This window comes from Callorhinchus milii, unplaced genomic scaffold (assembly GCF_018977255.1).
Source record: "Callorhinchus milii isolate IMCB2004 unplaced genomic scaffold, IMCB_Cmil_1.0 Scaffold4, whole genome shotgun sequence".
Taxonomy (NCBI): Eukaryota; Metazoa; Chordata; class Chondrichthyes; order Chimaeriformes; family Callorhinchidae; genus Callorhinchus; species Callorhinchus milii.
The window spans coordinates 65,281,166-65,569,523 of record NW_024704745.1 but is presented as its reverse complement, the minus strand read 5'-3'; the positions used below and the strand labels follow the sequence as shown (position 1 = coordinate 65,569,523).

General features: G+C 40.2%; 1 protein-coding gene and 1 long non-coding RNA gene across 3 annotated transcripts; one reads left to right on the top strand and one right to left on the bottom strand.

Annotated features, from left to right (window-relative positions):
- Positions 1–58,434: 58,434 nt before the first annotated feature.
- Positions 58,435–229,445, bottom strand: ddx10 (DEAD (Asp-Glu-Ala-Asp) box polypeptide 10). 2 transcript variants are annotated; one of them, XM_042334131.1, is made up of 18 exons: positions 229,205–229,445; positions 223,260–223,320; positions 221,075–221,205; positions 220,780–220,938; positions 218,536–218,656; positions 215,994–216,183; positions 210,499–210,625; positions 209,212–209,374; positions 208,534–208,618; positions 199,751–199,852; positions 196,939–197,026; positions 194,590–194,678; positions 192,945–193,359; positions 146,654–146,788; positions 145,276–145,434; positions 126,504–126,551; positions 73,781–73,926; positions 58,435–59,136 (listed from the first exon to the last, which is right to left on the bottom strand). In XM_042334131.1, exons 1-18 carry the CDS (start codon positions 229,391–229,393, stop codon positions 58,929–58,931), a joined length of 2,616 nt encoding a protein of 871 aa, XP_042190065.1. In that variant the 5' UTR covers positions 229,394–229,445; the 3' UTR covers positions 58,435–58,928. The 2 variants fall into 2 exon arrangements, with proteins under 2 accessions (XP_042190065.1, XP_042190066.1); XM_042334132.1 differs by having other exon boundaries at positions 58,435–59,133.
- An 8,882-nt stretch (positions 229,446–238,327) lies between these two features.
- On the top strand, positions 238,328–263,530 carry LOC103186515. The gene is made up of 2 exons (XR_488764.2): positions 238,328–238,551; positions 263,454–263,530. It is a non-coding gene; the product is annotated as an uncharacterized LOC103186515 (long non-coding RNA).
- Positions 263,531–288,358: the final 24,828 nt, after the last annotated feature.

Sequence of the window (288,358 nt, the reverse complement as noted above, 5' to 3'; positions counted from 1 at the left end):
AAGGGAGAGGGGGGAGGTACCAATAAGAACAAATTTGTCAACAGTCTCCACATTACATACAGAAAAGAATGGGATGAGCTCAATATGTTATTGCACTGAATCTTTATTTTATGGAAAACACTATCTTGAACAAATCACTTGATATTGCAAAATTAAAAGTGTTCTCACAATGTAGTTTCTTTATTTCTGGTCCTGAATGTTAAGAAGTTGAATAAATACATTGGCAATTTGAGCAGGGGCTAATAAAGACATGACCATTAAAATAAACACATCAAATTATTAGGCTTTTTATTATACTTCTTTACTACCCAATTTTCTTTGCCTTTGCAATATACTGAACAAGCTGCCTACCACACATTTTGGAAATATTCTGTGCTGATCATTGATGGTTTAAATCTCCAACGTTTCTCAAAAAGACTGGTTTAGTGTGTTTGAAGACCAGAACATTTCTATCTTCATCTAATCTATGTTGTTATGACAACAAACGTAGTCCTTTACAAATTGCCGGCGTTAGAGAAATATAATCCAATCCCAAAACAATCTCAATAGATGAGATAGCTTTCTGGAGGTGAATAACAAGTAAACATATGTGAAATCCATTGATTTCAATACAAAGGTAGAGGGTTTGGGTTTAAGGTTCCCCAATCTATTTCTGGTGTTTATAATAATAATAATCCTTGCATTTGATATAGCATCTTATCACAATGTCAAAGGGCTTCACAGGATATATTGTAAAGTGATGTGACTATGTGTATTTTATATTATGCTTCATATTACTCAGTGTCAGATTTCGAATAGCTTGTATGAACAAGTACATCCAGGTAGCCAAAAATAATATTGACATTGTTAAGACTCATAACTAGTTCTTGGGAAGGAAACTAAATTCATAATTTACACCAGCCATTCATAGTAGTGAGTTTAGAGTGGTGCTTAAAAAAAGTGAAATTATAGATTTTGATGAAATGATTTGTTAAGATAACAAGTGGAACTGATTATAGTAATAGTCATTGATTTCAACAATGGGTTTGAGAAACCAAATAACTTTGTACTGAAGTTACCATTATCAAATGATGTTCAGTGAATACCCAGATGTCTTTGCTTCATTGCATAGGTGTTGCAATGGCATTAAAGCTTTCTTGTACAATATATATATACAGTATAAACCCCATCAGAGGTTTCTCTAGTACTTTGGCTTCCCAAATAATGGAGGTGGATACACAAAAGCGCCAGGAGCAAAGTCACCTTAGTAAATTGTGACCCAAGACCTTGTTTTGAGCAGATGGTGTGATCTGGCTACAATCACAGAATCACATCTGCACCAGTCTCTCTGCATTGTGATTGAGGAAGCACATATGTTTCCTACTCCAGCCTCCTCCACTGCCTCTCCTCCCTCATCCACCTTAGTGGGATTGCAATTGCATGGTTTGAGTTCTACTTAACTATCCTCCTTCATTTTATCTTGGCAAACGGTTTCTCCTCCCGCCCCCGCCCGGCCACCTACGGGGTACCCCAGGGCTCCATCCTTGGTCCCCTTCTTTTCCTAATTTATGTCGTCTTTCTCAGTGATGTCATCCACAGACACTGGGTAAACTGTGGAGTCCTGTAGCTCAGTAGTTAGAGCACTCGCTTTGCAAGTGAGACACCTGGGTTCAATTCCAGGCAGGGCGAAACCTTGGGCAAGTTTCCTTACGCCACACGCCTAATAATAATCCCTCCAAAAAACAAAATAATAATAAATTGGTCATTTTCAATCCATGACTGTTTGTGGGACATTGCTGTGCGCAATTGGCTGCCGTGTTCGCCCACAAATATCCAGTCAATTCACTTTACAGTATATTCTGTGAAGCGCTCTGGGACGTCTAGAAGACATGAAAAGCGCTATATCAAATGCAAGGATTATTATTATTATTATTAACTTCCACATGTATGTGGATGACACACAAATCTACTTTGCCTCCTCCAGTACTAACTCCAGGTCCGTCAATGTTCCATCAGCTTGTCTGGCAGACATCAGGGCCTGGATAAGTGCAAACTTCCTGCGGGCAAGAACTGGTGGAATGTGGCCATACTCTTTGGCTCCCATCAACGTCTTCACTCCTGCAGATCTAAACTCCTCAAGCTCCCTGGGATCTCCCTCAGAGTCACCAAACCAGTGCGCAATCTAGGCATCTGGTTCAATCCGCAGCTGTCATTCCTTCCCACATCCGGTCAATGACCAGGACTGCCATCCTTCACCTCCACCGCATTGCCCGCCTCCGACCGAACCTTACCCCAAATGCAGCCGAAACCCTCATGCGTTCGTTTGTCACCTCCCACTTGGATTATTCAAACACATTCCTTGCTGGTCTCCCCAGCTTCAATCTTCAAAAAAAATCCAGCTCATTCAGAACTCTGTCGCCCGCATACTTACCTGGGCCAAACTCCGTACCCACATCTCACCATATCTGGTCAGGCTCCACTGGCTCTCCATCACTGAACAGATTGACTTCAAGATCCTCATACTCGTGTTCAAATCCATTCACTTCCTGGCACCTCCCTACCTCTCCGACCTCCTCACTTCCCAATCGACCGGCATCGGCCTCCTGCTTGTCCCTCGCAGCCTCCGCTCCACTATTGGAGGTCGCGCTTTCAGCCACTATGCCCCAAAACTTTGGAACACTCTCCCTCAATCCCTCCGCCTTGCCCCCTCTCTCCCCTTTTTCAAGTCCTGCCTTAAAACTTTTCTCTTCGACCGTGCTTATAAAGGACTCACCAATGGCTTCCCCATTTCTATTGGCTAATCTCCAATATTTGCGCCTGAACATTACAATACTAATCCTTGCATTTGGTATTGCGCTTTATCACGTCTTTGAGATGTCTCAAAGCTCTTCACAGAATATACTGTAAAGTGAATTGACTATGTATTTTGTAGCTAAATTATGGCACATACCTGGAAGATACATGGGTAAAATGGCTTTGATAGTGATGTGGGGGATATCCACTCTACTCGATCAACATCAGGATTTGCTTGACACCAGCAAACTCTGAAATATACAAACACATAGAGGGTCCCATTAAAAGGTTACGTCAAATAAAATCAACAAAGCAAATAGGAAATGCAAGATTCAAGTGGAACAAGCTACAAGCACAGATGGTGAAAAGGAAGCCTAAAAGGTTTCAAAAATAAACTCGAATAGTTACTTAGATTAAAAAGTTTCTGCGTTGTTTAGATGAGATAGATGTGTCAAAGGAATCTTTTGGGTAGTTGGCTGGGTTGGTTAGCTAGATATACTCATGGCCCATTCCTGTCTGAAACTTTTACTTGTGACATTGCTGTACAAAAATGTGCTGCTACATTTGCACACAAAATATTCACTGCACTTTACAGCACAGTACAGTATCTCCTGTGAAGCACTTTGGGACGTTCTCCTGACATGAAAGGCACTATGTCAAATGTAAGGATTATTATTACAGGTATTATTATTATATATTACTTTGCAGTATTTCTTAAAATGATTATTTAATAAGGAAAAATGTTAGAAAACCTGTTGAATCGCAGAAACTCTGATATGCAAGTAGATCATGACAGATCTGAGTTGCGTGGGTTAGTGACATACTTCTAGTTACCAGAAGGAATCCTTATCTGTGCAATTTGGATTCCTTACTAAAGGATCCTGTTAAGAAATTCCCCAAATTAAATGTCATAATGCTAATTTATAATTTCTTCTGATCATATTGAAATATATGTTTGGTTATAATATTACAATGCTTAACATCAACCAGTCTATTACTTTGATATGAGTTATTATTATTATATTATATGTTTTAAGCTCTTAAGGTTTGATATTTATCATTTCTTCTGTGTCATCTCCATCCTTTCAACGCTCTCCTAATTGGAACTGGGAAGAGTGATTCCTCTGGTCCAGTTCCTGTTGGGAGAATGGCCAACAGTTCTCCTTCTGCATCACTATTATATGCCAATTTAGCCCATCAATGGAGAATGTGATCATTACTCTTCAGCAATAAAATGATGAAGCCTCAGCATATTGAACACATTACAGCATTTAACAGCATTTAACAGCATACCTTACTTTATATGTGAAGACAAGCATCATAAGTAGGCACAGTGATTGATAATTTGTCAACTCAGAATGCTAAATGCCACATTAATGGTCTCTCCAGATACAGGACTGACATTTTCCATTGCTTTAACAGCACAAGCCTGAACCATGAGGCAAACAGAATTACTTTTATAGTTACAACACACCATTTTCCTTTTTGTCCTCATAAACTGAGTCACCATGTGTTATAAGTGTCAAAAATCTCAATCAGCAGATTGCTTTTCCAGAGGGTAATAATTCCTGCAAAAAATGTTTTTTTTAAAAAATTGCTCAATGACTGTTTGTGGGACACTACTGTGCGCAATTGGCTGCCACATTTCACCTACAAAGTACACAGTCAATTCACTTTACAGTATATTCCGTGAAGCGCATTGAGATGTCTCAAAGACATGATAAGGCGCTATATCAAATACAAGGATTATTATCATGCCTTTCCATCTCTGGTATCATTCCCTTGAATCTACACTACAACATAGTTCTACATCCTTTCTATAGTGCGTAAAGTTGAGTGTTCAATAATAGAATACGTTTGTTGATTTTTCTTTTTCTTGATCTATTATGCTGTAGTCAAACCACTTGAAAAGGAAGCAATGATATAAAACAGCAGTGTATAATCAAAGTGCATTCTTGATAAAGGAAGAAGGGTGATGTCTCTTCCCACAACAATGGGACTGATGGCTCTGAAGTCAATAAGCTCCTCAATGGAAAATTCCCAATCCCAAGTGATCTAATGGAACATCAGAAAATGTTAGTAAAGTTCAAAGTCTCCTCCTTTTGTTTGACTTCACACAAATCCAGGATAAAAGGATAAGGTTAGAACATATTTTACAGTAGTGAATTTGAAACATCCTCCTGATGTGAAAGGTGCTATATCAAATGGAAGGATTATTATTAATATTATATGTTTTTAGACAGAAAAAGAATAGTCAACTAAAGATAGGTTACAGTATTTGTGTCACTTTATTATTATGTTTATATTAATAATACTATCACGCACTGATGTGCCACAAGTAACACCTTTATTCCTGATTAATGATCACTTTAAATTGACATCAAAAGTGCCATAAAACACTTCCTCCGTATCTTACCTCTAATGCTAACTCATTAAACTATCAGGTAACAAACTAGAGAAAACAACTGCCTTCTAATGAATCCTGGAGAGCATTGATTTTGTGGCATTGTTTTCATTCTTTCCATCAGCCTCTTCCTCTCACCACGGGATAGTTTCTTTTAGTTACTGGGTTGTTTTCATTTTTCTAGCACCGCTGTTTAGTATGAGGTGGATAGCTCAGAGTACATGAAGCAGGTGATGCTCAGTGAGCGAAGGGAGCAGCATGTTGGTCGGACTATAGCAGGTCCGAGATGTAGAGTGGGACGAGGCTGTGGAGGGATGTAAGGGTGGTTGACTAAAGACAGGTCACCAAGGGATCTAATGGAACATCAGAAAATGTTAGTAAAGTTCAAAGTATCCTCCTTTTCATGACTTCACACAAATCCAGGATAAAAGGGTAAGGTTAGAACATATTTTACAGTAGTGAATTTGAAACATCCACCTGATGTGAAAGGTGCTATATCAAATGGAAGGATTATTAATAATATTATATGTTTTTTATATGTTGGTAGATAAATCAGAATGTCCAAGAATAATTTAAAATATTTTCTGTTCCTGTTAAATTTCTATCTTGGGCTTCAGAAGTGCTCTGCATTAAAATCAGATGAGGTTGATAATTAAATTTTACTTACTTATTTGAACCACCTCTCTTCTCTGCATTCATCCATTAGTGTTGAAGTATCAAGGGCATTGCTTATTCAAGTATTGCTTCTTGAGTGGCTCTGAAATGAGGGTAACACATGCTGTGTTAATAATCCAAAAGAGCAGGAATGCGCTAGGTTTGAACTAGTGTCAGTGCTGACTCTTCTCAGCCAGGGCAGTGTTATGGGTCTTACAATTGACTTTAGTGTCTCTTGAGCAAATTTTGGCTAGGGTTTCCTCTTTGCCTTTAGTGAACCTTGTGGAAACTTATGTGGATGTCAGGCGAGGGCAGGACTAGGCCTGTGATGTCCCCACGGTTGAATAGCCTGCCAGCGCTCATTATCTGAGTTCACACATGACAAATGACCATTTGAGTGAGGTCCATGAAGGCTGCCAGTGCTCATGGAACCGTCTCACAAATACTTATCGCCTGCAGGAAAGCAACGAGAAAAATCAAACCAAAACATTACAATGGTGTTCGTGCTGTATCGAGTCACATAAGAAAAACAAATTGCTGGAAGGTAATCTTTAATTATAGCAGTTGGCTTACCAAATACTCCTCGTCACCCTCTCTCTTACGCCTATATTATTCCATCCACTTCCACAATGCAACATTTTTAATATTTGACTTTTCTCTGCAGGTTCAACAATGAAAATAAATTTCTTGCAGTTCTGCAGCAGTTTACGTCCCTCCAGCAACTTGCACTTATGTAGCACCTTTCATGTCGGATAACATCTCAAAGGTCTTTAAAGGGACGTAGTGGAACCCGGATCAGAATGAGAAATAATCATAAGAATAAGAATAATATTTACATTTGGTATAGATTCTTACACATCGGGAATACATCCCAGAGCATGTCACAGGATATACTGTAAAGTGCAGTGATTGTTTTGTGGGCGAAATCGGCAGCTAATGTGCACACAGCAACACCAACAGCCATGAAGTGAATGATCAATTTTATTTGGGGGATTGGTAGCCAGGATTCTGGGAGAAACTCCTTTCTAACCATTACACACTGGGAGTAATAGTGTGGGCGGGGGTGGGGGGGAGGAAGGAGGGAGTTGACTGAAGGCACAGTTGAAGAGGTTGTTTTTTAGAGGATTTTGAATAAGGCAGAAGATTTTGGGGTGGGAGGAACCTTTTTGTGCTCTCTTTTTATCTTTGTTTTTCTGATGAATATTTGACTGGCTCCATTACACCCATAGCATGCAAGATTTATGAAAAGTGAGGGATTGACAAGTGAATAATCCTTGCATTTGATATAGCGCTTTTCACGTCGGGAGGACGTCCCAAAGCGCTTCACAGAACACACTTTTGTTTTTGTAGGGATTATTATTAGGTGTGTGGAGTAAGGAAACTTGCCCAAGGTTTCACCCTGATCTGCCTGGAATTGAACTCAGGTCTCTCGCTTGCAAAGCGAGTGCTCTAACCACTGAGCTACAGGACTCCACAAGTGAAGACTGGTAAAGTGTATTGTCAAAGGAGGACTTTATAGTGTCACTATTTCAATGGTACAATGTTAAAATGGAACAATGGCAGTTTTCTACCAGCACTCTTTGTACGATGTATCAAGGCCACCAACAAGAAGGTTGGCAGCAGTGGAAGCAGTATTCAAAGTTTTTTTACTTTGTATTTAAGTAATACATTATGATCTGCAATGATACAGTAAATAAGAGAACAAACAACATCATGACATTTTTATAGCTCCTTATTAAGTCAAAATGTCTCAAAAAGTAATTACTGCCAGAAGGTGCGGTGGCTGTATTTTGTATGTATACATGGCAGCTGTTTTGCAGATAACAAAGTCTCACAAAACAGCCATCTGGTCAATGATCCAATTTCTTTAGAGGGTTGTTGACCAAGGAAATAGTGTCATGGGAGCCTTAATGTCCACCTGAAGAAGTAAACGGTATTTTGATTTCATGTCTCATCCAAAGGGCAGCCCCTGAGTCAATACAATACAGTTTTACAATACAATTTATACTTACAGATCAGGAGGACGTCTGAAAATACTTTAACAATACTGCAATGGAGGGTCAAACTAAACTGCAGTGTATTTAGAACAGGTTAGATGGGCCAAATGGCTTAATCCAGTTTCTATGTTCTTTAGTATAGGAGCAGTTATTTTGTTTTCGTTAACGAGAGTTCATATTTATATAGCGGCGTTCATGCGGGGTAGTGTCTTGCAGCGCTTACATGCCAACATTCCCTCCTTTTCTCTCCAACTTATTCATCCAAAGCTCTGCAGCTTGTGTACTCTCGCGCACCAGGCTCTGCGACCCCATCACTTCCACCCTCGCCCGACTCCACTGGCTCCCCATCCCCCAGAGGATCGTGTTCAAGATTCTCGTCCTCACTTTCAAGACCATCCATGGCCTTGCCCCCTCCTACCTCTCTGAACTGCTGACTCCCTACCTACCTGTCCGCTCCCTCCGTTCATCGGTCTCCGGCCTGCTCCATGTCTCCCGCCCGACCCGCCCTACCATCGGTGGCCGGGCTTTCAGCCTCTCTGCCCCCACATTCTGGAACTCCATCCCACAGTCCCTTCGCCTCGCTTCCTTCCTTGCCTCCTTCAAGGCTGGACTCAAGACCCTTCTCTTCAACCATGCCTTTGGTCTCCCTCCCACCTCTCTGCATTCCCTCACCCCTACACCACCCCTCCCCCATGCTCAGGCCCCAACACCTGACTGTACAGCGCTTTGGGACGTCCTCCCGATGTGAAAGGCACTCTATAAATTTAATTTTATTGTTGTTATTCTTCTAGTGCCACGAAGCAGAGAGGACAGATAGAGAAGGTGCTTCTGAATTTCTGACTGACCTCCAGTGGAATTAGAAACATAGAAACATAGAAACCGGAGTAGGCCATTCAGCCCCTCAAGCCTGTACCACCATTCTATAAGATCATGATTGATCTGTACCTCAAGTCCAATTACTCCTCTTTGTCCATATCCCTTAGTACCGTGACCTAACAAATAGCTATCCACCTCAGGCTTGAAGATGTGAATGGATCCAGCATTCACGGCCTTTTGGGGGAGAGTTCCAGATTTCCACTATCCTTTGGGTGAAAAACTGCCTCCTAACTTCACTCCTAAATGGTCTAGCTCTAATTTTAAGATTAAGCCCCCTTGTTCTGGATTCCCCTACCAGAAGAAATAGCTTCTCTGTATCTACCTGATCGAATCCCTTTATTATTTTAAAAAACCTCAATCGGGAACTCTCCGTCTCAGTCTCCACCTTTCCCTTCTTTGCCCATCTTCATATTGCACCAGAAGACATTCTTCCTCAACTGTGCCTACAGTCACCTCCCCGTTCCCCTTAGCTCAGCATAAAGCTCAGCTATTGTTAAATGCTCCAAGGCAGTACCCCGCATGAGGATGTTGTATAAATACAAGTTGTCGTCTACATTTATTATACTTTCTTAGCATGTGGCAAATTCTTAAATACAGACTTAATTCTAAAGTCAATTTTCAATAAATTATCTTAAGAACTACAGAAAATGAGCTTCATGGTTAATAATAATAATAATCCTTGCATTTGATATAGCGCCTTATCATATCTTGAAGACATCTCAAATCGCTTTGCAGAATATACTGCAAAGTGAATTGACTTTATTTTGTGGGTGAAACGTGGCAGCCAAATGCGCACAGCAAGGTCCAACAATCATTGGATTGAGCGACCAAATTATTATTTTTTTAAAACTGAATTAAACAATTTGTCAATTCTGCATAGTCTGTCATGAAAATGATATGAAAATAGAGTAAATCTGAACTCAGGTTGAATTTCACCCCTCCCCCACAATGGGCACAATGGGAAATAGTCTATGTTTCAGTGAATGACAACACGGAGATCAGGATTACTCATAATTCTTACACCTTTGGCTGACTAAAATCATCTTACGTCTCCGCTTCCCTGCTGCCAAGAGAGAATAGGTTGCAACCACCATTGTAAATGGATTGTAATCCTCCTGGCATTGGCAAAGATAGTCAAATGCTTATCATTTGCTAGGTATGTAATATTAATTCTGAAAGGTATATAATCCTAGTATTTGATATAGCGGCTTTTATCATCAAAATGTCTCAAGGCGTTTCACAGGTTTAATGCAAAGTGAAGTGACTGTATATTTGTTGGCAAACACGGCAACAAATTTGCATAAGGCAATGTCACACAAACAGCCATGAAATTAATGACTAATTTTATCTGGGGATTGTTAACCAGCACACTGAGACAAACTCCCTTGTCTTATCAAATAGTACCACAGGGATCATTAACGTCCACCTGAACAGGCACACAGTATCTTGGTTTAATGTTGCATATGAAGGACAGCGCCTCAGAAAATGCAGTGGTCCTCCAGCATTGCACTGGAGTGTCAGCCTGGACTATGAATTTAAAATCCTGCCATGGGCCTTGACCTCACAACCTTCTGACTCAGGCGACAATGTCACCATCTATAACCACCTATAACAGCACAGGGAAGGAAAAACAAAGGAGGAACAGCACAAATTAAAAAATACAGCCAAAAGAAATACACATAAAGGAATTTCAGCTTGCGTACTAAAAGCTCTCAATGTAATGGAAATGCCTGGCTGGGATCATATTATTGAAAACTATGCTTGGGTATCATTTTCTAATCTACATGTATAGCCACAGAAAGCAATTAACTCTTATTGAATATGGTCATTGACTGCAGTCTATTCTGATGTTTGATCAGTGTTATAATTCTCAGGCTTTGAAAGGAAGAACGTTTGGCAAATAGACCATGGTTAAGAAAAAGAAATTGCTATTAAGGAATCTATATTGTTGTAACAGGCAGAAAATAAGAAAAGTCTGGTCACACTGCTAAAGATCTGTATCGGGATCTAGTGCTAACTAGTTTCTCCTCAGTTGAGATGTGAGCAGCTGCTGCTAAAACAATGCACTTCTAGGATGGAACCATCACTCGATAGGTAGAGATGTGAGACCAAGCTGTGGGCAGGAGGATGGTGGAAATGCTCTCATTTAATAATAATAATAATCCTTGCAATTGGTATAGTGTCTTATCAGGTCTTCGAAACATCTCAAAGCACTTCACAGAATATCCTGTAAAGAATGACTAGATTTTGTGGACGAAACGCGGCAGCCAATTGCGCAGAGCAGCGTCCCACAAACAGTCATGGATTGAATGTGACCTTTTTTTTTGTTAAAAGAATAATAATAATAATAATAATCCTTGCATTTGATATAGCGCTTTTCACATCGGGAGGACGTCCCAAAGCGCTGCACAGAACACACTGTAAAGTGAATTAATTGACTGTATATTTGTGGACGAATGCGGCAGCCAATTGCGCACAGCAATGTCCCACAAACAGTCGTAGATTGAAAATGACCAATTTATTATTGTTTTGGGTTTTGGAGGGATTATTATTAGGCTCTGTGTGGAGTAAGGAAACTTGCCCAAGGTTTCGCGCTGCCTGGAATTGAACTCAGGTCTCTCGCTTGCAAAGCGAGTGCTCTAACCACTGAGCTACAGGACTCCAACTATTAACCCCGGAAAAGTGATCCGCCAATTGACTAACAATCGGGTTCCTACTTACTGCTTGGTAAACAGAGGCATGTGGAGTAAGGAAACTTGCCCAACATTTTGCCCTGCTCGGGAATCAAACCCAGGTCTTGCTTGATTGTGAGTGCTCTAACCACTGAGCTACTGGACTCCACATATATTTCATGTGGAGTTGCGCTGCTCATCAGGGGACTGGTGGTGAATTCCTGTTATCAGCTATCCACCTAGTGAAACTCAAACTAAAGCTTGTCAGATGGCAAATAACCAACTAGTGACTGTTCTCCCTGGTAGAGAGATAAGCAGATTTTCCTTGGGGCTAAGACGCCTCCAAGGTGAAATGCTTGGCAATGTATTTTGAAATTGAGTCAATCCTCTGTGGTAGTTTCAGTAATCTAATAATTTGAGACGTCTAGAAGATGTGAAGAGAGCTATATCAAATGCAAGGATTATTATTATTATCTAACAACCACAGATTCCTGAGCCTAATGGATCCACAGTACTCCAAGCACTACTGATGACAGAGCAGCCAGTCTGGGATTCGTACCACACAGCTGCTGTTTATCCTGCAAGCGAAAGCCCTAATAGAGACAGTACAGTGTTCCAAGCTGAACAAACAGTGGAAAATTTGACAGACAATGCTCACAATGGCAATTTATTTGGTTTTAGTTGGTTAAGCTCCAGCAATACTACAACAAACACTTCGGGGACCTCAAGCCTGGGCTCTTGCAAACTGGTGCCTAACACTGCCCAGAATTAGTAAGCAGGGTGCGTCCATCCAGGGAGAGAGTGCACATTCTGTTCCAGACCATGTGTAGATGGCATACATATCTGGAACTTTCAGTCTGGTTTCGAAACTCTTGAGCATGGTGATGGGTTTCTTCATGTGTCAGACATTTAGCTGACTAAAATAAGTATCTGCAGGCTGGTGTATCCATTAAATGGTCAAGAGACCCTATCTTATTTTAATTTATTGAATTTTTTACTCTCCATTTTCTCCTCTTAATTGTCCCTCGAAAACTATACATTCTCTACCAGCTGGAAAAGCATGATTACAGAATCATAGAGTTTTGCAGCACAGTAGGAGGTCATCCGGCCCATCGTGCCTGTGCCGGGTTTTTGAAAGAGCTATCCAATTAGTTCCAGTCCTGTCCGCTCTTACCGCATAGCCCTGCAATTTTTTCCTTTTCAAATACCTATCCAATTCCTTTTTGAAAGTTACTATCGAATGTACTTCCACCACCCCTTCAGGCAGTGCATTCCAGATCATAACAATTTCCTGGGTAAAAAAANTTCTTCTCGTCCCCCTTCTGTTTTTTTTGCCAATTATCTTAAATCTGTGTTCACTGTTTTTCCTTATTTATTCTATCAAAACCCTTATAATTTTGAACACCACTATTAAATCTCCCTGTGATTCCCATCTATGGTAATCTGCAATTAGTTTGCTCGGAAGTTGGATTTCAACTGGGGCTGAGCTACATAGCATCAAGTTTTTCATTCCCTCTCCAACAAGATTAACATCTCATTTCCACTTGCTGCTGTGCCTAGCAACTTGGCAGGGAATTGATAAAACTCACCCAAGCAAGGTAAAGCCATTTGAGTGACAGACATTCCAAAGACCTTGCCTAACCCAGCTTTCTCGTTCAGAGACTCAAGTACTCAGCTATTTGAGCTATTGAGCCGGTCCACTTGTATTGACTAAATTCTGATTTCTATAGACCTAGTTAAAGTGGTTATTGATGCAGAAATAGAATCTGTCAGTCTTTTCTTAGATACATCCTCCTGTGATTTTATTTTTTATTTTCAAAGTAACTGAGCGAGAAGTGAAATATTGTTATATTCCAGCCTAGTCAACAATACTTGTTGAAAGAACGAATACTGCTCTCCTGATACTAAGATTCAATAAGGTCCCTGTTTGTCTGCGGGGAATTACACCAGGACTGTTTATTATCTAGCTAAAAAGAAGAAATATTTAACATCAGAAAGATCGTATGAATCAAACCAAATTACCCATGAATAAATATCACTTCACTAAAATGTAGGGCCAGCAAAAGGCAAAAGAAATTGCTAAAACACATTTAATGTCTTCACAAGATTACAAGATTGGACTGGATGAAGAAGGCCCTTCTGCCCATCCGATCTAATCCATCCAGAACACTGACCCTACCGTTCCCCCCTATTCACTACATCAAGCTGCTTTTTAAATGAGTCCAGTGTCCTTTCCTGGCCACCTGTTCCAATCCTTGATTACCCTCTGTGTAAAGAAAATTCCTGGTATCTGACCTGAAATTGCCCTTTAAAACTCTAAACCTATATCCTCTTGTTTTACTCTCATGATACAAGTATTGATAATGATAATAAAGTATTAATAATAATAATCCTTGCATTTAATCTGAGTTTACGCTTTCAATTCCATTTAAAATTTTGAATGAATACAAAAGCTAAAATGCTGACACAGAGACCTAAGGTGCTTTATGACGGTCAGGGTCAAAAGCTTTAACATTTAAATAAAAATGATGGAGTGAAGAATTTAACATTGAATATCATAATTACTTCATCGCAAAAAATTGCAATCCAAACTTGCTTTTAAACATCAACAGGTTTTGAAGTGAACAACCCCTCTAACTTTGGAACTGTAGCTTGGTCCAAAGCCTATTCTTTTCGTTTGCAGCTTGAATTCTCGATCAGCCAGATTATTTTTCTGATTATCTTTCTGGACCTGAGAAAGCTGTGAAAGCTGTTTCACAGGATACTGATCAAGTTAAAGCAGTTATCCTATTTCTAGCCGCAATGAATCACTACGATCTGAAATAAATGGAACATTGCAATTTTCAGACCCAACTATTCAGTCAAACTCGGGCAAGAGAGAGGTGGGAGGGATGAAGGATTGAGAAATTCTTTTATAGTGTAAATTACTTAATGTTTTGTATTGATCCAAGTATTAAAGGGCATAAACACCATAAACATTGATGTATCAGTCACTGAATGCACCCATACATCAAATGACATTGACATGATTCTATTATATGGTGTGAGTCTAAGTACAAATCTTTATAATAAAAAAATCCTTGTATTTTGATACATGGCTTTCACATCCTAAATTGCTTCACAGGATTTACTGTAAATTGCAGTGACTGTATTTATAAGCAAATTTTGGAGAAGCAGATTAATTGATTGTTTCTGAATTGGGCTCTGTATTAAATGCATTGATGAAATCCCGCTAATATTTCCATGGACTGCAGAATTAAGCTGCATTGGAGCAGATTTCCAATGAGTCAGTGTGGCGTATTGCTGAGTACCCAAATACAAGACTCAGATTTCTTATTTAAGAATTGTGCTAAAAAGTATTGCAAATTGATCCCCATGTAAATCTTCACAATGCACTCAGATACAAGTGGTTTAAACAATATTAATGAGTTATTCTGGATGTGACATACAAGACTACAACAAAAACTACAAGATTCTCGGATGCTGTTAGCATACATCTTCACACTTCACTAATAAGAGCCAAGAATAAATACAGTGGTGCTGGAGATCTCTCTATTTCTTGTTGTTGTTCTTTATGAATTCATTTTTTTAAAAGAAATGTTCCAGGTGAACATGTTTTCTCCAATAATGGAGAAAATCATCTTTCCTGCCCTCTTTACAGATGATGAAAAAGATCATTTGGAGACACTCAGCACAAGTCAGCTAGCCTGTCACCTCTGACATGACTCATACTTTTGGTCCCATTCGATTAGGTTTCACAAGCCCAGAGTTGCACAGTAAGCCCCCTCACATCGTGATGATACTAATAATCCTTGCATTTGACGTAATAATAATAATCCTTGCATTTTTTTAAGCTCCATATCACATCGTGGAAGACATCTCAAAGCTCTTCACAGAATATACTGTAAAGTGAATTGACTGTATATTTTGTGTAGCCAATTGCACACAGTAGTGTCCCACAAATAGTCATTGATTGAGTGACTAAATTATTATTATCATTTTTTTAATGGGATTATTTATCCCAGAAAGCGATCTGTCAATCGACTAACAACTGGCTTCTTACATACTGCTATGTAAACAGAGGCATGTGCAGTAAGGAAACTTGTCTAAGATTTCGCCCTACCCAGGAATCGAACCTGGGTCATCTCACTTGTAGGCGAATGCTTTAACTAATACGTTACAAGACTCCACAAGCGCCTATCGCCTTGGGAGGGTATCTCAAAGAGATTCACAGGATTTAGTGTAAAGTGCAGTGACTGTGTGTTTTGTAGGTGAACTTGGCAGCCAATTTGTTCACAGCAATGTCCCACAAACAGCCATGAAGCAAATGACCAATTTTATTTGGGAGATTATTAGCCGGGATACCCGGAGAAACTCCTTTCTCATTTCAAATAGTGTCATAGGATTTTTAACATCCACCTGAATGAACAGATGTGACTTTGGTTTAATGTCTCATCAGATGGACATCACCTTCAAAAGTGCAGCAAACTTTACAACAACAACAACAAGCTTACATTTATATAGCGCTTTCATGTCGGGAGGACATCCCAAGGCGCTAAGATTGCATTGGAGTGTCAGCCAAGACTAGGAGTTCAAAGTCCGCATGTGGGACTTGAAACCATACCATTTTGACTCAGAGGCAAGAGTGCTACCAACTGAGCCAGGCTAACCATGATCTACTATGGTTGAAGAGAGAGTGCGAAAGAGAGAGAGACAGAGAGAGAAGGAGAGGTGTGGGTGAGTGAGAGAAAGAGTGATAGAGAGAGGGAGACAAAGATTGTGTTTAAAAGGTACCTACTCCCCTCTCTCCCTGGCTGGCTGTCACTGTTGCGAGCTGACCTGAATTATGTGAGCCTTCCAGAGTCAATTGTACATGTTCCACAGTACAATCCAGTGAGGCATAGCTAACCTGACAAGACAGGTATCAGAAGCAAAGTCAGAACAACATTGCACTGCTCAACAAACTACCTGTCCATTAGCTGCATCCATAAAAACTCTGGTTTAACAGTTGACTCCGGATGGTTTTGGATCCGGTTGGGCGGATGACACCCAACTATAACTCTCTGCCTCCACCCTTGATACCAGGACCACCGGTGCCCTGAAAGAATGTCTGTCAGATATCAAGTCCTGGATGAGAGCTAACTTTCTTCAATTGAATGTCAACAAGACCAAGACTCTCCAGATTGGCTCCCGTCAGCGCCTCCTCACTTCAGGCGATGACGGCATCACCATCCATGGTTGCACACTCCACCTTATTAAGCCAGTCCAGAACCTTGGCATCTTGTTTGACCCTCAACTGTCCTTTCTACCCCACATCTGCGTGATGACCCGCTCTGCCTTCCCCCACCTCCGCAACATCACCCAGCTCCGCCACTGTCTGACACCACAGGCCACCGAAACCCTCACACATGCTTTCATTACATCAAGGCTTGACTATGCAAACTCCTTGCTTGTTGGCCTCTCCAAATCCGCCCTCCATAGGCGGTAGATCATCCAGAACTCTGCAGCCCGCATCTTCTCCCATACTAGGCTCCATGACCCTATCACCATCATCCTCGCCCAACTCCACTGGCTTCCCATCACACAGAGGATACACTTCAAGATCCTGGTCCTCATCTTCAAAGACCTCCATGTTCTTGCTCCCCCCCTACCTCTGCAACCTCCTAACCCCTTACCATCCTGCTCGCTCCCTCCACTCAGGGGGCTCCGGCCTGTTTCACGTCCCCCGCCTCGCTCACGTCACTATTGGCGGGCGGGCCTTCAGCAACTCTGCCCCCATCCTCTGGAACTCCATCCCACAGTCCCTCTGCCTCATCCCACTCCCTTCCTCCTTCAAGACCCATCTCAAGACCCTCCTCTTCAACCGTGCTTTCGATCTCCCTACTGCCCACCCCTGCCATCTCCCCTCCCGAATTCCGACCCCCAGTTCAGGTCCAAAACTGTCTGTCCAGCGCCTTGGAATGTCCTCTTGACATGAAAGGTGCTATACAAGTGTAATTTTGGTGTTGCTTTGTTGGGACATGATATTTATAGGCTTGTCCAGAGGTCAGCAGCTACAGAAATGCATTCCTCGGGGCTTGTTGATGCCCATGGTTACAACTAATAGCAGTGGAGCCTTTCTGCAAACCCATTCTTAGGCTTCAGGTTCTGGTTCCCTGTCCCAAGCTGATTTGTAATAAACGAGCAAAAAAATGATTTAGGGGACAAGGAAAAATATTTCGCTTACAGATCATTACATAGATAGATTGTTGGAATGGAACACACACTCTCTCCCTGGAGGATGCATCCTGCTTACCTAATTCCGGAAAGTTTTAGGCGCAGATTGGCAAGAGCCAGGGTTTGGGGTCCCCAAAGTGTGCATAGGATTACTGCTGGTGCACTAGGATGCAACTAAAACCACATGGCAGTAGGGAGATCATTACAGACACTGTCCTACATTTCCACAGCACAAGTAATGGGAGCTGTTTGTTCATTGGTGTTTATTTGGTATTAAAACAAACTAAAAATTGTGTTTTTGTAAACCCCAGTATTTTTCTGCAGTAAAAATAAAGCAAACAGCAAGGAGGAAATATTGCACTACTGTGTCACTCTTTACTGCATTCAGAACAAAAACATGCGGAGTAAAATCTTGGCACAAATCCAAAGCTGTGAGTTGTAAATAGAATCAAAAGTGTATATTAAAAAGAGGTCACATTGATACAAAGACAAAAATCTGCCTAAGGTAATGATATTGCTCAGCAATATCAACATACTGACAGGGTTAATTAACTTACTGGCACATATTTTTAATTCAGATATTCCTCTTAGACCCAGACCTTTATGAGATACAATAAGACACATTGGTTTGAATCATTGGGTTGGATATTGGGTTGGGTTGTGGAGCCCTGTAGCTCAGTGGTTAGAGCACTTGCCTTGCAAGCGAGACACCTGGATTCAATTCCAGGCAGAGTGAAACCTTGGGCAAGTTTCCTTACTCCACATGCCTAATAATAATCCCTCCAAAAAACAAAATAATAATAAATTGGTCATTTTCAATCCATGACTGTTTGTGGGACATTGCTGTGTGCAATTGGCTGCCGCATTCGCCCACAAATATACGGTCAATTCACTTTGCAGTCTATTCTGTGAAGCGCTTTGAGACATTGAGAAGACGTAAAAAGGGCTATATCAAATGCAAGGATTATTATTATCATATTATTATTGGATATATGTTTAGTAGAACCTTTAATGTAAAACTATTCCTACAGAGGGCTGAAATATATTTAATTAGTGGAGACTGAATCATGTGGTTTTAGCTGCAATCTGGTGTACCAGCAGTACCCCTACACATACTTTGGGGACCACAAGCCCTGGCTCTTGCCAATCTGTGCCTAATACTTTCCAGAATTAGGTAAGCAGGATGCATCCTCCAGGGAGAAAGTGCGTGTTCCATTCCAACAATCTATCTCTGAGATTTCCATGTGTAGGTGGGATGCGGTTACGAGGAGACTTAATAGAGGTTTTCAAAATCATGAGGGGATTTGATAGGTTAGAAAGGGAAAAATTGTTTACACTGGTGAGTGTGTCAGTGATTCGAGGTCACAGATTTAAAATAGTTTCTAAAAGAAGAAATGTTTTCACGCAGCGAGTTGTTCAAATCTGGAATGCATTGCCTGAAAGGATGGTGGAGGCCGATTCGATTACAACTTTTAAAAACGCAGTGGATAGGTATTTGAGGATGGGTTTGCAGCATTATGGGGAAAGGGCTGGGCAGTGGGATTGACATTACATTGCTCTTTTCAAAGAGCCGGCACAGACTCGATGGGCCGAATCGCCTCTTTTTGTGATGTACGATTCTATGATTCTATGAATTTTCCATTTGATTTGGATACCCTTAAGCGTGATGTAGGGTTTACCCACTTGTCAGACATTCAGCTGACCAAAACAAAATGTAATGAGCAATATCACTCCCCTTGAATATTGTAGAACCATAGTACTCTCCATGAGTACCACAGAACAATAGTACTCCCTGTGAGTAGAGTAGAACTATAGTATTCTTCATGAGAATGGAGTCCTGTAGCTCAGTGGTTAGAGCACTCGCTTTGCAAGCGAGAGACCTGAGTTCAATTCCAGGCAGGGCGAAACCTTGGGCAAGTTTCCTTACTCCACACAGAGCCTAATAATAATCCCTCCAAAACCAAAAACAATAATAAATTGGTCATTTTCAATCTACAACTGTTTGTGGGACATTGCTGTGCGCAATTGGCTGCCGCGTTCGCCCACAAATATACAGTCAATTCACTTTACAGTGTGTTCTGTGAAGCGCTTTGGGACGTCCTCCCGACGTGAAAAGCGCTATATCAAATGCAAGGATTATTATTATTATTATTATGAGTACTTTGCAAAGTATGAGTACAAGTCAGAAGATTCTAAGAAAATAAGACCTCAATTTTTCATGAATTATTTCATGGTTCCTTACATTCCATTCTATTACATTCCTGTATCAAGCTCCGTGATCCAATCATCCCCATTCTTACTGGCTCACTGGTTTATCATCCCTCAGAGGATTCAGTTTAAAATCCTCATCCTCATTTTAAACCCCTCTACAGTTGTGCTCCTCCCTACCTATTCGACCTCAACATCATACCAACCTGTCCGCTCCCTCCATCCAGCAGCCTGCGCCATATCCCCCATCCTGCCTGCCTCACCATTGGTGGATGGGCCTTCAGATTTTCTGCCCTAACCTTCTGGAACTCCATCCCTGAATCCCTCCGCCTCGCCCCGTGCCTCGCCTCCTTCAAGGCCCGTCTCAAAACCTTCCTCTTTGATCGTACCTTCAGACACACTTCCGCCCCCTACCCTCCAACCATCTTGATCCCAACCCCCAGCTCAGGTGCAAACCCTTATCTGTCCAGTGCCTTGGGACATCCTTCTGACGTGTAAGGCACTATAGAAATGTAATTTGTTGTTGTTGATATGTTAATTGGTGATCATATAATGGATGTTGTTACTGGGTTTAAACAGCCAAGATAAAACTTAATTCCATATAATTTTGTAAACACTGAGGATCTAATTGTTTCTTTACTGTCACAGGACAGTCACTATAGGTTCCAGGCCGAACAGTCTGCCACCACTTTTACACAAACAGTGACCTCCTGATGAGCTGCAGCACCAACCCAGGCTTCCCCACGTGCCTGAGTCTCTTGAGCCAAATATCAGCTAAAAAATTATCTGAGAAGAAAGAAAAATCAATTCAACTAGAAAATGTATCCATTCTAATGCAGAAGTTTCAATAGTTAAATGTGTGAAAAATAGCTCAGAAGTAACGAAAATTATTTTTAAAACGACAACAAAATAAAACAGTTAATATAGCACTTTTCAAGTCTGAAAGCCCTTTACAGAGACAGAATGGCAATCCAAGATGGGTGGGAGATAGGTGGGAAGTGGCCATAGGTTGAGTCAGAGATGGATTTTTAAATGGGTTTTGAAAGCAGAGAAGAAGGGAGCAAAAATGGAGGGATTTCTAGGAGACAGTTCCAGAGAGTGGGTCAGGTTAAAGGGTAAGGGATATAAAATAGGTAAGAGTTGGTGAAGTTGTCGGGGGAGTTGGACTACAAGAGATAGGGAAGAATAAGGCCATCAAGGAAGATAAAGACAACGACTTTAATGTCGATCCCCTGGGGAATTGGGAGCCAATGTAACTTGACAAGGGTTACGGTGATGGGCAATCAGCATAAATCTGATACCAATCAAAACCCATTTCTGTAATTCTTCGCAATGTATGCCTTGGTATCACTGAACCATCCATGTAACTGACTGCTAGTAACAGGAAAATGGAAAGAACTAAACTGCCAGACTATATACTGCTCCACATCCTCTGTGATGTATACATACCAAGAAAATCCACCATCAACTCCAGTACACCAAAGGAAAAAAATATACAATTTATACATTAATATAATTTAGTCACTTCCTCTTATTAGTTTTTATTAAAAAAACATTGCTACTGTGTGAAATATTTACATGCATTCCTTTCATTTATGAAGCTCATGCACTTACATGGAGATAATGTACTGACAATGGCTTCGCTCTTGTGTTTTTACAGCTGTAATGGATTACTCTGGGAACAGAGAGGAATAGCTTGTGCTATTGTAAATCAACATTGGGATCTCTTATGCACCATATATTATCCATGTATTTTATGTGCTGTGCAAAAGCACATGTAAGCTTAGATGTTCTGGCAGCGGGTTAAAATGCTTTGAGACTTCCTCCTGACATGAAAGATGCTATATAAATGTAAATTATATTGTAATATTGTAATACACTTAAATAAAAAGTAGTAATATTTAAAGTAGTAATATATATGTTGATTGCCCGTTACCTAACCCTTGTCAGGTTCCACTGGCTCCCGATTTCCCAGGGGATTGACATTAAAATCTTTGCCTTTACCTTCCGTGCCTCCACCGCCTTATTCTATCCATCACCTGCAGTCCAACTGCCCCGCCAACTCCCTCTACTCAGTCAACTCTTATCTGTTTTGTATCCCCTACCATTTCCCCCGTTCCACTCTCTGGAAATCAATCCTAGAAATCCCACCATCTTGTTCCCTCTCTCGCTGCTTTCCATTTAAAAATCCATCTCTGAGACCACAATGCCTTGTGCAGAAAAACATCTATGTTGAAACAAGACTGCTGCTGTCACACTTGAGTAATATCAATCTTGTGTAATTCCTTCTCAAGTAGGATGATATACAGATTACAGATATTCACATCATAGGGAATGTAACTAGACAAAAGAACGGAAGAGAAACATAAGTACCAGAGAAAATATAAGTCTAAAATAGAATACCAAACACTGACATCTAAAGAATTGCAAATGTATCCATCTTTAATGTAGGCTACAGTCACAATGCCTCTTCAAAAGGCTCCTTTATGGTATCGTTGGAATGGGTTCAGCACAATAGATTTAGGGCTTTCAAAGCAAATTTGATGAGTAGAGGTTTTGTAGATATGAAATTATTCGGGGTAGAAAAAGAGAATTATGGTAACTCAATTCAGAGGTTGAAAGTGATGAGAGTTATCAAAAATGCAGATTTTTTGACTCAGCAGAACCAGAGGACACAGATTTCTGTTGATAATCAAAAGCTAACTGAATACGTATCTGCTTAGGAACGATATTAATAATAATCCTTGCATTTGATGTAACGCATTATCACTTAGTTGAGATGTCTCCAATCACAGAATATATTGTGAAGTGGAGTGACTGTATTTTGTGGGCGAAACGTGGCAGCCAATTGTGCACAGCAGTGCCCCATAAACACTCGTGGATGGAGTGACTAATTCTTTTTTCTTGGAGGCATTATTACCCCCAGAAGCAATCCGCCAATATTGGGAGGATATGGGCTAGGCACTGGCAAAGATAAACAAATACTCCATGAGTTACAATGTATTCCTTGCTGCTTGGTCAGGGAATGATGGAATGGTTTTGTGAAGTGAAGGAAGCTACATATATACTGTAGAATCCTTCATGCAGGGTAGCATCTCAGAGCTCTTAACAATGGCGGAGCTTGACACCGAAATGGGAGAGTGGGGAGGTAACCATTGAGACACTCGTAGGTCTTCAGGTGAGATCTGAAGACAGGGAAGGAGGAGGAGAGGTGAAGGGATTGATGAGGAGAGATCCATAGTTTTGGGGCAGAGTGGTTGAAGGCACAGTCATCGTAGGTGGAGCGGAGGGATGTGCAGGAGGCTAGAGCCCAGCTGAAGTTAAGTGAGCCAGGGCATGAAGTGATTTGTAAACAAGTATGAGAATCTTATATAGATAGATAATTTGCAGGGCTATGGGGAGAGAACGAGGAATGGGATTAATTTGGACAGCTCTTTCAAAGAACCGGCATGGATACAATGGCCTGCTATGCTGTATAATTCTATGATTCTTCTATGATCTTGAAATCGATCCTTTTTGTGATAGGGAGCCAGTGGAGCCTGCAAGGACTGGGGTGATATGGGTATGGAGTTCGATGTGGGTGAGAATACAGATAGCGGAGTTTTGAATTAGTTGTATTTTATGAATGGTGGAGCTGGGGAGAGCAGCGAGGTGGACATTGGAATATTTGAGGCAGGAGGTGACGAATGTGTGGATGAGTGTTTCGGCTGTGTTGGATGTGAGGTACAGTAGGGGGTAAGCAATGTGGTAGATGTGGAGGAAAGCAGTGCTAGTCAGGGACTGGATGTGGGGTGAGAGGACAGTTGGGGATTAAATTTGAAGCCTGGGTTACATGCAGGTCTGAACCCTATGGCTGACGGATAAGCCAGGGAGGTTGAGGAGGTAGGAACAGCAAGTGAGAAGACAATGATGGGAGACAAGGAGAATGGCTTCCGTTTTGTCAACATTCAGCTGCAGAAAGTTGGCACTCAACCAGACCTTGATGTTTGACAAGTAAGCTGACAGAACATCAATCGGCCTAGAGTGGTAACTGGAGGAGGAGAAGTAGATTTGGTTCTCATCTGCATACATGTGGAACCTGAGCCTGTGTCTGTCGATTTCATTATGGTATCTGTGAAGTGAAGGAGGCTACATTTGAAGATTGCAAATGTTTTCACTTTATTACCTTTGGGAATCAGGGAAGATCTTGCAGCATTTTGGAACAGCAAATTAATTGGGTGGGTAATGAGTGGATAAAGGCCACAATAGGTTGCTTTCACAGAAGCTGTATAGTCTGTAGAAGGAATGGACTTTATGGAACTGATAATCTTTTCTTATGCTGTTAACATTCTTAAAAGTACAAGTGGCTATTTATACCAACCAACACATCTGGGATTCTCAGCCACAAAACAACATGGAAGAGTAATACAGTAGACACTTTATATAATGTATTTTGTTTAATAGGTCACAGAATCGATATTGACCTGAAAGCAGAAAGAGAACACACTGAACACAAAAAATAAAAATCAATACAGCCAGCAGTGCAACTTGAGGAAATATTTACTGATATAAACTGCAAGACAGGGAGCAAAAACTATTCCATGAAATGACTGGATAAAGTAGACATGATAGCAGCAATCTAGAGAACAAGAGTCTGACTTTGAATTATTGGGTACTAGATGTGTGCATTGCAGCTACACTTGTAACCAAAGGATCCAATATAGATAGTAGATTTCAATGATACCACTCACAAACCATTTAACATGCATAAACACTGTGTGTACATCTTAATCAATACCAGCATATATGTGTGATGAGCTTGTTTAGGCCATAGCTCATCAATGAAAGGAGATCCCCACAAAAAATATGGCCATGACACTCCCCCATGCAAGACTTTTCTAATGAGGTATAAATCATGTCTCTATGTCAATTGGTTATTACGTTATTGGTGGAAAGACACACACGCTGGGATATAATAATAATAATCCTTGCATTTGATATAACGCTTTTCACGTCTATTTGATTTTAAAAGTTATACACGTACATAGTATATAATATGCATGTATATAATGTCCCTAATTTTTAAATTGAGAATTTTATTCTCTTTTGTTCTGCAGTAATCCGTTTGGTTTATACACATAAATTCATAGAGAGCCCGCTGTGTATTCAAAACTTCTCCCAGTAGCCCTTCACCCAAAAAAAGGTTCCTGTTCTAGAGAGCGCTTCACAGAATAGACTGTATATCTGTGGGCGAAATGTGGCAGTCGATTGATCTCTCTCTCTCTCTCAGCTCTTGGTGCTTAGTCAGTCTGAGCAGGCCTCAGGTTCACTTTAACCCTCTCTCCTCCCTCCCTTCTGACATACTTAGTCACTCACGCACTTACTTATATAATCTTCCCCCTCTCTCACATCCTCACTCTTACCCTTGAAAAATTATGGGAATCAGCATAATTCTTTTTGGTGGAGGGGGGAAGAGATTTAATTTTAAAAATGTGGCATTGAATTTTTTGTCACCACCCGCTTCCCTTCCTCCCTTTCTCTGTCCCTCTCCCAACGTATCTCTCAGGGGTCCCAACCTTTTTTTGGGTGAAGAGCTACTAGGAGAAGTTTTGAATACATAGCGGGCACTCTATGAATTTATGTGTGTGAACCAAACGGATTACTGCAGAACAAAAGAGAATAAAATTCTCAATTTAAAAATTAGGGACATTAATTTACATGCATATTATATACTATGTACGTGTATAACCTTTAAAATCAAACAGAAAGTCAATTTAGTTACTATTACTGGCACTGCACTTCTTCCACCAACATGTTGAAATCTGGATTGTATGATGAGCTTGCATCTCGCAGACAATCATTTAGATGTGAATTTTAAGTCTGGCTTTGTATTTTAACTTAACATACTTCATATTGGCGAACAGTGACTCGCAGAGGTACGTTGATCCATAGCAACAATTTATCCTCAATGCTGCACTACTTAGAAGAGGATATTTATTTTTGTCAACAAGTTTCCAGAAGTTATCATCTTTTGCATGGGACTGAAGAATAATATCACTTTGAATGTTTATGATTTCAAGCTCAAGTTTTCCGACGTCAGCTTGAAACTATTTTTCAATAATTATTGCAGTCTCAGAGACATCAACTGTACTGAATGGGTTTACAATGAATTTCACAATTGGTACAATTGTATTAAATTCTTGAAATCTCAGACTGAATTCTTGTTGTAGCTTCTCAAGATGTTGCATAAAAGGCTGAGGATCAAAAACATTTTCATCAGCAGTTTCAATAATTACTTTCTTCAGACGTGGGAAGTGTAGAAGAGACTTCTTCATTATGTGAGATATCCATAAGTTCAGTTTACTTTGGAATGCACTTACTGAGCTGACCGTTTCAGTAATATGTTTGTCTTTGCCCTGAAGTCTCAGATTTAACATGTTTAGGCAAATCCGTGAGAAACGCAAAATCAAGCAACCAATTCTGGTCATTCAGTTGTTCGATTTTTCGTTGCTGGACTCCAAGAACACCTGAATCTCTGGCATGAGCTCTAGGAATCTTGCAAGAACTTTCCCTGTATTCAACCACCGAACTTCGGTGTGCAGTTTCAAGTCTGCATACTAAGCAAGCTTGCAGCACGGATAGAATTTATTATTTTAGTCACAACATTCATCACATGTTGAAAATTAATCACTTTTAAACACAGAGCTTCCTGGTGGATAATGCAATGGTAAGTGATGAAGCCGGGAATGACTGGTCTTTCTTGCAGAGTACAATAAAACCATTCCTGCTATCTACCATCACAAGGTGCTCCATCAGTAGTCACAGACACAATTTTTTTGAGAGGCACGTTGTTTTCCGAAATATATTCTTTGAAGGGTTAGTAAATATCTTCAGCTCTCGTTTTGCCTTTCAAAGGAAGAATTGTTAGAAGCTCTTCCTTTGTTGTATTATCACTGAGCACCATTACAACTAATATTACTAGTGTCTGACACATCCGTGGACTCATCAAGTTGTAATGAAACGTAGTTACATGTTTGAAGGTCACTCATCAACTGAAATCGTATATTTTGTGAAATACTCTATTCTCCTTGTTACAATGTTACGTGACAGTTGCAGATCATTTATCGACAATACGATTTCTGTCTTATTGCTAAAACCTTCAAAAAAAGAACCTGCAGCAGAGAGCATCGCCTCCTTCACCAGTTCTCCGTCTTCGAAAGGTTTGTTCCTTTTAGCAAGCACATGAGCAACTTTAAAAGATGCTATCATACAATTTTTTGACTTATGAACATGCTTGGTAAAAACCGACTGTTGAATTACAAGTTCAGATTTTAAATCACTCACTCTCTTTCTTACAACAGAACTGTGTGGGAAATCTGTGTCAAAGTCCTTGTGATTCGTTCGAAAGTGTCTTTCGACATTATGTTTCTGGGGTACAGCCACAACAGCACGGCACAATAAACACACACACTTTCCTTTAAAATTAACGAAACCGAACTGCTCTTCCCGTTCACTGCTGAAATTGTATGTTTTTTGTTTTTTGGTAGATCTACTCATGTTAACTGAAAACACGAGGGCTACACTGACTTTTAGCAATCCAGTAAGACGGCTGAAGCTAGCCTAGTGCAGGCCCCCCTCCCCACCGCCCGTTGTCAGTGACGGCCGGTCGTCGGTGGAAATTGGGCTGGCCAGTCAGGTTCTCACGCGAGAATCGACCCCAAGAACCTGATCGGCCGGCTGTTGTGATCGTTTGGGCGGCTGGTCAAAAACCAGGAAAAGGCGTCATGCGCAGAGGGAAGAAATAAACTGTTTTCTTTTGGGTGACGTACCTGAGGACCGATAAGAATGGTGGAGTAAGTCAGACAATGCTATTCACTGTGTAATACATAGGTTCCTATAAGGATGAGCAGAGCTTGTAGCCGAGTATGCGTCAGCAAGCCAGCCGGCATGTTCAAAATAAGCAAATTAAACTTCTTGCATGTTATGATTATTTTCCAATTTACGCGGGCACCTAAAAACCCTTCCGCGGGCGCCATGTTGCCCACGGGCATTCGGTTGGGCACCCCTGCTCTAGAAGGATGCGTGTTTTTCTGTGTCACTACTTTGTTTCAGAACACCATGCATCAGGTACAGCTAGTACCTCATATTTTGGGACCTTTTTACCTTACATTTTGGGGCTTCTTTACCTCATATTTTGGGGCTTTTTTACCTCATATTTTGGGCCTTTTTTNAATAGCTCATCAACAATAGTACAAAAGTATCAACAAAAAATATGCCCATGACACTCTCACATGTAAGACCTTTCCGATGAGGTATAAATCATGTCTCTACGTCAATCGGTTATTACGGTATTGACACACAGATAGACATTTCATCTTTATTTAAAAAAATATGCCGATGACACTCACCCTTGCCAATGATGTATAATCAATCAGTTATTGCGCTATTGGTGGACAGACAGACATTTCTCCTTTATTAGTATAGATAGATGTATTGCTCTAGAAGGGTGTGTGATTTCCTATGTCACTACTTTGTTGCAGGATATCATGCATACCTTTTTGGGGGCTTAATTAATGCATCTTTGAATATAGCTCATCAACGCTAGGAGATCGCCACCAAAAAATATGCCCATGAAATCCCCCAATGCAAGACCTTTCCCATGCGGTATAAATCATGCCCTACGTTATTTAGTTATTGCATTCTTGGCAGACAGACAGACAGACATTTCATCTTTATTAATAGAGAATATTGAATCATTGCACCGTAAAATGTTTCTTATGTTTGATGTGGAAAGGTTCAATCATGCAGTTTAGAGGTCAATTGGGATTAGGTCAAACAACAACAGAATTACATTTGTATAGCGCCTTTCACGTTGGGAGGACTTCCCAAGACGCTGGACGATCAGTGTTTCGGACCTGAGCTGGGGGTCGAGATCGGGGAGGGTGGAGGGCGGGGGGAAGGAGGGTGATCGAAGGCACGGTTGAAGAGGAGGAACTTGAGATGGGTCTTGAAGCAGGCAAGGAAAGGGGCAAGGTACAGGGACTGCGGGATGGAGTTACAAAGGGTGGGGGCAGAGTGGCTGAAGGCCCGCCCGCCAATGGTGGGCAGGTGAGACGGGGGACGTGATGCAGGCCAGAGCCCGCTGAGTGGAGGGAGCGGGCAGGTTGGTAGGGGTTTAGAAGGTTGCAGAGGTATGAAAGAGCAAGGCCATGGAAGGCTTTGAAGGTGAGGACCAGGATCTTTAACTCTGTGTGATGAGAAGCCAGTGGAATCGGCCGAGGATGGGTATGATAAGATTACGGAGCCTGGTGAGGGAGAGGACACGGACTGCAGAGTTCTGGATGATCTGCAGCCTATGGAGGGAGGAGTTGGGGAAGCTGACAAGCAGAGAGTTTACATAGTCAAGCCTGGATGTTATGAATGCGTGTATGAGGGTTTCAGCGGCCTGCGGTGTGAGACGGTGGTGGAGCCCAACAAATACTGTACATACCAGTTTGTGTTCAAACACTATTTTGAACTACAAAGGCTACCATCTACACAGTGAAGGATAATTTTCTTTTTTGGCTTTTCAGTGTCTCTATAGGTAGTCTTAGATGATAGCAGGTATTATGTAATTAATGGGTAATTAATTAACTCACTGCTAGTACAATTTGCTGAAGTGACATTAGCACTAATTAATTGGAGATGATAGGGATATCAGAATTGAAATTGAATTGAATTAAAAGTTAAAAAAAAATCTTTAAAGTACCAGTTTATATTGTGCTAGGACACAAATTACTTAAAGCCAAGAATATTGGCAGAATTATTAATAACACTACATCAAATACAGTACTTACATTTGATATACTACCTTTCACTTCAGGAGGACATCTCAAAGCATATCCCAGGATATATTGTAAGGTGACTGTTTTTTTGTGAGAAAATGTGTTGTGTGTTGTTGGGTATGGCGTATGAGGGTAAGCTAGCTAGGAACATTAAATCTGATTGTAAAAGTTTTTACAAATATATTAAGACGAATAGGCTAGTGAGGGTAAATGTAGGTCCACTTCAGTCAGAGACGGGAGAAGTTGTAATGAGGGATAAGGACATGGCAGAGTCCCTAAATGGATACTTTGCATCTGTCTTCACCCGAGAAGACACAACAAGTCTGCCAACAATAGAGATGCACCAAGGGGATAAGGACAGGGAGCAACTTAGGGAAATTTTCATTAGTAGAACATTGGTGCGAGGGAAACTGTTAGCACTAAAAAGTGACAAATATTCTGGTCTGGATGGCTTGCATCCCAGGGTATTAAAAGAGGTAGCTTATGAGATAGTGGAGGCCTTGTGTCTGATCTTCCAAAATTCCTTGGATTCTGGAACAGTCCCCATGGATTGGAAGATCGCAAATGTCACACCACTATTTAAAAAGGTGGAAAGGAAAAGATGGGGAACTATAGGCCAGTTAGTCTCACATCAGTGATAGGAAAAATTTTAGAATCATTGATTATAGGATGTGGTAGTGCGGTATTTAGAGGCACAATATAATTAGGCCAAGTCAACATGGCTTTACAAAAGGGAAGTCATGTTTGACAAATCTCATAGAGTTTTTTGAGGATATTTCCAGTAAACTAAATAAGGGTGAATCAGTGGATGTGGTCTATTTGGACTTCCAGAAGGCATTCGATAAGGTGCCGCATAAAAGGTTAGTCCAAAAGATAAGGGCCCATGGAATTGGGGGGAGCATATTAACGTGGATTGGGGAATGGTTAACGGGTAGGAAACAAAGAGTAGGGATAAACGGGTCCTTTTCAGATTGGCGGGATGTGACTAGTGGAGTGCCACAAGGATCAGTCCTTGGGCCTCAGCTATTTACCATCTACATCAACGATCTAGATGAGGACATCGAAGTTAATATATCTAAATTCGCGGATGACACAAAACTAGGAGGAAGTGTCAACACAGAGGACGACATTAAAAAAATGCAGCGAGACATAGATAGGTTAGGTGATTGGGCAGGTAGGTGGCAGATGAAGTATAATGTAGGGAAGTGCAAAGTCATCCACCTCGGTAGCAAAAACAGTAGAGCGGGTTATTTTTTAGAAGGGGAGAGATTGGAATGTGTTAGAGTCCAGAGGGACTTGGGTGTCCTTGTACACCAATCACAGAAAGTTAGTCTGCAGGTGCAGCAGCAATTAGGAAGGCGAACGGTATGTTAGCATTCATTATGAAAGGATTAGAGTATAAGAGTAGGGAAGTCTTGCTGCAACTGTATAGGGCCCTGGTGAGACCACACCTGGAATACTGTGTGCAGTTTTGGTCTCCTTATTTAAGGAAGGATGTACTTGCCTTGGAGGGGTGCAGCGTAGATTTACTAGGTTAGTACCAGGGATGAAGGGGATGAGTTACGAGGATAGGCTGACCAATTTGGGCCTATATTCTCTGGAATATAGAAGAATTAGAGGGGATCTTATAGAAACCTATAAGATCATCAAAGGGCATGATAGAGTAGATAGTGGGAGATTGTTTCCCCTGGTTGGAGAAACTAAAACCAGTGGTCACAACCTTAAAATCAGAGGCCAGCCCTTTCGCACTGAGTTGAGGAATATCTTCTTCACTCAAAGGGTGGTGAATGTATGGAACTCACTACCCCAAAGGGCTGTTGACGCTCAATTCTTGAACATATTCAAGACTGAGATAGATTTCTTATTGCAAAAGGGATTAAGGGATATGTGGATAAGGCAGGGTTAGGTTATTAGCTGGAGTTAGATTAGAAGATCAGCCATGAATGAATGGCGGGGCAGGCTCGAAGGGCCGATTGGTCTACTCCTGCTCCTACATGTTATGTTATGTTCACAGCAGTCAAGCTATTGAACATTAAAATGAGAAATGCGATGAGAGATGTGAAGATGCCGGAGTACTCCCAAGCCAATAATACCCAGAGTTTTTAAGAGATCTTACAGAAAACCAGCTTCAAAATTAAGACTATATTTAAGAGGTTGTCAAATTCTGGGCACTAAAATGCTATGCTAACAAAGTTAACCTGGTCCTGATTGAAATTTCTCCTGAATTAATTTTATGATCATTTCCAATTCATAATAAGGTCACAAGCATGATTCAAAGAAAGAACTTGAGTTTTATGGAGTCTTTTGCACAAAATTTCTGGTATTAAGTATTAGGCGCAAGTTGGCAAGAGCCAAGGCTTGGGGACTACAGAGTGTGCGTTGGCATACTGGAGTCTAGCTGACTAAAACCGCATAGCTTGCCATTGATATCGTTGTCTGGCAAAATTTTCCGCTGCTTGTACCTCCCTACCTGTTAGGACTTTGGCTTGAGGGTTAACATGAGCTGAGTAGGATGACTCCCTGCCCCGAGTGACTAGTCTGCCCTTCCAGATGAGACAGGCTCTGGCCTGTGCTGACATCAGCAGTGCTCAGGAATACTGCGGACCCGCCTGGCTCAGGAACCGGACTACAGAGACTGCCACAGAAGGCTGGATCGACCGGCATTCTGTTGCCAGGCTTGTCACCTTGGAGCCAGTTCAGTTCCAAGGAGACCCCGCTTACCTCCCCCCCAATTAGGATAGTCACTGGTTGTCTGGAATGGAGGATGCACTCTCTCTCTCTAGAAGGATGCACCCTACGTATCTAATCCTAGAGAGTGTAGACACAGGTTGACAAGAGCCAAGGCTTGTGGACCCCTGAATATGCATTGGGTTACTGCTGGAGTTTAACAACTCAACACTTCACGGCTTGCCATTGCACACACTGACTGGCAAGTTTCCTGCTTCTGTTCAGCTTTGAGCACCCGATCCCTTGGAACTTTGACTCCCAGACTTCTTAACAGAAGTCGAGTGGGAACACCACCAACAACAACAACAATCTGCATTTATATAGCATCCTTCATGCAGGACGCATCTTGGAGTGCTTAACAGTGGAGGAGATGGATGCCAAGCCACGGAGAGAAGCGAGATGACAGTAGGCATGGTTGAAGAGAAACATCTTCAAGTGTGATCTGAAGACGGACAAGAAGGGAGCAGGCGGAGTGGTTGAGGCAAAGAGTTCCAGAGACTTGGGGCGTAGTGGCTGAAAATTCATCTGCTGATGGTGAAACAGAGGGGATGAGGGACCCAGAAAGCCAGAGGCCAGCTGATCAAAGTAGAGGAATAGGGTCTAAACAAGTCAAAGCGGTGGGAAGGTGCTGGGGCATGGAATAATTTGTACACAAATGTGAGGATCTTGAAATTGATTAGCTCTGCAATAGGGAGCCAGTGGAGCATCCACCATTCTGCATCCACCCTCTGGAACTCCATCCCGCAGTCCCTCAGTCTCGCCCCCCTCCCTTGCCACCTTCAAGACCCAGCTCAAGAATCTCCTCTTCCCTGCTTCCCCCCTGCCCTGCTCGGGTCCATATAATAATAATAATCCTTGCATTTTGATATAGCGCTTTTCACGTCAGGAGGACGTCCCAAAGCGCTTCACAGAACACACTGTTAAGTGAATTGACTGTATATTTGTGGGCGAACGTGGCAGCCAATTGCGCACAGCAATGTCCCACAAACAGTCATAGATTGAAAATGACCAATTTATTATTGTTTTTGGTTTTGGAGGGATTATTATTAGGCGTGTGGATTAAGGAAACTTGCCCAAGGTTTCGCCCTGCCTGGAATTGAACTCAGGTCTCTCGCTTGCAAAGCGAGTGCTCTAACCACTGAGCTACAGGACTCCATGGTGCAGCACCTTGGGACGTTCTCCCGATGTGAAAGGCGCTATACAAATGTAATTTTGTTGTTGTTGTTATCAGACTCTGTTGTATGCAGAAAACTGCCATATTTGCCAAAAAAGAAAGATTACTACACGCAATAACAATTTTGATGTTAACGGCACTCATAAAGTACAAGTTATTTATTTCTCTTTTATCCAAAAGCTACCTTAGTGTAGCAAATGATGCCAATGTTGTGAAAGTGCTCTGAGAATAGGATATATCTGATTGGTGGACGAGTGTTGCTTTAAATACAAACAACAAGTTGTCTTTTCCAAATCTTTACGTGAGAAAATATACTGTTGTCATTCTTAGTGACATTACCCAATCACATATGTAATATTTACTGCAGTTTATTATTAATGCATGGAATTATGAAATTCAATTCACATCTGAAAGTGTGAGAGTGTCAAGGCAGCTTGTTGTTATCTGATGTTGAAAGGAATAAAGTTATTAAAATATTCAAACAAGGGCTGTATTTTGTGCACAGATTGAACCAAGTTTACAAATTCCTTATCCAATTTCAATGTTTTGCATTTATTGTACAAAATTTTTTGTTTAAAAAATGTTGCAATTAAATCTGCTATGTTAAGAAATCTCCAGATAAATCTTTTTATGCTGCTGAAAGACATAAACTGAACAAATTGAATATTTACGGCTATGCTACACTTGTTTGGCCTTTTATTGGTACAGTATAGATGGCTTGAGGGGTTATAGGCTTTTGAATCATAGTGTGCATTAGCTTTTTAATTGGTTTCTTCACGTACATTTGTAAATCTCTGAAATGTTTACATTTCTGCCCCGCAAATAAACTTTAGATGCATTGTGGTGATCAGGAGCACCACAGTTCGGTACACGTACTACTCATTAATGCTTGAATGGGAAAAGTGTTTTCTGAGACGTGCAATGGAGTTTCAACATTTTAATGGATCAGGAATGATGACTTCAAGCATTTTTGCTTGAAGAAAAAATATATAATCTGGTTAAAAATCTGTGCGAGCCAAAATAAAAACTACCGACCATGACAGACGATAAAACACCAAACCATAAAAAAAATACACATGAGCAAAGCACAATAATTCTGAAGGTCAGACTTGCCTGGAGGGTGGTGAAGTAAAAACATCCATTAACAAACTCTGGTAACCTCAGTTGTTATTTAAAAGTCTCTCTTCATTAGGAGCTAGATTTCCTTTACGACAAAAGAAAGGATGAAAGGATGAGTTCAGATAACTGGAAAACAGTAGAGATCAGATTATTTAGGACGGTAATACTGGGAAACTGCAGAAGTAAGAAAAACAAATACTCTCAACTGACTCTAAAGACAGACCTTGAAACCAGAAAACACATGGACAGTTGGTAAATGTCATGAAACTGTTGCCAGGATGAAGAACTGTGGTCAGTGATCACTAATCTAGAGATTCTATTTGTAGTAGCAAATCACTAATAATAAATCATATCATGGGGCTCTATAATAATAATAATCCTTGCATTTGATATAGCGCTTTTCATGTCGGGAGGACGTCCAAAAGCGCTTCACAGAACACACTGTAAAGTGAATTGATTGTATATTTGTGGGCGAACGTGGCAGCCAATTGCGCACAGCAGTGTCCCACAGACAGTCGTGGATTGAAAATGACCAATTTATTATTGTTTTGGTTTTTTGGAGGGATTATTATTAGGCGTGTGGAGTAAGAAAACTTGCCCAAGGTTTCGCCCTGCCTGGAAATGAACTCAAGTCTCTCGCTTGCAAAGCGAGTGCTCTAACCACTGAGCTACAGGACTCCACAGAATTGAACAGAGATCAAGAGTGAAAAAATAGATTTCAAACTCCAAATATTTGAGCAAGTTGTACAGAACTCAGACAATCTCACCTCTGCATCAGGTAGTTGTGAGTTCAGGACTTTGCACAGATAGTCTAGGCTGACACTGTAGACCGGTATTGGAGGAGAGCAGCACTGTCTGCAGTGTCAGCGATGTCATCCTTCAGGTGAGATGTTAAATCGAGGTCCCATCTGCCCGTTCAGTAAACAGGACATTAAAGATCCCACGTACTATTTAAAAAGAGAAGGGAATTTCTCGCAATATCCTAGACAATCTCCCAAATAAAAAAATGGACTTCATGACTTTTTGTGGTCAAATTGGCTGCCATATTCGCCTACACATATATACACATTTTACAGAAAACTCTGAAGTGCTTTGAGATGTTTCAACCTGACAAGGCACTGTATCAAATCTGTATCAAATGCAAAAGTAATATTATAAAGAAATATAGAATCTCTCTGAATTATAAACTGCCCAATAACCAGAAAAGTATATGTGTCCAGATATAGATCTCGTAGCTCAGTGGCTGGATTTATGGCTCAGCTCAGAAGAGAAACTCTAAGTGCCATGATTGAGCAACTTCTCAGAGCTCCTAATAACTTTATCCCTTTAAGCATCAGAGAAGCTACAACAGCAAATTACCCTCCTCTCTCATTCACATTGTCAGTTATCGTAATATTCCTGCCAGGCAGACCTTGCTATGATCATTATCTCCTTATTGTTGAATTGAGGATGTTTCAGATGAAACTTCCCTTAAATCTGTGCAAATGTGTTCATTTATCCACTTGGATTAATTTCTTCTCTAAAGGTTATAAACCATTCAGTCAACTTTTCAGACGTCAATTTCTAGACTTACTGGATAAGATTCTACTTGCTATTAGTAACATCATTCAGCTGACTTGCTCAACTGCAATGAAGCTGCCTATTTCCCCATGATTCTACTGTCGCAGACGCTCAACATTCCCCCATCATGTGCAAAAATGGTAACATAGTTTTGCAGCTGAGTAGAGAGACCCAGCAGTTAATGTATATGATATTTAAAGGTGAGAAGGCGGATGGACAACTTGCATTTATATAGCCCTTCACATCGGAGCACTTAACAGTTATCAGTGTGATTTGGCACCGAGCTGGAAAGAGAGCTAATGGGATGGGATCTTAGGTTGTTCTCAATAGATGGATAGAGGTGATGCTTAACATGTACAAAGCATTTGTTAGATGACACTTAGTCCAGTTTTGGTCACACCCCATTTTTGGAAGGATGTCAGTGCCATAGAAAGGTTGCAGAGGAAATTTTCTATGATGATGCTGGAGATGAGGGGTTTAATGCATGAACAGAGATGAGAGGGTTTATTTTCACTGTACCAAAGGAGCCTGAAAGGAAACTGATAAAGGTCTGCATCAGTACTGCATAGAGAGTTACTGCACTCTCTATCAGTAACTAGAGTGCATCAATTTAAGATAATTGGTGAAGGGAAATTTCTTTACACAGACAGCTGCTAGTATGTGGAATTCCCTGCCAGGTGGTAAAAACAACAAAATTGCATTTGTATAGCGCCTTTCACGTCAGGACGTCCCAACCCAGTTAGAATGAGTTACCAGGAAGGCTGTTGGATGCGAGAACACTGGACTCATTTAAGAAGCAGCTAGATACTGCAATGAGGTGTGGTTATTCTAGAGGGATGAAATCAAATGAGCAAAAGTGCCCTTTTCACCTGTATTTCTCTTACAAGAAAACAAAAGAGAAAATATTTCACAAAAACACTTTAAAAACTTTTAAATTATAGCTCATCCAATAATTGAGTATATTGGCTGCAGTTTTTAGTTTAGAATGTTCACCCCAAGAAACTACACTTCAATAGTGATGTTGTGATGGCCAAAGGCATTTGCTAGGATTTGAATGTGCACTTGTAATCTCTGTGTGAGGTAGCAGGCTGCTTCCTGTTTCTACTGCTTCTCTGCCCAAGATTTTATTATAAAATATTTGACAAAATTCTGCTGGAGCAGCGAAGCCTGATGTCTTCCCTCTAAAGGGTGTTCGAAACTGCTAATTCTTGCAATAATAACCCGCCGGTACAAAAGCAAACCCCAGCTCTTTAAACATTTCCTATTTATGTATCAACATTTGGTAGAACTTTTCCTCACAAGTCTTTTAGATTTTTTCCTAGTTTTTTTTCCTTGTTCAGTCTTTAAGAAATCTGGTTGCCGTAGTAATGTCACATGTAAGTCATGCTTGTGAACAGAAGCTGCATTAATACAACGAGCAACACAATGACACTCACCTTTGGGGCTAAGGGTGAATTGTTTTTATTAGAGGTTTAATAAAAACAGTCAAAACATTTTGCATCAGACAAGAAAACACTCTCAAAGTTTGTGCTGCCAAAGTCAGAACTGAAGGACCATATTTGTGTTTCTTATGCACAAAAAATCACAGGGGTTTTGTTTTTTGGGGTCTATTTTTGCAAGGACCATTAAAGTCATTTTTTTACGGGGGAAAATCAGAGGGAAGAAATTTCCCCCAAAATTTCCTGGATGAGTTCACTAAAAATCAGGAATTATTTTAGGGACATAGGAAATCAAACAAAACAGTTGCTTTATTGTTGAATATAATTATCAATACAGTAGAAAGCCTGATTTCCTGCATTAATTGGGACCAGCTCCATTGTGGATAAGCAGACAGTGTAGTTAAGAACATATTAAGCAAAATACAAATTGGCTACTGCCGCACCTAAAATGTTGTTCTCTCAAGAATTATAATGTAATCATTGTACCACACTGTGCCAGTCCTTCTCTCTCTGCCACACTGTGACTTTTCCTCTCTCTCTTTAATTTTCTGACTCTTCTATGTATTGTTTTAGCTTCATCTTTACTTTGGGCGAAATAAAGTATAGGTTTACTTTTTTGCCCGAGAAAAATTCCATTGTATATATGTGCGGGAAAGTAGTGTAGACACTTAAATCGCAGGAGATTACCCCAAAACTGATGCATTGAACTCCACTGAAAAAAAATTAACTGAGGTTTTCCGGATCAAATTTGGAGAAAAATATTTTTTTTACCGATTGATATTCACTACGAAATGCGGGTATTTATTTGTAAAAATTGGTTAAAAAAATGACTTTAATGGTCCTTAGGTATAACCTGCCTCAAAAAACAAACCTTTCACCTCAGAAAACTTGCACTGAAAGATCTCTTGGCAACACTAGGCATTCTGGCCACAAACTTCCTCCAATATGTTGCACCATTACGTTTACATTGATTTAAATATTAATAATCCTTAATCCTTAAGGTATAGCACCTTTCAGGATGGTAGCATGTCTCAAAGTGCTTCACAGGATACACTGTAAAGTGCAGAAACATGCCAGCCAATTTGCACACAGTAATGTCCCACAAACAGCCATGCAGTGCATAACAAATTTTATTTGGGAGATTGTTGGCCAGGACTCTGGGAGAAACTCCCTTCTCTTTTCGAATAGTGCCATGGGATCTTTAGCATCCACATGAACAGGCAGACAGGACCTCAGTTTAAAGTCTCATCCAAAGGACAAGGACATGAATGAAACAGAACATTCGGCCCAACAGTGCATGCCGGTGTTTATTTTCCACACGAGTCTCCATCCATTCCTTTCTTCTTTCCATACACTTCTATACCCTCCTCTCCCATGTGTATATACCATCAGCAAATATATTAACATGAAAATGGAAGGTGCTGCTGCTGGGAGTGGAATATTTTCCCACCTAATGTTAGTATATTGTGGAGTACTGTAGCTCAGTGGTTAGAGCACTTGCCTCGCAAGTGAGAGACCTGTGTTCTATTCCCAGCAGGGCGAAATGTTGGGCAAGTTTCCTTACTCCACACGCCTCTGTTTACCTAGTAGTAAGTAGGAACCTGGCGGTTAGTCAATTGGTGGATCGCTTTTCTGGGGATAATAATCCTCAAACAAAACAAAAAAAAATTTGGTCACTCAATTCACGACTGTTTGTGGGACACTGCTGTGCGCAATTGGCTGCCGCGTTTCGCCCACAAATATACAGTCAATTCACTTTACAGCATATTCTGTGCAGCGCTTTGAGATATCTAGAAGACATAAAAAATACTATATCAAATGCAAGGATTATTATTAGTGGTAGTATTAGATCCGGTGTCTTATTGCGAACCACTGTTGATTCCTACCTCTCAGAAGGCAAATTCCTTCATCTTGTGCAAATGTATGTGAACTACTAGGGCACATTTAATTGGATAAAGGCCTTTCAGCCTATTTAATCTGATCAATCCAGAATATCTAATTTACTGTCCTCCCATTAGAGCATCAAGCCATTTCTTAAATGAGTCGAGCATGTTGACATCGATCACCATTCCTGACAACCCGCTCCAGTCATCAATTACTCTTCGTGTGAAGAAATATTGTCTGCTGTCTGTCCTGAAATTGTCCTTTGCAACCTTGAACATGTACTCTCTTCCTCTGCTAGCTTGGCGTATTTGCAAACAATGTCTTGACATGTGCCAATATCATCGGAGTACAATCACTTGCACCAGTAAACACTACCTAATAGAATAGATTGTGCTATGGCAGGGCATTACAATGCAATGAGGCAGCCAAATAGAAAATGAATTTGTTTGTTGTTGTTAAAGGGGTCAATTCCTTTGAATTTTATTTTAGAACATTCTTACATCCTTTAAAAAATACAATTTGCAACAACTTAAGAAGCTGGTTTGGCTGCCTGTGACTGGAAACTAAATTCCTCATTTTTTTTCTATCTCTTCTAAGAATAAACCGGAGGAATATTGTCAGAGGAATATCCAAGTTATGCTCTGCTCAAAAACATCAAAGCCATGAAGAATTGTCATACTTGGAGGATAAAAATCACACATTAAAGCAGCCATCTGGGCTAACCTCAAAATATTAATAAAATGCTTGGGATTTTACTAGTGGAAAAAAATTCTCACTGAAAGAGTTGGAAAAAATCAGTCTGCATGATTAAAAAAAAGCTTTGACCCATTTAAAAGGAGGAAACTTCTAAGTTCCAGGCATTGAATCCTGCAGTCTAGAATCTAATTTACGTCCTCCTACCTCTGAAACCTCCAGTCATTTTCTTTTTCAGAGCTGAGATTTCCGACACATTGCAGTTTTGGGCAATTGACTGAAATCAATAAGGGTCAGGAATCAACTTCCATGGACATTTATCCTTTTGATGGCGGTGCCTGGTTACACCTTGTAGTGTTTTATAGTGTACAAAACAGCAATACCAGTAAGTGTGTTCTAGCCTTGGTTTCAGGGCCAAATGCCATAATTTTTTTTTCACATCTGGGTGGCTGACAGACCCAGAAACCCATTACCACAACCAAACTGAGAATTGCATGCATCCCACCTTAACATGGAAATCACAGAGATACAGTGTTGGAATGGAATGTGCACTCTCTCCCTGGAAGGACGCATCCTGCTTAAGTAATTCTGGAAAGTATTAGGTGCAGGTTTGCAAGAGCCGATGCTTGTGTGCGCGCTGGGGTACTACTGGAGTCTAACCAGCTAAAACCACATAGCCATTGATATTGCTGTTTGGCAAGCTTTCCTGCTGCTTGCCAGCTAGGACCACCCTACCCATTAGGGCTTTGGCTTGCAGGGTTAACAGGAGCTGAGTGGGATGACTCCCTGCCCGGAGTGACTGGTCTGCCCTGCCAATGAGCCAGGTTGGCTGTACTGTTATCAGCAGTGCCTGAAGTACTGCGTACCTGCCTGACTCAAGAACCGGACTACCGAGAACCCTTCAGAGGGCTGGCTCGATTCTGACATTCTGTTGCCAAATATGTCACCTTCAAGATGGCATGATTGAGTAAGTGGAATCAGAAGGAGGCTGGCCTTAAAAGTATCCCAATTCTCTGAGAATGTTCTACTCCAGTTAGTTCACAAGAGACAATTTAAAGTAGCAATTTTTGATTGTAGTTATCATGCTACTGTCCTTAGCTCCAATGTCATTATCATGTGCAAGAATATAACCTCAGCTATGGAGTGAACAGATTGTAAAATCAACAGAACTTGATCAGAGAGCAACGGTTATCATCGTGACTCATGCAGTAACTTGCCTGTCCAGGATACCATCAATCAAAAGTCAGCTGGCAGACATCTTGTAGTTCCTGTAGCTCAGTGGTTATGGCACTCGCCTCGCAAGACCTGGTTTCAATTCCCGGCAGGGTGAAAGGTTGGGGAAGTTCCCTTACTCCACAAGCTTCTGTTTACCTCGCATTAAGTAACAACCTGGCTGTTAGTTGATTGGCAGAATTCTTTCCGGTGGTAATAATCCCTCAAAAAAAATTGTCACTCATCCATAACTGTTTGTGGGATGCTGCTGTGCGCAATTGGCTGCCACATTTGCTCACAATATACACAGCCAATTCACTTTACAATAAATTCAGTGAACTTGGGAGGTCTCAATGGTGTGATAAGATGCTATAGCAAATACAAGGATTATTATTATTATAGTCCATAGAAAACATTTTGGGCACAATATGCAGAAATGTTGCAGTGAAAGATATTATATTGAACACAATTTACCAAGTCGCTTAATAGAGTGAAAAATGTGATGTTTCACAACAGATTTGATCGTTCTCAAATGTATTAGGTAACATCCCATTTTCCATATACTGTGAAGATGTGAAATCCCCCTGACTTTGGAACAATTTCTAGATCTGAAGAATTCCTGAAACGGCCTCCAATTTTTGTTCTTGGTCTCAGAGCTTCCCTTTAATCACCTCTTTACAGGGTATCAATTGAGGCAACCAACCAAACATCCCTGAAATTCTGTGATTGACAATCAAAAATGACGACAATTAAACTGAAATCTTCTCGCTCAACAAAATTCAGGGAGGGGCGAGGGGAGGGCTTCATAGTGTTTAGAAAAGATGGAAAAATGTGACGTTTCATAACAGATTTGATAATACATTTGAGAATTATCAATTCTGTACGACACATTACATTTTCACTCCAAACATTTTAGATATTTTGAAAATCTAAGTTTATAAATCTGTGGCCAGATCATTGATGTTGTTTCCAGCACCTGTTTTTTCTCCAATGTGGGGTTCCTCTGTGTGAAAACAGGTCATTAACTTTGTTGGGGCTGGGTTTAAACTTTAATCTCCGGAGATCAAGGATGGGTTCTATACCCAGTGCTTCACCTTGTCAGCCAAGCAAATCTTTTGATGTGGAGCTTGGAAGAATCTAACACTGTAAAAGTGTAAAATAACTCAGAAACTCACATTTTCCCTTAAACTCCAGCTAGATCTTCCTCAGCAGAGCTACATAAGAACAGAAGAATAGCTGGATGAAAGAAGACCGAGGTTCATCCAGTTCGCCTTCCATAATCCTGGCAGTCGCATGCACATGTCATGTTCCAAACTAAATACTGTATGGCAAGATATTATTTCCTAAAAGTGCTCTGGGCCACTACTCCGCGTGAAGGCTGCTATGTCAATAAAACTTGTTGTTGTAAAAGAAATCTATCTAATTTGCTCATCCTCACCTACAAGGCCATTCACGGCCTTGCTCCCTCCTACCTCTCCGACCTACTATCACCCTACCTACCTGCCCGTACCCTCCGTTCCTCCGGCTCCGGTCTGCTCCACATCCCCCGCCCCAACCGCCCTACCATCGGTGGCCGGGCCTTCAGCCTCTTAGCCCCGAGACGCTGGAACTCTATCCCCCAGTGCCTTCGCCGCTTCCTCCCTTTCTTCCTTCAAGGCGGGTCTCAAGACCTTTCTCTTTGACTGTGCCTTCGGCTCCCCTCTTGACTCTCTACCCCCTCCTCGCTCCCTCCCTCCCTTCCCTCCCCTCACCCTGACCATTTCCCCCCTGCTCGGATCCTGACCCAACTGTACAGCGCCTTGGAACGTCCTCCCGACGTGAAAGGCGCTCTATAAATGGAATCTTGTTGTTGTTGTTTTGAAAGAATCAGCACTTTTTGCTTCCACCATCTCCCTCGGGAGCCTGTTCCATATATTTACTACTCGCTCACTGAAATAGTGTTTGAGCAGATTTGTTTTGAATTTACCCTTCAAGAACCATGTGCAAGCTCTTGATTGGAATTGCAGTCCCACAATCAGGAATATGGTCAAGCAGATTGGCTTCATGGGCTTTTTTCTACACATGTGCCTGTGGATGTCAGTATTACAAGGAGCCATAGATGTTCTATCCACTCTGTGCTGTAATTGATCATCACACACCAGCTAATCATACCTGATAAACAATGTAATCACTTAATTAAATAATCTATAGTAAATAGTTGATCAAAAACTAATCACGCAATCAGATAGAAGCGATTAGAATTGCAGTATATAACACAGTAAGATTCGTATCAACCGAGAACATTTGTAAAGGGACATCACTGCATTTAGTCTAAAAAAAGAACCACAGGCTCATTATTTAAATCAGAAGCCACTGTCCATTATTCAGGCTTATAATCTTTGAAGATCGGAAATGTGGATAAAGAACATTGTTCTCTCTAAAAATTCTTTGGCTCAATCTCGGAGAAACAATCTGGAATGGGTTGTCAGCAGTCATAGCATTTTTCTCTCTGTGGAATTCTTTATTGGAACCTCTGCCAACCATCTTCACAACTAATTGCACCAATCTGCCCCTCTCTCGCTTTATAAAGTATTAACCTATTAAAATTCAGAGCTTTCCTAGAATGCTGACTAACACAGGGCTTGTGAGTTCTATTCCCGTTTCACATTCACAACAAGCATCCCAATTCAACTCACGGCAGCTTGTCGAAACTACGCAGGTGCTCTCAAGCACCTGAAGATCACAGGGGGCAGATAGCAAGAGTGAGAATGAAGCTGAGCTTGTTCGGGGCTGTCAGGTTTTGATCGAGTTGACCTTGGCTGCTTCAGTCAGGATTGAACGCAGGTTGTTTGCTATTGGGTCAGTTATATAAACAATTTGCCCTGGTTCAAGGTGTGTTTTTCCCATGTTGTACCAGCACAAATTCTGCAGGTTTTACTAGCTTAATACAGGCGCTGACAAGCAGTGTGAGACCACCTTTTACAAGTCCATTCGCTTCGGCTTCACACCAGCTGTAGCATCAATGCCTTTGAATTTAAGAGTCGGTTTCTCTTGGGCTGAATTTTCTCTTCTCTCCTGAAGCTGCTAACTAATGCTGTGGTGGGTTTCACAGGCTCCCTCCAGTGCCTCAGCCAAATGCTTATTCAGGGAGTTTCAGTGAGTGCAGCGCCTTGGGACGTCCTACTGATGTGAAAGGCACTATATAAACACAATTTGTTGTTTTGCCAGACTATTCGTTTAAGGAAGTGAACATAGTCCAGTCCGGTTTTATCTCAACGACATGATAAGGCGCTATATCAAATGAAAAGATTATTATTATTCTGATATCCACTTTCCAGCAGAAGTCACTGGACAGGAATGGGAATTATTTTCCCTTACCTTAGGTAGGGACTATAGGTTGAATATTTTGTACCAAATACATGTACTCATCTATTGTGAAAAAAGAAAAATGGTACTCTATTCCTATAATAATAATCTAGTGCTAGACATCTGGTATAGCACCTTTCACATCAGAATGAAGCACTTCACAGGATTTACTGTAAAGTCTAGTCTCTGTTTTGTGGTCAACAAGCAAAATCAACCAGCAATTATTGCTTTAACTATTAGATCTCAGCCTAAGTCAGTTAATGGCACTTTTATCTCCAAATCAGACGTTTGTTGGTTCAATCCACACGAAGGGACTTTCAGCTCACAGTTTACAATGCAACGCAGTGCTGAGTGAGGGCTGCATTATCGAAGATGCTGTCCTTCAGCTGAGATGTTAAATTGAGGCCACATTTCCCCGTTTATTCAAACGTTAAAGATTCCATAACACTATTCGAAAAGAGAAAGGAGTTTCTCCCAGTGTCCTGGCCAACAATCCTTCAGATAAAAAGGTTTAGTCATTCACTTCATGGCTCTTTGTGACAATTTTCTGTATGCAACATTCACTTGCAAAAAACACAGCTCCTATACTTTATTAAGTGTTTGTGAAATGCTTTGAGCCATTTCAACCTGATAAAGTGCTATATGAAATCCAAGGATTATTATTAGAAGTAATCAGTTTGATGACTCCAATTGAGTTTTCCTTTCGGCAATTAAACAGAATGAGAATTCCAGAAACTTAAATTCCCCTTTTGTCTCCTATATTACATTTATTTTCATTTCTAATCAGTTGCATTTTGTAAAACAGTTCAAGATGTTCATATGTGAAAGGGACTATATACGAACAATAACTTGTATTTATATAGCGCCCTTCACACCGAGTTGCATCCTGGCAGAGTCTGACCCCAAGCAAGTTATTTTTCTGCAGCTCTGTGGAAAAAAATGCAAAATTCTGAATGTATTCCTAGGTGCACACTACTGAGGTTCTTTGAAATGGCTGGAATATTTCTGGAAAGAGTTCAACTATCTGAGGACTGTTCAAAGCACATAATGTTAGACATAAATATAACTTCCACAAAAGAGAAGATCCCAACAAGACAGGAGACTGCAATATTTCACCTTATTACACACATATCTCTGAGTTGTACATTGTTTTATCAAACCAGATATTACTATCTACGCTACTGACATCACACATTATGCAATTTACATCAGTCAAAATTTGCAAGTTATTACAATAAATAATGCTCCTATTGTTAATTTTGCACACGGTCAGAGGTCAACTTTCCTATGTTCAAAGTTTTCCAGATTTTGCTGTGATCTAATCCATCATTATTTTTTGGAGGGATTATTATTAGGCGTGTGGAGTAAGGAAACCTTGGGTAAGTTTCCTTACTCCACACACCTAATAATAATCCCTCCAAAAAACAAAACAATAATAAATTGGTCATTTTCAATCTACGACCGTTTGTGGGACATTGCTGTGCGCAATTGGCTGCCGCGTTCGCCCACAAATATACAGTCAATTCACTTTACAGTATATTCTGTGAAGCGCTTTGGGACGGCTAGAAGACGTGAAAAGTGCTATACCAAATGCAAGGATTATTATTATTATTATTCATTGGTTCAGCCTGATATGGAATCTACCTGCTTTGTTCAATCTTCTAAGAAACTCCACTAGAAACATAGAATCTTACACAGCACAGAAGGAGGCCATTCAGCCCTTTGTGCCTGTGCCGGCTCTTTGAAAGAGCTACCCAACTAGTCCCACTCCTCCGTTCTTACTCATAGTCTTGCATTTTTTTCTTTTCAAGTACCTATCCAATTCCCCCAAGTCTTATCTGATCTTACCATTTACATTACTTAACCCTGGGGCATCACTCTTTACAGACACCATTTCAGTAGCACAGAATACAGGTTATTCGAAGAAGTACTTGATCATCCCAATAACTTTCAAACCACTTCCTAACCAGATATTGATTTAGCTCTATTTTAAATGAGTTAATCGACAAACAATTAACTGTTTGCATTGGGAGTCAATCCAAGTTAAACAAGCTGCTTAGATCAACATTATGCTTCTCTCCCTTTTAAGGAACTGGATCATGTTTTCTCTAATCTTATTTTCTTCAATCAAATCAAGTCCAGCTCAGTATCTCTCTCATAATTCAGGGTTGTAGTTCCCAGAATCATTGTTCTTATTTGAACTCTCTCTCTCCAACACATCAATATCGTTTTGAAAGTAGGGTGGGTAAACTCAAACACACTATTCTAATCATGAAAACCCTTGCATTTGATGTAGCACCATTCACATCAAAGGGGAGGTCTCAAAGTGCTTCATAGGATTTATTGTAAAGTGCAGTGACTGTGTATTTTGTAGATAAATGTAGCTGCCAATTTACACACAGCAATATCCCACAAACAGCCATGAAGTGAATTGTATTTGAGGTTCTGTTGTTGACACATTGGATAAACTCCCTTCTCTTTTTGAATAATGCCAATGGTACCTTTAACATCCACCTGAACAAGTAGGCAGATCCTTTGTTTAACATCTTATCTCAAGAAAGTACCTCAAACAATGCAGCTCTCCCCCAGCTATGCACTGCAATGTCAACCTAACTATGTGAGTTCAAATTCTTAAAGTGGAGCTTGAACCTACAATCTTCTGACTTCTGACTCAGACTCTATACATGGCTAGAATAATGTATTTGATTAACTTTATTGATAAGAATTATATTGCATGGAAATGGAATGAGTGATAATCACACTCAAAGCCTTTTCCATTTTTGCTAAGTGGTATCTCTGTTATGTTCACACATTACTTCCACCAATGTGTACATTTATCCGCATTAATCTCCATCGAACATTCTTTAAATATCGAGCAGTTATTCCATAAATTCTGTCAATCCCTCTCATGCTGCTCAACCAACCATACAGTTTGCGACATTGTCAAATTGTATAATATTATTAAAAATACTGTTATGAATAGCATGAACAGCAGGAAATCAAAATAGACCCCTGAGGAATATCAATAATAAGCGTGCATAGACAGAGCTCTTCATTCACTATCACCTTCTGTTTTTTAATTGCCCAATAATTTTGCAAAGCACTGAGATAATTTTCCATTCAATTTCAAGAAACTTGAACTCTTGAACTTATACCTTCACAGGTGATTCTTCCATTTTCAAGTCCTTCGGGGTCAGTGAAGTGTAGCAAGTCTTTGTGATCTCAGAAGTGGGGGTCAGTCTGTCCCTTACACGATTGAGAATATTTTAGAGACTGAAGACATGCTGCAAAGTCCTTATGGAAACAACAACAAATGGCATTGATATCGTCTTTCACATTGGGAGGACACGGCAAGTCTCTGGGACAATGCAAGTACCAGTGCCTTGGGACGTCCTCCCAATATGAAAACACTAATCAAATGTAATTTAGTGCTGTTGTTGAGTATAGTTGGGTAGTAATAATAATAATAAATAATAATCCTTGCATTTGTGAGGATATGACTGACCATCATTGTTCAAATCACAAGACGACAATTACAAGGCATTAGAGACATTGTGATCAAAACCTCAATGGGTAAATGTGCAGCGTAGTATAGAAGAGAGCTTTACAAAGTAAGAACCTTTGAGGTCTGATCTGACATGGGGCAGTTGGCCTTAGCATTGTGAGTGAGTGAGTGAGGGGGCGCGGGAGGGTCAGTCGACCAGGGATCCCACTTTGGGATTAGTACTCCTTAAACAGGCTCAGCTGTGATACCCCCTGAATCAACCCCCACACATTCTGTGCTGTATAATTCTATGATTCTATAAACAGAGGGGAGGTGAGGAGAATTTTTTTCACACAGCGAGTTGTTCGGATCTGGAATGCATTGCCTGAAAGGGTGTTGGAAGCCGATTCGATAACAACTTTTAAGAGAGAAGTAGATAATTATTTGGGGTGGTCACATTTGCAGAGCTATGGGGAGAGCGCGGGGGAGTGGGATTGATTTGGATAGCTCTTTTCAAAGAGCCGGCACAGACAAGATGGATCAAATGGCCTCCCTCTGTACTGTATAATTCAATATTTCTATGGTAAAACCATGTCATAAAAACTCTCCAACATATACGAAGAGCAGCCGCTTAATGTGTTACCTTTAAATGGAGTCCTGTAGCTCAGTGGTTAGAGCACTCGCCTCGCAAGTGAGAGACCTATTCGCGGCAGGGTGAAATGTTGGCCAAGTTTCCTTACTCCACACGCCTCTGTTTGCCCAGCAGTAAGTAGGAACCTGGTTGTTAGTCGATTGGTGGATCGCTTTTCTGGGGATAATAATCCCTCAAAAAAAATAATAATTTGGTTACTCAATCCACGACTGTTTGTGGGACACTGCTGTATGCAATTGGCTGCCGGATTTCACCCACAAATATACAGTATATTCTGTGAAGTACTTTGAGACGTCTAGAAGACATGAAAAGCGCTATATCAAATGCAAGGATTATTATGTTATTATTATTGATACAGCACCTTATCACATCGTTGGGACGTCTCAAAGCACTTCACAGAACATATTATAAAGTGACTGTGTATTTTGGGGTGAAACCTTACTTAAGAATAATTCAAATAAGAGGAACACATTGGGTATGAGGGTCACAATACATAAGTATTTTACTTTTTATATCTCAACATAGTTTGAGATGCTAGAAACACAGATTTAGTGAATTTTAAAAGGACCCAAGTGGCGACAGCTCTTTATGACAACTGGAAAAAGCATTTAGGATGTCAACAGTATTTTCTACTGCTTATCTATCCCCTGTATGACAGGAAGATCTGCAAGACTTTTGTAAGGACTTAAGTTCTCATTGGAGCTGAAACCTCATGTGGCAAAATAAAAACAAATTTAACTGAAATTTGTTAAGCAACATTGTACATAGAAATTTGTTAAATACTGTAAATTAGCTCCTAATGTTTTTAGAATTATACAGCTTGTCCTTTATGAATTCTTAAACCAGATGGTGAAACTGGTCTGTGCATAAGATAAGGGACCAATTCAGAATGAAGATTAGACTCTTCTGGCTATATTCCTAAGGCATTCAGACATATACCGGCTGGCTGACTTTAAAAGTGTATTAATGAGTGTCATTATTAAGTATGTTATCCTGAGAGCGTTATAAATAATTGGATGAATAGTAGCATTTCCATGATGCCTTACTGGTTGATTATGTTTTTAATTCATCAGTCTAAATTTTAAATAGGTATTTTCCACTTTTGACACAAAGCCCACCACAAAGGTATATCACTTCACTAGAATAATAGTCATAAATCATATCATGCAGGACAGTTTTCTTCAATATTTGAGGCAGGCCATTAGTTCCTGAATTCAGGTAACGAATGCCAGGTTTTAGTAGATAAAATATAATTAATATCCTTGGAATATTACCAGGGAGGCTTTAGAAGCTGAAGACAATAAATTCTAATAAACGTAGAGATAAAAGCAAGACATTTGTGAAACACTGCTTGTCATTCTGAGAGAGAGAGTAAGTGATCACTGAATAGGTGCAGGCAAACTATTTGGAAGCAAATGTGGTTTGAGACAATAAATAAATATTCCTTACATCTGATATTGTGCCTTATCATGTCTCAAAGCACTTCACTGGATTTTATACATATTTATATGAAAGATGTAATATAAGTGAAAGTTCTCATTATTTGCCCACAAAGTTTCACCCACAAAATACACATTCAATCCACTTTACAACATATTCTCTGAAGAGCTCTGAGACATCTCAACAACATGATAAAGCAAGTAACTGCAAGGATTATTATTATTATTCAATCTAAACTTTCAAAAGTCTTATAATTGAGAGTGCATAATACATAATACATAATAATCCCTCCAAGAAACAATAATAAATTGGTCATTTTCAACCCATGACTGTTTGTGGGATACTGCTGTGTGCAATTGGCTGCCGTGTTTCACCCACAAATATACGGTCAATTCACTTTGCAGCATATTCTGTGAAGCTCTTTGAGACGACTAGAAGACATGAAAAGCGCTATATCAAATGCAAGGATTATTATTATTAATGAAGGTTAGACTTTTGTTGATACAAACACACAGGTCATTAGAATGTGACATCTTGTCACAAGCAACTGTTGAAGTCATAACAGCATTTGACACCAGTTTTACCCTATTACCGAATGGATCGATTTCAAGACCCTCACACTCGTTTTCAAATCCCTTCATCCCCTGGCCCCTCCCTACCTCTCCTGCTTACCCCCTAACCCACAACCCGCTACCTCCGCTCGACGGGCTCCGGCCTTCTGCATTTCCCTTGGTGCCCTCCGTTCTACCATTGGCACTCTTCCTTTATCCCTCTGCCTTGCCCCTTCCTTCCCCATCTTCAAGTCACGCCTGAAGACCTTCCTAATCGACCGTGCCTATGGTCATCCCCCTCCAGATCAGTTTTGTTGGCCAGGAACCCAGGAGAAACTCTTTTAGAATACTGTCATGAGATCTTTAATGTCCACCTGAACAGACAGTTGAGACTTGGTTTAAAGGACAGCACCTCAAACAATGCGATACTCCACTAGCACTGTACTGGAGTGTCAGCCTAGAGCCTGGGAGATCAAAGTGCTGACTTGGTGCTTGAACCTACAACCTTGTGACTCAGGTGAGATTGCTATCAACTGAGCCAGGCTGTCATCAGGAGAATGGGATGAGAGTGCACAACTTCAGTGGGAGAGCAGATATAATGGGTTTATAGACCTTCTTTGATGGTGTCAACTTTTGAAGATTGTATGAGTCTGTAGGTATGTTGAGAGGAGAAAAGATAATTACAAAGTTTTAGTATTTAGCATAATGTTTACACATCAATTCAAAAGATTGTATACAGTATTCCCTTTGCACAAATAGATTGTTTTTTTTTGGCTATGCCTGTTTTTGCAATTGCAAAGAAAATGCTTAAAGTCACTCCAAAGTCAGATGCCCGATGATCTTGTCTCCGGTTTGGTAATAGCATGCACTGCATCAGTGTCACAGTTGTAATTTAAGAAAAGGTCACACCAAATAGTACTTACTAAGGTTGGAATCGTGCACAACATAGACCCAGTCAATTTGTATTGTAAATCAGGGAGTTACTAAGTCAACCGGAGCTCGATAGAGAATGATCAGAAGTATTACCATACTCGTAGTAAGGAAACCCTCCAATACAGAGGCAGTAAATCTTAAAACATCAATGATCAGGTAGTTTCCTGGCACGATATATAGTGAATAACTAATGCAGGTGGCATGGAATGGGACAACCCACATTCACCAGAGCTCCCAATATCAACGTGCTTCTGTGTTGATGGGCTGTGTAATCTGAACAGCATCACAACAGTGAGATGGCACTAAGTAAGGACAGTTACTTGAGAGAGAAGAACCATATTCCTGCCTGCTTCCCAGCAACCAGCACCAAGTGCAGCACCATTATTTTGGGGAAATGTCAAACCCTGTTCATTAGGAGATTACGTGAGTGGGGTTGAACTCACTCTCTGTTGCTCACTTGAATGAAGATGATTAGATCACCAGAAAATAAACCAGAGACTGTGGTTAGAAGTAATGCAAGTGGGAGCTATCTGCCAGCAATAACTACTCTACCTTTTACAAACTAAAGCTCATGAGGTAAAAGAGTTTTATTCAAATTATATAATTGTTCATGAAAAGAAGTAATGTTAATGTACAGAATTCTAAAAGATTACAGTTAGATGCTAATTTGAAGATTAATTTGCCGGTCTAAATTACCTGGGGAAGTTATCCAAGAGCTGGCTTTCCAAAGTCACAAGCAAGGCAGTATCTTTTTCACATTGTTGTCTTTTTCTGCCTGTGAACATATGCCAAAGAGGCTTGGGAATGATTCATAACGTTCCATTGTGTTATACCTGTTTCATTTTAAATCTTTTATCTATCTCCTAACAGTACATTCTCCCACAAAACAGTCACTACAGTTTACAGTAAATCCCGTGACGTGCTTTGAAACATCCTCCCAACCTGAAAGCCACTACACCAAATATAAGGATTATTACTATGTAAGCCTTTAGATTTATTTTGTTCAATAAAATGGCAAGGTTGTAGTTTAAAAAAGGTTATAATTATTCATATTTAATGTGAGCATAAATCTGATACATCTAGTATAATAAGCCTAAGAATTTCATATATTATCCACCCTAATCATAATCTTGCTCCACCCTACTTTTGCCATCTTCTTCAGTCCTATTCTCCTGCGTAGTCTCTTTACTCCAGATTACTGTTCACTCTTCACTTCCTCTATTTCACCACTTAAGACGTTCATCATATGTGAAGGGCACTATATATTATAAATGCATTTTGTTATTGATTTGTGTTCCAAAGATTCAACAACAAGATTCAAGTTAAAAAATGCCATGTAAATAATTTTTCTTCAAGGTGTGACTCAATGGACTCTTGGCAAGTGGTCTGTTGGCACATTAGCATCAGAGTAGTTTACATAATTACTATTACGAGGTGTGTCACCTGCTCAGAATTGACAGCCACGTGTGTTCTGGATTTTGCCTGTTCTCAGTTAGGCCATTTGATGAAACATTTTGCATCTGAGGGAGAAATAAGAGAAAGCAATGCATTTTTATAGGACTTTATGATGTTAAAACATCTCAAAACACTGCACCGTAATTTAAGGCAAATATTGTAGACAAATGAGGCAGCCATTTTGTGCACAGCCAGATCCAATAATGAACAATTTATCTGGAGGATTATTGGCCAAGACATTGGGAGAAACTCCTTTCCCTTTCAAATAGTGCTGCGTGATCTTTAACGCACACTGGAGCAGAAGGAACCTCGATTTAATGTCTCTTCTGAAAGATGGCACGTCCAACAGTGCAGTCCTTCCCCAGTACTGTACTGAAATATCAAGGTATATTCATTGTGCACGCAAATACTCTGCTAGTCAATCTGCATCCCTTAGTTCTGCCATGTGATAGATCACAAGGTCCTACAAAATGCCACTGTATAGTGGTGTCAATTAAGGTGTGCTCAGCTGTCCAATAAGACAATCCTTGCCTATCAATTTTACTAATTCAATAAAATTATATGACACAAGGTATTAATTAATGAATTTCTTTGATAGTTTAGCAAATGATGTAATTATAATTAGAATGATGCAGACCCTGTTCTGGCCTAGATTCATCAAGCAATCCAAAACCTGTGATCTTGGTAATGTTTGCTTCTGAAAAGAGCAAAGATCAAAATCCTGGCTCACGACGTGTGTGGTATCTGTTTAACCTTGGCAACACCAGTGAAATGTTCCTCCTGCTGCAACAAACTCCTGTAAGTGTTATAAGGCAACTCTTGTACAAAGGATAAGTGCTTTCATTAATTCGACCTGCACTGGCTGCTCCCACTGCATAGATCTCTGCCCAACACCCAAAGCTAATGTGTCGCTGTGGATTTGGGGGCACAACCTGCACTATGATCTAGAGGGAATAATCCAGGTCTAAAAAAACCTAAGAAAACATCTGCTCAGTGAACACCATTAAGAGATGCCATGTTTATAGTAATAAATGATGGAGAGAATTTTGTGTAGGTCGTCCATTACCTTTGTGTGATGTCACTGTCATGCTTTAAATTCTCAGAGGAAATGCTGCAGCAGACTGTGCCCTTCACTGCATAACGTTAAAAAGGTATAAAGGTGGTTGTCTACAGGATTTTGAGCCTTGCCCCGTGTGACTGTAATCTCATGGTATTTTGGACACTACTTGGCCATTCCCAAAATTTTCTCTAACAGTCTTTCATGTTTCCTTCTGCTTTTGATAACCTCATGAAGTCATCAGGCACACATCTCTGTGCTTTTTAGGATCAAGGGAATTTTCTTGGTGCCTGTAACATTAATACGATGTGTAATTCTATAAAGCATCTACTGTAGTTAGCATTATTTCAGTTTTTAATACAATAGGGATTGTACATTTTACCTCTGTACTTTGCCAGAATTATTTCAAACTAAGCTTGTTTGCTTACATTTCTAAGTATGATTATTAACAAGCCAAACTAAAGGATTGCTCACTTATGCCTGCATTTTATCCTCATCCATTATACTGTGTACATGTGCCACAAACATTATTTTCGCAGCTGCAGTGATTCTTCTTTTTGTTAAAGGGATGAAAACAGATCACATACTGCATAAATTACAACTCCATGTGATCTATTCCACAACATGAAGGAAAGCCAAGTGACTTTGAAAGATTATATCAAATAACCTAACCACATTTAATGTTAGTATCCAGTTTAGCCATTGTATCAACCAAGCCTGTTTGAAACAAGGCACAAGGGACTCTGCTTTCTGTAGCCCAGTTGAATGCACTTAATCACATACAGTGGTGAATCAAGAACTGGCAGAGCAGAAAATGGTCTCCTAAAAATGATGCACGCTGATATTGATGGAGAAGGGCATTGTGCTGCTGGATAAGCATGTTAGTTACTGCAGCAATAAGTAACCTGATAGTTTCCAGTAAAAGGGAACATTATTCATGGGTTCTGTTCAGTGCCATGCTGAGGTGGCACAGTCTGCTTAATGCAAACTCAGTTCTTTTGAATCTGGAAATGTCAACTAGTTGTTGGGATGGTTTTAGTGGTTAAGCATCTGGCAGACAGTTAACATGTCACTCTCCTCAGGCCCCAGCCTTCTCCCCCACAAAACAGCCGTCATCACCCCTACCTAAAAAAAAGACATCTTTGATGTTTCTAATTTTGCAAACTACTAAACAATCTTAAACTTGCCCATAACCTGAAGTCCTGGAATGCCTTGGTGGGCGTTGTTACAACCAACGTCACTCACATCTTTCCTTCTATTCGAGGAACCTCCAATCTGGCTTCCACCGTTCCCATAGCACCGAGACAGAATTCATCAAAGTCACAAATGACATCCTCCATATCTCTGGACCAAAGCTCTCTCTGCCTACTTGTCCTCATCACAGTCGAACATGCCATTTCTTCAACCACCTCTCCTCCCTTATCTACCTCAGTGGTTCGAGTCCTATTTGACTCACCACCATCACTTTGACTGGCCAACTGTTTCTCCTCCTGCCCCAGGCCTGTACTGTACCCCAAGGTTTTATTCTTGGCCCCCTCCTTTTTCTTATTTACATGCTCTCTCTCAATGATGACATCCAGAGACATGGGGTCAACTTCCACACATATAGAATGACACCCAAATTTATTTTCCCTCTTCTAGTCGTGATCCAGGTCCACTGATGTTCTGTTCACTTGCTTATCAGACATTATGGTCTGCATGAGCGCTAACTTCTGCAGCTCATTTTTGACAAAATGGAAGCCATACTCCTTGGCTCCCATCGACATCTTTTCACATGCAACTTTGACCTTCTTAGCTTCCCTGGCCTATTGCTCAGACTCACTGACCCAGTGCACAATTGAGGCATCTGGTTCAATCCCCAGCTGTCCTTTCCACTGCACATCGAATCCCAAACCAAGACTACTTCCTTCACATCTGCCACATTGCCTACCTCCAACCATACCTCATGCCCAATGTAGCTGAAACACTTATCCACGTATTTGTTATCTCGTGCCTCTATTTTCCCAATGCCCTCCTCCCAGTCTCCTCAGCTCCACCATTCATAAAATCCAATTAATTTAAAACTCCTCTCCCATACTAAACTCCATACCCCATCATCCCAGGTTTCTCTGGCTCCCTATTGCAGAATGGATCGATTTCAAAATCCTTACACCAACACACAAATCACTTCATACCATGGCATCTCTGTTCTCTCCGACCTGCTTATGCCCAACTCCTTCACTTCCCTCATTCCCTCCGCTCACCCATCAGGGGCTGTGCTTTCAGCCATTTCACCCAAGACTTTGAAACTACCTCAATCCTTCTGTCTTCCTTGTTTTCAGATAATACTTGAAGACCTTCCTTTTCGATCGTGCCTACGGTCACCTACTCTCTCTCTCTCTCTCCCTGGATCAATGTCAAGCTCCATCACTGTTAAGCACTCCAAGACACTACCTCATGTGAAGGGTGCTATATGAATACAAGTTGTTCCTGGTTGTAGAGTTGAAACATGAGATTATCATATCATTATGACAAAGTACACAACACAATTCTTTAACTTCTGTTAATCCTGCAAGTCAAAGGCCTAACAGGTAAGGTGGTTATAAGCTGGACAAGCAGCAGAAAGCTTACCAGACAGTGCTCTCAATGGGCAGTTGGTTAAACCACAGCACCATTCTGACATTCCCAAACCTTGGCTCTTGCCAACATGCACTTTCTCCAGAAGTGTAACCATGGTGAGTCCCTCCATGGTGAGATCGCCCATTCCATGCCAGACACAGGAAAATTTCCATGATGTACTTTTATATGTGTCGTTTCAGGTGGAAGAGCTCCATGAATACATGTGTGGATTTCAATATGGTGTGGAATATTCTTAAGCATTTCAAAAAGCACTAATTCAGAATAAGAATCTGCAATATGTTCCAATGCAGCAAGATATTTAAAGCTGAGAATGACACTGATGAACAAATGGATTTCACCTGCAGTTTAGGACAGCACCTCAGTGTCATGGCATGTTTCAGCCTCATATGTTGTGGATGTGACAAAGGAAAGAATGAATAAATGCAGCAACTTGATCTAACTTTCCCAATGTGCAACACGTACTTAAGCCATTAGTGTCTGAAGGAATGCAGCGCCTTCACAAGCTAATTCATTCTGGTGTTGCTGTGGAGAGTTTATTTGAGATATAGAATGTATGTAATGGTTATTTAAAACCCTATTTATTCTCTACTTTTAGCAGTGAATCAACACAATTCCCATATGCTATAGAGCTTCATTCCCCATTACACCTCTCACCTAGAATCACAAAAGGAAGATAACACATATCAAACTTGTCAGTATATTGCAACATATACACATGAACTAAAATCGCAAGGGAGAAAACAACATTTTATTAGTCTCCTCCATTTATTTGTTATTCACAGCTTTGCCTTTGGGTAGATTTCCTCAAAGTACTTTTTAGGTAATAACTGTCAATATTGTTTTTGAAGGCAAATGCAGCAGAATTTTTTGCCAGTAATATAATAATAATCTTCACATTTGATATGGTGCTTTAGCACTAAATATTACTGTAAAGTGAATTGACTGTATGTGTATATTTTGTGGGTGAATGGAATGGAAAAAAAATTATTATTATTGACCAGGAAAACTTCCCGCTTTCAAATACTTCCATAGGATCGATAACATTTACTTCATAGTTAGACATGCCCTTGGCTTACCCTCTCATCCGAACAATGGCACCTCTAACATTGGAGAGCTCCTCAAGTACTACACTGGAATGTCATTTTAGATTATCAGCTCAGGTATCTACATGGAGCTTGAATGCACTACCACCTGACCCATACGCGAGAGTGCTTACTATTGTGACAAACTGATGGAGTCTAGTGTAAAAGGGTATACATGGAGTCACCTCTCCCTTCCATCAAAATAATAATAATCCTTGCATTTGATATAGCGCCTTATCCTGTCGTTGAGACATCTCAAAGCGCTTCACAGAATATACTGTAAAGTGAATCAACTGTTTTTTGGTTGAAACTCAACAGCCAACTGCACACAGCAGTGTCCCATAAATAGTCGTAGTCTAAGAAAATAACGCAGTTAATAGTGGAATTCCTCAACCTGATGCTGCAGTTTTGTATCCAGTAAAAACAAGTTTATTTAAGTTTTTAAGCCCAACAAAGCATCTGTGTGTACATGGTCACTTCATTGTATTAGCTGAATACTTCAATCATCCAGAACAAGGGCAGACAAAAATCTATTACAACACAATGAAGGCTTATAAATCAGTAGGCTATTAGGTTTCTCCAAACATTCTTTATACACAAAACCATGAATATATTGCTTGATAATTAAAGTACTTTTTATATAAATTGTCAAATTTATGAGTTTTTTTTAAAAATCAAAATTACCCAGAAAAACCTAACCTCGCTGACGTGGGTGCAACATTTTGCTTTGCCGCTGTAAGGCAGATATTGTCTTGGCAGTCATCTACAGATCTGCAGCAACCTGCTCTACCAGCATTCATCACTGTCAGACAGGGCCCACCTGTTCACGCATGATTGCAATAGCAGAACGTGGCCAGCACAAGAGAAGGACTGACCCAGAAAAACACTGAAGGATTACAATTAGCTTTTGTTGCTCAACAGATGAAGCACCAGCTCTTCATCTTCAACCAGAGAGAGGCCTGTGTCCAGTGGTTTATATTCCTCATCAGAGTAAATGCCGTCCTTTGTTCTCTTCTTCCTCTTCTGAGCCGTTAGCATCTCCTCACTTTCACCAATGCTGCTGCTGCTGTAATTTCTCTTCCGTTTGAGTTTCACCTCAGCTGGTCTGCTGCGTATATGCCAGAATGAGGGGTGGAGGGGAGAGAGGGAAGAAAATCAATAAGTGCTTAAGCGAGCAATCAATTATCATACTACAATGTGAATTTATTGTTTAATTTCAAAGGTGAATTTCAACCTACCAAAAGGGAACTATAGCTTGTGAGTGACACCGAGGAATAAACCAATAACAAAGCTTCAGTTATTGCCACCCTTGTGAAGAAACTTAATTATGTTGCTAATTTATTCCTACTTCCAGTTTATTGCAGCCAGACTGACTGTGAAATATTTCTTTCAATCCATTTTGTCCCACGCAAATTTACCGCAGTAATAAATTTGAAAAACACATATAGATTTACTATGCTTTCAGGAGCAAATGCACATGCAATCAAGATTCACAGCCAGTTAGCAAATTAATTTATGTGCGGCAAGGATATTCTGGCTGCATTAAATCAGCCTTTTATGCTATGTACATGTCAACTGCAAATGAACCTTAATATTTGTGTCCCTTTACAGTTATTTTCATCCACAACTGAAAAGATATGCAATGTATAACAATACACATTCAAATATGCAGCAATATAAACCCAGTTAAATCTTTCTCTGTGCAAAGGTTACTATAGAATAAAACATTGGTACTTTGAGATATTTTTATGAAAGGGCACTGCAGTTACTTTCATCTTTTGTGGCCCCACAAAAATAGTCACACCACTTTACATTAAACCTGTGAAGCGCTTTGTTAAAGATATATCAAATGTGAGGATCATCAACTTATTTTACTAAATACAGGGTGACCAAAAAGTGAAAGCTACCCTATTATGTTAAATAAATTCTCTAAGACTTATTAGACATTGTAATAGTATCACGACTTTTTGGTCACCCTGTATTTCCAGCAATAAATGATTTTGTTTTAGGACCAGGGGACTAATTTTAAATAGAATGTAAAACATTCAAATCCCTTTCCTTTAAGCTATTTTATAAATGCAGTCACACGCACACATTAAAGGACAGAAATATTGCAGCAGTAACAGCATATGCAGCCAAAACAAATTACAGCTGAACTCTGTGTATAAAAGTTGGTTAAATAATCCTTGCGTTTGATGTCTGGCCTTATCAAATCTCAAAGCACTTTACTGGATATTTACTGTAGGCACTGACAATGCAGCACTCCCCCAGCACAACACTGTTAAAAGAAACACTACAGGACAAAATATACAGATTTTAAACTTTTAAAGATCTGAGTCACGCACATTTCCTCATTTTGATTCAACGCAATCCACCCGATGACACACAAGCAACATTGTCAAAGGCAGCTATGAGATTGCGAAATATGTCATGCCTGGAACAGTGAGACAACTGATATTGGAGGTTGTATAAATATGGATTTAGGGTTTTTGTTTTTTAAATAAAGCTTGGCTAAGAACAGTGCCAATGATGGTGGGGATGCCTTCAGCGAGCAGCTATATAACCCAGCACAGTGCTCACAGAAACAAAATAAATCACTGAAACATGTCCTTAATCAGCTGCTTTGGTTTAAATTTTATTTCATTGTAACCCCACTCCTCTCTCTCTCTCTCTCTCTCTCTCACACACACAAAGAGGGTGGAAGTCAATATGGGGGGGAGGGGGGGTATATTGAATATTGAAATGTCCTTTCAGTTATAATTAACTCTTTGCGTAAAGCTCAGCACAATCAGCCTCTCTCATTACCACCAAAGCAATCCCTCTTCCCTGCTTTCCCTTAATTCCCCCTCAAACCTTGCAACAACCTTTTCCCTTTTAATTCACTGAATGTAGACACATTTGTCACCTTGCCAGCTGAAGCTGCTTTCTTCTAACCTGGCTGAATTGATTGTCTTTGTTGGCCCTGCAAGCAGATGAATAATTATTTTCAGCATGCACTTGGCTTGCAGAATGTTCGACTAAAAGTTGAGAACGTCCTTCAAAACAAAACTAGGTAAGTATCTGCTTCAATACAGACCTAGAGGATATATAGGTGCTGACTGAGATGAACAAATACTTGCGACGCAATCAATAATGTGTTGCTACAGCTACGTTTGTCTTTGAGACGGTCTATTCAAATCTGGAGTTAGAGTGAAGGGTGTCTGATCCATTAGATGTATTGTCTGTGGAGGGCAAATGCCTTCTCGTATTCAATGTTTTCTTCTGCTCCTTTATAAAGAGCAGGTGCAGGAGTTAAGCAAATGTTAAGCAAGATTTAAAGATTAAAGGCAAAGTTTTAAACAAAAACTAATTGAAAATAAAACTACAAGAGAATTCAATTATTAAAATTCAATATAAATGAAACATGTAAAACAGAAATAATTTTTAGATTATTTATTTGGGAGAATGCTCCCTTTCTTTCTGCTCCTTTGCCTAGTCCAGTGATTGTTTAAAATGATTGGATTCAGGCTACCTTTTAAAAAATATCTTGCTTATTGTATCTACTGCATAATGAGAAATCTGTGTGCAATGAACAACATGGGGAAAATATGTGGTAGATATTCAGCCAGTGCTTCTGGCTCTGGAATTTCCCCAAAACATTTAAATTCAGTGTTCAGATTTGAAGGTCCCTTGAATGTATTGTAGTGAAAATAAATGTAATCAAAAATGTTTTACAGGATTACGGCAATGCTATAATTTGTAGAACAGTTTTTGTTCCCTGTTTTTGTAACGCTCATTTTTATAAAACAAACGAGCAGTCTGTCTATTCTGGTGGCTTACGTGACCAAAAAGAATCCCACGGCATTATCTTGAAGGGCAACAATGAGGTGTGATTAGAAAGTGACGTCTTGGTCAATATTCGTTCCTGTTAAAATTCATTGAGATTAAATTTAGTTCATGTCATTGCTGATTGTTTGAATGTTTTTGGTATAGATAGCTGCTGCATTACCCTCTAGTGACCGTTATAAAAGCAAGAAGAGATGGTAGCTAGTGGTCAGACTTGCAAGAGACAGCATCCTTATGAAGTCAAAGAATGGGGATCATTGTCTCATCAAATGGCATCAAAGAGATCAAGGTCGAGTGATTCTGTCACTCCACTGTGAGAGGAAATAAGAGTGCGTGTAATCTGAAGCAAACGAAACGGATATTGTGTGGAATCAAAAGCAAAAGCTATGCTAGCTTTGGATCAAACGTGCAAGTCATTGATGTCATTGATGTGGGAAAGGAACAGTAAAGAGAGAGTAAATAGTCATGGGAAATTATAAATTGATAGAAAAAGAGTGAAAAAGCAAGTACAGCATATAAAGAAAGTGATAAATAACACCGAATAATAAAGCTTTGGTGGAAGAGCACAACAAGGCAACCATTTAAGCTGTGCAGAAATGCCTTCAGTGTCAAATAACTCATAGATGTCCAACTTGGTTGCAAGTGAGTCACCAAAATGTTCCAGAGATCCAGAGGTACATAACTTAGGGAATCAATGGATCAAATCTGAACTTTGAAGAGAACAATTTTAGAGTTGACAGCAGTACAGAAGAAAGGCTTTGGGTGGCAATTTGAATGGTAAGAGGGATTGGCTTCTTTAGAGACAGTTATTTAGTTTGAGAGTTTTAAGAGTTAAAAGTTATGAAAAAAACTTATTGATTTACCTAACTTTAAATATAGCTTCCGGACTACAACAACAACAAGATTTCATTTATAGAGCGCCTTTCAAGTCGGGAGGACGTCCCAAGGCACTGGACAGTTGGATCAGGACCCGAGCAGGGGGGAAATGGTGAGAGGAGGGAAGGGAGGGAGCGAGGAGGGGGTAGAGAGTCGAGAGGGGAGCTGAAGGCACGGTCAAAGAGAACTACTGTTGACATTATTGATGTGGGCATGGATATGGCTGACATGGGTACTTCCTCATCATTTTCTGGCTCAACTGTACTAATAAGATCATTCTCAGATCCTCTCCCGTCTCTCATTCACCTCCAATTACACTGCCCTACCAGCTCTTTCCTTTTCCTCCATTTCTTCACTGTATTACATTTAAAACTGATTGCATTACCTCCTATTCAAATTCCTTTCTTCCAGGACCTTGTACCACAGAATGTTCTTTTCTCCTACAATCTTGGAAATCACAGTCTCATTTTCTCTCCTGGTGATTTCAACCTTGATAATGTAGTACACAGTGGAGCTTTGGTTCTTCACCTCGCTAGTCAATTTTTAGAGAATTTAATAAGAATCCTTGTATTTGATATAGTGCCTTACCACGTCATCAAGGCGTCTCAAAGCGCTTCATAGAATATACTGTAGAGTGGAGTGACTGTGTATTTTGTGGGAGAGATGCAGAAGCCAATTACACGCAGCAATGTCCCACAAATGGCCATGGAGTGGGTGGCCAATTTTAGTTGGGGGATTGTTGGCCAGGACACCGGGAGGAACTCCCTTATCTTTTTGAATAGAGCCATGAGATCTTTATCATCTAGGCAGACGGTACCTTGGTTTAACGTCTCATCCGAAAGACAGCACCTCCGACAATGTAACACACCCCAGCAACTTACTGTGACCCATATGAAAGTAAGTTCTTCCAAACGTATTATCTTGTAATTAATCCATTTTTTTTCTTTTTCTTTTCCCCGTGAACCTGAAATCTTTCAAGCTTGAGCTTAATTATTGCTTGCAAATGCAGAATGTCTCTTTGTGCCCAACTTAAATCAATAAATCCAGCTGTACTCATCCCAATAACACTGTCTATAGTATTCAGTTTGTGCTGCAGTGGTTAAATGTAATCCAAAATCAAATATTTAACAAAGCCAAAGAAAAAAAGTATATTAGTTAAAATAAGTATATTCTAAACCATGAAAGTTCATGCAAATTTAGTAGGACACATATCAAAAGCAGCTTACTGCCACATGAAAAAAAATAGTGCTTTACTGCTTCCTGCAATGCTAATATTCTCGTGTCCCAATAGTCTAACTTACAGGAACTGAAAGGTGTTAAATAAGGTTAATAACAAAGGCCCTATAAAATAAGACTGATGGATTAGCTGTCTCAGCAATCTTGTGCACAAAGGTTAGTAACCACATGAAGTACATTATCTATAAACTGCATATATAAAGGCTGTTCACACTCCCCCCCAAGAACACTTGGTTGTTGGAATAAGGCACTTTAATTTAAATCGTATACAGAAAAACAGCAAAAAAACAGTAAAATGGTTATGTATTTACTGTATTTATAGCATCTCAAAGCACTTCACAACGATGGAGTTAGACACTGGGAAATGGAGAGGGCAAAGTGACCATAGGAGAAGATCACAGAGATAGGGAGATGTTACTTCATTAAAACAAAGTCAGTGTTTCAGGGAGGAGATAATAATAATCCTTGCATTTGATATACCATGTTATCATGCCTTCTACACATCTCAAAGGACTCACAGAATATGCTGTAAAATGAATTGACAGTATATTTTGTGGGCGAAATGCCTGGAATAAAAATCTGGAACCAGTTTATTGAAGAGTTCATATTTTGCAAATGTTACTTTTACTTAGGTACAGGGTACTTACCAAACGATTACCACATTTTCAATTGAAGTTAGTTCTATTTAGTTCAATTTTGTACTGTGGATTGGTATTTCCAGCAATTGTTACTATTCTCGTAACACTAGTTCATCATGAAGATAGGAACTGGTATAATAAGACTGACATAATTGACTAACACTGCTATTTTGTGCTGGACTCCATGTCTCAGTTATGACATCCGTCTCATCGCACTGAAACACAATTTTGAGGAAACTACATTAAATTATTAGCCATAGAAGACTTAACCTTTTATAGTTAGCAAACTCAGATTAAATTGACTGATGTAAACCATAGTAAACGCAGCACACATGGCTATCAAACCGTGCATACCACAAACATTTCAAATAGCTGTGTGCTTTGTACAATTCAAGTGAGAACAATCTACAAGTATTTACCATGAAATGTGCAACTTATTTTTTCTAGGCAAATCAAAGTAGGCAAAGCATGCTCCTGAATGACAGAAAGCAAGACAGAGATTTACATGAAAATACAATAACAGAGAGCATGAGGGATTTTAAGAATGAGCCACAAGTCAAGAAATACAGATTAAGATACTAAGAATTGAGTAGCACAGTATTTGTCTGAAAGCTGCAAAGACCAGATATGCAACACCATCATCTCCCATCCCACAAACCTTCAGCAATGGCAGGCACTTAATACACCAAAACATTGGAAGTTTGAAGCAATGCTTACTTTACTCTGAGGTAGACTTTTAACTCATTTCCAATTCAATTGCTTATGTGTTATTGTATTGAGTTTATGTTGAGAGTTGCAATCCACAGTGGCTTGTTTGCGTTCAACTGTTCAAGGCTTTCATGTGCTGTGCATTTTCACATAACCCTCTGTTCCTATTCCTCTCTGCGATATTACTTGATTGGCACTAAATCAGAGCTGTACACATATTTTCACATTTCGAGTTCCTCACATCAACTATGCAAAAATAATTGGAAGGAGCAAGGAGAGAAAAAGCTAGTCAACCCAAGCTATTGCTTTACTAAACCTATAGGGATTGTGACTTGAATTGCATTATAGCACATTTCATTGTACTTTAGAACCTAGGAGACACCCACTTTTTTAACCTACTAATATGCTGTACCATTTGTGAACAAAGACACAGAAACAGAAGGTCTCCCAAGTTGCTCAATGACTACATGTACCAATGACTCACACTATTCATCTCACCAGTCAAACTGAGTTTTTTTTAAAGTGTTGACCATATTTTAAGAGGCATTTTGTAGTAAGAGTGCCATAATGATTTGGATTTAAATGATACATTTGGATTTAAATGATACTGCACTTTGGGAACCAAAGTCTCTTTATAATCTGCCAAGCTTCAGTTATCATATACAATAAGACTACTTACTGCAAATGCACTTCTGACTATCTAAACAGAACTAAGGAAACCAGCATATAGCATATCTTTCTGCTTTACCAACCATTCAGTTGCAGTAAACATGCCAGCTGCTTTTTGTTCCTGGACTATGCATATCAGAAGGCATCAAAAGTTAAACATGTAGCACCATTATGCAATGCATTCAGGGACTCGTGTTTAGTACGTTTTCCAATACCATCGATACCAGTAATCTTGAATAAATAGCAATCAAACTGCTCAATTTCTGTGCAAACACAAAAGATTATTCCAGCCACCAGCTGAGAAAATGGGACTCTGTACATCTGTACAATATCTAAGTCATATCAATATCAAGGCCAAAAATATCTGATAAACAGGGCACAGTAGATAGATAACACTTTTGTCAGCCTACACTTCAAGAGCCAACCATAAATACTTCAAAATTAGAAGAATCTGTGTTGGAATCTTCACAACAAACAAGTGTTTTCTACTCAGAACCAAGATCTTAAGAGCCAATTAGCCTTCCAAATCCTGGCACATTTCTGTGTGCGCTCAAAGAAAAATAGATCGGAAATTGATGGCTCGGTGTCAAGCTCTGCCACAGTTATGTCTCTGAGACAAGACCCCACATGAAAGGTGCTATATAAATGCAAGTATTAGATAAATAAACACAGATACTATAGGGGTATGAGGAAAGTGCAAGTAAATGGGCAGGATTGCTCTGAAAAGAACCAGCAGACAAGATAGATTGAATCGTCTTCTTTTGTGCTGAAAGTTTCTACAGGTTCTTCCATCCCTCAGTTTTCAGAGAACTCTAATATCTTCTGTAATTAGTTAAGCAGAGTCTGTCTCTTTGGGGAGAGAACGTGCACTCCATTCCAGACAAAGAGAAATTTCCATGGATGAATGGCATGCAGATATGGATCTCTCAGTCTGGTTTGGATACACTTTAAGCATGGCGATGGGTTTTTTGCATCGCAGCTAGCTGAACAGAAAAAATCCCAATTGTGCTGTACCAGTAAAATGTCACGCTGCAATCTCTGGAAAAAAATGACTCTGGCTCAAAAACCTCAATATAAATCAGGTGGAGCAAGTTCCTTCCTCGTGGGGTTTGGGTTCATCAATGTCAACTTGGTGCCCGAGGAACAGGATTTTGACTGGTGTCAAACCCAATGCTTTGTATTCCAGATGGTCCTTAGCCATTTTTCCCCAAGGGAAAATGTTGCATGCTACGTGCACTTAATCATGAAGAAATAACCCTTCCAGTCAAAAGGACAAATTTGCGCAATGCAGATTCATCCTTTCATAGAATATTAGAGATATTAAAGCCAAGATTTTACACAGCCAAGCGAAACAAAGGTGAATCAGAAACAAATGCTTGAGCCCACAGGCCAAAAGCAGTTGCAATACAGTAATTCAAAGAAAAATGTTTTGCTTGAGGAAGCAGCTTAAATGGAGTAGAAATAGGAGAATCAAACTAAAGCATTTAGTATGGAGAGGCATATACAGATAGACTTGTAGAATGCACCAGGCACATGTAGGTAAAGGATCTTAAACTAATAATTTTATATGCAGGAAAAAAATATTCATCCCTTTTATGAAGCAGCTCATCTCATCAGAATTTAATTGTTGTAAAACGGTTATTGCGATGTAGCTTTTTTGTACAAAATTGCTAATGACATTCTGCTGCTGTAAAAATAGAACTGCAATCCCACATTTTCCAACCTCTTGCCTTGGAACTATTTCAGCCCATTAAAATTTCTCAGCATTGTAGCCTAAGTGTTTTGTACTCGAGGCAAGAGACAATTAAGCTAATAAGAATTTGCACATAGTTTAAAAATAAATCTCGAGAAAGCAATTTGTGGTTGGGAGTTTAAGAGAAATTAAGATGAGGTTTATCATTGGAAGGTAAAATTTACTCCATTGAAATGTGAAGCACTATTTTTTGAGATTTCTAGACCACACTAGGAGATGCAGTACAATTATCACCACAGCCATCAAGACATCAAGACATCACAAAGCGCTTCACAGAATATAATGTAAAGTGAATTGACTATATATTTTATAGGCAAAATGCGACAGCCAATTATGCACAGCAGCGTTCCACAAGTCGTGGATTGAGTGACCACATTTTTTTTAAGAGAATATTATTACCCCAAGAAAAGCGATCTGCCAATTGACTTAACATCCAGGTTCCTACTCACTGCTAAGTAAACAGAGGCTTGTGGAGTAAGCCTCTGTAGGGTTAATGTTCCAGACATCATCTACGTGTCTTGCTGCTTTTCAGATTTTACTTGTGGAGGGGTCACCTGATAAAGGTCCTTAAAACTATGAGGGGTTTTGATAAGAGTCAAATCAGAGAAATTATTTCCACAGATTGGTGACTCAGTGACTAGAGGCCATCAATTTAAGATAGCTGATGGGCAAAACAGAAGATTAGGAGAATTTTTTTCACCCACAAAGTAGTTAGGGTACGGAATGCCATGCTGAGAGCAATGGCTAAGCCAGATTCCCTTTCAAAAAGGAACTTGATAGATATCCAAACAGGAGTGAACTATATGGGTATGGAGAAAAGGGAAAGCAAATGGGACTGAAAGGATTGCTCTATAAAAGAGGCAGGACAGAAACGATGGGCCAAATGGCTGCCTTCTGCATTGTAAATTTCTATGGTTCTAAATTTTAGGTAAGTATGAATGGGAAATCACCCCATGTCAATATTTGCTAATTTTGAAAATGCCCATGAAAAAAAATCAAAGATTTTGAAAGGATTTTGAAAGAGCAATGATTTCCTGAAATCAAACTGCTTGGCATTCCATGGCAATGTTCCCAGTTTCAGGGGGATACTCCCACTTCTACAGGCACTAGACTAAATGGCTTTCATATGCTTGTAATGCATCTCCCACTTTGAATATGGTATAAACTACAATTTCCATGACAATCAACTGGGTCATTAAGTAGCACAGACAGAACAAGTCACAAAAACCTTCTATCATAATGGTAACTGACCTTATAAGAACAATATCCTACAAAAACTCAAGTGATTAATTAACCATGATGTAACCGTCAATCTGTTTGCAAGCATTAATAAAAAGTTTCAGGGGTGGATGGGTTCTAAATCTTGATGTAATTTTTCCATTCTTCCCAGAGGTCCTTGTTGGATAAACAACAACTTCATGAACTGCTCTCTGTACCTTCCACCTGCTCTTGACTTAAAAATGTGTTTATTCAGTAGAAATGTATTACTAGAATGCAAGAGAGCAAGATACTGAGTACTGAACATCCTCAATACACCATCAAGCACCACCATTTATTGGAAAACTAAACTTTGAAGCAAAGTTGGGGCAAAGGTTCTTCTTGTTCCATCTGCCATGTCACTGTTGACATCCAAATTGCACAACCATATGAATATCATTGAGCTTCAGTCCCAGAATATTCGACACTAAGAGTTTTAAGCTGGTTTTCAATCAGGCCTCTTGCTACACAATGAGAGTGGATCAAGTGGAAGCAATGACACCAATATAACTGATTGTGCAGTCCTGGTCTTTTCACCTCAAAATCCCATGGCTTTCTGAGGTTTGTTTTGTGCACATGTATAATGTATATGTGCAAAATGTTTGCCATTTTTCCAAACCGACTAAACCGCTAAATAACAGTAGCAGAGACTGGAAGCTCAGTCAGAGTGGAACAGGCATATGCTGCAGAACTAGTAAACCACCTCTTTTTCTAGAGGTCGGGCCTCCAGGTTTAGGAAAATAGGAACTGCAGGAAGCCAGTCAGGCCATGGCGTCTGTTTCACCAGCTTAGTAGATTTTGGCACTGCCTTGCTCCTCCCTACCTCTGTGACTTGCCAAATCTATAGCAACATGTCCACTCCCACTGTTCAGCGGGCTCCAGCATGCTTCATGTACCCCGCCCAGCCTACCCCACCATCGGTGGTTGGGCCTTCAGCTTCTCTGCCCCCACCCTTTGGAACTGTATTCCACAGTCCCTTTGATTCGCTCCCTTCCCTGCTTCCTTCAAGGACCGTCTCAAGACCCTGCTCTTCAAACGCACCTTCGATCACCCTCCTACCCCCACCCTCCCTGGCCTCCACTCTGGTCCGACATGTGTGATGGATAGAGAATTGGTTGGGAGAGAGGAGGCAGAGAGTTCATATAAAAATGTAATTTGTTATTGTTTGGCAGATCTTTTAATTCCAATTCATGTCCTTTTTCCATACCCAATTACAACTCTATTATCAAACTCTCTGCCTCTCTTTCAAACATCCTAAATTAAAACTGCTTCTGCAGCTTTTGGTGGTAGAATATTCACATTTTCACCACTCTCTGAAGAAGAAATGTTTCCTGTCCTCAGCTGTAAATGGCCGGGCTCTGATTTTAAGGCTATATTCAGGTCATTGATATGCAGGGTGAAAAGCGAGAACCCCAGCACCAATTCACTTGTAACTGCTCACCAATCAGAGAAAATCTCCTCTCTCCCAACAAATTCCCTATCCATCACACAGTTTTGGCTTTAATTCTATCTGTCTTAATTTTAGCTAATAGTGTTTCATGAGTTACTCTATCAATGTGGAGTCCTGTAGCTCAGTGGTTAGAGCACTCGCTTTGCAAGCGAGAGACCTGAGTTCAATTCCAGGCAGGGTGAAACCTTGGGCAAGTTTCCGTACTCCACACGCCTAATAATAATCCCTCCAAAACCAAAAAACAATAATAAATTGGTCATTTTCAATCTACGACTGTTTGTGGGACATAGCTGTGCGCAATTGGCTGCCGCGTTCACCCACAAATATACAGTCAATTCACTTTACAGTGTGTTCTGTGAAGCGCTTTGGGATGTCCTCCCGACGTGAAAAGCGCTATATCAAATGCAAGGATTATTATTATTATTATTATTAAATGCTTTCTGATCTCCCTTTATCCATAATCTTGGTGGTTCCGTCAGAGGACTTAGATTTGTGAGACACGATCAACTTTTCACAATCCTATGTTGAGTCTCCCTGATCTGTGCATATTTATCTAGATGCTCATTTATTCTGTCCCTGGATGATAGATTCTAGTAATTTGCCCACTACTGATCTTGAACTCACAGACTATTGAAGCTTACTTTCTCTCTTCCTTCCCTTCTTAAATAATGGCATTACATTTACTGCTTTCCAATCCTCCAGCATAATTCCCGGAACCATTGAACTTTGGAAAATAATTGCAACAGTAGTTGGGCTGAATGGTTTGTTTTTATGTCTATTAGTCTATTTAATTCTATGTAAAGCCTCTACAGATTCTTCCCTTATTTTGTTTAGTACTCTGGGGTGGAAACTGTGTGAGCTTAGAGATTTGTCTGGCTTCAGACTCCCTAATTAATTAATTCATTACTATTTTTCGGTCTATAATTAACTTTTTAAGATTCTTTTCTTCTTGAAACCTCTGGTACCTCAACCTCCTTTTCCAACTGAAGACTGAAGCAAAATATTTATTTAAAATTGCCTTGTCTTTATCCTCTACTGCAGTCACACTTGAATATGCCACCAATCTCTCTTTAAGCGCTCTGGGGCTGGTGCTGTATAAATTCAAGTTGTTGTTGTATTTCCTTTCTTCCTTCATCTCTTTGCGTCTTTATAAAATGTCCCAAGAAGAGAAGGGGTTTATATTCTTGCAGGAAAAACAATTAAACAAAAAAACAAAAGTTTAGACACCAACGTTATGAGGACACTGAATGTTGATAATTCAGAGTTTGTAAGTTATTATTTTGTTTCTCTGTATGATTTTACAGATTGTTTTAGATCCTCTGTAAATATGCAAAGGAATTCTAATTGAAACAGATTTTTTTAATTTTCCAATTCTTTTTTCAACATGGTTCAACCTGAAAGCAGCATCTGCTACGTGTATACTTGCAGATTAACATTACAGGCTCCAAGCAATTTATGGACTAATCCATCTAAATCGAGGAGAAAAAAAATGCTTAAATATCAATAAAGTATTTCATTAAAAAAAATGAAAAAAATGCTTTCACAGCTTGAGAAAAACACATTCAATTATTACATCAGCAATTCATCCCAAATGCTATGAAGCAAGGAGCTTTGCAATTATCAAGCTGTAATTAATGTCAGTGTGTACTTACACAAGCAGCAGACGAGCTTTCTGCAGTGCAAGCTAAGCACACCTTCAAAAGAACAGTGACAAGAAACCTCTTAGGACATGAAGGATAACAATATTGTGAGGCAGTGTTTACTGACATTCCCCTTTTATTTTAAGGTTTCTGATATTCTAACTATACTTTATTAGTAGCTGACCGCCTGCAGGGTTGTGTTTGGAAATATATATTTCGACAATCAAAAAACAATACTGGCAAATTACAAAAGAGGAAACAAAGAAAAAAGGAGCAGGCAAGAAGTACCCTGAAGCTACTGCTTTCAATTATAACCTTGCTGGGAAGACAAGCATTTCTAATGCAAAGTCAGAGTAATAAATCAAAGGAGCATTTACCAATCCAAGGCAGAAGCAAAATGGGTTTGCCTTTTACTTTCAGTCAAAGAACATATTATTCACTACAGCTAAATCAAGTCCACCTTATGTTCCTGAATTACAATTTCCGTTTAGAAAGACACTCCCTCCACTCTCTCAAAAACTCCCACCTTTGTTGAAGCTGCAAACGTATCCATTCATTGTGCTTAACAGTTATCACAGACATCCCTCAGTGTCTGTAACACAGTCACTTACAGCATACACCATGAATACTGTAATTTATAATTCGATATATTCCATTTCGTAGAATAACAAGTACAACGACATTTTAAATTTGGCCCCAGGTTGCTAGTCATTTTTCATTTTGTTTGCAACCTAGCCTCCTGAGTCATTGGGAAGCTAAAGACAACTATGAATAACAGACAAAAGTATAAAGTAGGAAATGTTCTATTTCTCCTGAAATTAACAACAACGTACATTTATAAAGCGCCCTTCACACGAGGTAGCGCTACGGAGCATTTGACATTGTCTGACGTCGAGCCAGGGGGAGAGGGAGGGAGGAGGTGACGTGACCATAAGCACGCTCGAAAAGGAAGGTCTTTAAGCGGTATATAAAGTAGGGAGGGAGGGAGGGAGGGGGCAAGGCGGACGGATTGAGTGAGAGTTCCAGAGATTCACGGCATAGTGGCTGAAAGCACAGCCACTGATGGAGTGGAGGGGATGAGGGACAAACAGGAGGCTGGAGCCAGCCGAGTGGAGGCAGCGGGTGGTGGAGTGGGGGTTAAGCAGGTCGGATAGGTAGGGAGATGTGAGGGTATCAAGGGCTCACAGCAGTGTCCTACAAATAGTCGTGGATTGAGTGACCAAAAATGTTTTATTTTTTAATTAATTAATTGTTTTTGGAGGGATTATTATCCACGGAAAAGCGATCCGCCAATCGGATAACTACAGGGTCCTCACTTACTTCTAGGTAAACAGAGGCATGTGGAATAAGGCAACTTGCCTAAGGTTTTGCCCTGAACATACCTCTTGCAGTTGGTTGTGAGGTAGGGACAGAGATGGCAATGTGATGGAAAAAAGCGGTTCTGGTCAGAGATCTGGGGTAGAAAGGAAAGCTGGGGATCGAACCGGATGCCTAACTTGCGCACAGGTTCAGTGAGTCTAAGGGAGAGCCCAATTAAATGGGCTGTGGTGTCTTCTCAGTTTCAAAATGCTGGTGATCTAACCCATTATCAGCATGTTAGAAATGTTTTCAAGGTAGTCGAGTTGCTTACCATGAGGGTTGATCGATTCCTGGTGTGAAATGAAAAGATAAGGGTCAAAAACAATTCTTGGTAAACTAACCTGCCATTTTCTTCAGCATCAGAAATGTTGTTGTCATCGGTTTCCTCTGAAGCTCGGTATTTATCAGGATCAGGAAGATCTCTAGGGTCAAATTCTTCCTCGCCTTCACTCTGATCCAAATAAGCGATGGGTTCCTCTTCACGCTCCTAAAATACCAAAACAAAAAGTCTTTAAGACGTATTGCTTGCCATCATAATTCCCGTCTTTTTTCACACAAAGGCATAGGAACTGAATCTTTACCTGTACTCTCGCTCACCAGGCTCCGTGACACCATCACTCCCACTCTCGCCCCTCTCCACTGGCTCCCCATCCCTCAGAGGATCAAATTCAAGATCCTCGTCCTCACTTTCAAGGCCATCCATGACCTTGCCCCCTCCTATCTCTCTGACTCCCTACCAATTTGCCCGCTCCCTCCTTTCAGCGGGCTCCGGTCTGCTACATGTCTCCTGCCCGATCTGCCCTACCATCGGTGGCCGGGCTTTCAGCCTCTCTGCCCCCACACTCTGGAACTCCATCCTATGGTCCCTTCGCCTCGCTTCCTCCCTTGCCTCCTTCAAGGCTGGTCTCAAGACCCTTCTCTTCAATCGTGCTTTAGGTCGTCCTCTCACCTCTTTGCCTTCCCTCACCCCTACACCCCCCCGCCCCCATGCTCGGGTCCCGACCCGACTGTTCATGGCTTTGGGATGTCCTCCCGATGTGAAAGGCACTCTATAAATGTAATTTTGTTGTTGTTACCTCTTTACCCAACTGCAGAATTAGGCTCACCACTTTAAAAATATCTCGCACTGTGGACGGTGCCCTCCCTGCCTTTCAACTATTCAGAAGTGACTGTCTTTTGCAATATGAGTTGACCATGGTTACAATGTTTGGAGAGATATACACATATCCCTGTGTTTCTCTCAACATATCTCTTTCAATAAAACTATAAATTAGGAAGTGGTTACACTGGCAGAGTGGCTATAAAGCTGAAAGAATAACACATAGTCAGGGAATACATAAAGGAGATGAATTTTAAGATTCGCCTTTCAAAAGTGGCATAGCTGACTTAAATATCCCTGTGGGAGATGAACAGCAAATCTGAAGCCTTGTTATTACTGCTTAAAAATAAAGAAACTTGCGTTCATCCAAAGAGGACATATGACGCTCAAAAGCCTGTGTGTGGATGAGAATAGAAAATCTGCAGAATGATGAATTGAGATGAAAGTTAGATGCGACATTGAAGAGCCTTTTTGGACATCCGGATATGGAGCAGGATCAACAGCCTACACACCTGTAGGCAGTTTGGTTTTCGATCCTCTATCTGTGTAAATGGAAACTCAGTGGCTAGAATCTGAATCTGAAACTATCTGGTTGATGTGATGTAAGGCTATTTTCCACGTCAGAAACATAGTCATGTTGTCACGCGCTTTTGTCAGCCGAGAATCTGACACGTGTCGAAACCCTTTGCCATGCATAAATCTACAATTTTGTCTGCTGAGAACTTACAGAAGCAGAGTTTCTGTTTGTCATTTCCAGAATGTAATGTGAGAGATGACACAATCTCCCTCCTTTACCCCCACCCCACACCCCAAATTTACCTACTTGTGATAGATGCATATACATGTGGGTTGCTTGAAGCTAATACATCAGGTGTGCATCGGGGAATTGAGGCAGTTATGTACACAATTACAAATCAAAACTGGTAGGATTCCGCCCCCTGCCCAGCTCAGAACAACTTGGCCATTTCAGAAACTTAATTCATTGTTTTGCAGGGTTATTAGGAGAACAATCTCACCCCACTCCCAAGTGACATACAAATCACTGCAAGTCCTATTGATGAGCTTCACAAATTGCCAATCATCAACAATATTTGTAATACATTGATAATGCTAGTATTTCAAACCCTAATAATTCCCAGCACAATTTATTTCCCAACTTTAAAAATATGAACATTTTCTTCTCCATCAGCCATGGGTAAAATGTTATTCAGTTCCCAATGCTTTATATTGTATACAACAGAAGTAAATTGGAAGAAATTTGAATTCTAATAGTTTCTGAAATATGTGTTTAAATTCTCAAAAAAAGCCGGGCCCATGATACATTTTTCAATTTGATTAAAGATATTCTTCTCGGATCCCAGGCTCTGATTAAATGGATCAGACAGAAATTTAAGAATAAATTTGTAACCGAACAGAACAAACCTGTCCAGCCATGTTGCGGCTTACCAATACGCAGCTAGCTTACTTAGCTATTATGGCTTTGCCTTGCTGGGTTGAATACATATCCCCTGTTTCCAGTCTGCCTTGGACTATTGTAGTTTAAACAGATATGTCTCAATGAAGGCACTTCAGCCCCATTTACGTCTTCTGAAGAAGATATTTTTAGATATTTAATTGACAGTTTTGAATCAAGGTTAGAAAACGGACAGAGAAGAGTAGGGAACAAAGGAAATAGAAAATGTACAATTTACATTTATATAGCAAGAAGATATCTCAAAGCATTTAACACTGCTGGCTGGGCACCTAAACTGTGGGGGCAGGGGGGGGGAGAGATGCCGAACAGGGTAGGGAAGGAAAGATGATAAAAAGCATGATCAAAGAGCAACGTCTCGAGCCAAACCATGAATGAGGTGATAAGAGGGATAGAGGGACAGGATGGAGCTCCAGAGAGTAGGGGCAGAAGGGGTAAGACCCACCTGCCAATAGTGGGGCAGAGACATAAGTCCTGTAGCTCAGTGGTTAGAGCACTCGCTTTGCAAGCGAGAGACCTGAGTTCAATTCCAGGCAGAGGGCGAAACCTTGGGCAAGTTTCCTTACTCCACACAGAGCCTAATAATAATCCCTCCAAAACCAAAAACAATAATAAATTGGTCATTTTCAATCTACGACTGTTTGTGGGACATTGCTGTGTGCAATTGGCTGCCGCGTTCGCCCACAAATATATAGTCAATTCACTTTACAGTGTGTTCTGTGAAGCGCTTTGGGACGTCCTCCCGACGTGAAAAGCGCTATATCAAATGCAAGGATTATTATTATTATTATTATAAAGCAGGCTGCTGAACGAAAGTAGTGCCCATGAAGGGAGGTTTGAAGGAAGTCAAGGAATTAGTTAGGGTGAGACCATGGAGAGATTTGAAGGTGAGAACAAGGATCTTCGATTAGATCCACTGGGAGATGAGAAGAAACCAAACAGAGATGGTGGTGATAGGCTCACGGAGCCCGGTGCAGGAAAGGACATGAGCTGCAGAAGTCTGGAATAGATGCGTTTCTTCGTTAAATTGCAGACCAGCACAGTAATCTAGGTGAACCGTCCTGCACTTTTTTGCAAGTAATTCTTTACAAACAAAGTCTCAGAATATGTTCAGTATTTATTTATAAAAAGCAGCATATAACACTGATATTGGTTCTCTAGTGTGTTCCCTGACAGGTTTGCAACAAAGATTTTTTTGGTAAGAAAATAATTTAAAAGCAAAGAAGGGTATCTACAGTGTTTGACATATAGGATTAAGAGCAATCTACTAGTTTACTAGGTTTCAGATTTGCAACAATTATTGCTCCACGAATATGAGAACTGTCACTCTGTGATCCATACACGCTTAATTCAGTCACAGATCAGTTTAATCACTTTCTCCAGCACATAATTGAGTGTTCATAAAATCTCATCACCACTGTGATGCACAGCACTAGATGAACTGCTCTGGGTGCGCCATTAATGCACTCAGTTCTGGATGAGAATTCTGTGTAATGAATGCCTTGCAGACTGAATACCTTTCAGGCCATCAAATAAAATGATTCATAACACTGATTTTCTAAGTTATAAAAATGGCCAGTTAAGGCATTAGAGTTAACACAAGAGGGAACCAGTTGCTTGCCTGTATATGCTTACTTTGTATTACATTTGGTTTTACATGAGGCATTTCAAGTCACAGAATGACAAAGCCTCAATGCTCAATCCAAACAAAGGGTCAAATTCAGATAACAGTCGGTTTAAAGACAGATACTACAAGTCGCCATTGAAGAGATCATAGCAGTACTTAAAGGTAGTGCTACAGAATTACATTTCTGCAGATGAAACTTTTACAGGCTTGGTGCCCAATGTTTTTTTTTAACTGTCCTTTGTTACAATGGGAACAGAGAACGTTCAGCGATCAAAATGTGAACTGAATTTATCTCAAACTGGAGTGGCTTTTTTTTTAAATACAAGAAACCTACATACCTGCATTCAGATTTGTCCTAGAGAATAACAGGCATTGAAAACAGGGAATAGAATTAATGCATTTTTTTTAATACTGATGAACTTAGGACATTTGGAAACTATCTCTGAGAGTGGACAAGTTCCACCGAATGTCTTGCTCAGCTCGGCACCTTTGCAGACAATATTAACACTACAGAATTGAGTACTTTCTCACAGAGAAGTCACAGTTCGGTTCTAATTCTGAGGTTGTAATTACGCGGGCAGAATCAATTGATGGTCTTTCACTGGATTGTAATTTAACAGAGACCATAGAAATTCAGAGAGCACAGAGATGGTGGATTCTACAGTGTGTCTTTGATACAGGAGTTGGAATAAAAAAAGTTACAGGTAGAAGTGATGTTACTTTGCCTCTTTAACTGCCAAACCAGGAACCAAAACATTTATCTTCAGAGCATAATTTGCTATTGCGTGGTAATTTTCAGAGAAGGAAAAGGTGGCCTTGAGGCATTTTTCTCCCCAATGACTTGTGTAAGTTATTATGTTAATATACACCACAGAATGTCGTGTAGCATATACAATGGGATTAGTAACACAACTGGTGTCTAACTAAAAGAATCAGACTTTATTCTCAAATGTGCTTTTTAAACTTTGCCTAATTGGCTTAGCAAAATGTAAAAAAAANTCACAACTTCAAATCATTTCCAGAGTTTCCCAAATATAACCATTTAAAGTGCTTCTTGCAAAATTTTCACCAATTACCTGTGTTTTAGGAATGATTCAAATCAAATCTGCTTGCAAAATATATTCGCCCACAAAATACACAGTCAATTCACTTTGTATTCAGTATATTCTGTAAAGCGTTTTGAGACGTCTCAACGACATAAGACACTATATCAAATGCAAGGAATATTGTTATTATATTCCCTCTACCCCTGCACTTGTAACAAGCATTTTAAATCAAGTGCTTTGACATTGCTGTCACCCAAGCTGATTTTTCACTGTCAGGCTCACAGGCACCATGGTACCATAAGTAATGTAGTGTGACATCAGTAGCTGAAAGAGTAAGTTATCTGCTCCAAAGGCGTTATAACTCTTGTTTAAGAATTCTGGCGAATGTTATATAAAGATTTGTCAAGAATAAAAACAAATAAATTTAAACTGTTTTTATCAGGTAGGTTCTGATCCAAAAATGTGTCCCTGGTTTAAAAAAAAGTTCAACATAAATTGATCTGTTGTGGCAAGGATTTTTTCAAAATAGTCGTGGACAATCAACACGTACACAGTGTTGTTATTTATTAAGTTTGTGGTTGGTGGTAAAAATGCACTTTTCTCCCAGTTAGTCCCAATTTTAATACTTCTTTCTTCAAATTTCTTTGCACTGAATACCATTCCCTTTGAGAGAACTGAGAGAATTGAGGCAGAGAGGACAGCTAGGCATTTAACTGCCAGGAATATGTTTGTGCACCTTGCTTATATTTCTAGAATTGATATTACATCCAACAAGACCTTGTCCTTTGATTCTCCGTGTGGAAGATTGTATCTCACCCTGCTATTGGTAAGGACACGATCTGGAAACCACTGCATGAGGAACAAAGGCTTATTCTTTAAAATCTCAATTTCCGACATGAAGTAAGCATTCACTCCATTGATATTTAACACCTGAATGAAACCTTCCAATACATTTTCGGAATGCAGCAGGGTTAGAGTAATTATACAGCTACCAATGTCAGAACAACAAATGCAAACCCAGCACACTATCTAATAGTTACCATGATATTGTAGTTGCTAAAATTGGCCACTAAATCATCGCTGGAATAATTTAAATATTACAAATAATAATAATAATTGTCATCAATCCATGACTGTTTGTAGGACACTGTTGTGCGCAATTGGCTGCCACGTTTCACCCTCAAAATACACAATCATTACACTTTACAGTATATCCTGTGAAGCACTTTGAGACGTCTAAACAACATGATAAAGAGCTAAATGCAAGATTATTATTATCAGCCTCAAACTTGTACCCAGCTTTTGCACTATAATGTTTACTCATTTTCTATTTGGTAGAGATAGTCTCATAAGGATTAAAATCGGATGCAAGACATTCAAATTTTAATTGAGTTTATTTAAATATATGTAAATACAACATGAATTCTAATTAATTAGAACCACAGGAATCCACAGTTAAACTTTTACACACCATTTTTAGCATTATGCTATGTCATTACCTGGAGGTTACGATTGCTCCAGTCAGTGTAGATGCAATAGGTGCAATTTTTAATTTGTGAAAATGAAAATAATAATAATAATCCTTGCATTTGATATAGCATCTTATCATGTATTTGAGACATCTCAAAGTACGTCACAGAATATACTATTTATGGATTCAAGTGACAAATTTATTATTATTATTTTTTTAAGGAATTATTACCCATGGAAAAGCTAACCGCCAGTCAACTAACAACCGGGTTCCTACTTACTGCCTGGTAAACAGAGCCGTGTGGAATAAGGAAACTTGCACAATATTTTGTCTTGCCAGGAATCAAACCCAGGTCTCTCGCTTGCGAGGCTGGTGCTCTAACCACTGAGCTACACGACTCCAATCTCCAAAATACTGAGATTGGATGCACAAGAACAATTAGGTACCATTGCTTTCTCCTCCATCTAAACTGTTGAATCCTTTCTTTCTTCAACCAGTGAACAAATTGACAAATGTGGCTCCCTGCTCTCCATTTAGGCACTTTTGAGCGAGGTTCCCCTCGCCATTCTCCAAAATGCAGCTTCTTAAACAAGTGCCAATCCAGACTGCAACCTTTGTCTCCTGCTTGGAGTGATGGAACACTCTATACGATGGCTCACCCTCGTCAGCAACTTCAAAGTTAAATTTTTAAATAAACCATCCCCTTTTCACAATATTACAGATTTACTACGTCTAGAACGACACTCCAATACAATGCTAGGGGAGCACTGCATTGTTGAAGATGCTGAAGGTGCCATCCTTTGGATGAGACATTAAACTGAGGTTTTATCTGCCTGTTCTGGTGGATGTTAAGATTCCATGTAACTATTCAAAAAGAAATGGGAGTTTCTCCCAGTGTAATGGCCAAGAGATTGGTCACTCACTGCACAGCTTTCTGTGCGGCACTGCTATGCACAAATTGGCTGCTGCAGGAAGGGTACTACATTCAATTCTTTCTATATACATTTACTCCTCTTCCCCCAAAGGAGTTTTTGATTAATTTTTTTTCTTCTATTGGGAAAAAATCTCCACAGGTGATAGTCACCTTTTTTACCTTTGAGGGACACATCAAAGCTGAACCCAAACTGATTTCCACAAACATGTACTGTTCAGCAGCGGCTGCTGCACAGCAAATGAAGGGTGGGAATCTTTGCTCTTTTCTTCCTCCCCAACCCAAGGGCATTAGAGTTAAACTGAGATCAGCTAACTCAACGGAGACCAGGGGCTGAACCTGGAACCTGTGGCTCAGCTGGACCCCCTGGGGGAACAGAACAGATGCTGTTCATACATTAAAAAATAACTTGACATTTCAAACTTAGCTCCTGAGTTACGCTGGAGCTTTAAATGGCAGAATCGAAATTCTATGGAAGTAAATAACTGCCAAAGGAATCCCAAACTCCAAACTAGCTGCAATGACAGCAAGAAGTTGAAGCCTATCAAGCAACCTTGCAGGCTCTGGGGAACCCTAGCTTCCGAGGCCTGCTATTTCTCAGCAGGTCTAATTAGATCTACAAGGGAGTAAAGACTTATGAAGAAAATATAATTTAGAAAAGATTTCTAAAAGGGACACTAGTATTCTATGGCAAGCTAATCTTTCGCTGCTTTCCATAAATAAGTCTTTAAGATTTTCAATTGCACTTCCCTGTCATCCATTTGTGTTCAAACCACAATTCATTTATTTTAATACAATACTTACACAGGATATTATAATTCAATGCCAAAGCTTTTCTTAAAAAAAATGTAACCAGACGAACAGGAAGTTGGCCATTTTGATTTTTAGTGGGGGAACTGGCCACCTCGCTTACTGTGGCCAGTTTAACCAGCCATCACGCCTTGCTATAATACGGGGTTTGGATAGTATGGATACCAACAAGTGCAGTATAACGAATCTCCACTGTATTATTACTGAGCGTGTTGCAGAATTTTACTCCTCACATTGTCTATGATACATCTGACCTAGTCAGAAATAGAAAGTTTTCTATTCGCCATAGCTGAAAGGCATCGCTCATCTTGCTAAAAGTCAAGAAATTAGATTAGAAAAAGAATATTTTGGAATTCTTTTTCAGACATTCCAATAGGAAAAGAACAACTCAGATTAGGATAATGTGGGCTGTATGTTTGCAACAATTGTTTCACATAACATAAATGTTTTATTAAAAATTCTGTACCAACATTAGGAATTTGTAACATTGCAGCATACTCCAACTTTGAGCATGTTCAGTTATCAGATTTGACAACTTTCTGCTGGATCATGACTAATCTCCAGGCTATGACAATTTCCCTCAATGCTTTATATTATAGAATCTATATCAGCTATAAAGTCTCAGATGAACTTGCCTTTTGGTCCTAAATAATAATATCACAATACTCTCATTTGATATAGTGCCTAAACATATTTGAAACATCTCAAAACAACAAAATAACAAATTTACATTTGTAAAGCGCCTTTCACGTCGGGAGGACATCCCAAGGCGCTTAACAGTCAGGGATCAAGACCCGAACATGGAGTGGCGGGGTTGGGTTGAGGGAGGGCAGAGGGGGTAAGAGGGCGGCTGAAGGCACAGTCAAAAAGGAGGGTCTTGAGCCATGCCTTGAACGAGGTAAGAGAGTTAGCAAGGGAAAGCGATTGCGAGATGGAGTTCCAAAGGGTGGGGGCAGAGAGGCTGGAAGTCTGGCCGCTGATGGCAGGGCGGGTTGGGTGGGAGACATGGACCAGGCCGGAGACTGCTGAACGGAGGGTGCGGACAGGTTGATAGGGGATCAGCGGGTCAGAAAGGTAGCAGGGGGCAAGGCCGTGTAGGGCTTGAAAGTAAGGATGAGGATTCTGAATAATCACTCAATAAGGATGAGAATCCAGGTTAGGGTGGGGGTGATGGGGTCCTGGAGCCTGGTGCGGGAGATGACACGAGTTCTGGATGATCTGCAGCTTGTGGAGGGAAGAGTTGGGGAGGCCGATAAGGAGGGAGTTTCCGTAATCAGTCGAGGCTTGAGGTGATGAATGTGAGTATGAGGGTTTCGGAGGCCTGAGGTAGTGGCGGAGTCGTTGCGGAGGTGGGGGAAGGCAGAGTGGGTTATGGCATGGATATGGGGTAGGAAGGACAGTCAAGGGTCGAACAAGATGCCCAAGTTCCTGACGGGCTTGGTGAGGTTGAGTGTGCATCCATGCAAGCGGATGCTACCAGTGCCTGAGGTGCGGAGGCGCTGGTGCGAGCCAAAACATTTCACAGAATATACTGTAAAGTGATGTGACTGTATATTTTGTGGGAGAAATGTGGCAGCAAATTGCACACAGCAGTGTCCCACAAACATTGTGGATTGAGTGACCATATTATTATTTATTTATTTTATTTATTAAAGAATTCCCAGTTCATACATTTTTAAAATAATGTTTACGCTGGTGTTAGCACTAAACAAGATTGTGAAATTTAAAACATTTGGCAAGGGATTACTTCAGAGTTCATTACTTTTCTCCTGGAACATATTTTCTCGCTGGCAAGCGGTTACATGAATAATCCATTTTAGATGGAAAGTCTGAAGCAAGTTTATTATTGTATACCATCTAAATATAGCAACTATGTGGCTTTATGGACCATACATTATAAAAAGTTCCTTAAAAGAATATCACACGGCATTGCTCGTTAACAGTGTCCCACAATGGTATTTGTGGAAAATGTCACCTCAATTTCATTAAAAATAATCCACGAATATTCAAACTTAAATGTAAAGGGTGCAAATGTGTAGCACATAATGTAGTTACTGGTCTTCTGAACTCTGCAGAATGTCTGCGGTATTTCTGAAACTAGGTGACAAATCGAGTCACTTATAATAATAATCTGTGCGTTTGATATAGTACCCATAATGTTTTGCGCTTAAATGCTTTGAGACATTTCAAAGACATGATTATGCACTATATCAAAAGCAAGGATTATTATTAATATTGTTCAAATGTCTCAAAGCGCTTTATAGTTATTATAAATTGCAATGAATGCGTATTTATAGATAGATGAATGAAGCAACCAATTTTTGCAGAGAACAAAAAACAGCCAGAAAATGAAAGACCAATTTATCGGGGGGGGGGGGGGGGGGGGCGGGTAGTGGAATGTGCAGAACTTACTTTGAAATATGAATGAGTATTCTCCTTGCCAATTGTTTGCACTCCCTCCTCTCACAAAAGAATTTTGTCTCATTATCCAAAGTTGAGTGCATGAAGTGATTTAGTTGTGCAGCACAAGTAAATTTCATCACACTCGTCATTTCACGTGTTCTGTCAATGACATTATTGGAAAGCTTGATAGCTTTCTGTATACATGCACAGTCAATATGGAAGGATTGACAGCAATCATGTATTAATGGGCTTCCATTGTATAAACCACTTGAGCTTTGTTCTGGTGATATAATTATAAATGCTTGGAATAAATAGTTGCATTTTGATTTTGAACCTATTTTGCTGAATCTTTTCAAAGCATTTTACTCAAGTTACTTGTAAACTTTGTGAATATTAGGTAGGCAAATACAGCAGCAAATCTGCACCAGTAAAATACCACAAATAGTGAGGTAAATAACATAAAATAACATGTAGGAGCAGGAGTAGGCCATTCGGCCGTTCGAGCCTGCCCCGACATTCAAACATGGCTGATCTTCTAATCTAACTCCAGCTAACAACCTGACCCTGCCTTATCCCCATATCCCTTAATCCCCTTTGCAATAAGAAATCTATCTCAGTCTTGAATATGTTCAAGGACTGAGCATCAACAGCCCTTTGGGGTAGTGAGTTCCACACATTATAAGCAAATTTAATGTGTTTTGGTTACATTGGATGATAAAGCAATATTGGTCAGGATACCTGGAGAATTCTCTGCTCTCTCAAATAATGCCATGGGATCCTTAATATTAATATTCACCTGAACAGGACTTCAATGTAACATCTATACACCTTAATGTCCCTTTTATTCTACTGAATGAATTAATGTGGCTTCCACGAGTAGAGAGATTCAGACTTGGTAACCTTACCCAAACTTGCCCATTCCAAATTACTCTTGCTGGGAGCTGAGAAGAGCTTAGTTTCTGAGCGCTAAGCACATGGTGAGAATCCCAAAACAATCAAAACACAGGAAGTAGCTTTAGAGATGAGTATTTTGAAGGAGGACAACAGTGTTTGGGGAGCAGGGAGATTTGAGTAAATAGCTTACCATCCATACAACATTAAGCAAGATGATCCCTTCAAATTACCTGACCAAATCTATGTTTGAGAAGAAATCCTATCCAGTCACCATAATGTACAGCTAAGAAATTCTTCATAGAATCATAGAATTTTACAGCACAGAGGGAGGCCATTTGGCCCATCATGTCCGTGTTGGCTCTTTGAAAAGAGCTATCCAAATTAATCCCACTCCCCTGCTCTCTCCCCATAGCCCTGCAAACTTGTCCTCCCCAAATAATTACCTACTTCTCTCTTAAAATTTGTTATCGAATCGGCTTCCACTACCCTTTCAGGTAATGCATTCCAGATCCGAACAACTCGCTGTGTGAAAAATTTCTCCTTACCTCCCCTCTGTTTCTTTTAACTACCACCCCATCTCCAACCTCACTTTCCTCTCCAAGGTCCCGGAACGAGTTGTTGCTTCCCAGCTTCGTTCCTTCTTCTCCTGCCACTCCCTTCACGAACCCCTCCAATCGGCTTTCTGTTCCGCTCACAGCATAAAAACAGCCCTGGTCAAAGTGACAAATGTCCATCTGCAACCAGTGCTCCTTCTGCTTCCTCGTCCTTCTTGACCTCTCTGCTGCCTTCGTAACCGGCACTCATCCACTCTATCTTCATCCACCGTCTCTACTCTGACCTCAACCTCTCACACCGCTTCCACCATCTCCACAAACGGCTTCACTACCAGCCCTGCACCATCTCATGTGGCATTCCTCAGGGCTCTGTCCTTGGTCCTCTGCTCTTCAATGTCTATATGCTCCCTCCTGGTGACATAATCCGCAGACACGGGGTCAACTTCCACATGAATTTGGATGACACCCAACTCTACCTCTCTGCCTCCACCCTTGACTCCAGGACCACTGCAGCCCTGACAGAATGTCTGTCAGACATCAAGCGCTGGATGAGAGTTAATTTTCTTCAGTTGAACATCAACAAGACCGAGGCTCTCCTGATTGGCTCCCGTTAGTGCCTCCACACCTCAGGAGCTGACAACATCACCATCCATGGTTACACACTCCACCTTACTAAGCCAGTGCGGAACTTTGGCATCTTGTTTGACTCTCAACTATCCTTTCTACCCCCACATCCTCGACATGACCCGCTATGCCTTCCCCCAACTCCGCAACAGCGCCTGGCTATGCCACTGTCTCACACTGCAGGTCGCTGAAACCCTCACACATGCTTTCATTACTCTGAGGCTTGATTATGCAAACTCATTGCTTGCTGCCCTCCCCAACTCCTCCCTCCATAGGCTGCAGATCATCCAGAACCCTGCAGCCCACATCCTCTCCCGCACTAGTCTCCGTGACCCTATCACCCCCATCCTTGCCCGACTCCACTGGCTTCCCATCACACAGAGGATACAGTTCAAGATCCTGGTCCTCACCTTCAAAGCCCTGCATAGTCGTTCTCTCTACCTCTGCAACCTCCTAATCCACTACCATCCTGCTCACTCCCTCCACTCAGCGGGCTCCAGCCTGCTTCACGGACCCCCCACTCTTGATGGGCAGACCTTCTGCCACTGTGACCCCACCCTCTGGAACTCCATCCCCCAGTCCCTTGCCTCCTTCAAGACCCATCTGAAGACCCTCCTCTTCGACTGTGGTTTCGATCTCCCTGCTTCACCCCCTACCCTCTACCCTCCCACTCCCCCCGGCTTGGGTCCGAAACTCTGTCTATCCAGCACCTTGGGACATCCTCCCGATGTGAAAGATGCTATACAAATGTCATTTTGTTGTTGTTGTTGTTAACAACTATTCTAAATCAGTGCTCTCGGGTTATCGACCCACCCGCCACTGGAAATAATATAATAATAATCCTTGCATTTGATGTACAATTTTTCATGTCTTCTAGACATCTCAAAGTGCTTCACAGAATATACTGTAAAGTGAATTTACTGTATATTTGTGGGCGAAACGCAGCAGCCAATTGCGCACAGCAGTCTCCCACAAACAGTCATGGACTGAAGTGACCAATTTTATTATTGATTTTTTTTCTTGAGGGATTATTATCAGGCATGTGGAGTAAGGAAACTTGCCCAAGGTTTCACCTGCCAGGAATCTAATGTGGTACTTTATCAAACACCTTTTGAAAATCCGTATAAACTACATCAACTGCATTACCTTCATCCACCCTCTCTTAGTCTCCTTTATTTTGGTAAATATTATATTCACTACATGGGAAGGAAACACTCTCAAATTCTTATGATGTCCACAAATACACCTGGCAAAGTGATCTCTGCGCTATGGCAGATCAAACTCCTGACCAAATTTTGGATGGAAGAAAATCATGTGAGTATGAAGAGTAATTGGAAAGTTTGTTTTACATCGTTTCTTTCTGGCAATAAAGACATAGCCATTATTATATTCTCCTGCATGCATAGCATACAAAACCCTGAACTGATATGACAATTTATATTGTCTAATAACATGGTGTTTACGAACTCAGACCAGAAGGACTGATCCATTAACAAAGTTTTACTGCCCTGCATCTTACAAGCATAGAATTATATTATCTATGGCCGTACAGAATACCCTGGGCAATTAACAGTGGAATTAGAATCTGTGGCTTAAACAACATAGCATTTTGTTGGCTGCAGAGTCTGGGAACTTCACAGTTCTGTAATCCAACCAGTCTATTCATTTTAAATAGACATGCTGTGTGATTTTTGAAGTTTTTAATGCAAAACCACCGATAATTATAAAAATATTCTACAATTTCATAGAGAATCATTCAGTTAATTCTCAGGTCACATCCCATTAGATACTTTCAACAGACTTCTCAGCTGCAATCCTCCTCCAGGCTGGGATGATGCCATTTTTACTTAAATGTGTTCCCACCAAACAAAAAGCTGTGCATCTGTGAATCCAGTTCAGCAGTACTTTTTGGCATCAATACCTTTTACTTCATTACTTTTATTTTGTAACACTACTAGGCATTGGACATTGATTAAATGCCGACGTTTTCAGTAACGCACAGCTTCTAGCACAGCTGAATCAACCACTTCAGAATGTGACTTGAAATAAACTTAATTTATGAATCCTAATTTTTTTTTCTGCTTCCTATAAATAAAATTGTGAAACACAAATTAAGCAACATCTCTTGCTCAATTGTAGGTCTAATTTCCCTCCTGCAGCACAGCTAATAAGCAACCCTACAGTGCAGTAGTGTATAAATTTGCATTGTTAAATATCAAAATACCGTATTCACATTTCAGGGTTTTACAATTTAGCTGCTCAGATTGCATCCAGACAATACGCAATATTCATGTCTTGTGCATCGGGTAATTTCCAGGACAACAATTTAAAACGTGTACGTGTACCCATAAAGATGAACAATAAAATGCTAACTATAGATGAAAGTTATACGGGTAAACTATTAATTCCAGAGTCTTTTAATGGGCCACAAATGCCCTTGGCTTTTGCAGGACTTGGAAGGGCAGACCAGTCACTGGGGTTGGGGATTCTTCTCATTCAGCTCCCATTAACCCTGCAAGCTGAACCCCTAACCTGCTGCTTCTACAGCTAGGTGGTCCTAGATGGACAAACAGCAGTACCCCAATGCACACTCTGGGCTGCCCAAGCCTTGGCTCTTGTTAACTTGCACCTAATATTCTCTAGAATTCGGCTGCATTGTAGGATGCATCCCTCCAGGGAGACAGTGCCCTTTCCATTCCAACAATTATCTCTGGAGTTTTCATGTGTAGGTGGGATGCACGGAATTGTGTTTGGTTTGGATACTCTTAAGCATGGTGATGGGTCTTCACATGTGCCATACAACTGGCTGACCAAACAAAATCCCCACATAACATGCAATATGGCTGCAAAAATAACCTGCATTTATTACTGCAGGCATCATTAGAATTGATTTCCTTTATCTTTAAGAATTTAATACCAATAATAAATTATAAAATAAAGTATTAGAATAATTATTCTTGCATCGTTCTGTATGTTGGTTGCTCAGTTCATTTCACTAGGGTATAATGAGGAGACATTTTGATGCAAGTTTTCTGTTCAGGAAAGCAATTAAATATGCTTTGCCAACAGTAATTAATATAAAGTTAAAGGGATGATGCAATTTTCTCCCTTTCTCCTCTCTTGAAGTTGCCATTCCTAGATAGGATTTAGCTGGATGAACACTGGCACTGCTGCTTCACGTAAGTGGGTATTCTACACATGCTAGATAGCGAGTTTAGATAATCTATAAGGAACATCATGGTTGAGCCCTATTCTGTCCACAGTTAATGCAAACTTTCTAGCAAGACCTACCAGATAATACAGTTGCAAGAATCCCAGCCCAGAAGATAATAAGAATAAATGCTAAATATAGTTCCCAAAATTAAGCCTCTGTTGGAGCCTCAGTTAACAAAGCACAAACCAGGCATTAGCCCCTTCTGGTCTGTATTGTTTGGTACTGCCTTTACTGAGGTTTGCACCATAACTCTCAAGAGCTTTTGAGGAACTTTAATTGCCTTTTTTAATGCTAACTAATATTTTATTGGCATTAAGTACCATACTTATTTTTATGCTTAATTTTAGGACAAACAATTCTATCACAAAATGCTTGTAAATCCCATAAACTACCAGCAGACAAGAAAGTAAGAAGGCATAGAACCGAAAAGTTACATTCATCCCACTATGTCCACTACATCAACAGCCATGGGAAACCTATCTAAACACGACAGAACTCTACGCTCAAAGGATTTGCCTGAAATCACCTGGGAGAAAACATTCCATAGATACATTTTAACATATTTTGTTATAACCCAGGTTCACTTATAGCACAATTAGGATGTGGATCAAAACATTTCCTTATCATAAAATACAAAAGTTCTGTTTACCACCAAAAAAAATCAAAAATCTGTTTCATCTAACTACCCGCCTCTCAAAATTTAGACTTTAATATGGGTTTCCTATCTCCCCCATCTTTATTCTGATGAGAACCAATTCAGCCATTCCTCATGACATTCACACCCTAGAATCATAGATGTCAGTCTGGCTCAGTTGGGAGCACTCTTACCTCCCAATTAGAAGGTTGTGGGTTGAAGACACATGTAGGGACTTTTAACTCATAGGCTAACTCTCCACTCAGTAATACTGAGGGAGCGCTGGATTATCAGAGATGCCATTCTTCAGACAAGACAAGTGTCCATGATCAGGTGGACGTTAAAGGTCCCATGGCACTATTCGAAAAGATCTGGACAATATTCTCCCAGATACAATTAATCATTCACTTCATGGCTGTTTCTGGTACATTTCTGTGCACAAACTGGCTGTTACATTTGCCAACAAATATAGCAAATACACTTCACAGTAAATTTTGTGAACTACTTTGAGATTTGACAAGGCACTGTATCAAATGCAAGTATTATTATCATCATAGTTACTCTTCTCTCAGCTTCTTTACCACATCAATACCTGTATGAAGATAGGATTTGATTAATAGAACATTATGTCTATTAAAATAATTCATACATTCTACTATTTGCTGTCAGAACCTTCAACTAAATTATTTTTAAAATCACAACAGAAAATTACCTTACTGATTAAATAAGAAATATGGAATAAAGCTTTGATTCTGACTTGACTCTGAAATGTCCAATTTTCATTGCCTTAATGCTTTGAATGTTTGACATCAAAGCTTGTAATGATATGCTGGTACTTTCTTGGTTGAAGGAAGCAGGATGAGGGGAGGGCAAAAATAATCAAAGCTTTGAATTGGATTTTACAGCACTGAAATCACAAGGACATTTTATCTCCTCTTCTGTTTTTTCCCTACTTTTAAATTATGAAAATAATGTTGAACTTCAAAGCTACAAGTGGCATATTCATTTCAGCCCAAGCCAGCTTCAAACCAACCTTTTGTGACTTTATCCATTTTCTGGGACATGCTGCTGTAATACACAAACACATTTAAATACTTCCATCATTGAACAATTTTTGTCTCTGACCTTTGCTTTTTTTTAAAAAAAAAGAATATTCATGAGAACATTTCTAGTTTGTTAGTTTTAATTATTTTGAACTCTGTGCTGAGGTAACACTAAGTGCTAATTAAACCACGAATGAACCATTTGCAATCTACCAAACTGACCTTTCCTACACTTAAAACAGTCTTGTTTAAAAAGGAGGTTTGGTGTGGATAAACGGTGTCTGCTTCTAATGACACTGTAATGGAGGAATTTGAAGACTAGGACAAGAAAACTTAAATTTATTAAACACACAATCCTCTAAGGTTATAGAAGCCAATGAAGCTTGTAATTATTGGGTTAATGAATAAAGCTTCTGAATAGGGGATCTAGGGATGCCAGTAAGCAGAGCATTTGAAAAATCAATTCTGAGACATGGATAAGATGGTAAGAGCATAAGGAGTGAGGTAGAGTTGGACCAGATGTTGAGGTTTGAAACTCAGCTCAGTCAACAGAATGCCCAGCACCATTTGGTTCAGCATCAGTGAACAGCGAGAAACATTAATGCGAAATCCGAACCAGAGGCAGGGAGTGGTGGGTAAGAACTAAATAAGATGGTAGGCTGAAATTCCTTGCTGATGTCTACAATGAGCTCTTAGCATAATCCTCAATACATCTTACCTATCAGCAAGGATTCTTCATTTTGGAGTCCACAACCTCAGTGAACAGAACGTTTCAATGCCTTACTTTCAGAGAGAGGCTATGTGCGTCCCAGAACAGTTCAATTAGCTCAACAGGATGAGTGCTTTACTTGTCCTCAGGAACAATCTGAAGCTGCCCAACATTGAGGACATGGTATTATTTGAGAATGGTTCGTGCAGTACCTTCACAAAGCTTTTCCCAGGGTAAGATGACTTCACACTGGCTCCCTAGCCAGCCCATAGGACTTATTCCATTAGTCTAAATTAACTTATTCACAAAGAATCCATCATTGGGAAAACAGAAAGGACTGCTTTCTACAGGAAAAGACTATTTTTCTTCTACCGATAGAGGAGCACACAGAGACACGGCTGTATTTCTGCACTGTCTTGATTTCTCACACTTTCCAGTTTAGTCTCCTGTGGGTAAAAGCCTTAATCAGAAAAAATGACTGCAATTCTGCATGCTCAATTTTAAGCGCTAGATTTTTCCATCATTTATATACTTTGTTATTTGCTAGTTTATGCAAATCATAATCAGAATTACGCAAGCAAAATTCAGTAAATAGCCACAGGGCTGGGAAGATTACGGTTGGTGCAGGTAATGAATGTAACTAAAGTATTCAAAATATAAACTCAGTAAAACAATTTGTTTGATAAACAAACAGATGTCTCCAATTCATCCATTCAAAAAATATCTGATTACCAAATGATTAGTGTTAAATTATATCTTATTGGGCTTTTGGTGAAAACTACATTAATTTTTTTGCATAACGCATTCAGAAAATTCTGGTCTATTAATTTTATAATATTTAACGTTGGCTTAATCCATTTGCCTTAGTATATATAAATATTTAAAGTGCACTGCTTATAAATGTTGTGTAATTGTTTTACAAGACCATATAATAAAGTACTAGCGATATCTAGAAATATATTAATATTACAATGCAAAGTGCAGAGTAACCAAAGGGCAAATCTCAAAGATAAAATTGAGATTCATACTCAAATGGTTAAATAGAAAAAGAAAATTCAGTAAAAGTTGATATAAAATAGTCACCTTTAAGTACAGCACATAGCTGAATTCATGATTTCAAGATTGCAAATACAAATATACACCTGATGTATTATAAATGCTAGGCACACTAGAAGTCAGGAAACGTATCCAAGCTGTTGTAAAGCACACAGAACATACATAAAATCTAAAAATTACCTATTCAAGATTAAAGCTGCAGTTTTAATCTGTAAATCTCCTCAAATCATCTTTGTAGACAATTAGTTAAAATCACAGTATTTTTATTTAGGGTATTTGGTATTCAACATCAGAGGTTTTCAATCTGTATTCAATTCAATCTACGGTTTCACTGGTTTGACTTTACAGTCTTTATAGATCCCAGAATGAATGTTTTAAAAAACGGTATAAATCACAACTTTCCAAAAGAAATAATCCTTTCTTTTTCAACATAGAAAATGTTATTAGGTCAGGTATTAACTTCACAATCTCTTAAATCATACTCAAGAATATCTCACTAAATTGCCAAACCACGCAACTATGACAATTGATGTATGAATGCAAAGGTTTGTTACACATGTCACAATGTTTGCTAATGGCTTTGAAAAACCCTATACTATATTTTATATTAATAATCTCTGCACTGTGTATAGCACTGTATCAGGTCGTTGAGACATCTCATAATGCTTCGCAAAATTTCAATGTGAAATGTAGCGATTGTGAATTTGTCGGTGAACAGATTTTGTACTGAATAGGTTTGTTCTGATTATGTTAAAATACTCCACACAGAGCGAACCATTAAATAAATCTTCAAATGAACGAGAGATTTCCTAGAGACCGATAAGAAACTGAATAAAAATAATCCTTGCATTTGGTATACACATCGGGAGGACATCCCAAAGCTCTTCACAGGATTTATTGTAAAGTGGAGTGACGTATATTTGTGGGTGAATGCGGCAGCCAGTGCACGCACAAGCAATGTCCCAAAACAGCCATGAAGTGAATGACCCGATTTTTTTTGAGGGATTGTTGGTCAGGACATCGGGAGAACCCGCCCTTCTCTTTTCAAACAGGGTCATAGGATATTTAACTTAACGTCTGAAGGTCGGCACCTCCACAACAATGCAAAACCCACCTAGTGCTGCACTGGAGTGTCAGTTCAAACTATGCAAGTTCAAGTCCCGATATGGGGCTTGAAACCACAACCATTGCACTTCAACAGTTATTATCTGATCCTCCTTTTCACACCTAACATTCCTCTTCCTAAGAAGTGGGTTTCTTAAATATTAAACCCAATGTGCTCTGATCTGGTGTGTTAGATAATTATAGAATCATAGACTATTACAGCACAAAAGGAGGCCATTTGGCCCATTATGCCTGTGCCGGCTCTTTGAAAGATGAACTGATCCCACTCCTCAATTCCTACCCCATAGATCTGCAATTTTTTTCCTTTTTAAGTACCTATCTAATTCCTGTTTGAAAGCTATTATTGAATCTGCTTCCACCACGCTTTCAGGCAGTGCATTCCAGGCTGTAACAACTCTTCAGGTAAAAAAAAGTCTCCTCATCTCCCCTCTGGTTCTTTTGCCAATTATCTTAAATCTGTGTCCTCTAGTTATCAACCCATCTGTCAGAGGAAATAGTTTCTCCCTATCTACTCTATCAAAACCCCTCATAATTTTGAACACCTCTATTAAATCTGGACAAGCTTTTTCAAAAAACAATGCCAGAATTTAATTTATCTATATTGAACTCTCTGAGATGAATTCTAATAGCTTCCTACAATAAAATACAACACAACACATAGAATTATTATTGTTGCTGGAGAATGGACCTTACTGAGTTCAATCGGCAAACTTCATAGTCTTGAAACATATGCAAAAAGTTGCCTCTAGAGACAGAATAATGACATTTGTGAGATCAATGCTTTGTCTAACAGTAACTTTTGGATAGATTGAAAACATGTTGTAGGTTATTGAGATATTCCAGCAATGAACCTTAACTGCAAAAATATAAGTCAGCAACAGAAACACAAAGCCAATTTCCTTTGAATACACCGTTTTCTTTAAAAAGTTATCAGCTCATCTTATTAGCTCAATTGAAATCCAAATGCTCTTACTTAAACTACGCACCATCATCGGATGTTTAAAATCCAGATCCAAAACACATTTCAAAAGTTAAACACATCAAAAGATTTAAAATCAGTTTGTCATACTTCCAAATGTAAATAGTGAAATTTGTTAGTGACATAGTAACAATCTGAACAACAACAACAACAAAATTACATTTGTAGAGCGCCTTTCACGTCGGGAGGATGTCCCAAAGCGCTGAACAGTCAGATGTCGGGGCCCGAGTATGGGGTAGGGGTGAGGGAAGGCAGAGAGGTGGGAGGGCAACCAAAGGCACAATCGAGGAGAAGGGTCTTGAGACCAGCCTTGAAGGAGGAAAGGGAGGAAGCAATGCAAAGGGACCATGGGATGGAGTTCCAGAGTGTGGGGGCAGAGAGGCTGAACACCTGGCCACCGACGGAAGGGCGGGTCGGGCGGGAGACATGGAGCAGGCTGGAGCCCACTGAATGGAGGGAGGGAGTCAGCAGGTCAGAGAGGTAGGAGGGGGCAAGACCATGGATGGCCTTAAAGGTGAGGATGAGGAACAGTTAATAATTGAGCGTAATATATGCCCTACCATATCAAAACACATTCCTTACAGCAAGACCTTACATATGTGATAGTTTAAGGTTACTTTCCATTTTGGGGGAAGGTAAGCGGGGTCTCTTTGGAACTGAACTGGCTCCAAGGTGACACGCTTGGCCAAGGAATGTCAGAATAGAGTCAACGCTTTACGAGAGTCTCGGTCGTCCAGTTCCTGAGCTCGGCAGGTCCACAGTACTCCAGGGCACCGCAGATGAAAGCCCAGCCAACCTGTCTCATCTGCAGGATGTCGACGGGCAGATCAGTTTCAGAAAGCTCTTCCCACTCATCTCCTGTTAACCCTGCAAGCCAAAGTTCTAATGGGTAGGGTGGTCATCACTGGACATTCAGCGGGAAAGCTTGCCAGACAGTGCTATCAATGGCAGCTCTGCAGCTTTAGCTGGTTAAACTTCAGTATTACCCCAATGCACACTCTGGGGTTCCCAAGCTTTGGCACTTGCCAGCTTGTGCCTAATACTCGCTGAAATTAAGTAAACAGGATGTGTCCTTCCAGGAGAGAAGGCACATTCCATTCTGATACAAGGCATACGTAGGTGGCATGCATGAAATGTTTTAGCATAGTGATGGGTTTTCCAAATGGGTCAGACATCTGGCTGACTGAAAAAAAGTACAAGATTCAGCAAGAATATGTACTTTCATAATGTAAACATTTGGTAATTTCTTTTTAAGGAGTGGGGGGAAGGGAGAGAGAAGATTACTATTATTCCATGCACCACTATGTCATCACACTTCTCCATCTTTTATATAGAGCAGTTAGCCCATTTCCAAGCAGTAAATAATGAATCTAATCTCCAATCACATTTCTAAATGAATATTTATCATTGGAATGTGTAATCATTTCTTGTTCTGGGAAAGCTTAATGTTGAGATGGGGTAACCTTATCCCAAATGCAGCCGAAACCCTCGTGCATGCATTTGTCACCTCCCGCTTGGATTACTCAAACAAATTCCTTGCCGGTCTCCCCAGCTCCACTATTCAAAAGACCCAGCTCATTCAGAACCCTGCCGCCCGCACACTGACCCGGACCAAACTGCATACCGACATCTCACCAGTTCTGGCCAGGCTCCACTGGCTCCCCATCGCCAAACGGATCGACTGGCACTGGCCTCCTGCTCATCCCTCGCACCCTCTGTCCCACCATTGGAGGTTGTGCTTTCAGCCACTATGCACCGAAACACTCTCCCTCAATCTCTCTACCTTGTCCCCTCTCTCCCCTTTTTTCAAGTCCCGCCTGAAAACCTTCTTCTTCGCCCGTGCTTACTGCCACCTGGCCCCACCCCTTCCCCGGCTCGGAGTCAGGCTCCACCACTGTTAAGTACCCTGAGACACTACCCTGCGTGGAGGGCGCGATATAAGTGCAAGTTGTTATTGTTGTAATTGCTAACAAGAAGTAAATGGCTGCTATTAAGTTTCACTGGTAATGCAAACTCAAGAGCTGCAAACAATCCTTCATTCTTAGTCATTTAGATGCCTCTTGAGTCCTTTCTCATTTTATCACTTGACAATAAATACGAGTTTTAGCCAAGAATAGTGGCCTCATTCTTTTACTTTTAAATGTAATATGCACTTCACTGGTACTGCAGCTCAATCAAATAGCACTGCCTTAGTGACAGTGTAGCCAAACCGATACCTGCAGTGCAGCAGTGAAAGCCACCAAGATGGAGTTTCACTGCAGGATATACACTTTACTCTCCTTAAACAAAGGGATCACTTCAAGTGCAAAAAAGGAATTAGATAAACATTTGAAGAGAAATAATATAATAAAGGGTACAACCAAAGATGAGGGAATCCATAGTCCATTAATACTTGTGTTAAAGCACTACCTTATTTCAAATAATGCTTTTAAAGTATAAATAAGTGAATCATTCTCATGCAGTTCTTTATTGGTAGTAGAGGTACAAGAGCCATATTCTACACAATAACAGCAACAACAAAATTACATTTGTATAGTGCCTTTCTCAAAAGATCCTTTCTTGATATGGCCCAAAATATGCGATGGAAGAGTTCCAGAAGCATTTTATTTCAAATGAACAAAGACTCCCACAAGTACTTGTTTCTTCCCATGAAACTTCAATTCAATTATTTCGGAATTAAAGCTTGTTACCTCATTAATCTACTTCAATTATCTGAGCAAATATACTATTTTCCAGCTGTGTGATAGCAAAGTATGCTACAAAACTAACCTTAATCTATTCCCAGGTTGAGGGTTCTGTTCTTTAGTCCACCATATATCTCAATTTTTACGCTCAAACGGAAACCTAACTAAGTTATTGAATAGGAGTATTCAATTCAAATTCCTTACAGAAACTTAGGAGATCATATATTTTGATTCTATAGGCACCTCTATGTAGAAGTCTGAAGATTGCTCCCCATACATCATCCTATTTGCAAACTGGCCATTTGCAATAAAAATTTCAAGTGGAACTGTTCACAGTAAAAACAGAGGCCTGAAGTGTTTTTTAAGGCAGAACATTTCGACCCTGACTATCCATAAAACATGGGATTGATGTCAGTTGTTCAAAGGCAGCATTACAATTCCAAACTTTAGTGTGCCAAGATGTACCACAAAACTATAGTTTAAAACTACAATTCTGTACTGTAGTGGAAGTAGTGGGGAAAGGGAAAAAAATATTCTTTGGAGAGTGCTAATTTCGATCTCGTAACCTTAAACATTTGTGTTTTATGGGTACAGCAAACTACATCACTGTCAAATCTAAGAATATGAGGCTGCTGCCAACAAATTGTAAGTATGTATGCAACTGGAAGCACGAGCATCATAGTTTGTTCCTTTTTTCAAGTTTTATTTCAGTCACATTGGTGCTGCTAACAGATGATTCTGGTACAAAGAACTATGGACTAGATTCAAATCTGCCCTAAAGTGAAAGTGGTAATCCACTCACCTCATCCTAGGTGTACGATCTCTCACAATGATCTTACGTAGTAATTTGAGGTAGGAAAAAACATCCAATGAATTATCTCACCTGTTCTTTTGATACATTTTATCTCTAAACCAAATAATCAGACTCCAAAATTATAAACATACATAATATTTATACATTATATACTAAACCTTGTGAATAGTGTCCTGAATAATTAAACATTTATCAACTTCCTATTTTGGGCGCCCAGCAACAGAATTAAGAACTCTCAAATCAGGGACAAGGTGGCCACATCTGAATAAGACAGCTACTTGAATTAGGGTAGTATTATTCTACGAGCCCATGACCATTGGGAACTGAGCTAAAAATTAATTTCATATAAAGTGCAGAGAAGACTTTAATCCCATTAGTCTGCATCACAAGTGACAGATCAATGTAAGATCCCGCTATGCCAACTAGTCTCTCCCCATCCCTAAAAATAATTGCTCTTATGAGAACAAGACATTTCAACAATTAGTGGAGATGGTGATACATTTGATATTTGCTTTAACTAACACGGGAGAATCAAATCCAAAGGCACAAAAACATGGAAATAAATGTTTCAAAAGTATTTTTAAAAAGTCGCATTTGGATAAGTATCCAATTATCACAAGTTGAAGATAGTATTACACTTCACTTGCCACCCTGTCCCAATCATGATTTACCCTTTCATTTCTTCAACCCTCTTCCCCCCAACACACTTCCAAATCTATGACAATAAATAATACTGTAAATCTTCCCAATTCTAGTTTTAATCTAACATCAAACTACTTGCACTTGGCATTTCTCTCTGACAAATTCAAGAAATATCATAGAGAGTTCACAACCTACCACTTGATGGCACAATTACCTTAGTGCATAAGTTTGTTTTGGATAAAAATGGAAGAATTTATCATCTACGGAAAATATCACTAGTATTTCTATACTATGAAATATTAACATAGAAAGATGCAGATCACAAATCATGCTGTCATATAAGCCTCACTCTGCTTTCTCCAAGGTGGACTGTAATTTAAAGTGGTAATTTTCTTTCCTTGAAAAAAGTGCTAGAAGGGTCCTAGCACAAATGCAAATAACACATTGCATATGAAATTGGAATTTTAAAATATCTGAAGATATGAATATATTATAAAATTAGGAGTACATTTGTTCCACAAATGTGATCCAATTTCACAAGGATATTCTGACTCAGTGTTAACATGTTCTGTGTGATGCAGCAATAAACAAACCAAACAGGAGGCTAGACTACATTGCCAAGTTGTTTGAGTTTACATCCCCAAGCATCCTTAGATGTATGGTGCTCAGCTGATTAGGTGACACCAAGTTCTGTGGACAAATCTGGCAGCACAACATAAGGGAAGAGCTTAGAGAGAGTACAGACGATAACAATGAGACTGTTTCCCAATGATAAAAGAATGCGCCAGGGAGCAAGACAAAATAAACTGGAGCTCTTCATCCTCAAAAAGAGTGGTTTCAGAGGCACCTTCAGCATATAGATACTAAACAGGATAGAGAAAGTACAGCTAGAAGAAAACGTCCAGATATATCAAATAACAAGCAGCAGGACAAGAGCACACAGGTTCAAAGATTGTTATTCACCCTCCCTTTGCCATTCCAGTTGTTAATTATCTACTGGGTAAAGACATACTTCCTGGTGTCTATCCAGAAATTGCTTTTGCCACCTTGAATCTGTGCCATCTCCTAATACTGTCTTGGCATATCAAAGCATTGTTCTGGGGTTACAAATATATTAAGAGAAATAGGCTAGTGAGGGTAAATGTAGGTCCACTTCAGTCAGAGACGGGTGAAGTTGTAATGGGGGACAAGGTCATGGCAGAGTCCCTAAATGGGTACTTTGCATCTGTCTTCACCCAAGAAGACACAACAAGTCTGACAATAATAGAGATGCACCAAAGGGATAAGGACAGGGAGCAACTTAGGGAAATTTTCATAAGCAGAGAATTGGTGCGAGGGAAACTGTTAGCACTAAAAAGTGACAAATCCCCTGGTCCGGATGGCTTGCATCCCAGGGTTTTAAAAGAGGTAGTTTATGAACTAGTGGAGGCCTTGTGTCTGATCTTCCAAAATTCCTTGGATTCTGGAACAGTCCCCATGGATTGGAAGATTGCAAATGTCACACCACTATTTAAAAAAGGTGGAAAGGAAAAGATGGGGAACTATAGGCCAGTTAGTCTCACATCAGTGATAGGAAAAATTTTAGAATCATTGATTAAGGATGTGGTAGTGCGGTATTTAGAGGCACAATATAATTAGGCCAAGTCAACATGGCTTTACAAAAGGGAAGTCATGTTTGACAAATCTCATAGAGTTTTTTGAGGATATTTCCAGTAAACTAAATGAGGGTGAATCAGTGGATGTGGTCTATTTGGACTTCCAGAAGGCATTCGATAAGGTGCCGCATAAAAGGTTAGTCCAAAAGATAAGGGCCCACGGAATTGGGGGGAGCATATTAACGTGGATTGGGGAATGGTTAACGGGTAGGAAACAAAGAGTAGGGATAAACGGGTCCTTTTCAGATTGGCGGGATGTGACTAGTGGAGTGCCACAAGGATCAGTCCTTGGGCCTCAGCTATTTACCATCTACATCAACGATCTAGATGAGGACATCGAAGTTAATATATCTAAATTCACGGATGACACAAAACTAGGAGGAAGTGTCAACACAGAGGATGACATTAAAAAAATGCAGCGAGACATAGATAGGTTAGGTGATTGGGCAGGTAGGTGGCAGATGAAGTATAATGTAGGGAAGTGCAAAGTCATCAACCTCAGTAGCAAAAACAGTAGAGCGGGTTATTTTTTAGAAGGGGAGAGATTGGAATGTATTAGAGTCCAGAGGGACTTGGGTGTCCTTGTACATCAATCATAGAAAGTTAGTCTCAGGTGCAGCAGCAATTAGGAAGGCGAACGTTATGTTAGCATTCATTATGAAAGGATTGGAGTATAAAAGTAGGGAAGTCTTGCTGCAACTGTATAGGGCCCTGGTGAGACCACACCTGGAATACTGTGTGCAGTTTTGGTCTCCTTATTTAAGGAAGGATGTACTTGCCTTGGAGGGGATGCAGTGTAGATTTACTATGTTAGTACCAGGGATGAAGGGGATGAGTTACGAGGATAGGCTGACCAATTTGGACCTATATTCTCTGGAATATAGAAGAATTAGAGGGGATCTTATAGAAACCTATAAGATCATCAAAGGGCATGATAGAGTAGATAGTGGGAGATTGTTTCCCCTGGTTGGAGAAACTAAAACCAGGGTCACAACCTTAAAATCAGAGGCCAGCCCTTTCGCACTGAGTTGAGGAATATCTTCTTCACTCAAAGGGTGGTGAATGTATGGAACTCACTACCCCAAAGGGCTGTTGACGCTCAATTCTTGAACATATTCAAGACTGAGATAGATTTCTTATTGCAAAAGGGATTAAGGGATATGGGGATAAGGCAGGGTTAGGTTATTAGCTGCAGTTAGATTAGAAGATCAGCCATGATTGAATGGCGGGGCAGGCTCGAAGGGCCGAATGGCCTACTCCTGCTCCTTCATGTTATGTTATGGGGTTATTTCCTCAATCCCATTTAAAATCTGACTTCTTTTTACACAGAGGGTAACCAACAATATGTTTGCACTTATATTGCACCTTTCATGCAGGTTAACATTTCAAAGCACTTTAGTGGACGGTGTGGGACACAGGCCAGAGTGGAAAAGGGAGAAATAACAATAATCCTGACATTTGCTACAGCGCCTTTCACGTCAGGACGACCTAAAGTGCTTCAAAGAATATATTTTAAAGTGCAGTAACTTTGTGTTTTGTGGGCAGGTACAGCAGCCATTTTGTGCATAGCAATGTCCCACAAATAGCCATGAAGTAAACATCTAATGTTATTTAATGGATGTTGGCCAGGACACTGGAAGAAACTCTCTTTCTTTCCAAATAGTTACATAGGATCTTTAACATTCACCTGAACAGGCAGACAGAGGTTTGGTTAAACATCACATCCAAAGGACGGCACCTATAACAACACACCCAGCACTACATTAAGAGGGTCAGCTTCGTTCTAAGTCTCGGCTTAGTGCTTGAACCCACAACCTTGCGACGTGGAGGCCCCAGTGCTTCCAACTGAGGCAGCCGGACACAACTTGAGAAAGGTGACCAAAAGCATGGTCGAAGAGATAGGTTTTTAGAAGAGTCCTGAAAACAGGTGGAACAGGTTGCCATTCAGTTCTGACGAAAGGTCATCGACCTGAAACGTTAACTCAATTTCCTCTCTCCAATAGATGCTACCTGACCTGCTAGTATTCCCAGCGACTTCTGTTTTCATGCCATATATGATGATTGAGGCCAGGAGATTAAGAACCAGCTTATGAAGTCATGGGAAGCATTTAGTGAATATTTTTGAAGCATATAATCAAATTGGCAAGGGCAGTCTTCACCCATACCTCTGTGTAATTAATATCCAAGCTTTCTAAGGATTCACTGACTTGAAAATTTGACTAGAGATCAAGAATCTGCTCTACATTTGAGCCTTAAGTAACAGCAGAATGTGGGAATGAATTATTTGATATGTATATTCCCACGGTACTCCAAACTGTCGACATCTTTTTTAAATGGTCTATAAAATAATCTAGCAGTTAGTAAAAGTTTTCCCAAAGAATAAATACATTTCCATTACTAAAATTACCCTTCTATCCATGATCTTCACTTTGTAGTGGAACACAACATTGCTTTCAACAAAGTTCAAGAATATTGGCGACAACGAACAACTCAAGCCATTATGGCACAATAGTTTTTTTAAATGAGGATAGGTGTAGTCAATGTAGCTCCTCTTCTTCCCCCCAGCCTCATCCAAATAGGGATGCATAAGTGTGTAATATTTTGACAGAAGAGATGATTCAGCTGAGATTACAAGATGCTAAAATAGATTTATTCATCTTCTCCATATAAACTTGTTCAATCACTTCACGGCCTTGTGGAATATTTGTGTGCACAAATTGGCAGTAACCTACACAATGCACAACCACTACACTTTACAGTAAAATCCTGTGAAGCATATCAATACATCCATTAGACATGATAACATGCTACATCATCAAACACAAGATTTATTTTATTATTTCCTCACACTGGGAACACAGTTTTATCCGTTGAATTTTAACCAGCACCAAATCATACACTATGTGAAGTCCCTATTGCTTTGACTTCTGTCAACCTGCACCAGTGCATTCTGGTGAAGGAACACTACCTCCGGAATTGGCAAACGAACTCCTCATTAAGTTCTCAGTAACTGAAACTAAAGATTCTCAAGTAACAAAGTAACACAAGAGATGTGTCAGTGTGTATAGACTCCCAGCTAAACCCCTCTCCCCACCCCTAACAAATGTCGAGTTTAGAGTTTAGAGTTTGCTACACATTTCTGGAAGTTGTATGTTAAAAATGAAAGCAAATTGTGGATATTCATAAGTGGGAAGGATCCACCAGATTTTTTTTTATTGATCACCTAATTTATTGTGTTTTCTTCATTCAATATTAATTTTAGGCTAAACAGTGTTTTTTCTCAGTTGCTATTCATTAAGTAAAACTAACAGTGCAGTCATTCAGCACATGGTCCACTATCTAAATACAGAGAGTGGGTGAATGCTGAAAGCCTGATCCACTCTCTGGAACTCCATGCTCTTCGATTCGCCCCTTCCCTCACCTTTTTCAAGGTCCGCCTGAAAATCTTCCTATTTGACCATGTTTTCAGTCACCTTCCCACTCCCCCATCCATTACTATCCTTGGCCCAGCTTGTGTGCAAACCCTGGACTGTCCAGCATTTTTGGACATCCTCACGAAGTGATGGGCGCTATATAAATATAAATTTGTATTGTAGTTATAATGCAGCATTTTGATGACCTTGCTGTTATTGTAATGAATTATGTGCATTGCCTGACTATATTAAACAATTATTCTTAACACTGCATTTTACTTATATCACCCACATATCAAATGTAGTTTTTCTCTGCATGTTTTCCAAACACCCATTAAAACACTACCGTTATGAATACTTGCCACTGAGCAGAGCAGCTTTTTACTTTCAATAATTACATTTGGCTCCACACGCACTGATTATTAAAAATCCCTGGAGTACAAGAATGTCAAGTAGGTTATTAAAAATAATCTTAATTTTAGCATGGTTTCAGACAGATCTAGCTAAATGAAACGTACAAGTGTTTTGCTTCATTTGTTATCAAACAGCTTTGAAGAATAGAAAGTCAATTAGAAGTCATCTGTATTACTTCTGTAAATAAGATTAAAGGAGAGACGTTATGAGAACAGTCTTCCATATGATGAGATAAGAAGAATTAAACAAATATAAATTTAGAATGTCGAAATAGCAGGGAGTCAAAAGAATTAGAATTAGTAGATAAGGTGAATGATTGTTTAAAAGAAAAATCGAACATTGTTGCAACCGCCACGACTGGCAATGTGTACTAAATTTAGTTTGTAACAAGTGAACAACACAACATCCACCAAAGTCTTTCAGGTCAAATGAATAAAGTATGATTTCATTTAATGATTGGAGATACAATAGATGTGATGCTGAGACCCCACAAGAACACATCAGATGCTGAGACTTCACGAACACCTTGGTAGGAAGAAAAGGGATTGTACATCCATATGAGAGAAAGGGGGTCAAAAGCTTGAAATAAAGGGAAACCTCATTATAATAGTATTCTGGATCCAAAGCACAGAAAATTGCTCTTGCAGATGAGTTCAGTGGAACACTAGAAAACAATGAAATTGGAAGCAATGGGGAAAAGATATCAGCAAACAGTCTGCAAAGATAATTGTTTAATGTTCAACTGTGGGTTCTTGATAAAGTGGCAATCCGAAGAAGAAAGTTGTCAGCTAGCTAGCCTCTAATATTGGACACTCTCTTTCCCCTTTATTTCTTTATATTTATATATTTATTTAACCTGAGTTCAATTCCAGGCAGGGCGAAACCTTGGGCAAGTTTCTTTACTCCACACGCCTAATAATAATCCCTTCAAAAACAAAACAACAATAAATTGGTGATTTTTCAATCCATGACTGTTTGTGGGACACTGCTATGCGCAATTGGCTGCCGCGTTTCACCCACAAATATACAGATAAATTACTTTACAGCATATTCTGTGAAGCACTTTGAGACGTCTACAAGTCGTGAAAAGCGCTATATCAAATGCGAGGATTATTATTATTATTATTTATGCATGCTGCCTCTCTCCCACAAAAATAATAACCTCTACCATCCACCTCTAAGAAAATTGGTAGACTGAACCTATAGGCAATGCCACAAATTGTGCAAAAGCAGCCATGTGATAAATCCGCCTGAAATGTGGCTGAATCAAAGTAGGAAAATATACCCCTCAGCCTCAATTTCTGAGAGGCACAAGGCTATACAACACATGGTTTATGTTGAAACTGATATATTGAAACTGAATATGTAAAGCCTTCCATAATCTCTGGTGTGCAGTCCTAAGATATTGATTGCACCCTTACACCTGCATTCATCTTTCAAAGCCACTGACGTCTTCCATACAGCCAGGCATATTCAGTTTCTTTTTTTTGTTAGAGTGCTGTATGTTCACTAAGTTTGAACTTGCACATCACGACAGACTTCATCAAGGGACCCCACGAAATACAGCTAATTATTTTACTCAAGATAGCAACCACAAATGTTTTATGAGATTTCAGTGCAAAAATAAAAGGTCAGCATTTTATAACTACTCCCAGTGGGTTGTCTGCTTTGATACAAACAAAATTGCTGACTTTACATTTTTTGACAATGACTCATTAGGCTGGAATTTTTTGAGATTGCTGGGCAAAACCCATTATTATATGTGGTTATTGTTATTTTTCTGACTTACTGTCAATCGTGATTATATTAAGTTGGTCAGCAGAATAAGTTTAAAATTGAACAATATGGTCATTTGAGAAATGGCCAAAATGGAACAATCTTTACAGCTCTCCAAGATATCACTCTACATGAGGGACGCTAGTGCACAGAAAGAGAAATTCCTTGTAAGAGGAAAGAGAAAATGCTTGGATTAAATGAATTTGATAAAATTGTCCTAAAAGGTCTGATAACAGATGACATTCTGTCCATCCGCGCAGATGACATTCTGTCCATCCGCGCAGATGACATTCTGTCCATCTGCAACTAGGACTCCCACTGCCTCCTTGTCCTCCTTGGCCTCTGCTGCCTTTGATACCGTTCACCACTCTATCCACTTCCATCATCTCTCCTCTCACCTCAACTTTCATGGATCTATCCTTGAATGGTTCAGATCATACCTCTCACACCGTCTCCACCTCATCTCCACAAACGGTTTCTCCTCTAACCCCGCACTGTCACGTGCAGTGTTCCTCAGGGCTCTGTCTTTGGTCCCCTCCTCATTAATATCTATATGCTCCCCCTTGGTGACATTGTCCGCAGACATGGGGTCAACTTCCACATGTATGTGGATGACACCCAACTCTATCTCTCTGCCTCCACCCTTGACTCCAGGACCACTGCTGTCCTGAGAGAATGTCTGTCAGACATAAAGTCCTGGATGAGAGCTAACTTTCTTCAGTTGAACGTCAACAAGACCAAAGATCTCCTGATTGGATCCCTTAGCGCATCCACACTTCAGGCGCTGACAGCATCACTATCCATGGTTACACACTCTGCCTTACTAAGCCAGTCTGGAACCTTGGTGTCTTGTTTGACCTTCAACTATCCTTTCTACCCCACATCCGTGCCATGACCCACTCTGCCTTCCCCCACCTCCGCAACATCATCTGGCTCCGCCACTGCCTCACATCGCAGGCCACCGAAACCCCCATACACGCATTCATTACATCCAGGCTTGACTATGCAAACTCTCCGCTTGTCGGCCTCCCCAATTCCTCCCTCCACATGTTGCAGTTCACCCAGAACTCTGCAGCCCGTGTCCTCTTCTGCACCAGGTTCTGTGACCCTATCAGCCCCATCCTCGCCCGACTCACTGGCTTCCCATCACACAGAGGATACAGTTCAAGATCCTGGTCCTCACCTTCAAAGCCCTCCATGGCCTCACTCCCCCGTACATCTGCGACTTCCTAAGCCCCTACCAACCTGCCCGCTCCCTCCGCTCCAGCCTGCTTCACCTCCCCCGCATCGCCAGCCCCACCATTGGCAGGCAGGCCTTCAGCCAGTCTGCCCGCACCCTGTGGAACTCCACCCCGCAGTCCCTCTACCTCACCCCTTCCCTCGCCTCCTTCAAGACCCATCTCAAGACCCTCCTCTTTGACCGTGCTTTCGATCACCCTCCTCCCCCCCTGCCCTCCACCCTCCCCAATCCTGACCTCCAGCTCGAGTCTGAAACACTGACTGTCCAGCGCCTTGGGACATCCTCCCAACATGAAAGGCGCTATACAAATGTAATTTTGTTGTTGCTGATGATCGGTTTTATACCATTTTCACAAAAGAGAAAAAATGGGCACAGATCATTCAAAAAAGATCATGCATCGTCACCATAGGCTGCTTTAAAAACCACGCCAGCCTGTCTTGTGAAGCATAGAGAAACAATATTGTTTTTCTAAATAAAACAAATGAAAAATATTAAATGCATCACACTGGTCTTTTTAATTCTGTAAATTCCTGTTTCTAAATGTTCTAAAATGGATACGTTACTCACACTGGAAAATATTTATGGAAATCCAGAAAGGCTGGATCTAGTGCAGAGGGAAGCATGAACCTTTTCATCCATTATGTTGTTTTTTGCCTGTTTTGCAACCCATTTATTGTAGTTTGCAACCCATTGTTGAAAATTGTTCCACCCATAGTGGAAAAATATAATAATCATCTTTGCATTGGACACTGCACTTTTCATTTTGAGATCTCAAAGCACTTTGCAGTAAAGTGTGTATTTTACAGATGAATGCAGCGGGCAATTTTGCACACAGCAATGCCCCACAAATAGTCATGAAATGAATGACCATTTTTTTCGACAGGATTGTTGACCAGGATAATGGGAAAAATGGGAGTAACCCTCTTCTCTTTTTGAAAAATTTTAAAGGACGAAACTTGTAAGCGGGAATATTATAAAATTTGTTTTTAAAAAAAAACCCTTGCATTTGATATAGCACCTTATCACGTCTTCGATGAGTCTAAAAGCGCTTCCCAGAATATACTGTAAAGTGAGTTGACTGTATATGTTGTGGGAGAAACACAGCAGTCAATTGCACACAGCAGTGTCCACAAACAGTCATGGATTCCAGTTTTTTTAAGGAATTATTACCCCTGGAAAAGCGATTCACCAGTCAACTAACAACTTGCTAGGTAAACAGAGACATGTGGAGTAAGGAATCTTGCCCAACATTTCACCCTGCCGGGAATTGAACCCAGGTCTCTGGCTTGCGAGGCAAGTGCTCTAACCACTGAGCTACAGGACTCCACTAAATTCTAACAATTAGCAATCTATTTCCTCTCCAAAATAACAAAAGTTTAAGATCCCCAACTATTAACATTCCAAACCACATGTGCAATTTCATCCCAATAATCCCATGAAATGGAATAATTTGTTGGGTACATTAAATGCCTCATAATTCTTTGTGGTAAAGTGCTCTGAAAAACATTTTAAATTTCTGTCTATTATCCACAAAGGAAAAAGCTACCCTAATTACTTATGCCAACTTAACGAAGAACCACCTTTGGGAATAGATTTCTGCTGATAGCACACTATGGCAATGTGTTTATGTACTCCCAGAAGAAAATTAAGCATTCTCTATTACAAGAGTTGTTTGCTCAAAATAGCAGGTCAATTTTATTGAAACTGTTGGGGGGGGTTGGGCGTTAAAACAGAAAAGCTTCTGTAAAATGTTCTATATTATGTACTGCATTTGATTCTGCTTAATAAGAGTATTCACAAGGATGAAGCAGATGCTTCTACATAAAGCATGTATCCTAACATTTTTCATAACCAACACAGCTGTCAAAAATGCATGATAAATATTTTAAACACTATTTTACAAAAGTTCCCTAGTGCACTGATTAATTTTTTATCAACCAAAATACAGAACATTGCGGCTAAAATCTATATTATCTAATGTTCATCCACCTAGTGCTCAGCAGGAACCACTAAATTCCCACACTAAAACAACAACAACAAGATTCCATTTATAAAGCGCCTTTCACGTCAGGAGGACGTCCCAAGGCGCTGCACAGTTGGGTCAGGACCCGAGCAGGGGGGAAATGGTCAGGGTGAGGGGAGGGAAGGGAGGGAGCGAGGAGGGGGTAGAGAGTCAAGAGGGGAGCTGAAGGCTCGGTCAAAGAGAAAGGTTTTGAGACCGGCCTTGAAGGAGGAGAGGGAGGAAGCGGTGAAGGCACTGGGGGATGGAGTTCCAGAGCCTCGGGGCTGAGAGGCTGAAGGCCCGACCACCGATGGTAGGGCGGTTGGGGCGGGGGACGTGGAGCAGACCGGAGCCAGAGGAACGGAGGGTACGGGCAGGTAGGTAGGGGGATAGTAGGTCGGAGAGGTAGGAGGGAGCAAGGCCGTGAATGGCCTTGTAGGTGAGGATGAGGATCTTGAATTCGATCCTCTGGGGGATGGGGAGCCAGTGGAGGCGAGCGAGGGTGGGAGTGATGTGGTCCCGAAGCCTGGTGCGGGACAGTACACGAGCTGCAGAGTTCTGAATGACCTGTAGCTTGTGGAGGGAGGTGGCGGGAAGGCCGGCGAGGAGAGAGTTCCCATAGTCCAGCCTTGAGGTGACAAAGGCGTGAACCAGGGTTTCAGCCGCGTGAGGGGTGAGGTAGTGCCGTAGTCTGGCGATGTTCCGGAGGTGATGGTAGGCGGTGCCAGTTGTGGTGCAGATGTGAGGGAGAAAGGACAGCTCAGGGTCGAACAAAACGCCGAGGTTCCTGACTGGCTTTGAGAGGTGGAGAGTGCAGCCTTGGATGCTGACCAAGAAAATGTTTTCTTTGGAGGAATGAAATGAAATATCACAATGAAAATATCTTCAAGAATGTGGGAAATTTCTATTTTCATTCGAATAAAATTTTACACTCTGCACAGTTCACTGCTTAATAAAGGTCATTATCTTCATGGTATTTGATGCTTGAAGTAAGAACATGATATAGAGCTTATATCCCGCTTCTATAAACAATACCTAGTTTACAAAGTTAAGATATATAAGCAGCAATTGTAAATATACACAACTCTCCCCAAATCAAGTATAGAATTTTTTTTAATATATAGAAAAGCATCATTCAAAGTTTGAAGTCCCTATTCCTAAAGCTGGACTTGCTCTATAACCCAGCAACTTGTGCATATATGTTCAGATTCCACATTATATTGGGTCATCTTATAAAAATGACCACCGGTCACAAGGAAAAAAAATGTGGTCACTCAATCCACTCAGTCCCCAGTTTATGGGACGCTGCTGTGCTCAACTGGCTGCCACATTTCTCCCACAAAATATACGGTCAATACACTTTAGAGTATATTCTGTGAAGAGCTTAGAGATGTCTCGAAGACGTGATAAGGTGCTATAACAAATGCAAGAATTATTATTATTATCACCATCACACAAAATAGCTTCGGATAAAGGAGAACTTTTGGCCTATTTGATCTCATCCTTCCAGAATACCCACCTGACTGTCTGACCATTGCAGCATTAAGCTGCTTTTTAAATGAATCCAGTATACTGGTCTCAACTTCCTCAACTTCCAGACGTCTCAAGGTGCTTCACAGACTATACTGTAAAGCGATTTGAGTGTATATTTTGTGAGCGAATAGTAAGGTGGTTGATGCATAGAATGCAGAAGGTAGGGCTAAGTTGATGTTTCTTTCCAGTTGGCAGAAGGTAATTTCTGCCAACTATGCTTTCAGTGCATTCGCCGAGGTCTGCTGCAGTTTCTGCAAATGTTCAGTTTAGACAAATGGGGTCTGCAAACGAACAGTCATGTACACATATAATTCATGGCCTGTGCTCTATAATGCTGAAAACTGTCACGAGGGAATGCTCCATTGGCCCTCAAGTCTGTTTTTCTTCACTTGACTCAACTAATCTAATCCCTCTCTCGTACTTGCTCCTCTCACAGCCATTAATATTCTTCTTTTCAAGTATTTAAATCCCTTTTAATGGAATTTGTAGATTCTGCCTCAACAATGGCAGAATATTTCACATTCCAACCACTTTCTGTGTAAAGATCACATTGTCAGAAAGGAAGTTATTTTGCTGTCGGTGTATTGTGATATGGAGCCAGGCTTCCATACTTCTTTCAAATAGCAGGAGCAGAGCTCCAACACAAGTCACGTTGTCTGTGCCTCCATTTACACTGTGCTTGGTGAAGAAATTACTGCAAAGACCAAGACATTACATTTGCTGCCAAAAGTGCAGCGGAAATGAAACAGAAAATTCCCAGACAATTTATAGTGCAATTTGGTTCCTAATTTCTACAATATACCTCCAAAATAATTTAGGCATCCAATTTTCTTTAATTACTAACATTACCCCAAAACTAGGTCTGTTCCCCCGCCCCCCCCATTTAAATTTGAGACTGTTTACAATGTAATTTTATTTGTACAGACAACATGCAGGCAAAATTATTAATATCAATTCTCCACATTTCCATAAGCTAATAGAATTTGCTTTCATTTAAGTTTTATTACCTTAGGATATCCCCCTGACTTGAAAAGTGCTGAATAAACACAATTTGTTATCAATGCAATTTGCTGCTGTTTTATCGGGTATGTTCCCATTTTTAAAAACCAACATTAAAAACAGTTACAACAAAAATTAAAGTGCAGTGACTATATTTTATAGACAAATGTAGTAAACAATTTGCACACAGAAATGTTCCACAGCAGCCATGGAGTGAGTGACCACTGCAAGGTCAGGAGAAACTCCTTTCTCTTTTTGAATAGTGCACCGCCTTTTTCCACCTCCATCACATCGCCCGTCTCTGCTAACACCTCTCCCCAAAAGCCACTGAAACTCTGGTCCATGCCTTTGTCACCTCTCGGCTGGATTACTCCAACGCCCTCCTCGCCGGTCTCCCATCAACAACCATCCATAAAATCCAACTCATTCAGAACTCTGCCGCCCGCATTCTCACCCGCACGAAACTCCGCTCCCCACTCACCCCAGTACTCGCCAGACTGCCCTGGCTGCCTCTCCCAGAGAGGACCGACTTCAAGATCCTCACCCTCGTATTCAAGTCCCTGCACTCCTCTACACCCCCCTAGCTCTCTGATCTCTCCTCAAAACAGTACCCTTTACCTTCGTTGCTCTGGGTCTGGCCTCCTCCTTGTCCCCCGAGTGCTCCGCTCCACCCTCGGCGGCCGTGCCTTCAGCCACTATGCCCCGAGGCTCTGGAACTGCCTTCCTCACTCCCTTCGTCTCACTCCCTCTCTCCCCATTTTCAGGTCTCTGTTAAAGACCTTTCTTTTCGACATTGCCTTTGGTCACCTTCCTCCCCCTCCCCCTGGCTCAGTCCCGGGATCCGAAACTGTAAAGTGCTGTGAGACGCCTTCCGGGGTGGAGGGCGCTATATAAATCCAAATTGTTGTTGTTGCCAGATTGGCAGATCCGTCATCAGCAGAGCCTTGGAGTACTGGCAACCCACCTGGCTCAGGAACTGGACTACTGGGACCACCGAAGGGGATGGATTTGATTCTGATAACGTACTGCCAAGTAAATCACCTTGCAGCCAGTGCAGCCCTGAGGAGATCCTGCTTTCCTCTCCATCAAAGAGATAACAGCACCGAATACCCAGGAGGGTCCACAAGGCTGCAATCTCATCCATGGCTCTTTATGACAGGTATAAACTGCTCATGTCTTGCTCTTGCGGTTTATGACAGAATCTGGACCACTCAATGAGACTATTGCCTTGTAATAACTCCAGGCAATTCATTACTTTCAATACAATCAACCAATGATTTGAATATCAGTGGAATTCATGATTAATGGATGCTGTTGATCATGGAATGTTGAAATCTACCCTGTTTCATGTCTTGGAATTGTCTCTGAGACATTACTTCTCACTGAATACCTGTCACTACTATGGAAACGTATCAAGCAGCAAGCTTCTGTCTGACGCTTGCTTGCACATCACATAAAATCTTGTGCTTTTAGGCTAAACAAAATCTCAGTTGCCATACTTTACTATGATCGACTGAGACAGACTATTTCCCGGGACAGAAGTAGTTGAGAGTTTAAGCATATAAATCCTGCAGTTAGGAATACACAAGTCACCATAAGGGGATAATATACTGTTCTTGATTGCCAATGGAGAGAAAGATTTTGAGCATTTTTGTATTCCTCAAACAGATGTGAGTTGCAAATTGGTGCATCCATTTCATCTCACATTCAATTACAGTCAAAGCATACTTACTTTCATGTTTGTACTCAGTGAAAAGACAGATACTGTGCAAATAGGATTGCATATGCTAACTAATGTGATGTAATAAAGAGCCTGTTATCTGCATTAATTGGGATGGGAACCATTGTGGATATGGAAACACTGCAGATTATGGGTCACAATGTAAAATACATATTGGCTACAGTACTAAATCAAAAATGTGCAGTTAGGAATTATGCTGTCACCTTAGTATCACCCTGTGCTAGACCTTCTATCTCTGACACTCCAAATTTCTCTCTCTATGATTCTTACCATCTATAATTATATAATGCAACTGCAAAAAAAATTGCTCAAGGAACACTTAACTTCTTACAATATCAGTTCACAATCGTACAACATTGGTAATTTGGATACCAGGAACCTTGTGTACTTGCACACAACTGCTTTTTTTTAAAAAAAAACCCTGCACTGCAAAATCCAATACAGCTAAACTGACATGTATAATCAGTATGTGTTCCACTGCAATGCAAACGTAAAATTTTCTCAGTGGTAAGCTTTCTAAAAAAAAACTTTGTCGAAAATAAAGCCTGTGAAAACCAGACCATTGAGTGAAAAAGAAAATGACATAAAGAAACCATTATCAAAATGGTGACGTCCTCACACATTCTTATTAAAGTTTCCATTTGCCGTTTTTATAATAATAATTATCCTTGCATTTGATATAGCTCCTTATCACGTCTTGAGACATCTCAAAGCGCTTCCCAGAATATACTCGAAAGTGAATTGACTGTATATTTTGCAAGTGGCTGTTTTCCCACAATAGAATCTGACAATAAGTCAGCAGACTTTAGTCATTATAAGCCAAGGAGAAAAATATGTGCTCACTCTCCAAAGTCAGTAAATGTATTGATCTGTGGAGAATCATCACAAGGAGTCCAGTAACAGAGATGAGGAAATGCAATCCATTATTTTCAAGAGAAGGAAATGTAGTCATGTCAGATGTGATGCAACTTTCACTGTCTTCCACCACACATTGAATCCGGTCTCACTCATTCAGTCTTGTCTTGTTGCAAGTTAATTTCACACTTACATATCACAATGATCTCACAATACTATACTGAACTGCCTTGTTCATGCTGGAATGCAAAGTAAGACTCTAACTGTCTCCATCTCCATAGACTATTGGCTGCTCATGTTTGTTGCGTTATTTTAATAATTATTAGAACACAATTTAATTATTTATTTCTAGATTTCATTCTATTTAATAATTGTGTTATTAATTTCAGCTACTCTTAACAAGCCAGAAAAAAAATGTTTTGCATTGTAGTGAGTGTTTTATTAAACAGAGTTGAAACCAATAATATTAACTATTTGTGAATCAGCTGGAAATAAAAGGCCTATTCAGCCATTATTTCAAATAAACATTATATTATATTCCCTACTCAATCCAAATTTACCCCTAAATTCAAATTAATTGAATGCTTATCTTACTGTTGTCCATAGTACATTGTTGGCATAAAATAGCTGCCACATTTGCTCATGTATAAACTTGCCCATTATTGATATGAATCAAACAAATTTTCAAATTTTCTCCAAATTGACAAATTTGGAGAAAATTTAAATTTAAATTGATTTAACAAATCACAATTTACCAAAAAACTTGATGTTCAGGTCATTTCCTGCATGCTACACATGTGCACAGGCAGCAACATTAATGTCACTTCCTGTATAGTAATGTTAGAGGCGCTACCCCTCGCAGAAACGACACATGTGGCAACATTATGACCCTGAAGTTGCCCAGTTTGAAAACCTTAATGTACATTGAAAAAATCAGAGCAAAATCAAACATCAATAGTATCCAAAGAAATTCAAAACAAAATCAAAAACTGACAAGTCTATCTATCTGCCTCCACTGGCTCTCCATCCCCCAGAGGATTGATTTCAAGATCCTCATCCTCACCTATAAGGCCATCCACGGCCTTGCTCCCTCCTACCTCTCTGACCTACTATCCCCCTACCTACACTCCGTTCCTCCGGCTCCGGTCTGCTCCACGTCCCCCGACCCAATCGCCCTACCATCGGTGGTCGGGCCTTCAGCCTCTCAGCCCCGAGGCTCTGAAACTCTATCCCCCAGTGCCTTCGCCGCTTCCTCCCTCTCCTCCTTCAAGGCCGGTCCCAAAACCTTTCTCTTTGACCGAGTCTTCAGCTCCCCTCTCGACTCTCTACCCCCTCCTCGCTCCCTCCCTTCCCTCCCCTCACCCTGACCATTTCCCCCCTCCTCGCTCCCTCCCTTCCCTCCCATCACCCTGACCATTTCCCCCCTCCTCGCTCCCTCCCTTCCCTCCCCTCACCCTGACCATTTCTCCAATGCTCGGGTCCTGACCCAACTGTGCAGCGCCTTGGGACGTCCTCCTGACGTGAAAGGCGCTTTATAAATGGAATCTTGTTGTTGTTGTTGTTGTTGCCATTCAACTTCATTTATAATCAATTACATTTTGTAAATAAAGCACTTTAGACCCATTTGTTTCTATGTGAAAGAAGCTATATAAATGCAAGAGTTTCACTTGTATATTATACAGTATTATTTAATAACGCTCCCTCTGCAATTCAAAACTTTCACTTTTAAAAAGAAAAACAAGCATGGCTGAAACAGATTGAATGATGCAGTACCACAGAAAAGATTGAAAACTGCAATACATTTCAAGGAAAAAGGTTTCAGGACCAGTGAGAAAGCATATCTAACAAATTGAATAATATGTTGAAAGCAGATGGAGAATCTTTACGCTTCACCAGACTGGAAATACACAAGTGACAGGAGGGGTTCAAATAAATCAAGGCCTGATAGTATGGCAAGACTAGTCAAGAGACACCACACAACAAGGAGAGGCAAGTAACAGTCCACATTACCAAGGATCGAGTCTAGACATCAAAGAAAGTAGTTGCATTATTATAGTACTTCATCATGTCAAAATATCTCCAAATAATTTTATAGTAACTGCCTTTCATAGTAACTAAGTGCAGTGACTTGTTTTCACATTGAAATACTCCTCCCACTTGGAAGATCTCATACTCCAAACGTGCCAATAATTAATATAAAATATATGAACAGCAATCCATACATTTGACTATAGCATCTTATTATGTTGTCACAATGTCTCAAAGCAATTCACAGAAATTCACTGTGAATTGCAATGTATTTGTAGGTGATTGGGGTAGCTAATTTGTATATAGCAATGCCCTACCCAGAGCTGTGAAATGAATGGTCTATTTTACCTGGGGAACTATTGGCCAGGAAAAACACACTTCTCTTTTCGAACAGTGCCATGGGATCTTTAACGTGAAAGGCAGGTAGCACTTCAATTTAACGTCTCATCTGAAGGATATTGTCTCGAACAATGCAGACCTCCCCAAGCAATGCACTGGAGCAGCACCCTAAATTAATTAGATACGCACTCAAATATATAAATATACACAAAAATAGTTAGTTTGGCAATTAACTGTTTGTGGGATACCGCTGTGCGTAACAAACAAAATTAACTATAGAACAACAAAGTACAGAAATGGTCGCTTAAACAACAACAAATTGCATTTGTATAGCATCTTTCATGCTGGAAGAACATCACAAGGCGCTGGACAGTCGAAGGTTTGCGCCAAGTTGGCGTTGGATTCAAGAGGGGTGGGGGCGGGGGGGACAGAAATGGGATGATGACCGAAAGCACAGTCACAGAGGAAGGTTTTGAGATGGACATTGAAGGAGGTCTTCAAACACCACCTTAAAATAAAACATTTTACCTGAGTTTGGCAAATCTGTCTATTTTTGACCAAGAAGCTCAATATTTCCTGCTGCAATCCTTGCTCAATCTATATTCTAGTCTCGGACTAGCTATGCTTCAGTGAACGTTTTTAATCAAAGAATCTGTCCTTTCATTTAAGTTTTTGTGTTTCAGTTTATCACAGCTTACTGTGAACTGTAATGATTTTTTGACCTAGATGTTGAGTACACAGCCAACTCCAATGAGAGCTAGGAGATTAGCCACAGCCTAGTTTGATGCGGACTTCGGTAAATGTTGAATGATTTGGCAATATTTTCAACCAGTCACAACATCAAATCCTGGTGAATAAATTCAGTAGGACAAGAAAAATCTGATCTCTAGTACAGAGTGGCAGTTTTGATCTAGAAGTTATAAATTAATCCCCGACAGGTATAATTCAAAAGGCATGCTCTCTGAAATTCATCCTAAAAATACAACTAGACATGACAGCTCATTTAAGCTGAACTTTTAACTCTCACTTTGTGAATATCCATTCATTTCTGAGGTGGAGGAGGAAAATGAACGTCAGTATTTACAAAAGTTTAAAATCAATGAAATGCCCAATTCTGACTCAAATGCAGAATTTCAGCTCATTAAATATTGTCCATTCACTCATACTTCATAGAAGCATTAATTGATCCCAAATTATCTAGTGTAATTGATTTGGAAACAAAATTACCAAATTGCTCCAAAAGACTGCAGCGTGCTTTGCCACTTGTATTTTACCCGTCCTAATTGACATCCTTTTTTTAAATCAATCATACAATAACCTTTAACATCAGTTGATTTGGCTTTGCAATGTTGCATTCCCGGCCTTGCACCCTCCTACCTCTCCGACCTACTATCCCCCTACTTACCTGCCCGTACTCTCCATTCCTCTGGCTTCGGTCTGCTCCACATCCCCCGCCCTAACCGCCCTACCATTGATGGCCGGGCCTTCAGTCTCTCAGCCCCGAGGCTCTGGAACTCCATCACCTTGCTTCCTCCCTTTCCTCCTTCAAGGCCAGTCTCAAGACCTTTCTCTTCAACCGTGCCTTCAGCCCCCCTCTCGACTCTCTACCCCCTCCTCGCTCCTTCCCTTCCCTCCCCTCACCCTGACCATTTCCCCCTTGCTCGAATCCCGACCCAACTGTCCAGCGCCTTGGGACGTCCTCCTGACGTGAAAGGCATTCTATAAATGCAATCATGTTGTTGTTGTTCGCATTTAACAAGATACTAGCTCGAATGAGCTACTGTATGAAGGAGTTTAACTAAAGCAAAAACCTCTTGTTTTTAAACTATTTGCGCCGGGTGTAAAACATGACTTTGAAACCCATTATTGGGTCACGTTGCGAACAATATGGGGCCAATTTAGGAATAGTTATCATGTTGAAAGTGCCCATAAGCAGATCTCCCAACATCCAAACAAATTTGTTCTGCATCATTAACACCTCTTTAACCCATCATCCCCTGTTCTCTACCCTATTTTCTCCTTTGTCCTCCTTGCCCTGCCTCCCCCCCTCTCTGTTAGCCCTTAAAAGCCTCTCCCTCCCAACATGCCCCAGTTCTGACGAAGGGTCATGGACCCGAAATGTTGACTCACTTTCTCCATAGATGCTGCCTGACCTGCTGAGTGTTCCCAGCGACTTCTGATTTTGTTTTCAGATTTCCAGCATCTGCAATATTTTGTGTTTTATCCAAACAAATGGTGCCCCCTGTGAAGTCAGGATTGTGGCATTAAGTTTGCAGATTCTACTGCCAGCATATGGTAACAGCTTGGTCCAAGAAGTTTATTTGAGTCATTTCATGCTGTAAGAACAGGAAGACTTTACCCTTTCATTTCACATCAAAAGGCATAATACAAAACATTAATTTTATTTAACAAAAAGTGATTCAAAGCACTTTGCTGTAAGTAGATCCAATGAATATACAGTGGAATCCTGTAGCTCAGTGGTTAGAGCACTCGCCTTGCAAGCGAGACACCTGGGTTCAATTCCAGGCAGAGGGCGAAACCTTGGGCAAGTTTCCTTACTCCACACAGAGCCTAATAATAATCCCTCCAAAAACAAAAAGAATAATAAATTGGTCATTTTCAATCCACGACTGTTTGTGGGACATTGCTATGCGCAATTGGCTGCCACATTCGCCCACAAATATACGGTCAATTCACTTTACAGCATATTCTGTGAAGCACTTTGAGACGTCTAGAAGACGTGAAAAGTGCTGTATCAAATGCAAGGATTATGTTATATTATTATAGTACATTCTGTGAAGCGCTTTGAGACGTCTTGAAAATGCGATAAGGTGCTGTATCAAATGCACGGATTATTATAATAATTTCCATAATATTGAACTTCAAGCATTTTTAAATTTAATTCAGTTCTGATATTTCAAAATACTTACATTTACTGAAATATCAAGTGATCTTGCTACAAAATAGTAAATAACGTTGCTAAGGAATAGCTTAAAAGCTAAGGAAAGTCAATTGGGAGTACTTTCTACTCTCACAATCCAATTCTGCCAAACACAATTGGTAATATTTTAAAAACCTTGAACAAAATACACTATTTATGTATTTGTGGTGTCAAATATTAAATGACAGTTTTACAAAGATCAGTCCTGTAGCCTAGTGATTAGGGCACTCGCCTCGCAACTTAGAGGCCCTGGGTTCGATTCCCAGGCAGGGCGAAACGTTGGCTAAGTTTGCTTAATCCACATGTCTCTGTTTACCTAGCAGTAAGTAGGAACCTGGTTGTTAGTTGATTAGTAGATTGCTTTTCCAGGAGTAATAATCTCTTCAAAAAATAATAATAATTTGGTCACTCAATCCACAACTGTTTGTGGGACACTGCTGGGCACAATTGGCTGTTGCGTTTTGCCTACAAAATATACAGTCAATTCACTTTACAGCATATTCTGTGAAGCGCTTTGAGACTCCTCGAAGACGTGATAAAGTGTTACATCAAATGCAAGGATTATTATGGTTATTATTCAGAAGTGATTGTGTTTTGCAATATGAGCTGACAATGGTTACAACGTTTGAAGAATTATACACATATCCATGTATTTCTCTCAACATATCTCTTTCATTTAAACTGTAAATTAGGAAGTGGTTACTCTGGCAGAGTGGACATATGCTAAAAGGATAACACACAAGGAATACATAAAGGAGGTGCATTTTGAGATCTGCCTTTCAAAAGTGGCATATCTTTGAAGGAGAAGAATAGCAAATCTGAAGCTATAACAAATGCAAGGATTATTATTATTATTATCAGTTATTGCAGTTTTCCTTGCTCCTCTGCCACTTTACAAACAGGAACTATGTGCATTCCAGAACAGCTGCATTCATGCAGTGGGAACCATCAGATCAGCTGGGAATTATAGAATTATACAGCACAGAAGGAGGTCATGCGGCCCATCGTGTCATGACTCTTTAAAAAGAGCTATCAAAATCAATCTCACCCCCGCTCTCTCCCCATAGCCCTGTAAACTTGTCCCCCCCCCCAAATAATTATCTACTTCTCTTAAAAGTTGTTATCGAATCAGCTTCCAGTACGCCTTCAGGCAATGCATTCCAGATCCGAACAACTCGCTGTGTGAAAACGTTCTCCTCACCTCCCCTTTGTTTCTTTTAACAACTATTTTAAATCGGTGTCCTGACCCACCCGCCAGTGGAATAGTTTCTCCTTGTTTACCCTATCAAATCCCCTCATAATTTGAAAACTTCTAAGTCTCCTCTCAACCTTCTCTGCTCCAAGGAGAATAATCCTAACTTCTCTAGCGTCTCCTGATAACTGAGTTCCCTCATTGCTGGTACCATTCTGGTAAATCTCCTTTGCACCCTCTCCAATGCCTTGACATCCTTCCTTAAGTGTGGTGCTGAGGCCTAACCCATGTTTTATAAAGGTTCATCATAACTTCCTGACTTTTGTATTCTATGCCCCTATTTATAAAGCCTAGTATCCCGTATGCTTTTTTAATAGCTTTATCTACCTGTCCTGCCACCTTCAAAGATTTACTTATATGAAACCCCAGGTCTCTCTGTTCCTTCACCCCCTTTAAGATTGTACCATCAGCTTATATTGCCTCTCCTTATTCTTGCTCCCAAAATACATCACTTCGCATTTCTCCACATTAAACTCCATCTGCCACGTGGTTGCCCATTTTACCAGATTGTCCATGACCTCTTGCAGTCTGCTACTGCAAGTAATAATTTGGTATCCTCCTCACCATTTACTACGTTTCCTAGCTCAGTAACCTAGGATGCATCCCATCCAGACCTCTACCTTGAGCACCGTCAACCTAATTCTTTCTCTGAAATAAACTGGTGTTATTGTTATACTTATATATCTGTCATACTTTTCACCCTAGACTAAGTACACAACATCTGGCAGATAGGTGCGTTTTCTGCTTTTTCTCCTTGTAGACTTCCTTTATGCACCTTACATTTCCTTTTAGATTCACTGGAGAAGGCAACTGAAAAAGCTCCAACTAAAATGCTGCATTTTAAAGAGCTAGTATTGCCTTATCTGACTTCATAAAAGGATATCAAAGCTTCAAAAGTAAATACACTCTTCTTTCACTTGAGATTCTAACTAAAATGAGCCCCGACAGTTGATCAAAGTCTCTTCTCTCAAAGGACTTGGTGAATGTCAAAATCTAAATGAATTTGGACAGCTTCAGCCAACACAAACCTTCAGCACAGAAATGCCCACATTTGGTGTAAGTTGGTATTCAATCCTGAGTGCTGAAGCTGGGTCTCAACATCAAAATAAAACACCGTTTTATTTCAGAGAAAAAGCCTAATTAGGAAACAGTTTATAGTTTTGTAGATTGTTCTAATTTCTCCTGCAGACATGCACAGAATTTGACTTTTTAGAAAGATGCAAAAGAAAACACAGTAAATTGTTTTTAAAAAGCACATTTTTAAACTTACTTCATTCAACGAGGTTGCCATTAAAGTGCGCAACTCTAGATTAACACAATAAACCAGCAGCTCAGAAAGCATCTTGCTCACAGAAAAAAATGTGTCCCCTCTGGAAGCATAATGAAAATCCACTTTCAGACACAATGTACCCATATCCCTGGAGACAACAATGGCACCTCCTTTATATTTCAACATGAAGAGTTTCAATCAACATCTGGGAGAAAATTCCCACAGACAGGAGAATGTACTGTGTAAAGCTTTGAATAAATACTTTGGTTTAAGAGGCACACTTTAAAGGAAATATAAGAAATATAAGGTTTAAAATTTAAAATTTAAAATCCTGAAGCAATACAAGGAATTGAAATTCTCCACCTTCGCTCCATTTAGTATTGGACACGTGGAACAAACTCTCAAACAAAAGCAGTTGATGCTACCCCAATATTTCCTTATAGAACAATTCAATAAGGAACAGTTTGAGGATGTAGAATAGTTGTATCCTGAATAAATTCTCCATGCAATATAATGATCTCTTATCTGGAATTTCTCTGTGAAGGGAAGGAGGATGGGACTGAATGGTGGTGTTGAAAAGGTCTACCCCAGGAGATCCGCGGGGAAAGTTTGTGTGGTCTTTGGGGGACTTTTCTGCAGCTTTTTTGCGTCCTATCTCAAAGGTCAACTTATATTACAATGATTGAGTTGGGTTTCCTCAATGCTAAAAGATAGCAAACCGTTTGTCAGTTATCCAATTATTGCTACAGTGACTGTTCTCCCTTGGCTACTGTGTCATTCTGTAGACCACAATCAGCAAACAACATGACTTGATAACATCTATCGAACTGTTGAAATAAGAAATGCTCTTTACTGTGGACCTCTGAATAGAATAGATATTCTTGTAAGATAGCAAACAACCATTTATGACAACTCAATGTTTTTACCCTCTAAGGAAGCGGTATCTCCCAATTCACCAAGTACATGCATGTCACAAGAGACCAGCCTTCCACAGCACTACAATACGACATCCAATTAACGACCACAGAAATGGTAAGCAAGAATTGAGAAGACTAACTAATTTGCTCCGAGACCAAGCTGAAAGCTGATTAGCAGGTTGTCACTATTAAAATATTCTTGTGGCCAACCATCATACACATGGTATATAAAGCATTCCAAGCCGAGAAAACATTTGCACTCGGATGGTAAAGAAATTGTCTTTTCTTCATGTAGAGAAGACCATGTTTTACATGTTTATCCTTTGTTGAACATATATATTAATTTTATCCAAGTACAGAAGAGAAAGTACATAATTTTAAACAGATTATAATTTCTATGAATGTGAATTTTCCAATACAGATATTGTAAAAAATTTAAAACATAGTTTCAGTCAAAGTTTATTTGTAGAGTATATTATTCCAATACACTCCTTTGGCTAAAGGTTTATTACCAGTCTTTTCATTGCATTATAAAATAAATAACTAGACAGCTAATCAGAATGAGAGGGTTTGCTTAAACAAACTTATTTACAAAAAGCATGTTAATCTATTTTATATTAAATTGATGAAAATATTATTCTCCAAAACAATGGAAATCGTAACAGAATACTCGAGTATAGAAGCAGTTTATCAACTTAAATGAAAAAGCCAAAAATGTTAAAAAAATTAAAACAATCATTGAACAAAAAGGCTCCTTTCAAATAACTAGAGCAATTTAGCATTTATGCTTTAGCATTTAAAAAAAAATTCAACTTGCATTACATTTCTGAAGGTAAAGTTTTTTATAGCAGTTCTGTAGCCTGCAGTAGGAAGCCTTATATCAAATTAGGCGTATTTAATTTCCAAAAATGGATACACTTGTAATTACTTTCCTTATATGTAAACCATATAAGCATTTAGGCAATGCAAAATGCAAAACTCTAATCTCACTTTGAAAAGATCTTAATATTTTATTCATGCTCCACTAAAAATACAGTATTTCATTAATTCACTCTTTCCCAAAGGTCAATTAATTGAGTTCAAAGAGCGCAGCACTATCTTTCATTGAAAAATATTCTAGTATATATTTTGACACATGATTTTTTTAAAACATAACTGGTCATGTGCAACACAGATTTGATTCTTTGACAAGTTTTCTCCATTTTAATCAAGTTATAACAAAATCTATCCTAATTCAGATTATCCATTCTAGTAACTGAGCACATGGTAAGACTCTTGACTTTGTTGAAAGTTACCCATGACAATTACATTCATGCAACTTTTGTTCTTTAAAAGTTCAGTTAGCAAAGTAAGTCGAACACAAAATTGACAGTTTGAGTTTCATGAGCTCCCCAAGGGAGTCTGATCTTCCAAAAAAGTTATGAAAAACAATGCCCAGTCGAACACAAAATAATAAGATACAAGATGAAAAATGACACACTTCTAAATCAAAATTTTGACTAATTTACCATATATTATAAAATGCCTGAGCTGATAAAGATGCACATCTCTATTTGTTTTCCATTTGCCAGTTTGCATACACTCACAAGTGTAAGTGAGGGACCAGTTTCCAGACATGCATCTCCAAATCACGCATCTCCTATTTCTCCTGGTCATATATATGGTCATATATAACATATATATTTACAATAGCCCACAATCAGATATCCATTGTAAAAACATTCAGAAAATTCAACTAATTATATCCAATAAAGAAACAAGATTTTTAAAAGAAAAACTGATCACCACGGTTCAAACAGCGCAAAGAACATTCTAACCTCCTTCATAACAACTTGCATTTATACATCATCCTTCCCACAGGATAGCATCTCAGAACACTGCAAAGTGGTTATTGTGGTTGGCCATCAAGAGGGAAGCTGACCGTAGGCGCGATCAATGAGGTAGGTCTTATGGTAAGCTTTAAAAATAAATACTGGGGTTAGCCAGAGGGATTGATACAGGGAGTTTGTTCCATTTGATGATATAGGGCCTATAATGTCTCAAAGTGCTTCATAAAGTTTCTGAAGAGCATAATGACTATTTATGAGCAACTGCAGCCTATTTGCACACAGCAATATCTCACAAACAGCCATGAAATCAATGACCAAACTATATCAGGAGAATTATTGAGAACTCTCTTCTCTTTTTGAATAGTGTCATGAGAATTTGTTATGTTAAGTTTTTTTAAAAAAAACTAGAGAATCAATGATTAAAGTAGGTCAGCACTAACAATACATGGGATTTTTAACATCTACCTGAACAGGCAGATAGGACCTTGATTTAACACCTAAACCAAAGAACAGCATATCTAGCAAAGCAGTGCAACCTAATCACTGCATTAGAGTGTTAGCGTAGACCAGTGTTGGCCAACCTATGGCCCACGGGGACGTCAAGAGTATGTTTGATAGACAGTGTATTTTCAATTTTTTTCTTAACTGATTCCAGCATACATCAAAGAGATATGTAATTAAGAACATTTATTTTGTTGGCCAACCATGAAGATTGTCCACCATTGGCCTAGATTATCAGCTAAAAGTCCCAACGTGGGGCTTGAACATACAACCTTCTGACCAAGAGACAAGAGTGCTACCAACTGAGCTAGGCTGTCACCTGCATACATTTGCTGCTAACTCAACAGTTCAAAGGCATATAGATGGTATACATTTAAGAGGAGAAAACAATTTCAGTCCACTGATGCTCAGTGATGCATGTAGCTTTCCTGATCCTGCCCTTCACTAAAAGCTCCTATGTAATGCATTTAAAGTGGGCAGTTCCCACAGCTGGAAACAAGCTATAATTCATACTTAAAAAAAAACTTACTTCTATTTTTCTGGAAACCTTTTTCGCTTTTTCTTTCAGCCGTCGTTCCTTTAAAAAGAAAATAAATGTTAGGTGAATCACAACAACCAGAATGCAGAAATCCAATAGTTTATTCACATTTGTTCCCCATCTAGAAGCAATTTCAGTAATGCTTCACAGCAATCTTATCAGAATCATTTTATCTGAGCGTCAGGATTTTAAAAAATAATTCCTGAGAAGTGGTCTGAAACCCAGATTAATTGAATGGAAGTCTCCTCTTAATACTGGTTGCAAGGACCCAAAGTGAAATGAAGTCTGGGAGTATCAGTCCAGTTACCAGTAGACATGAGCTCACAGTCCAAAATTACCATGAATTTCTATTAAATCTGGAATCTCACCTAAAATACACAGGATTAAAACCATTGTATATCTGAAGTAATACTATAATTCTGGCCTTTGTTCACATTTGCCTAGGTTTAGTTTTATCTGTCATGCAATGTCTTTCTATGGTTAATGTTCTCATTGAGACACTGTGGCCACATTGTCCTTACCTCTAATTAAGAGTTTTTTTAATAAAACTGAAAGGTCACAAAAGATAATAATAATAACCTTGCATTTGATATAGCACTTTATCACGTCTTCAAGAAATCTCAAAGCGCTTCACCGAATATACTGTAAAGTGAATTGATTGTATATTTTATGTGCCAATTGTGCACAGCAGTGTCCCACAAACAGTTGTGGATTCAAGTGACCAATTCATTATTATTATTTTTTGAAGGAATTATTACCCCCGGAAAAGCGATCCATCAATCATCTGACAACCAGGTTCCTATTTCCTGCTAGGTAAACAGAGGCATATTGAGTAAGGAAACTTGTCCAACGTTTCGCCCTGCCCGGGAATCAAACCCAGGTCTCTCGCTTGAAAGGCAAGTGCTCTCCAGAACAATGGTATTTTCCCCAATCCAGAACACAAAGATTTTCCCAGAGAAAGTTTAAAAAAGTCTTGATGAGAATTTGAAATATAGCCTTTTAATGGAAAAAAACATAATTTGTCAGTAAATTGTGAAGCAGGCAATATTTGTAGACTTTTAATAGGACAACACTAGAATGGAGGCAACAATGGTAAAAGTAAACAAAATAAGGTATTCCTATGGTAATTATTATTATTACTATTAATAATAATATTCATTGCATTTGATATAGCGCTTTATCACATCATTGAGAAGTGTCAAAGTGCTTCACAGAATACACTGCAAAATGAATTGACTTTATACTTTGTCGGAGAAACGAGACAACCATTGCGCATAGCAAGTGCAAGTTGTTGAACATTTCTTCCATTGGGTGCCTATCATAATTTATTTTTGTAGTGCCACCTTATTCTTTTGTTGTCTTGCTACCTCTACTCTGTCCAACAAGGTCAAAATGGCAATCAACAGCAGACATTTTTCAAACAATTGTTCTGTTGCTTCACCACCATCAATACCAGTGCAGTAAAAGTGACAAGCTGATTCACAAAGTGGAACAACGCTCAAACAGCACCAAGGTTTTGCAACAACAGTTGTGAATTTAAATATTCCACCAAACAACCTTAGCTAAACATGGTATTTGTTCGATTATGCTTTTTCTATGGCTCTGCATGCAATTAAGTGTGTCTGAATATTGAATGCTAATTCACTACTCATGATGTAAACTCCTGTTAACTTGACCCTGGCTTAACTTGTCAATACTACTTAAGTCATCATGCTGCCAATATCCTGGTCACATTTATTTATGTATGGAGTCGGGCAAGGATGGGAGTGATAGGTACAAGTTCCGTGAACTTATCACCACCATCCTCGCCTGGCTCCACTGGCTCTCCACCCGTTGGAACTCCATCCCACAGTCCCTTCACCTTGCTCCATCAAAGGCTCGTCTCAAGACCCTCCTCTTCGACTGCTCCTTTGGTCAGATTCCTTCCCAAACCCTCTACCCCTCCTGATCCCATCCCCCAGCTCAAGTGCAAATCATTAACTGTCCAGTCCTTGGGACATTCCTCCCCTCAACCCGATGTGAAAGATGCTGTACAAATGTATTCTTTTTTGTTGGTATACATGTGCCTAACTCACAACTCCTGGAATTTGTCACTGAGCCCTTTTCTCTTTGAGTGACTAGTTATCACGAATTTACTGTAATAATCCTTAATTTGATTTAGCACCTTTCATGCCGGTGGGACATATCAAGTACTTCACAGGATTCATTGTGAAATGTAGTGACTGCATTTTGTAGAAACCAAATTTGTGCACAACTATGTCCAACAAACAATCATGAAATGAAAGATAATACTTTATGTTGCTGGTCAGGACACCGGGGGAAACTCCCTTCTCTTTTTGAGTAATGTCCCGGGATCTTTAACAACCACCTGAACAGGCAGACAAGATTTCAGTTTAATGTCTCACCGAAAGACTAAGTTGATTCTGCTACCTGTTTGAAACAACAGTACTGATGGCTGGCTGGCTTTTTCAACTTATGGATTGCTGCTCTTGGTTATATGAAATTGTACAAAATAATAATACTTGCATTTGATATAGCGCCTTATTACATCATTGAGATGTCTCAAAGTGCTGCAAAGAATATATATTGTAAAAGTGGATTGATTATTTTGGGGCGAAACACTGTAGTCCGTTGTGCACAACAGTGTCCCACAAACAATCGTGGATTGAATGACCAACTTATTTTCTGTTCCCATAGGAACTATTTCCCATTAGGGAAAAAACCTGAATTATTTTTTAAAAGCCACTTTGACCTGCAACTGATAACGAATCAGACAGACAGACAGACAGACAGGCACAGACAGGCACAGACAGGCACAGACAGACAGACAGACAGACAGACAGACAGACAGACAGACAGACAGACAGACAGACAGACAGACAGACAGACAGACAGGCAGACAGACAGGCAGACAGACAGACAGACAGACAGACAGACAGACAGACAGACAGACAGACAGACAGACAGACAGACAGACAGACAGACAGACAGACAGACAGACAGACAGACAGACAGGGACAGACAGACAGACAGACAGACAGACAGACAGACAGACAGACAGACAGACAAGACAGACAGACAGACAGACAGACAGACAGACAGACACAGACAGACAGACAGACAGACAGACAGACAGACAGACAGACAGACAGACAGACAGACAGACAGACAGACAGACAGAAAGGACTATCCTTAAAGATGCCAAACCCTTTAGCAATTCTTCTGTTGCATTTGAATGTAGCATTTGAATGACCAGCAAGTCTCAATTTTGTAACTTTCCAGCAGTAATTGAGTTAAATCGATTAGGTTTTGTATGGAGGGAGCAGGTTTGATGGAGCAAATGGCCTGTTCTCATGCCATGCCTTGTCTTGTATACACAAGTGTTAAATCAGGCAACAAAAATAATGACTCATTAACTTGTCATGCTGATACAAAAATGCGAAGAGTAACAGCTCTAAACTGAGGTAATGAGAGTAAGGTTGAACTCCAGTTCAGAATTTATGTTTCAGAAGGATGAATACAGGAGTCCTAAGTGAAACAAGTTAGGGCAGATTCAAAACAGTAGATTGTGTAAATGCAAAAACTATCCATACATGGCACTAATTGGCAAGTCTCAGAAGAGCAGCAAGTGTGTCAAACTGCACTGCTGTTTTAATAATTGAGTCTTTTGCCATTAATGGTAATTCAAGATTCAAGAAAACAAGTTAATCCTACTTTGTCACATTCATGCAATCTGGCTAAGCACCCAGAATGTTATTTGAAACGGCAACTGTTTGAGTAATGTAATTTTGTTGCTGTTGTTAACTGTCCAAGTTTGAGCCTAATTTATAGCCATTTGTGGGTGGTAGTGGAGTGAAAGGGGAATCAAATGTAATAGGTTAACCTTAATCATCGGACTAGCATATCTTTGCAACATTGATTTTTGCCCTAAAATAAATGAGCAGCTGATCCCAAATACTTATAGGAACATGAATGTTGTCAGAAATTAAGTGCTGTGCTTTTCATCCACAAAATATACAGTCAAATCTCTTTACAGTATATTCCGCAAAGTGCTTTGAGACATCTCGAAGATGTAATAAGGTGCTATATCAAATGTAAGGATTATTATTACTATAAGAACTCAAATTCAAACCAATATATTCACACTGTGGAACACACTTTGACTATAGACGTCAATAGTCTATTTCCTAGTCTAGGAAATAGACTATTGACGGTTTGAGGACTGAAGCTTCCCCCAAAATATTATGGAAGAATTCTGGAGGAAACTTCTGAAATAAACCCCCAAAATGCACTGCTTAAATGGATTAGGTGGAATTCACATCAGATGGTATGAGGAGCTATGAACAAGGATAAGAACAATCCTGCATGTCAAATAAGATCCTTTCACAAATGGATTGGGAAAAAGCACCTGACAAAACGTTGCACCATGGCAGGACTCAGAAACAACAAGTTGCATTTATATAGCACCCTTCATGCAGGGTAGCATCTCAGAGAGCTTCACACTCAGTATTAAGAGATAGTGTCACTTTACAGTATATTCTGTGAAGTGCTTTGAGACATCTCGAAGACGTGATAAGGCGCTATATCAAATGCAAGGATTATTTATTATTGTAGATGTTATTCCCTGCCAGGAATGCGACAGTTCAACAAACAAATGATCAAGTTTTATTCGCAAATCAAACAAACCATTTCTTATTGAATCTGACAATCTGATGAAATTTTAAAAAAAACCTTGAAGACTCAACTTAATAGTCCACCTCATCTTCCATGCAACTAGATATTTTTCAATATTGAGCACAGGTTACATAGCAGGCAATTTGTCACCCTGTCCTCCCTTCACTTTATGTTGGCTAAAAAAAATGACAACTGCCTTCTTCCTTTTGTGAGGAATATTGAATTATTTTGTGGAAAATGAGAGGCTTCTACTAAAAGTCGTGGCATAATTTGAAGAGCTGTCAGTCAATTTGTCATACTATTTAAATCACCTTAGTCAGGTTTGGCCAATCACTTGAGACGGTTTATATTAAATTGCCTATTCTCCAGCTATGTCTGCCAGAAGCTTCAAAGAAATTGGTATTTGAAGTGCAATACTTATCTCTAACATTTTATGCAAATTTCATCCACTTCACTGCTCATCATTTGCAACACATTAGAACCCTTACTAAATCAAAGCCACCTTGAAGCAACTAATATTTCTATAACTTTTACAAACTGTTTTTCTCCAAAATTTCACAATCTACAAATTCTGTACAAAATAATAATAATAATCCTTGCATTTGATATAGTGCTTTTCACATCTTCTAGACGTCTCAAAGCGCTTCCCAGAATATACTGTAAAGTGAATTGATTTTTATGGGCGAAACGCAGCAGACAATTGCGCACAGCAGTGTCCCACAAACAGTCTTGGATTGAATGACTAAATTATTATTGGTTTTTTTTCTTGAGGGATTATTATCAGGCGTGTGGAGTAAGGAAACTTGCCCAAGGTTTTGCTCCATTATGGATCGAACCCAAATCTCTCGCTCGTGAGGCGAGTGAGCCTCACTGAACCACTGAGTTACAGGATTCCTCAAATAAACAAGTGAAACTATCTACAATCAGGGGAGACTAAATGTGTCAAATTAAATGCAACTTAATAATATTATTATTAATGCAACTTAAATGCATAATTTCAAAATTATACCTAAAAGAATCATTTTTTTAAACAAAAAATCACCTATTGAGCTATCCATTAGCTCCATGAGGTGCTGGTACTTGACTCTGTCATGAAACCTACTCTCCAAAGCCTCATTAAAGTGCATAGTTAGCCTTGTATTACATTTTAAACTCCTTGTCCAGAGTTCAATCAGGCCTGCAAGAATTTTCCTGTGCACAAGAAGTGTGTACTCAGCAGTTAGGGAAATAAACAATAACAAATTATATTTGTATAGCGCCTTTCACGTCAGGAGGATGTCCTAAGGCGCTGGACAGTCAGGGATCTCCTTTGTAGTTTAGAATCTTGATTCTCTTTATCTAAAGAGAAAAAAATTGGGAAAAAATCTCGTATTTTATTCTTCAGAATCTGTAGCACTATATAGTTGAACCATGTTATGCGTAAAGGATTTATCCGTTTTCCCTTTACCACAACTAACAAAAAAAAGCGATCGTTAGCAATGATTCTGTACTGGTGGACGCTCAGTCCTTTCCTGGAGCTTGAATGACTACTCTCAGGAGTAGGGGAGAAGGTCTCCAGGAAATTCTTCTCACTCAAATTGGTCATTTTTGGGGGGTTTTCTTTTTTAGCATTCTCTGTTTTTNCACCTTCTCCAGGAAGAGATTGAGAAATAGCAATATAATAATATAGTAACAATCCTTGCATTTGGTATAGTGCCTTCACGAGAGGATATCCCAAAGCTCTTCCCAGGATTTACTGTAAAACATAGTGACTGTGTAGCTTTGTATACAGCCAAGTTATGCACTATCCCACAAACAGTCATGAAGTGAATTTTATTTTGGGGATCGTTGGCTAAGACATCAGGAGAAATTCACATCTCTTTTCAAATAGTTCCTTGGGATCTTTAACATTCACCTGAACCGGCAGATGGACCTTGGTTTAATATCACACCTAAAAGGACTGCACCCAACAATCCCCCAGCACTGCACTGGAGTGTCGTCTTTGATTATATGAGTTCCCGATGTGGGGCTTGAATCCACATCCTTCTGACTCAGGTGAGAGTGGGACCAAATAAGCCTGACTTGCACACACAAAAAAATCCCTGTATTTGTAAGTTAAAGATGCAGCCATGTCTGTTTTGTTTGCAATTTGCCAGCTGTGGAACCTGAACCAAGATTCAAGGAGACTAAAAGTAAGGAATCTGAACAGTACAACAGTCAGATCTTTAATCGTTTTTGGCTATCTGTCAACCTCAATTTGTCAATTTCACATGACCTATTAATGTGATATTAATTAAATCTTAAGCTTTCCATTTTAATAGAAAACTGGAATCAATTTCAGGATTCGCAGTTTTAAACTGCAAGACACAAATAAATACCCTGACCGCTTAAGTGTCAAACACCTCATTCAAAGAATCTGCACATCTGCCATTTTATCAACTGTAGAATCTTGTGAATGAAATGGTTGTGCTCAAAACAAAATATTCAAGATTTACTGCATACATAGCCCTTCAGTTATAGAATGTAGATCCACTTGGACCTAATTATACAATTTCTCAAACTTGGAGTCTGCATAATTTAAAAATTACACTTACTGTACTAGTTCAGGCTTGACTATGCAAACAGCTTGTCTGCTTCATGCAGAACTCTGCAGCCCGTGTTCTCTCCTGCACCAGGCTCCGTGACCCTATCACCCCCATACTCGCCCGACTCCACTGGCTGCTCATCACATAGAGGATACACTTCACGATCCTGCTCCTCACCTTCAAAACCCTCTATGGCCTCACTCGCCCCTACCTCTGCAACCTTCTAACCCCCTACCATCCTGCCCGTTCCCTCCAGTCTGCTAAACGTCCCTCGCCTCGCCCACCCACCATTGGCGGGCAGGGCTTCTGCCAATCTGCCCCCACCCTCTGGAACTCCATCCCGCAGTCCCTCCGCCTCGCCCCCTCCCTCGCCTCCTTCAAGACCCATCTCAAGCCCCTCCTCTTCGACCGTGCTTTCAATCACCCTCCTTCCCCCCTGCTCTCTACCCTCCCCAATCCCGAACCCCAGCTTGGGTCCAAAACACTGACTGTCCAACACCTTGGGACATGCTCCCGAAGTGAAAGGTGCTAGACACGTGTAATTTTGTTGCTGATATTGGTCCAAATTGGAGATTAAAACATGAAAGCTATTATATTACCATACATCATCCCTTCCTATTCAATTATGAAACAGGTCAAGTATGAACAGCCTTCAGCTACAAGATATCTCATTATAAAAGCACTTTTATATATTTTTCAACACAAGTTAGGAAAAATTCAATTCCTCTTGCTTCAATTCAAATAACTACAGGATTAATACTTTCCCAGTAGGTTCCAAATGTTAAAAATTACGTGAATGCTGATAAACATATCTTGAGTTTTTCTATTTCATTATAACATTTTTTATATAGAATAAATAGAATATTACAGCACAGAAGGAGGCCACTTGGTTCATGTTGCTTGTGCCGGCTCTTTGGAAGAGCTACCCAATCAGTCCCACTCCTCCGCTCTTTCCCCATATCCTTGCAAATTTTTCCTTTTCAAGTACCTATCCAATTCCCTTTTCAAAGTTGTTATTCAATCTGATTCCACACCCTTTCATTCCAGACCATTCCAGACCAGACCCTTTCATTCCAGACCATAACAACTCTATGTGTAAAACAATGTCTCCTTACTTGCCCTCTGGTTCTTTTGCCAATTATCTTCAATCTATGTCTCCTGGTTACTGACCCACTGCCAATGGAAACAGTTTCTCCCTATTCAACTCAATCAAAGCCTCTCATAATTTTGAACACCTCTATCAAATCTTCCCTTAACCTACTTTGCCCTAAGGAGAACATTCCCAGCTTCTCTAGTCTCTCCACATAACTAAAGTACCTCATCCATGGTACCATTCTCGTAAATCTCATCTGCACCCTCTTCAAGGCCTTGCTATCTTTCTAATTGTTTGGTGTCTAGCTGAGGCCTAATCTGTGACTTGTAATGGTTTAGCAGAACTTCCTTGCTTTTGTATACCTCTGCCTCTATTTATAAAGCCATAAAGCCAATATGAATATGATCCTTTACACTCCATCATTGCTTCAATTTTGCGTACAGCACAAGAGGGGCAATGCATCTCTGCTTTCATCAACCTGCAATTTCACTAGTACATTGAGACGACTCAGAAATGTGTAATGGTAGTTGTTCAATATGTTTGCAGAATTGTTTGGCAGGTTTCATTTCCTGTTAGGATTTGACTACAATGTCGGACATATGATACATATGATAATTTCAAAAAGCACTCACTTAATAATAATAATCCTTGCATTTGATATAGTGCTTTTCACGTCTTCTGGACGTCTCAAAGCGCTTCACAGAATATGCTGTAAAATGAATTGACCATATATCTGTGGGCGAAACACGGCAGCCAATTGCGCACAGCAGTGTCCCACAAACAGTTGTGGATTGAAAATGACCAATTTATTATTGTTTTTGTTTTTGGAGGGATTATGATTAGGCGTGTGGAGTAAGGAAACTTGCCCAAGGTTTCGCCCTCTGCCTGGAATTGAACCTAGGTGTCTCACTTGCAAGGCGAGGGCTCTAACCACTGAGCTACAGGACTCCACTTAAATGGTGAAAACACTCAGTAGGACAAGTATGGATTTGTCGGTCCAATCTTATATCCAGAGTCTTCTGAGCTCCAGTGTAAGGCATGGATGTTATAAGACTGTCACTTCTAGTAGTTATATTAAAGGTGATGAATTAACACCATCAGATAAAAATATTGGGACAAATACACTAAGTAAACCTAATGGCAATACTGCAGTAACAATACACCTTTTGACATCATCTTATACCGTCTATTTTTATGAACTGAGGCAGCTGAATCAGAGCCAATTCAGCTATATTGTGCATCCGGGGAGATCAACAGATAGATCTCTTAGTCTCAAGTGGATTTTTTAAAAGAAAAATAAAGTATTGAGAACTAGTTTTTTCTCTTCTCACAAAACAAATCTTTTGTTTTATGAGAGCAGGTAACCCTCCCTGGACCTTTCCAAGATCACTCTCAGCCAGCTGAAAGGAGGAGGCACCAACAAAGATTCTGCCTCTACAATTGAGAACTCGGCAGTTGATCTCATTTTGCACCAATTTGTAATGCCAAGCAAAAGAACTAATATAGTTAAGCTGCATAGATACCTTCATAGACAGGAAGACATGAAAGACCAAAAAAGCTCAGAGGCCCATTAAGTCTTTTCTCAGGAGAATCCCTCCACTCCACCTCCCATACAATATTTACCTACATGTCTCCATTGTGCTGGATACTCAATAACAACTTGCACTTACATAGCGTTCCCCACACAGGGTAGCCTCTCAGAGCCCTAAACAGTGGCGGAGCCTGACTCTGAACCGGGGAGAGTGGGGATGTACTCACAGTCGAAGAGGAAAGTTTTCAGGCGGGTCTTGCAATATGGGAGGGGGTAAAGTGGAGGGATTGAGGGAGAATGTTCCGGAGTTTCGGGGCGCAGTCTATTTTTATGAATTAAGACAGAATCGGATGGGAGCCTGTTCCAGATTTTTGCACCATTGTCTGGGTAAAGAAGTGCTTTGTCATATGCAGCCTCAAGTGATTTTTCATCAGATTGATGGCTTGACCTCTACTTCTACACGTATTGACTGTGAAGACATTGTCGTCCATCATTGTGTCAATTGCCTGCTGGATTTTGCAACTCTCAAATAAACCTTAAAGAATCCATGATACTTTTCGGAAAGAGAAGGATCTTCTCCCAGTGTCCTGGCCAACAATCCCCCAGTTATTCACTTCATGGATATTTAGGGGATGTTGCTGTGTATAAATTAGCTGTAGTATTTGCCAACAAAATAACAGTCAATACAAATTACAATAAGAACCTGTGAGATTAAGAACCATTGAGACATCCTCTTACGATCCTCATATTTCCCTTACTCTTCGTAGGGCAGCAGCTCACCTCTGCTCAGTGTCTCCATAGTACAGCATGATAAATATCTAAGACGATTACTTTGGTTTACTGATATCAAGTTATCCGAATTATGAAATACCAATCTTGTAACTGTGTTCCTAACGGGATTTCAGTACCATAAACAATCTGTGTATGAAACTCTCTATTTAAGTTGAAATGAAACAGTTTTACATTTTGGTCATTAGTGTCTGGTTGAGCAGGCACAGAAAAATATTAAAGCAATGATTGTAATAGTCTTTATGTCATAATAACACATTCAGTCAAATATTTTGGTATTCACTGTACTTTTGCTTCTTAATTATCGTGCCAGTTGGAACATTTTGCAGTTCAGCATATTTACTTTAATCTTAGTAAATTTATTTTGGAAAAAAGGATTCCTATAATATACAACTTGATAAGTGTAAATATAGCACTACATCAAAAAATGCAAGGATACTTAGAGAGATATAATGATTACCCTCACTAGAATAGTCTTGATATGTCATAGTTTATGGACCTCAGAGACATAATAGGATGGTTAATGTCAAAACCTCAAATTTCATACACACTGTTGATTTGCAGCACAACATTTTAGAAAGTCAGGTACCATCAAACCTGGCTTCAACAATCTCTCATAACATAACATAACATGTAGGAGCAGGAATAGGCCATTCGGCCCTTCGAGCCTGCCCCGCCAGGCCAAAGTGGACTTGGCCAAAGTGACCTTTGTATAAGGATGGCCTCTAAGTAAGGGTCTGTTAGTATGTGAACGCAGATTGAAGGGGCTGTTTCAGGGTGGTTACTCAAAAGGGGTGGTTGCTGAATGAAGGTGATTACTTGAACAGATTTGACTGTATATTACGAGAGGTTAAAAAGAAACCGAGCAGAGGGTTATTAGAATATGGAATGCTTTACCAGAAATCCCCTGATAAAGTTGGTTACCATATAAAGGAGATTTAATGGAAAAAAACAGGACAATGGTCTTACAGCAGTTTGCTCCAGCAACGAAGATAGTACCAGCAGCAACATATTGTGTCGAGGTCTGCTAAACACTTACCATAATTCAATTCAGTTAAAAAAGAAAAAAAGTTCACAAATTTACTGGGCAAATAAGGTTAGATTTCAGTCATAGGAAACAGATTAATAATTTTCAGGAATGCTACACATTTATTCTAATGGAATGCTTAGTTCAGCCAGTATAACTTCAACAATTCCCACAACTCAGACATCTAGAGAATATTTAGTTACTCAGATGAGAAAGCAAAAACTCCTCCAGGGTTTGTTTTTATATACTGTTTATTTTGTGCATTAGGTGACAAAACTGGTTACAGCCACCAGGCAACTAATGGAGATGTACATCACACAAAATGAATTGCCATGGCTGCTGAGAGCGCAGAAAGCATTTGTTCTGGGGTTTAACCAGACAAGCCATAGCTATATCACTTCTCAGTGGATACTCCAGCAAATCTAAGTTAACTACAGGGTATTTTATGGTTTTTATAACGTTTGAAACAAATCACTGCAAAATAATGTTGATTTGCTGAGAAAACCAAAAAGTCCAACATAAACAAAACAAGATGAAATGTGTTCCACGTTGCATAACATTTTTCATCACTCTTAGAAAATAAACCAAAGTCTCCATTCAGCAAATCTTTGGACTCCAAAAACCAATCCTTGCATCATGTTTAGGGTATTAATATAGAAGGGAAGAGCTTGCATTGGTATAACTTTGAAACTTCTTAAAGTACTTCAGAGGTAATTATTATGAAGTATAATGATACTTTTTGTGGGCAAATGTGGCAGTCAATTTATACACAGCAAAATTCCACAAAGAGCCATGGGGTGAATGACCTGATTAATCTGGAGAATTGTAGGCCAGGACACTTTGTCATATGCAGCCTCAAGTTGAATAGTATCACAGGAGGTTCAACATTCACCTGATGAACAGGCAATATAATAATATGCAACAACCAGAAGCTTGATGAACATGAAAACACTATTATTAGAATAATTAATAAAGATGAACTTCTGTTGTGGGCTTATGAGAAGTGGATAGAAAATACACATGCCGGGAATTCTTAATTTGAATTCTCCCTGTGATCCTGGGACTGGCTGAGGAAATCGAAAATGAGCAAACACACTTCGTGTTTAAACTAGGCCTCTATGATCAGCAAGTTCCAGGTCACATGCCTTCATTTCAGGATACTTCAGAGGTTATTCAGTAAAAAGGAAGCATGACCGCAGAAGAGCATTCTAATGAAGCAAATCCCATTAACACATGAATAACAACTATTTTGAAGGACACTTTGGCCAACAAAATCAAATTTATAATCAAAATCAAACAGATTTTTTAGATTTGCACTAAGACAATGTCTGCCATTACCTGTAGGAATTCCTCTTTCAGGCTTTTCTTTAACAAAAGAAAAAGCTTCAGAATTATTACAGATTTGCAAGGATTTATCTTGCATGAAAAGATCAAAAGCATTTTCTCAAACTAGAATAAACACTTTTATCAGGGTTTAACTTTGAAAGAAGCTGCCAATGTAATATTATTAAGTCCAGTTTACTTCAAGTTGATTAATTAGAAATCCAATTTTCAAGAACAATTACAGATGATACTATGAAAAGCTTGCGCCCTAAGGGATGTGGTTTGCTGATAAGAGCAATTTGCAATAATTTTTGCTCTGCCAATGATACTAATGTAAATCTCCTGCTGAAAGCATTTCTTGCTTGCCTTCACACCCTGATACATTGGTGTTGCTTCTGTTAATTTTGTTCCATGCTGCCTCATTGGAGGTCATTAACTACATTAACAGATCCATCACAGTCTGAAATTATTGCACACCATATACGTTCTAAGCCCCAGAGTCTCATATATCCAGTACCATTCGTTCTTCTTGGTGTAATGAAACTCCAAGATAGAATTCTGAACACATTGGTCTAAAGATTCTCATCCCCCAATGCATTCATTCACAGAATTTATACATTGCAAAAGCAGACATGAGGCATTCCATAAATTCTGTTGCGGAACAAGTTTTGGTTTAGGTTTCTCTTGTGAATGATAATGGAATAGAACTATAAAAATTGTACACTTAATGGCGATTAAATATCCTACATGTGAAAGCATTGCTGATGGGGCAAAAAACAGATTAAATATAAATAGATTAGAGTATCAATCTACAAATGTTGTGCCTAAAATGTACAGTATTTTAGATGTTATCAGCATCTTGCAAAAATAAGTTCTAATAATAATCCTTGCATTTGATATAGCGCCTTATCACGACTTTTAGATTTTGCTGGCTCGATATGCTGTTTAGTGCTGCTCACTTTTCACATGAGCGATTTGGATTAAGAAGGTCCTTCAACCCATATGATCACAGCCTCCCAGAAAACCAACCCTACCATCTTCCCTTCACAGCTTCAAGCTATTTTAATAGTCCAGTATCCTGGCTTAAACGACCCTTACTGGCAACCTATTCCAGTTGTTATTTGCCCTCTGAATAAAGAAATACTTCTGGGTATCCATCCAGGAATTGTGCTTTGGAACGCAAACCCTAGATCCTCTTGTTCTACTTACTACCTCGATGCATCTTAAAATATTCTTCTGGATCTACCGTTTAAGTCTCATTTTAAAGTTTTCTACAGCTTTATAAGCTCTCCTTCTATGGCATCTCCTTTCAAGGCTGAAGAATTCTAGCTTGTCTACTCATTGCTCGTTCCTCTAACTTTATGGATAATCTTCATTGCTCTATTCTACACTGCCTATAGGGCTCAGCAGCCCCCTTATGTGGCAATGACCAGAAATGTTTGTTTGGAGAACTCCAAATCCAATCTGATCAGAGCACTATAGCTTGAGTCTGACCTCTGGGGATCTGAACTCAATTGATTTTTAATATAGCCAAGTAGCATATTCACCTGTTTGTTGCTGGCTCACACTATTTTGACATGGTGAATAATGAGTCAACTACAACAACAATTTGCATTTATATAACGCCCCTCACGCAGGATAACGTCCCAGAGTCCTTAGAATTAACACGCCTTAGATCTCTTTCAGCTTTCACCCCGGCAAGTTCTATCTATCCAACAGAGTATACACATTTCCTATTCTTAGTTCCTACATTAAACTTCACTTGGCATTTATCAGCTTACGTGCATACCTATCAAGTACGCTTTGTAAGACCATTGCTGCTTCTTCTGATTCCATTACTGTGTCATCTGCATATGTAACTACCTTACACACAATCTGCAAATGCAGGTCATTATTATTCAGAAGAACAGGAGGGACAACACAAGTACAGACAACTAGGAATTAATTAGAATATACAGCACAGAAACAGGCCATTCAGCCCAACTGGTCTATGCCGGTGTTTGCACTCCACATGAGCCAAATTTGAAGATTTTGTTTTAAAACCTTCCAGAAACTATGACCTATCATAATTCCATGAGGTAACCTTGACCTCACAAATCTTTTGAAAATAAGAAATAAACTTTCAATTCCAAGAATCACTAAAATGGAAACTTCCAAATTGAAATTATCAGCTGTACATCAGGTGAGAATGAGAGCTGTTCTTGTACATTGGTAGGCTTCTTTAACAAATCTAGGCACTGGCCCCACAGAGTGCTTTCAAAGGAAAATGTCGGCTAAATTAGTTTTGTGAAGTAGAAAAGAAATGCTATCGGGAACATAGATGTTTTATCAACCCTATAAGTGTTGAATTAAAAGAACTGGATATGTATCTGCTTCACAATAGTGTTGGACTGAATTCAGCAGAACAAATATGGTGCAGCTGCATTACGACACACTTCATTACAGGACCGATTTGTTTATGACTCAGATGAACAAGCTCTAATCAGCGTGAATACAGCCAGCTAGCTTGGTATCCATAGACTGATTGGTTCCTGCACATTGACTGGTTCGAAAGTTTACAAAGAACATACATCACGGAAATAAGCCACTTGGCCCAAGCAGTCCATGCCGGTGTTTATTCTCCACATGAGCCTCACCTATTCTTTACCCCCTCCCATACCCTTCTATTCTCCTCTCCTCATGTGAAGGTCTAGCCACAAAGATTTATAGGCAACGTTATTTTCTGAGCACGAGAACCGACTGTCACAATCTCATTATAAAACGAATTGGGATTTTATGGTTCCAGTCACCGCGTTATAACAAGACTCCACTGTACTCAACAACAATAAGATTACATTTGTATACCGCCTTTCACGTCGGGAGGACGTCCCAAGGCACTGGACAGAGTACTCAGAGCTTATGCAGAAACCAAACATTACTTCCTTCCCGTCTTAGCCTGGTGGTGTCATTCACTGTCAAGTTTTGAATCTGCAGTAAGTGTAGTCAGATTTAAGAGAGTTACAGCCTAGCAAACCTTTAAAGAGCATGCCCATTTTTCATATTCATAGTTTCAGCATCTCTAATGAAGTGCTTCGAAACATATCTGGGCTCTTTTAGGGCCCTATGAAAAGTAATGTTGGGAGGGTGAGGGGGAGATTCTTATTGTGTCTTGCATCCAGATTTCCTCTAGAATAGATTCATTGCCTTTTGGATGAGATCTCTTGCAGTGAAGGAACTACTTTCAAGATCTGAGTGATACATTTGACTAAAACAGTACTCTACCATCTGTTGAGATTCACCAATATATAACCCTTTGACTGGTAATTGAGAATCCCATTTCTTAGGAGGAAAAGGAAATCACTAATGACTTTCACTATAAGAGAGAAAGCGGGAAAAGTAAAATTAAGTTTATTCTACCAAGTAACAAAGGAATGAATCCAAGAAAAAAACACATCTCACCTTGAAAATTCATTTTCTAAATGAGTTGTACATCGTATTTCAACATCACTACCACAGCCCTCATCTTTTAATCTTAGCATTGCTCAGGAAAGATGATTTAAAAGAAAATCTAATCCTTCCTTTTCAAAATGTATAAGGTGTTTGGCCCAAAATTGACCTTGTCAAAGCCATAGATATTAGCACTCTCTTTCTGACAGTCTTCCAGAAGATTGCCTAAATCCAAGTTTCTTGGCTACATAAAAAGTGCTTTTTAACTTGTAAGCTTTGAAAAGTTTATCCTGAGATAAAACCTGAAATGTTCACAGCAGTGCATTAGCTTATACGGATGAATCTGTGTTCTGGTATTGAAACAGTATACAAAAACACTAGTATTACTACTTTCGCTGACCTAAGCTATTATTCAGAGTCTAGTGAAATAATTCCTATACAGAATAATCTAAATATACTGAAGAAATTCATGGTGGAAAACAGTGATTGGAAAACATCTAAATTATTACAACAACTTGCATTTATATAGCTCCCCTCACACAGAGTAGTGTTCCAGAGCATTTGACAGTGGCAGAGCACGACGCAGAGACGGGGAGAGGGGAGGTGACCGTAGGCACAGTCGAATACGAAGATTTTCAGGTGCAACCTGAAGATGTGGAAGGAAGGGGCAAGGCGGAGGGATAGAGGTTCCATTTATATAGCGCCCTTCACTGGAGGTAAGGTCCCGGAGCGCTTTACAGTGGTGGAGTCTGGCGCCACTGTAGGGAGAGTGAGGGGGGAAGTGACCGTAAGCATGATCAAAAAGGAAGGTCTTTAGGCGGCTTTGAATTTGGGGAGAGATGGGGCAAGACGAAGGACTGAGGGAGAGAGTTCCAGAGTTTCAGGGCGTAGTGGTTGAAGGAACGGCCACCCATGGTAGAGCAGAGGTGACGAGGGACAAACAGGAGACCGGAGCCACCTGAGTGGAGGCAACAGATGATAGGATAAGAAGGTAGAATAGGAAGGGAGGTGCAAGGGCATGAAGGGATTTGAAAGCAAATGAAAGGATCTTGAAATCGAGGATCTTGAAACAAAGAAGCAACGTACGACCCAGTAGTGAAATACTGTTAAATACTGCAACTGAAAATGTGAGCATCTACACAACTTAAAATTCCATTCAGCAATCATTTGAATGGTAATCTGATGCAAGATGGGGTTTGTTTATGTGTTTGATCTATGACATCTTCCTCATTAGGAGCCAAAAGTAGGAGTAATATAATAATAATAATCCTTCCATTTGATATAATGCTTTTCACGTCTTCTAGAAGTCTCAAAGCGCTTCACAGAATATACTGTAAAGTGAACTGATTGTATATTTGTGGGCGAAACGCGGCAGCCAATTGCGCACAGCAGTGTCCCCACAAACAGTCGTGGATTGAAGTGACTGAGCTACAGGATTCCTAATCAAAAAAAACAAGCTCTAGAAATTGAAAACTTTTTTTAAAAAATTCACAACAGCAAACAATCTTTAATTACTCAATGTAAAGCAATTTTTAACTTCTTAACATAAAATCACTGGTGAATTTTCACATCAGTGAGACCAACATATTGGTGTTCAGAATAAGACAATTATTTAATAAAAAAAGCACGAACCCGCAAAAGAGATCATTATGCAATGTTATCTGAGTCTTCTGCGAAAATCAAAACTTGTGGCACTGGGATGAGTTCTTGGGTAGGAGGAAGATGTAGGAACTGTCTATAGCTAAACAGTGATGGGACTAATATTGTTGTAGAGATTAACTAGAGCTGCAGGAGGGTTTGCTCCACGTTCTTGCTCCCTCCTACCTCTCCAACCTCCTAACCCCCTACCATTCTGTTTGCTCCCTCCACTTGGCGGGCTCCGGCCTACTTCTTGCCCCCTCCCTTGCCACCTTCAAGATTCATCTCAAAACCCTCCTCTTCGACTGTGCTTTCGATCTCCCTACTTCCTCCCCTGCCCTCCACCCTCCCCCACCCTGACCACCAGTTCGAGTCCCTAACTCTGTCTGTCCAGCGCCTTGGGACATCCTCCCGACGTGAAAGGCGCTATCCAAATGTAATTTTTTTATTGTTGTTTAAGCTAATATAGCAGGAGAGGGGGGAAATAAGAGAAAACAGGTGGCAGCTTGAAACCAGATATTGTTGAAGGAGAAATAAGCATTGCCCATAAAATATACAGTTTCACCGAATGAGAGAATGAGAAATCATCCAATCTCCAAAATTAATGTATCGTCAAAGCCTTTCGATGGTTACTAATATCCAAAGATTTTAAAATTTTCACTTTGGCTTTTTTGCTTAAATTGAAGAATATTACTTACCTTGTGTTTTTCTTTTACTTTTTTCCTGTAAGCTTCTTTGTCATATTTGTCCTCCTCGCGCAGTCTCTCGATTGCTTTTTCCACGTTTAGTCCTCCCGAGTCATCATCCTGGTCATCATTCGTTTTGCTTTTCTGTACTGGTGGCCACAGCTGAACCATCTTGAGGATTTAAGAGGTCGTCAAATGTTAAAAGGTGGAAAAAAACAGTATTATTGAACCATTAATTGATATTATATTGAATCAAAACCTCTTACAGTGAAGAGCCACATTGGTAGGAAGTATTTACTTAAAAGCCATGTTCATACTATACATGAATGATATATGGGTGATGAGAAATCTAGGCAGTAAGTAGGTTGACAATACAATATTGTTATATATAACACAGGTCAACCACCACATTTAAAAGGGGCCTGGATAAATATTGTGCATTATGAGTTATACTTCAATCCATGACTGTTTGTGGGACACTGCTGTGCGCAATTGGCTGCCGTGTTTCGCCCATAAATACAGTCAATTCACTTTAGAGTATATTCTGTAAAGCGCTTGGAGATGGCTAGAAGACTTGAAAACGCTGTATCAAACGCAAGGATTATTATCATCATTATTACTGTTTTATAGTATATTATACTATACAGTTTATTGTACTGAGAGTTCTTGGCCCACCCTACCTCTGCAGCCTTCTAAAACCTTACCAGCCTGCTTCACAAGCCAAATTATGAGGATAGGCTGCATACACTTGGTCTGTATTCCCAAGTTTAGAAGGTTGAGGGGTGATCTAAAAGGTTTTTAAAATAATAAGGGGTACAATAGGGTAGAAACAGAGAAACTATTTCTTCTGATGGGGAATCCAAAACAAGGGCATAATCTTAAAATTACCCAAAGGATAGTGGAAATCTGAGCTCTCTCTCCCAAAAGGTTATGGATGCTGCATTCATTCATATTTTCAAGACCGAGGTGGATAGATGATTTTAGAAGGAACAGCCTTGATCTTGTGATAAGATAAATGCCCTTTTGCACATCCATTCTGACTTATGTGTTTAAAATTTTAAAAATACATTTTTATAACATAACCAATGAATATCCTCAGAAAAGGGAGGCTCCAAATTCATTTGGTAATTGGAAGAATTCCCATTTCGCAAGATTTTGATATAGTTAAGGTTTCTACAAAATTTGTACTGCAATATCATCAGCATATGCAACACTACCCAAGGACTGTTTCCTTTCTTATATCTTACTTATCTAGTATTTCAATTGAATTTATTTGAGTTGGAATAAGATGATACAAAATGCATTTGACAAAAATTGTCACACGTTTGATTGGCATGGATAAAATCTATGCAAGTATCTACAGATCTAGATTTTCTCCTTTCAAACTCACCTTTCCAGCTTCATCAAAAGTGACTTTTGTATTCACTATTAACTTTTTCCTTAAGATCTTCTTTGCTTCCTTGATTTTTGGATTTTTGGGAACAGGTTTTGTTTTTGCTTTCTGCATTTCTTCTTTTTCACATTCCTGTGAACAATTAAGCACAATGAGATTTTAATAATAATACAGTTAATAATAATAATCCAGTTAATAATATGGTGCTTCTCATGTCGGGATGATGTCTCACAGCACTTCACAGGATATACTGTGAAGTGTAGTGACTGTGTGTTTGAGCAAACGCGCTTTGCTTTGTGGAATCAAACCCTGCCTGGATTAGGCTCAATGCTCCCAACAACAACAACTTGGATTTATATAGCGCCCCCCCACGCCGGACAGCGTCTCAGAGCGCTTTACAGTAATGGATCCCAGGACTGAGCCAGTCCCAATCTGACAACAACAAGATTACATTTGTATAGCACATTTCACATCGGGAGGACGTCCCAAGATGCTGGACAGCGTTCAGCATTTCAGACCCGAGTTGGGATCAGGGCAGGAGAAGGAGGGGAAGGGGGGTGGCCGATGGTGCGGTCGAAGGGGAGGGTTTTGAGGCGGTACTTGAAGGAGGCTAAGGAGGGGGCGAGGCGGACTGATTGGGAGATGGAATTCCAGAGGTTGGGGACAGAGTGGCTGAAGGCTCTCTCGCCAATGGTGGGGCGGGTGGGTCGGGGGTGGAGCAGGCCAGAGCCGGCTGAGCAGAAGGAGCGGGCGGGTGGTAGGGGGTTAGGAGGTCGCAGAGATAGGATGGGGCGAGGCCATGTAGGGCTTTGTAGGTGAGGACCAGGATCTTGAACTGGATCCTCTGAAGGATAGGGAACCAATGGAGTCGGGCGAGAATGGGGGAGATGGGACACATGCTTTATAAATGTAAACTGAATTCTAATGCGAACTATGGTAACACGCCAATTTATATTTTGCCAGAAGGATGCCTCGAAGAGCTTTATATAGCTGACTGGGGGCCTAAGCATGGCAAAAAGCTCTGTGTGTATTGGGGGTGGGGGGGGGGGGTGAGTGACCGAAGGCTCAGTAGAAAATAGTCTTAAGGTGGGTTTTGAAGAAGGGGACTTGAGTTTCAGAGAAGGGCAGCAGAGTGGCTAAAGGCTCGTCCATATATGGTGAGGAAGAAAACATGAAGGAGACCAGAGTTTTCTGAGTGGAGGGAGTGGCCAGGGGAGTACAAACATGGCCAGGGAAGTAAGAACATGCTAGGTAATGCGGAGCGAGATCATGGTAGCATTTGAAAGTGATAATGGGAATCTTTAATTTGATCGCATGGGGTTTGGGGTGCACATTAAAGTTAAATGGCAATCGTAACATTGGGGTTATAAACCACAGCAAAAATCACCTCTAGACATAAGATGCATAAGAAAAACCTCATGTACTTCACCCTAGCCCTAAGAATTCTATTGTAAGGGTATCTCCGATTGGTGCAGTGATGATCTCATGAGTCGGCGTGAGGGGCATGGGGTTCCAACATTTTCACTGTAGTTTTTCCTATTCAGCTGCCTCGATTCTATTATTTCTTTCAGATCATATTGTGAAAAATACATGTGCATTGCTGCACTGTGTCCTAAATACAAAATTCACTGAAGATCTATGAAGATTTATCATCACATTTCTCTCTGACATCTAATTTTCCCTTCCTCTAACAATCAAAGTGCTTTCAAACCCTGAACCTGGTGTCACAAAAGTGCTACTTCTTGATTTATCTCACTCCTTTCTAATTCTTTTCAACTCTGGTGATATTCAGCACTGTAGTTTATAGCTCTTCACATAAGTTTTTCAATAAGGAAAAAAAGACTTTTTCTGCCCTTTTCATACCTAGTTTCATACGACAGTATTTGAATAACAGGTTATTAATTAGAAATCTCAGAAAAGTTAAAAAAACTACATAATCTAAAATTAATGTTTTGGTCTACACAAAGTAAATAGCTGCATCTCCAATTTAGGATTAAACTGTTAGATAATTATGATGGCATCAACACAATAACAGATAACCATCTTGAATGTCATGGGAACAATACTTGCAAAAAAAATTCATGCAAAATAATGCTAAATTTAGCATATAGTAGTGAACCAAATACAAACCAAAGTTTGCTCAAGCTTGAGTCAATTTTACAATTAGTGAGACAAACAATGCAACTTAAACAAAGCAGAGCTACTAAAATGTCTACATACATAAATGGTACATCCGGTACTAGTGAATCAAATTTAACCTTCCCCAAAATTCAATTAGTATTTGTAAAATTTTGAGATCTAGTTAGTGATCAGAAGACAACTAGCAATCTTTCATATGGTATGGTTGCGGTATGTTATAGTACTCTCTTAGAGTACAAGGAAATATACTGGAAGCATAGGCTCTTGAATAAACTATTCAGATTTGCAATTCGGTTCACATTAAAATGCAATTATTAATGCATCACACATTCCGTAGACAGACGCAGTCTGAGCCAACAGAGACAGATTAGTGCAAAATCCCACAAACTGTATTAGCTTTACCCAAACAGATTATTTTTTAATTAGTCAAATGGCTGAATGTAAACTCCCATATCATACCGTAGCAATGACAAGGACCACTGAGATCTTGCCTCTTATTTTAAAAAAATGTAATTCTTAAACGTAATCCAGTTACTTATCCGATGGGACATTCCCATTGTTCTCCCCTGAAGAATAAATCAGATATTGCACAAAGGGCATCTTTCTTTCTCTTCTATTAGTGATGGGGATTTTACAAGACTCCCTTCGTACCCTTCAATTATATCCTACTCTTCAGTCCTTTATAAATAATTCTGCTTTTGACCGCAAACTTTTTTACAGAAGCTGGTTCCATTCCGAAGAGGTATGGGTGATTGACCTCAATGTACAGATGACTGAAGAAAATTGGTATGCTATCTTGATGTCTGACAATTCTATTTATGCAGATCGCAGGGAAGGCCTGATATATGGCGCAGCACTGCACAATTGTGAATCAGAGGCTCCAAGCTCTCTGTTGTGCATGTATTCAAAATGTTGGTGGGGGTGGAGGCAGGTGTCTTGTAACCTTATAAAATTAAACGTATTGCTTGTATTACAAAAGCACCCAATCCTCCACAATGCATAAAGGAACTCAGGAAAAAAAAGACTGCAGTGCTTTTCCATCTAGGTTACATAACTAACTACCTCTTTCACAATTTATCAATTCACTCTGCTATGAGGACTCCCATTGTAGAAAATCCATTGTAAAAAAAGAATCTTAGCATTTAACATAGATAGCACTTTTCACATCAGGACATCATAAAGCGCTTCCCAGGATTTTTACAGTGAAGTATCACAACTTTATTGTATGAGACATAAGGACAACACTACCAAAATAGTGTTGTCCTTATGTCTAGCTGTTCAAAGAAAAACTAGCCGTAGCAATCTGCCAGGAGATTCATATGCCTCTCAGTGAGACTATTTCTCCCTGCCCCCAAAACCGCGTCTGATATACAGCTATCCTGCTAGATTATCTTGGCTGTGAAGACTGTATTTCCCCCTCGCCCTTTATAATGGATTTGATGGCAGCATTTTCACTTGTTGGTTGTAAAAAAAAATTATATGTACTTGCTTATGGTGTTGTCGTTTCATAAACCATTAAAATAATTTATTACTCATTTATTAATCATAATTTTAAGAAAAGTAAATGTCTGCTTATTGCCTCCTACGGGAGAATAATGTTGACCATTGAATTCAAAATTAATCAGTGAGGCACCAGCATTTTAACCAAGTATAATGTAGTCTAATAATGCCAACAGAGATTAGTATCTAGGAAATGCATAGTCAAGTCATTCATCAATGTGCTAATTGGGGTCTTATCCCAAACGTTAACCTGGTTTTCTATTTAATATCTAATTGCTAGCTTTTGCAATTTAATTGTATTCCTACATTGAGGAACTCCAAACTACTGGAGAATAGTGTTGAAGCAAATGTATGCCAAAAAACTGCAATACAGAGTAGGTTATCCAGTAAACTAGTAAGAAACATTTGCCTCAGGAAAATAAAACAATTGATTGTTAAAAAAAATTTGGTTGCTCTTCAAGTTAGTCATATCAGCGCTACAGAATGGAAAGCTTTGGAATGGAATGAGTATCAGCATTGAGAACTACCTGGTTAAATACAGCAAAAGGCGTGTACTGAGAAAAATCCTCTTTTCACTGCCCTAGCCTCATAAGTCCTGTAGCTCAGTGGTTAGAGCACTCGCTTTGCAAGCGAGAGACCTGAGTTCAATTCCAGGCAGGGTGAAACCTTGGGCAAGTTTCCTTACTCCACACGCCTAATAATCTCTCCAAAAACCCCAAACAATAATAAATTTGTCATTTTCAATTTACGACTGTTTGTGGGACATTGCTGTGCGCAATTGGCTGCCGCAGTCGCCCACAAATATACAGTCAATTCACTTTACAGTGTATTCTGTGAAGCGCTTTGGGACGTCCTCCTGACGTGAAAAGCGCTATATCAAATTCAAGGATTATTATTATTATTAGGACACTATTATTGTACCCATGAGATTTTTTCCCCCATTGCCAAATACTAGTCATCCATATGTCAGATCAGAATGAGATCAGCAATTTGTGGTAATTAAGAGCAGTTTTGTGTTGTAGCCCAAGCTTAAAGGGAACTGATTTGAAATGTTTATCTCAAAATGGCCAGAGCATGAAACATCTCAAATGCAAATACAAAGTGCAAACAGCTGGGCTAGATTCAAATCAAGAATCATGAGGAGAAATAAATTGCCAATCCACCAGGATCATGCAACGTCACGTTTGAAATCAAATTAATTTGCTAAACTATTAAAGTGTTTATCTTACATAACAAATGGATGCCTGATCTGTGATATTAGCTGATCTCAACCACAATGACAGTGGGTAAGCTAGTTTGCTCTAGCAGATTGCTTCAGGCTAAGGGAATAAGGAGGAGAAATGAAAGAAAAAAGATCACTCCAATAAGTATTCAGTGACATCTAGTTGCACATTGGTATCATAGTTTATTAAAACACTGGAAGACCTACTCAGGCTCAAATTTTAAGAGCCTCTTACGCAAGGTGTTGAAGAGCCACTTCTACATACATAGAACTGTAGCACAGCAAACACTGCCAAATTTAGAGGAAGAAAAATACAGTTTCATCAAATGTGTGTCTACTTCGATAAATTTGTATCATTTAAATCATTTTAATTCACTATGTGACAACACAGCATAATTCAGCTAAATTAACGCCTCGTCTGAACTGGCACTGAACACAAACATAATGTTAAAATAAACACTAATGTTCTTTTAGAATCACAGAACGTGAGAGCTCTTAAAATGTGCAGTCACCACTCCCCCCCACCCCCCGCAAGTCAATTGGTGCAACACAAGGTGTTAGAATCATCTGCTGAAAAATTGGACTTTAGTTAGCCATTGATTTATAACAACCAAATATCAACAATGGTAAGCTGTGGCCAGCAATATATTCTCCACGGGTGATAAATTGATTTCACTCTGACATTTTCATAAAGAATCATAATTGGGTACAAGTGAAATTGGAAAATGTGGCTGTTGATGCACTCTAAACACCCAAGAGAACTTGCATTTTTATAAAACATTATCCCATCTCAAAAGGCTTCACAATTACTGTAAATGTAGGGACTGCTTTTATCATCAAACACATCATACATTTGTACCAGCAGAGTCCCACAAACAGCCATGAAGGTCCATCTTCTTCACCTTCCAGTCCCTTGACAGGTCGTGTCCCAAATTACACTATATCTCGAGATATTATTTTCTAGCAGAGATCTATCTAATTTGTTCTTGAAACAATCTTTTCTGCTTCCACTAGGGAGCCTGTTCCATAAGTTTACTGCCCTCTCACTGAAGCAGCGTTACCACAGATTTGTTCTGAACTTACTTCCCTTAACTAGGCCATGTCCTCTGATTCTAAGGTTCAGTACAAGATAAAACAGCTTACCATGGTCTACGTTATCTGTTCCCTTCAGAATCTTAAAAGACCATAATCACAACCTTCTCGTCTCCAGTGTGAACATTCTCTGTTTATCTAATCGCTCCTCGTAATCCAGTCCCTCCAACTCCACAATCATTTTGGCTGCCCTCCTCTGTATCCTCTCATTCACTGCAATATCCTTTTTATATTGTGGTGACCAAAACTGCACACAAAATTCCAAGTGATTTATGAAGTGGCAGGATTACCCCACTATTTTGGCTCAATATTGCCCTTTTTAATACAACCTAGCATCTGGTTTGCCTTACTCACTGCCACCGAGCACTATTGGGATAACTTAATTTTATCATTAATCAGGATCCCCAGGTTCTATATCAAATGCAAGGATTATTATTTTCTGCACAGATTATTTTCTTACCATTTAAATAATAGTCCCCTTCCTGGATTTTTCCCGCCATGCGCTTTGCATTTCTCTACATTAAATTTTATCCGTCATCGATCTGCCCAATTCTCAAGAATGTTTAAGTCCTCCTGTAATCTATCCTGTTCATCTTTGCAGTCTACCACCTTCATTAGCGGCGTGTCATCTGCAAATTTAGCCACTGGGCTTGTGACTCCTAGCTCGAGGTCGTTTATGAAGATGTTAAATAAAAGCAGTCCCAAAACAGACCCATGTGGAACTCCACTGGTCACATTCTCCCAGCCTGATGACATTCCCTGTACCACCACCTTCTGGTGATCTCCAAAGTTAGAGGTATATACTACGAACTTAGGGATTTCAATTTTGAAAGAAGACATTTCAGAGGGGACCTAATAGAGATATAACATTTTAAAGCGAATTGAATAATTTAACCTAAAAAAATACTTTTGGATGCACCAAGACAGTAGAATAAGAGGACATAGGTTCAATGTTGCAAAGGCAAATTTCAGGACAGACACCAGGAAGAGTTTCTTTATCCAAAGGGTAATTAACCACTTAGAACAGATTGCCAGGAAGAATGGTGTAGGCCAGCACTCTGGACACATTTAAAAAAAACTTCTTGATGCTGTAGTGGTCGGTATTCTGTAAGGACGGGAATCAGATGGGCCGATGAGCACTTCTTGCACAAACGGCTTTTCCTCCAGCCCCCGCACTGTCTCGTGCGGTGTCCCTCAAGGCTCTGTCCTTGGTCCCCTCCTCTTCACCCTCTATATGCTCCCCCTTGGTGACATCATCTGCAGACATGGGGTTAACTTCCACATGTATGCAGATGACACCCAACTCTACCTTTCCTCCTCTACCCTCAACTCCACGACCACCGATGTCCTGACAGTCTGCCTGTCCGACATCGAGTCCTGGACGAGAGACAACTTTCTTCAGCTCAAAGTGCGCAAAACTGAGGCCCTCCTGATTGGCTCACGTCAGCGCCTCCGCACCTCAGGCGCTGACACCATCAGCATCCAAGGCTGCACTCTCCACCGCTCAAAGCCAGTCAGGAACCTCGGCGTTTTGTTCGACCCTGAGCTGTCCTTTCTCCCTCATATCCGCACCACAACTGGCACCGCCTTCCATCACCTCCGAAATATCGCCAGACTACGGCACTACCTCACCCCTCACACTGCTGAAACTCTGGTCCACGCCTTTATCACCTCAAGGCTGGACTATGGGAACTCTCTCCTCGCCGGCCTTCCCGCCACCTCCCTCCACAAGCTGCAGGTCATTCAGAACTCTGCAGCTCGTGTACTGTCCCGCACCAGGCTTCGCGACCACATCACTCCCACCCTCGCTCGCCTCCACTGGCTCCCCATCCCAGAGGATCGAATTCAATATCCTCATCCTCACCTACAAGGCCATTCACGGCCTTGCTCCCTCCTACTTCTCCGACCTACTATCCCCCTCCGTTCCTCTGGCTCCGGTCTGCTCCACATACCCCGCCCCAACCGCCCTACCATCGGTGGCCGGGCCTTCAGCCTCTCAGCCCCCAGGCTCTGGAACTCCATCCCCCAGTGCCTTTGCATTGCCTCCTCCCTTTCCTCCTTCAAGGCCAATCTCAAGACCTTTCTCTTTGACTGTGCCTTCAGTTCCCCTCTCGATTCTGTAACCCCTCCTCACTCCCTCCCTCCCTCCCCTCACCCTGACCATTTCCCCCTTGCTCAGGTCCTGACCCAACTGTCCAGCGCCTTGGGACGTCCTCCCGACGTGAAAGGCGCTCTAAAAGTTAAATCTTGTTGTTGTGTTCTTCATCTAAACTAATTTTGTGATCCTGTATACATTTACATTCATTTCCTCGCATCTGTATTCAATGCTTCCCATTCAGTAGAAGTCCACGACTGTATTATGGGACTACCCAATGCCTTAGTGAGTTCTTGATTTTGATCATCATCAGTTTTAAAAAACAAAAATATACCATTATTACTTAGGCTTCAACAAGGCGAGGTTCCACCATACCTGACCCAGAATCCCATTTGAATTTGTGGCCTTCAGTACCTGCAGTCCCTCATGTACCTATAATTCCACAAGTACAGGCAGGACTTTAAGAGTTAAATCCTGTAAAAGTGCGTCTCCAGGCCAATCCGTTCAATTTGGATGAAGGGTTCCACACAAAATGTTAACTTGTGTTTTGCTTTCAGGAGCTGATCCATCTGCTGTGCATTTTCTGTTTATTAATCCAGATATTAATTCTTGCATTTGATATAGTGCCATATTATGCCATTGAGACGTTTCAAAGTGCTTCACTGAATATACTGTAAAGTGATTTGACTGTATATTTTGTGGGAAAATTTCATTACTCTCAATTTTATTTTGCTTTAGTGTTTATTTAACAATACTAAGCTACTAGTAATTTACACTAAAGATTCCTGCCAACTCCGCAATGCAAAACTTTTTGTTGACAATATGATTTTCTGGCTATAACACAGTAATTGAGAAATCACCCAGAAGGAACCTTTACCCATTATTCCGAATCCATTCAATATCCCAGTTGATTATTTTACACAGTTGGACAAATAAAATTATGACTTGTATTATTTCCCTAATGTGGCAACTTTCCAACTTTCATGATCTGAGAATTAGAATACAAAAAATATTGTAACATGAAAACTTTGTTTTTCAGAGATACAACAAAAATAACTTGCATTTATATAGTATCCTTCACGAAGGATAATGTCTTAAGAGAGCTTATCTTGGATACGATGGCATTATTTGCAGTAACTAATATTTATATTATTTATTGTAGTGTTAATTTTATAGCCAGATACTGATCATTTCATTCTGAGATTTCAAGGCAGCATAATAAAAAGAAAATAAAGCCGTACATATTAAACGCATCATTATTAATACTTCCATTTGATGTAGCTCCCTATTGCATCTTCGAGACGTCTCAAAGCACTTCACAGAATAAAGTGAATTGGCTGTATATTTTGTGGGTGAAACATGGCAGCCAACTGCACAAAGCAATGTCCCACAACAGTCACATCTCAAACAGTTTATTTCACTGAACTGAATGGTAAATCAGAGAGAAATGCATCATAGCTTGAGAAGAGACCAATAAGCAGGGACAGCCTTTTGCCATGTTCAAGATTTGGAGTTCTTATGAGAAGACAGTCTGTCGCTAACCTTAAAACAAGTTGACCTAACAGAGCCATTACAAATTTAAGCCCTATAAAACATAGTTAGGGCTTCTGATTTTCAGGGGTTTGTTTTAAGCAATTTCAGTGTTTATACTCAACATTCACTGCTTACTCTCACTGAGCATGTTGACCTCTGGCTCAGTTAAAATTAAGCCAGCTCAACCAGTAGATACCACAGGAACAAAATGTACTCATACCCTGGCAGTATCGAGAAAGCACGACATTATCAGAATTCCCAACCTTTGGATAAGATGTTAAAGTGAGCTCCTGTTCATCGATTCCATGAATAAATGGTAAAAATAGGGGAAAAAATTTGGCAAAAAGACAACCTATTGAATGGTTATCATGGGCATACGATAGCCATTTGGGACCCATAAACTTAGTACAAGCAGCGTTAACACAATTAAAAAAAAACTCATAACATATTCTCATAACACCTGAGTACATCAACATGTCTCAAAGCCATCTACAGTCATTACTCTCAACCTCTACTTCTAGGTAAACAGGGCAAGCATTTTAAGAGCTTTCACAAATGAAAAGGTAATGGCCACTTTATCTGGAGGCTTGTTGAGCAGAGTTGGGAGGAACTTCTTTCTCTTTCTAATCAGTGTCTCGGGACGAGTGGACAGGACTTCAATTTAACATTTGATCCAAGGATCGAACTTTCTTCAGTGCAGTGCTCCTGCAGGACCTCACTCGAGCACAAGGCTGGTATATCAGCTTAAGTCCCGATTTGGGGCCTAAACCCACAACCTTTTGAGGTGAAAGCGCTACCAATTGAGCAACCTATTGCCAGCTAGCTTTCATCAAATATTGAGCGAAACACATGGCCATTTTTATAAACTGCTAAAGTTTCCTAGAACTATTTTGAACTGAATTATTGCACAAGCACATGCTGAACACACACGCACACAAAGAAAACAGTCAAAGGAACATGCACTATTGATCGTTTAATTAACTAGCAAGATAGTCGAGTCCAGTCTCACAAATCTGAGTAAGATGAGATGACATCTATTACCCTGGGGTGTTTCATTAATACAAAGCAAAGCTTTGTGAATGTTCATTTTAAAAAAATCATCTACTTTAAGCTTTAATGTACTTTCAGAGCCATTATGCCCAGAACCAATTGTGGGTGCAGCCCCGTGCAATGGACGCTTCATATGGCAGAAGCAGATGGCTAATGTGAGTATCAGCAGACAGAAAATAATTCCAAGTTTTTTTTTTTGCTGGTGTTTGAGGAGTCGGACAAGACCATTTTAATCGTGCGTGCTCGCTCAGTTGGCACAGGCCACTCCTATTCACTTTGTGCTTCCCCATATGTTCTTCCCATAAAGAATCATAGCACGTGGCATGCTTTTCATTGATTTCAATCCAAGACTGTTTGTGGGACACTGCTGTGTGCAATTGGCTGCCGCGTTTTGCCCACAAATATACAGTCATTTCACTTTACAGCATATTCTGTGAAGTACTTTGAGACGTCTAGAAGACCGTGAAAAGCGCTTTATTAAATGTAAAATTATTATTATCATTTTTTCTTCAGTATGAAAACATGCATTTAGCATAATCAAAACAGCATAAAAGTGTAAGCATAACCACACAGAGCTGCAGAGGTTATGACTGGAGTGAGACACTTTCCAAAACATTATCTTCAAAGGTAGCTGTATGCCATTCATAAGATTTTTTAAAAATAAATTCTAGAGAGCTTAAATAAATCTTTTACTCGTATGGATGAAGTGTGACTGCCAGGTGACACCCGTAAGAATAGGGTCTATCTACAATGCAATATTCAGCAATTTTCCCAACTGGCCTCTGATGGCCTGCGATTTGTCATCCTCACCGTTAATTTACAATCTGATATTCACAAAATGAAACTTTCAATTCATCTTAGTGGGCCGGTACAGTTGACCTTAACTCTCTATAGTTAAGGATGGAACACTAACCAGGATTCCTGCTCCTAAACACTGCAAGGTATGCATATGTGAACATTGGGAGTCAGGACAGGATTGGCCCAATAATTGAAGAGCCTGCTAATATTCACAGTTGAGACTGACAAATAAATAATCCACTTGGCCAATGTAATAAGGGAAAACAGCACCTGCACTCAAGTGAAAGGAAAAGAGATCAAACACGTTCAGGATAGGGAAGGAGAGAAAATTGGGAGCCAAAATGGTTGGTATTAGGACTACTGCTCTTTTTAATATACATTAATGACTTTGACTTACGTATAGGAGAGCAAAATTTTAAAGTTCACAGGTGACCCAAAGAAATGTAGTAAACAGCGAGGAGATAGTAGCAGACTGCAGGAGGACATAGACAGACTGGTGAAATGGACAGACACATGGCAGATTGAATTTAATGAAGAGAAGTGTGAAGTGTTGCATTTCGGGAGGAGGAATGAGAAGAGGCAAAATATGATAAATGATACAAGTTTAAAGGGGAAGCAGGAACAGAGAGACCTCTGGGTTTATATATACAAATCTTTGAAGGTGGCAGGACAAGTTTACAAAACTGTTAAAAAAGCATATGGAATGTGAAGCTCCAAGACGCTGCCCGCAGTGAAGTGTGCTATATAAATGCAAGTTGCTGTTGTTGGCTTTATAAATGGAGACAGAGTACAAGAGCAAGGAAGTTATGTTGAACCTTTACAAGTTGCCGTTTACGCCTCAGCTGTAGCATTGTGTCCAATTCTTGGCACCTCAGTTTAGGACAGATGTCAGGGACGTGGAGAAGGTGCATAGGAGATTTAAAAAAGTGATACAGGGATGAGGGACTACAATTATGTGGAGAGACTAGAGAGGCTGGGATTATTCTCCTTAGAGCAGAGAAGGTTGAGGGGAGCTTTAATATGTGTTCAAAATTATGAGGGGTTTTGATACAGTAGATAGGGAGAAACTGTTTCGTTTGGTGGATGGGTCGGTAACCAGAGGACATAGATTTAAGATAATTGGCAAAAGAACCAGTGAGGAGACGAGGCGACGAGGAGAGTTTTTTTACTCAGGGAGTTGTTACAGTCTACAATGCACTGCCTGAAAGGGTGGAGAAGCAGATTGGATAATAGTTTTTAAAAGGGAATTGGATAGGTACTTAAAAAGGAAAAAACTGCAGGGCTATGGGGTAAGAGTGGGCGAGTGGGACAAGTTAATAGCTCTTTCAAAGAGCCGGCAAAGGCACGATGGACCAATTGGCCTCCTTCTGTGCTGTAATATTCTTGAAAAATGGCAGAGGAGGAAAAATTATATATTATCAGAAATATTATGTAAAAAAAACATGTATATAATATAAAATAAATAATCTGGATTACACTTTACACAAGAGTGTCAAACAGCAGTCACAAAATGCAATTCCCTCAAAGATGAAAGTAGAAAAATACTTCACTTCACCATGAACATGTTCAGAAAAATGAAAAAAAGTTAAAATACAGCTCAAATATGAAAGGAATATTTCTAGCATACTTTAACATACCATTGAAAAAAAATGCCCTACCTTATTAAATCTGACTTTCGCAGTCAAACAGGAGAAATCCTATTTAAATATTGAGTCAAGCAACTTACAGAAGTACTGCCAGCATTTACATAGGGTCAGACTATCCCATTAAATAATTTTTTGAGAGATCCTACTCAACATAATGTATTTTAATGTCAGCACCAACACATTTTCAAATGAAGAGACTTGTTCCAGTGTTATCTATATTAGAATAAAGAGACGAGTTAATTTGGGCAGATAATGCTACAGATCACCTATTTGTGAATAGATCAGCAAAGAAATGTCAGAATCAAGTCAGCCCTCTGTGGCGCCTCAGTAGTCTATTCCTGAGCCAGGTGGATCCGCAGTGTTCCTGAGCACTGCTGATTACAGACCAGCCAGCCCGGCTCTTCAGCAGGAATTGGAGGTCAGTGAGAGCATATATTCTTCCTATTTGACTCCTGTTAGCCCTATAAGGCCTCAATGAGAAGCTATGTGGTTTTAGCTGGTTAGACTCCAGCAGTACCCAACGCACATTCTGGGATCCCAAGGCTTTGGCTTGTGCCAACCTGATCTAATACTCCCTGGAATTAGGAAGCAGGGCGTGTCCATCTCAGGACACTCCTTCCAGACCACACCCTGAGGCCTTGGCTCTTGCCAACACGTGCCTAATAATCTCCGGAAAGACACAGGATTTTCCATGTGTATGTGGTATGCATGGAAAACAAATTCTGGTTTGGATACTCTGGATTACGTATTGTGATGGGTTTCCACATGTATCAGAAACCTTTTAAGAACATAAGAAATGCTAGCCAAAATAGATCAACATCCATCTAGTTCGCCTTCCACCTTCCTGGCAGTCAAATACACATATGTCCCAAACTATCTAGAATCTGGTCAATTTCATCCTCTACAGAGGCTGCAGCTGTACTCCCAATATATGGTCCTCCCATGCACAAAGTCTGCGTGACCTGAGTGGAAAGGCCAGGAGCACCTGCTGGAAAGAGGAACAGCATGTCTCCATATTTTATCCTAAATAAAGAGAGGGCTTTGCTCGATTCTGCACAGATCTCTCCAGTTTTATTTCTGTTAAGGTACACAGAAAATGTTTTAACAACAACAAAAGCAGTTCAAAAGTAATGTTGATTTATTTATTTGGTTCTTAAAATTCTTCTGGAAGATAATGGCCTTCACAATCTATTGGTGCAATCATCTGCACCAGTGATGACCAATCCATGGCTGGAAGTGACTCATGGAACATTTGCACATAGTCTTAAGTGAGGGTTGTAACACAATATTGTGTTTCAAGTTTTTCTTGATTGAATATTTCTTGATTTATGGCATAAATCAAGAAATATTCAATGAAGAAAATGTATTTTATTGGCCAACCAACTAGGTTGATCTGCACTCTTCTTTGTACTATCTACAACTGCTGTGTTTAAGAACCTGCCTTACATTCTGCTGAGGACAAATGAATAAGATTGCCTGTTTTGGGGAACATTAATGCAACCTGATGAATACTTCACTTAAAAAGTGTTGTCATATTAAAATTGATTGTTTAAAAATGACATGTATTCCATTCTAACTACAGTAGTTCAGGTTAATAGTAGTACTTTAATGAGTAAAATTGATTTCACAACCGACTCCAACATTGGTGATAAACGAACACCTAAATATAGACACACGTCAACCTGATTCATTGTAATATGTTCAAAGTTGTTAATTGAAGATCTGTTTATTTCATTCTAAAATATTGGAACATTGATGTGACTAATGAAGCATTCTGCTTCAATTTTTCAGTTCACCTCTGATGAAACTAATGTATTATTATAGTGCAGCATTCCTAATCCTTTTAAGTTTTAAATGCAAAAAAAATTGATCTTCCTTTAGGTCATTTTTCACAATACCTTTGGTTTGCAATTACTTCCGCTGACTCTTCATGATGAAATCTAGGTCTGCTTTTAAAATGAGTATAGCCGCACATTGATCGCTATTCAGTTGAAAACAATTGTAAATAAATATAAAATGCATTTGAAAACAGGTGTTTGCTCTTCATGCATTTAAGTAAATTTTAATTAAATTCAAAGTCCTATTATTTGGAAAAGATGCTGCTTCAACAAGAAAAATGGTAACCACTCTGCTTGGTCAGTAAGGATCACTTTACCCACAGAGATTTTGCTGGTAGGGTTGAAGAAATATCGGCAATTCCGAGTCTCATTGATGAACTTGACAAAGCTGAATGGATTAACAATACACGGATTATTGTTGACCTGACCTGGCTTCACCTGTCTTTTCTTCCCCACATCCAAGCCATGACCCGCTCTGCCTTCCCTTACCTCCGTAACAGCCCAACTCCACCACTACCTCACCCCTCAGGCCGCTGAAACTCTTGTTCATGCCTTCATCACCTCCAGGCTCGACTATGCAAATGCCCTGCTTGTTGGCCTTCCCAACTCCTTCCTCCACAGGCTGCAGATAATCCAGGACTCTGCAGCCCGTGTCCTCTCCCGCACCAAACTCCGTGACCCCATCTCCCCCATTCTCGCCCGACTCCATTGGCTCCCTATCCTTCAGAGGATCCAGTTCAAGATCCTGGTCCTCACCTACAAAGCCCTACATGGCCTCGCTCCACCCTACCTCTGTGACCTCCTAACCCCTTACCAACCCGCCCGCTCCCTCCACTCAGCCGGCTCCGACCTATTTCACGAACCCCACCCACCCACCTCATCATTGGCGGGAGAGCCTTCAGCCACTCTGCCCCCAACCTCTGGAATTCCATCCCCCCCATCACTCCGCCTCACCCCCTCCTTAGCCTCCTTCAAGTCCCGTCCTCCTGACGTGAAAGGCGCTATACAAATGTAATCTTGTTGTTGCTGTTGTTCGGACATTTCTCCTCAGATCTTATTTATTTAGGAATATAAAGGTCACTGACCCATCAAGCCTGTTATGATAGTTTATTAAATTACGGCAGATTTTTTAAAATACCATTTCCCCACCTTTTCCCTATAAGCCTTAATCCTCAAATAACTATCTAATTTGGCTGCTAAAGCTTCCTGGAGCAGAGCATTCTATATTTACACAAATGTTTTGTGATATTTATTGATCTCAGTTCTGTTTGCCCTCTCTCTAATTTTTAAGAATGTGTCCCATTGTTTTGGCTCCCACTACACGAGAGCCAAGTCGAGCTTTCAGCCATCTGAACAACATGAAAAGGTGTTATATCAAATGCAAGGATAATAATAATAATCCTTGCATTTGATATAGCGCTTTTCACGTCGAGAGGACGTCCCAAAGCGCTTCACAGAACACACTGTAAAGTGAATTGACTGTACATTTGTGGGCGAACGCGGCAGCCAATTGCGCACAGCAATGTCCCACAAACAGTCGTAGATTGAAAACGACCAATTTATTATTGTTTTTGGTTTGGGAGGGATTATTATTAGGCGTGTGGAGTAAGGAAACTTGCCCAAGGTTTCGCCCTGCCTGGAATTGAAAAGCGAGTGCTCTAACCACTGAGTTACAGGACTCCACAAATATTATTATTATTAACATGATAAGGTGTTATATCAAATGCAAGGATTATTATCATATTCAGGAATTAATTTGGTCGATCCAAGGGAGATCTTTGAAAAAGCACAGAATGCAGAGTTGGTGTGGACCCAGTGGGATTTGAAGCAAGAATCTTCTGGTGTTAAGTCTGGTGCCCAACCAACAGAAACACCAAGGATATATTAAATGCTGGTTCAGCAACTCTAAAATCAATTTTTAAAATATGGTAAACAATTCATTTCTCACTGAGCTCTGTTATAATACACATTACCCAATTACTACAGAATTTATTGTCCTTTCTGAAGGAGAATAATTCCCTTCCCATTTTCCTATATGCCAGTCATAAAACTGAACAGTCCCATAGGAATAACAATTTGCATGTATATAATGTTTTCACATCAACAGCACGTCTCAAAGGTGACTGTGGGAACCTACATATTCTAAAAGACCATGCTATTTCATATATATGGCATCTTCCTCCCTGTTATTCTGTCTTATAAGGCACTTTATCAAATTTGAGAATTACTATTATTAATATTATTATATTTCTCATCTAATCACATGTATCCATAAATTTTCAAATTAATTAGCTGTCACCTCATTGTCATCTATGAAATATTGTTAGTCCAGATTAGCTATCCAATTTGAATATACATTCACGTTGCTTCTAAGAATTCTAAGTGCATTCAAATGTTTATTGATAACTGAAAGATGCTATAAACTCAAGCTATCATCATGAAATATAGCATTGTTCCAGTGGGGATCAAATAAAACAACAAACTATATAAATCTACTACACGGTAGCTCATTTGCCCCATTATTAATGTCAAACGTTTGCTCCTCCAACGAAGCCGCGTATCCTAATCCATAGTTATTTCCTAGTACCAACTAACACCCCTTCTTGACATATACTTATCCAATTTCCTTTTTAAATACTTAATTTGAGTCAGCTCCAGCATTATTCCAAACTCTGCAATCTCTGAAAGATATTTCTTCCCGAACTTCTCTGTTAACACTCCTGGTTATAATTTTAAATTCATGCCCTCTTGGTCTTGAATCACTTACCAGCAGAAATAGTTCACCATTTATCCTCTCAAACCCTTTCGTTATTTTAAACCCCTCTATCACATTACCCCTGCAACCTTCTCTGCTCCAATGAAATAAATAAGAGTTGGTCATTCATTTCAGGGCTGTGGAACAATGCTATGGTCAAAATTGCCCTCCGGGTTCATTTACAAAAATGGTGTCACTGTAATCCTTCCAACGTTAAGGTCTATATCAAATACAAAGATTATTATTATTTTTAAGTCAAAACCGCTCCAGGCTTATAACTATAACCGCACACCATCATTATCATCTTTGTGAATATACACTGTATCCTCTACCAATCCACTTCACTCAGCCAGTTCTGACCTCCTGCACGTTCCTAGTCCCCTCAACTACTCCATTGGCGGCTGTGTTTTCAGCCACTGCGCCCGAGATTCTGCAACTCTTTAGCCACAAGCGGTAACTAATCAAACACCCACCGAAAGTCAAATAACATATTTATACCATCTCCTCTTTTTGCCACACTCTTGGTTACACCAGGAATTGAAATCTGAAGCCTCCTGGACTGGCTCAATAAAACTGGTGATTTATTTATCCACTGAATCAATTGGGAAGGCGGGAGAAAGAGAAGCACTTCTAAGCTTTTACTAATATAGTTGCAAAGATCACATAATATCACAAAGATGTCTGCCTGTTCAGAAGGACATTAAAGATCTAATGGCACTATTCAAAAAGAAAAAGATTGCAATCTGGCTAACAATCTCTGAGGTAAATTGGTCATTCATTTCATGGCTGTTTATAGGACACTGTTGCTAACAAATTGGCTGCTGCGTTCACCTACTTTACATTTCATGACTATCTGTCATGACTGGATGTTATTGTGCACAAATTGGCTGCCACATTTGCTACAAAATAGTTACGTCACTGCTCATTAAATCTCTAAAACGTCCTCTCAATATGAAAGGCGTTATATCAAATTAAGGGCATATTTCTTACTATATAGGGGATAAAAATAACTGAAGGGACGTTTTTTAAAACAAATGTATTAAACAATGATCTACTTCAAAACTTAGGGTTATACGCCAACGAATCATTAAAAATCTCATCCCGACACCACACATCAAGCTCTGTCACAAATAAGATGGCAGAGTATTCAACAGAACAGATTCTGGTGAATCCCAGTTATATATATATATATATTGTATTCGTCCCCATTATTTTAAATACCAATCCTTAAATCCCCTTTTGAACCTACGCACATTATCCATTACTTTTAATAATAATAATAATCCTTCCATTTGATATAGCTCTTCATCACGCCTTCGAGACGTCTCAAAGCACTTCACAGAATATACTGTAAAGTGAATGGACTGTACATTTTGTGGGCAAAACGCGGCAGCCAATTGCACACAGCAGTGTCCCACAAACAGTCGTGGATTGAGTGACCAATTTATTATTTTTATTATTTTTGAAGCAATTTTTTGCTGTAAATATTATACAGCAAATCTTTGGCGCCAGAACAATTTGTCTTTCAATTTGTTGATTCTACACAAAATATTAAGTAACTTAGCATATTACAGAACAAGGTTCTTTCAATGTCAGAAGGAAAGTCACATTTTAATGCTGCATTTGAAATGATGCATTGTAAATGCAGAATAATGAAAATGATTTAAAATCAACAAGTCGTATAATGGAGTTACCTTAATCAAGATAAGGCATCTGAGTCTTAAAGTGAAACAATGCCCTTCACCGAGCGAAACTAATTGTTATGGGTTGAACCTCTAACCAACTGTGCACATGAACATGAATACCAAAAAGCTCAGAGAATATAAAGTTACTGCACAACATCGCCCAGCACTATAACATGAAACACAAAAAACCTGCAAGTTGACTATAATTGTTACAATAAATATTAACTAAACCATTTTATTCAGAATAATTCCAATTTGTTTTTAAAAGATCAGTGCAGATGTTTGTCGCACGGTTCTGCAGTTGCAGTTCAGCAGTTACAGGAACGTGAAGGATTTGTAAGCATTGGGGATAAAATAATAGAAGAATAGAATACTGTTGAGCGTTGGATTGGCTTTCCCCAAGTTCTTCATAGTCCAGGGAACCATATGTTTTTCAGATCAATTATTGTTTCGCCCACAAAATATATAGCCAATTCACTTTACAGTATATTCTGTGAAGCGCTTTGAGATGTCTCAAAGACGTAATAAGCCATTATATCAAATGCAAGGATTATTATTGTTGAATATTGCAACAATAACATATACTTATATTGTTTGCATTGTTGAGGCTATGCTTAACAGAGCTATTGGAACACTACTGCCATGTTGTGTGTAATATAATACATGAAGTATAGCTTTTCAATCAAAACAAGGAATATTTTCTTGGCCAGATTCCTATCCTTCTCCTAAACCATGGGTCACTGGAGAAGAATCTGCAATCTCAGTTAAATGCCTCACATCTCCCCACCAGAGATACAAAGTTTTGAAATTGAATGATAGTTGACATAATCCAGGTCACCCAGTCCTAAGTGCTGCAGTTTTGCGAATCGATTTTGGCATCTATTGTACCCAGAAAGTAGCATTTATAGGAGTCCAGTAACTCAGTGCTGGAGCACTTGCCTCGCAAGCGAGAGACCTGGGATTGATTCCTGGCAGGGCAAAACATTGGGCAAGTTTCCTTACTCCACACGCCTTGTTTACCCAGCAGTAAGTAGGAACTCGGTTGTTAGTCGATTGTCAAGCACTTTTCCGGGGGTAAGAAATCCTTAAAATATAAGAAGAATTTGGTCACTCAATCTACGACTGTTTGTGGGACACTGGTGTGCAGGATTGGCTGCAACATTTCACCCACAAAATATACATTCAATTCACTTTATAGTATATATTCTGTGATGCGCTTTGATAAGTCTCGAAGACGTGATAAGGCGCTATATAAAATGCAAGGATTATATATTATTATATATTATTATTTCAGAGCAAACCATCAAGGATCCTTATTTGGGAAGACAGTAGTACAGTAGTCCTGTTCCAAAAACACCAATAGAGACATTGTAGATTACTGCAGAACACATCAAGTGCCTCATACAAAGGTAAGCATACAGAAGAAATTATTAACTAGAACTATTGTACAAACGCCACTAGCACTAGATAAAATAAAAACTGTTTCTAATGATGTGCTTTCTAATAATGAACAATTAATTCTGTCTTGCCCTCAGGAGGGCGTGAGAAGAGGATAGAGAAAGACACTAAATCAGTTATTTGGAACCTAATTTTCATAGTAATAAAAGTCCCGATCAGTAAAATGTTTCATTTTGGTTTATTTTAAAGGATATTTTCCACTGATGGAATTCAGAACCCAATTTTCATAGCAACGTGATCCATGATCAGTAAAATGTTTTGTATGGGTTTTTTCCAAAGGGGATTTTCTATTGATGGAATTTAAAATGAAAATTTGGTGTTTCAAATTTCATTTCTTCCACTTCACTATAACCCAAAAAATTCAAATCCACTGTGGCTCATTGCAATGAGGAAGCAACCTTTATTCCTTTTTTTAAAAAAAATTGCTGTTTCAAATGGGAGACTGCAGAGGAAAAACTAAATGCAATAAGCATGAATTACTGCATACATTTAACCTCTCCTTTATCATGAACTACATGAAAGCATTGTTTTCAATTATTTCACATTCATAATCATCTTAGCACTTGTAGCCAAAAGGTAGTTATAAAATTAGAGCACCAATGCATACATATTTATTCCACAATAAGCTTGCAGTGATTACATCATGGTTATTGTTGCTTCAGGCATCAACTAACTGCAATAGATATTGGTAATCACCTACACGTTTCTAGACCAGAAATGCACTCTGACCAACATTTGAAGCAATCATTTATTGATATCTTGGCTCACAGTGAGACCATGAGAATGAGCCAAGAAAGTGCCGTGCACAAATTGAATGTCCTCTAACAGCACTGTACCTTGAGTTGCTGCAGTAATTCTCGAAAAGGCTGGTACATTTGTCCTTAAGAGGAACAGTAATCCTTTCTCAACTAATAGTTGTTTCTCGAGTGTTAATCTGATAAGAATTTCTGTCCATTCATCTTTTCGAAGGGCAAATATTTCTTCCAATTTCTGGAGCTGGACAACTTTGTAAAGATGCTCAAGTATAAAGAAAACTGTGCACAAACATGCAGAGAATATCTAAGAAGAGGATGCGACAGGATTTGTAGGTCAAATGAAGAACTCCTCCTAAAAGGTTTCAGGTTTAATATCAGACAGATTGTTAACAAATCTCAAACTCATCACACTTGGCAGCAGTCGATTCAGACCAGAAAGATGCAAATGTATACTTTACACTAATTGGTCATTCACTTAGTTACTTGAGGTGCTGGGAAAAGCTGCCACACTTGACTACAAATAACAAAAACTTAACAGCAATTACCTATTAAGTACTTCAAGACTTCTACACAATATAAAAATGCAAGTTCGTTCTTTCCTTAGACTTTTACATATTTTGCAACTCAGAGAAATGAATGGCTGAGAATTATCCTGCACATCATAAATCCAGGTATGCTCTCCACATGGTGTTTCACTGTGTTGGACAGACCAAGAAAGTCACTGGTTGAATTTCTTGTCATTGCAGATAATTATTTGGTATATCACCAGTTGGCTGATAATTAGTTTCAACAAACGACTGCAGAGAGGAAAGTCCATGTGTGTGAATAGTGTTATGTTCCTTTATGTTGGCACATGTGGTCAACTGTACAAGAAAAACAGCAATTGAGACAAGATGTGTAAGGTGATTCTACTCTGTGCAATCACACCACATTATAAGGTATCAGCCTGGCTCAGTTGAAAGCACTCCTGCCTTTGAATCAGAAGGCTGTGGGTTCATAACGTGATTAGTTGTCACAAAAGGTCAGTAAACCAACCAACCAACGGTAGCATAACTTCTGTAATACCGCTGGACTATAAAGACGAACATACAGGACTAGTGCTTTAATGTGGAGGCAGACTAAGGAATAATCATTAAATGAACTGAGTTTCACACACGAAAAGTTGGTGAGATTATCAGACGTTAGTTTACATAAGCAGAAAGTTAGCACATGTGCATTTATGTAAATCTTACACAGCAAGGATTAGCAAATCTAAATTAGCTTAGTACTGCTCATAAACGTGCATTAATTTAGCACTGGATCAGAATTGTATCAAACTTAGTCGATAACATTAATCATTCACACAAATTTCAATCTAATTCCCCTCCAAAAAACCTTCGATCATTCAGGGGAAATGCAAATTAGTAAGTTAATAAATACTAACTGTAGAAATTTTGTAATTAGAATTTCAGAAAAAAAATCTGAAAAATGTATACTTTCTATTGCTAATTTGCTCAAGAAAAACCACAGGTTGCAGCTTAGCTGTGGAACTTCCTCCCTCAATCCCTCCGCCTTGACCTCTCCCTCCCCACTTTCATATCCCGCCTAAAGACTTTCCTTTTTGATCGTGCTTACTGGCTCGGGATCAGACTCCACCACTGTCAAGCGCTCCGGAACACTACCACACGTGAAGGGTGCTATATAAATGAGAGTTGTTGTTGTTAAAATCCAGACTAGCAAGGCTCAAACAAATTGAATATTTTCAACTTCAATTAACAAGGGCCTTTATTACCTTTAAAGATACTTTCAGAAATTGTCAGGACAAGAAATTATCACGATAAAATTAAGCAAACTAGAATTTAAATAAACAAAAACAGTATTTTTAGGACATAAAGAGACTGTATGAGCGTAAGTAGCTAAGTTGAATTTCTATTTTTCAAAGTCTCTTTCCTTTAATGAATCCCTTGATTTGCTTTTTAATCCTTTCATGTTGATAAACGATGCCCATAATCCTTGGCATATATGCCTCTCTCCAATGTTTCGAGACCATTTTCATACACAAGGTGAAACATTTATAAGTTAATACAAGTTAAAAATTAAAACAAAGTTATAGATGAATAATAATAATCCTTGCATTTGATGTAGCTTCTTTCCCATTGGGAGGATATCTCAAAAGTGCTTCACAGCATTTACTGTAAAGTGCAGTGACTATATTTTGTAGGTGAAAGTGCAGCCAATTTGCGCAAAGCAATGTCACATAAACAGCCATGAAGTAAATGACCAAATTAATCTGAGGCATTGCTGGACAGGACACTGGGAGAAATCCCCTTCTCCATTCCAGCAATGCCGTAGGATCCTCAACATCCCACCTGAAAAGGCAGATGGGATCTCAGTTTAATGTCTCCTCTGAATACTTGACGAGGCAGGTTCCCACACAGAATATTTTTTGCATGAATCAAAACTGCTCTGTGTTCCAACATTTCAGTCAGATTCAATCGAATAAGACATTTATAGATCTGCTTCCTATCATATCCAATTGTAAGGAGATGAATGACCTGAACGCTTCAGTGATTCCTGAGAGATTATCTAATTGTACAGTATTTCATTTGAAAAACTACTGCAGGTAAAATTAAAAATCTATATTCGTAGCTTAGCCTGAATAATTACATCTGGCAACACAATACAACACAGAACTGTCACCGACAGGTTACCTAATGCTGTCAATCTCCATTTAATGCCTTTAGACTTGAACAATCTATCTGGCGTTGTACAGAATTAAAATCCATATTAAGGTCCACTATCCTACAGATTTCATGCATTCTTGTTGCATTCAAAAATTCTCCAAATCTTCTACACCTCCAATCCTAATTATCTTACTATCTTAAAAATATGTTTTCACACCTCCCACCAATTTATTTTCAAAAAGTTTAAATGGAACAATTTCCTTTCACCTGGGATTTCATAGCACAGAAAGAAGCTATTCTCATCTGGATAAGCTCCCTAAATGAACCTCTGGGTTTGAAACCAGTCTAAACTGCTGCGATGAAAAAAGCTCCAGTCTCTCTCTGGAAGTTGTACGTGAAATGGTCTTAGCCAGTGTCCACCCTGGTGGAGGTCCTGCTGAGCATCATCCCTCAGCACAAACCAATTGTTACAGGCATCATAAAAACTCGTAGTTCAACAACAACTTGCATTTATATAGCGCCCCTCACATAGGGAAGCATCCCAGAACACTTGACAGTGGCAGATTTGTCCTGACACCAAGCCAATGGGAGGAGGGTAACCGTAGGCATGGTTGAATAGGAAGGTCTTCAGGCACGACCTGAAGATGGGGAAGGAAGAAGCAAAGAGATGAAGAGTGTTCCAGAGTTTCAGAGCGTACTGGCTGGAAGCTTGGTCACCAATGGTGGAGCAGAGGGTATGAGGGACGTGCAGAAACCCAGACAGAGCCAGTCGAGCAGAGGCAGCTTGTTGTGGGATGGGGAGTAAGCAAGTCGGAGAGGTACGGTACGAGAATCAGAAAATTTTGCAGTCACAGAGCAGATATTCTCAAAGGTTGAGCTAGAGAAGAATAGAGAGCTATACAATACATCTGGCTTTGCCCACTACAGATACTGGGTATAAAATGTGGATCAATAAGCACACGTCTAAGTATTTGTAAATAAGGTCCAGTTACTACTGCTGAGCGACAAGAAGGGTAAGTGCTAAAATATTGCGGAGTCCTGTAGCTCAGTGATTAGAGCACTTGCCTCTCAAGCGAGAGACCTGGGTTCAATTCCTGGCAGGGCGAAACCTTGGTCAAGTTTCCTTACTCCACACGCCTGACAATAATCCCTCAAGAAAAAAAAAAATTTGGTCACTCAATCCACGACTGTTTGTGGGACACTGCTGTGCACAATTGTCTGCTGCATTTCGTCCACAAATATACAGTCAATTCACTTTACAGTATACTCTGTGAAGCGCTTAGACTCTCGAAGACGTGAAAAGCGCTATATCAAATGCAAGGATTATTATTAATATGAATTTGTTTATAAGGATTATTATTATTATTAAAATTACAGCTTTAAGTTTTGCCACATGAATACGCATAATTTTCTTTACTGAAGAAAAGTATAAGTATGAGAAACAATTTATCAGGTAAAACTTTAAATCTGTAAGGCTTGAAATCCACGTTGTAGAATTACTGGAGCAGCACAGCACTAATAGCAAGAATATGCAAACGTACTGGTATAGGTTTACCATACTCCTGGAGTCACCAGTCTATTGCTAAGCATAATGGTATTAAATCCAACAGACAGAACAGTTTGTCTCTGCCACCACCCTCTGGAACTCCATCTCACGGTCCCTTCGCCTCGCTTCCTCCCTTGCCTCCTTCAAGGCCAGTCTCAAGACCCTTCTCTTTGATCGTGCCTTTGGTCACCATCCCACCTCTCTGCCTTCCCTCACCCCTACACCACCCCTCCCACATGCTCGGGCCCCGACACCTGACTGTTCAGCACTTTGGGACATCCTCCAGGCGCTCTATAAATGTATTTTGTTGTTGGTTTGACCTAGCTTCTTTGGGAATGATCTTCAATGCAGCTGCTAAAGCAGCAGCTATAATTGATGCAGAATAATATCACATTCAATTTATTCAAGTAGTAGGATTGAACACAAGGGCAATGTAAATTTGTACAAGACATAGGAGCAATGGATCCACTTTTGGACACCATTTTATAAAAAGGGCATCATTGGGATGACAACTACCAAAGATGGGAGGTTATAATTATGCTGAGAAACATTGGATAAGTTGGAGTAGAGAATTATCACCAGAAGAGAAAAGGGGGAGGTTAGAAATAAATCTATTTACACAGAGGATTGTTAGTTAGTGAAAATATAGGTCTACAGCAGGGTTTGAAGGGAGGGAGGGAGGGAGGGGCAAGGCAGAAGGACATGAGGCAGGCCAATGTTTGCTGAGTGGAGGGGGCGATGGGGCAGGATATATATTTGTTGAGGTAACATGGGGGGAGGGGGTGTGGGCGCTGCTCTGGCAGGACTTGAACGCGAGAATGAGGATCTTGAATTCAATCTATTGGGAACCAACGGAACCGAGTGAGGACGGGGGCGATGGGCTTGAGTAAAACATGCTGATATCAGTAGATAACGATATGTGTTCTTCAGCACAAGTCAGTAAATTTATTGACAAGGGGAGAAATCGCCACATTTTCTTTCCACACACGCTTTGAAAATGTCTGCCAACAAAAAGTAAATCCTTTGGGAGCAGCTTGGCATTTAGAACTCCAAAAGGATCTCCATCATCTCTTTCCCAAGACATTGGGTTTTGCAAACATGAGTAACAACCAGCAGCTCTCAACCCTTTCAACACCAACTCCCTAGAAGGTCAGAATGCAGTTTAACATATTTTCAAGTCATCCTGACTGGTAAACAGATTTTATTTTAACAAAATGGTGTCATATCTAAACGCATCAATAATATGGAATTTTTTTAAAACTATTAGAAGCGTCACAATGCATCTTGAACCAGTAAAATTATTGATAAAAGTTTTAAGTTTGTAACTCATCTCTACTTGCAAACTGATAAATCAGTTTAAGCTCATTTCAATCATGGCTTCAAAACCAATCAAATAAGAGTGGGATTTAACAACCAGAGTAAGGCATCACATTTTGGTGCAATGCACTCATGACACAAACAAGCAGCTATTTACATGCTGGACACTTCCAGTTTCATTTTCCAATGTATAAAAAGAATAATTTAACATTAAATCCACAAATTGGAGATTCATGTCCCTACCCTATATCACTAAACAATCTAGTTTGGGATCGCAATAAGACTTTACAGACAATGTCACAATGTGCAATTGCTTATTTAACTACTAACAAAATCCATCAGTTACTTGAACAAGTTCCTTTTATCTCTTCAGCCTAGTTTTACACGCTGTCAGCTTTTAGTTCACATTCTGTGGATTTAAGTGGTGGTAAACACTAAACCAGGCTAGAAAACAGTTTAGGGAGGTTCAACATGCTTCAATAGCCCTATCATCCAAGTCATCCAAATTGTCATGTAATCTCATCAACTCCCAGTTCAGCTCCCACACAATGAACCACAACTGTATGACGTAGGAATGCAACCTTACAGGTCAAATTGATGACAGCTGTTACGCTCATTCGCTGCATCCATTTCTGCAATACCAATAAGAAAAACATTAGATAAAAATTATGAAATAACTAAACTTCGCCTTAAATTTGACACATAATGTAGACCAATTCTATTTGATGACATTTAGATATTCAGATAATCTTGGGTTCCTAAATAATACAATAACGGTTACATTTTATATAGCACATACCAACAACAAATTATATTTGTATGGAGCCTTTCACACCAGGAGGACGTTCTAAAGCGCTGGACAGTCAGAGATCCGCACCCGAGCTTGGGAACAGGATGGGTGGAGGGTAGGGGTAGGAGGGTGACCGAAGGCACAGTCAAAGAGAAAGTCAAACATTCCACAAAACTCTGTGAAATGTAGTGCTATTTGTAAGTGAAGACGACAGTCAATTAGCATATAGCAATGTAGTCACCAACTAGCCATGAAGTGAATGGTTAATGTATTGGAAAGGGGGGATTGTTGGCCTGAACACCCAGGAAAAAGTATTTTCTTTTCAAATAATGTAATGAAGTCTTATAACATCCACATGAACAGGGAGATGGGGCCTTGGCTTAAAATCTCATCCAAAGCACAGCACCAATGACAATGCTGCACTCTTCCAGTACTGGAGTATCAAGCTATACATCTCAAAATCCCAATTTAGGGCTTGAAACCATAACCTTTTGACCCAGAGGCAAGCGTACTAACAACTGAGCCAAGCTGATCTTTACCTCAAACAAGTATACAACAGAGCATAGGCTTCTTATGGACAGTTTATATTTTTTTTAAAAAATGGTTTCACATAAATCATCAACGATCGGAAAGCAATTCATTCTAGAGATTAACTACTGAGACACCAAGAAATGGGTTTTCCAGGATTTCAATTTGCACAGCTGCAGTACCCAGATTCCAATCATGAATTGTCCTGTTAATATCTTGTGCAAGTTCCCCCAAGTATAAAAATTATTAGATCACACAAAAGCTGCACATGCTTGTACATCATCCACATTTGATAATGTATGCAACTCCAGATACTTTAACAAAACATTTTACTTAGGTTAAAATATATATAAATTATATTAGATTACAGGACATTGTCAAAACAGATGTGGGAAACACATACGACACACAAACAAAATGGGAAACTAAAATCACCCAGAGGATCCTGCTTGCATTAATGTCACCCATACAGTCTTTTGAAAAATTGCTCAACTTGGTATATTACAGAAAGCATGTATGACCTTTAAAAGCATTTTAAATATTGCAGAATAAGTCAGATAGAAATACTGTAAAAAGCCACCAATGCTTACTATCTAATCAAAAATTAAGTTGTGCCCTGTGGCAACAACGAGAATTGAGAAATCGTGCTATCCAAAATCTATAAAATTAGTGCCAGTGCCATCTTAACAAAGCAAATCAGTACACAACAAATGGCAATTAGAAACATGGAACATGGTATCCTCAGCCAGCGCATTGACTATGCTGAGTCATTTAATTCTTCCATAGTAACTTATCTTTTTAAAATTTCATTTCCACATTTTTTTCCAATCCAATGGTATCGGCCAATGTTTCAGTACTGAAAAACAGCAAAAAAAAAGTCTAACTATGCCCCAAAAAAGGGCAGTTACTGTTCATCATAGGTGGGCATTTATGATTCCATGGCACTTATTTAAAAAGAGAAGGAAGGTTATCCTGGCATTCTGGCCAGCAACCCCCCAAAAAAACTTCAAGGCTATTTTTAGGACACTGAGGTATTCAAGTTTGCGCCCTATAAAATACACATTTACTATACTTTACAGTTAATTCTGTGTAGCACTTTGAGATATCCTCCTCTTATGAAAGGCACTATATCAAATGTAAGGAATATCATTATAGAAAGAAAATGATTCTTGAATGACCCCACAATTTAATTGACCCAAATTACCACCATACCCCGGAAACATTTATAAAACAAAACGATAGACAAGAAAACGGTCAGTGTTTTTCACTAACATTAAAATCAACGAACATTCCGATACCACTTTACTAAAAGTAAGTATTAAGTAGGTCATGTACTGTAAATCAGCAGATATAAAGCAAAAATGCTGGAAATTCACAGCACGTCAGTTAGCATCTGAAAGAGAAATTAATATTTTTGGCACAAACCTTCAGAGGGTTCAGATGAAGTGCCTTGCCTGAAACCCTACCCTTCTCCTTTAGGTGCTAATTGAACCGTTACAAACTTACAGTATTTCTATTTTACTTTCTACCTTAAATTGCACTTTGCCTTGGGTGACAGCGATGTAGAAAGAGCAGTGCAATTCTGATGCTCACTCATGTGACTATACGCCATACAGTATAACTTGGGTATTATGTTGCATAATCTTTCAGGCTCATACCACCACTAATAGCATCTTAAAATAATTTTAATTAAGCTTACAAGCTCCTACAATAAGATCCCAGTTGGTTGCTAAACTGATAATATTATGCCGTTAAGATTAGTAATAAAATACTGCTTTTAGCTCATCTACTCTCCAATCTTCTTTGACCCATTTTATCTTGTTGAGAATGTCCCCAAATTTAGGTGTTGTGCCCGGCCCCAGTCTATCATAAAAATTGAACTGTAGATTCTCTTGGCTAGGAAATTGCAGCTTTAGCGGCCCATGATTTTGTTACTGCACTTCAATGTCCAAATGGCCCAGGCACTACTAAAAGTTCTATTTTGCCTGCTCCTGAGTGCCTCTACCAAACCAATTTGAGATTATGTTGTGTAAATTCATAATAATTTTTACTAAGTAAACAACAACAACTTGCATTTGCACAGTGCCTTTTACGCAGGGTGCCCTTTATGGCTCAGAGTACAGAAGGTGACAATCCATCAATGAAAACTGCATTTGGGTCAAAAAAAAGGCAATATTAAAAACAATTAACCAAAAAGGGAACAAGTAAAGGTCTCTGTATCCGCTGTCAGGGAAAAGTCAAGATGTCAATATCTACCAAGGAAAAAAAATCCTAACTTCTAATGTTAATCGGGAAAATTTTTACAACACATCTATACAGAATTTGGCATCGCCACAATTATAGTATATTTTCCACAGTACAAGGCAATTTTCAGTAACGATACATTATGGTCACCTTCAGTAAATATAAAAGCTCTTTATTCACATTCATTCATAGGAGAAAGAGCACTTAATCCTGGGTCACACCATCACTTGTGATCTGCTTTGACAGTAAATTAGGTTATTAAAAAAAGTGCAAGATTACGCTTTCACAATAAAATTTTTTAAATATATTCAAATCGCATGGCAAACTTACAGCCATGAGGGGAAAAAAATCATACGCAATATTCAACAAGCTATTTATTAGCTACAATTTAAAACTGTAATTCAGTGGGGGTATCACTTAATGCGACCAATTGTCCTGCAGTAAAATAAATTCAGATTACTTGAATGACCCCACCATTTAATTAACACAAATCACCACCTCAAACCGTGGATTTTTTAAAAAAAAGTTAAATGAGCAACGAATTAAACGTTTTAATTTTCTGCAAAACAGATAGCATTTCACCTACTTCTTCCAAATATTCAATACTCAAAATCAAATGTGACAAATTTTGGAATGGATCTCAAGGCATTTTTTAATGTGGAAATCAGACATGCTCAGCTAACTTAGACCACCTAAAATTTGTTACATTTGGTTTTGAGATCATTGAATATAATAGGAAAATTGGAATGTAAAGGATCAAAAATAACTATTGCGGCATTTTGGTCTAGTGTTTAATTCTTTAAACTCACTTGGAAAGCTTCCATCCTTCCTACATCACTGGTTTCTACATTAACCATTACTTCCCTCTCAATTATACCCCTTGCTTTGGTATTTGTAAGGCAATACAGCATTTAGAATCAATAATTACGGCTGCAAAAAAAGGCCATTGATCCCTTTAATTACAGTGTCCCGCAGGAATAGCTTTGTTGTTCCTCTCTACTATCGTCAGACAGCTCCGAGAGGAACACCCTATTCAAGTGGTCAACAAAATAAATGATTCTTGATGGAATACTTCGACTTATGGCATAAATCTATGCAATTGTGTTATTTCTATGATTATTTTGTTGGCCAACCAAAAAAGTTGGCCACCACTGACTGCCCTATTCCAATGTTGATTTCTTCCACCACTATCTTTGTCTGATTCATAGGAATCAATTATTTACAAGGATTGTGAAGAAATTAAACTAAATATCAGCGATAGACTTGTCGAATAACAACTATATATTAAACCATGATTGAATTTAAAAATCATTAACCAATCTGAAGTATAAAGTGGAGTACCACACCAAGTTTTTTTCATTTCATCTCTTAGGTTACCATAGCAACAATCATAAATTTCAATAGGTTTAATGGCCTCGTTAATAGAATCCACCTAAATCCATTTGTATGTTTGAATAAAGATAAATGCAGAAAGCAAGTGGCAGGGTTCAGCCTTCAGAGTAGTGATTAGATAAAGCCGACAGTGAGAATCCTGCACAGTAATGAGCCTGTCAGTAAGACCGAAACAAGATTTTTCTTCTAAAAACGTTACTCTTTTATTTCTACTTATTGATCTTAATACAAATTTAACAACATCTAGGTAACCGAAGATCTTCTCCCTATGAAAAGGAAAGAACAAAAAACACTATTTAATATTGCCTATGGTAAACGGTATACTGGGTTTATTTCCTATTGTTAAAGTGATGCACTTGCTTTGCCAAAACAGGAAATTCTGATAGAACTTTGGCAGCAGAAAATTAAACTTTTCAGCAGCATTCCTACAATTCATTATGCCAAAGTATTTCATTTTTCCCTGACACATATTCCAATTTTTAGCTTGAGATCCTCAAAAAAAACTTTTGAATTGTGTTCTCCTCCTCAGCAAGTCGCAGCACTGGCAGAAAAACCCAAATCCTTCTCTTCCTCTCTCCTCCTTTTCCTTAAATCTCTGGAGATTATAAATGCTGTGCTGCATTAAGCAGATATGCTGTAGGAGGCACCCAAATAATCTCAGAATTAAGTACAACTTGATACACAGACTTCTAATAAAGCATGGGAAATTATTTCTGCAGTGGCATGTACAATCAAGCAGGACTGGTATGAGTAGGAGGTTGACTGGTTTAAAGGAAAACTAGCTGAAAATCCTATGCAATATCATACTTTTTGCCCTCACCACTAGAACACCCAACTGCCTTAAACACATCCTGGAGAAGTTGCAGGTAAAATGGTAATATATGCCATGTCTTTTTGACCTGGCCCATCGATTATGTCATATCTCGCTATGTTTCTCCAAAGAGATGGTCAGCAATGTTATTCTATATTTTTGTACTGCAATTAAAAAACAGAAAGATCTTGTCAATTATGCAGAGGTCTTGGTAAGGCTCCAAGCTAAATGAGCAGGAGCAGCTTGGGAGATTGCAGGAGGCGGCAGATATAAGAGTGCGATGAATGGGGTGAGGCCATAGAGAGATTTCTTTTATAGTTCATTTCATGTCAGGAGGACATCTCAGTTAGCTGTGCATCCAAGGGGAAAGAGAGAAGACTGAAAGTGCGATCCAGGTGTATGAAAAGCCCATAAAATAATTTAATCTAACTTCTGCATTACATCAAAAGAAAAATCACTACATTACTGACAGTATCCTATTGGTATTGATTACCTTCAAAAGGATATTTGCAAACCAATCAAACATAGCTAACAGACTTACTTCAGGTTTGCAAATATTGCACTCAGGACCCCACTGGCTAGTTCATTATTTTTAAAAATAATGAGCTAATGAATTCTCTTAATGAGCTACATCTGGACAAAACGATCTGTTAGATTTGTCCTCTTGAATGGTTGAAAAACTACAGCAATGCTCCATTTAGCAAGTGTGTCTTTCCCAGATTAAACTCCTGACATTTCTGAGAAAATTGGATGTTCTGAAGAATCAAATATAACATTGTACCATTCAATACAAATTTAAACCAAAAATTAACAATGGTAAAAACAAGTATACAAGTATGAGTAGGAGGTTCATGGTGTAAAGAAAAAGCAGCAGAGGGACAAATACTTCCAGAGAATTTAAATATTACAGTAATTGGCATAATAAGGTGTGGGAGCTGTGGGAAAGTAGGTCAAACAACCATCGCTGACAAATGTATGTACAATCCTTTCCATTGCTGGCATTTCAGGCACAAGTTCTTTCCTTCTAATCCTAAGAATTCTCTCCCTCCCTCTCAGGCGTCTTTCCCCACTTTATAATTTATTTTTATTTGCTTCATTTATCTTTGCTTTATTGAGCATTAAGAACATAAGAAATGCTGGACGAAAAANGACCAAGGTCCATCTAGTTTGCCTTCCACCTTCCTGGCAGTCGCATGCACATATGTCCCAAACTATCTATGTACTACATCCCATAATGTTATTTACTAAAAGAAAACTATCTAATCTGTGTTTGAAAGAATTAACACTTCCTGCTTTGACCATCTCCCTGGGGAGTCTATTCCACAGGTTCACTATTCGCTCACTGAAATAGTGTTTGGTAGATTAGTTCTGAATTTACTCCCCTTCAATCGCAGGCCGTGTCCTCTGGTTTTACTATTCTGGACAAGTTGAAACAGCCTGTCATGATCTATATTGTTTTGTCCCTTTAGAATCTTAAAGACAGCAATCACATCATCTCTCAATCTTCTCTTTTCCAGCGTGAACATGCCCAATTTATTTATTCGCTCCTCATAGTCCAGCCCTTCCACTCCCTCAATCATTTTGGTTGCCCTCCTCTGTATCTTCTCGATTTCTCCAATATCCTTTTTGTATTACGGTGACCAGAACTGTACACAGTACTCTAAGTGTGGTCTCACCAATAATTTATACAATGGCAGGATTACCCCACTATTTTGGCTTGCAATTGATCTTTTGATACATCCCAACATCTGGTTTGTTTTATTCACTGACATGGAGCACTGTTGGGAGAGCCTCAATTTATTGTCAATCAGGATCCCCAGGTCCTTTTCATTTTCATAAATATTATTTTCCTTCCATTCAAATAATAGTCCCTTCCAGGATTTTTTGTCCCCATGTGAAGTGGCTTTACATTTCTCCACATTGAATTTCATCTGCCACCGATCTGCCTAATTCTCAAGTATGTTCAATGACAGCATTGAGTAATAACAGATTATAAATTAACAATTATAGCTACAGTATATTCTGTGAAGTGCTTTGAGACGTGTCGAAGACGTGATAAAGCGCTATATCAAATGCAAGGATGATTATTATTTGCTGTGCGCACATTAACTGCCACATTCGTGATCTGAGATGTTTTGACGTAGGTGCTTGTACCAAATTTAAGAGTTATTATTTTCACAACCAAAATTAACCAATGTGCACACTGCCATAGCGGAGTCCTGTAGCTCAGTGGTTAGAGCACTCGCCTCACATGCAAGAGGACATGGGTTCGATTACCAGGCAAGGTGAAACGTTGGACAAGTTTCCTTACTCCACACACCTCTGTTTACCTAGCAGTAAATAGGAACGCGTTTGGCAGATTTCTTTTCTGGGGGTAATAAACCCTTAAAAAAAATGTGGTCACTCAATCCACGACTGTTTGTGGGACACTGCTAGGTGCAATTGGTTGCCACGTTTCACGCACAAAATATACAGTCAATTCACTTAAGAGTATATCCTGTGAAGTGCTTTGAGCCACCTTGAAAACGTGGTAAGGCGCTGTAATCAAATGCAAGGATTATTATATAGAGCAATACATAAAATACACTTTTAAATGTGGGAGTTTTTCAAGATTCTCAGTCCTGTAGTTTAGTGGTTTGAGCACTCGCCTCGCAACCTGGGTTCGATTCCCGACAGGACGAAGCATTGTACAAGTTTCCTTACTCCACACTCCTCTGTTCACCTAGCAGTCAGTAGGAACCCAGTGTTAGTCAAATGGCAGATTACTTTTCCAGGGTTAAAAATCCCTCCAAAAAAAAGTAATAATAATATGGTCATTCAATCCATGACTGTTTGTCAGACATTGCTGTGCGCAATTGGCTGCCGCGTTTTGCCCACAAAATACAGTCACTTCACTTCACAGTATATTGTGTGAAGCGCTTTGAGACGTCTCAATGAAGTGATAAGGCGCTATATCAAATTCAAGGATGATGATGATTATTATTATTAAGATTGCAAAGTGGCCAAAACTCTACTGTTCAATATAAGAACAGAAAAAAGATCAAATCTTATCAAACTGTAAATATGTATAATTGAAACTTGATTGCACACAATTTAATACATTAACCTGGCTGCTTGGGTTTCCATTTCATTAGTCAAGATATATAAAATAATTAAATCTTCGCTTCTGTCAGATATGCTCAACTATATTACCTGGTATTCTTGAGTGAGGAGTAAAGAGAAACAGATTTGATAACCTCAAAAACAATATTGCAACTACACATCACACATAGTTCAGATTAAAAAATAACTCCCAAATTCCAAATGAGATTACTATCAGATTCCTGAACAGAAAACAGAAGAGTCATTTTGTATCTAGGCTGATATAACCAATCATTCCTCAGCTCTGGCACAGATCAGTCTGAACATTAACCTCGCTACCTAATTTCAGCCTTAGCCCCAACTGCAGAAAACTCAGTTCTATCAAACTGATGCTTCAATTGTTCTACTTGTCAGAGTTGTACTTGTCAAGTTAGAAAATCTCTGAGTCATGAACAATTCCATTCAAAATAGTGAAGAGATTTCCAAATACAATTAAACACCATTTGGCAATAGCTGTTTTTTCACCAATTCCTCAACAAAATTTGTTCTGAAATTCACAGGAAATTAAGACAAAATAAATATTTGCTATAATAATCTTTGCATTTGGTATAGAGCCTTATCTCGCTGTCGAGACCTCTCAAAGCACTTCATAAGAACTAAAGTGGTGTGATTGTGTATTTTGTGGATGAACTCAAGAGCCAATGTGCATAAAGCAATGCCCCACAAAATCATGGAGCGAGTGACAAGTGCTGTTGGCCAGGGCACCAGGAGAAACTTTCTTCTCTTTTAAAAAAAAGTGCCAAGGGTTCTTTAACAGGCAGAATGGACCTTGGGTTAAGGTCTCATCTGAAAGATACTGGGATACAATCTGCCATATTTACATGGTTATGGATTTAGCCTTGAACATTGAAGTGAGAGAAGTTGCAGGTTATTATTTTTAAAAAATAGATAACCTGCCAAATTTGAATTTTCCCTCCATTCCTTGTTTGCCACCAATCCCCAGTCAAGAGTGGAGAGCAATATTGTCTTTGCCAAGGTCACTGACCTTAAACCAATTACCTCTCCCTTCAATTTTCCACTTTCTCTCTTCTCCCAGGGGAGAAAAACAAACATATAAACATTCATTTCTTGCTGTGGCAGAAGCAGAAGAAGAATTCAAGTCCAACCAGTCCATAGCACAATCAATTGGGCACCATCATTTGGAAGTCCAACATTCAGAATTGGTTACCCACCCTCCGTCGAGTCATTAATTTAATTGTTGTGTTCCCCACTGCACCAATTAGATTAGCAGTGGACCATCTGGATTATTGACGTCTTCGCCTTCGGTCTCAACATGGGTTGACTGTAAAACAGCTGGTGTTGCAGAAGAAGTGAACTGTCAGCTCCTCTTTTAGTCGTGTCCCTTGCATAGTGATGCACCTAGCAACTAAGCCAGGAATGATCAAAACAATGGCAGGTGGCATCAAGGAACAGGCAGCCCTGGGACTTAAAGCATCTGGTTAGAAAGCATGCTTGTTTTTCCAAGATGTGTAAAGCATCATGTGCACCCTACCTTCGTTTTAAAGTTCCAGGCAACATTAGCAACATTACATGTATATCTTATCTCATGCATTTTGAATCACATTTCATTTAATGTGTCAATCAGTATAACAGAAGCCATTATGGTGTGGAGTCCTGCAGCTCAGTGGTTAGAACACTCGCCTCGAAAGTGAGAGAGCTGGCAGGGCAAATCCCGGCAGGGCGAATGTTGGGCAAGTTTCCTTACTCAACACGCCTCTGTTTACCTAGCTGTAAGCAGGAACATGGTTGTAGTCGATTGGCGGATCACTTTTCCGGGGGTAATAATCCTTAAAAAAAAATAATTTGGTCACTCAATCCACGACTGTTTGTGGGACACTGCTCTGCGCAATTGGCTGCCGTGTTTCGCCCACAAATGTATAGTCAATTCACTTTACAGCATATTCTGTGAAGCGCTTTGAGATTCTAGAAGACATGAAAAGTACTATATTAAATGCAAGGATTATTATTATTAATAATAAACCGTGTTTTACATGCACTGCTGAAAATTATAAAATAGTCATTTCTTTCCTAAAAAGTGTCCCCATTCCCTATAAATCCGACCTCAAAATATGTTGGGCATTCAATATTATAGCTGAACAAAAAATACACATTATATGCAGTTGTAAAGTATGAAATTAAATGACCATTGAACCATGTTTTACATGCACTGGAACACATACTGATGCAGTGCTACGTTTCCCCAATGGTTTAAATCATTTACAATAGTAATCTACTGCCACTGGAGACCACACCACTGAAGACTGTAAAACACAATATGCAATTGTTGATGTGCAAAATAAGTCTACCTGATGTTTTAACTATTTATCACTGGTAATGAAACTTGAAATTATTGTTAGCAAAAATATTCATCTGCCAATGGAGTCTTCTGCTAATAAGAGAGAATTATGCCCCAAAGACAAGATTTGTTACCATACACCCACTCTGACTCCTAAACACAAGTTTTTAAATATCAAGCTTCAGGAAAAGCAACTGCTCCAGGGACACGATATGACTTGGTCAATGCCAGAATCAGTTAAGTCAAAATTCAAAGAGAAGCTTACAAGGGCATAGTGGTCACATGCAGCCCATCAAGCACACCGATCAGAACAGATGGAGAACTATAAATAAACCTTTTGTGGTCACAGGAGATCACAGTGAGAAAAAATAAATCGATATTTTGTGCATCTAGAAATGCAAGACAAAAAAAGTTGTACAGTACATAATGTTTTTCAAACCAATATTACCAATCCTCTACAACATTAAAACCACAGTATGTTACTTCATTTAGAATTTCTCTAGACATTACTGATATATGCATGTTTCAGGAGTGCAGTCAATGTGGTTAACATTGAAGTGGTTGTTCACATTTCTCCACTCAGCAACCCCATAAACTACAATTTACTACATTTTAATAAGTTACTAACTTACTAAAACTATTGAAAACCAACTTAACATACCCAAGGACACAAGGGAGGGGAATGTTACATTATTGGTGTCAATTTAACATTTAAAGGTAATGTGCAGGACAACAAAAAACCCCAACCCTAATTTGCAGAGTTTTACAGGAGATGTAGAACTTGGCTCACTCTATACTTAAGTGAACCCACACTAACATAGCAAGCTATTTGTACAATGCTTCGCAACAGTGGGTAAAAAAAACATTAAATTCTTATCTCTCAAATAGATAGAACAAGCAAAATTTATTTTACGAGCATCTGCTTTTTAAAAACTATAAAATAGATCAAATATAATTGCAAAGTAACTTATGGCAACCACATAATAGAATATCATGGCATCATCTGGGTTTAGTGGTGTAGTTCAGTCCCACAGTACGTGCTCTGGAAAGTTAACAATTGATTAAGTTCATATAAGAGGGTAAAGGGAAGCATTCATACATTTCCCATGACTTTATTAGAAGAAAGCAATCCACATCACCTCCCTAATTGGGTTGTAATTCAAAGCTCTTCAATATTCCTTTCACCTTTCAGCTACATCTTGACAAGTCTTCCACACTTTTCTGTCTTGGTTCAACACCATTTGCTTTTGATATTCCAAGGATTCCTTCCTGCGACTCAATTATATATTTTGTATACAGTAGAGAGCCCGATATTTGCACTAATTCAGTGTGCCCCATTGTCTTGGTATATCTAGTCCCTCACTGTATACCTAACTGAATTAAATCTCTCCACCTCATGCTGCCAATTCAGAGTCCCGATTGAAACCTTATGTTTACATCCAGACAATTTAACATAAATGTATCCAATATCACAGTCCAACTTGAAGTATACAGTCGGACAAGCCGATAACCAGAATTCTACTTTCCAACTTGTAATTTAATTAACAGTTTTATCACCTTACATGTACATTTTTAATTTCTTGCTAAACATTCTTTGCATTTTACGTTGGCAAGGTCAGCTGGGTGTCTGACACATATGGAAGCGTATCACCATGCTTAAAAGTACTCAGACCGAGTTGCACTGCATACTTGCCCCAAACTCAAGGAAATGCTACTTTGTTTGGAATGGGATGCGCTCTGCTAACCTACTGTAAAGTATTAGACTGGCAAGAGCCAAGACTTGGGGAACCCAAGAATGTGTGCTAGGTACTGCTGGAGTTTAACCAGCTAAAACCATAGAACTTACCATGCTGCTTGTCCAGCTAGAGCCACACTACCTGTTAGGAATTTGGTTTGCAGGATTAACTGGAACTACATCTGAAGAAACCTTGCCCCAAGTAACTGGCCTATACCTCCAAGTCTTGCCACAAGGTGTGCTAGACGGTCTGATATTAGCAATGCCTTGGATTCCTGCAGACTCGCATGGCTCAGGAATTGGAATACCAACGATTGTGATTCCAAGTCAACTTACCCCCAAAGAGACCTTACTTACCACCCCATCCCTAGGATACTCATAGTTGGACATCTGACATATGATAAAAGCAGGTTTGAGTCCTCACTGGGTGGATAGGAACTTCCTGTGAGCTTCCTGATGAGCAGCACAACTCAGCATGAAATCATTACCATCATTCTTCTGTTCACAGCTGGGTGGCCTCCTTTTCCTGTTTTCCTATCTACCTATGTTATAATTTTGTTTGCCCGGTCAGGTCATAAATAATGTTTGCCTTCAATGCCAGAAGCAATGTCCTTAAATTGAACTAAACTAGTACTGGAGATTTTCTGGACATAGTTGAAGTTCCAGAGCATGAACCTGGAACACAATGAAATTAGGGAACTTGGAAAATAATTGCAGAATCACTTAAGAACCAATGGGATGATAGCATTTCAGATGAGCACTATTTGCAGCTTTGCTAACACTACAATTCAGCAGGATTCCATTCCTGAACATCATCCAACAACTCCCACTGGAAAATTAATGCATAAATGCACCCTGCCATTAAATGCCCGGCACAGATAAATAATGACCACACTGGCAGGATACCTGCAGCAGCTCAGGAAACTTAGCACCAGAAGGAAAAAAGAGAAGGAAATAAATAACAATGGACAAAAGTTAAGTGACCAGAACATTTCAGCATCAAATCTCACATAATTTCAGACTCTCAAAATGTATTAGTGAAACTATCCATTTACAAGTAGACCATACAATCCTTCATCAATGTTTAACATTTGAAGTGTAAAACTGAAAGAACACACATTTGGATGTAAACACTTATGGTTTTTAACCCTTTTTTAAATCTAGAGGAAAACATATAGTACCATGCATTCCATGCAATAGAAATGTTTCAATGACATATTATTGTAGACTGAATTTTGGCATGAATATATTCTACCATTCTATTCATTCCACTGGTCTGAAATTACTAGTTAGGAGGCCCTCAAACTTAAATCAACAGAAGATTAGGGTGTGAAAACAAACCATTTGTAGATGCTGATCAGATCCATTATAGTCAACGCTAAATACAACACTAAATTTATGCTGGAAGAAAGGTTAAATGACAACACTGGTTTATCATTTGCTAGAATCGCAGTAAAAAGATTTAGAAATTTGATCACATTTTATCACAACTGAACCAAAATAATTATAAGAAAATACTGAGTACAAAAAAAAACCTTCGCGCAACCTACTTGCACATCACTCTGTTTCAAAATGGACATCCTAATGCTAAGAAAGTTCATTGTTGATTCAAACTGGTGCAAATAAATCAAACAAGAGTGAATTTATAGCTCTATAAAGTAAAGACATATTAAAATTTAGTTACGAAATTCATTTGGACTCATAAGAAGCTCACTTGTATTCCTCTCTTCTTTCAAGCTCCTAAATGAATTTGCCCACAAGAAGAAGGTCTTTCAATTCAGCATATTTTATACACTAATGACCAACATGAGAACAGGACAGGAAACTAACAATTTTTATTCAATAATTGCGGACCTAGTGAAGAATGGATTACCACCTTTCTTTGGCTGTAAAACAAGACATCAGTGTGATGAACTGTAATAAATGCACAATGCCACAGAAAAAGGGGCTATAGTTGCCCCCCATTCTTCACATAGCAAACTCTCTATTTCAGTTGAGCATTTTTGAATAACTTCACTTTCAATTCCTCACAAAAGCTAGCCTGTCTAGTGCACATTATTTAACAACATACTTGGTATTTTGAAAAATAATACAGGACGAAAAACAAAATTGAAGAATAGAAGCTAAATTGCAAAAATAATCCAAAATATCTGTCTTTTAAAATGGTCTCCATTTTAGGAACCAAACAGATATCACTGTTATGCAATACAAGAATCATACAACTGCTGCATATGATTAGGTATAATATTGCCGAATTACTCTTAAGTTATAAGTGCCAACCTAAATACAGTATAACCATTATGCTCACCTGATTTAGTCTAATACTCCTGAGATACTACGAAAATATATTCTCTCTGGAACAACATATGCTCTATCAGTGAGAGGGAATAAGTGCCCCTCATGTATACCTTCAGATAATCAAAGATTCCTTTAAATAGCAAATGCAAAAGTCCATCAGTTATGAGGCATCTACAACAGACACTGGTGCAACTGAAAGCAAATAATAAAATCAAGAATGTGGCATTTTTTACATTTACAATAGGTATCCATAGGATCACTAATTCTCATACGATCATAAATACTGAGGCATTAGGATTTGTAATTTGAAATGCTTTCATTGCAACAAGCAATACTTTGCAATTGCAAAGGCAGGAGGAAAAAAATAATGTATTGTGCATGGAGAGGTTTTATGTACAGAAAATAACCATTTACACATGTGCCTACTTCTCTATGTAATAGTTTCCTCCAATTCCAGCTAGATAGGAAACTGAGCTGTTCATTTTACACGGTTCACAACAGGGCAACCGTGAAAAATGGAGTCAGTCAGGCAATGCGCTGCAAACCTACATCACATAGTAGCACTGGTGATGGGAGAGTAGAAATTTCTGCAACGGTAAATATTGGCCCCATTCCCTCTCTTCCTCCTTCCATTGGTATTCCCACAGAGAATTCTGTGGAATATTAGATTTTCTACCATAGAATATCTATTTCCCATTCGTTCTGCTGACAATGGAGACTTTTTAAATTACACTGGGTTTCAAAGAGAAATAGAAGTTAAAGATGTAAATAAACTGATACCTGTACAAAAAATTCAAGAATTTATTTTTAGTCAGCGGGTGTCTAATACACATGCAATCTCAGAGCCACGCTTAAGACTATTAAAGCCAGACAGAGTTCCACACGTTTATGTCTGTGTGTCTGGAATGGAATCCATACTCTCCCTGGAGAGACGCGCTCTGCTTGCCTAATTTCAGAGAGTATTAGACCCCAGGTTGCCAAGAGCCAATGCTTATAAGGGACCCAAGAATGTGCTTCGAGGTGCTCCTAGAGTTTAACCAGCTAAACCTATGTACATTGCAGCCTCAATATTACACTGTGTTTGTCATCTATAAAATCCCAACCCACATTATAAGTGGGTTTGACTGACCTGCATGCAACCAGGCAGTTCCTTCAAAAAGAAAAAAAAGTCCGACTTCAGGCATCAGGTCACTGAAACGTCACTTCCTGCTTGTTCCACAAGCAGGAAACAACACTGGCAGTGACCTGAGGATCCATTAATCGACCATTTTAGCCCCAAAACACAAACTGTACATGAGAGCACAACGAACAAGATCCAGTGAAAATACCTAATAAACAAATCCATAATAATAATAATCCTTGCATTTGATATAGCGCCTTATCACGTCTTCGAGATGCCTCAACTGCTTCACAGAATATACTGTAAAGTGAATTGACTATATATTTTGTGAGAGAAACGCGGCAGCCAATTGCGCACAACGGTGTCCCACAAACAGTTATGGACTGAGTGACCAATCCTACAGTAAAACCACATTAAACAGGCTTATCATGATGAGCACTGTCTGACAAGCCTCCCACCAGGACCACTCTATCTGTTAGGACTTTGGTTTACATGGTATAACGAATACCTACTACCATCACTGGACTGATTAATCTACAAACAAGAATGCCTTGGAGTCCTGGGGACAAGTTGATTCTGAACTTCTGTTGCAAAACAGGTTACCTTACAGCTAACTCAGCCACATGGAGACTCAATGAGCAACCTTTTTTGGATGCAAATTGCATATCTCTTGGTCCGTCCCTCGATGTGTCTGGCTTAATCGGCTTCCATTGAATTCATATAAACGGAGAAAAATAGTGGTCTGAGTGGGCACAACTATTTAAAACTCTGCAATCCTAATAACAACCCTGTACTCCCACCCCATTTCCAACCTTTAACCAATCTTCGATCCACACTGCTACCTTTCCATTATACCATGGAGCCATTATACCAATTTCTAATATTTTGATAGCGGTTTTCAGTGAATTATGTAGATGGTGGGTTGAGCTACACTGAACAGACCAGCCACATTTAATGGCAAAATCTAAATTAATATTAGTATGTTATCTTTTTAAGCCCTTGCTGCAAAAAGGCAGTTCATACTTGGCTAACAGTCTAGCTTTAGTCTCTACATTTCCAATCATACTGGATCGACTTGCCCCATTCGTACACGATACTGTTCTGTGTTTGCACGCATTAATCATTTCAAAAGGGCAGGCCCCAAACTAATGTCTCTCAAACGAGAGACCTGGGTTCAATTCCCGGCAGGGCAAAACCTTGGGCAAATTTCCTGACTCCACATGCCTAATAATAATCCCTCAAAAAAAAACACTAATAAATTGGTCACTTCAATCCATGACTGTTTGTGGGACACTGCTGTGCGCAATTGGCTGCCGCATTTTGCCCACAAGTATACAGTCAATTCACTTTACAGTATTTTTTGTGAAACGCTTTGAGATGTCTAAAAAAAGTGAAAAATGCTATATCAAAATGCAAGGATTATTATTATTATTAATGCACATGCCACACAATTCTCAAAATTTGCAAACAAACAATAGCTCTAATACAATTTCAGATATTGCTCAAAACACTGCAGAAACAATCATCTTAACCAAACAAGCAAGTACAGAAAGGAGATAAATTGAAAACATTTGTGTTCAGCAACAGGTCAAAGCTCATCACGCATAATTAATCAGATACCAACCAGTCTGTTTCCACTAAGGCAGCAAATGTCAAATGATCAAAAGTAGCTATGCTAAATATTAAATCATTAAATCGCAACCATTATGCTGCAAGTCAAACTATTTATTCAAAAGTCTCATTATTGCTTATACTTTGCTGCTTGTTGGCATTCACATGGACACTGTTGCACTCCTGCAGATTGCAGATCTTCAATGAATGAAGTGGCTTGACCCAGTACAGGCAATGGAAGGTTTTACACACAAATTAAAACCTAATCAAAGTATATCGAAGCAAGCTATTGGCACTCTGTGTTTGTAAACAAGTCACTGTCCCATGACTTCACACCATGTCTCCTTATACTTTTCTCACCCTCACTTTTCATCTCTTGCCCCTCTTTATGCCTATCCCATCTCCTGTGGGTTTGTAGTGGCACTTAGAGTCGATCTCTTGTCAGTGTTTCTCTGTGAATCTTTTGTTTCCTCTTCCACTTGGATATTGTCTCTTACACTTACTTGTTCTTTACCATCTATTCTGTTCTCACTCATTTCTCTTTTTCACACACAATGTACATCTGTCTATTCCTTGTGACTTCCTTGTGTGCAACACTTTCTCTGTTCTGCCTTTTATCTCACACACACACCATCACACAGTCACATTCATGAGTCTTCTTACTCAGTCACTCTTTCACCTGGCATACTATGTCTCATTCACTCTCACTCTTCCCTCGGACATGTGCTCAATTGTCAAGATGATGTATGATTACCAAGATGGCTTGCAATTTTGGTGCTCTGACTAGATTTACAAAAATGCCCCTAAAACTCCAGTTTAAAGTAAGGCAGATAGATATCACATCTTTCTAATGTTGTCAAGTATGGGATTGGCAATGGCATGGATGACTAATTAAAAGCAAATTACAGTGTGCAATTTCATTCAGAAGTTCCTGTCTGGAAAAAATTGAACAACAACATGCAGATATATAGCACGCTTCACACGGGGTAGGACCCCGGAGTGCTTAAGATTCAGAGTGAATACAGAAAGCAGTTGCTGCAATTGTTTTTAATTCTCTCTCTGTGTCTGACTCAGTTATTCTTTTCTTTCATCTCAATGTTGCAGTCAACATAGTAGCATTTATTTTATCCCCAAAAAAGGAGTGTGAAATTTGAATAGAACAGTATTGTATATAGTTCCTATGTATGTTCCTTACCCTCGGGATAAATGGTCGATTACTGTACAACTTACCACTTTGCAATCACTTTCAAGGGCGAAAACATTCCGTCGCTTCACAGTGAGCAGATCTCCCTTGTCATCATCATCATCATCATCATCATCAAAAAACTGTCCCGAAAATGCAACTTCATTCTTCTCCACAGTCTCTTCACAGTCATTCGAATCTCCATCTTCATCTGTAGAATTTTCATGATTATCTTGAATGCCTTTTTTGGCAGCTTTACTGCCAGCCTTTATTTGAGAAGAGGATCCGTAGTCCCTTAACTGGCATTTGAAGCTTTCTAATTCATGAACATCTTCCTCAGAACTTTCAACCTCAGTATCTTTAGTAGCAGATGGCTTGATTTGTGCTGAAGGAGCCATTTCTTTTTCTTGCTGTGCTTTCTGAAGGAATCGGATTCGTGGAAGTACAGCAAGACCCAAGGAACTGGAGACAAAAATATTTCCAATTTTAGTAACTTTAATTGAAATAAATTACAAGACGTTGTGACATACCTGATCTAATCTGCATACTTAAATTAGGACTTGTGTTATTCATTAACTTATCACTTCCAGGATGGACTCCAAACTATACAAACAGACCTGGTGCATTTTTAAAAAAAACATAAAAAGTAAATGTGCACTAATACAAAATACTTCCTTAAATTATTATCTTATTTATGAATGGACTTTCAGTTAAAATAAATGTGTCCCATTGGGGATACCTTACACTGTAGATGGGGTTTCAACAACACAGTAAGCAAAAGTTGGTTGGGGTTAGAATCCCAAACACCTTTAATTTATGAGGAAGAAGATCCATTCTTCTCAATGGAAAGGAGAATATATTGTCCGGGATAACAATCTGGTCAAAATACCAAGCTTTCAACGATCAGTAATTTTATCCTCTGTTAATCTTGATTCTCAGTCTTACTGCTCAAAAACTCATGCAGGTATACTATGGCTAATATTTCACCCAGTCACTACCCAAATCAGAAAAGGTAATTTAAGAGTCAGAAAAGGAAGTGAAGGAAGATAAATATTCCTGTGACAGCAGGTCTCTAAATATCCATAGAAAGTATCCTGAGTGGTGCAAAGGGAAAGCACTTGTAAAAACACCCAGCTTTGATGACAAATATAGCTGCTGTTTGCTCCACAGCTGTGACAGAACTATACTGTTACCACATTGGTATCCTTGCCTACCGTGGAAGATTAAACATCAATAACTTGCATTTATAATAATCCTTGCATTTGGTATAGCGCTTTTCCCGTCTTCTAAATGTCTCAAAGCGCTTCACAGAATAGACTGTAAAGTGAATTGACTGTATATTTTTGAGCAAAATGCGGCAGCCAATTGCGCACAGCAGTGTCCCACAAACAGTCGTGGATTGAAATGACCAATTTTTTTTTTTGAGGGATTATTATCAGTCATGTGAAGTAAGGAAACTTGCCCAAGGTTTCACCCTGCCGGGAATCGAATCCACTGAGCTACAGGACTCCATGAATAAATAATAATTTTAATAAAAAATGTTTGCATATTTTAAACAATATCAACGTTAGTTTATTTAATTCAAAAACAAAGAGCCGAGTGCTTCTACAGGACTAAATAAATACTATTTATATAGTATCTTTCACGCCATGAGGATACTCCAAGGTGCTGAAGCAAAATTGACCTACTTACAGAGCATATTCCTTTAATGGTAATGCAAATACATTAAAAACATCTTTGTTCTTCATGAGGTAGACGGACCGCATGTAGGATACAAAACACTGTAAAATAAAACAGTAAACTTTAATAAAAAAAGTTTGCATATTTTAAACAATATCAATGTTAGTTTATTTAATTAAAAAACAAAGAGCCGATTGTTTCTTTGTTAACCACTTAATAAATCAGCAACATTGTATTTCTGAATTATATACACATTACATTTGTTGCTTGTTATTACTTATTTGCTATGTCTGAACTCCTTAGTATTTATTCCTACAAATTTTCTACTTGGATCTGAAATATTCAGTTACCCTGATAGAAACATAGCAGGATAGCCCATCAAGCTGACCCCATCTCACCTTCTCAGAACAAAACCCTTCGAAAACTTCATCAATCATTCAATTGAATCCACACAACATATGTACCAATTCCTGCTGTTAAGTTCCTAGTGCTGCTAACCATAAATGCTGGTATAGCTACTCCAGTTAAGTAAAATAAGTATGATATTGAAAAAAAACACAAAATTAAACCTGTGGTAATCTATCACATAAGACAGAGTCCACAGGAATTTTTTTCTTTCAGTATATTCAGAAATACAAAACAATCACAGTCATAGGCAGACTGACTGCACACAGAACACAAAATACTATACTGCAATAAAACAGTAAATTTAAACAAAAAAATATACAATTTTAAATACGTTTATGCACAAAACACAACTTTTTTACATTATTATTTCTAACCTCGAATATTACTTGCGTACATTTTTTTTTCTCCAACTGGAGTGCTTCCATACATTCTGGACACATTCTTGAATGAATGTCCTAATTATTTGGCCTTGATAGTGAGTGTTAGTGGAGAACAAGAATACCAAGAGCATCGCAGCCAATCCTGTCCTGACCAACACCACACGGGGGGGCAGGGGGTGGAATTGGTTGAACCACCCTGCAATAGGCCATCAGAGGAGCTCCAGCCTTAAATTAATCTCACCAAATAGGCAAAACTCTCAAAATAAAATCAGATCAAAAGCACTGTTAAAATGGCTTCCAATAATAACATAACCTGGACAGTTTGAATAGTCTATCAAGCTGAAAAGAAATATTATAACGTAATAATAATCCTTAAATTTCATGTCACAGGACGCCTCAAAGTGCTTCATAGGATTTACTGTGAAGTACAGTGACTTTGTATTCTATAGGCAAATGTGACAGCCAAATAGTCATGAAGTAAATGAACAATTCTATTTGGGGTTTGTTGGCCGGGATACCAGGAGAAACTCGGTTCTCTTTTCAGTGCCATTGGACCTTTGGTGCACTGGACAGGCAGACAGGACTTTGGGTTTAACATCTTATCTGACGGACAGCACCTCCAACAATGTAGCCCATCCTCAACACTGGATTGAAGTGTCACCCTATACTGTGTCGGGCTTGAACTCACAACTTTCTGATTCAGAAAGAAGAGTACAACCAGCTGAGTCGGGATAATCCTAAAACATTAAGAGATATGGAGTGAGCTAGAAAGTAGAATTAATTGGGGGAGAAAAAAGGAGAATCAGAAAAACAGAAAATATTAGCAATGGCTCAGACATGAAGGGATGAATGATCAACAAACTGAAATCCATAAACACTAGCTGATACAAAGCTCTACCGCCACAACTCTACTCACACCAAACCCCTAATGCCCATCACCTCTGTCTTCACCAGGCTCCACTGGCTCAACTTTAAGGCTCTCACCCTCACCTATAAATCCCTTCATACCTCAGTAAGTCTGTGATCTCCTACCCTACTCTTCTGCTTGGCTAAATCAGACTTGCAACTTGTCCCCTACATGCCGTCATCCATAGCCGAGCCTTCAGCTCCTAAGCTCTGGAAATCTCTCCCTGTTTCACCTTGCCCCTCTCTAATGGTCTTCAAATCCTACCCTCTTCAACTGCTCCTATCCTCATGCCACTCAGCATCCAACCCAGTCTGTGAAGCACTCCAAGACATTATCCCTCATGAAGGGCGATATAAATACAAGTTGTCTAATAAAACATATATTGCTACAAAACTACTGGCTCAATAGAAATATTAATATTCATTACAACATAACAAATCCAAATATATTGAACTCTTTAATTGTGCAGATCAGATATAACCACCTTCTGGCTTTCAGCATGCATCGTCTTTTCTCCCTTCTTCTCTTCACTAAATGCCCAACACATAACCCAAGTTTAGCACCTGCAGGCAACTGAATTGTAAACCGTTGGAATTCTCAGTTTCTATAATCAAATCTAACAAAGTTATTCGACAGGATCACAATTTTTTAGAATCTGAAACTCACCCGCTGAGCTCGTTCCTTCAGCTCCTGTTCCTCAGCTAGAAAAGATTGTAACTTTGGCTGCACATTTGTTAGTTTTCCCGGATTTATTCTGTTTAAAAAGATCAAAAACATTTACAAAACCTCTCTCACTTTCAAATTGCTATAGTGACACATTAATCCTTAACAAGCATTAAGTACTTCAATAATAAGCACATTTGGATCAATAATCAAAACAAGATTCTGTGGAGACCTATAAAAAGGCCACAACATTGGGGATTTCAATTACTTCAATAATGACTAGATTAACAGCATCCTCACATGAAGGGTGTTGTATGATTGCGTTCCTGTTGTTATAAGGAGGAAGAACATGACATATTTACTGTGTGCTATCTGCAGACTTTTAAACTAAATGTTTTAGATATCATCAAAGACCATATTAGTTGGTTTGGTGGGAGGGCTGTCAAATAAAATGACCCATTTTCTTTCTAGCTCCCCCTTTGGGTCTTGGTGAACTTAGATTTGGAAATAACTGAAACATCCTTGAGGGTAAATATATGACCTTTAACAAATCCTATAACCAGAATGGTTACAATCCACATTCCAAAGTCAACCCAGAAGCAATGAGAAGCACCTGGCACATCAGTCCAACCTTGCTGAAATTGGCTCTCCACCCATTACTTTGCATTGTCTTAGCTTTAGATAATAAAAGTCAACTTCTGTTTCTACACCATCAAGATTGTTCTATGCTTTTACCTGATTGGCTTGGGTTATGAATGAAAATGAATGGGTAATGCTTAACTTGACAGGACAAAATTTATGACCATCGGAACACATGATTTCATGGTCAGCATTTATAATAGAAGTGTTAATAAACGTGGACCAGGTGCAAAGCAGATTCCCTGTTCCACATTTATTCAGCTACTTTAGGGTTCATTAATCATTTAGAATACCAGATAGTAATACAATATCCAGAAATGGAGCAAGCAACATCAACATCCAATGAAATATTTTTATGCCTCTTTCAATTATCCATGGGGAGGTGGGGGGATGGGAGATCAGTGGGGGCGTGGAGTGATCTCCTTTATCCTGATAATTGAGGTTTTCCCTATATCTGTGCATTTGGTATAATTGCAATTAAATCATGACAGAAATAAATTAATTGAGATAAGTGATTCTTGTCCAGAATACAGCTCCCTAATTGCAATCGAGCATTCTTGAGGATAGTCTTCCGTGCGCTGATAAATGCATCGATCATTAAGTTATTTATACCACGGCATTCCCAATTTGTTTTCAGTTTACAAAGGGAAAATATTACACAAATTCTGCCTGGGGAATACGTCTTAGCAAAGGATTACATTTTCAACATTTATGCCAGCTAACCAGTTCAAAGACCTTAAAGAAACTAGTTAACAATGTCATTATCTATATATGGTGATTTCAGCAAGTTAAGAGTAATGGGAGAAACTACATATGTAAAACTGCTGTGCGTTTAAATCAGTAATACTGATTGTTTAGGAAAGAAGCAACAATACTGGAAAGTCACATGAATTGTATTTCTTGAGTGTTAGAAAGGAAAAACTTCAGTTTTCAACTAACTTTAATCATTTTACCTTATTCCCTTTAACCAATGGACAGAGAACACTGCCTCTCTGTAACTAGCACAAAGCTTATTGAAGATTAATTCATATTTAATTATATACACTTGGATATTTGAAAGTAGAAATTGACAACTTAGATTTTCAGCCAACATAATTTCCCCAAGGCACATTGCTGGCTAGATAGAAAACAAAAAAAACATATTGCTAGCCTCAGTCTCTGGCAGCTACATAAGGATGATACAAAATTTTAAGAAAAATGCTAACTGTTAAGAGGTTGGTGGCTATAAAATTGAGGAAAAACAAAGACTTTTGATTAGTTTCTATTTATAAATAACTACAGCAAAAGTGTACAAATTAAAACTCTAAATTCACAGCTCACAGCCCGTTAACACCCAGTCTTCCAGTACCATATGTGTGAGCAAAATTTAAGGACTCAGTTATTTCCCAACCTCAATTATTCACTGGAGAGTGTCCATTAAAACAAATTATCAAGATTCAACCTTAGGAACTAGAGCTAAACAAATTCAAGAATAGGAAAGCATTATACTATGTGGAGAAACTGTCTGAAGAAACTGGATGAGTACCAGGTTAAGGGAAAGATCCAAAATGTATTGGGCTGCAGCAAGTGGAAGGAATTAAAAAATGAACCTCAGTGTTTGATATTTAAAATGATGCATTCAAGAGGAGGGATGTAGAACATTCCATGAGTTGGGCGTGTGGCACATGCAGAAACCCATTACCAGTCTTAAGAGGATCCAAGCATCCCACCTATACATGGAAATTCAAGATATTTATTGAAATGGAATGCGCACTCTCTCGCTGGAAGAACGCATTCTGTTTACCTAATTCCGGAAATTATTAGGTGCAGATTGGCAAAAGCAAAGGGTTGGAGACCCCAGATTATGCATTGGATTACTGCTGGAATCTAATCAGCTAAGTTTACTCTTGAAAGTACTTCTTTCCAACACATTATGATCCAGAAGCGTATTTAAAATTTAGAATGTAGAGTCAGAATTTAACTACTTCATAAATGTGCATTCTGTACTGAAACATCCAGAAAATGAAATCAGACCTCCAAGTGTAGACATTGCCACATAGATGCTCACTTTAGGAGGTACATGGTTTTCAACACTCAACATGCAATGATTGCATTTGCCTTCCCAATAGAATCCACAAACAGTAGCAAAATATTGCATTGTGCCATTCTGCTGCTGATTTTGATTAAAAAGTCTTACTCTATTTTGTTGATAGGAACTTTTTTTTCTTCTAGCTGTTTCACCATGCCTTCTTCCTCTGATGGAAGAAGGACTAGCAATGCTTCACCTCCTTCTTTGTACCTAAAAATAAGAGAAGAGCACCTTTTAACAGCAATCTCTGCAGAACAAATCAACATTATTAAAATAGCAAACTATTAAAGCTGCAGTGACTCATGAGTGGAGCCTCATTATCCAGTAGTTGGAATCCATAAAATACTAAACTGCCTATAACTAGGTGTGACGCCCGGTTTCACTGCATACTCACCCAGCCAATTGGGTCACTCCCTGTGCGCCAGTTCCCACAGTAATAAACAGCCACTTTCCAGTTGATCAAGTCACTGCAAACATCACTTTGATTCATGTGCATGCGCAAACAGGAAGCGAATGTTGCAACCTAACCAGAAGGTTGCTATTTTACTGCAAAAAACAGCCAGCAAGTTGGCCAGCTACATGCATTCGCAGTGTATAGCATCCACACAGCAAGAAATTCAAAATCTCCCAAACATTTTAGTAAAATTTTTAGAAAGGGTGAGCTGGTCTGTTGAGTAGGTTGGGTCACATCAGCAAATATATTCCAAATGGAATGAGTGATGCCAGCTCACTCAGCATCCAGAAAATCATTCACAGCTTCAATGGCATTTTATGAGACATCTGCAGTACAGACTAAGGCTGAAGAATCAAGTATTCAGAAAAAATGTTGTTAAACTGATAATCTGTATGGTTGGTGTGCACTAAATATGTTCTACGAGCTTATTATTACTTGCAAGGTACAGTATTGCTGCACAAACTCCCCCTAGAAATTGATAGACCTGATACCATTTTTTAACAGTACTGCAAGTAAACAAATTAACTGTAATGTGGATTTCTTTCAAACCAACTACAGCTTAAAAAGCTAGATTTCATGCTATAAAATTGCTTTTTACCAATGTCAATTTCCTGGTGTACCCATCAATTTCCACGCAGACTGAGATGCCCATCTGATCTGCTAATTCAGGGTCAGTAAAGAATTCTATTTTATAGAACTATTCATAGACAAGAAATATGCAGGATCCTGCAGCAAAGGCAATCATTTGCAAGGTAGAATTTATGGGTTTTGCACACACAAACCGTGACGTTTTCTGAAATGGTTTCAATCAATCAACTTACATCAAGCCTGTATCAAATCAGGTTCCTAGCTGGCCATTCTTGCTTTCTGCTTCAAAAATGAAATGCTTCAATTTACGGTTAGCCCCTTTCAGATTTTGGAAATTTTCTTGCAAAGGCCTTTCTTGCAGAAATAACTGCAATAAGTAGCAAACGCTTGCAGCACAAGCTATGATGCAGCAATACAATGTATTTGTGGGGAGGAGACAATAACGTCTCATATGGTGGTTTCACTGACTGGTATTAGGTAACTGCATAAAGGAACCTTTGCATCAGTCTTTTTTTAAAAATAGGAACAAAAATCTGACACATTTGAAAGTAAAAAGACTCCCAGTCAGAATAGCATAAGCAGTCCATCAAGCCACCTATGGATACAGTAACAAACTACTCTCTTATTGCATCAATTTTTTTAAAAAAAGGATTTTACAAAGGATTTTTGTTAGTTAATGTGAGTCACTAAAACCACCTTATCAGACACTGAGTTTCCTTTGAAATAAACAGCAATGTACAATATTATCAATAACATCTACTCACTGCTTATAGAATAAATGTTCACACTAGGGCGGCTTCTACTTTAGCACACATTATTAATCTTTCTCCAATAAAGATTATCAGTGGAACGTATATATTCAACATTGCATTAAATTTTTAAAAATACACTTATTAGTACTAGGGACTTCACTCTTTATCTATCAAAATGCAGTTTTCCCCAGAGATCTGTCCTAACCCTATGCATGTTATTTAGTTCACAGCCTTGTTTTGGGAATTCAGCATTCAAGGTAATTTACAGACTTGAGAAAATGTGAAATGTTATGAACAGTTTCTAATGCACTACAAATGTAATGCAGTAAAGTTACAGGGGAACAGAGCAGTCAAATCAATCACCTGGAATTTTTCTAGTAATATTCTTCAAGAATGAGTGATGGGAGTACTCTGAATGTACCCGGTCTCCAATCTCATTGATTACATAATTGCAGACAAAGAGCGTGCAGAATTCAATTCAAAGCAAAACACAGCTCTCTAAAGCAGGTTATCTTTTCATTACATCTGATCCTAGCATTTATGATTACACTCACAAGCAGTACAGTATATCAAACCATGAACTAACTTTAATCCCAGTCTATGAAAGCTTTCTATAATCTCTTCACCATTCCAGTAAAATGAACTACAGATTTAAGGCCATTGTGATTCACTAGGAACTATAATTTCCTGTAACAAAAAAGGTGCTTAAAAAAGCTACAAATATATAAACAGCATTATTCTGCATAAGGTAGTCTGTTACTTTTTATAACACACACTACTAGTTCTCCCAGATTTAATTTGTTCGTCTTCACATATTTGACAAAGAATATGTGAGCCAAACACACTGCACGAGGTTTCGAAAAGTTTTTGAAAAGGGAAAAGGACAATTTCCTGTACATCGAAAGGATGTTGAGCTATTAGAGGATGACCGACAGATGTATCAAATGAATCTTGCAGGAAACTGGCTATCTCCATAACTAACCACCAGGAGCTACTGAAGAGTGATCAGATTCATATTTGCCCCCACCCCACCCCCAATTACAAGACATCCCAGGCTCCATGATGCATCAATTTCTGAAACTGTGAGTGTCCCTGCTGAGTATCACTGTATAATCCTCCAAACCACCATACCTTTCAAAAAATTTCAAAACGCTGTTTTATTTATCTCCTTCTCACAACTCTTTTAGGTCAATGGGAATAGGTCATTCAGAGTGCTGAGCCTAACTTGCCATTTTATTAGAGGGTGTAGATTTTTAATTCCATTTTGCTAACTTCTCCATTTCCCTTAATACCCTTACTTGTTGAATGTCCATTTGTCTTTCAAACATCCCAATTGATTCTGCAATCAGATTTGCAAGATCAATAAAAGTTGATCCTCTCTCTCTCTCCACCCACCCACCCCCCCCAACCAATGTTTAACAGAAAACACCTAACTGAATCAGAAATACACAGCTGGGAAAGCAAATTGCAGCAGTGGGGCAGTACACACCACTCAAGTTATTTGTGATCCAAGGACCCAGACCCTGTGCAGGGTTTGGTGCTGAGATTGCTGAAAAAGATTTTGTTCCTGTGCAATCCAAATTCTGGAAACATGGCTCAGCAAAGATAAACAGTTTAGAACACAAGTTTACATAAATAATCCTACGCACTATTTTAATATTTCTGCTCATCTGCCCTGCAATGGAATATAAAATTAATAAAAATAGACAATCTCAAGCATTATGGTCTATAAACATGCAACGGTATTCAATGCTCTAGATTTATCTGATGCACAAACTCATGATTAAATGGATGTAACCAACTAAATTTTCATTCAAACTGCCTCCGAGTCGACTGGCTTTCTGTATAGTATTGCCATCTAGTGGTATAGTGATGCAAGAGTAAGAAAGAAAAATCAACAGATTAGATCATGTTTGGTGGGGTACGCCGGGCTTCCTTGGAGCTGAGCTGCCTCCAATGTGACATGCAAGACAATGGAGTGTTACAATTCAGTGGTCTTGGTAGCCTGGGCCGGTTCCTGAGCCAGGCGGCCATCAGTACCCCAGAGGTGGGGGGGTGGGGTCTCCAAGCCTTGGCTCTCACAATCCTCACCAAAAACAATCTGGAATTAGGTAAACAGAGATGTGTTTCTACAGGGAGAGAGTGCATATTCCATTCCAGACACAGGGAAAGTTCCATGTGAAGCTGGCATACACATGTGCAATTCTCAGGTTCTTGGGTATGCCCCAACATTGTAAAGCACTATGAGATGTTATTCTATGTGTAGAGCACTATACAAATGCAAATTGTTGTTGTTAACTGGTTTTGATACTTTGAATGCTGAGATGGGTTTCCAAATGTGTCAGACATCCAGTTGGCCAAAGCAAAAAATAAATCACATATGTAAAACTATTAAACGTTATTATAAAGAGAATCCACTGAGTAGCTTACACTGAGCAATGTACATCTCAAGTCTGCAATTATAGCAGTTATAGGTGACAGTTTTAAAAAGAGACAGTAGGTCACCATTAACAGTAACAGTAAAGAATAGGCACTAAATCCAGATGGTAACAGATGATGAAAGCCAAATCCCTCATAACTGCTGCACATTTTGATCCTGTTTCTTACATACAAGTGACTCTTCGATTAGTGTTAAGGAATCTTTAAACTTCATTTTAACAGCCAGGTGGTTCCTTATATCTCATCGGAAAGACAAACACTGCACTGAAGTGTCAGCCTAGAGTATGTGAGTTCAAAACCCTGAAGTGGGCCTTGAACCCAAAACTTCTGACTTGGAGGGAGAGTACTACCAACTGAGACAGGCAGATCACTAATGAAAAGAGTGGAAGGGGCTAGGGACTAGATACCGAGTCATGTCCGACAGAATGGAGTCGGGGAGGAGAGGAAAGTTCTATCTGTGGAGGACAGATATGCACAGGAGTACTATTATCTTACAATGTGCTTGTGGAAGGTAAGCAGCTTCACACCCTGAAAATAGCACCCCAGACTGAATTGGAATGGAAAATACTTAATTATTTAGGACTCTTGAGTTTTCTTTGCTCATTAAAAATTACATGTGCTGCCATCGGTATAAATGGTCAGTAAAGCCACCTAGACAAGATTCTAGAAAAAAAGGATTAGTGAAAAGGTAGGGTTAATGGAGTTTTCCTTGTTCCTAAAAGATCTTATGTTCTTATGAATATTTTAGCAAGCCGGTCAACTCAAGGAGACAAGTTTTATGTTTCACCCCTTCCTATACAACTTGCTTAATGTACTTTAAATATACACTGCAGGTACAGTCCAGTCATGTTGCTATAGAAAGAATTTTAAAACCAACTGTGAGAATATCAATACATTTTTGAAACACTTTAAAAATGTTGTGCTCCACTGAATAAAGTATGACAGATTTTAGAAATCATATCACATCCTTTCAAACATTTTCCAGAATTGCCAGATCCAATAGAAATGTACTTAATAAAAAAATTTAAACCTTAACCTGCTGCTCAGTACTGATATTCTTTTCCACAGGTTATTTCCACTTAAAATGTTCTTACCACAGCAGCAGATATGTACTGGACCAAAGATCTACTGCTCACTTCAATGAACTGCATTCAAACTGCATATTGTTCATTGCAACAATTCCTTCATGGCAGTGCTTTGCAAACCCTTTTCTGTTTGTTTTCACCTTTTTTGGTAGTAAAGAAATGCATCTCAATAATAATAATCCTTGCATTTGATTATAGCCCCTTATCATGTCATTTAGAAGGCTCTAAGCGCTTCACAGAATTTATTGTAAAGTGGATTGACTGTATTTTTGGGCAAAACGCGACAACCAATTGTGCACAGCAGCGTCCTACAAACAGTTGTGGATTGAGTGACCAATTTTTTTTGATTGATCATTACCTCCAGAAAGTGATCCACCAATCAACTAACAATCTGGTTCCTACTAACTGCTCGGTTAACAGAGGCGTGCTGTGGAATAAGAAAACGTGTCTAAACAATGCCGTATCCCGCATTTCTTCCGCTCCAATTAAATTGTTGTTTTAAATTCCGAACCAATCTGATGAATTCACAATTCTGTTATCAAACAGGAACCAAATTTTAAAATCAGATTTATTTAAAGCATAAAGCGAATAGAACTACAAGTGATAGGAATCATCCCCAAAGTCTTTAATAATGAAAAAACTGCAGCCCGAAGAGATAGTTTCAATGATGTTCCATATGTCATGAGAACAGAACCACATTTTCCAATCTGAAAAATCAGAGAGGGGCAGAAATCAAGGTGAGTAGCACAAGCGGTACATTACAGCTAATGTAACCATTATGCAAGATTTATAGTTTTTGATTTACCAAGCAGCTCTTTGCAGTGAACTGAATGGAAATTGGAATCTTGGCATCTACCAAAAAAAAGTTTCTCTCTCCTGGTGTCCTGGCTGGCCAACAATCCCCGGAATAAAATTTTTCATTCACTTCATGGCTGTTTGTGGGGTCACAAATTGGCTGTCGCATTTGCCCACAAAATACACAGTCACACCACTTTACAGTATATCCTGTGGAGCACTTTGGAAACTTCCAAAACCAAATGTAAGGACTATTAATATTATATTATTGTTATTATTACCGGCAAAAATCAGCAGAGCACAAGGATCACTGAGTCACAATAGTTAAGGGCATAGGCGCCAGCACGACTATCTCACATCTGCAACTCAGTCTGACGAATATGCTTGTAAATAAAAAAGTTTTGCAAAAGCACATAGGTAAAACTTAAATGCTTGAAATTTGAAATAAAACCGAAAAATTAATGTTTTGGGTGTTGCCCTTGTATCTGAATGGAAAGATTTGATAAACAAGTTTCATAAAGGCAACACCTCAAAATAGACTCAGGGCAGTCGTAGTAGAATTTGTAATATAATTTGATACAAATCATGGGTGCGTTAGTAGCCTCTTTATTTGTCAATCCAAACTCTCAATAATCCACCACTCAAAAAACACACTCTTTGTCTCACTCCCAGCGTCCCTTTTGTACTTCCTGCCCTTCTTCTTATTGGCCCTATTGTTGTTTGTCATTTACTCTTGAAGGAGTATCCAACAGAATTCACAACTTCACAAGCAGATTGATCAAGTGTGTGCGCATGAAATCCTGGCTCAATTGGTAAAACCCTTGCTCTGTGAGTTCAAGCTCCACGTCAAGACTTTGAACTCTCAGTCTAGGTTGACACTTCAGTGGAGGTGTACTTCATTTATGGAGGTGCTGTCCTTCAGATTGAGGGGAAATTTGTAAATTCAGAATAAATATGCATAAACACTGCTTCAGTGAGAGAGCAGTAAACTTATGGAACAGGCTCCCTTGAGGGATAGTGGAAGCAGAAAAGGTTGTTGTTTCAAAAACAAATTAGACAAGATTTCTGCTAGAAAATAATATCTCGAGATACAGTATATAGTTTGGCACACAACATATCAAGCAACTGCCAGGATGGCGAACTAGATGGCCTAGCAAATTCTTATGTTGTTATGTGGAAGAGGGAGGGGGTTCCATACGTAAGGGAGTCCTGTAGCCCAGTGGTTAGAGCACTCGCTTTGCAAGCGAGAGACCTGAGTTCAATTCCAGGCAGAGGGCGAAACCTTGGGCAAGTTTCCTTACTCCACACAGAGCCTAATAATAATCCCTCCAAAACCAAAAACAATAATAAATTGGTCATTTTCAATCTACGACTGTTTGTGGGACATTGCTGTGCGCAATTGGCTGCCGCGTTCGCCCACAAATATACAGTCAATTCACTTTACAGTGTGTTCTGTGAAGCGCTTTGGGACGTCCTCCCGACGTGAAAAGCGCTATATCAAATGCAAGGATTATTATTATAAGGGACAGATGGCTCAGGCAACAATGGGGATGCCCAGAAATAGATGCGTGTACGTAGAAGAAATAAGGAGATGCCAAGGAGTGGATAGATTTATAGATGAGAGTGAGGCCTTGAATTCGATCTGCTGGTACACAGGGATCCAGTGGAGACTGATAAGAACTGGGGTGTTGGGCTTTGAGAGTTTGTTGCAGATGAGGATGCAGGCAGCAAAGTTAAACTCAACAATCAAAACACAAAACTGTAGAAATTTAAAGCACAGGACTTTTGACCCATCATGGCTGCGTCAGCTACTTTAAGAGCAATTTATCCTGTCACATTTACCTATCTGTTCCATATCCTTTGTAGTTGATTCCTTTTAAAGGATCCAGTTCCCTTTTGATAACTAATATGGATTCTGCCTCAACCACTGCCTTCCATTTCCCAACTATCCTGTGTGTGAAAAACTCTCCTAAGCTCTCCATTTACTCACTATCTTAAATTGATGGACTCTAGTCACTGATTCACCAATTAATTAATTATTAATTTATTGACAGTGGAGCAACATCAACCAAAGATTCTACGTAGCAAATACATGAACGATAGAGAGCTTGAGTAATGATACCATTGGCAGTCCAAATCCAAATTCAAATCCAATTTGAAGTCTGATATTTTACCAATTAACTGCAAATAAACCTACTGAATGAACACAGATTTACATATTCATACAATTAATCCTTTAGCAAATGCACAATTAATTTTTGAACATTCATTTATGAAAAATGAGTTGTGATACAGTTATTAAATCTCAATGGAAGATTACAAGACACACAACACAATTGTGAAATAAAACCTGCATACATGAAACCACAATCAAAATTAGAATTAAATCTATTCAATTGAAAAAAAATTGAAATCAAGATTTGTAATTGGTAAGGTCATTTTAGGAACCAGTGAAATGTAAGCGCTCAGCTAATGCAACATTCATGTACTTGCATGCAAAATACAGTCCTCTGGCCCCTTTTACTGTTTCCAGGCCCCTCAGCATAATGCAGAAAATGTTAAAGGCATTAACATTTTCTAGAGGGAGCTCAAATAAAAACTGAAGGAAAATAAATTTGTCTGCTGGAATAAAAATGGAAATTTATATTTTTTTAAATTTTCTATTTAACATTCATCAATGTTTTTAGAGTAATCCCAATTGTAAAAAAATTCCCAAGTTCGATTTTTTTTGTATTAGAAGACCATTTTGATATGCACAGCAATACACTATTACAATACCTGGCTGTCCTTCCTGCTCTGTGAATGTAAGTATTGGCATCCTCTGGACAATCCAACTGAAGAACCCAATTCACAGCAGGGAAATCTGCAAGAAAAAATAATTGTCAAACTAATGATTCCACACTCTCACAATTTAGGTGTCAGCCTGGATGAGTTGATAGCACTCTCACTTCTGAGCCTAAATAATAATAATCCTTGCATTTGATAGAGGGCCTTTGAGATGTTTCAAAGCGCTTCACAGAATATACTGCGTGGGTTCAAACCCCATATCAGGATTTGAGCTTATAGCTTGGCTGCCACTCTAATTCATTGCTGGAGATGTACTGAATTGTTCAAGGAGCTATCCTTTGGATGGGACATTAAAACAAGGTGGCGTCTCCCCATTCAGGTGGGTATTAAAGATCCCATGGTATTATTTGAAAAGAAAAGGAATTTTCTCCTGCTGTCCTGGTCAATAATCCCCTGAATAAAATTCATCATTTTCTTCACGATAGTATATGGGATATTGCTGTGTGGAAATTGGGTGTCGGTATCACCTACAAAAAATAGTCACTATACTTTATTGTATATCCTTTATTGGATAATTCTTTGAGACATCCTTCCAATGTGAAAGGCCCCTTATTAAATGTAAAATGTATTATTCAATAAATATGCATCTTATATCTGCAGTGTACATACCAAGTCCTCGAGCAGCTATGTCAGTTGCAAATAATACAGCTGCTTTTTTCCGGCAAAAATCATCGTACATCTGCATTCGCTTCATCTGTTGCTGCTTGCCATGAAGTAGCAAGACCGGGACGCCAGGCCGAAGACGGCAGAATGCACGAAACAAGTATTGTATCTGAAACACAGAAAAAAAGGAAAAAGTCCAATAACTTTTTTTGCATTAATTCCACAACATGCAAGTCCCAAGGTTTGAATTTTCTGTTTGAGGAGAGTTCATTAAAATTTGGCGAGGAAGGTGCAACAAACTAAATCCATTTATTTACTGCTAGGTTTCCTTCTAGAAAATAGAAGTTTCCTTCCATTTCAGTGTAGAAATTGTGCTGTATAAAAAAACTTTACCTGTGGTATATTTTATCATATCCAATTGTATCTCATCTAACATTATATCAAGACTATACATCCACCCAAAGTCTTCTCACCCTCATGTTATAACCAAATAACCATTCCATTATTTTGTGCAACCAGCTCATTAGCAAAAAAAATCCCAAATTATAACTCAGCTCATGTCTTAGTTTCATATCTCTAAAATCCGATAAACAACCCATGTCAAATTTGACATGGAATGGAAAGTTTAAAAAAAGCTTCATACTTAACATCTTTCTACCCTGGTAGTGGTAGAGCTCAACTTTAACCAGTGTTAACAGAGTATGTACAACAAAGGCAGACAACAACTGCTGCCAATCAGGACTCAATTTATAACCACCTTGAACCCACAGCTTCCTGTGACTGTAGCAACTACAAAGAGCAATGTTAATTGGCAAATTCAGCATAAAATAATAGATTTCAGGACCCAAGGGCTTCTGGAATATAACCTCTCCAAGATATTGTTTAACCTCTTAATGATCCATGTATCAAGTGGCTATCGAGGCTCAGATTGTGATTCTTAATTACCACATAAATATTCCTAACCACACTTCGATTTCCTAAATATTTCGGTGAATGTCACAGAACTTCATATATAATTCAGTCTCCCTCTCAGTCAGTTGTTTTTAGTGTTACTCACCAGTGGCTAATCATGCTCCTAATTTCTAGCCTAGATTTAAGCCCATATACCATTATAATAGCAAGACATTTGCTTCATGGAAATACTGCTAGTGTGAATAACTTGAATTTTATTCAGTACTTACAAAAAACTTTAAAATATTTACACACTGAAACTGATTCTCCCAGGACATTTTGCCGAAAGAGGAGGGGAGAAGTGGTTGCATACCATGAGCATTTTAAATATAAAATACCAACCTCTTTGCAGCTTGAAAAAAAGACAATTATCTTCTTACTCAGATGGTTTTTCAGAAAAGAGTACAGCATGTTAACTTTCTGGTGCAGCTCACAGACAATGTAATTTTGTTCCAGGGTTCCTGGGGTGCTGAAATAGAAAACATTTTTAAAAAGTTTTCTTTAGGTGGAGGGAAACAATAAGGAGCAATGTGTAATGTACAGAACAATTAAAGAAGACCTTAAGTATGGAATGACCAAATTCCTCAGTTTCTTGGACACTGAAACAATAGATGACTTCAAAATAACAAAATTAAATTTGGTTACAATACATTTATATTGCACAAAGACGGACAGGCCACATATTCACATAACCCAATTACTGCCTTATTACTGAGGCATAGTAAGTCTGAGTTAATCTTACAGATATGAGAAGGAATTAATTTGGTCACTCAATCCACAACTCTTTGTGGGACAATGTTGTGCACAATTGGCTGCCGCATTTCGCCCAAAATATTTATAGTCAATTCACTTAGCAAGTGTGTTCTGTGAAGCGCTTTGAGACGTCTAAAACATGTGATAATGCACTATATCAAATGCAAGTATTATTATTATTTCAATTTGCCGAAGAATCTTTTAATCCTGTGAGAATTTATTTAGAACTAACCCTCAGGAGAATAAATGGCTTGGGTGGAATCTGTGGGAAGATACCTTGCAACAATTTCGGGGAAGGGATTAGCTGGGTTGTGGACTTTTCTCATTCCTTGTTTGGATGAAAGTTAATTAAATATAATTGCAATTACTTTCCACAGGGCACAAGAAAAATTCTGACAAGTCAAGTTACAAAACATTTAAGGTATTTGATCACTCGTCTGCTTTATTTCCTCCTAAAATTGTCATATTGTAATACTGCTTTCTCACAATGTAAAGATTGTATTACTCACAAATATCTTTTTGTGTTGTAATTTTTTCAAAAGATTACCATTGCTATGTTTCTAGGCAAAATTATCTTCCCTTTCCCCTTCCATTTAAATGGCTACATTTTTTAAAAAAAAACAAATCTTCATACTTATTAACCCTTTCCAGCATTCACCAATAAGAATTTTTTTTGAATATAAAGTGAAGTGTTCAACCCCTAACCCACCTTTTGGATCAGCAGATCAGCTGACAAGTATAACAGACAACACAAGAACAATTAACACGTTTCACGTCAGGAGGATGTCTCAAAGCATTTCCCATTGCCTGATTTGGGAGTGGGGGAAGGAAAAGGTTACCAAAAGCGCAGTCAAAAAGATAGTTCTCAAGGTGGGGAGAGATGGGTGAGAGGAGGAACTCCAAGTTGGAGTTCCATAGAGTGGGAGTAGAACAGCTGAAAGCTCACCCGTTGAGGATATGTAGATCGGCAGGGAGATATAAAACAAAAGGGCGCACAGTTAGGGTGGGGTGTGACAAAGGCATGGATGAGGGTCTTGGCAACGTAGAAGGGAGAGATAGTGGCAGAGGCAGGCAATGTTGCAGAGATAAGGAAAAGTCAAGTGAGTGAGAGTCCGAACATACGGCTTGAAGGACGAACAAAAGAGATTCCACATTGGTTCTGTGAGGTGAAGACCTGAGGAGAGGAAATGTAGCCCAGAGCGAAGCAAGAGAGGCTTAGGCCACTTAGTCAAATGAAAAAAGTTAGAGCTCATCCAGTACTTGTGTCTGACAGACAATCAGTCACAACAGCATTGGTATTCAAATCACGAGTAGAGGCAAAGGGATAGAGCTGGGTGCAATTCCTTCATGCCTGCAGATGATGTTACCAAGTGAGAGCAGCATTTCTCAAATGCGGCCACTGCTATTGACCAGCTTTAGTGTCAATATAGCATGGGGTGGACCCTACAACCTACTGACTGAGAGGTGAACCATTACCAACAGAGCCAGACTGACACATATATTCACACTAAACACAGATATCAGGTTCTCTACCATCCATACCACATCCAATGATGGATAATAATAATAATAATCCTTGCATTTGATATAGCGCTTTTCACGTCGGGAGGACATCCCAAAGCGCTTCACAGAACACACTGTAAAGTGAATTGACTTTTTGTGGGCGAACGCGGCAGCCAATTGCGCACAGCAATGTCCCACAAACAGTCGTAGATTGAAAATGACCAATTTATTATTGTTTTTGGTTTTTGGAGATGTTTAGCACACAATGTTGTCAAATCAGGGAAAGTCTTAAGTATCTTGGGAGTCCTGTAGCTCAGTGGTTAGAGTGCTCGCCTTGCAAGTGAGAGACCTGGGTTCGATTCCCGGCAGGGTAAAAGCTTGGGCAAGTTTCCTTACTCCACATGCCTGATAATAATCACTCAACAAAAAAATAATAATTTGGTCACTTCAATCCATGACTGTTTGTGGGACACTGCTGTGCACAATTGGCTGCCGCATTTCACCCACAAAATATACAGTCAATTCACTTTACAGTATATCCTGTGAAGCGCTTTGAGACGTCTAGAAGATGTGAAAAGCGCGATATCAAATGCAAAGATTATTATTATTATGCAAAGGGCAAAGAAAACAATACCAATGTCACAATTTTACTTCTACAATGCTTATAAATTGCCTACCTCCCCCACATAATTGAGAGCAAATTCCCATATTGAATGGAAACTTTAGAAGGAAATGAAACTTTAAAAACATTGCCTTCATGCACTGCCTAATTGGTTACTATAGCTGCTGGGCAAAAATGCTACTGAACACAAAGACCATTAAAAGCTAAACACATCTACTGTGCAGTGAAAATAACTTATCTCAATGGCTCATTCACTGGATAGATCCCAGTGTGGTGATATTGATCTATAACAGACATGCTTGGAAAGACGATCAGGTTTACTCTGAAAGAAACTAAGTATGAGTTCCCGAACCTAACCTAATGAATAAGCATGTGCATGTGCGTGTTCTCGCGCGTGTGGGGGCCGGAGGAATGTGGTGTGTTAAAAAAAATTGTCTCTTCTGGGCACTGTTTTTTTTTGGGGGGTATAGCTCCACAAACACCAGGTGTCCTCCTAAAAATTAATTCTTCATACATGAAGCAAAGCAGTGAGGTTAATGTGCATTTTAACAATCCCAGTTATCACATCAAAGCTATTGCTTAGTCATTCACCCAAGAGGATAATTAAGGGAAAGAGTCTAACTGGAGAGCAATTGGAAGTTGGAACCTTGGTCGGCATCCTTTCTAAATCTCTGCAACCCCCTGCTTCAATCCCTCCAAATCACCCCCTCATCTATAGATTTTTAAATCCCTTTTGAAAATCTACTTCTTTGACCACACCTATGCCCATCTCCTCTCCTTGTTTGGCATCCAACCTTCGACTGCATGAAGAGGAGGATCTTCAGATGAGTCTTGAGATGGGTCTTGAAGGAGGCAAGGGAGGGGGCGAGGCAGAAGGACTGCGGGACGGAGTTCCAGAGGGTGAGAATAGTGGCAGAAGACCTGCCCGCCAATGTGGGGTGGGCAAGGCGGGGAACATGAAGCAGGCCGGAGCCCACTGAGTGCAGGGAGCGGGCAGGATAGTAGGGGGTTAGGAGGTTGCAGAGGTAGGGGGGAGCAAGACCATGGAGGGCTTTGACGGTGAAGACCAGGATCTTGAACTATATTCTCTGTGTGATGAGAAGCCAGTGGAGTCGGGCAAGGATAGGGGCGATAGGGTCCCGGACCTGGTCCGGGAGAGGACACAGGCTGCAGAGTTCTGGAAGATCTGCAGCCTATGGAGGGAGGAGTTGGGGAGGCTGACAAACAAGGAGTTTGGATATTATGAATGCGTGTATGAGGGTTTTGGCGGCCTGCATTGTGAGGCAGTGGCAGAGCCGGGCGATGGAGGAAGGCAGAGCGGTTCATGGCACGGGTGTGGGGTAGGAAGTATAGTTGAGGGTCAAACAGGACGCCAAGGTTCCAGACTGGCTTAGTTAGGCAGAGTGTGCATCCACGGATGGTGATGCTGTTAGCGCCTGAGGTGTGGAGGCGCTGACGGGAGCCAATCAGGAGAGCCTTGGTCTTGTTGACGTTCAACTGAAGAAAGTCCTCTCATCCAGGACTTGATGTCCGACCGACATTCTGTCAGGACAGCAGTTATTCTGGAGTCAAGGGTGGAGGCAGAGAGGTACATGTGGAAGTTGATTCCATGTCTGCGAATGATGTCACCAAGAGGGAGCATATAGATAATGAAGAGGAGGGGACCAAGGATAGAGCCCTGAGGAACGCCGAATGAGATGGTGCGGGGGCTAGAGGAGAAACCTTTTGTGGAGATGAAGTGGAGACGGTGTGAGAGGGAATGATATGAACCATTCAAGGACAGAACCAAGAAGGTTGAGGTGAGTGGAGAGGTGGTGGATGAGGATAGAGTGGTCAACGGAGGCAGCAGAGAGGTCAAAACAACAGATGAGCGTCGCAGAGGACGAAGGTGCAGTGGGTCATGGAGCAGGGGGGGGGGGGGGGGGGGGGGGGGGGGGGGGGGGGGGGGGGGGGGGGGGGGGGGGGGGGGGGGGGGGGGGGGGGGGGGGGGGGGGGGGGGGGGGGGGGGGGGGGGGGGGGGGGGGGGGGGGGGGGGGGGGGGGGGGGGGGGGGGGGGGGGGGGGGGGGGGGGGGGGGGGGGGGGGGAGGCAGATGGAGCCTTGGTCGCAGATGGACAGAATGTCATTTGTCACTTTGACCAGGGCAGTTATCTATGTTGTGGGTGGCAAGGAAACCTGATTGGAGAGGTTCGTGAAGGGAGTCGCGGAAGGGGAAGGAGCGAAGCTGGGAATTAACGACTTGTTCATATAAATGCAATTTGTTGTTGATTTTTCTCTACCTAGCCCAAGGGTGCAAAGGTATAAAGGAAAAAACCTAAAGGGGTATAGGCAAGGGTATCAGGGGGGTGCGGAGGCTCATGTGGAGTAAACAAATGGCCCATTCCCATGCTACAGTGATCAATGTAATATATGTAAAGATCAAATAGAGCGAGCTAACTAGATCAGATCAGCTCTTCCCAGAAATTAAACCTGCATCTACACCCTGAAGAGCCTTTATCATCTTAGATAATGAGAAGTTAACTTATTTACATTTAAAAATGTCAAGCAGAACAGCTCATAAAACTTTTCAAAAGAAGTGCTTGGCACACAAGATAGAGCCATTCTCTCAATTGACAACTTTCCAATTTTGCATCACTGAAGTTATAGAAATTTACTGTTCTCCAAAAATGTATACTTTTTTGATCCATATGATGGAGGACTTACAGGAGTAGACGAAACGTAATCCGAATGCAGGGAATGTCTACAAATCAACAAGCCCAGCATCAACTTCAGAAAATAAAAGCGATTCCGTATCATCCATTTATATTAAGGAACAATATTAGTTCAAGCACAGAAACATTTAAAAAGGGCAATCAGTAAATACACCAGAACAAAAGTGACTGAATTAAAAAGCAGAATTAAGGACCTTCTACATCTATACAATGTAGCCATAATAGATTATTAAAAAAAAAGCAACCAACCTGAATTTAGCATTTTCATGAACTGAAACATATTCTGGGTCTTTTAGGCTTAGCCGGGCGAGGTCCTTGACACATTTAGTTTGAGTGGCTGAGAAAAGTAGGGTCTGGCGCTTCTTAGGCAAGTTTTCCACAATGGCGTTCATTGTTTGAGCAAAACCCATGTCCAAAATTCTATCAGCTTCATCCAAGACTGAAATCAGAGGAAAAAGAGATAAAAGTCCCAATGAAAGGATATGATTAATTACATAAATCATCTCGGTTCTCCTGAAATGCACAATCCACAAACTGTACAATAGATTTTGTGGAAATCATGACAGTGCCAACAATAGAAATAAAGATTTTCAACAAAAAGACCATTCAACTCATTGTGGCTGCTTTTCTTCCACCTCCGACACTTTCTTCCACCTCCGACACATCTCCGTTCTCCGCCAATAACTCACTCCAAAAGCCGCTGAAACCCGAGTCCATGCCTTTGTCACCTCTCGGCTGGACTATTCAAATGCCCTCCTCGACGGTCTCCCCTCCACTACCATCCATAAAATCCAGGTCATACAAAACTCTGCCACCCGCATTCTCACCCGCACCAAACTCCACTCCCCAATCACTCCAGTCCTTGCCAGACTGCACTGGCTGCCTATCCCAGTGAAGATCGACTTCAGGATCCTCACCCTTGTCTTCAAATCCCTCCATTCCTCTGCACCCCCCTATCTCTCTGACCTCTTCTCTCTTCACAACAGTGCCCGTTGCCTTCATTCCACTGGGTCTGGCCTCCTCCTTCCTCAGCGGCCGTGCCTTCAGCCACTATGCCCCAAGGCTCTGGAACTCCCTTCCTCACTCCCTTCGCCTCACCCCCTCTCTTCCTATTTTCAGGTCTCTGCTGAAGACCTTTCTTTTCGACCGTGCCTTTGGTCACCTTCCTCCCCCCCTCTATGGCTCGACCCCAGGATCCGTTACTGTGAAGCGCTCTGAGATGCCGTCCAGCACGGAGGGCGCTGTATAAATCCAAGTTGTTGTTGTTGCTTTTAGTATTAATTCCACATTCCATATCTTTCCCCATATTCCTTAATCTGTTATTATTCAGATACTTATTCAGTTCCTGTTTGAATGACTAATGACCCAACCTCATTGCAGGTTTGTAGTAATGAACTACACACCTTAAAAACCCTCTCGGGCAAAAAAAAGAACTAACTAGATGGGCCGAATGACCTGTGTCCACACCACATCATTTCGTATAATTCCAACTGTATGTTTTTTGCTAATAATCCTACCTCCTTGTGAATAATTCCCAAATAGAGGAATCAGTTTTCTCTGTTTGCCTTGGCATGCCTCTTCAGAATCTTAAACATCGTCATATACTCTCAGACTCCTCTCCTTCATCTTTAAGTGGTTGCTGATCCCCGACTGTTCAGCGCCTTGGTACGTCCTCCCGACGTGAAAGGCACTTTACAAATGTAGTTTTGTTGTTGTTAAGCAAATTCATTTAAACTGCTATTTAATCCATAAAAAAAAATCATAAGAACATAATAAATGCTAGACGAAAACAGACCAAGGTCCATCTAGTTTGCCTTCCACCTTCCAGGCGTTCACATGCACTTATGTCCCAAACTATCTGTGTACTATATCCCATAATGTTATTTCCTCAAAGAAAACTATCTAATCTGTGTTTGAAAGAATTAACACTTCCTGCTTTGACCATCTCCCTGGGGAGTCTATTCCACAGGTTCACTATTCGCTCACTGAAATAGTGTTTGGTAGATTAGTTCTGAATTTACTCCCCTTCAATCGCAGGCCGTGTCCTCTGGTTTTACTATTCTGGACAAGTTGAAACAGCCTGTCATGATCTATATTGTTTTGTCCCTTTAGAATCTTAAAGACAGCAATCACATCATCTCTCAATCTTCTCTTTTCCAGCGTGAACATGCCCAATTTATTTAGTCGCTCCTCATAGTCCAGTCCTTCCACTCCCTCAATCATTTTGGTTGCCCTCCTCTGTATCTTTTTGATTTTTCCAATATCCTTTTTGTATTACGGTGACCAGAACTGTACACAGTACTCTAAGTGTGGTCTCATCAATAATTTATACAGTGGCAGGATTAAGGGATATGGGGATAAGGCAGGATCAGGTTATTAGCTGGAGTTAGATTAGAAGATTAGCCATGATTGAATGGCGGGGCAGGCTCGAAGGGCTGAATGGCCTACTCCTGCTCCTACATGTTATGTTAGGATTACCCCACTATTTCAGCTTGCTATTGATCTTTTAATATATCCCAAAATCTGTTTTTTCTTTACTCACTGACAAAGCATTGTTGGGAGTGCTTCAATTTATTGTCAATCAGGACCCCCAGGTCCTTTTCATTGTCCATACATATTATTTTCCTTCCGTTCAAATAATAGTCCCTTCCAGGATTTTTTGTCCCCACGCGAAGTATTTTTAATAAGAATTCAGACCAGGTACACCCAGGGTTCACCATTCTGTAGGTTGAGTTTACTGATCTCAACAAGGTTAGGGAGTGAGCCACGGTTTTACACGTCTAAAGCTTACCAAGCATCTGGAGGTCAGAAGCATGAAAGTAACAGGTCTCATCCATATGTTGCAGAAGACGCCCGGGAGTACAGATGATAATATTGGTGCGATGGATCCTGTCAGACTCCACGTCCAAAAACTATTATAAGCAAATAATGCATGGCAAGTTATTCACAAATTCTTTATCAAACAGATAATAATAATAGTGATTCGTAAAGTATTATTCTTTAAATCAGAGGTCTCCAACCAGTTGATCGCCACTGTGTGGCGCTGTCGATCAAAAACACAAGCGGCAGCAGCGATAGAATGGCATCATTACTGAGTCAAATTGAAAAAGAAGCCAGACGCACAAAGCATTTCATCGAAATAAAAATATAAACTTTAATGTTAAAACTGCTGTAAATATCACTTCTGCCTCCTCTTGTTTTTATTAAACATGCGTGAGATGCCACCTAGCAACGATCGACCGGTTGGAAACAACTTCCTTAAATATTTATTCAGCTTGTCAAAAAATTGGCAATAGTACAGGATATGTGAATCCAGCCCTTTGCAAAATGTTACCAGCTCAACTTTACAGTTTTGCTGCATAGGTCAAACCAAATTAAACAGAAACTCAAACTGAACCGATCAATGTCAGGCAATTGACTTGTAACACTTGTCCTATAATAAAGCAAAAGAGGAGGATGCAGAGAATGACACAGCATCAGAGGAGAGGGTAGAGAAATTGGACAAGAATAAACCAAGAGGAGGTACTGCAAAGGTTGACGGTGCTCAAGGTAGATAAGTCACCCGGTTCGGATGGGATGTATCCTTGGTTACTGAGGGAAGTAAGGATGGAAATAACGAGGCTCTGGCCACGATCTTTCAATCCTCCTTGGACACCAGGATGGTGCCAGAGGACTGGAGGGTTGCAAATGTTACTCCGCTGTACAAAAAGGGGCAGAAGGATAAACCCGGGAACTACAGGCCAGTCAGCCTAACTTCAGTAGTAGGGAAACTCCTACAGACTATAATACAGGACAAAATAAATTTTCACTTAGAAAAATATGGGTTAATAAAGGACAACCAACACAGATTTGTTAAAGGCAAATCATGTCAACAAACCTGATAAGAGTTTTTGATGAAGTAACGGAGTGAGTGGATGAAGGTAGTGCAGTTGATGTAGTTTATATGGATTTTCAAAAGACATTTGATAAAGTGCCACATAAGAGACTTGTAAGCGAAATAGAAGCCCACAGTATCAAAGGGATAGTGGCAGCATGGATACAGAACTGACTGGGAGACAGAAAGCAGAGAGTGGTGGTGAACGGTTGTTTTTCTGACTGGAGGGAAGAGTGCAGTGATGTTCCCCAGGGGTCGGTATTGGGACCACTGCTGTTTTTAATCTATATAAATGACCTGGACTTGGGTATAAAGAGTACAATTTCCAAGTTTGCAGATGATACTAAGCTAGGAAAAGTAGTAAATGGTGAGGAGAATAGTAGCAGATTGCAAGAAGACATAGACAGACTGGTAAAATGGGCAGACACATGGCAGATATAATTTAATGTGGAGAAATGCAAAGTATTTGATGTGATGTATTTTGGGAAGAAGAACGAGGAGAGGCAATATAAGCTAATGGTAGAATCTTAAAGGGGGTGAAAGAAGAGAGACCTGGGGGTTCGTATAAATAAAATCTTTGAAGGTGGCAGAACAGGCAGATAAAGCTATTAAAAAAAGCATACGGGATACTAAGCTTTATAAATAGGCATATAGAATACAAAAGTCAGGAAGTTATGATGAACCTTTATAAAACACTGGTTAGGCCTCAGCTAGAGACTGTGTTCAGTTCTGGGCACCACACTTTAGGAAGGATGTCAAGACATTGGAGAGGGTGCAAAGGAGATTTACCAGAATGGTACCAGAAATTAGGGACTTTAGTTATGAGGAGAGGTGAGAGAAGCTGGGATTGATTTGGATAGCTCTTTTGAAAGAGCTGGCACAGACACGATGAGCCGAATGGCCTCCTTCTGTGCTGTATAATTCTATGATTCTGAAGACAAATTTATGTTTTTTTTGTACAAATAGGATTTACAAACCTAACTTTTTTAATATATAAAACAATACAAAGGAAAAACACATCCTCTCACAGAATCGTTTAGATTTCACCAACCCATTTTGATAAGACTGCAGGCTGAATAAAATTCATTTACAAATTTAGCAATAAAAAAGTCGGTTTCAGACAAAAAAAAGTTTTTTTTTAAAAAAAACCTCAGGACCTACCTTCCCTCCTATAATAAGGCCAGCAGAAAAGTCATGATTTTTCCCCACTTTTCGCAGGGTCTCAAATGTCTGATATGCAAGTTCTCTGGTGGGAGAAATGATGAGAGCACCCATTCCATCGTCAGATGTCCACTGCTGGCGGTATAAGCATTCTAGTATCTGCAGATAGGTACACATTTAGTCGCAAGCAGAATAATTTATTGACTACGGTTTGTTAAACCGGTTATTAATCAGCCATAAAACAGTACTAATCTACTGGATCAATCTATTACTTGGTTACATTTAAATCACTTACAGGAATAAGAAATGCCAATGTCTTTCCAGATCCAGTCTTTGCAGCTCCGAGAATATCCTTCCCTTGCAATGCCAAGCCAATTGCTTGCTTTTGGATTTCAGTAGGCATACGATACTGAGCTTGCACCAAGCCTTAAAAGAAAAGAGAATGTCTAAAAATTGAACCTTTTATTCAAACACAAGCAGCATTTTAATCATAAAAACCATTACTTCACTTTGCTGCTCAAATAATTTAAAAATGCTGTTCTGAAACAAATGCGAATAAAAGTATCACCAACAGTTAACTAACTTACTTGTCTTAAGTAAGCTGAACTCTCACTGAAGTTGTATTGGTGTCGAGCAATATTATTTTAACTGGAAGTTATTACAGGACAGTTTCAAGATTCATATTCTATAATAGCTCTACAACTTAAAATGATAGTGCTTTCAAAAAGTTATTTTCTCAAATTTGATTTGTCATTTTGCATACACCACACAAAGGAAACCAGATTTCCTTAAGTTTTCAGCACCGTTGTTATTTCAGAAGCTTTAATTTTTTTGCTTAAAAAATACAATGAAATAGTATTATAGTACACTCTGATTATGCAGATTCGCTTACAGAGCAATTGGAGTGTGGACCTAGACATTCCCTCTCAAAAAACTATGCACAGAAAGCCACTTCAAAATGCAGCCAAATTCTCTCATGTTAAAATAGCCAGGTTCCAGATCATCAGACCACCACCAGCATCACTTTCTGTGTGCACAGGTACTGAATGTGGAAGCGCTGAATGGAAATTACACCACGCAAAATACTGGTTGGCATTTTATCGACCCTCAACTGACAGGCCGTACGGTAGATAACAATAATCATCCTTGCATTTGATATACAGTAGAAACCCGGTTTGCAGTCACCTCGGTAATCTAGCCACCTCATAATTGCAGGCACATTTCCACAGTCTTGTTCATCGTCAATGTTAAAAGATAGTCTATCTGCTTCAGTCACAAGACATTGTGAGGGTGTTAAGAAAATATACTGCTTTGCTTTTAAACTAGTACTAAACCAATTGCCAGGGGTGTCAGGAAAATACAGTAGCTCATTAACCTCTGCAGTTAAGGTTTTCTTGTGCTTCAATGCTGAAAAGCAAGTGAATAAGAAAAGTGATCAATTACAATGAGGGGAAGGGGGGGGACAAGATTATGGGTGTACTAAAATCCATACCATTTTAAAAATCCAATTACATTTTAGCCCATTTAGATATTGTCCTTACACTTATTCAGAGCACTGAGCGTTTCAAGAGGACAGAAAGAATTAATTATGACCAACAGCGAACAGTGTCACAGTAATACCTCCATTCTTTCCAATTGTACAATTTCCAATTGTACAATTAACACCTCCCCATTATGATAGGCCCTTTGCTGTTGAGATGAAGGAAAAGTCAGCTTCTGAAGAAACAACAACTTGCACTTATATTGCACCTTCCACGCAGGGTGGCGTCTCAGAGTGCTTAACAGTGACTCTGAGCCGGGGGAGGGTGAGGAGGTGACGATAAGCACGGTTGAAGAGGAAGGTTTTCAGGCGGGTCTTGAAAAGGGGGAGAGAGCGGGCAAGGCTGAGGGATTAAGGGAGAGTGTTCCAGAGTTTTGGGGCATAGTGGTTGAAAGCACAACCTCCAATGGTGGAGGGGAAGGGCTTGAGCGACAAGCAGGAGGCCAATGGCAGTCGAATGGTGGATTGTGAAGTGAGGAGGTCAGCGAGGTAGGGAGGCGCCAGGGAGTGAAGGGTTTTGGCTGCTAACAAAAAAATGGAATTGAACATTATTTCAAAATATAGACATCAGCATAATAACACATTATGCTGTAGAGGCAGATTTTTTGCATGGATTACAAATAGAATTCCCTTTTGAACTGAACCAGAAATTGCATCAATTTTCTCTTGCAGACAGATGAAACAGGTTTGCCCTACCAGTCCTTAATAGGAGTGACTTTCGAGTTCTCTGACTGACTGCTGTATTAATCAACGATCCTTGGCAGGACAAGAAAGAGAACAACAAACCTTCACCAAGGAGTCAATCACAAAGCATTTTGCCAAAGTGAGACTCAGTCTCTCCCAACCTTACCTTCCAGCTGAAGTAGGTGACATTTTTTTTCCAAAAATGAAATATTGAAGGGAACGGAGGTTAAAAGTACATTTAGAAAATTGCACTTACCTTTTGAAGTCTTTTTAGATATAGGAAAGTCGAAAAATGTTGTGATCTTGCTGGAATTTATCTAGAGAGGAAAGAATTTGTACGTGCAACACATTACACTCAAGATTTTCACAGCTCAACAAAGTAGAATTCCTTACATTCAGTACAACCCTCCCTCAGCACCCCCTACATTCAGAGCAGTCCTTGCCTTGTCTTGGAGACGGAATGTGAGCTGGGGTACTCCTGGAGTTTATCCAATTCTCTATTAAGGACATTTAATATATTAGTCGACTTAGCCTTATTAGTGAGTTTGGGTATCAATTAGAAAAAGGAAAAAAGGCCCGGAAACAGCAGTGTATTGTCTAATCAATGAGGAGCCCACAGGATTAGGTAGTATTATACTAGTTTGAGTCCCAAGTTTTGTGAAATGTTCACCACATTTAGATTGAACTATTTTTACACACAAGATTCAACCTGTGGTCAGGATTTAGTTGAATTCTGAAGCTGAATTAGTTAACAAATCAGCATTGATAAACAAGATCAGGTATAGACAAACCAGAAGAAATATTACAAACCAAGTTCCACTTAAGTAAATATTCCTGAGAAGCAAAAAAAAGTGTTCTGCAGGTGAGATATCCACTTATATTTTGTTCCATTCACACAATGGCTTCCTCACTTACCATATATATACAAATGCATAATTCACGAAGCATGCATTATTTATGAATACAAAGTACTTTCTTCAAATGCAATGAAGCATTTGATTGATGAAAACTAACAGAACAGACTAATATCCCTGTTACTGTACATCTCCTTTTCTATTATATCACATGCACCACAGAACCCAATTCCTGTTCTGGATCAGTAAAAGCAGAAACTAACTCCATTCTATGTTATTGCTATTAATTTTATTTTTGATAAAGAGTTGTGTATATTCTCGTACAGATTACCTTTTGTGTCTACCAATCAGCAAAACCTTTGGCACGTCCAAAAAGCAGGATCACTCATCTTAACCTCTTTATTTTTATTTGGAAGGGTTGAAAGGATGCTACCCTAAGAGGAGGAGTAATTTGTGCAAAACTAATCTCTGCTCCTCATAGTTACCCATCAGCCACTCCAGACACTTCAGAACAGATTACTTGCAAAATCTTCTCCAGGTTGGTTAAGAGTGTAGATAGTGCAGTGAAGCAACAAAAAAAGGAATTACATTTAAAATGGGTGTCAAAAAATAGTTATCAAAGAGAGATTCAGGCAAGAAAATATGAAGCAGTTCAGGCATCAGATAAGTATCAAAGAGACGGGCAACAAAGAAAGCATTTAGGAAAAATGCAAGCGGGTCTTAGATAGGGTGTGAAGGGAAAGATTATTTCCTGTAGTCAGGGATTCCAGAACTAGAGTACATAGTGTATAACCATCACAGGGAGGTACAGAACAGAACTGTTTCCACAGTGCCGATCACCTGGCTCTTAGGTGACATATTTGGTAATGAAATGTCAGAATCAAGCCAGCCTTTTGTAGCGGATTATGGAGTCCTGTAGCATAGTAGACACAGCACTCGCCTCGTGAGCGAGAGGACCTGGGTTCAATTTCTATGCAGGGCAAAACATTTCCTTCGTCCACACATTTTCAAATAAACAAATTATGGAGTTTAAAGTTATGTAAATTTTAAGATATTTATTAACAAGTTCAGTTGTACAGTCCAGTACTTCATATTATTTCATGATGAGAAACATTCAACTCTTTCTAAAAAAAAGTCAAACCCTTCAATCACGGAAACGCAGTGGGAAGAATTGCTGAGCAGGAATAATTACTGAGCTAGACTGTCAGCAAATGGAAATTCTGCTACAATTAATGTTACAATTAAATTACAATTAAGATTACAATTAAGATGCCAATGGTACAAATATAGTTCAGGTCTTTGTATAGTCTGCGCAAACCTGTGACAAGCTAATTGTCCCATTGAGCTAACCATTAACTTGCACTTCAAATTAAAAATTCTAAAGTAAAATAAGGAAATTTGGTATTTTCCTTATTTTATTTTCCGTATGTCCCAAAAAGGTATTTTGCAGACATACGTATTAATGGTGAAATTCCCTATTTCACTTGACCCCTATTTATACTGCATGACTTTCAAAACCTTTGTTTTGTTTGTTGCAAAATACAGTATAAAGCAATGTTCAAACATGGTCTTATGGATCATCAAGAACATTGAAGGAACCACTTTGAACATTCCCAAATAACTGATCATGTAATTAACAGTTTAATATCATTAAAAATGCTGGTCAGCCCATATCAAAGGAGCTATAAAAATCAGGTTCCGGCTCCCAATCTCTCTTCTTCTAGAATTAATCTGACATTTAAAAAAATCATATAAAGAACTACAACAACAATAACAAAATGACATTTGTATAGCACCTTTCACGTCGGGAGGACGTCCCAAGGCGCTGGACAAAGTTTCGGCCCGAGCTGGGGGTCGGGGAGGGTGGAGGGCAGGGGGGGAATCAGGGAGATCGAAAGCACGGTCGAAGAGGGGGGGTCTTGAAGATGGTGAGGCGGAGGGACTGTGGGATGGAGTTCCAGAGGGTGGGGACAGAGTGGCGGAAGGCCCGCCCACCAATAGTGAGGCGTGTGAGGCAGAAGACGTGAAGCAGGCCGAAGCCCACTGAGCGGAAGGAGCGAGCAGGATGGTAGAGGGTTAGGAGGTCGCAGAGGTAGGGGGAAGGAAGACCGTGGAGGGCTCTGAAAGTGAGGACCAGGATCTTGAACTGTATCCTCTGTGTGATGGGAAGCCAGTAGAGTTGGGCAAGGATGGGGGTGATAGGGTCGCGGAACCTAGTGCAGGAGATTGCACCTCTAGAACCAGGAATTGAATGTAGCCCAAAGTGCTATTCTCTATTCTCTTTTCAATAAAGAACATTTATTTTGTTGGCGGACCAAGAAGGTTGGCCACCACTGGTCTAAGTGTTCCATTCCCAGGATCAATATTTTTAAATTTTTGGAATGTGCTGATTCCTCAATGAAACTTCTTATAGCTGAAAACAACGTTGGCTTCTTCAGTGGAAAGTACAACAACTTGCATTAAATACTGTACAACAACAACTTGCATTTATACAGCGCCTCACAAGCAGGGTAGTGTCCCAGAGCACTTAACAGTGGCAGAGCACGATGCCGAGCCGGGGGGAGGTGAACGTAGGCACGGTCGAAGAGGAAGATCTTCGGGCGTAACCTTAAGATGGGGAAGGAGAGGGCAAGGTGGAGGCATTGAGGGAGATGTTCCAGAGTTTCGGGGTTTGGTGGCTGGAATAACTATAGATAGATAACACCTCATAACTATAGACCCTCATCCATGGCATCATTTTCTCAAATCTCCTCAGTAGAGTGTCCATGAAGGATACCCGTGTTCCCTAAATCAACACAGACCAGCGATCATGCCTGGGACCTTTCCTGGTCTGTACTGCTCAACTTCATAATAGGCAGTGCCTTTTACCAACTGTGTCAAGGAAAGTACTCTTGCTCTGTGCTAAGTAAGTATTTGTGATGTGTGCTGGAGGGAAAAAAATTCTTCTGAGAAAATCTTGCATTCTGTACTTTGGCCTTTACCTCAGCCTTGATCCCAGGATTTGACCCAATCCCCCTGTACTCACCGCCCATTCTCAGCCCCTGCTCCTTATTCCCCCACTGTCACCCGCAGTTCCCCTGCTGTCGTTCCCTGCCCCCTGTGTCCTCCCTGTGTCCCCTGCCCCCCCTCGTGTCCCCCGTCTTCCCCCGTGTTCCCTGCCCCGTGTCCCCCCCGTGTTCCCTGCCCCCTGTGTCCCTCCCTGTGTTCCCCACCCCCCCGTATTCCCCGTGTTCCCCCGTGTTCCCTGCCCCCGTGTTCCCTGCCCCCTGTGTCCCCTGCCCCCTGTGTCCCCTGCCTCCTGTGTTCCCCGCCCCCCCCCCCGTGTTCCCCCTGTGTTCCCTGCCCCCTGTGTCCCCCCTGTGTTCCCTGCCCCCTGTGTTCCCCGTGTTCCCCGCCCCCCCCCTGTGTTCCCTGCCCCGTGTCCCTCACTGTGTTCCCTGCCTCCTGTGTTCCCCGCCCCCCCCCGTGTTCCCCTGTGTTCCCTGCCCCCTGTGTTCCCCCTGTGTTCCCTGCCTCCTGTGTTCCCCGCCTCCTGTGTTCCCCGCCCCCCCCCCGTGTTCCCCCTGTGTTCCCTGCCCCCTGTGTTCCCTGTGTTCCCTCCCTGTGTTCCCTGCCCCCTGTGTTCCCTGCCCCCTGTGTTCCCTGCCCCCTGTGTTCCCCGCCCCCCCTGTGTTCCCCTGTATTCCCCGCCCCCCCCTGTGTTCCCGCCCCCTATATTCCCTGCCCCCCCTGTGTTCCCCGCCCCCCCCTGTGTTCCCCCTGTGTTCCCCGCCCCCCCTGTGTTCCCCCTGTGTTCCCTGCCCCCTGTGTTCCCCGCCCCCCCCCCCCCCCGCCCCCCTGTGTTCCCCCTGTGCTCCCTGCCCCCTGTGTTCCCCGCCCCCCCCCCCTGTGTTCCCCCTGTGCTCCCCCCCCTGTGTTCCCCGCCCCCCCCCCTGTGTTCCCCTGTGTTCCCCGACCCCCCCACTGCGTTCCCCCTGTGTTCCCCGCCCCCCCCCCCACTGCGTTCCCCCTGTGTTCCCCCTGTGTTCCCTGCCCCGTGTTCCCCCTGTGTTCCCGCCCCTGTGTTCCCCGCCCCCTGTGTTCCCCCTGTGTCCCTCAGTGTTCCCTGCCCCCTGTGTCCCCCCTGTGTCCCTCAGTGTTCCCTGCCCCCTGTGTCCCCCCTGTGTCCCTCAGTGTTCCCTGCCCCCTGTGTCCCCCCTGTGTCCCTCCCTGTGTTCCCCCTGTGTTCCCTGCCCCCTGTGTTCCCCCTGTGTCCCTCCCTGTGTTCCCCCCCTGTGTTCCCCCTGTGTTCCCTGCCCCCTGTGTCCCCCCTGTGTCCCTCCCTGTGTTCCCTGCCCACTGTGTTCCCCCTGTGTCCCTCCCTGTGTTCCCTGCCCACTGTGTTCCCCCTGTGTCCCTCCCTGTGTTCCCTGCCCCCTGTGTGTCCCCTGTGTTCCCCGTATCCCTCCCTGTGTTCCCTGCCCCCTGTGTCCCTCCCTGTTTCCCCCTGTGTCCCTCCCTGTGTCCCTCCCTGTGTTCCCCGTGTCCCTCCCTGTGTTCCCCCTGTGTTCCCCCTGTGTCCCTCCCTGTGTCCCTCCCTGTGTTCCCCCTGTGTCCCTCCCTGTGTTCCCCCTGTGTCCCTCCCTGTGTTCCCCCTGTGTCCCTCCCTGTGTTCCCTGCCCCTGTGTTCCCCCTGTGTTCCCTGCCCCGTGTCCCCCCTGTGTCCCTCCCTGTGTTCCCCCTGTGTCCCCCCTGTGTTCCCCCTGTGTCCCTCCCTGTGTTCCCTGCCCCCTGTGTCCCTCCCTGTGTCCCCCCTGTGTCCCTCCCTGTGTCCCTCCCTGTGTTCCCCCTGTGTCCCTCCCTGTGTTCCCCCTGTGTCCCTCCCTGTGTTCCCTGCCCTCTGTGTTCCCCCTGTGTTCCCGCTGTGTCCCCCCTGTGTCCCTCCCTGTGTCCCTCCCTGTGTTCCCCCTGTGTTCCCCGTATCCCTCCCTGTGTTCCTCCCTGTGTTCCCCCTGTGTTCCCCGCCCCGTGTCCCTCCCTGTGTTCCCCCTGTGTCCCTCCCTGTGTTCCTGCCTGTGTTCCCCGTGTCCCTCCCTGTGTCCCCCCTGTGTTCCCTGCCCCCTGTGTCCCCCCTGTGTCCCTCCCTGTGTGTCCCGTGTCCCCCCTGTGTTCCCTGCCCCCCCTGTGTCCCCCTGTGTCCCCCCCCCGTGTCCCCCTGTGTCCCCCCCGTGTCCCCCTGTGTCCCTGCCCCCTGTCCCCCCTGTGTCCCCTGTGTTCCCCCCCCTGTGTCCCCCCCTGTGTCCCCCCTGTATTCCCCGCCCCCCGTGTCCCCCGCTGTCCCCGGGCCCGGGCCCTCGCTCAGACCTACCTCCGAATACTTCTGCACCATCCGGGCGATGTCGTCCCGCTCCTGCTGCCAGCCCGGCTTCTTCTTGCGCTGCCTCCTCAGCTGTTTGCTCTGCTCCTTCCTCTTCCCGGACTTCTTCTTCCACCTCTGGTAGTTGGACACGGGATCCTCCGGTCCGCCGCCGCCTCCGGCCCCGCGCGCGCCCATCATTAACCGACGAGCTCGAGACACGCCGCCTCCGCCGCGCACTGATGACGAAACCACCCCGACTCGAAAAACAGTCGCGCATTGATGACGCGTAAAAGTCACCTGATGTCGATGGATACCATGGCCCTGGGGAGCACGTGGAGGGGACAGGCGTGAGCACTTGCCACGTGGCCCAGATTGGGAGGAGGGAGGGAGGGTGGTTGGGTGGCGGTGGTGGTGGTTTTTGTTGTCAACGGCTTTGAGCGACGGTCTAATTTTTCACATTTTAATTTAATTCAACGCCGCGAAACGCGCTCTGGAGCCCTACCCTGCGTGAGGTGCGCTGGATAAATTACAATTGTCGTCGTGCTTTTCCCCCCCCCTCCTTCGAAGACCTTTTCCCAAGCACCAGGCTAAATTGGTTGCTCCGCTGCCCTTCGGAGGCAACGCAATGGGGTTTATATTGCAGGTCAACGTTCAACCTGGAGTCCTGTGGCTCAGTGGTTAGAGCACTCGCCTCGCAAGCGAAGACACCTGGGTTCAATTCCAGGCAGAGGGCGAAACCTTGGGCAAGTTTCCTTACTCCACACAGAGCCTAATAATAATCCCTCCAAAACCAAAAAAACAATAATAAATTGGTCATTTCAATCCACGACTGTTTGTGGGACATTGCTGTGCGCAATTGGCTGCCGCGTTTTTCCCACAAATATACGATCAATTCACTTTACAGTCTATTCTGTGAAGCGCTTTGAGACATTGAGAAGACGTGAAACGCATTATATCAAATGCAAAGATTATTATTATAAACCCAACACATGAGATCTACTGTCTGTGTATTTTAAAGAGTCCAGCCAAGCTAGCTCTTCTGTAAAGGTCCTCCCACCACTCTTGACAGAGGATCAGCTAGCTGATGAAGTTTGGGCAGCAGATGCTGAAAGACGTTACCTGGCGTCCGAGTTTGTGAACATGCACTCATACATGCAGCGCCTGGAATCCAGCTTGATTGGTTTACAGAGATAAGCAGCTACTGCTTAAACACCGCACCTCCAATTGGTGGAACCATCGCTCAATGTGTGCCCGAGCTGCGGACAGGAAGATGGTGTCAATGCACTCACAGATTTCATGTTGACATGTGTTTCCCACCAGAAAGCTTGTAAGGAGTTCCTGGTACCATCCATCTAGTGAGGGATCAAAGGTCCCAAGCAGATAAATAAAATACAATAAAAAAAATATCTGCTAGGGACCTTACAGCCCTCTGGCCTCAATATTGATATCAACAATTTCAGACCATAACAGCTCACATTCTCCCTCCCCCTCCTTGTGACCATTACCACATCATCGGTCTCAGACACACCTTTTCTCTCTCTGTCTGCTGCTTTGTTGCAATCCTTCCACCCCTCCCCATTTTGTTCTGCATCATCAACGTCTCTTTAATTCATCATCCCCTATCCTCTACCTCATTTTCTCCTTTGTCTTCCTTGCCCTACCTTCACCCTCTCTGTTAGCTCTTAAAAGCCTCTCCCTCCCAACATGCCCCAGTTCTGATGAAGGGTTGTGGAACCGAAATGTTGACTCACTTTCCTTTCTCCATAGTTGCTGCCTGACCTGCTGAATGTTCCCAGCAACTTCTGTTTTTGTTTTAAAAACAAATACGTGGCAATTCGCTTAAATGCTGCATGTTCCAACATTTACTTATTTTATTCTCTGCACTTGATTGATGTGTTCCTGTCCTATTAAGTAAAGACTACTATTGGTAGAGCAGCTGTTAGATAGCTTCACTGCTGAATAGTTCAAATGCAGTGATTGTTTTTGTTGGCAAACGTGTTTCATATCAAGGACCCACAAATATCCATAAGGTGAATGAGCAAATTATCTGGTGGCTACCAAAATACCGCGAAAACCCTTCTCTTTTTCAATAGTGTTGTGTGATCTTTTACAGTTCACCGGTTACGTGGACCTTGATTTAATGCTTCATCCAAAAATTGACACCGACAAATATTTAACCTGACCCTAACATTCAGTGCTCCGAGACACTCCACCACATGAAGGATGCTTTATAAATGAAAGTTGTAGTGTCACACTGGAGTGTCAAGTGGACAGTAACATATGGCTTGAACCTATACATTTCTGACGTAGCGTAAGAGTGAGGAATACCTGATAACATGTCAGTCTTTCTTGGAAAGAGAATATGCATTTAGTCTCAAACAGCCCAAATCCTATTTAAGATCTGGCTTTCAAGATGAAACCAAGGGGATTTTAAAATGGAGCACAATAGCCTGGGTTTGCCATTACCTCATGTTCAGTTGCAGTTTATTGGTAAAGAAAAAAAACTGTAGAAAATCTCACTTAAAACAATTCACTTTCATGCTGTGTCAATACCTCATTGTGTGATCTTCCTCATATCAGGATTCTGAACTGAGGAACTAAGCTGGCAGTCCAGTGTTGCGGACTGCTGCGTTGTAAGGAGGAGTTCTTTGGATGAGATGTAAAACTGTGGCATTTGTCTATGCAAATAAATGTTAAAGATCTCATGGAACAATTCGAAAAGAGGAGTTTCTCATGGAGATCTTGCCAACAATGCCCAAGGTAAAATGAGTCATTCATTTCACAAAATTACAAGATTGTTTCGAATGAAGTAAGTACTTCGGTCTATTTGACCTCATCCTTCCAGAACGCCAACACTACTCTCCCCCCATCACGGCATCAAGCTGTTTTTCAAACGAGTCCAACATTGTGGTTTCCCCACCCTTCCTGGCAACATGTTCTCATAGATGGTAGGTGAAAATATTTTTGGGAAGGGGCTGAATGGTAGGTGCCCTTTAAGACAGTTGCAGACTCTGTACCAGTGTTAAAGATGGCTGCTTACCCTTCCATTCCCCCCACGGCCCACATTCATTGGAGTCTGAACAGAAGAGGGTGGGGGCGACTATCTTTAAGGCTGGCAAGGAGCCTGCATGGTGAAGAGGAGGGGAAGAGAAGCAGCCATCTATCTATAGCTCACCTCACCTTAAGAGGTGAACTATAGATAGATTTGGGGGGGCTGAGCCCCCTCTAGTCACTTGTCACCAATGCGTGTTCTAATTGTTAATTACTTTCGGCATAAAAAGACCTTCCAGGTATCTGTTCTGAAATTGCCCTTTAAACCTATGTCCTCTTATTCTGCTATCTTGATGCATGCCAAAGTTTTCTGGGTGTCATTTTGAATCCCATTTAAAACGTTACACATCTCTTTCTATAAGGTTGCTTCTGAGATGTTGGCTGTTAAGACTGGAGAGCCTGAGTGTGGAGAGTTTAACCCTATCTTGTCGAATGGTTGCTCATAGCTCATTCCTTGTGCAAATTGTCTGCAGCATTTTATATTATTATTAAATTGGTTGCAGTATTTGCCTTCAAAGTACACAGTTACAAAACTCTACAGTAAATCCTCTGAAGCGCTTTTCATGGCGGTTTGCGGGACATTGCTGTATCAATTACAATCAGAAACTGGCAAACTGTGTATAATACAATACAAATTTACATTTATATAGCACGTTTCAAGTCGGGAGAACATCCCAAGGTGCTTAGCAGTCCTAGTTTGACACCTAAGCTGAGGAGTAGAGCCAAGAGAAGTGTGGAAGGGAAAGATGATCGAACGTATGTCAAAGAAGTATGTCTTGAGATGGACCTTGAACAAGGCGAGAGGGGGAGCAAGTCGGAGGGACTGTAAGATGGGGTTCCAAAGAGTGGGGACAGATAGGCTGAAGCCCAACTGTTGATAGTGGAGTGAGTAATGCAGGGAACATGAAGCAGGCCAGTGGTGCCCACTGAGTGAAGGAAGCAACCAAATCGGTACAGTTTGAACAGGTCACAGAGGGAGGGTGGACAAGACCACGGAGTGATATAAAGGATGAGTATCTTGAACTCAATATGGGGAGCCAGTGGAGCTGGTGGAGGTTGTGGGCGATAGGCTCGCGGAGCCTAGTGCAGGAAAGGATACAGGCTGCACAATCCTGAATAATCTGCATCTTGTGCAGAGAAGATTTTGGATAGTCTGGCAAACAGAGCATTGGTGTAGTTAACTCTGAAGCTGATAAGGATGGATTAGGATCTTGGTGGCCCAAGGGGAGAGGTAGTGGTGAAGGTGTGCAATATTTCGGAGGTGGGGGAAAGCTGAACAGGTCAGAGCATGGATGTAGGGATCAACTGCTGTTCAGTCACATGTTATAAATTGCAGCTTCTCATTCCAGGTGAGATATTGTTAGGCATGGGGTCCAAGCATGACATCTTCTCCTTATTTTCTCTGATCCTTAGGTACATGGTAAGATACTGGAGTGTCGTAAGGCCGTTCAATGCTATTATAATCTGTTCAGCATTGGAATAGTACATAATTTCTTCAAAACAGTTTTAATTATCCAATTTAAGCGGACTTTTGTGTTGCATCTCGCTCACAGGAATACTGCATAATTCTTCTCTTTACAAAAGTTTTCTGTGTCCCTCTGATCTGCTGTAAATTGCAATAATAATAATAATAATCCTTGCATTTGATATAGCACTCTTCACGTCGGGAGGATGTCCCAAAGCGCTTCACAGAACACACTGTAAAGTGAATTGACTGTATATTTGTGGGCGAACGCGACAGCCAATTGCGCACAGCAATGTCCCACAAACAGTCATAGATTGAAAATGACCAATTTATTATTCTTTTTGGTTTTGGAGGGATTATTATTAGGCATGTGGAGTAAGGAAACTTGCCCAAGGTTTCGCCCTCTGCCTGGAATTGAACTCAGGTCTCTCGCTTGCAAAGCGAGTGCTCTAACCAGGACTCATGAATAATAGTTTATTCACAGTCCTTTTCTGAGTGCTAGGATAGAAGAAAAGTCAAGAGTCCAAGCAAATCGTGTCCCTTTACTAACCTGTCTTACTCATGCAATATCCATTTTTTCCTCAATGTCATAAACGTTTTTGCCTTTGGTACTCCATCCCACATTCCCTTCACCTGTTGCCTCCCTTGCTCCTTCAAGGCATGTCTTAAGACAAAAACAGAGAGAGCTGGGAAAACTCAGCAGGTCGGGCAGCATCTACGGAGAAAGGAAAGTGAGTCAACGTTTCAGGTCCACGACCCTTCATCAGAACTGGAACATCAGTCTTAAGAACTACCTCTTTGACCACGCCTTCAGCCACCCTCCCTATCCTCCACCCTCTCTGATCTTAACTCCCCTGCTCAGGTCCAAATCCCTGACTGTCCAGTGCCTTGGGACGTCTTCCCAACATGAAAGGTGCTAAACAAATGTAATTTTGTATTGTATTGCCTCTTCTACCTCTCCTGGCTGATTGTTCCAAGTGTGAAGCTATGTTTTTTGCTGCATGATTGGTGGTGAATCACAGCAAGTTTGATGTTGATTCACAGCCAAACGGGGAGGGATGAATGGTGAATTGCGCTGTTGTTGGGTTCTTTAATATAGATTAGAAATAATGGAAGTCCAAGCAATGATCCTTATGAGATTCCACTTAGCACTCCCCCCCCCACCCACTTCTTGGGGGGAGGTAAGTGGGGTATCCTTATGGCTGAGCTGGCTTCTAGGTGATGTACATGGCACTGGAATGTCAGAATCAAGCCGATTCTCTGTAGCGGTCTCCATAGTCCGGTTCCTGAGTCAGGCGGGTCCACAGTATACATCAGCCCAGGATTTGGAGGAGCAGACCAGTTACTGGGAACAGGGATTCTTCCCACTCAGCTCCTGTTAACCCTACAAGCCAAGGGTCTAATGGGTAGGTTGGTCCTAACTGGAAAAGCAGCAGAAGTTTTGTCATATGCAGTTTTAGCCGATTAAACTCCAGCAGTATTTAATACATCCTCTGAGATCCCCAAGCCTTGGCTCATGCCAACCTGCATTTAGTACTCTTCAGAATTAGGTAAGTAGGGTGTGTCCCTCAAATTGTTTTTGAAAAAGTTGGAGTGTATGCAACTTGGCAGCTCATTCATAGGCATTTGAAGTACAGGGGTGTTGTGCTTCCATACTTGCCGACTGCTACCCCCACTTTCATACCTCCCGCTCACGAACTGTAGCACCTCACCTCCAGATCCTCTTTACTTCAACCACTGTTTAGAAGCTGACTTCAGCAGCCCCAATAACAAATTATTCCAGCACCACTGAGTTCATCTATTTTTCGATTTATTTTGTTGCTCAATTGACCAGTTTCCTCTGTTTTCTTAATTTCATAAAATATGTTTCTATGTGGTCAACTGCACTATTTGTCTTTATTATTTAGTTATTAGGGTTGTTTTAATCTCAGATTTAATTTCTTTGATACAACTAAGGTTGCTGTTAACGTTCCTGTTGTACTAAATTAACAACTTCACTTTTCAACCATTTCACTGTATTGCAAACAGCATTGCATTCATATTTTTATGCACTTATTGTAATTGCCCACAACAAACACGGTTCACTCCATTTTACAGCATATCCTGTGAAGAATTTTGAGATGTCTTCCTTACATGAAAGGTGATATATCAAACATAAGGATTATTATTATTTAATACTATCTGTCAGAAAGTGATAGACTAGGGCTGAGGATTGTTAACTAAATACAACTGAATGAGAATGTTTGAAGCAAAAAGCATTAATGAATTCAAGAGAAAACTTGATGCACACCTGAGGAACAATAGAGCAGAGTGCTCTAAGAGAGGTGATTAGAAGGGTTGGGAGCTTGCGAGAACACAAACACCAACATGGACTATTTTGAGCCGAATAGACTGTTTCGGTGCCATATCACTCTAGATAATTCTGTGTAACTATGAGAATTAAGTCTCTTGCAATAGGCCATTTTGCAAAACGTGACGTTCAGAAAAAATCAACAGAGCTTGACCTGAAGATCAAATATCTTCTCATTACCTTCAGTTGCTTTGACTAAAAGGGTTTCTTATCACATTTCTTGTGTTAATTAATACCAACAAACTTTATCTCACTGTCTGACTCCACTCAGGATGCTCAGCAAATCAAAGAATTCAGACACCACTACAAAAGCCAAAATAGAAGATTAAGAACAACATTTGGCATACAAGAATCTCCATTATAACAAAAACAAATCTTTTCCTTTTTCAGTTAAAATGGTTGGCTGAATATTTGTGGTCATTATAGTGAAGAATCATATCAGTGAACTTAAGGGAACCTGATATCATCAGCAAACACTTCTAGGTTGGATACATCACAGGATATTCCTACTATAATGCTCTCCGTACTTTGTTCCAACGTATCTTTTTTCTCCTGTGAATCTCATGCCCTAAAGGCAAGGGATATTGATACCAAAAAGTAGATTGTTTGCAATCCAAATTAAAAGATTCCTTAAACGTTGACTATAAATACCCAGATCTACTGTAGGTGGACCCTCGCCTACTCTCCCCACTGCCGCTCTAAATACAAATACAAACTAAATGTCCTGAAATCCATTTGAATCTTGATCGTTCAACTGTCTATTAGTGGGATCACAGTTTTACTCCATTTTGGAAATCCAGTGTCCTGCTAACCACAAACCACAATCCACAAGGGAAATTGAACGCATCAGGATTTCAGCAGGAGGGGGAAGGGGATTTGTTTCCTGGATATCCACATGTCATTTATTGCTTAATATCTCTTAATTAATTGGCTACTGTATTTGCCCACAAAGTACACAGTCACTACACTTTACAGTATATTCTGTGAAGCGATTTGAGACGTCTAAACAACGTGATAAGGTGCTATAACAACAACAACAACAAAATTACATTTAGATAGCGCCTTTCACATCGGGAGGAGTCCCAAGGCGCTGGACAGAGTTTCGGACTCGAGCTGGGGGTTGGAATCGGGGAGGGCGGATGGGCAAGCGGGGATATCGAAAGCACAGTCGAAGAGAAGGGTCTTGAGATGGGTCTTGAAGGAGGCAAGGGAGGGAGCAAGGTGGAGGGAGAGAGTGGGAGCAAAGTGGCAGAAGGCCTGCCCGCCAATAGTGGGGCGAACGGGGTGGGGGACATGAAGCAGGCTGGAGCTCGCTGAGCGGAGGGAACAGGCAGGATGGTAGAGGGTTAGGAGGTTGCAGAGGTAGGGGGGAGCAAGACCGTGGGGTTTGAAGGTGAGGACCAGGATCTTGAACTGTATCCTCTGTGTGATGGAGTCTGGCAAGGATGGAGGTGATAGGGTCACGGAGTCTGGTGCGGGAGAGGACACGGGCTGCAGAGTTCTGGATGATCTGCAGCCTATGGAGGGAGGAGTTGGGAAGGCCATAATGAGTTTTCATAGTCAAGCCTGGATGTTATGAATGCGTGTATGAGGGTTTCAGCGGTGTGAGACAGTGGCAGAACCAAACGATGTTGTGGAGGTTGGGGAAGGCAGAGTGGGTCATGGCATGGATGTAGAGTAGAAAGGATAGTTGAGGGTCAAACAAGATCCTAAGGTTCCGGACTGGCTTAGTAAGGTGGAGTGCGCAACCATGGATGGTGATGCTGTCAGCACCTGAGGTGTGGAGGCGCTGATGGGAGCCAATCAGGAGAGCCTTGATCTTGTTGACGTTCAACTGAAGAAAATTAGCAAATGCAAGGATTATTATTATTATTGACATCTTTATTTAGTTGACTTAGATAAAGCAAATATAACTTGAATGTTTAGTGACCTTTGAGTTCCTCAAGTTAGGGTGTATCTGCATGTTACATCTTTTTTATACAGTATTTGTTCACAACTTTTAATGTCACACCTCTGCACTGTTGGCTTTTAGACCACATTTTACCAGGGAGCAGTATTAGTTATTGTTTGAGCTAACCGCTGTACTTACTGAACTTCAAAGGGTTTCTGGCTGACATGTTTTGACAAGTCGCATTTGTCAAGACTTTTTCATGAATAAGCAAAGTAGCTGTCATAAAAATAAATCACTATCTGAACTCCTCCTTTATTGTCAGGAGTCATAGCGCTCCTCCTAGTTACAGTTTCTCAGAATAGTTTAGTCGGGTGTCTTCCTCTTCAAAGGCCATCACGGAATGGGAGATCTGTTTGCTTTGAAACATTTTCTACAGATTTAAATCCATGCAAGTTATCTGAGGTGTGCGGAGTAGAGCCTCTGATGAGTGCAGCGAACATGGAACAGAACTCCTTAATTAAAGGACGACAATTTGGATCTCTGATGTGCTGTCTGTAAGGCGAGATCCAGCGCCTGTGAGGAACCAGAAAGGAGTGACAGTGAGTTATTGTTACATTAGACATGAAATGATCAATAAATCTTTAAATGAACAACAATAAGCGATAAGGTTTATTAAACTGATGGATAACCACTGTTTTATTAAGCTAATGGATAACAGCTGTTTTCCTGGTTGTGTCAGAAAGCAAAGGTTTCTTCTGGAAAAGACATGCTATTTTGTTAAGTTGTGAATAGGTCAGGCAGTTTACTTGTGCTGCAACATTTTTAGAAGCCTGTAAGAACCAACTTTGAATATTTTTACAAGGTGGAGTCAGGAAATGCCTGTATTAACCCCCATGAATTGGGTCAGTTTGTATTGAAACCTCTGTTACTTAAACTCAAATGTAGAAAAATTTTACCATTTTACACTTGGGTCACAAGACTTGTGATTTGCTTTGACGGAGGTTTATGTCTCGTGGAGGGGAGGAGGGAGTCTGCCTCTTGTTAACTGCTATGCGGGTAAAGAAAACCAGGTCCACAATTCTACCTATTCTTAGCCTGTAAAAAACATTTTATCTTAAAATTTAAGATTACACAAGATTGTAGAAAATGATTTGATTCAGTCTCAATTCGGAAGCCATTTTCCCACAGCTTTTAAAAAGAACCAGCCACTCTCAAATTAAACCTGAATTGAAGGATAAAAAAACAAACAAATAAATATTCTGTTTATTTGAGGTGAGACATCAAACCGAGGTCGCATCTGTGTTCAGGCAGAAGTCAAAAATCCCATGGCATTATTCGAATAAAGAAAGCAGTTTCTTTCTTCCAGTGTCCTGGCCAACAATCCCCCAAATTAAAATTAGTTACTCACTCCACGGCTATTTGTGGGACATTGCTGTGCATATAATACACAGTCAAATCCACTTTACAATATTCTACGAAGTGCTTTGAGACATCTTGATGATGTGATAAGAAGCTATATCAAATGTAAGAATTATTGTGGAGTCTTGTAATACAATACTTGGACAAGTTTCCTTACTCCACATGCCTCTGTTTACCTAGCAGTAATTAGTAGTAATAATAATCCTTGCATTTGATATAGCGTTTTTCATGTCTTGTAGACATCTCAAAGCGCTTCACAGAATACGCTGTAAAGTGAAATTGACTGTATATTTGTGGGCGAAACGCAGCAGCCAATTGCGCACAGCAGCGTCCCACAAACAATCGTGGATTAAAAATGACCAATTTGTTATTGTTTCGTTTTTTGGAGGGATTATTATTAGGCGTGTGGAGTAAGGAAACTTGCCTTAAAAAAAGAAAAAAGTAAGAACCTGATTGTTAGTCAATTGGCGGATTGCTTTTCCGGGGGTAATAATCCCTTCAACAATTTTTTTAAAATAATAATTTGGTCATTCAATCCACAACTGTTTGTGGGACACTGTTGGGTGCAATTGGCTGCTGCGTTTCATCCACAAAACACACAATCAATCCACTTTGCAATATATTTTGAGATGTGCTTTGAGATGCCTCAATGATGTGAAAAGGCACTTTATTGAATGCAGCTATTATTATTATTATTATTAAAAGTCCTGATGTGATGCAAGAATTCTCCAAATGCAGCAAAAAGGTGGTTGCATTTTTGAAGAAAATTTATTTAGTGCTGCAGGAGTTCTGTGCAAAGAGAAAAGTTAAATCAGATAAAGAGTGAAGACTGGCATCCCACACCCTGCTTGTTTCTCCAAACCCCACCTGCTCTCCGCTCAGAACTGTTTACAGATCCACTTACTTGGATCCACAACTTGGATATCAGGTTTCTTTAGAAAATTCCTAGGTACTGAACTTTGATAACATGCGCTCTACACTTGACTAACCATCCGGAATTAGTAACCAGAAAAATCAGAAAAGGTTCCAGCTCCTGAGGCCCCAATGCCATAAAAATAATCCTTGCATTTGATAGCGCCTTACCACGCAATTGAGGTGTCTCAAAGCGGTTCGCAGAATATACTGTAAAATGAACTGACTGTGTATTTTGAGGGCGAAAATTGCACTGTATATTTTGAGGGCAGCCAATTGCACACAGCAATGTTCCTCAAGCGGTCGTGGATTGAAGTGACCAATTCCACAAACACTCGTGGATTGAGTGATCAAATTTGTTTCATATATATATAAAGGGATTATTATAAAGGGAAAGCAACTTGCCATAGACTAATAACCAAGTTCTATTTTGGAGTAAGGAAACTTAAGTCTGGACTTAAGTTCAGTTTTATTATTTAGTCTTAATTTGGATGCCAGTTTTCCAGTGCACTAGTGGGAGATCGCTGCATTACTGGTAGACATTAAAGATCCCAATTTCTCCCAATAATCTGGCCAACAATCCCCTAAATAAAAATTGGTCATGAACTTCAGGGCAGTTTGTTGGGTGTAAATTGGCTGCTATATACACAATCACTTTATAGTAAATCCTGTGAAACGCTTTGAGACTTTGCAACAACATGATAAGGCACTACTTTCAAAAGCAAGGATTGTTATTTTGGAATTTTACAAAATCCTACATACATTTTAAGATAGCGATTTTAAAGTCAAGAACATGAGAAATTTTGGGCGACTGATCTTTCTTTGTCAGTGATCCTGCTGGAGATGTGATCAGGTGAAGCCTGCATTAGGTTTGGCTGCAGTATCCAATATACGTCAATGATCGTCACAAAGCCAGATATAAAACCAGGTTCATCCAGCATTATTCAGGAGAGGAGTAATTTGGAGGGAAAAATAAATCACTCTATGGGATCTATATTGTTGCCATATTTTCAAACTCTGCAGACAATTTACTAAATTGACATAGTTAAAATGGTATGTGATATTTCAGCATTGATTGCTACATTGAAGTTGCCCTTTAATATATCACAATGGATTCAAACAAGAAGGCCCTCGGGTTATACAAAGACTGGCGTTTCTCCATCAGCAAGTGGGGGAGGATTCTGTCACTGCTGAAGGTATTCTGATGGCGGTTCTACCGGGTTCTGTCCTCCCTATCTGGCCATCATTGATGTTTCAGCCTTGAGAGTGGGCTATTACAGTGTGGCAGATATTACAATGCAGTGCAGCCTGAGTTCATGTTGTAATCTGGGTATCACATGCTCAGATAGGCAGATGTTGCATATGTGACATGTCCACACGTTTATCATGGGGGTGATGTGGTATAAACGCATCTGAGGGGTGATTTACATGTTGGAATGGGAGGAAGGGACATTCTTGCTGCTAGAAGTCAGAACTGAATAAGAAATCTAATGTGTTTATTTAAATTTCCAAAAATATGTACGGGCAGCAACTGTAAACAGAGCAGGCAGCTGATTGCATGCAGCTCTGCCTCAGAAGAACAGGCGGCCTTGATCTAATTTAATGTCTCATCTGAAAGACAGCACCTCTAACAATGCAGCGCACCTCCAATTGCATTAGACCCTCAGCCTAGGTTATGTGAGTTCAAAGTCCTGTCATGGGGCTTAAACTCATGACCTACAGACTTAGAGACAAGAGTGCTACCACATGAGCCAGGCTGACATGCTCAAAACAGTCACTACTCTCGCCAGTAACTACTGTAAAGCATGTTAAATGTTTTTACAGGATAAAACACATATAGAGTCATTTCATTTTACAGTGTATCCTGTGAAGCACTTTAAGACGTTCTCCCAATGTGGAGGGTACTATATCAAATGTAAGGATTATTTTTAATAAGATTCTATAAGAATGCAAAGTTAGCCTTTGTAGAGCTTTCTCTCCCCAATAGTCAGCTATTCCATTTCTTTAAATCTGTTAATCTGCTGAGAGGAAGGGGTGTTTGGACATGTTTAAAGTTGGAATGTCAACATTATACTTAATGCCGTCTGTGTCCCTGTTTCTTGTATATTTTTGTAATGTCCTGGACAAAAACCATGCCTTCTATTTTTGGAGCTTGCAGCATGAGATTTGGCTGAAACCCCAATGACTTGAAAATGCTGATGAGGCAGATAGTCAGTTATGTAATGAATAATAATAATCCTTGCATTTGATATAGTGCTTTATCACATTTTCTGGACGTCTCAAAGCGTTTCACAGAATATACTGTAAAGTGAATTGACTGTGTATTTTGTTGGCGAAATGTGGCAGCCAATTGCGCACAGCAGTGTCCCACAAACATTCGTGGATTGAAGTGACCAATTTATTATTTTTATTTTGAAGGGATTATTACTCCCGGAAAAGCAATCCGTCAATCGACTAACAACTGGGTTCTTACTTACTGCTAGGTAAGTAGAGGTGTGTGGAGTAAGAAAACTTGCCCAACATTTCACCCTACCGGGAATCAAACCCAGGTCTCTTGGGGGGCGAGTGCTCTAACCACTGAGCTACAGGATCTCAGTTTATGAGGTACAGCAAAGTATCAGCCGATTAATATGGTGTTTCATATATAGTATTCTTCTGTGACTTATATGCCAAAGATACGTGTGTTAGTTATGACCATTTCCATGGTTCTGCAGTTCAGGAATACAGGTAGGCAGACAGGGGGAAATCCCTGCCTTGTTCCACTATGGATGGGGAAGGTGGGGAAAGCATTCACTGAGGAGGAAGGCCGGAACCAAAAGATTTTAATCCAGTATTTAAAAGATTACATTGGGAAGTTGCTCAAATGCCGACTCTATTCACAGGCAGCCCCAGGGCACGTGGAGCAATGGTAACAACAACAACAACAAATTACATTTATATAGCGCTTTTCACATCGGACGGATGTCCCAAGTGGTTGGCAATGCTGGTAGCATTGATGTAGTACATTGAGTTATTGCCTGTTCCCTGACAGCGTTTTTTTTGGTCAGCCAGGTGTCTGACACGCAGAAACCCATCCATCATCATGCTTAAGAGTATTTAAACCAAGCTGAGAATTCCATGCATCCAAGGTACTGTTAGAGTCCAGCCAACTAAAACAGCTTGTCCAGCTAGGACTACTGTACCCGTTAGGGCTTTGGCTTCTAGGGGGATGATCTCCTGCCCTCAGTGACTGGTCTACACTTCCTGCCAATGAGCCATGCTGGCTATGCTGTTATCATCAGTGCGCTGGAGTACTGTGGACCCACCTAGCTCAGGAACCAAACAACCGAGACTGCCACAGAGGGCTGACTCAATTCTGACATTCTGTTGCCAAATATGTCACCTTACAGTATGAAGGCGAAGATTTTGTATACCTGAGGAAGCCGAAAAATGAGAGAGAGGATTAAGGTGGGTGGAGATTCATGCTGAGTATAAACATTAAGTCGAATGCCTATTTCAATGGTGTAACCATCTACGTTATTCTTTGTAACTATATATTTTTGGTTGAAATTTTACAATCACAGTTGTGAGGGATATTGGCTGATAGGATTTTGCAGACAGTGGTCCACATTTCATACTATTATTTCAGACAGTCTCTGAAATTGAACAGCGCTCTCTCTCTAGGACTAAACCAAAGCTAATAACTCGGGGAGAAACATTGCATTGACTGCAAATTCAGCAAGTCAACAAAAGTCCAAAGTTCCTGGAATACATTAGAATTCCATGGAAGGGATTAACGATCGAATGGATAGTGATAAAGTGAAAAGCAAAGGTGCAAAGTACATCAACAGATTTTCTATCAACAGTTATAGCATCAACAGTTATAGCTAGTATACAATATACAGTATTATCAAATATTATATCAAATATATAACATATAGTATTCTCAAATACTATATATAATAATATATGAATAATATTTGATATATTAGGTCATTGAAATGTTTCAAATCGCTTTACAGGATTTTAGTGTGAAGTGTAAAGACTATATTTGCAGGTGAATGCTAATTTGTAGAGCGATTTCCCACAAATGTCCTTGGAAGTGAATGGCCAATCATTGACACAGATTACTGAGGAAATTCCCTCCTCTTTTCAAATAATACCATGGGAGCTTTAACCTCTAACTGAACAGCAGACAGGGCCCCAGGTTAACGTCTCATCCAAAGGACTGCACCTCCGTCAATGCAGCATTTCCCTGGCAATGCATTTGATTTAAATACAATTCCTTGATATTTTTTTGCTCCTCTCTTCGGTATCTTTTATCTCTTCCCCTAAGACAATTTTTTCCTGCATAATACACTTTGTATTATGTACTGTGAAATGCTTTGAGAAATCCCCCTGATGTGAAAGGTGCTATATCAAATGTAAGGATTATTATTATGATTATAGTTTTCTATCAGTTGCAGACTGGACCTTTCAGTATAGTGCTGGATAACCTTTGTGAAATGCTTCATGGCATATAATGTTTATTTTGTATCTTTCAGACCCTCCTCTTCGACTGTACCTTCGGTCATCTTCCTACCCCTATCCTCCCTGCCCCACCCATCCTGATCCCAACCACTAGCTCGGATGTGGATCCCTAACTGTCCAGCGTCTTTGTTATGTCCTCCTGACATGAAAGATGCTATACAAATGTAATTTGTTGTTGTAGGTCATATATTCATGTGGAAACTGCCTTGACTGAGTCAGTTACAGCAGAGAAATTATTGTACATGCTCCACATTAATATTGTACTCGCACTATTGTCCAATATTTGCATTCAGAATAATGCATCTATACAATGCAATGGGGGGGGAGAGGGATTTGCACATACTGCAGTCCGGAAGATTGTTGGTCAATCTACACTTATATCTTTATCTAATTCCCTGTCAAAGTTACTGACACAGTCTGACTCCTCTTGTATTTACATTTGATTTAGCACCTTTCACATCAGGAGGACAACTCAAGCACTTCACAGGATTACTTCAAAGTGTAGTGATTGTATATTTTGCAGACAAACACAGCAGCCAATTTGCACATTGCATTAATTCATAAACATCCATGAAGTGAATGATTAATTTTATCTAGAAGAATGTAGGGGGGCAGGACACCCTGAGAAGCTCCTTTCTCTTTAAAGAGCCATGCGATCTTTAACAACAACAAAATTACATTTGTATAGAGCCTTTCAAGTCAAGAGGATGTCCCAAGACGCTGGACAGTGTACAGCATTTCAGGTCGGGGGACATGGAGCAGGCCAGAGCCGGCTGAGCGGAGGCAGCAGGCGGGTTGGTAGGGGGTTAGGAGGTCGCATAGGTAGGGTGGGGCAAGGCCATGGAGAGCTTTGTATGTGAGGACCAGGATCTTGAACTGGATCATCTGAAGGATAGGGAGCCAATGGAGTCAGGCGAGAATGGGGGAGATGGAGTCACGGAGTTTCGTGCGGGAGAGGACACGGGCTGCAGAGTTCTGGATTATCTGCAGCCTGTGGAGGGAGGAAGGCCGACAAGCAGGGCGTTTGCATAGTTGAGCCTGGAGGTGATGAAGGCATGAACAAGAGTTTCAGTGGCCTGAGGAGTGAGGTAGTGGCAGAGTCGGGCGCTATTACGGAGATGAAGAAAGGCAGAGTGGGTCATGGCTTGGATGTGGGGAAGAAGACAGTTGAGGGTCGAACAAGACACCGAGGTTCCTGGCTGACTTGGTGAGTTGAAGTGTGCAACCATGGAGGTTGATGCTGCCAGTGTCTGAGGTGCTAAGGCGCTGGCGCGAGCCAATCAGGAGGGCCTCAGTCTTGTTCACATTCAACTGTAGGAAATTTCTTAACAGACAGGTTGGACCTCATTTTAACATCTTGTCTGAAAGATACTGCCTCTAACTATGCAGCACTCCTCCAACACTGCTCTGAGGTGTCAGCCTAGACTGTGAATGCAAAGCCCCGACATGGGGCTTGAACCCACAACCTTCCGACTCGGAGGTGAGATTGCTATCAACTGAGCCAGGCTGACACCCAAGGTGCAACTTATGTTCTATTTGATGCGTCCTTTTACTTAATCAATTGTAGCTAAATTCAGAACAAATTACTTTTAAATAACTAAAATAGCTTTGTGCTGTCTTCATAGTGAATGATAATTACTCCCTAAACTATGTAGTCATAGCAAGTTGACATTTAGAAGATAGGGTAGATTTGTGAATAATATAACACAGGATACTAAACATACTTCGGATTCAACTTGTAGTGCACTTGGTAAACACACATCAAAAATGTGGAAGTGTCGCTTTGTCTTATTTTAGCAGAGTTATTCAGATTTATAAACTGACAGTTTAATCCAGGGAAAGCAAATTTAAAGATGGTGTAAAATTTATGAAAGAGGGTCATTTGTTTCAGGATCAAAACACAACTTTGCAGACTGTATATTATATATTATTATATATCTAACAGAGAACTTATAACTATTGTTTCAGTTTTGATTCCACTGTGCACCTAGCATCTCTACAAATAATTTCAGTAGAGACCACACCCATTTTGCAGATTTCTCTCTTTCCTGTCAACAAAAATATAAATTATACCCCATAGCCTGTTTTGCAACAACTTTAGGTGTTGACAGGTACATGTCTGTAGCACTCACTTTTCAATGAGTGACGATTGTGGTTCACAGCTGGACCTTGAAACTCCAGGCTGGGCTGACACTCCAATACTGTCCCCAATAAAGTAAGAATCTACTGAGGAATGTAGGTCTTTATAAATAACTAGATGTACTAGTTGCAGCTATGCTTGCAACCAAAGGATCCAATATGGAAGGTAGATTGAAACACTTCATCTTCATCTATACTCATTTGGGAGGACTCCTGTGTGAAGATGCCTTTTGGGTGGACTCAGTGGGAGGACTCGGTGCTTTAAAAATGTAATTTTGTTGTTGTTGCCATGGCTTAGCTTCATCTGTGTTCTTTATTTTGTTCCCAAACTTGGCTATTTGCGCAAGTGACGCAAGATGCCACAGCGCCACGGTCAGCCAGTGCGGCCATCAGGTGTAACTGCAGAGAAAAACGCAAAACTGAAATAAGTTTTAGATCATAACTCATGGATGATAGGAGATACCCGAAAACAAATATGCCCATGTCATTCCCAGATGCAAGACCTTTCCAATGAATGTAAATCACGTCTCTATGTCATTCGGTTATTGAGATCCTTCTTGAAGCGCAGACAGACATTGTCGTTGTATTAGTATATATATAATAATCCTTGCATTTGATATAGTGCCTTATCACATCTTCAAAATGTCTCAAAGCACTTCACAGAATATACTGTAATAATAATAATCCTTACAGTATATTCTCTTGCTGTGCATTGCTAGAGTTGTCATCCTTCAAATGAGACATTATACCCAGGTCCTGTCTGCCTGTTCAGGTGGATGTTAAAGATCCCATGACAATACCGCAATGCTTTGTGTAGCAGCCATTTGTTATTTAAGGTATTAAGGAACGTGCATGTTATGAACAATGTTATTTTAATATAGAAGTGAGGACTAATTAGCACAGTTCATTAAGGTTGATGTCAATAGCACAGAAACTATTCCCTTCACATTTCAGAAGGTCAAAGATAAGATTTTGAGGTATTGGGACCAGTGCTTCTGAAATCCTTACACAAATTTTAGTTAATTATGATACTGTATTAACATATTACTTTCAGATATGCCCTTTAATTTTCATAAACAAATAACTTGCTGTTTGCTGGTTGCTATGAAAATTTTATCGTATAACTAATTAGCATATTTTATTAGTTTTTTCATCCTATGAGTATAATGGATATTGTGCTGAGCGTCACAATTTTTTTGAGAAAATCTAATTTGTAATTAACTCAGTGTGCATAGCACACCACAAATAGCGTGATTCACCAGATCACAAGATTGATTTGGATGAAGAAGGCCCTTCAGGCTATCTGATCTGTCCAGAATACCCATCTTCCCATCACAGCATCAAGCTTTTTTTTAAAACGAGTCCAGCAACCAGGTCCTTAACCACCGTTCCTTGCAACGTATTCCAGTTTGGATAACAACAACAACTTGCATTTATATATCATCCTATAAAAATTAAGTCTTGTAGCTCAGTAGTTAGAGCACTCACCTTGCAAGCAAGAAGACCTGAGTTTGATTCCCCGCAGGGCAAAACGTTAGGCAAGTTTCCTTCTCCACACGCCTCTGTTTGCCTTGCAGTAAGTAGGAACCTGGTTATTAGTCGATTGGCGGATCGATTTTCTGGGGGTAATAATTCCTTAAAAAAAATTGGTAACTTCAATCCACGTCTGTTTGTGGGACACTGCTGTACACAATTGGCTGTCACGTTTACCCACAAAATATACATTCAATTCACTTTACAGTGTATTCTGTGAAGCGCTTTGAGACGCCTCAAAGACTTGATAATGTGCTATATCAAATATAAAGATTATTATTATTATCCTTCACTCGTGGCAGTGTCTCGGAGCGCTTAACGGTGTTGGAGCCTGCTGGCAAGCCGCGGAGAGGGCGGAGGTGACCAGAATTACGGTGGAAGAGGAAGGTCTTCACTTGTGATCTAAAAGAAGGGAGGGAGGGGCCAAGGCGATGGGATTGGTGAGAGAGTTCTGAAGTCTTGGGGCATAGTGGCTGAATATGCGGCTGACAATGGTGGAGCAGATGGAACGAGGGACAAACAGGAGGCCAGAGCCAGCGAGTGGAGGCAGCGGGTAGTAGAGTGTGGAGAAAGTAGGTCACAAAAGTAGGGAGGTGCCAGGGTATGAAGGGATTTGTAGACGAGTGAGGGGATCCTGAAATCGATAAAAGAAATTCTGGTCATATTTAGTTGTGAAGCACAGTTGTGATGGGGATTAAATACCATGAATGCCTTTGTGAATTAAAACCACTTATATTCCCAGAGATGTATAAGATATTTATTGCATTTAACATGCAATCATCAAGCAATCTGATTGTACCAGATATGTTATAAAATATGTAAATTACTACGTTTTAGGAAAAGCCGGTTTTTAAGATTCATTCCCTATAATTGGGTGTGTCTGGTTGAGATCTTCTCTTCAATCTTTTAAACATGCTTTCATGATGGGGTGTGTCATTTTTAATGATCATGAGATGTTAAACCAAGGTTCCGCCCATCAGGAAGGGTAGAAATTAAAGATCCCATGGCACTATTCTGAGAAGAGGTTTTCTCCTATTTTACTGGCTAAAAAAACCCGAGATAAAATTGATCAATCCCCTCATGGCTGTTTGTGAGCCATTACTGCGGGCAAAATTGGCTGCCACATTCACCTACAAATACACAGTCACTTCACTTTACGATTCTTCTTTCGTATGGTAAGAGAGGTGATTAGCAACATGGAAATAATGAAGTCCAGATTGGTAGCTTCAAAATTGGCTTGGTGTACGACTAAGATGCAGCTGGCAAATGATCGAAGCTGGCACTGATTTACACTGTGGTGAATAATTCACGACTGGTATCTGCAGTCGCATTATCCATTGCCTCTCACCTTCCAGAGGTGTAAGAAATGACCATCTCTGCCATGCCATGTACTGAAAAGTGGCTATATCAAATGCAAGGATTATTATATTATTTTATTATTATTGATAAAACCTAAACAAGTTTCAACCTTTTTTCGAACTGGCAGTAAGTAAAGATCTCTGCAATTAATAACAGAATGGGAAGCGGCTGGTGCCTGTGAATGAGGACGCTTAACTATAAATCCTATGGAGAACTTTGAGATGTTCCGAGGACGTGAAAGACATTATATCAAATGCATGCATTAGTTATTATAATATTAGGCCCCTTAAATAAACCACTAGGTGGTGCACAAGACAGGGTAACTCCTGTCATCATTGAACCTCAGAATGGAACTGAGGATTTACAGAATGTAAATATAGGTATTGCAGAATATAAACCTACATCCTTATTATGGTTGTAAAGCAAATGCAACATCCTGCATTGACGGTCAAACCTTTTTTAATCATTTAATTTTAAAAAGAAACAGATTTATCTTATTTGATTGCTAAAAATAGCAATACAAATAATACTCCTTGTACAGATCCATTTGCATTGGGAACACACCTCAAAGGGAGTCACGGGATTAACTGTAAAATGTAGTGATTATATTTTTGTAGGCAAATGCAACAGCTAATTTTATGCTCAGCAGTATCCCATAATCAGACAGAAAGTGAATGACCAATTGAGAAACTGCACAAAATTAGCTGCTGCATTTACCTACGAAAATATATTCACCACACGTTAATCATTTGGCTGATATCCAAACCGCCTTGGGATTTGGGTATCTTTTGACACTCAAATTCCAAATCTTCATTGTCGTTAATGGTAATCAAAATTGTAAGTCGTAAAAGGCGCTGTATAAATGGAAATTGTATTTCATTAAAGATAGATTCTCATTATAAGAACAAAGAGAATCTTAATATTCACCGCATTATTAGGTAAGGCAGTAGTAATATCATCCCTATTGTAGTCCTATTTTGAATCTTGAAAGTCCTATTTTGAATCTTGAAAGTCCTATTTTGAATATCATTTGAATTGCATTGCATTCAAATGTAAATTCCCAATTGCACATATGAAGTCAATGGAAAGGATAGTTTTCACAGTTCACTGTTGCACACTTTTAGGATCTAACAAATATATGGTATCGCCAGAAGCACGGGAGGTTTTGCAATCTATCTTTAGACCATGTGCAGACTAGTAGAGGAATAATTGAGTATTATTGCTCTTGTTATTTAAGGTGTGGATTGGTTGATTTCAAGTAACAGCAACACCTTGTTGTGACAGAGGGAATGTAGCAAATGAATCTCCACTGTTGTGGTGGTTCAGTTCTACAGACCTGATTTACAAGTCTTTAAGTATTGCCTTAATTGCAGGCCACAACTCTTATATAATTCTTTTGGCAATGTTGTACTCGTGGTGTTATATTTCGACTTACTCAGCAATTTACAAAAGAAAACATAAATTTATTTATCAGTGTTAAGAATACAAGCAGGATAAGCAATTTTGAGTGGACAACAATCCACCAGCAACTTGCATTTGTAGAGCATAATAATAATAATAATAATAATCCTTACATTTGATATAGCGCTTTTCACGTCGAGAGGACGTCCCAAAGCGCTTCACAGAACACACTGTAAAGTGAATTGACTGTATATTTGTGGGTGAACGTGGCAGCCAATTGCGCACAGCAATGTCCCACAAACAGTCGTAGATTGAAAATGACCAATTTATTATTGTTTTTGGTTTTGGAGGGATTATTATTAGGCTCTTATTATTAAGCATCCTTCAAATAGAGCAATGTCTCGGAGCGCTTTACAGAGGCAGTGTCAGAAACCGAGCAGGGAGGAGAAGACAAGAAGTGACCTTAGGCACGACCAAAGAAGTAGTTTTTTAAGCTTCTTTTTGTAAAGTGAGAGGAGCCAAGACAGAGGGGTTGAGGGAGGGAGTTCCATAGGGTGGAGTGTAGTGGCTGAAGACTCTGCCACTCGTCTTGAGATGAAAGGTTTGCCGAGTGGAAAGAACGAGCAGAAAAATGAGGTTGGAGAAGATCACAGTGGGCGGTCTGAGTCTGTGAAGGGATTTATAAGTGCGGATCTTGAAGATGATTCCTTGGAGCCAGGGAAATAGTAGAACTCGAGGATGATGGACCTGAGGAGGTTGGTGAGGAGGGCAGCTGAAAATTCAAGTGAGGAGGTGAGGACTGTGTTGTTTAGGGTTCTGGCCATATTAAGCATGAGAAAGCAATAGATGTGGGCAACGTGGTGAAGATGTGTTCTAGATCATCGACCGGATGTGAGAAATGATAAAGCTGAGGATCGAACCAAACGCTGAGGTTGTGCACTGATTCAGTGATTTGGAGACAGAAGACTGGAAACTTTGAGAAAATCAGAGGCAGAAGTAAGGGAGTGTTAGCAGAAGCCAAGAGAGAAGGCTGTCTATATTTGGCTGATTGAAGGTGACTCTTATGCAGGATTTGATGTCTCATGGCAGGCGATCAGAACATCAGTGGACCTGAAATCAAGGATAAAAGTAGAAAGGTGTTTTTTGGGGTCATCAATGTATATGTGGAAACTAATCTCATGCCTGTGGATGATATCACCAAGAGAGAGCATGTAGATAAGGAAAAGAAGCGGATTGAGGATAGAGCCCTGAGGTATACCCCAAGAGACCATGCAAGGGAGGAAAAGCAATTAATAATAATAATATTAGTAGTAGTAGTATTAACAATTGGAGGAAATAAAGTGGAGGTGATGGGTCAAGTAGGATAGGAAGCAGGAATGTGTGGTCCCATGGAGGCAGATGGAGAGTAGAGGCAATCAAGGCAATTAGGGAGGAAATTATCCTTTAAACTGCTTGACTAAACTGTGTTCAGCCTCAGTAGCATTCCAAAGAAAATCAGGTTGTGACATGACCATGTTCATACCTGTACTCAGATCGTAGCATAAACATTCAACAAGAGTCGTTGAACAAAACTGAATTTTAGCTTGGAGTTGTCTTTGATATCGGAGTTACAACCAGGACAGATTCCCAGATAACAATAATAGTAGAGATGATTATGTAGGCATTTAAATCTCTACAAACCCTCACACACACCCTCTCACACACAATCACACACTCCCATGCACACCCTTACACACCCACACACGCTCACCAACACCCTCACACACACCCAAACACACCCTCACACACACACCCAGATACACGCCGACACACACCCTCACACACATCCTCACAGACACATATGCAAACACACCCTCACTCCCCACAAACACACGCCCTCTCACACACACACGCACACACCCACACACACACACCTTCACACGACTGGCTTCTGATCTGTTGGAGTCCTGTAGCTCAGTGGTTAGAGCTCTTATCTCAAAAGCAAGAGGACTTGGATTTGTTGCCAGGCATGGCGAAACAATAAGTAGGAACCCGGTTGTTAGTCAATCGGTAGATCGCTTTTCTGGGGGTAAAAATCCCTTTATTACCCCCAGGAACGACTGGTTGTGGGACACTGCTGTATGCAATTGGCTGCCGTATTTCTTTCCACAAAATACACTGTCAATTCACTTTACAGTATATTCTGTGAAGCGCTTTGAGACGTCTCAAAGACATGAGCCTCAGACAAATGTAGCTTTTCTAGGATTAGAGTAGATTGCTCCAGAGGGGGAAGCTGGCACCAGACCTGATGTTTAGAATAAAGGTAATTTTTATTAAATATACCCCCAGTTAAACTACTGTACCTAGAAACAACTTTTATTTCAATATAATTTTATTAATTTTAATTTCTCCTTTTGGAAGAATATTTTTCAAAGTATACAATTTTTGGGTCAGAAAGGTCTGACAGGCACGGAAATCCATCATTACGCTTAAGAGTATCCGAGTCAGACTGAGAGTTCCATCTAAACATATTTTAAGCCTGATTATTCTGACTCACAATTATTTTAAAAAAAGCTCAATGAACATTAGTAATTAACACACTCAGTTGAATACTGGGGGTAAAACATGCAGTGTTTCTTAACCCAGTAATTAACATAATGAATAAACACCACAAATTTTACCCCATTGGTTCAAAAACGATCAGAGCCTATGACAAGTCACTTAAAACTTGAACTTCCTAGCACTGCACACCAGGTGGCACAACAACAGTAAAATCTGTAATATTGTTCTTTATCTGAGCAATAGAAGAGAAACCAAATCAATTAATATAGTCCACTAAGATGACAGCTGGTACAAAAGTAGACCAAAAAGCTGAATAAACACTTGCTTAAAAAAGACACCCAAGATGATTTTAAGACCGTTAAAAGAAAGCTAGATAAATGCTTCAAAAGGAAGATTAAAGAATGTGTGTAGCAAGCACGAGAATGGGATTAAACTCAAGTGTTTTATGTGGAGAAAAACAGCATTGCTACCTTTATGTACCAAATGGTATGTTTCTCTACTGCAAATAATAATAATAATAATCCTTGCATTTGATATAGCGCTTTCACATCTTCTAGACGTCTCAAAGCGCTTCACAGAATAGACTGTAAAGTGAATTGACCGTATAGTTGTGGGCGAAATGCAGCAGCCAATTGCACACAGCAGTGTCTCACAAACAGTCGTGGATTGAAATGACTAATTTATTATTTTTTTTGAGGGATTATTATCAGGCGTGTGGAGTACTCTTTCCAATTTACATTTCTAGTATTCTCCATTTAATTTAATAGGAAGCCCTTTCTGTGCCAAAATTGAGTTTATTTAATTTATTTGCTCTTGACAAAATTAAGTGTTTTTCTAAGATGCATTACATTCAGTGTGTTCTACCAAGCCAATATTTATCAATTGTTGTCATAAGTTATAAATACCGAGCTCCACCTCCCTTAAAACTGTTGCACGCAACTCCTCTTTCATATCTGACAAACGCACATACCTAACTCATGCATGTTTGAACAAGGCGTCATTTCACAGGTGTGGTGAAATTGTGGCCAGAATATTTTAAACTGCACTATTACTTGAATGGATCTACATCATCAACTAGCATTTTTACAACACATTATTATAGCATCTTGGAACATTGAAAGCCAATTTATTTTTCCCAAGAGGGTTTAATACCCTTATTTTACGTGTCACCTTGGAGCCAGTTTATTTTTGTCTTCTCCTTGGGGTGAGGGCATCATAATTTCAGGAACTTACAACATAGAGGTCTGATTAAGCTTTTTATGTAAATCAACATTACAGTACATGACTTTCAAGAAAGCTTAAAATGTTTAGTAATCTTGGTAATCTAGTTTTCTTTAAGAATTACAGTACTATGTCTTAAATAAGAATAATTTCTATTTGAGTTTAAAATCCTCTTATCCCTGCATTATAGGAGGTATTTGAATGTGTTAAATAGGAACTACTTATAATAATAATAATAATCCTTGCATTTGATATAGCGCTTTTCACATCGGGAGGACGTCCCAAAGCGCTTCACAGAACACACTGTAAAGTGAATTGATTGTATATTTGTACTTAATTGCTAAGAAGCAAAAAACACCAAAATGACCACAGTTCACTTCTGTTAGTATAACAACAACAAAATTACATTTGTATAGCGCCTTACACGTTGGGAGGGCATCCCAAGGTGCTGGAATAACTTTTCAGTCAAAGAAGCTTTAATAATAATAATAATCCTTGCATTTGATAAAGCACTTTTCATGTCTTCTTGATGTCTCAAACCGCTTCACAGAATATACTGTAAAGAGAATTGACTGTATATTTTGTGGGCGAAATCGGCAGCCAATTGCGCACAGCAATGTCCCACAAACAGTCATGGATTGAGTGGCCAAATTATTATCACTTATTTTTAAAGGAATTATTACCCCCAGAAAAGAGAGCAGGATGCATTCCTCCAGGGAGAGTGTGCATTCCATTCCAATAAATGTCTCTGGAATTTCCATGTGTCAGTGGGATGCATGCTGATGGGTTTCTGTGCCCGGCTGACAAAAAAAACAAGACTTTTGAAAAGCCATCTTTCAGTGCAAATTATATTTTTTGAAATTCTTAATTTGACTTCAGGTAATTTTTAAGTTTTTAAGGCAGTAAGGTTAAATGTTCAGTTGCAATCACTGCATTGGGTTTGTTGCAAAAAAAATTCAAATATAATAAGATCATTATTATAGCATAATGACCTAAGCAAGGTCAGAAGTTAAGTACTGTATAATATCTAGTTGACTACTTCAGCTGTGCTTTTCTGTTCTCTTAAGAAAAACAGATGACCAATAGTGTACATGACTCATACTGGGTACACGTATTTACTTTTGGATCTTGGTCAGTTTACGACATCTTGTATATACAGTATTGTATGTAACTCGCAATAGTGAATTGTGTGCAATGGATTAACATTGGCTTAACTTGTTATAAGCCATTTACCTTGTGTTAAAGAAATGTCACAAACTACAACAAACGGTTAGATAAATCACACACAACCTACAGTTATTTGTTCAAAAAGAAATTCAGCAATTAAAGTGAAAGGAGGAAAAAGTGGCAAAAATACATTAAACAAAGCGAATAAAATAGGAATGTTGGATTCTCTTCGGTAGTATGTGCATCAACAATGGAAATAATAATAACTTTTTTTTCCTGGAGATTGAAGCGCTCCGAGACGCTATCCCACGTGAACCGTAGAATATCATAGCACAGGAGGCCATTCGGCCCATGGTGTTGACTGTGTTGGCTCTTTGACGGAGCTACCAACTAGTTCCATTCCACCGCTCTTACCCCAGAGCGCCCTGTAAATTCTTCCTTTTCAAGTGCTTGGCTAACTCCCTTTAAAGGGAAGGGCTGTGCAGAAATGCAACTGGTTGTTTTGTGGTTGTTCAAAGTAAACGTGAGCAAAGATCATTTTCGCTTTCCCAGTTAATATTAAGTGTCATTTCCCCTAATAAACGGCAGTAACAAGGCTAGTCACTGGTGTTGTCCTGATCAAGGTGAACTAAGGCACACACTACACTACACTACACCACACCTACGCTCTGCTCTGGGCGGTGCTGCCCTAACTCTGGTCGCTCAGTCAGTGGAGCCGTCGGTCGGGAGGCAGCAGCTGCTGGTTTACAGTCAGTCCCTGGGATCCCCAGGCTGGCGGTTTGCCCACAAACGCCATGTTTTCCCGCAGGACATCAGAGCTCAGGCGGTCAGTGGATCTGAGCTTTTTGAGCGACAAAGAAAGGAATTTGATCAGGAATGTGCTGGAGAGAAACAAGCAACTGAACAAAGTGGATGAGGAGCGAGTGAAGTGAGTGACACTGTGGGCTGTCTGTCTGTGTGTGTGTGTGTGTGTCTGTCTGTGTGTCTGTCTGTGTGTGTCTGTCTGCTCTAGTTACTGTGCTCTCTGTCTGTCTGTCTGCTCTAGTTACTGTGCTCTCTATCTGTCTGTCTGTCTGCTCTAGTTACTGTGCTCTCTATCTGTCTGCTCTAGTTACTGTGCTCTCTATCTGTCTGCTCTAGTTACTGTGCTCTCTATCTGTCTGTCTACTCTAGTTACTGTGCTCTCTGTCTGTCTGCTCTAGTTACTGTGCTCTCTTTCTGTCTGCTCTAGTTACTGTGCTCTCTGTCTGTCTGCTCTAGTTACTGTGCTCTCTGTCTGTCTGCTCTAGTTACTGTGCTCTCTGTCTGCCTGCTCTAGTTACTGTGCTCTCTGTCTGTCTGTCTATCTGCTCGAGTTACTCACTGTGTGTCTAGTGGAGTCCTGTAGCTCAGTGGTTAGAGCACTCGCTTTGCAAGTGAGAGACCCGAGTTCAATTCCAGGCAGGACGAAACCTTGGGCAAGTTTCCTTACTCCACACGCCTAATAATAATCCCTCCAAAACTAAAAACAATAATTAAATTGGTCATTTTCAATCTACGACTATTTGTGGGACATTGCTGTGCGCAATTGGCTGCCGCGTTCGCCCACAAATATACAGTCAATTCACTTTACAGTGTGTTCTGTGAAGCACTTTGGGACGTCCTCCCGACGTGAAAAGCGCTATATCAAATGCAAGGATTATTATTAGCTATAACCGCCTTCAGAACTTTTTAACTGGGACCTTTTCAGTGCGAGAGACTCGGCTTGTAACACAGTGTAGCCATGCTTAGATAGGTAGATGTCTACTGTATTGTTTTGATGTTTGTTACCTAAGGCAGGACTGTTCAGATAGATGGTGGATGTTAAAGATCCCAATATACTATTCAAATAGATAGGAGTTAGTTTCTCCCTGTGTCCTGGCCAATAGCAAAATTGATCATTCACTTCATGGCTGTTTGTGGGACATTGTTGTGCACAGATTGGCTGCTGGTTGGCCTGCTAACACAAAGTCCAAGATAATTCCATGAAGTGCCTTGAGACCCTTTGACATAATAGGGCACTATATCAAATACAAGCATTGTTATTGTTATTAAAACGGTCAAACATTATTTTTGCTTCAACATTACCTTTAGTACTCTCATCACGTAGTTAGGTTTTCTGATCCACTTAAATGTCCACAAGTCAGTGCAGTGAGTCGCAACAAACTGCTTACAGTCTGGCAAGCTTTCACGCTACTTGTCCAGCTCGGACCACCCTACCATTAGGGCTTTGGCATACAGGGTTAACAGGAGACGAGTGGTACGATTCCCTGCCCCCAGTGACTGGTCTGCCCTTGAAGTCGCACTGATGAGCCAGGCTGGCTGTGCTGTCATCAGTAGTGTCTTGTGAACCCGCCTGGCTCAGGAACCGGACGGACTAGACACCATCACAAAGGGCTGGTTCGATTCCAACATTTTGTTGGAGCCAGTTCAGCTCCAAGGAGACCCCACTTAACTCTTTCCCAGGAGGATAACTGCTTACATTTTGCTGGTAAAAAGAAAAACAAATAGCAATTTGAAGGAAAAAAAAGAGTAGAAATGTTGGCAATCTCTAAACGTTAATGTCTCGTTTACTTTCGGATGTTGCCCGACTTTCTATGTATTTTGAGCATATGTTTAACTTGCACGGTACCTCTTGCAATATAAAGCTGGGAAATAGAATCCATCATTGGTAATTTGCAATGAGGCTAAATAAGAAGATAAACGTTTTATTGTGTTGCAACAGTGTGGTGGTTAGTTTATTTCGATGAATGTGTTTATTGACGCTCTGAGTTGTAAAGAACAATACTGACTATTTCAATTTAAGACATTACCAAATTGCTATTTGTTACAGAAAGTTAATGCAGGAATATTTGTGGTTAACAGGTTATAGACACATTTCCGGAAACAGGTGTCTTCCAACATCTAAGTTGTAGATGTCAACAAAGATATTGCACAGCAAAACTCTTGTATATTTTCAGCTAATTAATTACCTAAACTAATTCCCACACCCAGAATGACAGATGTTGCATATCCAGTAGTTTGTATTCAATGATATAGGGTTGCCACTACTTCCAGTTCTGTCAATACTTCCACCTTCACTTGAAAAAACTGTACCTTTAGTAATAATATCCAAACTCTGCACCCCAATCACCCAGTCTTTGCTTGGCTACAATGGCTCCCTGTCATAGAACAGATCAATTTCAAGATCCTCACACTCGCCTACAAATACCTTCACGCCCCAGTACCTCCCTATCTCTCCAACCTGGTCCCACCACACCACTCCTTTATCCATCCCCTTCGCTCAGCCGGTTTGGGCCTTCTGCATGTCTACCGACCCTTCTGTTCCACCATCAGTATCCGTGTTTTCAGCCACTAAACCCAGAACCTCTGGATCTCCCTCCTTCCGACTTGCCATGTTTACCAGTCTTCAGATAGCACCTGAAAACATTCTTCTTCAACCATGTCTATTGTCACATTCCCTTTTTTGCAAATAGCCTGTCATGTAAAATACCCAGTCACTACACTATACAGTATAATCTTGTGAAGATGCTTTGATGATGAGAAAAAGTGATATATCAAATGCAATATAACAATCAAGTGTGTTACAACAAAACCTTTGGATTCCTATTCTGCTGACCCACATATCTGTGTAATAGCAGGTCAGGGTTTAATAACATAGGTTGAAATATTAGATTAAGTTTTAGGAATTGAACTAGATTACAATTAAGAGTATTTTTCCCTTGTGATTTGAATCAGAGATTAAATAAACCGAGAATCATAATAATAATCCTTGCATTTGATATAGCGCCTTATCAAGCCTTCAAGATTTCTCAAAGCGCTTCACAGAATACATTGTAAAGCGAATTGGCTGTATATTTTCTGGGCGAAACCTGACCAATTGTGCACAGCAGTGTCATGGATTGAGTGACCAAATAATTATTATTATTTTGATACTTAGAATCATATGATCATAGACTATTACAGAACAGGAGGATGCCCATCATGCCTGTATTTCCTCTTTGGAAGAGCTACCCAATCAGTCCCACTCCGCTGCTCTTTTCCCATAACCTTGCAAATTTGTTTTTCATGCCGTACTTTTTATATTAAATATTTGGTTTATATCCTGGAATGTTGGGGTTTTGAACAGTACATTATATTACCCACAACGACGTGTGTTAACTGGGGAAATATCTAGTTACAAAATGCCCAACCAATCTAACCTGGGAGTTTTGAAGGAGGAGTCAGAGAATGCAGGTTCTACTTGTCTGCTTTCCTTACATCACCAATTTGCACTCTTTTTTTATTACATTTACACCCTGTATTTGTGTTGCACAGCGGTAAACAAATCGGCTGTCTCGTCAGCCTACAAATTAGACGCTACTACACTTTACAGTAAATCCTGAGAAACGCTTTGAGATGTTCTCTCGATATGAAAGGCACTATATCAATTGCAACTTGGTTGTTTGTCAATTGTCAGATCACTTTCCTGGGGTAATAATACTTTCAATTATTTTTTTTAAAAAATAATGATTCGGTCACTCAATCCACTACTCTTTGTGAGACACTGCTATACACAATTGGCTGCCGCGTCTCAATGGTGTGATAAAGCGCTATATCAAATGCAAGGATTAATATATTATTACTGGAACAAACTGGAGTTGTTCCTGTTTCACAGCTAGTCAAAGTTTAGATTTTCTGTGTTTATTTTTCGATCACCCATAAAATAGAAAATAGCTTGACAGTATCTGCTAACATTGTAAATGTAATTATCTTTCACCCCCTCCCTCTTTAAATCTAATGCCATAAATGTATTGTCGGATTCCTGATTCAGAAGCCTTAGGCAAACAGCATGTGTACAGTCTGCTTAAAGAGCTTAAAACAGATCATCCATTGATCATTCACTGTGAAATTGTTTGGAACAAATCTATTCAACTATTAATTGTTTCAGTTTGGTTCAATTGTTAATCCTTTTATCGCTGGATTAGAAGGCTGTAGGTTGACGATCGGGATCACGATTTGAGCTCCTAATCTGGGCTGATACTGCAGTGGAGTGTCTTAATGTCAAAAGAGTACATTGAATGATATACATTAGAATACATTAGAATATGCATTCTAATATGTGGAGTCCTGTAGCTCAGTGATTAGAGCACTCACTTTGCAAGCGAAAGACCTGGTTTCAATTCCCGGCAAGGTGAAACCTTGGGCAAGTTTCCTTACTCCACATGCCTGATAATAACCCCTCAAGAAAAAAAATAATAAATTGGTCACTTCAATCCACAACTGTTTGTGGGACACTTCTGTGCGCAATTGGCTACTGCATTTCACCCACAATTATACAGTCAATTCACTTTACAGTCTATTCTGTAAAGCGTTTTGAGATGTCTAGAAGAAGTGAAAAGCGCTATATCAAATGCAAGAATTGTTATTATTATTATACAGCCAGAAACAGGCCATTCGGCCCAACTGGTCTATGTCGGTGTTTATGCTCCACATGAGCCTCCCCTTGCCTTTCCTCAATCAAGCCTTCAAGCATGTTTAAACTATGTTAAAACTCAAAATCATCTGACTGATCTGATGATGGTTCAAGTGACAATAAAGATTGGTTAGGATTAAATGCTGCAAGACTCCATCCCGAATGAAGGGTGCTTCATAAATGCAAGTTGTTGTTCTAGTTATAGGATAATATTGAAGAAGGGAATTTCCTCAAACAATATTGAAATTCAAATTAATTAACTACATCATTGATTTGTGTTGTTTCTGTGTCATCATTAATCAAACAAGTTAACTGACAGGTTTGGTTACATAACAGTCACTGCAGTTCAAAAAGTAACTCACTTGCTGAGTTCTTTTAATAATAATCCTGCATTTGATGCAGTGCCTTATCACGTCTTCAAAACGTCTCAATGCGCTTCACAGGATATACTGTAAAGTGAATTGACTGTATATTTCGTGGGCGAAACACAGCAGCCAATTTCGCACAGCAGTGTCATGGATTGAGTGACCAAATAATTATTATTGTTTTGATACTTAGAATAATAGAACCATCGTGCCTGTGCAGGCTCTTTTGGAAGAGTTACCCAATCAGTCCCACTCCCTCGTTCTTTCCTCATATCCGTGCAATTTTCTTTATTCAAGTACCTATCCAGTTCCCTTTTAAAAGTTGTTATTGAATCTGTTTCCACCATATTTTCAGACAGGGCATTCCAAATCGTAACAACTCTCTGTGAAAAAAAAATATCTCTTCTTCTGCCCTCTGGTTCTTTGGCCAATTATTTTGAATCTATGTCCCCAGGTTACTGACCCACCTGTCAGTGGAAATAGTTTCTCCCTATCTACCCTATCAAAACCCCTCATAATTTTGAATATAAACTAGTAATTCTGCAAAATGCCATTGAAATCCTGGTTGAGCAGATTTGGGCATAACCATTTGAACAAAGTTGGACAAATTTGCTTGCCACAGCCATTGACCTGGCCAGGACCCCTCTGAATGTGCCAGTCATTGCCTGAAACAACAAGATAGGAATGTCCCTCAATGTGCTGATCCTCACATAGCACATCTTATAGCAAATAGAAATACTATTATCTAGATTTTACTGAGGAACATAGGAATGTATGACATATTGAGGGCATTTGACCATAAGTGAAGTTATTTTAATCTGCAGATCACCAATGAGATCATAGTTCTATTGTGCGTAATTTATGTTAATTGATTATTGATGAACAATAATAAATTGGTCACTTCAATCCACAACTGTTTGTGGGACACTGCTGTGCGCAATTGGCTGCTGCATTTCGCCCACAAATATACAGTCAATTCACTTTACAGTATATTTTATGAAGCGCTTTGAGATGCCTAGAAGATGCGAAAAGCGCTATATCAAATGCAAGGATTATTATTATTACTTTTTATTAATTTGGGGCACATTTCCTTCAGACGAATACTGTCCATTAAAGTGGGTTCAGACAAGAGCCACCAGGATGATTTAGGGTTTGAGGGTATGAGGCATAACAGCGCAATTGGCTGCCATCTTCACCCATAAATCACACAGTCACGCCACTTACACTATATCCTGTGAAGCGTTTTGAGACATCCCCCTGATGTAAAAGGCGCTATATCAAATGTAAGGATTATTATTTTATTATTGTCTTTTTTGTAATCAATTTTCAATCAAGATTTGTATGTTAATCATAGCAAAACTTGACCTATCTAATCAGATCATTTCCAGCCTACTGGAGGTCACCGTTACTGTTTTTGAAAGGAAGTAATTTTGCTCATGTTTGATATCGTTACATATTTTAGGAAACTTAAGGAGAAGAATCAAGACAATTTTTGGTTGAAGCGAGCAACAGGCCAATGGTTTGAAGAAATAAGGAAAGATCAGACGGACTTAAACAAGATTGTCAATGAGCCTCTATTCTCCCGTCTGAAAAAGAAAACTTGGACAGGTTAGTCAATGTTACAGGTTTGTCAGTGTAATAGAGAAGTAAACAATTTATTACTTAGTTACAGATTCACAACTCAATTTATAATGATAATTATGTGTTAAATGATATAAGCTGTGGGACACGCTATGAGATGTATTCTTGACATGAAAGGTGATTTATAAATCTAAATTATTGTTATTGATAAATGTTACAATTTTTGCAAATATTTAAAAATCATTTATTCAGATCTTATTGAAGCCTGGAATTAGCCTGGCTGAGTTGTTAGAACTCTCGCCTCTGACTCAGCAGGTTGGTTCAAGCCCCATGTCGGGACTTTGAACTCACAGTCTAGGCTGGTAACTCCACTGCAGAGCTGGTAGAGTGCTGCATTGGCAGAGGTGCCATCCTTCAGGTGAGATGTTAACTCGAGGTCTTGTCTACCTGATATTATTTGAATACTTCAGTTGTACATTTAAATAACAATGATAATAATCCTTGCATTTGATATAGCGCTTTTCACGTCTTCTAGACGTCTCAAAGCGCTTCACAGAATATGCTGCAAAGTGAATTGACCTTATATTTGTGGGCGAACGCGGCAGCCAATTGCGCACAGCAGTGTCCCACAAACAGTAGTGGATTGAAAATGACCAATCTATTATTGTTTTGTTTTGGAGGGAGTATTATTAGGCTTGTGAAGTAAGGAAACTTGCCCAAGGTTTCGACCTGCCTGGAATTGAACGCGGGTGTCTCGCTTGCAAGGCAAGTGCTCTAACCACTGAGCTACAGTGATATTCTTAGCAATGGAATATGAGAATTGACTTGATCATTTGTGACAGTCATGGTATTGTCCTGTTGAGCACGGTGTGGAGACAGAGTCCATTGTAACTTTCAAGACGGAAGTAGATACAGTTGTAAAAAAGAGGGGCTCGAAGCAGCATGTGGATAAGGTAGGCCAGTGGGACTGAAGTGATCTCCTTGCTCTGTGAGCCGGTGAGAACTTGATGGGTCAAATGGCCTCCTTCTGAGCTGTAGATTTCTATGTTTCTATAAGAGGATCTCCAGTACTCCAAGACATTGTTGAAATGCCTTGGAGAAATGAGCTGGAACAATCAGCCTGGCTTGTCAGCAGGACTTCGAGGCACAGACAGCAACAACAGCAACTTGCATTTAAACAGCACCCTTCATGTGGAGTGACGGAGCCTGACACTAAGCTGGGGAGAGGGGGAGGTTACTGTAGGCAGAGTCGAAAAGGAAGGTCTTCTGGTGCGATCTGAAGATGGGGGAGGAGAGACAAGGAAGAGCGATTGAGGCATGGCCATAGTTTCAGGGCTTAGAGGCTGGAGCAGAGGGGACGAGGAATGGAGCAGAGGTGACGAGAGATGAGCAGGAGGCCGGAACTAGATGAGTGCAGGTAGCAGGTGGAGTGGGGTGTACGCAAGTCAGAGAGATAGGGAGTCCGGGGCATAAAGTAGTTTGTACACAGGTGCGAGGATTTTGAATTCGATCCGTTCTGTAATAGGGAAGCCAATGGAACCTGGCAAGGACTGGGGTGATGGGGGTACAGAGTTTGGTGTGGGTGAGGATATGGGCAGGAGTTTTCAAAGGTGGGCATGGATACTTCCCCCTTGCTCCTGTTAATTCTGCAAATCAAAGCTCTCATGGAAAAGATGATCCTAACTGGACCAGCAGCAGTAATCTTGGCAGTCAATGTTTACAATGGCAACCTACACATTGAGCTGGTTAAATTCCAGCAGTGCACAATCTGGGGTCCCCAAGCCTTGGCTTTTACCAACCTACAGCTATCTTTTCCATGATGAGGTGAGCAGTGCATCCCTCTGTAAAGAAAATGCGCACTTGATTCCAGGTGGAGTGTAATTTGCATGCATACGTGGAACTGTCAGAAGTTTATTTCAAATCTCTGAAGCATGGTGATAGGTTTCTCTGGATGTCAGATAATCAACTGACCAAAACAAAATTATTTTACTGCTTGGAATTTACCCCTTAGTATCAATCAGTTACATAAATTATTGCAGTCGTGTGACTAAAAAACCAAGTAAACAAACACGTTGCATTTATATTGCAACCTTTACATCGGCTGGGCAGTGAAGGGTTTGCACTCAAGCTGGGAGTTAGAGTCAAGAGGGAGAGCAAGAGGGGTGGAGGGCAAGTGGGGTGGAGGTGGGAGGATGACCAAAGGCACGGTCAAAGAGGAAGGTCTTGAGATGGGCTTTAAAAGGAGGTGAGAGAGGGGTCGAGGCAGAGGAGCTCCAGGATGTAGCTCCAGAGTGTGGGGACGGAATGGCTGAAGACTTGACCACCGATGGTCAGGACGGGGGTCATGGAGCAGATCAGTGCCCGCCAAGAGTAGAGAGCCACCAAATTGGTCATGGTTAAGTAGGTTGCAGAGGTAGGGAGGAGTAAGACTATGGAGAGCTTTAAAATAATAATAATAATAATCCTTGTATACATTTTGTGGGTGAATCGTGGCAGCCAATTGCGCACAGTGATGTCGTGGATTGAAGTGACCAATTTTTTTTTGAAGGAATTATTACCCCCAGAAAAGCGATCTGCCAATCAACTAACAACCGGGGTCCTACTTACTGCTAGATGAACAAAGGCGTGTGGAGTAAGGAAACTTGCCCAAGGTTTTTCCCTGCCGGGAATCAAACCCAGGTCTCTCGCTTGCGAGGCGAGTGCTCCAAGCTACAGTACTGATTTATATTATGGGAAATCCAGCTGAATATCTGATACATGTGGAAACCCATCATTATGCTTAACAGGAGGGTTAACAGGAGCCAAGTAGAAATCCTTGTCACCAGTGACCGACTAGTCTGCCCTTCCAAGTCCTGCTGACAAGCCAGATTGGCTAGATTCTCATCAGCAGTGCCTTGAAGTACTGTGGACCCACCTGGCTCAGGAACCAGACTACTGGAGTCCTGTAGCTCAGTGGTTAGAGCACTCGCTTCGCAAACAAGAGGACCTGAGTTTGGTTCCCAGGCAGGGCGAAACATTGGGGAAGTTTCCTTACTCCACACGCCTCTGTTTACCTAGCAGTAAGTAGGTTGTTAGCCGATTAGCGGATCGCTTTTCTGGTGATAATAATCCCTTCAAAAAAATTTTAAATAATAATAAGTCGGTCACTCAATCCATGACTGTTTGTGAGACACTGCTGTGCACAATTGGCTGCCGCATTTCGCCCACAAAATATACAGTCAATTCACTTTGCAGAATATTCTGTGAAGCACTTTGAGACGTCTCAAAGACATGATAAGGTGCTATATCAAATCCAAGGTTTATTATTATTATCACAGAAGGTTGGCTAGAATCTGACACACTAAGCAGGTTACCTTGGAGCCAGTGTTTCAATTTATGAAATTATACAGACTCGGAAAACGGTTGCCTATAAATGCAAGTTGTTGTTGTTGATGTATATTTTCTCATATAGAAAAGCAGCTGAAACACTAACTTGACAATTACAATACAAAATTACATTTGTAAAGGGCCTTTCACGTCTGGAGGATATCCCAAGGTGAGGGGGGCGGGGGTGGGTTGGGATCGGTGGGGTGGAGGGCAGAGGGCAGAAAGGGTAGGAGGATGGGCGAAGGCCCAGTCAAAGAGTAAGGTATTGAGGAATGCCTTGAAGGAGGCAATGGGATATATACGGAGATAAGAATTTCCTAAGGAGAATAGGCAGAAATAAACGAATCACAGTGGTAATGTGCTGGCCTCAGCAAGGCTCTCCCTTTCAAATTTCACAGTGTTGTTATGCAGAAAAGTAGAAAGCTGCTCTATATTAAAATTGATGGCTCTTTGATAATGGGTTGTAGGAACAGGCTAGAACATCCTGCATGGCACAGAAGGTAAACCTGCCTGATAGTCCTGTCAGCAAATATAAACATGTTTAAAAGCCTTTGAGAATCATTCGAGACTTGAGATGAAACAAACCAGAGTGCCTCAGGATAAAAAAGGAAGGAACATGTCTGGATAAGTTTGGCTAGCCCATTGCTCATATCATATTCCTCAGGACAACCTTAAATTGATTTTCCCCAGAAACATCTTAATAATTATGGCTCCACATCCCTCAGAGGATTGAATAGTTGTTAAAATAATGTAATTATTATTATTATTAATTATTATTATAAATACAAAAAACACCACACTTCACAGTAAATCCCCGTTGAGAAATTCTAATGACAAGTTGAAAAGGAGCTGTTATCCAATGCAAAGATTATTAGTATTTTTTGGGAGGTAACAGAGATTCCGTCTTTCTGATTAGATATAAAATCAAGGTCCAATTAGCTTGTACAGCTGGACATTGCTCAAAAAAGAGAAGGGAATTTTTCCTGGTCACCACTTCTCCAGATAAATGGCTCATTCACTTCAGGACTGTTTATGGAATCTAGCCTTAGTTGCCACATTTCCCTACAGAAAAGGCACTTTGAAATATTTTGACATTATAAGCACTATAAATGTGCACTTTCTTGAATCAAATGCAAGGATGATTACAGTTTTATGTTTTTATACAGTCACCTCTCAAGCGCAGGTAAACTGCTGAAAGTTTCGCTCACACCGTAACATCAATAACTATCCTGGTTTTCTGAGCAGCTTTGATAAAGTGCTTTAAAAATGTAAATTATTTTTCATTAGTGGTAAACTTGGTACACCAAGGTTAGGAATCCCCCACGCCCCGCTTTTGCTGTGACTCAAAACTATAATTTAACTGCAATCGTAGAAGCCTCTTACACACACTACATTTTCCTCAGCTGCCGATCTTATACTGATGAGGTGCCAAATTTACAGGAAGTTTTGTGATGGGAACTAAGTGGTTGCGTCCTCCTATCTCAAACAATCACTACATCACAGACATGGAATGTTTCTATAGTTACTGTATATGACAGTGTGTATGGCACCACACCCAGGACGCTTACACTGCACCACTGAGCAATAGATAATAAACTATGCCTTCGGTTTTGCAATTCACAACAACTTAAGAGTATAGTTGATTTTAAATAAATCTTATGTGCTAGTTTTTATTCTTTTTAACTGGCTTCCTGCCTCAATTCAGGCAAAACTTGGGTCGCTTTAATTGGGCTCAGTGCCTCATGGCTCGGGAGCAGAAATCAGCCTAGGTTACTGTTCCTGTTGTTATCCAACAGCCACTGATAAGGGAGTGGGTGTATTGACATTGAGGGACGTGGACTCCGCACTGCTTCACCTTGCAGTGGACAGGGTACTCTCAGGTGTAACCTTTGGTCACCTCCTCCTCTCCCCCTCTCCGGCATCTGACCCCATCATTGTAAAGCACTCTGAGACGTTATCCTACATGAAGGCCGCTATATACAACAACAACAAAATTACATTATTAAACTGCCTTTCACGTCGGGAGGACGTCCCAAGGTGCAAAACAGTCAGGAATCAGGACCTGAGCGTAGGGAGTAGGGTTGGGATGAGGGAGGGCAGAGGGGGTCGGAGGGTAGCTGAAGGCACAGTCAAAAAGGAGGATCTTGAGTCATGTCTTGAAGGAGGCAAGAGAGGGAGCAAGGCAAAGGGATTGTGGTTTGGAGTTCCAAAGAGTGGGGGCAGAGAGGCTGAAAGCGTGGCCGCTGATGGTTGGGCGGGAGACCTGGAGCAGGCCGGAGACTGTTGAGCAGAGGGAGCAGACAGGTTGATAGGGGGTCAGCAGGTCAGAGAAGTAGGAGGGGGCAAGGCCATGGAGAGCCTTGAAAGTGAGGATGAGGATTTTGTCATTACCCAATATGGGAGAGAAGGGGCAGTTGAGGGTCTAACAAGACCCCCAGGTTCCTAACTGGCTTGGTGAAGTGGAGTGTGAAACCGTGGATGCTGATGCAGCCAGTGCCTGAGGTGCTTAGGTCTTTGCTGACATTCAGCTGTAGAAAGTTAGCTCTCATCTAGGACTTGATGTCAAACAGATAATCTGTCAGGATATCAGTTGTCCTGGAATTGAGGATGGAGGCAGAGAGATAGAGTTGCGTGTCATCTGCAGTACATGTGGAAGTTGACCTCATGTCTATGGATGATGTCATCAAGGGAGAGCATGTAGACGTTGAAGAGGAGCGGACAGGTCCCTGAGGAACACTGCACAAGACTGTGCCGGGGCTGGAAGAGAAACTGTTGGCGGAAGTAAGTTGGAGACAGTGTGAGAGATAAGACCTGAACCATTCAAGGACAGAACCTTGAAGGTTGAGGTGAGAGGAGAGGCGGTGAAGGAGGATGGAGTGGTCCATGGTATCGAAAGCAGCAGAGGTCGAGGAGGACAAGGAGGAAGACGGAGCCCTGGTCACAGACGGAAACGAGTAATTTTAAGATCCAGAAAGATCCTCTCGGTAACTTCCATCTTTATCAAAGGAAAACTATAATTACTCTTTTGCTTGTCGTTTCCAAACATATTTCAGTGTAATAATAATAATAATAATCCTTGCACTTGATATAGCGCTTTTCACGTCGGGAGGACGTCCCAAAGTGCTTCACAGAACACACTGTAAAGTGAATTGACTGTATATTTGTGGGCGAACGTGGCAGCCAATTGCGCACAGCAATGTCCCACAAACAGTCGTAGATTGAAAATTACCAATTTATTATTGTTTTTTTGTTTTGGAGGGATTATTATTTCAGTGTAACTTGAATACCCATGTGAAATTGCTGGCAGTGCCCACACAGGAAGAGAACTAAGACTCCAGAGACTCGTGTCCATGATAGAATGGATTAACTGAAACAAAGCAGGTTTCACTAGCGGAAACAGTGATCCAGCTTGTTTTTCCTCCTTGTGATGAAGTACTTCTCAGAAATCTAAGTTTTGACTGACTGATAGGTTTCACCCATGGGAATGTTACTGAGTTTCAGGCACAGCCTAGGTTGGGATTTGAAATCAGTACCACCCAAATATGTTTCAAGTTCACAGACTGGGTTGCACCAAGCATAGTCTTTGTATAAACATAGCTTGAAGGTAAAGGTGGGTCTTGCTCTCAGGAAATCAAGGTAACTTCTTGTGTATGAAATTTGCCTACGTAGGCGGTAGAGCAGACAAATTACCAGCCCAAACAAACTACTTTTAAAATTTTGGAGAATCGAGGTTTTCACAAAGCTATTTGATGCGAACATTTTTATCGTTGCTTTCCCTAGACAACTTTTCTATCAAAAGATGACACAACTTTTATTTGTCTTACTCTCTGTGTAACCTTGCTGAAGGTCGTTTTCTAATTTCTCATTCTCTCTCTGTCTCTTTCTCTCCCTCCATCTTCCTCCACCAATGGCATAGCTAAGGATCAAAGCTTACTCAGTGATTAAGTATGTGTGAGCCCACAATCTACCACTGTGTGTGTCACTTTCCAAAACTGGTCTTTGCTCCATCGCAGTCTGTCATAATGAAATCTAGATGTTATAAATATTGACTTCTGCACTGACATTTCATGTGTGTTGGTTCAATAAAGATGTTATATTTTGAATCGCTGATAAATGAATGTGTATGTATAAACTTTCACTTTCAGAGTGCTTGTAACGTCAAAACACATATCATGGTAACTACTGTCTTATGTAGTGACTCTTTTTTTGGTGGCCAAATGCACCAGCTGTTTTGCTGCTAAAAGCTGACGACCCACAACACCCAATGGGATTAATGATGAATTGATCAGATAATTGACAGAGCTTCCTTCTTTCTGGAATATTGCCATCACACGTTTAATTTCCACCGTAACAGGCAGACAGAAACTCAGTTTAATATCTCATCCAAAGGAAGCATCCTCTAATAATATACTTGTCCACTAGTACTGCAATGTTAGCCATTGTGAGCTCAAGTTCCAACTTTGAGCTCGATCCCCAAATCCTTTTCATCCAGACGGTAAGTGTGCTACCAATTGAGCTAGGCTAACACCTATGTGCATCTTACACTTAATGTTGTAAGTGTTTTAGTACTTTGAGATGTCCTCCTGACATAAATGACTCTATACAAATGTAATTTTGTATTGTTTTCTAACAGGCCAGATATTTTAATTTAAAGCCAGTCAACCACTTTGCATTGCAAGTTGTGCTACTCCATAAATTAATCATTACTATCATATATGTAATATTCATTTGCAGACAGTGAGGTCAAGCAGCAGTTGGCTTGAATTAAGAGTTAAATCTGTCTACAAAAGATGTATTTAATATTTGTTGCATTTTATATAGAGCATTGAGACATCGCAAAACACATCACAAATGTAATGTTTAGGTGAACGCAACAGTCAATTTGCAATGTGCGATAAGAACATAAGAACATCAGCAATGTCCCACAAACAGCCATGAAGTAAATGATCAATTTATCTGGAGGATTGTTGGCCAAGACACCAGGAGAAACTGTCTTCTCTTTTTGAATAGTGCCAACAACAACAACAACATACATTTATGTAGCGCCCCTCATGTAGTCCCAGAGCGTCCCAGAGCGCATAACAGTGGTAGACCATGATGCTGAGCTGAGGGAAGGGGTGGGAGGTGACCATAGGCACAGTCGAAGAGGAAGATCTTCAGGCTAAAAGATGGGAAAGGATGGGGTAAGGTGAAGGAGGGTGGGTGTTCCATAGTTTCAGGGTGTAGCGGCTGAATCCGAAGTGCCAAGCGATCATCCAAAGAAAGTCACCTCTGACAGGCTCTCCCCCACCTCTGCAGTGAACCAAGGCAGTGTTGTAACACGTGAATGTGAAAGTCTCTTCTCTTAGTCCTCTGAATTTCTGCTTGCTGTTTATATCCCAGCTTTAGGTGAGTTCAACCTGAGACGAGCGAACAGCTGTCCTCCAAGCAAAAATGACATCAGTCATATAAGATCCTCAGACGATTTCAGCGGAGGCCATAAACAAATTGCCCTTCCCTGTCCTTTTAAACAAGAGCCTCTTTCGGAACTAAGCCAGTGAGTTTGAACAATGCATCTTAATTAATTTAAAAACTGCTGGTCATGCAATTGATTCCTGACACAGCTTTGTGGCTTGACGGATCGCAACTTTACTTTTACTTTATTTGCCTTGGATAAAAGTCGCATTCCTGCTGACTTGGGACAAAGATTCCATCTTGTACAGAATAATCAAAACTACAGGATAGGAATTCTTTCAGCTCAGCAAGCCTACGCTGGTGATACTCCTCCACTAGAGCTAATTACTCTGATCCCAATTCCCTGCTCTTTCCTTATTTACCCCTTTCTATAAGCGGCGTCTCCTTGGAGCTGAACTGGCTCCAAGGTGACATGGCTGCCAATGGAATGTTGGAATTGAGCCTCTGTGGCGGTCTTGGTAGTCCAATTCCTGAGGCAGGCGGGTCCACAGTATTCCAGGGCACTGCTGATGACAGCACACCCAACCTGGTTCATCGACAGGACCTGGAAGGGCAGACCAGTGACTGGGGGCAGGGAGTTATCCCACTCAGCTTCTGTTAACGTGCAAGCCAAAGCCCTAACAGGTAGGGTGTTCCTGTTAATAAGCAGTGGGAAAGTTTGCCAGATAGTGATATCAATGATTTTAGCTGGTTAGACTCCAGCAGTACCCCAGTGTCCACTTTGAGAACCCCAAAACTTCTGCCAACCTGCGCCTAATTAGGAAAGCAGGATGCGTCCCTCTTGAGAGAGCGCATTCTACTCCAACAATCCATCTCTGGGATTTCCATGTCCTGGTGGGATACATGGGAACTTCAGTGTGGTTTGGATACTCTTAAGCATGGTGATGGGTTTCTGCATATATCAGACACCCGGCTGACCCCCCCAAAAAAAACTCTTCTATTGCTCCTATTCAATGCTTATTCACTTTCCTTTTTAAATGCTGCAGTCTCAGCAATAATGATTTGCAGCTTCATGTTCTATCGCTGTAACTATTTGCATTGCCTATTCTGATATGACTTTATTTTGACAGATACATTGATAATAATTTATTGCTACTAGATTCATCAGACATGGCTTATGAACTCCAGGTGAGAGCAAGTTTTATCTTACTACATTACAATATTAAACAAGCTCAAAAGCCAATCCTGTTTCATTCTTCCATAACCTTTCCAGTGTTCACAAGTGGATATGGGTAGGGTAATCCTAGCTGGACAAGCAGCAGGCAGTTTGCAAACTCTGGGGTCCTAAGCCATTGTTCTTGCCAACGTCTGCCTAATACTCTCCGGTAATCAAGTAATCAGGGTGCGTTCATCTCTCATTCAAGGAGAGAATGCACATTCCATTCCAGATACAGGGAAATACACATTAACTCACACTACTTTGACTCCAAGGCGATCTTGGGTCACAGTTGAGATCGTCTGAGTTAGAATGATGCATACATATGTGGAACTTTCAGTCTGGATTGATTACTCTTAAGAATGGTGATGGGTTTCTGCAAGTTTCAGATACATGTCTGACCAATAACAATGTTCACATAGAAGGCCTGAAATTCCAGTCTTAGCCTGTCAGACTATTAAAATCATTCAGAATAGTTATCACAAGGAATGCATAATACGTGATAATTATCGTGTTCTAATCATCAGCCACGAGAAACACATTAGAACATGAACATGAAGCACAATTTGTCCCTCAGGGAGAGAGTAGGCTTTTCACTTCCAGACACAGGGAAGTTTCCACATGTAGGTGGCATACAATTTTGGCTACTTCAGTCTGGTTTGAATACTCTTTAGTATGGTGTGTTTTTTTTCTGTTTATCAAACACGTAGCTGATCAAAACAGAAGTTTATTTATCAAACATCACATTCCCCTACCCTCCTTTACCAACCAGTTTTTATTCTGTCACTTAAATAGCAGCCTGTGTAAATAAATGCACTGTGTGTTAAATGGCATGTAATTATATGAATGTGTTTTAACTCAGATTCAGTTGAAGACTTCACTAGTCCCTCACACTGAAAGGAAAGTATTTGTCCACCGTGCAGCTAAAGAAAAGTCTAAAAGGGACAACTTGAAACTTTTTGTCAAAGAATTTGAGATAAAGACTATTAGTGGTAAGGAAAGGTTACTTTGACCTGTTGTTTCTAACTGATTTTTTTTCTTGCATTCAGACCACATACAATTCATATAAGTTGAGAAAAAGCACTTCATGGTGTAACCTTCACCTCCATCAGAGAAATCCACGTTTGTCACACAAATTCACAAGACCTCAGCTCCGAGGAAATCTTGGGTCAGAGCTGAGGTCTGATTTAGAATGACGCAGGTGAGGGGCTCCCTGCTGGAGATGTAGTTTATGCCATGAGGTGTTTCCCCAGACCAGTAAACCCAACCCGAGGAGTTCAATCCCAGTAATTCTTCCAATTGATCAACCATTTTAACTAGTGACTAACAACAACAACAACTTGCATTTGTATAGCAGCCTTCACGTGGGGCCCGACACCGAGCCAGAGGGAGGGAGGAGGTGACCGTAAGCATGGACGAAGAGGGAGGAAGGTGTGATCTAAAAGAGGGGAAGGAGGGGGTAAGGTGGACGGATTGAGGAAAAGACCTCCGATATTTCGGGGCATAGTGGATAAAAGCACGAACAGCGATGGTGGAGCGGAGGCGATGAGGGACGAGCAAGAGGCCAGAGCCAGCCAAATGGAGGCAGCAGGTGGCTGGCCGTGGGATTTTGTGGTGCGCAAATTGGCTGCTGTGTTCAACTACAAAATACATGGTCACTGTACTTTACAGAAAAGCCAGTGAAATCCTTTGAGATGTGTGTGTGTCATGTGAAAGTTGCTATGTCAAATACAAGGATTATTATTATTTTCAGACCTCCTGTCATAATTAGGCCCTATTTGACAGCCAGCATGTATTGGTTTGGTTTGACTGATTATTTGGTTTGACTGGTTTTATATGGATAATTTCAATTATTATTTTCTGTGTTTCCTTCCGTTGCCTTTGTTCCTCTGGGTCTGGCCTCCTCCTCATCCCCCAAGTCCTCCGCTCCACCCTCGGCGGCCATGCCGTCAGCCACAATGCCCCGAGGCTCTGGAACTGCATTCCTCACTCCCTTCATTTCCCTCCCTTCCACTTTCAGGTCTCTGCTGAAGACCTTTCTTTTCGACTGCGCCTTTGGTTCCCCTCCCCCGGCTCGGTCCCCGGATCCGTTACTGTAAAGCGCTCTGAGACACCGTCCGGCGTGGAGGGAGCTATATAAATCCAAGTTGTTGTTGGTGGTGTTGTTTCCTGCACACTGATATTTATCGGTTACTAAGACTTTTTTTCTTCATAGCCGTTGTAGATCAACTTAAAGAAAACTTGGAGACTGAAAGTCTTGAGACCTCTGTAATAAATGAAGGAAATCTGAATCAAGAAAATGTTGGAAGTCACAATTTTGCAAGATTGCATGGAGCTGACAATGAAATGAACAAATTGCCACCTGCAACTGAATTCAAGGATAACTTTGGGCCACTGTTTTCTGTCAGACGCAAGGTTGAACATGAGGTGCAAATTCCTTGTTTAAACAGTGTTCACATCACCTCACAGCAAGGGAACAGGGATGGCTATGTTAAAGCAAGTCATTGCAAAACAGACCGAGCAACGTTGTCAAACTCAGCAACTGGCCTGCAGTCTAATGCTAACGTACCTACTGCTGCTGCTATTTTGATAAGAAATCGTAGCAACAGTAAACATGAAACCACCAGAACATTAACAATGAGCAATCTGACAAGTAATTCACAGGATTCCTCCATTGTTGCCTTTAGCGCTGAAAATACATTGCAAAGCTTCTCAACAGAAAATATTTATGAGACTTCAGAAAGAGATGTAAGCTATTTGGAGCCTTCCCTGTCAGCTGGGGGTCCAAGAAATCATCCTCTTACCATTAACAGCAAAACAAGTATTTTTCAGAGAAACATACCTGCTCATTCAGTCACTGAATACGACAGTGGTTCCCTTGTTTTTCTACAAGGGAGGAACTCTGAAACCAGACATGGACTTCAAACACTTCCAGTAAACATCCAACAATCTTCTTTGTGTCCAAGACACAGTACAGTCAGTTGGCATATCAGTTCAGTACATCCTCATAAAGCCACTTCAGAAAATTACAGCAGTAATGATTCTTTACAGAGCAGTCAGAGTCAACCCAGTAATCCATTTACTTCATCACGTGCAGCCAGTTCACCAAGGATTGCACCATACACCACGACTGGCAACAAAGGCAAACTGCGGTGTTCTTTATCAGAAGACAGTAACGTACCTTTTCTAAACCAAGATAATATTGGTTCTTTACAAAACTCTAGTGACAGAAGAAAAAGCTTATCTTTCTTAACAACCTCTGTGACGAGTAAACGCTTTCTCCCCACTATTGGGTTCAATAAAAGCAGGGTGAAAACTCCCACATTGGGGGACACTTATGCTCCCTTATGGAAGAGTAACAATGACAATTTGAACCAGAATGTTACATCTTCTCCACTAAATGAGACAATTGGCTCAGCGTTTCCATGTAGGATGCAGAATGATACTGTGTCATCAAATGGACCAGATGCAACCCTGCAATCAGGTGGTGCTGGTTGTGCACAGAAAGATAAAACAGCGAATGAATTTTCAACAGATAGATCCACTGAAGCACAGCCTCTGACAAATGCCACAAACCCAACAATGCAATGAGGAGGCATCTTCCAAGGACTGTTGGTGTCTCTTTAGAAACAGAAAGTAGCAATGACACCGGAAAAATTGGAAGATGTGGCGAGCCTCAATTTTGCACCAAAAGTCTAATTCTACCATCAGATTCCCGAGAACCACCTCCAAATGCCACATCTGGCAAGAAAGATAATTTAGAGATTAGGGCGCCAAAGAAAATTAAACTCGCTTTAGACAAAAGCCCTAGTGCTGAAAATATTAAAAATCAGATGGCTGATTTGACCAGAACCTCCTCGACCGCAGTTCCCGAGGTGAAGCAGTGTTTACCTACCAATCTCAAACATTGCACTTACAGCAAGAGAAACACATCACTAAGTCATTCCTCATTCAGTGATGATATGAGTGAAGGAGGTAACAATTGTCTGGAAACTTCCCAGTCTAGAAACAACAATGAACATTCATCCCATGTTCCACTCACTGGTGAACATTCTGCTACGGATGACCCAGGTATGAATAAAAATGCATCACAAGACTATTCCTCGAAGGTTAATAGAATCTATTCCTCCCAGAGACCACCTGAACAACACCGATTTAGAGTTTTCAGTGAAACAAATAGTGCCCCCTCATCACCTCCTCCGAATAGATGGAAACCCTCACCCGGCACAAGACCTAACACACTGAGTCATTCCCTATACAGAAGTGGCATCAGTGTAGACAGTGAATTTCATAATGATCTCATGGAACAGGATGAAGCTGCAACCAGCCTTGCATCTTCATCACCCGAATCAGTAACTAGCCAGCAGTCACCCACACCTGTCACAGAGGGCAGTAAATCCACATCAGCAGGTTATTCACTCAGCAGTTCTACTATTGCTATGAACAGAGGAGATGATGCATATTTACAAAAAGACAAACCTGAGGTGACCAGTGAATCCCCATCACCAGATGCACTCACTGAACAAGAGTCTGCTGTAAATAACAGCAGTGCTTGGAAAAGCACATCACAGAATCATTCATCAAAATTGATCTACATCTATCGCGATAGGAAGCTTAGCACCAGATTCAACTATAAATTTCTGCGTAAAACAAATAGCGCCCCCTCATCATCACATCTAGGCAATAGACATCACTTTGTTACAGATGTAAAGCACAACATTGAAAATGAGTCACTTAGACACTCACCAGTCAGTGATCATATCACAATGGACAGAGGAAACAGCAATTATTTCCCCAGATATAAGGTTGAAACCAACAGTGAATGTTCATTACCAGAGTCACTGACTGGCCAGCAGTCTCAGATCAACAGAGATAAGTCACTGAGTCAGTCCCCAGTCAGTGGTGGCATCACAAACCCCAACGAAAGTATCAAGTGCATAGAAAAGTCACAGTATGAAAACATTAGTGCAGTTTTATCATCAGACAGAGAGCCTGGGCAGTGGTCTCCTACAAATACCACCCAAGGCAACATAAGTCCATCTCAGAATAGTGAAGCAGAGAGTGATGTCATAACGGTGGACAGAGTTATCACTAAAGATTATGTACAACAGGATACCCATTCACCTCCATCACTGGATTGTGTATCCAGTTGTTTGTTTCCCACAAAGAGCGCTGACATTAATGAAGCTAAGCCACCAGCTCATGCCTTAAACAGGGCTGGCTTTGCCATGGTCAGAGAGAGTCCTGGCTACTTCCAACTGAGCAAATCCAAAACACAACATGTGCTTTTGGCACCATTTGAAGTTAGTGCCCAGCTCTGTGCTACAAATATCTCGTCAAACAACAAGACCAGCACACTGAGTCATTCCCTAAACATCAATATGGGCACTGGAGTTAATACAAATCATGTGCAACACGACAAAGCTGGGACTAGCCATGCACCATTATTACCTGATCCAGTAACAAGGTCATCACCCACACCTGTCACAGAGGGCAGTAAATCCACATCAGCAGGTTATTCACTCAGCAGTTCTACTGTTGCTGTGAACAGAGGAGATGATGAGTATTTACAAAAAGACAAATCTGAGGTGACCAGTGAATCCCCATCATCAGATCCACTCACTGAACAAGAGTCTGCTGCAAATAACAGCAGTGCTTGGAAAAGCACATCACAGAATCATTCATCAAAATTGATCTACATCTATCGCGATAGGAAGCCTAGCACCAGATTCAACTATAAATTGCTGTGTAAAACAAATAGCGCCCCCTCATCATCACATCTCGGCAATAGACATCACTTTGTTACAGATGTAAAGCACAACATTAAAGATGAGTCACTTAGACACTCACCTGTCAGTGATCACATCACAATGGACAGAGAAAACAGCGATTATTTCCCCAGAAATAAGGTTGAAACCAATAGTGAATGTTCATCACCAGAGTCACTGACTGGCCAGCAGTCTCAGAGCAACAGAGATAAGTCACTGAGTCAGTCCCCAGTCAGTGGTGGCATCACAAACCCCAACGAAAGTATCAAGTGCATAGAAAAGTCACAGTATGAAAACATTAGTGCAGTTTTATCATCAGACAGAGAGCCTGGGCAGTGGTCTCCTACAAATACCACCCAAGGCAACATAAGTCCATCTCAGAATAGTGAAGCAGAGAGTGATGTCATAACGGTGGACAGAGTTATCACTAAAGATTATGTACAACAGGATACCCATTCACCTCCATCACTGGATCGTGTAACTAGTTGTTTGTTTCCCACAAAGAGCGCTGACATTAATGAAGCTAAGCCACCAGCTCATGCCTTAAACAGGGCTGGCTTTGCCATGGTCAGAGAGAGTCCTGGCTACTTCCAACTGAGCAAATCCAAAACACAACATGTGCTTTTGGCACCATTTGAAGTTAGTGCCCAGCTCTGTGCTACAAATATCTTGTCAAACAACAAGACCAGCACTCTGAGTCATTCCCTAAACATCAATATGGGCAGTGGAGTTAATACAAATCATGTGCAACACGACAAAGCTGGGACTAGCCATGCACCATTATTACCTGATCCAGTAACAAGGTCATCACCCACACCTGTCACAGAGGGCAGTAAACCCACATCAGCAGGTTATTCACTCAGCAGTTCTACTGTTGCTGTGAACAGAGGAGATGATGAGTATTTACAAAAAGACAAATCTGAGGTGACCAGTGAATCCCCATCATCAGATCCACTCACTGAACAAGAGTCTGCTGTAAATAACAGCAGTGCTTGGAAAAGCACATCACAGAATCATTCATCAAAACTTTCAGACATCTATCACTATAAGTATCCTCATAATAGATTCAACTTTCAATTTCTGCATAAAACAAATAGTGCCCCTACATTTCCAGTCAGGGAACACTTTTCCACAGATATTGGACACAGCAATACAGATGAGTCACCAAGTTCCTTGCCAGTAAGAGATCATGTTACACTGTACAGAACAACAGGTGACTATTTACACCGATACCAGACCAAAGCCCACAGCGAACCTTCATCTCCAGAGTCACCGACTGGCCAAAAGTCTCCTATAGACAGCACACACAAGAACAATGGTAGGCCATTGAGTCATCCACCAAATAGTGCGGTCTCATCACCACCTTCAGGGAAATGTCTTACAGGCATCAGGCACAGCAATAAATATGAGACGCTGGGTCTCACACCAGTCAATGATCACATTGCAAAGTACAAAGGAACCAGTGATTATTTACAAAGATGTGAGCCTGAAACTAACAGTGAACTTTCACCACCAGGTTTATTGCTTGCCCAATGTCCTGATGATGCCATACATAGCACTGAAGATACGTCACAGAATCATTCACCAAAGAGTCCTGACATAACTTTGGGAAGCAATAAATATTTACAAAAGGAACATAATGAAATCAGCAGTCTTCCCCCATCACCAGGCCCACTGACTGGCCAAGACTCCATTGCAAATAGTGGCAACATTATAAAAACTGTGTCCCAGAATTATTCATCGAAACTTAAAAATATCTATCGCGACAGGCCACCTCGGGAAAAATTAAATTTTAACATGTTCCAGAGAAGTTATTGTCCATCTTTGTCACCGCCGACGAGAACTAACCAATGGCCTTCGATTGATAACAGAGAGCAAAACAGAGATCAAGCACTTCCTCATTCCCCATTCAGTGATCAACTTACAAGGGACAAAACAAGCAGTGATTATATACCATGGCACAAAGCTGAAACCAAGAGTGAATCTTCATCACCAAAATCACCAACAGACCAACACTCTCCTATGATTTGCACCCAGAGTAACAGAGATGTGTTGCTTAGTCAATCCCCAGTCAGTGGTGGCATCGCGATGGGCAATCGAGGCAACAATTATGCAAGGAAGATACAGTATGGAAACAGCAAAGCACTTTTATCAACAGATTCAGGAACTGGCCCTTGGTCTCCTACAAATAAAATTCCTAGCAAGAAATTTACATTTCAAAATTGGGAGCGCAGCAATGATCTGGAAAGAAGTAATTTGAGTCACATGAAACAATACAGCTCAGAAGCTGACATTAGCCTCTTATTTCCGGATCTATTGACTGATCATACAGCTGTCTCAAACAACATGAAAAAGAAGGAATTGAGAAAGACCCCAAAGATTGGTGGTTTTACATTTGATAGTGAGTCTGATGATGGTTATGTACAAAACTATAGCAATGCAATCAACAGTGCTCGGTTACCATCTAATTCAAGAACTCTTCCTCTGTCTCGTACCAATATTACATATTTCAATAGAAATAGATCATTGAATAGTCAGCCAAAGAACATTGAAATCTCTTCACAAGACTATCACCAGAGCAGAAAATCTGATAACATCTTGAGACATGGAAGGACACTAGGCTCTGCAGAAACATATCGGAATGAGATCTCGTCACTGAGGGCAAAAGACACAGACTTTGATAACTCTCTGCAGCAAAGTTCTGAAGATGTGGAGAAAATCAATTCAAATATAATGATTAATAACTTTCATAATAGGTTTAACACTTATAATCCTCGATACAGAAGAGAATCCTCCAAGAATGATGAAAATAGCAACTCGCTGGTAACCAATGACTACTCCAGGCTTAAGGGTTCCTTTGTGGTGAATCTACAGGATGAACAAACTAGGTGTAGCAACATTTACAGATCAAAGAGTTTGAAAAATATAAATTTGGATTACGACCAAATAAATTATTTTCATGATGATCCTCGTATCCCTTCACATTCATCTTCCTCAAACAGTTTTCAGAAGTCCACACAGCCTGTACAAAATGAACAAGCAAAGACCAGTCACCAGTTTTGCAACCTTAGAAAATTTAGCAAACTTAACAAATCTTGCTCTCAACTGTCCATTTCCAATGACTCTCAAAATAGCATACGGTCTTCATATCGTGAGCCTAGTCTGGACAAGTTGGAGCCAATAATTAGAAATAAAGACGCAACACGTCTTTCTGACAGTTCATCAAAAAAGAAGAAAGAAACCGATCAAGATAATATCAAGAGTTTGTCAGCAGGAAGATTGTGGAAACATGGATCTATTCACAACGACACCTCTTTTTCAGTGAGCAATGATGATTTCAGCACACTTTCCACAGAAACAAACCAGGAAAAGGAGGTGTACGATGAGATTGATTATGTACCTAACAATGAGTATTTCCCTGTAGATATTAAAACATTCTGGCCAAAAGAAAATCCCGCGGACATAATGAGGCTGTTAAGTTCCTCTTCTACAGGGAGCAAAAAGTCAGAGGAGAGTATTTCACCACGACACCTTCGATCACCAGCAGTGGTTTATAAAGACATGTGTGTTTTTTCAGACACCACCTCGGACACAACTACTGATGATGAATACATCCTGGAAGCCAATGAGCCTGTAAAAGAATCTTCATTATGAATACAACTTACCACATGCTAGAATGAATGTTGGTATCTCTTACTGATTTGTAACAAATCGTGTCTTTATAAATCTCCTGTTCTTAAAGTTGACCATGTAATATCTCTTGAGGTGTTCATGTATAATGCTAAGGAACTTTGTAAATATTTGTATCAGTTATTCGTTTAGATGTTTTAAAGTTTCTATATTTTTCCAGTCCTATCTGTCAGTTATGCAACAGGTTTCCCAGATTTACTATCGTATTAGATTCATTTATATTTAGCTTTCTGAAAGCTCATGGGTTGAACCATAATCAGAGTGCATGTTTGGTTCTGTTATATGCCTTTTCTGCAGTATTTACAAGTTATCTGTTTTCAAAACAGAGATAAAATCAAATATAAAAACCTACAAATATAAAAATTCTTATTAAATGCAGTCAGGATCTGAAAGAGAAATATTGGTTAATGTTTCAAGTTTGATACAGAAGAGTGCACAACACACACTTCTTTATACAGCAGAGTGCACAATTACTGCTAATCTGGGACTTCCTTACTAGTTGCGGCTTTAGCTTGCAGGTTTAAAGACTTCATTACCTGGTGTTGTGCCAGACAGGCTGGTAAACCATCAACAATACTTGGACTATTGCTTTGTCAGGAGAGTTCCTCAGAGACAGTGTAGGCACCATTTATCTCCCTAGGAATATATTTGTAAACATTTTATCGACCTCAAAAGCACAAAAGGTAAGTGGATCCATGCTACATATCAAAATTCATATCCGGTTTGTACTTCAGGGTTGTTTGTGAGACCTTGTGTGCGCAAATTGGCTGCCACACTTGCCTATATATATATACAGACAGGACAGTTTACAGAAAACTCTGTGAAACATTTTGAGATGTTTTGACGTGGTAAGGCTCTACATCAAATGCAAGAATTATTATTTTCCATTACTTAATTTATTTTGTGATACTGAGAAAACTTACTGAACTTACCGAACTGAACTCAGAGAAACTTACTCCCTTATCTTCTCCTCAATCTCTCCCTCCGCATCCACTCCACCACCCACGTCAACAGTCATCCGCTCGACGTGGTGATCACTCAGGGCCTCACCATCTTGGACCTCATAATCATCAACAAAGCGATCTCGGACCATCACTTCATCTCCCTTAACACCTCAATCCCTCTCCCCACCGCCACCCAACCCACCTCTCATACCACCCCTGGAAAAAAATCCCCCCCCTCCCTCTCAGATGCTTTGGAGTCATCTGAATTCATTCCCCTCTGGGCTTCCTCCCGCAATGACCTAACTTCCTCGGTCACTCTTCGCCACAGCTCCCTCTCCTCCACTCTCGATTCCCTCGCTCCCCTCTCATCCCGAACCGTCTCCTACTCACGCAAATCACCTTGGTACAACAACAACAACAACAAGATTCCATTTATAAAGGTGGCTGGTACACCAGCCACCTCTGCTCCCTTAAAGCCCAGGCGCATTCCACTGAGAGCATCTGGCTTAAATCAAACTAACTGTCCATCGGCAGATCTGGCTGGACCATATCAAATTCTACCGCTCCGCCCTCGCCTCCGCTAAATTGTTACACTACTCCAAGACAATCTTGGAGGCTAAAGACAAACCCAGGCACCTCTTCTCCATCACAAACCAGCTCCTCCGTCCACCCTCTCACTCCTCGCCCATCCTCACCTCAAATGCCAACTGAGAGGTGATGCTGGACCTCCTCGAATTCAAAGTCGAGGGAATCCACTCAGCTGCCTCTGCCACTGCATCTGCTACCCCCTCCCCATCTCCTCCTCCCACCTTGGTCCCTACCCATCCCTCCCTCCATACCTTTGAACCTGTTACCCCTCCTCTCTCATCACCACCATAACCCGTATGAAACCCACCACTTGCTCCCTCGACCCCATCCCTACCCCTCTCCTTACCTCCCAACTCCACCTCCTTGCAGCATCCATCTCTCCCTGTTCTCTGGTACTGTTCCCACCACTTTAAAAAACCCTGTCATCACTCCTATCCTTAAAAAACCCTCCCTGGACCCTTCTCTACTCCCTAACTACCACCCCATCTCCAACCTCCCCTTCCTCTCCAAGGTCCTGGAACAAGTCGTTGTTTCTCAGCTTCACTCTCAGGTTGACAATGTAATTTTGTTGTCGTTGTTGAACAAAATCCATTTTTATACTTTGGTCTAAAAATATACCTGCAATAATTGCCTGGAATTTGAATTGCGGCAAATTGCATTATCAGTTGACATCTTTAAATGTGAGCTTATATAACTAGTCAAACCTCTTTGTTATAAAACTTTAAAATATTCCTGCAATCCATAATGGAAGTAATGAAGAGGTGACTTGTGGTTTTGCACTTGTACACAATTGTGAATGACTGGCCCTTGAATATAGAATTTGCTTGATTTTTCAGGGATGTTTGCACTTCTTCATTGGAATTATTCCAAAAAACACCCACAGAAAGAGAGAAAGTGAATTAATACTGTTGAATTGCTGAGACTATTGTTAGTACAATACAATTTATATTTACCCAGCGCCTTTTTTGGTGGGAGGACGCCTCAAAGCACTTCACGCAGCTGAATGTAATCACATAGTGACTGCAATATATATACATATATATAGACAGCATGTTTGGGAGATTTGTATCATATACAATATGTGGGATTTGGGGTGCTTTATTTAATTTGATCTCCTTAATAAACTGGAGGATGAAAATCAATAAATGACGCTAGTGACATTTATTCTGTTTGCAGAATTTAGTGGCTAGAACTCTCAATCTACATCTCTGTATTTCTTGCACCATCCCTCTACGCTTTCAAAAGCCTTCTAAAAGTTTAGCTCCTTGCCTGCATCATCAGTCATATCCTTCCTAACGATTCCATACCCCTCCCTCCTCAGGTTCCCACACCATCTCTGGCAGTGCTTTGAGATATTTAAATACATGAAAGGTGTTATATATGTGCACGTTATTTTTGTTGTTGATCTATCCTTTTAGCTGCACACCCAAGCTCTTTTTGTTCTCCCTCTTCCTGCTACATTTCACTTATTCAGTTATCTAGTAATTCCAAATCTCTCTCCTTCTTTCATTGTGCATTGATATAATTTATCTAATATTTCCACTGTTATTTTCCTTCCTCAATCTCATCACTTTACATATTAAATGATATTTCCTTTTCCTATTATGGAAACTTCTGGGCCAACATTCTGTTGAGCTTTACAAGCAGCACCTTTGGCAAAAACGATTATTTCTTTTGCCCAATTGAGTCTAAATACAACACCTCTCACTAACACTTGGCTTACATTAAATAGCAGAGAACATTTATGTTAATATTTCTTTTGCCCAATTGAGTCTAAATACAGCACCTCTCACGAACACTTGGCTTACATTAAATAGCAGAGAACATTTATGTTAATATATTGCCCTAAGAAAAACAATATGTGTCAGTCTGGCTCAATTGAGTCAGAAGTCTATGGATTCAAACCCCCATCAGGACTTTGAATTCATATAATCTAAGATGACACTGCAAAGCATTCCTGGAGGGAGGGGGTGCTACATTGTTGGAGGTGCTGTCCTTCAGATGAAATAGAGATCCTCATCCTCACCTACAAGGCCATTCACGGCCTTGCTCCCTCCTACCTCTCCGACCTACTATCCCCCTACCTACCTGCCCGTACCCTCCGTTCCTCTGGCTCCAGTCTGCTCCACGTCCCCCGCCCCAACCGCCCTACCATCGGTGGTCGGGCCTTCAGCCTCTCAGCCCCCAGGCTCTGGAACTCCATCCCCCAGTGCCTTCGCCTTGCTTCCTCCCTTTCCTCCTTCAAGGCCGGTCTCAAAACCTTTCTCTTTGACCGAGCCTTCAGCTCCCCTCTCGACTGTCTTCCCCCTCCTCGCTCCCTCCCTTCCCTCCCCTCACCCTGACCATTTCCCCCCTCCTCGCTCCCTCCCTTCCCTCCCCTCACCCTGACCATTTCCCCCCTGCTCGGGTCATGACCCAACTGTGCAGCGCCTTGGGACGTCCTCCTGACGTGAAAGGCGCTTTATAAATGGAATCTTGTTGTTGTTGTTGTCTAGTCTTCCTGTTCAATTAGATATTAAAGATCCCATGGCACTGTTCAAAAAAGAAGGGAGTTTCTCCCAATGTCCTGGCCAACAATCCCCCAAATAAAATTGGCCATTCATTTCTTGGCTGTCTGTGAGACATTACTAATTGGCTGCCACATTTAACCTACAAAATATGCGGTCAATGCAGTTGACAGTATATCCTATCAAGTACCTTGAGACGTCCTCCTGACATGATAGGTGCTACACGAAATCTGTGAATAAAAGAGATAACAGTACAAATGTAGGTGAAATGCAGGATTAGTGGTAAATGTATCAAGCAATGATGTGCTATTGTTAAATAATGTCTGCTGAGTTATTAAAATGTGGGAATCTTTTAAATATGTTGATAATGACAGTGCTTCTTGGAAATGACCACTTATGATCTTATGACTGGAATTTGTTAAATATTATTTCAGCGTTAAACACATTTACATTTCTCCACTGCTGATAGCAATAAAATGACATGTTTTACAACATTACAATCACTTCAACAGATGAACAAGCAATTCTTATTAGATCCGTTGTGAGTTACACATGTAAGTGTGTGTATTGTTAATAACTATAGCAACAGGGTGCAGTCACAGCGACAACTGTAAGAAGAGCAGCTGTCTGACAGCATTGACCTTTATGAATGCTGGGAGTGCATAGTGACTTGTAGAAATGTCACAGATTTCTCATAGTGTCATGAACACTCCCAACAAATCTGGTTCACTAAATGATGGTTAACTCTGTATCTAAACCAGTACAGTGGTATTTGCTGGGAGAGATCTCCAGAAGTTGAAGCTGGTGTGATGCTGCATCATTGCCTCTCTTGCATTAATTATGGGTTGAGTTACTGCCTCTCTTCCTCATAGTTCCCTTCCTTGTAACTGAATGTAAGTCTTATTGTATCCGTTTAATGACTCTCTTTCCCTATGGTGTGAAAGAATATCTTTTGATGCAACCACTCCTTAACTCTCTCACAATGCAGATGCACTCTGGATTGTATTAGGTAGTATTTGGTTTTAGATGCCTTTGATTTCCTCTAAATACTTGTAATTGTTTTATATACAATTCTATTGTTAGACTTCTATTGCATTACAACATGTTGCATACCATTCACAAGGTCCCATAGGTGCAAAGTTTCAGTAGCGAAACAATATTACAAAGAGAACATTGGAAACAGAAATATTGTGTGATAATATCTTGGTTTAGTACGTATTTATGTTGATTTGTAGTGTAGTACAACATTCTTTCTGAAAAACTTGTTTTTTCACAGTCCGACTGACTTTTCTAGTATATCAACAAAAACAACA

Coding starts and splice junctions, on each gene's coding strand:
- ddx10 (XM_042334131.1), bottom strand. CDS start 229,393: ATGATGGGCGCGCGCGGGGCCGGAGGCGGCGGCGGACCGGAGGATCCC. Junction 145,435..146,653: donor CTTTTGATGAAGCTGGAAAG/GTGAGTTTGAAA, acceptor TAAATCCTCAAG/ATGGTTCAGCTGTGGCCACC. Junction 126,552..145,275: donor AAGTAAAAGAAAAACACAAG/GTAAGTAATATT, acceptor TTCTTTTTAAAG/GAACGACGGCTGAAAGAAAA.